Consider the following 255,170-nt stretch of genomic DNA (forward strand, 5'->3'; position numbering starts at 1 on the left):
GGATGGCACCTGTGCACTTTTTGTATTTTTGTATGTTTAATGTAATGATATGTATTTCATACTTGCGAACGTTTGAAATTTTTCCTGGGTTACGTTGACTTTGACAATGAGGGGTGTGGCTTAATGTGGGTGTGGTTTGTGGAAGTTATGGCCTATTGTGGGTGTGGTTTGTGGAGGTTATGGCCTATTGTGGGTGTGGTTTGTAGAGGTTATGGCCTATTGTGGATGTTGTTTGTAAAGGTTATGGCCTATTGTGGGTGTGGTTTGTGAGGGTCACTGATGGTTTTTTTTTCTGATTTTTTCCTATATTTCTCAATGTATGAACCTTTCAGTTAGGACAATACAGAGGTAGCTTATTACAGAGCCCGCTATCAGGCCCCAGCTTATTACAGACTCCAGTATTAGCTGCTTGCTGGCAGTGACACAGAGAATGGAGAGATAATCCTGCTACTAGTGATAATCAGATATGTGGATAGAGAAGATCAATCTCCCTATACCCTTCTCTATGCCACTACCAACAAGCAGAGGTATCTTCTCTACCATAACTGATTATCAACGCCATAAGTGATTATACTGTAGTGCAGTTATGTAGTATACCAGAGCGCAATTCCTGCGGCTGGGCTCAGGACAAGTGGTTATTTTATGTTCTATAAGGTAACATTCTTTGTGTGAAATGTGAAATTGTTTTATGTATTTCCCTGTACCAGTGTAGTTGGCAGGCAGAGAATGGGTTACGTGAGCGAAAGATGAGCATGCTCGAGTCCAGACGATCCCGAACGATCGGCATTTGATTAGCGGTGGCTACTGAAGTTGGATAAAGCCCTAAGGCTATGTGGAAAACATGGATATAGTCATTGGCTGTATCCATGTTTTCCAGACAACCTTAGAACTTTATCCAACTTCATCAGCCCCCGCTAATCAAATGCCAAATGATCGGGTTCGGAACGACTCGAGCATGCTCGATGTTTGCTCATCTCTAGTTACGTGCCTTACACAACACATACTACAAAAACTGTTAGGCAACAGTGACACCTACAGGCTTTAGTGGAAACTGCTTTAGGTAGTGTAGACTTTACAGCTCTTTCCAGAACCTGCTAGAAGGTAGGTGGAGCAGCCTCCACACAAAACCCTAGCTGTAACAGGAAGTAGAGCTCAGTGTGTTTAGTCTGCAGTTCAGTGTTCAGTGCAGCTGGTTGCTGTTCTGTGAGCAGGCCAGTCAAGGCCTGGTCAGCCAGATAAGTATATTTATATGAGGATACAGCAAGGAATCCTACATACAGGGGGCTACTCGCTTTACTGCACATAATCACCAAGCAGCGCAGTTACTACTGTATGGGAGCCTATAGGAGGAAGAAAGGGAAGAAAGTTACTAGAAATGAGCGGAGCCCAAGATGTTTGTCTGGCAGGTTCTGAAGAGATGAAACGTAGCTGGAAGAACTCATCATGGTGGTCTGATCTTTTTTGTAATTTGTAGAACATTATCTTGTTTTTTACAAGAATAGTTGTACTATGTAATGACGTCTTTTATTCTACCATAACATGTATGATGGAACCCCAAAATATTATTTATGAAGATATAAATTGGTGAAATCGTAAAAAAAGAATGCAATATGGTAACGACTCTAAGTAGCAGCCTATCTATCCATGACTAAGTGGTGTATCAACCGAATTTTATTTGATTCCTTCTTTTGAATAAGCAAATTAGATATTGAAAGCCAATTTAATATCGCTTTTCGCTAACCAAGCACCATAACCGAATTTCAACTAACAAAGTGGTATATCAACCAAAATTCATTTGATTCCTTTGTTTGAGTAAAGCCCAAAGGAGATATAGACAGAAATTAGCGAAAGGGGTAACGGAAAAGGACCAGCAACCCGCCCCTCTCTAACCTCCTTTTCACCTCAACCACATCTTTATGTAACATAACAGATCTTAAATTATCAACCATAACACAATTTGACCTTTAAATTGTGGTACAGGGAAACTTCACTGAAGCCTTTAATTTGATCTGGATATAATTTGAGCCATTCTAACATTCCTTTCATCCTTTCCGGAGCCAAGACTTTTGGCCAACAATTTGCTTGGGAATATGTGAATTGAGCTGTCGTTTTAAAACAACATAACATTGAGTGTTTTCCACCACAAAATGCACATTCATAGTGGTACCTACAGTTACTGGCCCATTTGCTAACCTTCATTAAAGGCAAAACAAGTGTCTCTCTAAAAGGAACTATACCCAGTAGAAGTGGTTTGTAGTAATGTGGCATTGCATTGTCGGAATTAAATTCAACCACATCCCAATATCCTTGTATCCCCAATGCACATTAGTATAAACTGCCATCTTTTGCCTAAACATTTCATCATAACCGACCAATGCCATACTGCCAAAGCTTCGGTATGCCTCTAAAATACAATCTAAGTGCTAAAACAGCGCTGAGCAAAGCTCTAGATGCCACAAATTATACAATACAAATAGTGACCTACTCCGTGTACACTGGAGTCCATATTTCCAGCCCAGGTTCCCCAAGATATGGAATTGTAGCTGCTCTTTTATAGTAGGCCTCTAGTGTTTGCTTTTGACCTTGCACGGGTAAAAAGAGGAGAAATTCTGAATATTAGTAGATTCATAAGAAGAGAAAATACAAAACTTTTGGTCTACATTTCAGGGTCTTCTCATACTGGATTTGAACGTACAGTATATTCCACACTTACCTTTTTTCTTTCTCCAACAATGCACTAAGTAATCCCTCCGATACCATATGTTTGTATTTGGCTCCTTTATTAATTCACATTGACATTTTGGCGGCTGGTGGCCTATAGGTCTTTCCTGCACAAAAATGTGAGCATGAAGTGAGGCTATACTGTGCCGTCCAGTACATTGGACACTAGAAAGTTCCATTGTCATAAAGAATGTTTACATCATGCAGTTTGTGATGTCATCTCTACATGGACACAAGTACATACTTGCCACAGTACCATTTCCACCTCTTATTTAGAGTCCATTTACATATACAGGATCTGCAGCAGATTTGATGGTGCTGATATTGCAGTGTCCCATAGTGGGGTCCACTGTCTTCTCTAAATAAGTATAGGTCAGTACTGTATTGTCTGTAGACTCTATAAGGAACTTTAGGATGAACTGCCAGCTTTTGCCTAAACATTTCATCATAAGTGAACCATGCCATACTGCCAAAGCCTCGGTATGCCTCTAATATACAATCCAAGGGCTGAAACAGTCCTGAGCAAAGCTCTGGATGTTTCCCCCTAAGCACTGCCCAATATAATCAAAAAGCTTGAATTCAATTTAGGGTCTATTCGCAGGTACCGTATAGCAGCCGATTTTACACTGCAAGTTACACTGGAAATTCACTGCAATACTGAGTACTATCAAAGTTTATGGTACTCCATTCTCGCAGTGGATTTTCATTCTGCTATAAAAATCTAGTCCATAGCCTTGTAGAAATTAAGTAATAGTGCTGCTAATATAGTTAAAAAAAAACAATAAAGCGCCTATACTTACCTGTTCACGCTCCCTAATGCCATCTCCGGTCCCCCACTCACTGACAGTGAAGAATGTGCAGTGATTGGCTGAGCAGGCTGTCAGTGAACATGGGACCAGACCTGGCTGGCGCCTTCTTTCATCATCTCTTCTTTTTTCACCTTTCTTATCAGTTTTGAACAATGTGTCTTTTTTTCAAATAGTGACGTACTCAGTATACAGTGGAATCCTTATTTCCAGCCCAGGTTCCCGAAGGTCTGGAATAATAGCTGCTCTTCTATGGTAGGCCTCTAGTGTTTGCTTTCAAACTTGCACAGGATGAGAAGCTAAAAAGGGGAAAATTTAGAATATTAGTAAATTGATAAGAAGAGAAAATACAAAATTTCTGGTCTACATTTTCTTCTCAAACTGGATTAAAGAATGGATGTTACAATACAGTTGTTTCATGTTTTTATTCCACACTTACCTTTTTTTTTTTCCTTTCTTCAACAGTGTACTAAGTAATCCCTCAGATAACAAATGTTTATATTTGGCTCCTTTATTAATTTGTGACAATCTCCTTGATATTTTGGCGGCTAGAGGCCTATACTGTAGTTCTTCACTTTACAAAAATGTGAGCATGAAGTGAGGCTATACTGTGCCATCCAGTACATTGGATACTGGAAAGTTCCATTGTCATAGAGATAGAATGTTTACATCATGGAGGCAGTTTGTGATGTCATCTCAGTTGTAGTTCAGTTTTGCCAGTGTATGAGAGTATCTTCATAGATCCTGTGTTCTCCCAGGCCCTGGCCTGCCGCCAGGAGCCTTGTGTGGCTCTTCTGTTATTTCTTCTCACTGCTGGATCTTAGCCATGTCCAGCTAGAGCACCTCATGGAGGGACTGTGTTTAAGGACAGAACAAACCTATTTATGCCTGGGGGACTTTTTTATGGTATGAGAAATAGACTTCTTATGTGTAATCGCTTATTAGTGTCCATTTACTGCAAATAAGATGAGCCTAAAGTGCTTACCTTATGATAAAATGATATAAAAGATATTGAAACAAGCTTTGCTGCACAGGTAAAGATCACACAGACCCTGGAGAATTGGTATAAGAAAAGTTTATATACAATGGGCTGGATAAGATGGTTATTCCAAGCCGTTTGGAATAAATAAGATTGCTCATTGTTGGTGCAGAGCAGTTACATCTCAAGATGGCGCTCGCAGAAAAGCCCATTAGACGAGACGATGGTGGTGTTGGATGGACTATAGTGCTTCCAGCAGGGGGATGCTGGGGGGAGTGTAGAAGAGTGAGGAAGCTTCTGAAACTTTTAAAAAGACTTCTTTGCAAACCTACAGTATATAACTTTTGATTATAGGTAGCATATTACATTATAGTCTTTGTCTGGAATACCCCTTTAATTCTTTTAAGGATATTAGCCCCAAAGTGACAGAAAACTCCAACTGGTTGAGTGCCTCGGACTCCTCTTCCATTTTGCTCTTTAGGGACATTAGTCCCTAAAGAGCGGCAGAAAACTCCAACCTGTTAAGATAAGACAGTACTAAGTATTATTTCCAGCATGGTCCCATGGTCAGACAGTAGATCATTATCAGGCTACTTTGTCCCAGATATTACTGTTATACACACCACCCATGCCACCAAAGTTATGCTGTGTGACAATATACAGAAAACATTCAAACTAAAATCACTCCTCAGACCAGACCCCAAAATGAATAAACCCGGGAGTGAGGAGCCATAAGTGATATCATGAATGTTAGCAAACAAATCAATTCCAAGAGCTATTGGACAGTTCTAGACACAACTAACAATATCATCGAGAAGCTTGCAATCTAAAAGCCACACATTATACAATACAACTAGTGACTTGCTCAGTGTAGACTGGAGTTCATATTTCCAGCCCAGGTTCCCCAAGATCTGGAATTATAGCGGCTCTTCTATGGTAGTCCTCTAGTGTATGGATATCCAGGACATTTTAGCGGCTGGTGGCCTATAGGTCTTCACTTCACAAAAATGTGAGCATTAAGTGAGGCTATACTGTGCCATCAAGTACATTGGATATTGGAAAGTTCCATTTTCATAGAGATAGAATGTTTACGTCATGGAGACAGTTTGTGATGTTATCTTTACGTGGACGCAAGAACATACTTGCCACAGTACCATTTCCACCGCTTATTTAGGCTCTATTTACACATACAGAATCTGCAGCACATTTGATGGTTCAGACAAGGGGTTTTGCTAGGGTCCTAAAACATCCGGGGCACGGGCCCTCTGAGTGTCGTCATAAACGGTTAGCGAAGGAGCCCAGTGCAGAAGCTAGTAACCCGAATGACCGCTCTATTAGCCCAGCTCTATGGCCACCACCTATAATAACTGCGGCTAAGCAGACAGAGGCAGCCACTTGTTCTTGGATCCTGTCAGGGTCACTGTCACCAGTAGCGGTACACCCCAGTGGTGCACACTACTGCAAGAGTGGCCCAGGCAGCTCCTTCACAGCTTCCCTTGTGCACACCACACAGCCTCTGGGAGGTCTGCCCCAGTTCCTATCCTCTAGGCCAGTGTTTCACAACCTCTTCTACCTCAGGAAACTCCTACCAGATAAGGTTCTACAAAATGCAAAAAACTCATTCAGTGACTCACAGGTGACTTCTTCTTTGATCCAAGATGTTCTTTTTCCCTTTCCTCTCCATCTGGCCCAGCCCTCCATTTTGATTTCTTCCAGTTGCAATTCATCTCTTCAGAACCTTCCAGACAAACATCTTAGGCTCTAAACTTTTCCTTTGCCTCCCAAATAATTTTCAACTGAATACAAAAACATCATTCAGTGATTCACAGGTGACGTCTTCTTTGACTCCCTTTTCTTCTCCATCTGGCCCAGACCTCTATGATGATTTCTTGCAGCTACAATTGGTCTGTTGAAAACCTGCCAGACAAACATCTTAGGATCTGCACTTTTACAGCAATATCCTTCCCCTTTTCCCACCCATAGGCATCCAAACTGTAGGGGGCAGTAAAGTCAGTAGGTATCTTGGTTGCCCCCTACTGTGCCCCATATAGGAATAATGCCCCCTCATGTGCCCCATATAAGAATAATGTCCTCTGCTGTGACCCCATATAGTAATAATGCCCCCCTGCTGTGCCTTCCATATAGTAGTAATATTCCCTGCCGTGCCCGCATAGTAATATTGCCTCCTGCTGTGCCCTAATATAGTAATAATACCCCCTGCTGTGCCTCCATATAGAGATAATGTGGTGAGTGCGGGGGGAGGCGGTGGCGGCCCGCCTGGTTCTAGAGATGGCCCTGCCCAGGCACCACAAACAGATGTTCCAAATTCTGTCCTTTGGTGCCAAAATACAATGTGTTATAACTCCTCTACGTCACTCACTATTTTCTTGAGTATAGAAGTATAAGTTGTACGTTGCCTGTGTGAGTTTTACAGTATATTCTTTGGCTCTGTTCATATTGCTTCTGGCGCACACCTCAATGGACCCAATATCGCCTTGGCTTGGTATAAGTTCTCTATACCAGCTGCTCCATTGAGCAAGAAATAAAATAAGGAACAACAGAATTTTCATGTTCTTTAAAGGAGAAACCATTTTTTATTTGTTACTCCTATACACGCTGTTTAGGGGAATTGACCAGATAATGTCATTGTTTTACCCCCTGAGTTTTACATTATTGGTACGATATAATACAATATCTTATTGCTATAGGAAAGAATGAATGACATCATACACTGTAAATACCCATGTGTAGATTACTGGAACAGATAGGACTGATTGGTCTTGCCCTTGCAAGCTGCGTGTGCACTAAAATTATATTAAAAGATCCATATGATTCATAGACATACAGTGCTTTTTGAGTGTAATATGCACCCGCCATGTACACACAGTCAGGGAAGACATACTGGGCCTTGTGCATGAGACCACATATTCTAAATATTTTCACCCATAATGGTCTGTGTTGCTTGATCTCGTAGTATCTAGTCCATTAATAATCAGATACAAATGACATCACACCTTAATATTATAAGTTCTATTTTCAGGAATATTAAACCCCAGTAGGTGTCAGTATATGAATATGGGGGTAAATAGTAGGGTTAAAATGATTGCTACTCCTCTTTTAAGTTGAAAAAGAAAAAAAAAACACTTGCACTCAAAAGGGAAACTATCAGCGGGTTAGATGAATCCAACCTTCTGATATTTCCCTATTGCAAATGGGGTGCTGAGGATAAAGGTAAGTCTCTTACCTTTATCCTCGGCCCTGTTTCCGTGCAGTTTGTAGTAGTCTAGTAAGGCCTTTAGAAGCATTAGGGGTGGGACTGCTAAACCCAGAGCCCTTATCCGCCCTCGGCCAGGCCGGCCTCTTCTGATGACTATTAGTGGAGCGGGCCCCTTAGTACTCAAAGCGGCCTTACTAGCTGCAGAATTAAACTAAAAACTGCACAGACACAGCATCCTCAGCACCCCGTGAGCAATAGGGAGCTATCAACAGGTTAGATTCATATGTTTTATTACTGTAGCTGCAGCACTCAGACCATGTTTTTACATGACTTGAAAAAGTGGTCACTGGATTGTTCAACAGCCTATTAACATCATCATTATCATTTCTGTTTACATGGGAAGATGTGGGGCCAACTAGCAATGATTTAAATGGTCGTAAAAAACTCAATGTAAAAGGGCTAGCGATTAGCCAACAAATGAGAAATCTGTGTGTCAGCTAAAAGTTAGCCTTTTTACACAGGCCGATTATCGCTAGTGAGTGCTCCTGTCAATAAGAACCTTAGGGCCCTATTCCACCGGACGATTATCGTTCAGATTATCGTTAAATCGTTTGAATCTAAACGATAATCGTTCGGTTGAAATGCAGTTAACGATTAATGACCGAACGAGAAATCGTTGATCGCTTTATAAGACCTGGACCTATTTTTATCGTTGCTCGTTCGCAAATCGTTCGCATTGAATAAGACATCGTTCGGTCGTTCGCAATAGATACGAACGCAATAGCGAATAAATAGCGAAGAAAAAACTATCGCAATTACGATCATAAGTAACGATTATCGTTCCATGGAAATGAGTGAAAGTTTTCAGGTCTTTCGCAATAGCGGTCGTTTGAGATCGTTAACGATTATGCAAACGATAATTGTCCGGTGGAATAGGGCCCTTAGTGTGGCTTCAGCTGTCAGCTGTCAGTTTGGGGCCTCAGACCCTCAGTTGGGTTGGAATTTGTTACCGTAAGAAATGCAAAAGTCCATCCATGTAATACTCAGGTGAAACCATCATATAACACAGGCTGCTGTTAGGGCAATACTTAGTGTACCCTACGAGGGCAAAAAAGGAGATCTCAACACAGGTCTAGGGAATGGAGCTTTATTGCAGTTCCTGACTATTACAGTTAAGTATAGTTGGAACCAGAGGTTTACATACACTATGAAAAGACCCAACTGCATTGTTTCTCTCACTATCTGACATGAAATCAAAATAAACCTTTCCCATTTTAGGTCCATTAGGATTACCAAAATAATTAATATTTGCCACATGTGATACATTAGGATTAATGACAAAGAGAATTTTTAAGGCATTTTTATTACTTTCTGCAAAGTCAAAAGCTGACATACACTAAGATTACTATGCCTTTAAATAATTTGGGACAGCCCATATGATGATGCCATGTCTTTGGAAGCTTCTTTATTGGCGACATCTGAGTTAGAGGACAGACATGTGCATGTATTTTAAGACACACCGAAACACACTGTGTAACCTCATGGGAAAGTCTAAAGAAATCAGCCAAGAAATCAGGAAGAGAATTGTGGACTTGCATAAGTCTGGTACATCATTGAAAGTTTCTCGTTCATCTGTACAAAAATTTTATGTAAGAACAAACAAGATGGGAATATGAAGCCATCATACTGCTCAGGAAGGAGACGGGTTCTGTTTCCCAGAGATGAACGTACTTTGGTACAAAATGTGCATTTTGTGCCTATCATGGCTGAAAGGCCACTCTGCCGGGAAGAAGCCATTATACCAAAAGAAACATAAAAAAGTCAGATTAATGTTTGAAAATGCAGACAGGAAGTTTAATTTTTGGAGACGTCCTGTTGTCTGACAAAACTAAAATTAAACTGTTTGGCCATAATGACTATTATTATATTCGGAGGGGAAAGGGAGCAGGTTGCAAGTCTAAGAACACCATCCCAACTGTGAGAGGCATTGGTGGTAGCATCATGTTGTGGGGTTGTTTTTCTGCAGGAGGGACTGGTGCACTTCACAAAATAGATGGCATCCTTTGGATTTCAAGAACGAATTATGCTCGTAATGCAAGACACCACTGTATTAATGCAATGTATGTAAACTTTTGATTTTCCAGAGAGTAATATAAATGCCTTAAAAATTCCCCCTCTCTCATTATGTATTACATTTGGCAAATATAAATAATTTTGGCAATCCTAATTGACCTAAAAATAAAGGAAAAGTTTATTCTAATTTCATGTCAAACATGCAGATGTTTCTTCTTATATAGTGTATGTAAACCACTGGTTTCAATTGTAACTTACATTATGTTCTTGGTCTCCATAAATGACACATCATGTGGTTCCCTGAAATAGTGGTCCCTCACCTGGCACAATATTTGTGGTCTTATATTCATGAGATATGGGGTATTACAATAAACACGATTCCCTATGGCCAGTCCTCTCTTCTTCCCATTCCCCATAGAATACATTCTATACACGTCTCTCGATATGTCTTCCACCGCTTGTGTACATGATTTGTGCAGACTGCCTTAAGATAGTTAGAATTTACCACAAATTGTAGCCACACTGATACTGAAAATAAAACCAACGATTGTGAAAAGTACATGAGTCAAGAGTAATACGATTGCAGAGCTTGTTCGTCATTATACACAGGAAAATAAGCAAAGAAAAATTAAAAACTAAAGAACTTTTCATTCAGCTGAGAGGACTGTTCTTAAGAGGCTCTGTTTAGGCATTCTGACCTGGATTTCACTCCTATCACCCCTATTAGAAGGGTATTCCCACCTAGACAAGATATGCCCTATCCACAGTATCCATAGAATAAGGCATAACTAAGATTGCGGCTGTTCCAACTGCTGGGGACGCCCCCAATCTTTAGAACGGGGATCCTAAAATCGAATCTTCGGGCCATGCCTAGGCTTCATGAACCTGATTTATTCTCTACAGAGCTGAAAGCTGCATTCGTCTATCTTTGGCGGCTCCCTAAAGAGTTAATGAAGCAGCAGTGCCCCGTCCAGTGGAGATTTTGGGGCTCCTGTACTCATGATCATGGGGAACAGTAAGGGTTGGATGCCAAGCGTTTTTTTAGCTATGCCCTATCCTTCGGATACTGTTGATAGGGCATATCTTGCCCTACAGGGAATACCCCTTTAACCGCACAAAAGTTCTCTGGAGCAGTGAACCACTGGTGCTGAAATAAGTGGATGTCCATTCTATTCAATGTATTCAGTGTAATACTTCATTTGCTGTGCAGTTATAAACTACTGGGACCTTTTGGGACTCCTGGGACTTGCTGGTCTCCGGCAATAAGTACCTAGAGTGACAACAAAAAGCTGTCAGCTTATTGCAAGGAATGTAAAGTGAGATGGTCAAGGTGGAAAATTGCTGTATACTGGCATGCCTGGCTTAGAAACCCACTCCTCTTATGGTAAATTTTATTTAGAACACCTACTGTATGTATTAGCCAGAAACCAGCAAGCAAAGAGCTTTTGAGGCTATGTTCACAAACTATTGTAGAGTAGTATGCCTCAAGAAACTGAAGTTTTCAGACATTTTTTGTTGCCTTTTTTTTCCCCTCTATTTTATCAATGAACCAATCAGAAACAAATGCATGCATAACCTTATGGCATCACAATTACATCCTTAAAGCGACTCTGTACCCACAATCTGACCCCCCCCCCCCCCAAAACCACTTGTACTTTCGCATAGCTGCTTTTAATCCAAGATCTGTCCTGTGGTCCGTTTGGCAGCTGATGCAGTTATTGTCCTAAAAAAATACTTTTAAACTTGAAGCCCGTGCCAAACGGGAGTATCTGTGCCCTAACTTTGCACCACCCCTCCGTCCCTCTTCCCCACCCTCTTCATCATTAGGAATGCTCCAGGCAGATTGCCTCCTATTCCTCAGCTGTGTCAGCCCGGCACATGAGCTGGATCTTTAAAGACCTGTGCAATGTTCAGCATGGAGAAAATGTTTCAGTGGCATTCCTAATAATGAGGAGGCTGGGGAAAAGGGACGGAGGGGTGGTGCAAAGTTAGAGCACAGACATGCCTGTAGGGCACAGGTTTAAAAGTATTTTTTAGGACAATAACTGAATCACCTGTCGAACAGACCCCAGGACAGATCTTGGATTAAAAGCAGCTATCCGAAGGTACAAGTGGTTTGGGGGGAGGGGGGCAGATTGTGGGTACAGAGTCGCTTTAAGATGAATGTGTAGGGAGTACAAACAGCTCTCCTCTCATTACATTCAGTAGGATCCAGTGGTAAAATTACATCCTTTTTAGACGTCATCTGAGCTGTAAAGTGGTCATATTACTATCCAACAAACAGGCAAAAAACAAACAAACTGCGGGAGCAAGGCCTTATTATAGCGGACCCAATCTGCCTATATATTATACAGACAAATCAAGGATTCCAATTAAAACCATATAATGCTTAAAGGGGTTATCCAGTGTTAGAAAATCATGGCCACTTCCGTCCAGAGAAAGCACCACTCTTGTCTCCGGTTCAGGTGGGGTTTGCAATTAGTTAGTTAATTAGTGGGGAGTTGCAAGACTCAACACAAACTGGAGACAAGAGTCGTATTGTCTCTGGAAGAAATTGGCCATGTTTTTCTAATACTGGATAACCCCTTTAAAGGAGCTGTCTGGGGATTATAACTTTTTTATATGGATGGGGTCATTATAAAAAAAGGAAGCAAAACTCATCTTCCCCCATCCCTGACAGCTGCTGTCATGATGGCTCCCAATCCCCGCTGACTTTTTTTTCTAATGTGATGCTTTGTTCCCAATAAAATTGCCTTGCCCAGCCAATCACTGTCTGTCGCTATATCCTGCCTCAGTTAGTGATTGGCTGAGGGAGCAGGTCCTGTATGGATGGAGGAAAAATGAGGAAGTGTGACAAGCAGGATTGGGTACAATTCAAACAGTAGCTGAGAAAAATAGGGGAAGGTGAGTATCACTTATTTCTTATATTTATAGCAACCACATTATATATAAATATATATATATATATATATATATATATATATATATATATATACCTTTTATTCCAGACTACCCCTTTAATTCTCCCTGTTGTGTCGCCGCAGAGGAACTGAACACTTGTTGAAGGGTAACCCGCAGTTTATATCTGATCTCTTGGGGTCTCAGCATTTGGACAATCAACTAAATTTTTTGTAGACTCCTCTAACAAAGACTATTGTAACTCCCCCCCCCCCTTTAAATCTAAACAATAACATAACATTTAGACCAATAAAAATACTGTTCTATTCGCAGAAATGTTGGAAACCCAAAGCACGCCCGCACAAGTTGGTCATTGTTCTCCTTTCTTAAGTCATGATAAATAATGGTAGTGCACAGATTGGATGCTCTGATATTCCTATATTGGTTTCTGATGCAGAGATACATGAAGAAACTTCATTCACAAGTTACTAGATGTGTCCAGTAGCAAACAGTTTATTGTTCGATTGGAGCAATGTTTTCTTTTGTTTTAATGTTCATCTGATGATGTGGCCCCGGTGAGGTAACCATTTATTCCATTGGAAGTCTTGACTCCATTGGTGGTGGTGTGATGTGATTTTTGTGTGCGTGGTACTGAATCTTCTTCGTCTGAGCTGGATTCAATATCACTTCTGTCATCCTTCGACACCTGAGAGTTAAATAATTGAAACATAAAATTCATTAGGAGCTTTTAAGTGGTAAAATTGTCACTTCATGAATAGTTGAGAGGCTCAATGGACGTCTCCTCCACCACTAATACTGCAATTAAAGCTTCCGTTAGCTTCTTCATCCTCCATAAAGAGCAATTGTGAAAATCCCAGTGGTAGTTTGCAGGATTTTAGTTCCGCAAACTGCATTAGTCCCTATTTAGTTAGTAGTCACTTGTGGTTCTGGCATTTTTACCACTTTTGTGAATAAGGAAACAGACTGGTGCATAAAGTGATGGTTTAAGCAATGACATTTTGTGATTATATTGTATCATAAATCTATGGTATATATAGTGACAAAAGAAGAATGGTAAGAAACACCACTCAACCTTGTCTGTGAAGGTGCAAATAGTTTATTCCTTTGCTGTACATACAGTAAGTCTATTGTACAATGGAGCCTGTATGGATACTGTTACATTACACCAAAGCAATATTGGCGCTCCACATGGATTCTGGAAATGGTAAAAAGACCTAGCTTAAACTTCGTAGACTAGAAAAGAGACTGCCATGTCAAAAAGCTGCTCCTAAAGGTGCGTAGACTCTAGAGACTGGGGAACAGTCTTGTTGCTTTAGAAAGACTAGTGGAGCTTTATCTGCGTTCATCCATTTTTTCATATATGACTATGGGCATGGTAAAGATAAAAATTATGTGATACTCACCAACCCCAGTCCCCCACAACCCCTCTTCTAGTGCCTTTCTATCCTATACTGCTCACCGCTTGTTTCTGCTTCTGAGACTAGTCATCTCAGTAGGATCTGTCCCCTCAGCCAATCACTGACTGAGACAGGACACTGCCTTGGCACTGATTGGTTTAGTGAGCAGGTCCTGCTGAGACTAGACATCTCGTAAGAAGAAATAAGCTGTAGTGAGTGTGGGACCGGAAAACACTTGAACTGGAGCTCTGGACAACAAGGGTGAGTATCACTTATTTTTATTTTTACTGTTCCCCCGTCAATATACTGTATTAAACATTTTTATGATAACCCCTTTAAAATACAGTGGTGCTTGAAAGTTGGTGAACCCGTCAAAAATTCTATATTTCTGCATACATTTGAGCTAAACGTAAAGTTACTGGGTGGTTTGGAGTCCCTTCAACATCCATTAGGGATCCCTGTGTTGTATGTGACATAGTATTTTATAGGAGGAGAACAAAAAACATTTCTGGCGCCTGTTAACCAGAACAATCAGCGTAACCTGCAGACTAAATCAACTTGTTAGAAAACAAATTGTTAGTAGAACTTACATGCAAAGGATTCCATTTCCCGGTCTTCAGTGCCAGCAATGGAAAAAAAAATAATAATTGTGAAGTCAAGAGAAGGTATATTTATGTATGGAAATGCGAATCCTCAAGAGAAACAGCCACACGCGGCAGTAAAGCAGCCTCGTAATGAGGTGCTTGAAAACGGTGAATCACATGTAAACAAGTGCATAAAATCAATGAGCCTTCCACTACATAAATTAGAAAGACTCTTATGATTTATGAATAAAAATGAACAAAAATTTTATCATTTTACCCGTTTCAGAAAACAAACACAACAATAAACTGAAGTTTCACGACACAAATATATATTTATTTTAAAGAAGCCACTGGACACCGATCAGCTGTGGCGATTATACAGTATGTGCCAGCGGCTACCCGGGGGGCAATAAAAGTTTTTTTGTGAACTGCTTCTTTAATATTCCGCATTCCTTTCTTCTACATATATACACTCTTCACCACTAGGGGGCCTTTCTGTATACACCTGTATACTGTTCCAATTGACCTAATTTGAAGCTGTATACAGATTGGCCCCCTACAGGCTGTAATAAGCAGCTGGAATCTGTATTATTATGTATGATAGAGAAGATGACTTGTGCTCTGTACTAATGAAATAGAGAGCTCATAAAGCATATGAATATGAAGCAGAGCTGCATACTATACATAACAATGAACCAAAGGATTATTTATAATGATCATCCCTCAGTCAGTTTCTATAAAGATTTCAGTACCAGACACACTGCTAACCATAACTTCCATTTACTATAGTTCCAGGCATAGGTCACTCTCTGCCAAGAGCAGGGGCGTAACTACCACAGTGGCAGCCATGTGGAGCCCGCCACATCAGCTGTCATCATTCACAGAACCAGGTGACTGAGCAAGTCTCCAGGGTGTTGCAAATGTCCCTCTAACTGTCCCACTCCTGACGACTGCTTGCACTTATGACTCGATGGCTTAGTGGTCAGTCAGTATGGGGGGGCAATCAAAAGTTTGCTATGGGTCCCACACATTTAAAATCACTCCCCCAGGCCAAGAGCACAAATTAGTATTACCAGTTCCAGCCATATACTGCACTTGCTGCAGTACCGGTCACTTACTTAAAGGAGACCTGTCACCCCCATGCCGGGGTGACAGTCTCCCAACCCCCAGCTAGATCCCCTTATACAGACCTCATCTGGCTGAGTCCCGCTCCCGGAGTCGGTCCCGGGACGGAGATATCAAGGTCAGAAGCCGGCGCGTGCGCTGTGGGGAGAGGTCCAGCGTCCATAGAGAATGAATGGAGCCGGACTCATCTCTGCAGCGCGCGCACGGCTCCATTCATTCTCTATGGACGCCGGACCTATCTCCACAGAGCGTGCGCCGGCTTCTGACCAGGATATCTCCGTCCCAGAAACGGCTCCTGGAGCGGGACTCGGCCAGATGAGGTCTGTATAAGGGCATTTAGCTGGGAGTCGGGAGCCTGTCACCCCGGCACGGGGGGGGGGGGGGTGACAGGTCCTCTTTAAGGCCCTATAACACAAAGCGATCATTGGCTGTTATTGGACGATATCGGCTATTACAGTCGTTACAATCGTTGTCTTTCTGTGGCCTTCATCATGTTCATCAAGACCAACAATCTAGATAGCATCAATATGCTGCCATCGCTGTGTGTAATAGGATTGGCGGCCGCAGACCACCAATATCTTCTATGGGCTGCCCGGATGATCCCCCCCCCAAGCTTTTACCAACTCGCTGCCAGGAGAGAGCAGGAAACAAGAAGCAAGTGACCTGATAGGTTAGTGCTTGTTTGCTCCTCTGAATCGCCCAGTGTAATAGGGGCTTTACACTTGGCCTCAAACAGCTCACTGGCAGCCAACACTGAAGCGATCAGCATTCACATACACGCAAACATCCCATTGAGCCATCCCATGTAGCTATTACAGGGCCTACATGCAGTGTTTTTGGGAAGCATGCCACTTCAGTTTGAGTCAAAGCAGGAAATGGATTCAAAAGAAATGATAAATGTAATAAAAGGATTAAAGGAAATCGATCAGAAACCTCGCCCAAACTAATCTGTTAGTTTCGTAGGGAAGAGGAGGCTGGCTGGCAAACAGCTTTTTGAGTACAGTAGGAAACTCTTTTGCTTAATAAAACATATTACACAGTTTCTTAAAGTGTACCTGTCGTTATAAACTCTTTCAAACTCTAAATCAACAGTAGATGTGATATAAAGCAAGTTTGCAATTTAAATTTTTTTATTTTTTTTTTGTAGCTATCATGAAAAACACAGCACTTCCTGTTTTCTGACTGTTTTTTTACTCAGCGAGTCAGAAAACAGGAAGTCCTGTGTTTCCCAGGTCACAGAGAGAAGGCAGTCATATGATTGATGGACACATGGAGCCGTGACTTTCTGTACTGTCCGGAATTGCTGTGTTTAGTCTGTTTTTCACAACCAGCACAGTCAGAAAATCTGCCTTCTGGAGACTGGACCTGGATTTCTGGTAAGTGCAGCTTACAACAAAATAATGAATGTTTATTGCAAAATTGCTTTCTATCACATCTACTGTTGATTTAGATTTTGAAAGTTATAACGACAGGGACACTTTTAAATCGCATGTACTATTAATTTCTGCAAAAACAGTTCCACTTTAAAACCACAGTCATGCTCAAAGGCTTCTAACTGGAGTCAAACACTGACTTGAAGAGAAAACTACCTCCAAAAGGTGGCATCAGAGAGCTTCTTTGCATATCATGCTTCCCAGAATTCCAAGAGGAGTATGAATGGCCTATTAGATTGAACCTGCACCCCCTTTCCTATGAACACTGCACCTGCTCTGCTATACTATGCTTAGTTACTTTTTAAGTCATATATGGGGGGGGGGGATAATGTATTCCAATGCCAGTCGCAGCATGCTGGAATAAAAGTGGAAGGGGCATTGGGTAGTTAAAATAATACTAATTACTGACTAATTCCCTATTCCCCTGATAATAATTACATACAATACAATAATGACATTGCAGTAATTGCAATTATAGGATTCTATATTCCGGTCACAGCCACCCTTTATTTCCACCTTTCATCTGAAATGTCTGAAAGATGATCGCATGAAATGAAACGGCAGCAGGATGCGGTGTCCGCGGGTCTCTGAGCCGTCGAGGGTAACGCAAATGGCACACATAATTCTCACCTTGCCTTTGGAGATGGCTTTACAAGCAATCTTCACTATTAGGTAAGACCAGAATAGATGCAGAGATTGAAGCAGTAACAGCAGGAGATTAAAGACCCACCAGGAGGGATAAGGGCCGACTATTTCCCAGCTCTCAAATAGAGTCGTGTTTAGTATCCTGCAAGACAAAGTCAGAATTAAAGAGTTATATGTACATAAAATTATATTCGAGCCTATAAATAATCAACTTAAGAGGATGGTATAGGATAACTGGGGGATAATTGTGATCGGTCAAGGTGACGTCCACTATATGAGGCATCACCTAATCATAGAAATCATCATCATCCCCCCCCCCCGGGTAATACAAAGTAACATTGTTCTCAGCATAAAAATGGCTAAAAATTGCTAAAATATATTTTTCCCACACACATCACAGAATATCTATCCATTTTCATGTGGCCCCTGGTCAAAGCATAGTGATATAAATCATCAGCAATGCAATGAGATTTAATCAATGTGCAGTTACAAGTATGACCACCAGATGGCAGTCATTTATATGTAGCAACTAGTTCATAATAAAATATAGCTGAACAGTAAATGTTCTAATACACATTATGAGAACAAAAAAGAAAAAAATAGTAAAGTAGTGGACCTATATCATACATTTTTACATATCTGTTATACTTTGCCTGTGTGTAGAACATTCTATACGGACACGGGTACTATTAAGGCTATGTTCACATGGCGTAAGAGACCAACCGTTCCGTGACCCGGTCACGGAGTGGCTGGTCTTTGAAAAGTTCCTCCCCAGCCAGTACTGCAGTACCATCCGGATGATCTTTCACGCCGCAGAGTTCTGATGCGGGCGCATCCGCATCAGAACTCCCCACAGCACACTATGAAGCTTGCGGCCGCAGCCACTCGCTTCATAGTGTGCACTGACAGGGTTTTCTACGACCACTATTCACTAAATAGCGGCCGCAGAAAACGGACATGTCAGTTTTCTACGGCGTCGCTAGGGGTCCCAGCCGGAGCTTATACTATGTGTATATGCTCCGGCCAGGATCCCATAGAAGGCTGGGCAATGTATCTAGTCGTAAAAAGTACGGCCGTACTTTTACAAAAAGATATGTTGTTTGAACATAGCCTAATAGTGATTTTGTCAAGAAATATAAGCTTAGGCTGGGTTCACACTACGTTTTTTTATCCATTTTTTTTTTTTTAAACTGATTCATTTGGTGTATCTGTTTTGATCCGTTTTTCCATAGACTTCCCTTATTAAAAAAAAAATGGATCATTTTTTTAACGGACGCAAAAACTTAGTCAACCTCATTTTTGTGTCTGTTAAAAATGCATCTGTTTTGATCCATTTTTTTTATAATGGAAGTCAATGGAAAAATGGATCAAAATGTATTCACACTAATACATCAGTTTTTTTTAAATAATGGATGGAAAAAAAAACAGATTGCAAAGACCCAGCCTTAGCCTTATTTTACTGTATCTATAAATAAAACTCACATTTAAGATGTTCTGTAATAGTAACAGTGCCCACACTTCAGCTTATAAAACATCTTGGTGGAGATTTATCAAGCATGGTGTAAAGTGAAACTGGCTCAGTTGCCCCTAGCAACCAATCAGATTCCACCTTTCATTCCTCACAGACTCTTTGGAAAATGAAAGGTGGAATCTGATTGGTTGCTAGGGGCAACTGAGCCAGTTTTACTTTACACCGTGTTTGATAAATCTCCCCCCTTGTCTATTCTATTTTCCAATGACAAGTCATATAAAGTGGTCTGTATCTTTATTTGATTAGAAACTACACAATAATGCAGAAATCGTAACATGTCTAACTCAGACAAAATCTTAAGACGGCAGAGGATGATGTAATCTTGCAAGAGGGAGGAGCCAGGAGCTGCTGAGACACCACCACCCTGAAAAATAAAGGAATACACAACTTCCTATGAAGCAAAAACTTGCTGAAGCCAGTACAGTTAGTGATAGCACCATATTAGTAAGTTTTATGTCCTGGGTTGAGTTTTCTGATATCAGAATACCCCTTTAAGAAGTAAAGCAGACATGATAAGTCTAAAATGAAATATGCTTCTCTTCACTTTGAGACCCATGACATGGCACAGTAATTACTTTCTCCCGTAACTACTGCGTCTTAGTCCACTCCGCATTTCTTTTGCCAGAGGGCTCCCTATGGCAACTCATGATTAAAGCCGAAACGTCTCGCAATAACCATATGACCACTATTTGATCTCTGCTAAATTACTTATAGACTTTGTACAGTATCAAGCTGAAACTTTAGGAAGAGCGATAAAAAGATATATTGATTGCGACAAAGAATAACAGCTAAAAGGAGAGCTAAATATACATGGAGAGTGTCCGAGGCTCATATGAGAAATAACACCGGGCAGAGATAATAACAGTCCTCACCTGTCTCCAATCACCCGCCATTGTTTCATACATAAAGGGACTCTAATAATAAAGTCTGCATTATTTCCGTTTGGACAGAAGAATGAAATGAGATTGTCTTCTGTGGTCTTTAGCAGCAGTCTTAGGGACAGTCCTACCATGATCAATGTGGATGGGAGAGTCAGAAACAGCTGACAATTTTCCTAAGCTATATTTATAGCCAAGTAGCTTCAAACTATCTGTATTTTAGAGTTTATCTGGGCTGTAGACCTGTAGTTTTAAAGTTCTGCTGCTGCTGTGATTCCCATTAAACTCAGTAAGTAGCCTGTATGCACTTAGCTCCCCCTAGAGGTGGCTGCACAAAGTCATAATTTTAGAATTTATATGGTCAATATTATTGGTATATCTTATTGGGGAAAAAAGCTTCTTTTCCCTCCTATCAGGCTGTTTTTTTTTTTACTCCCCCCCCCCCCCAAAAAAAAAAACCTTTAGTCACTTTGAAAAAAACAGCTTAATTCAGTCCTATGTTTACAAGAAATGACATACGATCCATACAAGTCTACGGAGAAGGGAAGGGGTAAGGGGGAGGGAGTTTGGGGGGTACCCCCATTGGCACCCAGTGAACGTGTCAGGCCATGGGTAGCCATGGCAACCAGCTTTACAAATGCCTTATGTAGAAAGAAATAAGGTAGACATTTTTGGTATTGCCGCATGACGATCAAATAATAAAAGTATCAGTGATGGACCGCTCAGCCAATCTGCTGGAACTGTCAGTGATTGGCTGAACGGGCTGTCGCTGAGCAGGGGACATGGAGATGCAAGCAGAAGGGCACCGGGGGGGGGGGGGGGGGGGTTGATTAGGTAAGCATGGTCTCTTTATTATTTTTTTATATTACAGCAGCAATATACAGTATATTCACACTATGAACGCCATTCTTGCAGTGGAATGAATATCCGCTGCGAGAATGGAGTGTCATATACGTTAATTCTAATCAGAATTGCAGCGGATTTCACTGCAAAACTAGAAGCGGATTTCACTGCAAAACTAGAACTGCTCCTATATGGTAAGTGGGAATGTACCCTAAGGGGGTTAATTAAGGCTAGAAAATTCTGTTACTTTGTTGCGAAAACAGCACCACCCCTTGCCCTCAGGTTGCGTGTGGTATTACAATTGAGATCCTTTCACTTCAATATAACCGAGCTACAAAACCCACACTCAAACTGAGGACAGGAGTAGTTACTGAAAAAAGGTGGCCATGTTTTTCTAAACTTAAGAGATTAAAGGGGACATGTCAGTATAATAATTATTACATCTTATGTATATAGTACCTTAAGCATTCAACTCCCACCCCAGCCCCACAAGTTACTTAGCAATGCATACAGTATATACTGTATACTCAATCTCGGGCATCTGCTTTCCTGGATTTTTCTGTAGAGTCCAGAGCTCCCGGCCTAGCAGGATGTAATATACTGAACCCATCTGCATCATCAACACAGCAAAGGGAATCCAGCAATTGCACTGATTCCAGGCACCCTATAAATCTGTACACTAGATATCTATGGAAGGAGAATACCTATTTAGCAGCTAGACAGCTTCTGTGCCTGGAATTGTAATAGAGGTTAATGCAGTGTATGGGGCTGGAGCGCACGTGTGTGGATCACTGTGCAGTCCTGCACTGCAGTCGTCTTCCAGGAACCGCATAAGAAGGAAATTACATTTAAATTAGGCCAGTACATGGCGGACAGGAAAAATATCCCTTGATCTTATACTAAATGATTTAATGTTGTGAGCAGAATAACAAAATGAAAATTCTAGTGAGAACAGCATACAAGAGGTTAAATGTCTGTATATGTATAGCTGAATACACTCGCTGGAACAATATGGATATTCACAGACTTCACCGGATAATTGTGGTGACTCAGGAAAGGCAACTGGTGTTGTACTGCGCGGAACTAGCTGGGTGCAGTAGTGCTCTGTATGTGCCATGTAGCCTTCTGTCCCTGGGGTAATCCACCCTCTTTTTCCATGAGAAATTTAATGAGTGAATGTTATGCCAGGACTGTAAAACTTTACTGAATAGTTCTCAACAATAATACAGTCTCTTCTGGCACAAGGAAGAATACAGCTTTTACACTTAAAAGTAAGAGTAGTTGGTCACTGTCTCATTAAAGGGGTACTCAAGGGGTACTTAAATTAACTGGTGTCAGAAAGTTATGTAGATTTGAAAATTACTTCTATTAAATATGAAAAAAATAAAAATAAAAAATAAAAATCTTCCAATACTTATTAGCTGATGTATGTCCTGCAGGAACTGTTAGATTCTGTTTACCCGACACAGTGCTCTTTGCTGCCACCTCTCTCTGCATCAGGAACTGTCCAGAGCAGTAGCAAATCCTCATAGAAAACTTCTCCTGCTCTAGACAGTTCCTGACATGGACAGAGGTGGTAGCAGAGAATATATTCACTTCAATTTTGGATTGAGTGGTAATCTATCTCCAGAATTTCCCTATCCCACAGAGTTCTATAAATACCATGCACTTCATAAGACTCTGCCTACACAAGAGTACCAATGACTAACTGCATCTTTGTATTCTACTAGAATTAGGTCTATATACCCATATACTTCCAGCTTGTGGCCATGTTCCCACTGTGTAAGACACCGACCAGGCAGGTCACAGAATGGCCAGTGTCAGAGAAGATTATCCCGGCCAGTACTGCAGTACCGGCCGGATGATCTTCACTTCTGATGAATTGGGATGCAGGCGCATCCATGTGTGCCTGCATCCCAATTCGTCACTGCACACAATGGAGCTTGCGGCTGGAGCTGCATGCTCCATTGTGTAAACTTACAGGTTCACTGCGGCCGCTATTCAATTCATAGCCAGTTTTCTGCAGTGCTGCTAGCGATCCTGGCAAGAGTGTATACTATGTGTATACACTCCAGCTGGGATTCTCTAGCTGCAGCACAAAGTTCAGTAGTAATCACGGCCGTTGTTGAAAATCGACAACGGCCATGATTACTACTGAACTTACGTTGTGTGAACATAACCTGTGTGTGTAAGCTGACGTCTATGCTCCATTTACCATGACAATGGTTCTACTACATGATACAGAAGAGGGAAACACAGACATCCATATACAAGGAAGATGAGTAATTATATGTTATAAGGATAATGGATATCATAATACATGTAAATGCTAACACAATGTAAAGCTCTGGGCTCCATTTAATGCTGAAATGAAAGTAGCGGATGTTAAATGCTTCTAATATGTGCTCTAAAGAATGACTTTAAGATAAACTGAGCATCCCCTTTAAGACACGCCGCGGCTTTATGTTAGGCGATTCTCTTAGTAATTATTTTTATAATGCCAATCTACCAGTAATGTAATTTGCAATAAAAGCAAAATGAGTAATGGAGTGGATTTTACTGTGTAATGAAGAGGGTAAAGTAAGAAGATAATCAGCTTGTTCAGACAATAAAGCAAGTTCTGGAGGATCGGGAGAGCAAGGTTCCTGTTCACATACTCAGCTGGGGATGATAGAAAAACAAAATTACTAAAAGAAACAATGCCCTGGAATATGAGTTCTGGCCGGAGATGACCCACGGCAGATTTCCCACGATACAATAATAAATGATAGAAATAGCCTTGAAAATTTGCTGCTCCGGCACCCTACAAGGGTTACTTTATTAGCATATTTAGTTTTTATTAAGTTCTAATAACAATTACAAGAATAAACAAGAGAAAAACCTGAGTAATAAAGAAGGCATAGTCCAATGATGACATATACCCTGTAAGGGCATGTTCAGAATAAGGAATTACGTTGCTCGCCACCGCTCACGGCCACGCGCATCTCCGCCCATGCCATGGACTCCATTCTATAGACGGACGGCGGAATTAACCCGACCATTGAAAGAAGTCTACGGCCCTGGTGGAGATGCGTGCGGCCATGAGCGGTGGCGAGCGACATGACCTGCCGGAACTTCTCCACGCCTATTCCTCAGTCTGAACATACCCTAAGGGACAAACATGAGCAGAAAATAACCATTGTGAAAGGTCTCCACTATAAAATAACAGGAGATCCATGGACTCTATTGTTTAAAGGGGAACAAACAGCAGGTTGGACAAATCTAACCTGCTGATAGTTCCTTAGTGGGCTTGTGGTGCTGAGGATGAAGGTATGTCTCTTACCTTCATCCTCAGTGCTGTTCCCGTGCTGTTAGTCGTGCCTGGTAAGTCGGCAGGAGCACTGGGAACGTGACTACCACCCCTCTGCACCCCCCATTATAAACCCCCCTCTGGCGTGAGAGGGGCAGAGGGCCCACTTGAGAAGAAATCATTAGCAAAACAAGAGTTCGTAAATAGATTTATGCGCAAATGGGCTCTCTGAGCCACAAAATGGCCGCCACACCACATAATAAATGTCCCCCAAGTGTTTTATCTCCCAGCTCTGTATTACATGACAAACTCTCAATGTAAGTCTATGGGACCGAATAATTTGCTCACACACATACTGGGGAGAGAAGTGCTCAGACCTTCTCTCCGCTCATTCTAGAAATCGGTCTAAACATTCAGAACCTGACAAATGAAAACTTTTGACTTTGCTCTACCACATGTTAAACTTTTTTTTCGGTTAAAGTGACAAGTACACCATAAAAGGTCTATAGAGAAGTGCCAGCTGCAGCTATTCATGTGGGGGAGAGAATCCTAGAAGGGGTGGAGGGGTTTTTAAACTAGGGATGTGGAGGGAGGACAATATAGTATGTAATGTAGTGGCAGATAGGTTAGAGAGGGGACAGAACATTGAGGTGGGAGGAGAAGGGTCCTGTGGGGGGAGGATAAGAGCAGTGGATAGGGAGATCCATATGTTGCGGATGAACAGTGAGGATGATTGTAGCCACAGCACAGTAATAAATCCCATTTCTTATAATGAATCGGTTAAACTCGATGGTAATATAAAGTGTATGGTTACTAATGCCAGAAGTCTAGCCAGCAAGATGGGGGAGCTGGAGGCCTTGGTTCTGGAGGAGTCCATTGATGTGGTTGGTGTGACTGAGACATGGCTGGACTCCTCACATGACTGGGCTGTCAATATTCAGGGATTTACGTTGTTCAGAAGGGACCAGGTGGGCAGAAGGGGAGGAGGAGTATGTCTGTATGTCAGAAATGATATTAAAGTGAGTGTAAAAGATGCAATAGTGGGAGATGACTGTGATGATGTGGAAGCATTGTGGGTAGAACTACAGAAGGAGGAAAAGAGGGAAAAAATTATTCTTGGTGTAATCTAGAGGAGGTAGATGGCCAGTTGAATAGACAAACAGAGCGGGCTGCCCGGGAGGGAACAGTAGTGATAATGTGGGACCTCAACTACCCAGATATAGATTGGGGTCACGGTTCAGCTAAAACCACAAAGGGGAGGGAATTTCTTAACCTCCTGCAGGATAATTTTCTGGGCCAGTTTGTGGAGGAGCCAACTAGAAGTGATGCCTTGTTGGATCTGGTTATTTCTAACAACGCTGAGCTGGTTGGGGATGTCACTGTCCATGAACACCTGGGTAATAGTGACCACAATATAGTGACTTTTAGCTTAAAGTGTAGAAAAGAAAAGCATGTTGGGAGGGCAAAAACTCTTAATTTTAAAAGGGCTAATTTTCCTGGGTTAAGGGCAGAACTTCAGGGCATAGACTGGGAGCGGCTGCTGTCACATACTGATGCAGCTAATAAATGGGAAATCTTCAAATCCACATTAAATAACTGTACTGCCAAATATATTCCTATGGGTAACAAATATAAACGGTTAAAATCCAATCCCACATGGCTTACAACCGAGGTTAGAGGGGCTATAAATGAGAAAAAAGGGGCATTCAAAAAATATAAATCAGAGGGGTCAGCTGTAGCATTTAAACATTACAAAGAAGTCAACAAAACCTGTAAAAATGTAATAAAAGCAGCAAAAATTCACAACGAAAGGCAGGTAGCTATAGAAAGCAAAAGAAACCCCAAAAAATTCTTCAAATATATTAATGCAAAAAAACCAAGGTCAGAGCATGTAGGACCCCTAAATAATGGCGACGGGGAATTAATAACTGGGGATCAGGAGAAAGCTGAGTTACTTAATGGGTTCTTCAGTTCTGTATATACAAAAGAGGATGGAGCTGTGGTGGGTGGGGCCAGTACTGAGGTGGGTGGGGCCAGTGCTGCTAACACATGTAATGTACTGAACTGGTTTACTATAGATATGGTCCAAGATAAATTAAACAAACTCAATGTAACCAAAGCTCCAGGGCCTGATGGATTGCACCCCAGAGTTCTTAGGGAACTCAGTTCTGTAATTTCACTACCCTTGTATGAAGTATTCCGTGATTCTTTGCTTACTGGTATTGTGCCGAGGGACTGGCGTAAGGCAAATGTAATGCCGATCTTCAAAAAGGGCTCTCGAACTTCCCCAGGTAACTATAGACCCGTAAGCTTAACGTCCATTGTGGGGAAACTATTTGAGGGGCTTATAAGGGACTACATCCAGGAATATGTAGTGGCTAATAGTATTATAAGTGATAACCAGCATGGTTTTACTAAGGACAGAAGCTGTCAAACCAACCTATGTTTCTACAAAGAGGTAAGTAGAAGCCTGGATGGCGGCGCGGCTGTGGATATAGTGTACCTGGATTTTGCAAAAGCGTTTGACACAGTTCCTCATGGACGTCTGATGGGTAAGTTAAAGTCTATCAGTTTGGAAAGTTTAATGTGTAACTGGATTGAAAACTGGCTTAATAATCGTACCCAGAGAGTGGTGGTCAATAATTCCTACTCCCAATGGTCCCCGGTAATAAGTGGTGTACCCCAAGGGTCAGTACTGGGCCCTCTTCTGTTTAACTTGTTTATTAATGATATTGAGAATGGAATTAACAGCAATGTTTCTATCTTTGCAGATGACACCAAGCTTTGTAGTACAGTACAGTCTATGGAGGATGTGCAGATGTTACAGGATGACTTAGACACACTGAGTGTTTGGGCGTCCACTTGGCAAATGAGGTTCAATGTGGATAAATGTAAAGTTATGCACCTGGGTACTAATAACCCACATGCATCATATGTCCTGGGGGGAGTTACTCTGGGAGAGTCACTGATAGAGAAGGATCTGGGTATACTTGTAGATAATAGACTACAGAACAGCACACAATGTCAGTCAGCTGCTTCTAAGGTCAGCAGGATATTGTCATGCATTAAAACAGCCATGGACTCTCGGGACAGGGATATAATATTACCGCTTTATAAAGCTTTGGTGCAGCCTCATCTGGAGTATGCCGTCCAGTTTTGGAACCCGATTCATAAAAAGGATGTTCTAGAGCTGGAGAGGGTACAAAGACGGGCAACTAAACTAATAAGGGGAATGGAGCATCTTAGTTATGAGGAGAGATTAAAAGAATTACATTTGTTTAGTCTGGAGAAAAGACGTTTAGGAGAGATATGATTAACTTATTTAAATATATAAATGGCCCCTACAAGAGATATGGGGAAAAGATGTTCCAGGTAAAACCCCCTCAAAGGACAAGGGGCACTGCCTCCGCCTGGAGAAAAAAAGGTTCAACCTCTGGAGGCGACAAGTCTTCTTTACCATGAGAACTGTGAATCTGTGGAACAGTCTACCACAGGATCTGGTCACAGCAAAAACAGTAGAGGGCTTCAAAACAGGGCTAGACAAGTTCTTAGAGCAAAATAATATAAATGCATATGTATAGAACCTATCACCCTTCCCCCTTCCCTGTATCCATCCCCTCCTTGGTTGAACTTGATGGACATGTGTCTTTTTTCAACCGTATTAACTATGTAACTATTCCAATGTGACCATTTTCCTCATACTTCTGAAGAAAACTGCAGCAGAGGAAATAATCAACTGTTTGGCCCGTTATCTTTATCAACATTATAATGCCAAGAGAATACACATATAATTATTCCACACCCTAAGGGCCCTATTGCACGGGATGATTATCGTGTGAAAAAGCGTTATATCTTTCGAATTTAAACAATAAATTGCAGGCAACTATCGAAAAAATCGTTCGTATGTCGTTGATCGTTGATTTAGATCTGAACCCAAAATTATCGCTAATCGTTTGCTGTAATTCCACATTCGTTCGTTCAAATTCCGCATTTGTTCACTAATTGCTCAGTGTAATTGCACATTGTCCATTGTTTTGCTGGGATCAGAAGGAATAAACGATCATAGTAACGATCACAATAACGATAATAAAAACGATTGTAACTAACAACCATCATTCTGTGTAATATGGTGAACGATTTCAGGTTAACAATAAACAATCTCGTTTGCGATAGTTTATCATTAGTTCTTAATCGTTAAAAATCGCTCTGTGTAATAGGACCCTAAGCCCAACTAACCAAGGTACGCAATGCTGGCCCCATAGATTGCATATACTGTATGAATCTAGACGAGAATCACAGCTTACAGCTACGTTCTCAGAAGACTGACGCCGCCCGCTCCTCCATTAGATAATTGCAATGATGCACCTTAAATCCGCGACTGTCACTGACTCACAACTGCTAATGACATTTCCAAATGTCAACTCTTTTATTTCAAGAGACTGTGAAAGTCTAAAGTGTTTTGTATTTGTCTGGTGTAGAACAGTCAGAGTCAGAGCTGATCAGGGTGTAATTGTGAGAGAGACAATGTTAGTGTATGCTCTCCTGACATTTCATCTGCACTGACTGACAATGAAGACAAAAACTTCACAGCATCAACCGTGAACCCCCATGTACTGCTAGATCCGCCAATAATGAGCGCTAAGAGTATAGAAGGATTAGGCTGTGCGGCATGTGTGATACATACAGTATGAGCATAATCCTACTAATCATGAACCTAACATTTGGTAGTATTCCATGTTATCACCAACTGATTGTTCTTATCCAATCTCTTTTTGTAGCTAGAAATAAAGGAACATTCCAGGAAAACTCACTATATTAAACGCTCAACTTTGACAACCTAACATACTTATAAATCACCTTGGGGGACATTTATGAAGACTTGTTTTAAGTTAGGCCCCGCCCCAATTGCCAGGCCGGATTGACTAATGGTGCGTTTACACAGAGAGATTTATCTGACAGATCTTTGAAGCCAAAGCCAGGAACAGACTATAAACAAGGAACGGGTCATAAAGGAAAGACTGAAATCTCTCTTCCTTTCAAATCCTTTCCTGGCTTTGGCTTCAAAAATCTGTCAGATAAATCTCTCTGTGTAAACACACCATTAGAGGGGTAGAACTCTTAGTGAATCTAGCCTGACCTGCACCCGAAGTAGGTGTAGATTCCTGCCATGATTTACACCCGCAAACAGGTGTAAATCATGGTAAATCAGGCGCAGGAGGAGGCCACGCCTCCTCCCCGCCTTACTATGACCCACCCATTGGGTGATCAGGGGATACAACAGGCATATGCCAAGGAGATGGGGTAAGCGCCAGAGGCACAACAACAATAAATGTCTCCCATTGGGTCCAAAAAAAGACTTCTTACCCCAGAAGTTTTTTTTTCGTTTTAATGATTTGGCAGCTAGGTTCCTCACTTCCCTGCAATTTACAGACTACAGCCTAAGGCTTAGTCCATTTTTGGTAATAGAGAGACTTAGGGCCCTATTAAACGGAGTGATAATCGGCCGAATGGGGCTCCGTGTAATGTATTTAGGCCCAGACCTAAAATCCCCAGCACCCTACTTGTAATAGCAGTGCATGGCCTACGGCTGCCGACTCAGACAGGCTGCTTCAAAGCTGCAGCATGCGGTGCCGGGATGCATCCAGACCACAGATTACAGGGAGGGTGGACAGGTAAAGTATTAAAGGCCCTATTCCACGGAACGATTATCGGCCGTATTCGGCCGCTACGGACGATAATCGCCCCGCGGAATAGAGTGCAACGATCAGCCGACATTGTTCATGTCGGCTGATCGTTGCAGTCGCTTGTTTTTCAACATGTGACTGATACAGCAGCGATCTGCTGCCGTTGTTCCATTGAATAGGAGCATCGGCAGCAGACGCTGCTGTATCCTATGGGCTGCCCGGACGATCAGCGATCACCTGGGCAGCCCCTCTGCACCTCCCCGCCGCCCCTTCGCACTCACCCGCTCGCTGAATAGCGGCGGCAGCGAGCGGGGAACGTTGAGAGCGCTCGTTGCCTCCTCTAAACGACCCGTGTAATAGGCCCTTAACTGTTTGGGAAAGGGACGTGCAGCCCTTGCTAAACAATTATCGGCCATGTAATTGTCCCAGTAAAGGAGTGCGGGTCTAGCAGATCGGCGCTTGTTTACAATATTGATCTTGACCTTCATCGGCCCGTGAAATAGGACCCTAAGACAGAACAGAGGAAGTACTGACATGGTTTAGTGCTATGTGCAGAAGAGAAGGAGAGAATCTGGCTGTGTACCTGCAATGTGTTAGGGGCCTATTCCACGGAGCGATAATCGGCCGAATCGGCCCAATTCGGCCGATTATCGCTCGGTGGAATAGAGATCGTATCATCGGCTGATCGTTTATTTATGCCCAAACCTAAAATCCTCGGTCACTCACTGTGTGGAATAGCGGTGCGCGGCGGGCTACCAACGATTCAAGCAGCATACATTACCTAGCAGGGCTTCTCCTCCCCTCAGTCTTCATCCTGGTCCCACATGCAGCAGCAGCTTCGGTGCCGCCTGACTGAGCTGTCAGACCGCTCAGCCAATCACAGGCCAGGACCGCCACGGCCAGTGATTGGCTGAGCGGTCTGACAGCTCAGTCAGGCCACTCTAGAGTTGATGATGCGAGCGGGACCGAGATGAAGATGGAGCGGAGGAGAAGCCCTGCTAGGTAATGTATGCTGCAAGGGCTGCAGCCCTCGCTAAACGATCATCGGACCGTGGAATAGGCCCAGTAAACAAGTGCTGATCTAGCGGCTGAGCAGCTGATGACGCGGCAGAGGGCAGCCGTCACGAGCGACGGTCGGAGCGGTTCGGCCGGCCGCCCGAAGATGACATCATTGTTACAAGATGGCGGATGGGTGTCGACACGAATCAGGTGAGTATAGAGCACTATACTTCCGAGGTGGCGGGGAACACGGGGAAGGGGGCCATTCACTAACATAGCTGTTCTGCAGCAGCTATTATTTCTGGTTTAATAGTTCTTACTACACTTGGGAGATGATGTCCCTGTATATGGACCATTCATGATAAGCACTAGTGTAATAACACTCCACTGTAAATGTGCGTCAGTGGTTTATCTGTATATACAGATCTATCCTGTGTTAACTTGATCACAATGACGCATCTAACTCGACACTCTAATTGATGAAGAGGATGAATATAAATGTGTTTATATTGCACTTGTCCTAAAGTTGTACTCACACACAGTTTTAGGCCATGTTCACATGGTGTAAGACTCCTTCCGTTCTGTGTCACAGAACAGTCGGTGTCAGAGAAAATCATCCCAGCCGGTACTGCAGTGTCGGCCGGATAATCTTCACTTCTGATGAATTAGGATGCGGGGCATCCGTGCACCCCCGCATCCTAATTTGCCACAGCACACAATGGAGCGGCCGCACGCTTCATTGTCTGAACTCACAAGTTCTCTGCGGCACCGTTAGGGATCCCGACCGGCGCATATACTATGTGTATACACTCCGGATGGAATTCCCTCAGCTGCAGCACAATGTAGGTAAAGTATTTATCACGGCCGTGTTGCAAATTGGCGACAACAGCCATGATTAATACTTTACTTACATTGTGTGAACATAGCCTTATGCTGCATTTTGTGTTGCTTACTTTTGCAGTGTTTTCAGGCTCAAAAACATTGCAGCCAGTTACTTTTGACTGTAGAAGAACACAAAGTAATAGACTAAAAGCATGAAGCTAGTATTATTGTAAGACGGTGAAGTTACAAGGCTTGATAAATGATTATCCTTTCACAGCAGAAGTCATTTCCTTCAGTTTCATCCTCACTTACCATAAAGGGAATACACCGAGTCTAGCAATTACGAACACCAGAGCAAACACAACAAACAGGAGGTCGCACAGTTTTTGACACTTGGAATAATTTGCCATTTTAGCAGCCTAGAATACAAGAGAATAGAGGGTTATTGTAAGCTGTCTAGCGGCTGCAGCTTGTTATTCACCAGTGACATATTTGTATTCTGTCCTGTAAATTGTTTTTGAGGATGGAAATTAAAGAGGTTATCCAGGAAAAAATTAATACTTGGCCAGGCAGCCAGGCCTGCGGGGGACTTTTCGGTAATGTATACTTACCTGTCCCGTTCCTTCGCTGCTGCCGGATCCCGGGCTGCTCACTCTGCACTGGCTCCTGTGTTTTCAGAATATCCGAAGAAGTTGCACTCCCATATATATAGAACATTAACTGCAAAAAATTCATGGTGTGTATCAATCTAAAACATAACTTTTACTACTTATATTAAAATACATGGACATACATAACAACATAGATTTAAGAAACTCTGCCACATTATATACAATGACCACAGACTTTTGATAATGCAGAGTAGGGATAGGGACAGTATAACTTACGGTTCTGAAGTTTTCAAGGTCAGCCGACCCCAACCTTACTGATGGTCTGGGAAACAAAAAAATCCCACAGTGAGTCACATTGATTACTGTACCTCAAAAATTAAAAGAACCTTGATAGCTGGGAAGATACCCTAGTCAACCCTCAATATAGACCAGGCTCTCCCTAATCTGTCCCTGTCCCAAAACACAAGGCCATTGAAAAAACAGTGCTAATAGGGCTACAATGGATGGGGATCACAACACTATATGTAGATAAACTGTGACCTCATCCAGAGCCCGTCTTATACCTCTAAGCGTTTCCCTCCCCAGCAATTATATCTCAGGGAGTTAGCTCGCGTCACATCCGGTACCTGGAACGCACAGCGCACCTGGAACGCACAGCGCACCTGGAACGCACAGCGTGCCTGGAATGCACGGCACCCATATTATTACGTATGATGGAACGCATCAGATATTATGCGGTGTGTCTGATATCTACAAGATTGAATATACTATACGGAATCATTGCTTTGCGTTCATATTATTAGTTAGTTTAAAACACATACATGTTTAAGGAGACCATCTGGGAGACATTAGACATCGCAGAGACAAACCAATTGCTAGACATGTGTGGGAATACCACAATGGAGACCCAAAATCCTTAAATTTTTCTATTCTGGAGGTAGTGAGAAAGGGTGTACGGAGAGGTGACTGGGATCGAAGAATAGTGTGCCTTGTATAGTGTGCCTTGTATAGTGTGCCTTGTATAGTGTGCCTTTTTCATAGGTATTAATTTATTTTATTTTATTTTATTCTTGAGCATGCCTCCTAATTTGGGTTTGATCATGGATTGCCGGTTATAGATTTTATATCGGTATAGTTTCGATGACATTACTATGTAAATGAGTGACTATTACGATCATGGATTAATTTTGATTGATAATTATCATGTATGAAATCTGTTGGATCTAGGAATTAACTATGCTGTAAGTCGCTTAAACATGTATGTGTTTTAAACTAACTAATAATATGAACGCAAAGCAATGATTCCGTATAGTGTATTGAATCTTGTAGATATCAGACACACCGCATAATATCTGATGCGTTCCATCATACGTAATAATATGGGTGCCGTGCGTTCCAGGCGCACTGTGCGTTCCAGGTACCGGATGTGACGCGAGCTATGCGTGTCACTTACTGGAAGTGACGCGGACGGCACTCTGAATGAACACAAACACAGCGTGCACTATTTGCACGTGTCAAACAGCGGGAGATACCATCGTAGCCGCTACTGTATTGATGTGAGTAGTTGATTATGGACTGTCTTATGTTATTATGTATATTGTACACATCGGTAATTCAGGTGAGGAGGTGGAGCAAACTATATGGACTGCTATAAATGGTAGACTCCTTCACTCAGTCTGGTGCTGCCTTCCATCCATGGTGCCAGGTCCCGGTGTGGATTGCTATCCGTATCTGCACCCGGGGACGTATATCCTATATTTCTGATTAGCCTCCTGATGAACTCCCTGAGATATAATTGCTGGGGAGGGAAATGCGTAGAGGTATAAGACGGGCTCTGGATGAGGTCACAGTTTATCTACATATAGTGTTGTGATCCCCATCCATTGTAGCCCTATTAGGACTGTTTTTTCAATGGCCTTGTGTTTTGGGACAGGGACAGATTAGGGAGAGCCTGGTCTATATTGAGGGTTGACTAGGGTATCTTCCCAGCTATCAAGGTTCTTTTAATTTTTGAGGTACAGTAATCAATGTGACTCACTGTGGGATTTTTTTGTTTCCCAGACCATCAGTAAGTTTGGGGTCGGCTGACCTTGAAAACTTCAGAACCGTAAAGTTATACTGTCCCTATCCCTACTCTGCATTATCAAAAGTCTGTGGTCATTGTATGTAATGTGGCAGAGTTTCTTAAATCTATGTTGTTATGTATGTCCATGTATTTTAATATAAGTAGTAAAAGTTATGTTTTAGATTGATACACACCATGAATTTTTTGCAGTTAATGTTTTGGACTTATAAGTGGTGATACCTGACCATTATTCTTTTGCTGTGATTTTCCCATATATATATATATATAGAGAGTCTATGCTGAGCGACGATTTCCGGTGGGAGTGCAACATCATCAGATAATCAGAAAGCACAGGAAGCAGTGCAACGTAAATGGCCCGGGATCCGGCAGCAACAAAGGAAAAGGACAGGTAAGTATACATTACTGACATGTCCCATTCAGGCTTGGCCCAGTATTCATTTTTCCTGGACAACCTGGATGGTATTGGTATTGGCTTGTTGCTATTTACCAGCAACTTTACATATTTAGAGACAGGAAATAGCTGGTCCTGACCCCAGGGTTCACATATTCATAGCTTATAGTAATAGTAGGCCATCAATGCAAAACCCTATGTAAAGAAGTGGTCCGGAGACATTTGTATATATGGGAGGAGGTGGGGTTATTGTACGTTAAACATAAAAAAATAAGATTAAAGTGTACCTTTGTGTAACTTTCAAAATCTAAATCAACAGTAGATACATTCAATATTTTTTTTGCTGTTATCATGCTGTAAAACAAAGCTTTACTTGACAGAAATCCAGGTCCAGTCACCTTAAGACAGATTTTCTGACTTGTGCTGGTTGAAAAAAAAAAACAGACTAAACACAGCAATTCCGGTCAAGTACAAAGAGTCAAGGCTCAATGTGTCCATCAGTCCCATGACTGCCTTCTCTCTGTGAACGCTCAGATGACCTGGGATACACTGGACTTCCTGTTTTCTGTTATCTGTTTTTTTGAGAAAAAAAAGTCAGAAAACAGGAAGTGCCATGCTTTCCATGATAACTAAAAAAAAAAATAATGAATGTATATTGCAAACTTGCTTTATATCACATCTACTGCTGATTTAGATTTTGAGAGTTATAACAATAGTGGCGCTTTAAGTATAGCTCCAAATGTTAAGTTTGTTTGTGAAATAAATGACAACACTGAAATTCCTTGGAGAAAGCATGCTGCAGTCTACAATAGAAGCCACCAACACCAAGCATAAAGTCAAAGTGGCTTTAATAAACTATTAACGCTATTTTCTAAGGATCTAACTTTTAAACATAAAAAATAAGTCATACTCAACTACCCTGATCACCCCGACCTACTGTTTTGCCAACTCTCCAACCCCGTTCCACACATCTTCTTTCTTCCAAGAAGTGATTCCGGCAATGCCTACTTAGCCAATCATTGGTTGCATCAGTGTCTCGCTTCAGTCAGCAGTTACTGGCAGATGGCAACACGTGTGCACACATATGGAGCTGTTAAAATGGGATTACTGCTCCCACACAATCAAGAGTCTCACCTCTAGCAAAACATCCGCCATGTCATGAAGGCACATCACTAAGGTACCTACGCGTACCATGTTGTTTACATATGAGAATGTGATCAGAGATATTGTTGCAAGATGGTGAAGAAACATGATCCCGAAATCCTAAAAGAGAACATAAAATTACATTTTTAAAGAGGCAAAAGGTTACAAACTCATTACAACGCAGTCCAAAATAATCATAGAACCAGGACGAATAAAGCCAACTTTATTGTCTTTGGTACCAACTTGGCTGGTGACCATTGGTTCTGCGGGAATGACCCTTTTTTGTAAAGGCCTCATGATATTTAATCAATCGTGTGACCTGCCACACGTGCAAATGCTGGATGGTTCATTGGGGTTATTAATGTCATCATAGTCGGCCACACATTTCATTTTAGGGTATGTTGACATTAAGTAAAACAGGTGGAAATTCCAAGCGGAACCCCTGCCACAGACTCTACTCGGAATCCCGCCTGCCTCAGAATTGACATTGCGGAGTCATGCAATACATTACATTGAAATACTGAAGCAGTCGGTATTCCGAGCGGAGTCTGCGACGAGGGTTCTGCTTGGAATTTCCTTCTATTTTACTGGGCCCTAACACTAGACAATATGCAACTAACTAGTGATGATTTAAATGCCCGCATAGATACTATCAGTTGATGAACAATGTGTTATAATTTGTTGGTAGATATTTTGACCAATAATCGGCCCATATCAGGTGCCCGTCCTGGTCATGTCTATACAGTGACAAATTTAAAGGCCCTGATCCATAAGTGGGAGCAGAGAATGGCTATTAAGGACAATCCTACACTCATCATGGATGGAAATGGAACACTTTCCATTATAGGTTCTCTTATAGATTATGGCTATGTTCACACTACGTAAGTCTCCGGCCGTAGCGCGTTCCGTGAATAAGCGCCCAGAGATTTACGTAGTTTGCGTACAGTAGAAAGTATGCGATGTACGGCTGCACAGTTCACACTACTAAGAACTTACGCCCGGATCGTAAAAAATGAACCAGACCATTGTTTGAGGACGAAAATGCCGTAACTTACCCCCATAGCGTAACATGCGGTCCCGTACGTAGTGGCGATTTCTTCATTTTTTCACTTTTCTTTGAACATAGCCTATAACTGTATACTGTGTATACCCACAGGTCTACTCAATATGGTCTGCTTACCATGGGGAAATCCATCTAGGGATCATTCAATGTGATCAACCCCCTATAAGGCCCTGTTCACACTACGGAATCGGCTCCAAGATTCCGTGCTGAACCCCTCCGCGTGGACACGGTGCCAAATCCTGCCTTCTATCAGTGTGAATGGGAGACATGTCAATTTTTTGAACGGAGTGCGGAAAGGCATTCAAACTGATAAAAGGCAGAATTCGGGACCGAGTCCGTAGTGTGAACGGGGCCTAAGCGTCTATATGCATAGATTTTTATTAAACACAAATATTTTAGAAACTCCCATTAAATTGCTATTAAACAGAATAACAAGTATATTCTCTAAAAGCTGTTCAGAATTCTTTCACGGTCACGCTCAAGGCTTATTGATGGCTGATATTCACGGAAAATTCTCTTTCTTTCCAAAATATATTAACGCTGTCAACAAGCAGACAAATTCCATTCATCTAACCTTATAATGTCAGCCAAATGACGTGCTGGCCACCAGTGCCAGCTAAATCTGCTGTGCCACAATGCCATAGCCTATTTTAATCTGCTCGCTCCTGTGTTTGATAACAGTTCCTCCTATTTTTTTATGATCACGATTAAGTAAAAAACTAAAATCTATGTACAATTCTGTCTATAGAACGGTAGAGAGTAATTTAGTATCATAATATAAGGATTGGCACTACCCTCTGATGATAGTCAGAGGGTAGCTCCTATGTATCCATTATATACAGGCATCTCGTGGTGTTCAGTTCTCCCAGAAAAATAAGTCCATGTGTAAAAATTAGAGAACAGCGCTCACCATGTCTGTAAAATCTAATTCACCAGTTTATTGGAGCAAACACATGGACATCATGCCAGGCTGGAAAAAAATAGCCCTCTCATGATGTTCATGTGTTTGCTTCAATAAACTGGTCAATTGGATTTCATAGACATGGTGTTGTGCTCATATTTTTTCTTTATTTCAAACAACTGTAGAGAATAACATATAAGATTCACAGAACATCAGATGCCGGGCTCAAATCTTCCCCAAATCTGTTTGTGGGATTTTAACCCAGAACCCCAATGCTGAAATGCAACAGTACTAACCACTGAGCCACCATAATGGACTGGAAGCAATTAACCCCTTAAAGACAGAGCCAATTTCGATTTTTGCGTTTTCGTTTTTTCCTCCTTGTGCTTAAAAGGCCATAGCAGTTGCATTTTTACACCTAGAAACCCACATGAGCCCTTATTTTTTTGCGCCACTAATTGTACTTTGCAATGACAGGCTGAATTTTTTCATAAAGTACATTGGAAAACCAGAAAAAAAATAAACGTATGATGAAATTAGAAAAAAAACCCGCATTTTGTTTATTTGGGGGGTATTTGTTTTTACGCCATTCGCCCTGGGGTAAAACTGACTTGTTATATATGTTCCTCAAGTCGTTACGATTACAACGATATATAACATGTATAACTTTTATATTATCTGATGGCTTGTAAAAAAAATCAAACCATTGTTAACAAATATATGTCCTTAAAATCGCTGTATTCCCATACTTATAGCGCTTTTATCCTTTGGTCTATGGGGCTGTGTGAGGTGTCAGTTTTTGCGCCATGATGTGTTCTTTCTATCGGTACCTTGATTGCCCATATGCGACTTTTTGATCGCTTTTTATTACAATTTTTCTGGATTTGATGCGACCAAAAATGCGCAATTTTGCACTTTGGGATTTTTTGCGCTTACGCCGTTTACCGTGCGAGATCAGGAATGTGATAATTTAATAGTATGGGCAATTACGCACGCGGCGATACCAAACATGTTTATTTATTTATTTGTTTACGTTTATTTATTACATGGACAAAGGGGGGCTGTTGCAGCCGAAAACAAACGAGTGCCAAACCGGGATCAGCGCCATTTTGGCGGAGACCCCGACCGGCATCAGTCACGGAGATCGCTCCTTCGGGACAACGTCCCGGGGGGGGGGGGGGGGGGGGGGGGGGGGGGGGCGATCTCCGCCACTAGACACCAGGGAACCGCTGCATATGGTCATCGGATGCAGCTGTCATCTTTGACAGCTGCATCTGATTACCTGATTAGCGGGCATGGCGATCGGACCATGCCCGCTAATAGCCGCGGTCCCGGGCTACATGCGGCACCCGGGATTGCGGCGGTTCAGAGCAGGGTTCAGAGCGGGGTCGCCAAGACTGAACTGGATGCCAGCTACAAAGCATGGGAATGTTATATGCAGCAATGCGATGATACAGATATCTTGTGAATGTCTGATCAGCCTCACAGCCATTTCTGAAACATTAGTATTAGGAATGATCATTGCTCTGCTCTGATTACTGTTCTCAGTGCCGATGAACGATACAGAGACTGTATTGCCAGTTATGCTCAATTACTTAAAGGAAAGATAAAAAATCTAGTTATGTAATAATCAGGATCATTTGAGACTTCTTAGAGGATATTAGAGGAAGAAACAATCATGAATAAATTACAGAACGTCTTAGTTTTGTAGAATAAGTGCAATTATTCAAAATCACAAGACACTATTTGCAGGGTCCAAAGACAAGTAAAAAAACACAGTTAAAAGGGTTATCCTGCAAAAAATCATTTTCTTTTAAATCAATTGGTTTCAGGAAGTTATATAGATGTGTAATTTACTTCTATTTAAAAATCTCAAGTCTTCCCTTACTGTCCAGAGCAGCAGCAAATTCCCATATAAAACCTTTCCTGTTCTGGACAGTTCCTGTCTCGGACAGAGGTGGCAGCAGAGAGCACTGTGTCAAAATGAAAACATTTCATGCAGTACATACAGCAGCTGATAAGTATGGGATAAGTATAAGTATGGCCTATCAGTCTCCAGCCGCACCTCGCCCGCCATCGCTAGCAAGCCAAGCCTGGGGTTGCGACCTGGGGGTCACCTGCTTTAGTCCATCCCTCCTTAGGGAGGGGGGGGCACTGGTGAAGACCAGCGGCCCCTCAGACTCCACTCCCAGGTATGGCTTACGCCATTGCTAGCAGCGGTACAGCGGATCCACTACTCCAGTCATTACAGATGTAGTATCATCTCCCCTGCTAATAGACTGTATCGTTATTTATTGGTTACGGTGCCAATTTAACTGAAAAGGTCAGCAACATTCGAACAGGAAACCTCCCTGCCAGACAAAACTGCAAACTTAAGCCCATTTAGCTTTAGTGGTCACAATATTGATCATTAACCCGTTTTAGAAAACACAGATAAAAATAGGAATTTAACAGCTAAGGACAAAACAGCAACAACATTACTGAGAGAGTGTACGGTAAACCAAAGGGCTATCCTATGGATACCTCATCAATGAAGCAGGGGATCCTTTAAAATAAGCAATAAAGAATGTGCAGGTCCAATTCCCTTAATGACCAAAAACCTAAGTTTTTTAACATATTAAAAAAAACATATTAGGGCCACGTTCACACGTTATTTATTGTTTCAATAAATAACGACCATTGTTGCAATTTGCAACACCGGACGCTATTTATTGAAAGCGTGAAATGACATTGGGGGAGATTTATCAAACTGGTATAACTGGTAGAATTGGCTACTTTTTCTTTCCGCACTGATTCTTTGGAAAATAAAAGGTGGAATCTAATTGGTTGCTAGGGGCAACTGAGTCAAGTACTTTACACCAGTTTGATAAATCTCCCTCATCGTGTTCTGTAGAATCCATGACACACTGTATACACTCCGGCCGGGATTCCATGTCAATTTTGTGCGGCCACTATTTATTAATTAGCGGGCACATGAAAATGACTATACAGACAGACAATGTAAAGTACGGCTTTGGCCGTACTTTACATTGTCTCCTATGGTTAATGTGCCCACATTCGCATTCGAAAGAAGTGATGTTCATCCGGACATACCAGCCAGGGTGAACTTCACAGACAGCTGTAATACAACGTGTGAATGTGGCCTAAAAATGTATTACTGTAATTGTAATTTCCCTCTAGGATACAGATGATATAAGCCCCCCCCCCACCCCAAAGTAAAAAAAATTATACAATGTGACTAAGCAGAATTTTGTCAATAAATTTACATCTATGGGATCTTTTAATACCTTTATTTATTAGTGTCTGCTCTTTTTCCCCCCCATTTTTTATGTGGATCAGCTGTGTATAATAAATAAATAACATTTCATGCTACCTACTAAAGTCCTGCATCTTACAGAAACAATCAATTCACACCAATAATTCTTATGGGAAAAAAAGCTCAAACTGATCCTGAAGTAACCGCAGTCTGGAATAAAGCCATTGATTTCTTGTGATAGGTTTTCTTAAATTAAATATTCAAGAAATCCTGGCTCTCTCCCAATAGCTTCTAGCGGCAGAACGGCTTATTGGGCACCGGAATTAGACACGAGCAGTCTGTCGACAGATCCAGCAATAACAGAAAATTTATTAGATCCTCTATGAGTATTTTAGGAACAAATAATAATAAAGGAGTTTGACATTGGACAAAAAAAAAACAAGACTGTAATGGAGTCACATCCCGGGCCAATAGCCCTCCTGACCTCCAAACACTGTCTGGCTGTTATACAGAATAGAACGTGCTATATAATACAATGGAGAAGCATCATTAGGGGTGTAGTAGTATACTACACACCAGAATAAGACTGCACACATCTCAGCTATGACCTTGAGTTAACCTTTAAAACCTTAGATTTATTGTGCTATTTTACCATTGAAGAAGCTTGGATTTACATTTTCCAGTTTTTTTTTCTATCACTGCTACAATACCCTCATCTTCCCTTACCTCCTGCAATCCTGGATCTTATTATTATGCAGCAAGTATAAAACTTTTAGCTCCTGTTTCTATTTAATTCTTAACCTACTTGGTGAGGATGTTCTAGTTTTTTAGCACAAGGACTCTGCAGGCGGCTATAGGCCGACACATGGAATCCGCTGCATCTCTGCATTATGGAGCTGTAGACAATCTGCATGTCAAAGACCATTCCAATGGTATATAATAAGAATATAAAGTACACAGAGGGGGGACCCTGCCTTATATCAATACCCTACAGCATCAATGGAGTAGGGGACTGGGAACGCACGAACACTGATGGCGACAGAGGGGTTCATGAACCTTCTTATTTGAAAAGAGTGGGAAGACATTGGGGGTAAAATTTAGAAACTGGGTTCTAGCAATGGTTTGCCGTACAAATATTGAGCCATCTAATAGGCTCAAACCATCCAACAGGCTCAGTAAGCAAGAGCTAATCTAGCTTACAGCACAATTTGGCCCATGTATATTTGCACATGTATTACATGGCTTAGACCTATGATAAAAATACCATGCCCACAATTAAAATGGGTTGTCCAGGCTTAGAAAAACATGGCTGCTTTCTTCCAAAACAGCACCACTCTTGGCCTCAGTTTGGGTATAGGTTTTGCAGCTCAGTTCCACACACAATCTGAAGACAGGGGTGGTGCTGTTTTTGCAACAAAAAAAAAAAAAAAAGCAGCTGCGCTTTTTCAATCCTGGATAAGTCCTTGAAAGGGTACCTGTCAGGATGTTGCTAGGGGCAACTGAGCCAGTTTCACTTTACAACATGTTTTATAAATCCCCCCCTGCTCCTGCTGGTGCTCTCTGTTATTTTAGTGTCCCGGTTGATGGACTGGCCGCTCAGCCAATCAGTGACTGGAGCAGCCAGGTTATGATGTGGACACCCTGGAGATCCCAGAGCCCGGCGGGGGTCCCATGGCCACATCCAGCCGCTCACCACGGGCTTGAGGAGAGGAAAGTTGTTACATCAAATTAATTTCCTGACTGCCGATTGGGGGAGAAGACATCATGACAGGTACCCTTTAAGCCATGCTGTTTAAATGATGCCGCAACTACCTTGTGTCAACGTATCTAAAAAGTCAAGTAAGGCAATTTTGTTGGTGTAAAAAGTGTCAGAAAAGTTGTATGACATCCAATGTAAGTTTTATTTACATCAGGATGGCGGAAGAAGAATGGGAGAATGACCAGCCTAATGTATCACGCTTACACGTTTAAGACAATTTTATTTAATCACCAGTGACTGTGTATCCACGTACAAATTCTGGGAAATGTAAAAAATTATTGATAAGAAGAAAAACTAGTTAAAGGAGAAGTCCGGCCAAAATTTATTTTTTATATGTTATTACTTATGGAAAGTTATACAATTTTCTAATGTACATTAATTATGGGAAATGCTCATATACTGCTATTTCCCTTAATTTAGTGTATCAGGAAGTGTTAGAATTATCTCAGAAGCAGTGACGTCACGACGAACGGTGTAATTCCTATGGAGTGTCCAGAAGGGGAGCGCTCTCTATATAGAAGTCAATGAGTACCATTTACTTCTATATATAGTGCGCCCCTGCTGGACACTCCATTGGAATTACAATGGATGTGTGTATGTAATGTAATGTACTGTACTTTGCGATTGATGGATCCAAACCAGCATGGCTTTACTGAGGGCCGATCATGTCAGACTAATCTCATTGATTTCTTTGATTATGCCACAAAAGTGCCGGATGAAGGTGATGCTGTGGATATCGCCTATCTGGACTTCAGCAAAGCTTTTGATACAGTTCCCCATAAAGAGCTGATAGAGAAGTTGGAGAAAATTGGACTAAATCCCTGGATAGTTCAGTGGATTTGTGGTTGGCTGAAGGATAGATATCAGAGGGTTGTTGTTAATGGTGTATATTCCGAGCAGAGACTGGTTACAAGTGGTGTGCCACAAGGGTCTGTTCTGGGTCCTATTCTTTTTAATATGTTTGTAAGTGACATAGGAGAAGGGTTGGTAGGTAAAGTTTGTCTGTTTGCTGACGACACAAAAGTGTGCAATAGGGTGGATATTCCTGGAGGTGTCAGTAATATGGAAAATGATTTAGCTTTGCTAGATAAGTGGTCCAAACAGTGGAAATTGAAGTTCAACGTTTCCAAATGTTAAATAATGCACTTGGGGAGGAGGAATCCTCTATCCGAGTATCACATCGGCAGTACTGTGTTGGAAAAGACTTCAGAAGAGAAGGATTTAGGGGTAATGATTTCTGAAAGCCTTAAAATGAGTCACCAGTGCAACCAGGCGGTGGGGAAAGCAAATCGTATGCTGGGGGGTATAGCTAGAGGTATAACCAGTAGGAAGAGGGAGATTGTGATCCCGCTGTATAGAGCTCTGGTGAGGCCACATCTGGAATACTGTGTCCAGTTCTGGAGACCTCACCTACAAAAGGACATTGATAAAATAGAACGGGTCCAAAGATGAGCTACAAAAATGGTGGAGGGTGTGAGGCATAAACCATATCAGGAAAGACTTAAGGATTTGAATCTGTATAGTCTGGAGGAAAGACGGGAAAGGGGGGACATGATTGAAACCTTTAAGTATGTTAAGGGACTAAATAAGGTTCAAGAGGGAAGAGTGTTTTTAGTAAAAAACTGAGCTCAAGAACAAGAGGACACAGTGAGAGGTTAGTTGGGGGAAAGATCAGAAGCAATGTAAGAAAATATTATTTTACTGAAAGAGTGGTAGATACCTGGAACAAACTTCCAGCAGAGGTGGTTGGTAAATCTACAATAACAGAATTTAAACACGCCTGGGATAGACATATATCTATCCTAAGATAATAAGGAAGAAAATACTAAAAGGGCGGACTAGATGGACCCAGTGGTCTTTTTCTGCCGACAATCTTCTATGTTTCTATGTAATACATTTATGGAATTCTTTGGGGAGCAAGTGTCCTTGCTCCCCAAAGTATCCCATAAATGTAATCAATAAATACATTTGCTGGGCACCGAGCAGGGAGGGAGAGAGGTGCCATCTACCTCCCCCCTCCTTGCTCGGTGCTGGGAATATATACAAAGTAATACTCCCCCATTATCTGCAGATAATGGGGGAGTAGTACCTGTGCTATCTTATCGCCGCCCGCGCCGCCACTCACATAAGTGCCGCCCGCTCCGCCACCGCCGCCGCTCACAGTAGTGCCCCCTCCTCCTACGCTCCCCCTCCTCCGCGAAACACTATGGCCCCGCTGACTCCCCGCCGCCCGTGCCGCTCCTCACACTATCCGGGCGGTCACCGCTCTCTGCTCCTGCAGGCAGGCCGGCCGCAGATAATGGGGGAGTAGTACTTTGTATATGTTCCCAGCACTGAGCAGGGAGGGGGAGGTAGATTGCACCTCTCTCCCTCCCTGCTCGGTGCCCAGCAAATGTATTCATTGATTACATTTATGGGATACTTTGGGGAGCAAGGACACTTGCTCCCCAAAGTATTCCATAAATGTATTCAATCGCAAAGTACAGTACATTACATTACATACACACATCCATTGTAATTCCAATGGAGTGTCCAGCAGGGGCGCACTATATATAGAAGTCAATGGTACTCATTGACTTCTATATATAGAGCTCCCCCTGCTGGACACTCCATTGGAATTACACCGTTCGTCGTGACGTCACTGCTTCTGAGAGAATTCTAACACTTCCTGATACACTAAATTAAGGGAAATAGCAGTATATGAGCATTTCCCATAATTAATGTACATTAGAAAATTGTATAACTTTCCATAAGTAATAACATATAAAAAATAAATTTTGGCCGGACGTCTCCTTTAAGGTTCGTGTTCATCCATACGTGTCACCAGCAGTGTATATTATGTACTCTTATCAAAGTCCCGACACATGTAAGGTCATCATATTGCTGCTGCAGGACCTATAACAGCGGCCGGCTTATCCATGGTTACTATTCTGCACTGACAGTGAGGGAGACTGAAATCCCAAGACAACACGTCTGTAAAGGAGAGGAAGGCTACAGACGGAATATTGATACCAATCGGAGGTTTGCTAAGATATTTAATAAAGCAAAGAAGGCGATTTGTAAAAGAGCAAAACAAAGTGTACATGAAACACTCGGTAAGGTGGACTATTAAAATTCATATGATGACATGTCAAAAAGCACCCCCGCTAATGGCCATAATGACAAATAACAAATATGCTTCTCTCTGTCACATAAAAAAAACAAAAAACTTTTCATATATGGTATTGACATATCAACTGTTTTGTTTGGTCGGGGTCTGGATGATCAGATCCCAACTTGAACAAGCAGGGAGGAGTGTACCAAGGCTGGGATCACACAACGCTTTTGCAATCCGTTTTTTAATCCGTTTTTTTTTTGCAAAGAACGGATGCATTTGTGTCCGTCCATTTTGAGCCTTTTTTTAATGGACACAAAAATTAGGTCAACTACGTTATTAAGTGTGTAAAAAAAACGCATCCGTTTTTTTAAAAAAATGGATGAAAAAAAAACGTAGTGTGGACCCAGCCTATGGGGAAATGGGGAAGTCCTGAGTTTTTGGCACCGGGCTTAAAAATGTCCCTGCAGCACCAAGGTTCCCCAGATTTACATGACTGAGACAAAATCCAAATGTAAATCTATGGAACCCATTAATTTGCGCACACAGATAGTGGGGAGAGAAGTGCTCAGCTGTTCTCCCCACCAATTCTAGAAATTGGTCTAAACATTTAAAACCGACAAAGCCAAACTTTTGACTTTACCACATGTTAAATCTTTTTTTTTTTTTTTTTTTTGTTAAAGTGACAGGTACTGTCAGGACTGCACCTGTCCTTTGTCATGCTGGTCCTTTATATCGTAACACTGGCAACCGCCCCACTTGCCACAGCAGTCCTAACAACAGTGGACAACTTGTCGACGGTCCCTATTCTATATAGTGTGAACACGAAGCAACAGACAGGACAAACGCACACAATACAGAAAGGTCAGAGGTCCAAGTCAGCAGCAGGAGGGCGACGCAGTACAAAACAAAAGCCCAGGAAAATAGTCAAGTCCAAAAGCCAAAAGTTAGATAACCGAATACACAATGCAGGGAAGATCGCTAGGTCAAGAAACACTATAAAATGGGCTCTATCACAGGCAAGGGACATGAGACAAGTGAGGATACTGAGTCCTAACAGGTACACCATAAAAGGTCTATAGATAAGTGCCAGCTGCAGCTATTAATGTCAGCATTTATTACAGCCTTGTAAATGGGAGATTTATCAAACATGGTGTAAAGTGAAAGTGTGGAATCTTTGGAAAATGAAAGGTGGAATCTGATTGGTTGCCGGGGGCAACTGCGCCAGTTTCACTTTACACCATATTTGATAAATCTCCCCCATAGTCTGGACCCCCTTTCTAGATGGCCACAGCTAAAAAAAACCCAAACAAACAAAAAAAACAAATGTACGTGTAAAAAATACTCTTCATAATTTTTATTTTTTTTACACTTTTTAAGTCCCCCTAGGGAACTATCACCAGCAATCATTAGATTGCATACAGAGGTCAAAGCTTTGCTGTTGCATAGCATTGATCAGTGTTATCAGCAATCTTCCCATAGAGCCTGTCTAAGGCAGACTCTATGAGAAGATCAAGGATGAGGAAGTATGAGACCTTCAGCAGTCAGGGAAAACGATCGGGACACCTGCGATCTCTGTATTTTAATCCCTTAGTAACCACTGATATGGCTTTTTATGGTGGGATCAGAATAAGTGTATGAAGCACCAGAGTTCCAGGGGATCAGCTGTCAGTATGATCTCCTGCTGATCTCTTACTGCTTCATGTAAGTTTAACCCATTACATGGCACTATCAAATCATGACAGTGGCATATAACGGTTTCCCATGGTATATGCTTGCTATAGTTACCGATCAGAAGTCCAATGGCGAGATCCCAGTTTTCCAATTGTCTCTATAGCAATCCTGGGGTCCTTCTGAGGGCCCCTGGGCCTGCCATGGATCTGCATCTACAGTACATATCCATTCACTATGTAGATTGCCTGTGAGCATAATGCTGACATATACAATACACTGCATTACAGCAGTAGTGAAGTGTATTGTAACAGTGATCAGATGATCACCGGTTGATGTACATTAATGTACACTAGTGTACAAGTAAAAAACAGTGAAATAAAACAACAAAATGAATCCCCACACCCTTAAATATTTAAATTGTATTGTATTCGTCATACAAAATAAACTGTTACATAAAACATTGAAAAACACAAAAAACTATACATTTGGTATTGCCACAAACGTAACGACCCATGTTATAAAAATACAAAATACCATTATTTATATTGTACGGTGCATGCTGTTAAAAACAAAAACACAGCAGAATCTCAGAAAAAAATGTCATAAAAGGGATCAAAAGGAGAGATGAGCGAAGCAGCCATACATCTATACAGCTTCAACCAAAAAATTAGCCCAAAAGCAGCTCTGTAACGCAAGATAAGAATGCCATGGATCTTGCATTTCTTCAAGATAGTTTGTATTGCCTCGAAGGGGTAATAGTTTAAAAAAAAACTATACAAATTTGGTATTGCCGGAAACATAGTCACCCATAGAATACATTTATTATGTTATTTTTACTGCATGCTGAATAGTGTAACTTAAATATAAAAAAAATAATAATAATTTTTCCAATTTTCATGATATTTTTGTTTTTCACAAAAACACACAAGATAGTGACCAAATTTTGCCATTAACGTAAAGTACAATACATAAAAAAAAAATATCATCACTAACTGTGACTGATAGCAGCTCTCTCTTTATAAAGCAAGCTCCGGTCCTGTACATTATGGCGTACCAGTACAGCATGATGTGGGAATTCTCTGTTTTTCATGGTGTACCGGTACTTCTTTTTTTTGTCAAGGGGTTAAAAGGGTACACCGAAGAAAAATGAAAAATCAAGCGGTTCATACAGATTTATAAATGACTTGTATTTGAAACTCAAGCCTTCAAGTACTTACCATCTGCTGTATGTCCTGCAGGAATAGGTGTATTCTTTCCAATCTCACACAGTGCTCTCTGCTGCCATCTCTGTCCATGCCAGGAAGTGTCCAAAGCAGGAGAGATTTTCTATGGGGTTCTCTGGACAGTTGCTGACACAGACAGAGGTGGCAGCAGAGAGCACATGTTAGACTGGAAAGAAAACTTCCTGCAGGACAAACAGCAGCTGAAAAATACTGGAAGCCTTTTTTTTTTTTTTTTTTAAGAAGTAATTTACAAATTTGTATAATTCTTAAACCAGTTGATTTGAAAATATTTTTTTCAACTGAAGTTTCTTTTTATTTTTTTCTGTTTCTGGCTCTTTATATCCATGGAACAATACCTTTGTCTGGTGGAGAACTTGTCCTTGAGAGTCCTCCTTATCTATCTTAACTATCTTGTAAATGATGTTTTCTCTATGTACAGAACATTACTGCTACAAGAACTATGCTTTATGTTTTGCGGCAGAAGCTTCATTTGATGTAAGTATACCCTTGTCATATCAGTCAGCAAAGAATGAAATTATATATATATATATATATATATATATATATATATATATATATATAATATACACATTATATATATATATATATATATATATATATATATATATGTGTATATATATATATTATATATATATATATATATATATATATATATATATATATATCAGTAAGCAGAGAACAGAGACAGAGAGGATTTCTTTATTTACCGGAAGAATCATTGCCTTTTATTAACTTTCTAAATCTTGCAATGTGCCGACAAAGCAAAGTGAGATTTTTTTTACCTTTCTTTTGATGTCTAGGAATTGAGAAAACATCAAAGACCAGTAGAAAGACAATTCCACAATGTAGTAGTAATGCAAATCTGCCGTCAGCTGCTGCAAAACAAAAATAATTCTATGTTATTATTTTTTATCTTCAGGCTAATTAATTCCAAGCTATGTATAAGGTTAAACAGCAAAGCCGGAATAGTGGGTACCAAATGTTTTTGTATTCATTTTTTGGTTGATACCAGTCAAGGTTCTAAATCAATTGGGTAAGTTACTAAGACCACAATTTACATAGTAACATAGGTAATAGGTTTGAAAAAAAAGAGTTGAAAAGTTGTAAAGCGTCCATTAAGTTAAATTATACTCTACTATGTTGATGTAGTGCAGGGGTGGGGAACCTTTGGCCCTCCAGCTGTTGCAAAACTACAATTCCCATCATGCCTGGACAGCCAAAGCTAAAGCTTGCAATATTTGGTATTGCTATGTGTGGAATTATCTAAACTATTTTTGGTCACATCCCATTGCAGAAAAAATGGGGGGGGGGGGGGAGTGAATTTGCACATGTAGTACCAACAAAGGCTATGTTCACACTTGAGACCGACCGTTCCGTGACCGCCTGAAGCCGCACGCTCCATTGTGTGCACTGACAGTGTTTTCTGCGGCCGCTATTCCTCAGAAGGCAGCACTACATAAGTACCGTAGAAATCACAGGCGTTGTTACAACAGCCATGATTACTACGGAACTTACGTAGTGTGAATGTAGCCAAAAAGTACAGATCATGGTGCAGAAAATTTGCGATAACAAAGAGAAATTTTTATTTTATTTTTTTTCCTTTTTTTTTATTTTATTTTTTTTAAATAGTAAAACAAAACAAAAGCTCCCCAAGTTTGGGACTGTTGAGTTCATACTTACACACAGAATATATTCAGTCACTCATCCTGCACCGTGAAATAATTGTCCTACAAATTTGCATAACTGCATTTTTACTTAAAATTTTGCATATATATATATAAAACCAAAAATCACCTTCAACTTTGTTTTTTTTGTGTTCATTTCACGATTGGTTTTGCACAATCAGGAATGTTATAAAAATTTGTACTTTTTATTGGCACTCTTTATTTTATTATATCTATCAATCTATATTAAAGGGGATATCCAGCGCTACAAAAACCTGGCTACTTTTCCCCCTCTTATCTCCAGTTCAGGTGTGGTTTGCAATTAAAGGGGTTATCCAGCGCTACAAAAACATGGCCACTTTTCCCCCTACTGTTGTCTCCAGTTCAGGTGCAACTTGCAATTAAGCTCCATTTACTTCAATGGAACTGAGTTTCAAAACCCCGACCAAACTGGAGACAACAGTAGGGGGAAAGTGGCCATGTTTTTGTAGCGCTGGATAACCCCTTTAAGCTCCATTTACTTCAATGCAACTGAGTTCCAAACCCCACCCAATCAGGAGACAAGAGAGGGGATAAAGTGGCCATGGTTTGTAGTGCTAAATAACCCCTTTAAAATAAAGAGTGCACACTCCACACTCACGTAAGGCTCCACCAAAATAAAACCGTTACGGGTCTTAGAAGGTGAGGAGTGACAAAGGGGAAGATTTATCAAACTTGTGTAAAGTAGAAATGGCTGAGTTGCCCCTAGCAACCAATCAGATGTCATTTTTCAAAGAATCTGTGGGTAATGAAAACTGGAATCTGATTGGTTGCTAGGGGCAACTGAGCCAGTTTCACTTTACACCATGTTTCATAAATTTCTCCCAAAGTGCAAGTCAAAAATGGAAATTTGTTGGGTTGGGAAAGGGTTAACTGCGAAGGGATTTAAAGGATTGTATTCGAAAAATACAGCTCTGACCCCTTTAAAAAAAACTTATAGACATTAATCAATACAGGATTTTGATCCCAGTAAGCAGAACAAGGTTCCTAGCCGGATTTCGGAAATTCCCTACAGTCTGCCCTCTACATTATTGGAAGAGAACTGCTACCGGAGGCAATTCATCAAAATCCCTGCAATTATTCCCCAGCCTAGTTGTGGAGGTTTACCATAGAGATAGGCCTAGGCCAAGACTATTTCTCCTCTTTGTACCGAGACAATGCACAGTAATCTGCCTGTTGTTAAATCTGCTTTCAGCCCTCTAAGGTTTCAAGCAGGTTGTCATTACAAATGAGCCTTATAAATGACACTGGGATTTCTTTTTATATTTCCAGCTACCAACATATTCATGTACCCAAGTGTCACATTTATCACGCCGACAGCCTAAATCATGAGAAAATATAAAGCGGGAGGAAGTCATGGCTTCCTGCTAGGATCTCATATTTTCTGTATGCGGTAGATAAATAGCCCATCCAAGACAAAAGCCACGCTATCTCAACAGAAAGAAGACCCCCAGTGTGAGATCCATCACACAGCGCAGGAGATTGTCTGGCCACTTCAATCAGATATGATGAGGCCAGATGAAATATTTATTACAAGATGGAATTTTTTTTTTTTTTTACCTTCCAGTCTATGTAGTGCCTGGAAAATGTATAGGATTTTTTACATTAAATGATTGAGCCGATAATGTATTAAATCAATGTAATTGAACAATGAGACAGAACAGAAGCTTCTATGTAATGTACACCATGATTTCGCTCAGTTGGTTTTCTCGATGAAAGACTCGCACGTGCAGCTGTATTACACATCCAGGTTGCTCATGCTGTACCACCGTGGGTTTCCAATTTTACCCAGAGGATTTCATTGGATGCGGTATTACAGAGGTAGGCTATGTTCACATGAGTTTGGGGTTTTTTTGTCCATTTTTTTTCTTGAAATGACGTCCCCCATTACAATGATGGACGTTGGTACTTTATTCTAGTTTGGTCTCTTTTGGGTGTGGTTCTTTTTCGAAGGTCCATAAAATTTTGTGTGAAAGGACGGTAAAAAAAAAAAAGTGTCAACAACTAAAAAATAACGTCCGTTGTTTGCAAAGTAATGTCCCCGAATAATTGTCATGAACATAAATTAGATTATTATTATTTAATATACTGTGTATTGGACGGCCATTATTCCATTGACTTTAATTAACGGCTGTTATTTCAAAGCAAAAGTGGTTATATGGCCATCCCCTCAATTATAACAGTGTGTGAACATAGCCTTTCTGTGTTTTCAATCCACTCCTGGTTTTGGTTGAAAAATACTGACCAAAAATAAACCCCTCAGCCTCAGCGATATGCTCTAGGTACGTTAATGCACATGTGGTGTAGCTGTGCTCGTATACAACCTTTCTGGGATCAAATTAAGGGGGTTTTGGTAAAGATTCTTCACAAAATACTGAGCAAAAATACTGTGTGGGAACATAGCCTAAAAATAAGATCCTCTCTGTCTGCTTCTCATCACTTCCTGCCCCCTCATCCCCCTCTGTAGGACTGTAAAGGCAGTGTAAGCCAGTCTGTAGGCAGCTTTCCCTTAGGCCCCATGCACATCTAAGGGTGGTATTACACGGGCCGATGGGGGCCCGATAATACCTGTAAACAAGCAGCGATCTTGCTAGATCGTCGCTCGTTTACTGGACCTATTACACTGCCCGATAATCGTTAAACAAGGGCTGCAGCGACGAAAATAAGTCCAAACCTATATCAACGTTCAGCCGGTGATCGTTGTCATCGGCTGATCGTTGTATTTATTACATGGAGCGATAATTGGCTGAATCGGGCCGATTCGGCCGATTATCGTTCCGTGTAATAGTACCCTAAGAAAAATCTATCTGGGTTTGCAAAGTTCGTAACAAGTTAGTAAAGATGGCAGCCACACAATATTATACAAAACAAAAAAAAGGAAATGCTCACCTATCCCCCGGTGATCCTAGCCGCCTCCAGCTCAATCAGCCAAGCACTTACGGAGACAGGACAGGACATTCTTTATAATTTTTAGTATTTTAAACAACTCTTCCCTCTATAGTATTTTATATTTGTGCACACTTAGCTGGAGACTTCTAGATATTTTAGGATATTATGTTAATATATGGTAATAAGCAACCCCCTTTTTTTTTATTTTGCTCCTCACATGGCGGCATAGTTATTTTTTCTTCTATGTAACGACTGCTAAGTTATTCCTGGATTCTGATTATTCTGGAAATTCTCATTATGCCAAAATTTCTTCTATTGGAGGAAAAAAAGCCAAAAAAAAACCCCACCATATCTATGTGCATATTGCATTTTCTGGCTTTCAATTTAAAAAAAACGCATGATGAGGGTTAGGGCTATTCGTTATAAATTAGGGCTAGTCGTTTAGACTGGTACAGGTTTCGTTTTGTGGGAGAATGAGGCTAAAAAGTAATTCACTAATATCATAAGAAATACATTTTCGACATTAAAACTTTCCAAGTTAATGTCCTAATAGCGAGAACTCCTAAGCGAGTAATTTATTAAAAAAGGTTTTATTATTGGGGACTAGACTGCCAAAATGTGTTATATCTGAAATATGTTTTAATAATGCGTCTATCCGCTTTTGCTGAGTGTTGCAATTCAAGAAGCAGAACTATAAAATTTGCACAAGGGTATAGTCATGGACATCTTTGTGTCTGCTCCATTTATCGAAAAGCAGCTTGCCGCTGAAACAACCCCATTAAGATAATTGGAGCCGGGTTTCGGTCGCAGAATTTTCGGCAACAAATCTGCCACCCAGAACTACACCCAGAGGGTATACTCACACAGGCCATACCCTTGTGGTATTTGATGCACTGTGCCAATTTTCACCTAAAAATAATAATATATAAGTCCCCATACCCCATTACGTATGGAAGATGGTTTCCCTATATATTAGCCCATGTTTAACTTTAATAGTATTTAATCAGGAGATTGACAGGTTCCAAAGAGTTTCTGCAGCAGTTGTATTAAGGTGGAATTCCGCTGAAACATGACTTTTCATATACACATGGAAGATACAGGAGTCAGCACTACTATAATTTGTAAGCGTCAAGTGATGGTAAGGAGATTATCAGGTTGGTCTGGTATAGATATCGTATGTCCAGTGTGATGGTGCTCGCTCTCAGGAATGATACAGTTCCAAGCAGAAAACATAAAACATAAATGATAAAGAAAATTCAAGGGCACTCACCACTGCAGAAATATGACTATTTTCGTATATCATACAGCCCTTGCAGCCAGGGAGGATGCCAACACCCACACTGATGATGACAGCTGTTTCACACGAGAGCACGCGTGAGGTAATGTTTGAGCCGGATAACCCTTCAAAGGGGTAGTTCGCAAAAAAAAATGTTTCTTTCAAATCAACTGACGCCAAAAAATGCCAGAAATTTGTAATTTACTTTTAATTTTTTTTTTTAAATCTCAAGTCTTCCAGTACTTATTAGCTGCTGTATGTCCGACAGGAAGTGGTGTATTCTTTCCAGTCTGGAGAGCAGGAGAGAAGTTTTCAGTCAGGATTTGCTACTGCTCTGGACAGTTCCTGCTCTGTACACATCGGCTGTGAACTTTCCAAAGGAAAAAAATCATGTGGGTGTTGCCTTAAATTTCTCCCCATTGACTCTCAGCTAATGTCTGGCAGTTTTTGACCACCTCTACCAAAAAACAAACAAAAAAAAATGTGTCTGCTGGTGGTGTGGCCCAGAGCCCAGGGGGGCTATGTCTGCTAGCATTGGGGCTGCTGGGCAACTGGGCAGCCCATGCCAGGACCCCATCCAAAACATGCAAGGCGGTCTTCTGAAACAAGAGGAACTGACCCTAGTAGGACAAAGATACCAGAATAGGTCTACGTATCCTACTGTACAGCGCAGGATGACTGGGTAATCTCGGAAGTCTGCTACACCCAGATAACCAACGACTGGGGCTCATGCTACCCACCTCGGACGGGTTCGATGCAACTAGGGGGCAGAAGACTATAGACTTCACGTGAGTACGAGTATCACTTATTTTTTCTTATCTTCACTTCAGTTCCAGCAGAGCACTGGTTCTATGCTACTGTCAGCAACTACGTTTTCAGTATCAAGATTTGCACCAGTGTACTGATCACCGGCAACGTTGTTCATTAAAGTGATCTATCTTTATACTAAGCATACGGGACTCTGTCTGTCTATTCTATTTGCACCTGCACCCACAGACGCCACTGTTTACCTTTGGTTATTTCTCCCCTTTCTGTGTGGGGTGCTACCGACATCCCGGGTGGGTCTTCTACCATTCCAGGTTGCTGTGACAAGTGCCCCACAACTCTTCCAGAGGTTACCGACCATTTGGGGAAAAAAAAAACGGCCAAAACAGGTATCAACATTGCCCCTGTACAATTCTACAGAACTGGCGTCACAAGTAACATCACAGTCACTGGCCGAGTAAGACAGTAATAAATGGTGCTGAGAAGCAGATGGTCAGCCATAAGCATTGTGGATGTGCGGCCATGTCTAACCTGATGGAAGAAAAGTCATAGAAAAAAAGATGGGTGGTGGTCTTCTCAAAGAAGTTTATCTAATATAACTAAGGGGGCATTCACACGTTCCGTGAATTGTGATTCTTCATGATGCCAAGCACTCAGAATCAATTTTAATCTTTACATTACATTAGTGACTGCTGTGCGGCTGTGTCATTATAGTAGTGCCAAGCTTTAAAGTGATTTAGACCTCCCAGCACTATAATGAAAGCTCCACAATTAATCCGGAATATATGTTGCATTGAAATGATAGAATCCAGGGATTTAATCAAATCCCAGGAAATGATGGAATGAATGCGCCGTTCCATCATTTCCCTTGGGATTTGATCAAATGCCTGCCCCCTTTAGGAAAATGATGGAATTAACAATCGAGGAGTCACCCGGCTCTATGTTTGGCGGTGGAGGCGGACGGGGGAGAAGAGTGGCACGCCTCCCCGGCAGGCATATGACGGTGGGGGGGCAGACGTGAACTCCCGGCAGGCATATGGTGGAAAGGAGGACGGGGCGGGCAGAGCAGCACACCTCCTCGACAGGCATATGGCGTCTGGGCGGACGGGGAGAAGAGTGGCACACCTACCGGCAGGCATACGGCGTTGGGGCAGACGGGGAGCAGAGCGGACGGGCCGAGGAGCAGGAGGCGTGTCGCAGGGCGGGGCAGACGGGGAGTACAGTGGCACACCTCCAGGCAGGCGTAGGGGGGGGGGGGGGGGGTCAGGGAACGGAGCGGACAGGCCGGGGTAGCGGGAGGCGTGTAGCAGAGGAAATGAGTGGTACGGGGAGCAGAGAGGCGGTGGAGGCGGACAGAGCTGACAGAGCTGTCGCAGGGGGAAATGATAAAGTTTATTCCATCATCTCCATGAAAGGAGTCAGTGATTTGATCAATTCCCTAGGGAAATGATGGAACGGTGCGGCGGTGATATAATCATTTCCTGGGATTTGATCAAATCCCCGATTCTATAATTTCACTGCAACATACAGTATATGTACATATATATATATATATACTGATCGTGCATGTAACGTGTGAGTGCCCCCTTATCCTCTTAATTGTAAATATTGACTAAGTTTGTTGACCCTGCAAAATTCAGCAGAAGTGGATAAAAAAAAATTGCCAGTAATGAATGCGTATTCCTGGGAATTGTGTCCATGTCTCAGCACCACTTTGTTATTCTCAATCTATGGAAAGATTACTTCAGCTGAGTAAGCCCCCCCATCACCACATTACAAGGCAAAGGGTCGACTGTAATGTAGAAATTAACAGCTGGATCTAGAAAATAAAGGATTGCCTCGGCAAAGATCAGCAGTTTCCGTGTATTCACCAAACGCTGAGTAACAGATGTGATCCTCCGGGGTTTAAAAAAAAAACCTTCATGTTGTCTGTTCATATTTTCTTCAAATAGCGACTCTATGCTGGTTTAGCGATGGGATTGTTAGAGGCATACTGGGTCATATGGCTCTTCAAACACCAATCCCACAGGCTGACTTTGCCACCGCTACCCCCTGCATGTTATATCCACAAAGGACAAATCTCAGAAAATGGAACTAGTACAGGATTACAGTACGTCTTTGTTTTGTCTGTTTATTGGCAATTTTTTTGTGACCCCCGTATTTTGAGTCCAATTAACGGCCTTTATTCTGGATGGGGTTCTTATTTAATACTCTTGATCATTCAGATCATATGATAATTATTTTACCATACAGTTATGTCCCAACACCTCACAATGGTTTAGCCCGTCTTAATGACTGCTTATTGCTTCTATTTTTCATATGGCATTTAAAGGGGAACTATCGGCAGGTTAGACGAATGTAACCTGCTGACGCCCCCCCTATAGTGCTGGGGACACTGAGGAGGAAGGTATGTGTGTTACCTTCCTACTCAGCGCCAGTCCAGCGCTCTTAGCCAGGGTAAACTCTGCTCCGGAGCACCCTTAGGAGCACTGCCGCATCATCCGGCCTGTCCCCTCCATTGATTATCATTAGAAGGAGCATGTGCATTGGTTTGTTTGTTGTTACTGTTGGTCCCTTACTGGTCACCCAAATTGACCGTAAATCTGTCCCGTAAACCTCCCTTACCCCCCCCCCCCCCTCAACCCCCCATGTGTTTCATTGACTTTTACACTCCATGGGTTAGATGTGAAGCGCCCGGCCCACAGACTGCAATGTTTAGCAGTAGATAGCGGTGCATCGTGCACCACTACTTACTGTGAAGGAGCGAGGATTCCCAGAATTTCCCTCATAATGATGCTGTAAACCGAGCTCCTGCACAGTGATGTCACAGTGATGTCTGGAGAGGAAGGATGGAGCTCCGGGGCTGCACTTCTCCTCCTGGATTGCAGGTAGTATAAAGTGTATTGGGGGTTGCACTTGGGGGATGCCAGTGTAAGGGGGGGTGACTTAAGCTCCTGCACAGTGACATCGTCCCTCCTCAGGTGGCAGGCGTGTCTCCTATGCAGCTGAGTGCGCCGGGAGAGGGAGGACATGACTGTGAAGGAGCAAGGTTTAGAGCAGGGATCCACGTCATTATGAAGGGAATCCCTGCTCCTGTAATCCTGATGTCTGAACACCTCAATAACGGACAGCTAAACAATAGTTCAGTGGACAGTTATCTCCCCTGATTTTGTTTGGATGCCAAACAATGTTTGAGCACCTAATAAAATGTCAGGGGGAAATTTTGCTGGAATACCGAGGTATTACTGTATTTGTCAAAAAAAAATGTGAATGCAATTGTATGCAATTGTATATCTTGATGTAATTCTTGATACAAATTTAGTCATTCAAGATTATTCGATAGAATTGTAAATGTTGTAATTACCTGATAAGGATAGTTGTACCAACACTGCCTGGTGTTCCAGAGCCAGGGAGTCTAGGAAAGGAAGAAAAGAGTCAAGAATTACATTTCAGAAATGTACTGTATTTGCATTTATGAGGTTCTCATTAGAGATGAGCGAAGTTCAGCAATTGAAGTGGCTGAAGAAGTTGGATGCAGCCCTAAGGCTCCCTGGGAAACATGGATAAAGCCTATGGCTGTATCCATGTATCCCAGCACTCCCTAGAGCTGCATCCAACTTCTTGATTCACCACTAATCAAATACTGAATGATCGGACCCAAGCATACTCAAGTTGCGCTCATCTCTTACAATGATCTGCCCAGTGCCTTTGGTTGTTGCCCCCCATAAGGTATTAATAAAAATGGTTTACAATTTCACCACCACCATACACTTGAAAAATAATATAGCGCACAGTGTCCCAAAATAAGTCCGTGCAATGTGCATACTATTAAAATAGTACCAACAAACTTTGACCAAATCACAGCACCGTAAATAAAGTTATCAAATAACATAACAGGTCATTTCAATTCATGGTGGCTACCGCTTTCAGATGCCCTGCCTATTTGTGGCGCCCCCTCTATAGTAGAAGTGACAGATGATCATACCCCTAAGACCAACACTACATGAAAACCCCATATAAAGGAATGTGCACACTACAGAACCCAGGTGGATCACCCGCCGCAGATTCCGTGGCCGCACACATCTCCGCCAGTCCCATAGACTCCATTCTATAGTCAGGCAGATGCTGCCGCTTGCAATCTGCCTGTGCATAGAATGGAGTCTATGGCACAGGTGGAGATGTACGCGGCCACGAGCGGGGGCTGATCTGACCGGATTCCTTAGTGTGCACATACCCTAAGAGTCTATAAATGTTTGGCCAGTCATAGCCTTAAAGTCTGCAATTTCTACTGATACAGAAATAAATCTCTTTGGTGCCTAAAAATTCTGATATCACTTAGGATCATTTTATTGCATTCAACAAAAATACCCAAACCAGTCCTAGCCTGCCCCCTGGTCTATTCATTGCAGCTGATGTCAACATTAAGGAAGGTTCAGAGCAGAAACATTGGGAGAATGTGACAATGGGATGCCAATGTATCCATGCACAGACTGGCATGGAACCAAGAACTTTTGAAAGTAGTCACCAGCTCATCTTCCGAGATTATCCAAGTTTTGCCTTGAACTCAAGTGCTGCAATCCATATATCCAAGGCAAAACTTGTGTACATTCGGAAAATGACCCAAACATAGTTGCTTGCTGAGACATTGTAAGTAATGGGGCCCATACCTCTCCACGCACAGGTATGTTGGCACCCCGTTTTCACATTGTCCCCAATGTACCTGTGCCACGGAGGGCAGAAACTTGACCAGAACAAGCCCTAAGGGTACTATTACACCAGGCATGTCCAAAGTCCAGCCGGAGGGCCATTTGCGGCCCGCGTTCCGAACTTTTACGGCCCCCCCAGGTATCCAGCTTGCTATTATCTGCCTGTGTTATAAAGCATATAGCATGTAGCATGTAAAATGGTCGGCCCTTGCACATGTTCACTTCATCAAATTTGGCACTCTTCGAAAAAAGTTTGGACATGCCTGTATTACACTAATCGATTTTTCAACGATAAATTATCTCAAACGACCGCTATGGCGAACGACCTGAAATCGTTCACCCAATTACACGGAATGATGATCGTTACTTATGATCGCTCTTGCGGTCGTCTTGTCATCGCTATTGCGTCTTATTCCATGCGAACGATTTGCAAATGATCAACAATAAAAATAGTTCTAAATTCTATTAAACGACCAACGATTATCTTTCAAATGCGAACGATCTAATGATTTTTCGAACGATAATCGTCCAGTGTAATAGAGCCCTTACTCGGATGAGACCTCAGTGACTACTTTGTAATGCACAGAATAGGACTACTATAGGACAACTGTATTCGCTAATAGATCAAGCTTACCCCTGTCCCTACCCGTGCCCCCAGGATATCACATTAGGTATTTCTTACATCCCATATAAAGACCTTGAGTTCCGAATAAGATTCCACATGACAAACTCGACTCAGTTACATTAACATCCTCAGCCGTGCTGAGATCTCATTGTTTCATTCACAAAGGCTAATACATTTGTAGCATGGCCGCATTGACCTAAGTGCATTTTGCTGCGACTGTTCTCTTTCTTGCCGATAAACCCTTGTTAGCCGAGCCCTTTGGGAAGTGACTGGCGTAACTTGCATTTACAGGAAAAGTCATCACTCGGCACTGTCATTGTCTATGTGCTCTGCGGCCTATCTGAGAGACTGTTCCTAAATTGCTGTGTTCTCTTGGCTGTTATTGTGGGTATTCTTCTGGAAAATCTTTTAGGAGTATTTGAGGCTAAGCTTCACTGCAAGTGTCATAACCCCACAAATTCACGGACAATGCACACAGCTCAACATCTAAGGCATATGGTTATTCCCATGCACAATGCAAGAGACACAAACTCTGATATTAAGTGCACATTTCACATTGAGGGGTTAAGCCATACAATGTAGGTGTAAGAATCCAATTGTTACGTTAAAATAATATGGATGTAAAAATGACTTGAAAGCTGCATTGTGACCGGTTACTTTGAGCACCGAGGCATAAACCATGTGCTGTTATTTCATGTCATTGTGTCAGTGTCAGTAGCTACCATAGAGGCAGAGTAGGCAGTTGCTATGGGGCCCCTAAAGGAGGGGGGCCTGGGGGGAGGAGGTAAGAGTGTGTGTCCTTCTGCTTAACCCCTTATGTACTGCAGTGTGTAAGTGACTCAATGTTTACTTACATACTGCAACACAAAAAAAGGGTTAACAAGCAGAAGACAGAGATCTCTGCTTCACTGCACTGATAACCTTTGACCTCTGTTCTCCAGCTGGGCAATCAAGTATGAAAGAAAAATGTGCAGAAAGGAAAGGAAACTTTGGGTCACTTACACATTGCAGTACATAAGGGGTTAAGCAGAAGGTAGTCTGCTCCTGCACCTATGTATTTATGTATTTAAAGGAGAAGTTCGGCCAAAAGTATTGTTTAATATGTTATTACTTATGGAAGGTAAGACAAATTCCTAATGTACATTAATTATGGGAAATGCACATATAGTGCTATTTCCCTTAATTTAGTGGATCATGGAGACTTCAAATTCACTCAAAAAACTTGATGTCACGAATCAGGTGTAATTTCAACGAAGTGTCCAGCAGGAGGCGCAGTATATGTAAAAGCCTATGGACTGTATTGAAGTATATGGAGTATGTAATCTAATGTAAAAACTACACTTTACTAATGGACTATGTGTATGGAATAATTTGGGGAGCAAGGACATTTGTTTGTTTTGCCACTTGTCTCTGAGCATCCCGAGAAGCTGCGGCCACTGTGAGCGGGCGGAACATTAAAGCGATCAGAATAGAGGAGCAGGAAGTGTCAGCGTCCTCCTCCTGTATTCCCTCCCATAGGCTGCCGGCACTTCATACCAGCAGCCTATGGGATGCCGGGACATGACCTCTCCGGCAGGCGTGATGATGTGACGTCATCACGCCTGCCGGAAGTCCCGTCCCTGCGGCTCGCAAGATGGAGCCCGAAGAGGAGAAAGAGCTGCTGCCTGCAGCCACACAGCGCCGATTAGGTGAGTATGATGTTTGTTTTTTAGGGGCACCTCTGGGGGCATTATTAGTTCATGGGGGGCACCTCTGGGGGCATTATTAGTTCATGGGGGCACCTCTGGGGCATTATTAGTTCATGGGGGCACCTCTGGGGGCATTATTAGTTCATAAGGGCACCTCTGGGGGCATTATAAGTTCATGGGGGCACCTCTGGGGACATTATTAGTTCATGGGGGCACCTCTGGGGGCATTATTAGTTCATGGGGGCACCTCTAGGGGCATTATTAGTTCATGGGGGGCACCTCTGGGGGCATTATTAGTTCATGGGGGGCACCTCTGGGGGCATTATTAGTATATGGGGGCACCTCTTGGGGCATTATTAGTTCATGGGGGCACCTCTGGGGGCATTATTAGTATATGGGGGCACCTCTGGGGGCATTATTAGTTCATGGGGGCACCTCTGGGGGCATTATTAGTTTATGGGGGCACCTCTGGGGGCATTATTAGTATATGGGGGCACCTCTGGGGGCATTATTAGTATATGGGGGCACCTCTGGGGGCATTATTAGTATATGGGGGCACCTCTGGGGGCATTATTAGTTCATAGGGGGCACCTATGGGGGCATTATTAGTTCATAGGGGGCACCTCTGGGGGCATTATTACTTCATGGGGGCACCTCTGGGGGCATTATTAGTATATGGGGAAACCTCTGAGGGGATTATTAGTATTTGGGGGCACCTCTGGGGGCATTATTAGCTCATGGGGGCACCTCTAGGGGCATTATTAGTATATGGGGCACCTCTGGGGGCATTATTAGCTCATGGGGGCACAGCAGGGAATCCTACATACAGGGGGCACAGCAGGGGATCCTACATACAGGGGGCACAGCAGGGGATCCTACATACAGGGGGCACAGCAGGGGATCCTACATATAGGGGGCATCCCACACAGCGCAGTTACTTTGGGAGCCGACAGGAGGGAGAAAGGAAAGTAAGTTGCTAGAAATGTGCGGTGCCTAAATTGTTTGTCTCGCAGGTTCTGAAAAGATGAAACATATCTGGAAGGAATCATCATAGAGGACTGGGCCGGATGGAGAGGAAAAGGGAAAGTGACGCCTCAGATCAAAGAAGGCGTCACCTGTGAGTCACTGTATGACACTTTTCTTATTTTGTAGAATATCATTTAGTAGGGGCGCCCCGAGGTGACAGCTACTACATTATCTGTACTCAGAGATATCACTGTGTTATCTGTGGTGTTACATAGGACTGCAGGTGACTACTACATTATCTGTACTCAGAGGGATATCACTGTGTTATCTGTGCTGTTACATAGGACTGCAGGTGAAATCTACTACATTATCTGTACTCAGAGATACCACTGTGTTATGTGGTGTTACTTAGGACTGCAGGTGAATACTACATTATCTGTACTCAGAGGGATATCACTGTTATCTGTGGTGTTACATAGGACTGCAGGTGAAATCAGGTAACTTCTCCAGGTTGCAGAAGTTCAAACTTCATCATGCCCTGCTGACAGTTTATTATGGGAGTTGTAGTTTTGCAGCATGTGGCTCTTCAGGTTGCAGCACTACAACCCCCATCGTTTCCAACTGGCAGTTCATGATGAGAGTTGTAGTTTTGCAGCTGGAGAGTCAAAGATTGGAATACAATGATTAGACAATGACACAGTACAGTCCATTAATTATAGGGGGCAGTAGTGCAGTACATGAGGTGGAGGCAGTGACCGTGCATTAGAACATGGTGGCACATTAGAGCAATTGGATATAACGTTAGATATGACTTTGCCTGATCGGGTGAGATGGGGGGCCCCAAGCTAACATTTTGCACCAGGGCCCATCAGCCTTTAGCTACGCCCCTGGAGACACATGGTACCTTTCATATATCTGGATGTTATTCCAGAATGTAGAAAAAAAGCTTTTATTCTATCAGGCAAAGTGCTGGAATAATCAAGTAAGGCCAGGGATGGGAGGGGGAGGGAGAAGACATTTCAGCTTGCATTTCAGGCGCTTAGGAAATTCTCTTTGCCACTCTTTGAACAAAGAGTTTTTCCTATTCAGTATGGTTGAACTCAACAAAAGTACCATTTTTTTTTTACTTTTGTAAGACACCCCTGATTATAAGACGCATCCCTGGTTATATATATATATGTATCAGTTAAACTTCCTTGGTGGTCTAAGGCAGTGAAGGAGTTAATGCAATGAAGAGTCAAAGTTTATTAAAATAACAGGCCCACTTTAACACTTTCCATGACAGTACTTAATAGCCACACATAAACAACTCTGCGACATCAAAATACACACAGCCCTGCTACATAAACATACCCTAAAACACACCCAGTGCTACTACATCAGTATAAAGACACATGCACACCGCCTCTGCTAAATTGCCATAAACAAACAGCTCTGCTACATACAGACACACACACAGCTCTGCTACATAAACACCCACAGACAAACACAGTAATATTATATCACTGTAGCCTTGCAGCGCTGGGGTCCTGGGTTTAAATCCCATCAAGGGCAACATCTGCAAAGAGTTTGGATGTTCTCTCCGTGTTTGCGTGGGTTTCCTCCGGGTATTCCGGTTTCCTTCCACAACCAAAAAAATACAGATAGGTGGATTTAGATTGTGAGCTCTAATGGGGACAGGGAGCAATAATTGGCAAAAACTATGTGAAGTGCTGCGGAATCTGTGTGCGCTATACAAATAACATTATTATTATTATTATTATTATTATTATTATTATATTTTTATTATTATTATTATTATTACAGACACACACACACACCTTTACTACATCACCATACACAAACAGCTATGGTAAACTCAGACACACACACAGCTCTGCTACATAAACATACCCACAGACACACACACACAGTGCTACCATACCAACATACAGACACACACACACACACACACACATACACACCTATCACCATCAGTCATGTGACTAAATGTTTGCCCTTTGTTGGCCCTTTACGTGCCAAATACTTATGTACTTTAGCATGTATTTTTCAGCCAAAATAATGTTTGGAAAAATGAGTAAAAAAAAAAGAAAAAAAAAAAAAGGCGCCCGAATGCATAACAAATTGGAAAGAAAAACCTTTAAAAAAGGGATGTGGGCCTAATATTGTGCACCCTGCTGTAGTACTGCAAAGAGACAACTCTGCATGCGTGTGATATCCTATAAAAGAACAGAGAATAATAGTGATACATGGCCAAATACTGTAGCTATAGCACAGAATCTACATTTCTACGCGCACCTTATGGCGTTCTGCCAGCAGCACCTGTCATATCCTGAAATATTCATAGCTCAAACCGGACAGCCTATGGCTATAGCTCCTTGTTCACCTTCTACGTGTATGACAGATTTTCAGCTATGCAAAACAAATGCCTGGCTAATACTTCTCCCCCGGTGATAGTTCACATCCCGAATCCTCCGCTATTTAGGCAGCAAATCCCATCAGGTCTGATTTATAATAATAGAGAACCTGTTGAACACAATTTTGACAACCATTTCTATTAACTTTCCCTCTACATCACTCATCCGCTGTTACTGCCAAACAAAACGAAAATGTTTTTTTTTTATTTTAACTATGCCCATGCCGTCCATATGGGGTTCTATGGAAATTTGATACCATTTTGATTGGAAGCCAAAACTAGGATTAGATTGATAAAAAGGGAGTGAAAGATTAAATTGGGGAGGAGGAATCTGTGACCCTCCAGCTGTTGCAAAACTACAATTCCCATCATGCCTGGAAAGCCAAAGCTTTGATGCAACATGTTTGGGATTATATCAAACTAGCTGTAAAAACACTGTATCAAGTGCTTTTAGAGGAAAAATAATCATAACTTGTAGTGTATTTAAAGGCGTACTATGTAATTTTGGGGCGTCAAAAAGTTATACAGATCTGTAAATTACTTCTATTTAAAAAAAAAAAGAACTCTAGTCTTCCAGTACTTATCAGCTGCTGTATGTCCGGGAGAAAGTGGTGGTGTATTCGTTCCAGTCTGACACAGCGCTCTCCGCTGCCACCTCTGTCTGTGTCAGGAACTGTCCAGAGCAGCAGCAAATCCCCATAGAAAACTTCTCCTTCTCTGGACAGTTCCTCACAGGAGAAGGAGGCAGAAGAGAGCACCTTGTGCTGCACCACTTTCTGCAAGACATACAGCAGCTGATAAATACTGAAAGCCTTGAGTTTTTTTTTTTTAAATATAAGTAATTTAAATATCTGTATAACATTCTGACACCAGCTGATTTAAAAACTATTTTTTTTTCTCCAGAGTACCCCTTTAAATTGGTTCTATCATTTAAAAGTTAGAATGGTATCAGGTCTCAGTCCTGAGACCCCGATGAAACATACAGTATAGCAGCATGCCTGACTCTCTGGCTAGCCGCCCTACCTGACTGATAGCAGAAGACGGGCTCTATAGACTATAATGAAACCTGGCTCCTCTAATCTGTCGGGGAGTGGAGCACTCTGCTGCATGCTTCCCCTGGTTATAACTCATGCTGCAGTGGGCCTCAGCACTGAGAACCAGCGCAATAAAAACTTTTGCTATGTCAAAACTTTGAACAAATGACAGTGACAATTTAATATTTCCGTAGTGGTTCACCATTTTTAAACAAAAAAATAAAATACTGGGGAAGATTTATCAAACATGGTGTAAAGTGAAACTGGCCCAGTTGCCCCTAGCAACCAAACAGATTCCACCTTTCATTCCTCACAGATTCTTTGGAAAATGAGAAGTGGGTTCTGATTGGTTGCCGGGGGCAACTGAGACAGTTTCACTTTACACCATGTTTGATAAATCTCCCCCACTGTGTGAAACTACCCCATCCAGCTAAGTCCGCAACACTAATGTTTACGCTTTTTTTCCCCCCCAAATATAATGTTCTGTACCAAAAAGCAAAAATCCTACTGAAATCTGCACATGGATTTGGGGCGGTAATGTGTCAGAGTGTTCTCCTCGTTCCTGCTACATGTGGCTGTAAGCTTATGGAGTCATTTAGAATAAAACAGGTGTCTGACTAATTATGAAGCAATGTAATATTCATTTCCATCTGCCGAAAGGTCTAGTGGAAGGTTAAGTGTAAAACACACAGACTAAAAGAAGTGGAGAACCTCCGCGTACTTTCTGGTTTGGCAGATAATTGCCTGGGAAATATTGCTGACAAGGAAAATTACAACTCTGACAATTGTTGCTCTTAATGTAAGGATCATTAAACACAACATCATAGAATGGCGGAAGATTAAAAGCACGCAGGCGAAGAAGTACAAATGGAGCCGTACTCTGTGTGCCATTTAACACAACATGGAAGAATCTGGCAGCAATAGTTTTTCATAGTACATCTGGTGAATCTATTGAGTTGAATTTTAAAAGAGTGAATAGAGAATTCCTTTAAGAGAAGAAGGAAGCTTTAGGTGTAAGCCCTGGAACTAGAGATGAGCCGACTTTCAGTAAGTTTAGTTTGCAAAAGTAGCAAACGCTTGGCTTTAGAGATGTGTGAACCAAACGTCACTGACTGAGATTTGTTTGGTTCAGTACCCGAACGCTCTAAACTTTTGCAAAGTTCGTAATGACCTAGGTCCAAGATGGTGGCCGCACAATGTAATACACATAGAAAACAATAAAAGGGTATGCGCTGCACTCTCCCGGTGTCCTCCTATGTGTACCTGGTGTCCTCCCCGCTGATCACAGCCGCTTCCAGCCCACTCAACCAATGGCGCTCTCTCTCGTTACAGTCAGTCAGTGATTGGCTGAGAAGGCTGTCACTCTCATCTTAGTCAGTCAGTAATTGGCTGAGCAGACGGTCACTCTCATCTTAGTCAGTAATTGGCTGATAACTACAAGAAGGATAAGCTTAAAAAAATATACTTTATTTCTATTAGTTTAAAATATATCAAAAAGTAGCAATATACAAATGTACAAAAGTCTCCAAGAACAGGGTCCGTAGTCAGTAGGAGGGGAGTAAAGCTGTCCTGTCCTCACTGGTGTGGGGGAAGCTCTGTTCGTGTCCACAGATAGCCAAATCCAGTCGCAATTACAAACAGTACCAACAGTACCTTCTGACTATAAAATTGGACCAATAGTGAAACAATGAAGCTATCTCCTGACAGTCAGTAAACCATAATCTTCTAGTTCAGACTTGTCCAAGGAGAACAGAGCAACCAACATGCCCAACGCATTTCAGTATCAAGTGTCAGACACGTCATCAGGGGCTAAACGGTCGAAGCGTCAAATACGTCATAAATTTATCATAATAGATCAAGCATATAGCATCATATCATCACACACATATAAACTACTGGCGTGCAAAATCAGCCATAAATCATGTGTAATTGTGATGCTTGATCTATTATGATAAATTTATGATAAATTTATGACGTATTTGACGCTTCGACAGTTTAGCCCCTGATGACGTATACGACACTTGATACTGAAACACGTTGGGAATGTTGGTTGGTCTGTTCTCCTTGGACAAGTCTGAACTAGAAGATTATGGTTTACTGACTGTCAGGAGATAGCTTCATTGTTTCACTATTGGTCCAATTTTATAGTCAGAAGGTATTGTTGGTACTGTTTGTAATTGCGACTGGATTTGGGACGGCTATCTGTGGACACGAACAGAGCTTCCCCCACACCAGTGAGGACAGGACAGCTTTACTCCCCTCCTACTGACTACGGACCCTGTTCTTGGAGATCTTTGTATATTTGTATATTGCTACTTTTTGATATATTTTAAACGAATATAAATAAAGTATATTTTTTTAAGCTTATCCTTCTTGTAGTTATTTGTAGTTTACGTGAGGATAAAACCATTGTGGGGTTGGTGTACCCTAGATCACACTATTGTTTGCATATCAGTAATTGGCTGAGCAAGCGGTCACTCTCATCTTAGTCAGTCAGTGATTGGCTGAGCAGGCTGTCATTCTTGTCTCAGTCAGTCAGTGATTGGCTGAGCGGGCTGTCACTCTAGTCACAGTCAGGAAGTGGAGGAAGTTTAGTTTAGTGGGGGACACCGGGGGAGCAAGGACAGGTAAGTATTGATGAGCGAACTTGCTGAACTGCTCTAAAACAGCTAAACGCTTGTCCTTGTTTAGCTGTTTTAGTGCCGTTTGTTTAAGGTTTAGTTCAGACAAACCCAACTTTTTTTCAAAATTCGGCAAACCCTGCCAAACCGAACTTTGAAAAGTTTGCTCATCTCTATTCGACATTTGACTCTTGGAGAAGATAACTGCATTCATCTTCTCTAGCCACCGAGAGTCAAATATGAGTTTTCGAATGCAGAGCACTTGGTAAGTCTGTGAGCTTACTGTAAAGGCCCTATTCCACAGGCCTACTCAGAGGAACAAACAAGCGCTATTGGCGCTCGTTTGCCCTTTATTCCCTCCTCGCTGCCGTTGCTATTCCTCGCGGCAATAGCGAGCGGGTAAGTCCAGGGGTGCCGCAGGGAGCTGCGGGGGAGCTGCCCGGGTGATCGCTAGATCGTCTGGGCAGCCCATGGCATACAGCAGTGGTCTGCTGCCGCCGCTTCTATACCACGGAGCGACGGCAGCAAATCGTTGCTGAATGAGTCGTTTGTCTTTCAACATGTTTGATAGACAAACGACGCAACAATCAGCCAACATGAACGATGTTGGCTGATTGTTGCCTTTTATTCCACGGGATAATTATCGGCCATGGAATAGGGCCTTCAGTTCGCTCATCTCTACCTGAAATTAACCTGAAGCTCGATACTTGGTTAGCGGTGGCATATATCATTCTGCTCATTTCCCCCTGTTCTAGAACATGATGCCTTCAGGATGGATTGCTTTTTCGACGTGACAGTTTCCTCTTTAAAGAGTTATTATTGTGTAGATATAAGTGACCCAGGAAAGTACCGTGTGACCCCCGCATATAGCATCTAAAATGTGAATCTATGTTTCATCAGTAAAGACGAGGAGGAGGAGGTAAACCAAGATGATCTTGAAATGTGTGAAGGAAATCTTAGAAGAAAGTAGACAAGCGTATTTAACAAGAGCAGTGACCGTGGCAATCAGCCATAATGTACGTCACAGTCCTGGCGCAAATCTCAAAGACAATCTGTAGACGGACTTGAAAATTGCCGTCCATCAGCAACTGAATGTAAGGAAAGTATAACTGGATGAAGCATTCAGCACCTCCACAATAGACTGGCTGAGATGTATGCAGAATAACTCCAGTCTGATTGCTGGAGTCACAGTGAAGACCAAGGAGAGATACAGGATGGTATATGTTATATGTACAGGATACAGGAGATACAGGATTGTATATGTTATATGTACAGGATACAGGAGATACAGGATGGTATATGTAATATGTACAGGATACAGGAGATACAGGATTGTATATGCTATATGTACAGGATACAGGAGATACAGGATGGTATATGTTATATGTACCGGATACAGGAGATACAGGATGGTATATGTAATATGTACAGGATACAGGAGATACAGGATTGTATATGTTATATGTACAGGATACAGGAGATACAGGATTGTATATGTTATATGTACAGGATACAGGAGATACAGGATTGTATATGTACAGGATACAGGAGATACAGGAATGTATATGTTATATGTACAGGATACAGGAGATACAGGATTGTATATATACAGGATACAGGAGATACAGGATGGTATATGTTATATGTACAGGATACAGGAAATACAGGATTGTATATGTTATATGTACAGGATACAGGAGATACAGGATTGTATATGTTATATGTACAGGATACAGGAGATACAGGATTGTATATGTTATATGTACAGGATACAGGAGATACAGGATTGTATATGTTATATGTACAGGATACAGGAGATACAGGATTGTATATGTTATATGTACAGGATACAGGAGATACAGGATGGTATATGTTATATGTACAGGATACAGGAGATACAGGATTGTATATGTTATATGTACAGGATACAGGAGATACAGGATTGTATATGTACAGGATACAGGAGATACAGGATGGTATATGTTATATGTACAGGATACAGGAGATACAGGATTGTATATGTAATATGTACAGGAAACAGGAGATACAGGATTGTCTATGTTATATGTACAGGATACAGGAGATACAGGATTGTATATGTAATATGTATGCAGTGTCCCAGAACATCCCTCTTATCCTCACACTTTCACTATGACCAGTTCTGTTCTGGAAAGCTCTGGTCCACTGAAAACTGTGTGTATTGTGTCACCCCCCTGCAGTATTCAGGTCTGCTATTCCATTCATTTTTTTGTATGTATATTTTGGTATCAGTGCCTAATGGTATTATGTTGCCCCCCAGTGTTCAAGTATGGTACTTCTCATGTATATTTCACTGTATATGCCTAATGGTGTGATGATGCAATGGCTGGATGTCGGGTGACTGTGCCCTGTTGCCATGGTACCCCCAATGGTCATCGAGCTTTGGCTGGGGTTACCATGTGACTTCCTGTTTTACCTCAGTCTTGTTCTCCACCTTCAGGGGACAAGTTCTGTGTCTGTTCTCTCTCCCTGCTAAGAGAGAGGCCTGCGTGTGCTCTGCTGCTCCAGTCCACTGGCTGTGTTCCTGTCTCAAGTCTCAAGATTCTCATCTGGGTGTCGATTCTTCAGTCATTCCTCTCATCATCTTCTCTAATCATCAATAGCAAGTATTTCATTCAAGTCTCATTCCACCCAGCATCTCATCTTCAGTTTCACTACTAGTCCCATCATTCAGCACGCTATCAGCACAGCCTATTGCAGCATCACCCATTATTAAATACAGAAAATCGTATTTAAAGTGATATTATATTCCCTGTCCCCCTTACTCTATGCGCAGTTCTTTGCACGCACAAGCTTAGATGCTGCACATTTGATATATAACTTCATCAGTGGACAGTGTCACCTAGGCGAGGCTTCATGGCTATTGGGCCCACCAACTGCTGTGAAGCCCCACCTAGGTTACACTGTTAAAAGAGTTGGCCACTTTATAGTAAAATAGTTCAGTGTACAGTATTAGTAAGTATACTCACTGTATATACTTACAGCAGCTCCCTGTGTACCTGTCCATAAGATGGCTGACATGTGACCATGCCCCACCCCTCAGTATCCTCCATAGGCATTGGTAGCCACCGGAGGGTGGGGTGCATGGTCACATGCTCTTCCATGTCGGTCATGTTATGGAAAGACTCACCACAGAGCAGGACGGCCCAGCCTGGAGGTGGGGAATCTGATTTTTAGCTCTTTGAGGTACACAGGAAGCTGCTGTCAATATATACAGAGAGTACACAGGGAGCTGCTGTCAGTATATACTGTGAGTAAATAGGGAGCTGCTGTCAGTATATACAGTGAGTACATAGGGAGCTGCTGTCAGTATATACAGAGAGTACACAGGGAGCTGCTGTCAGTATATACTGTGAGTACACAGGGAGCTGCTGTCAGTATATACAGTGAGTACATAGGGTGCTGCTGTCAGTATATACAGTGAGTACATAGGGAGCTGCTGTCAGTATATACAGTGATTACACAGGGAGCTGCTGTCAGTATACACAGTCAGTACACAGGGAACTGCTGTCAGTATATACAGTGATTACACAGGGAGCTGCTGTCTGTATATACTGTGAGTACACAGGGAGCTGCTATCAGTATATACAGTGAGTACACAGGGAGCTGCTGTCAGTATATACAGTGATTACAAAGGGAGCTGCTGTCTGTATATACAGTGATTACACAGGGAGCTGCTGTCAGTATATACAGTGAGTATACAGGGAGCTGCTGTCAGTATATACAGTGAGTATACAGGGAGCCGCTGTCAGTATATACAGTGAGTATACAGGGAGCTGCTGGAGCTGCTGTCAGTATATACAGTGAGTACACAGGGAGCCGCTGTCAGTATAAACAGTGAGTACACAGGGAGCTGCTGTCAGTATATACAGTGATTACACAGGGAGCTGCTGTCAGTATATACAGTGATTACACAGGGAGCTGCTGTCAGTATATACAATGATTACACAGGGAGCTGCTGTCTGTATATACAGTGATTACACAGGGAGCTGCTGGCAGTATATACAGGGAGTACACAGGGAGCTGCTGTCAGTATATACAGTGATTACACAGGGAACTGCTGTCAGTATATGCAGTGAGTACACAGGGATCTGCTGTCAGTATATACAGTGATTACACAGGGAGCTGCAGTCAGTATATACAGTGATTACACAGGGAGCTGCTGTCAGTATATACAATGATTACACAGGAAGCTGCTGTCAGTATACACAGTGAATACGCTTACTAAGGCCATGTTCACACAACGTAAGTTCAGTATTAATAACAGCTATTGTTGCTGATTAATACTGAACTTACATTGTGCTGCAGCTACAGTTTTCTGCGGCCACTATTCATTGAATGGCGGCCGCAGAGAACTTGTCTATTTATGCAATGGAGCGTGCGGCCCCGGCCGCACTATCCATTGTGTGCAGGGGCGGATTGGGATGTGGCACACACGGGCGATCCCACAGCCCAATTAATCAGAAATGAAGATGATCAGACCGGCACTGCAGTATTAGATGGGATAATCTTCTCTGCCACCGGCTGTTTTGTGACCTGGCCTGGTCACAGAACGGCCAATGTTTTACGCCACTGTACATGTCAGCATTCTTATACATCAATATATACAGTACCACAAGTGAAAGCTTTATGTGTCTGTAGTAAACCTGAAGCATGTTGCGGCCGGCACTCTATGGGCGCCATCTTATATAACCTTCCATCTGTAGCTGTGTGCACAAGCCCTTATTCAGCAGGAAAGCCTCCTAGTCGCTCAGGATCACAGTCCCATAACTGCATTTCTTTTCTTACCATGAATCATTGATACCTACAGTATTTTCCCGAGCTCATTCCTTTCATCTCATTGAATCTTAATGCGGAGCTCGACCTTTGACTGAGGTTTCTGGAGTTATTCCATTTGATATGAATTCTCCGATACTTCACTAATGTAGCGTCCCGCTTTGAAGATTCCCATCTCCAGTGACATATAATTAGTGAGATCCTTCTAGAATGGATGTGAGGTTCCCTTAGTAACAGCCTAATGAACCCTTCTTCTAAATGGCTCTAATTTACGGCATTTCATCGGAATTTACTAATGTGTTCCGCACACCTGACGTAATTAACACAGGAAAAGCTGTTTATAAGGAGAGATGGAGGCAATTACAGCTCATAAATGGGATTATTACAGGGGAAAAGGAAATTACAGAGGGGCCAAAGTGGTTTCACTTAAATGGGGGGGAAAAATTCTTTCAAATCAAATTTTATTTAAAAATCTCCTGTCTTTCAGTACTTATCAGCTGCTGTATGTCCTGCAGGAAGTGGTGTATTCTTTCCAGTCTGACACAGTGCTCTCTGCTGCCACCTTTGTCCATGTCAGGAACTGTCCAGAGCAGAAGAGGTTTTCTATGAGGATTTACTACTGCTCTGGACAGTTCCTGACATGGACAGAGGTGGCAGCAGAGAGTACTGTGTCCGACCACCACCACTTCCTGCAGGGCATACAGCAACTGATAAATATAAGTAAATGACAAATCTATATAACATCTAACTTTCTAAAAAAAAATTAAAAAAGAACTACAACCGGATAGTTTATCCAGATATTTCACTTTGAATGGAGCAGCAGCATTCAAGTTACTAAGACCCCCAGAGGTCAAATCATTCTATGGATATGCTAACTGCCTATACAGCATACTGAACTCAATAGAAGCTGGATAAATTGACTGCAAGGAGCCCCTATGCAGCAGCGCTCGGCTCATGAAGGAAGTGGTGCATGGTGAGTGGTTTGGTGGGTATATAAGATAGGATAGGCCCACGTAACCCTCGTTAGGGCCCTATTCCACCGGACGATTATCATTCAGATTATCGTTAAATCGTTCGAATCTAATCGTTTGGTTGAAATGCAGTTAACGATTAACGACCGAAAGAGATATCGTTGATCGCTTTATAAGACTTGGGCCTATTTTTATCGTTGCTCGTTCGCATTGAATAAGACACTGTTCGGTTGTTAGTAGATACGAACGCAATAGTGAAGATATAGCGAAGAAAAAACGATCGCAAATACAATCATAAGTAACGATTATCGTTCCATGGAAATGAGTGAACGTTTTCAGGTCTTTCGCAATAGCGGTCGTTTAATTGACTGGTGAAACTGCATGTTTTTTTTTTGTTTTTTTTTCCAGTATGCGCAGCTCTTGGTATGTATAATGCGTCTTCATCATGAACTTCTATGTCATTTTTTTTTCTCATGCCTTACATAATGGAAGAAAACAATTGGAATTATCCACCCAGCAAGGAAAATTCATCCAGCTGTGTATATACAATCTACCTGTTAGTTTAAGGACTGTATAAAGCTCCCCCTCATACGGTAAGCACATCCATTATTCTTTCAGCAGGTAAGAAAACTGTAATTGTCTCCAGTATTTTAGCCTGTTACTATTGTATCATGCTGGGAAGAATTGTAGCGTAATTTAATTTGCTGCGGCATCGCTCTGTCTTTCTGCTCAGTTTGGAAATTTTATTATAAGAGGAGAAGATTCCATGTCGGCGTGCCGCCTCCAAAAACCATTTACAAAACTGTATTTTATACAACACGCTAATGGTTCCGAGCTGTAAAATATTTCCACTGTAATTCAATCAGTACATAACCTGATACGATGAAGCCTGCGGTTGGGATGACAATGACATGCATTACTGGAGTGCCTTTCTGGAATAAAACTCTATGATTACCGTAAACTACCGAACGTGCGCATATACTTAGTACAATTAGGGTGGGATTGTGCCGAATCAGACAGATTATGAGAATACAGACTTGATTTTTATCTATATTATTGTAGACACAACACCCAGTGGCGTCTTACGTTCGGTTCACCCATGCTTTTTTGGAGTGCATTTCGACAACGTTTTTATCAGTCAGGGCCTGGCTACAATAATACAGTGCAAAACTACAATTCCCATCAAGCCTGGACAGCCAAAGGCTGTCCAGGCATGATGGGAATTGTGGTTTTGCAACAGCTGGAGGGCCTAAGTTTGACACCTCTGGTTTAGACCTTGACCGTTCAGGAGAGGTAAATGGTGTCATGACCCTCTCTCAATGTCTAAGGGTATGTTCACACACTTCCAAGCTTAAAGGGGTATTCCAGTGGAGGGGGCACTTTTTTGCTGTTCCAGCAGCGGGTCCCACATTGCGACGCTCCGGTGCCCGGTTCCCGGCCGCTTCCTGGTATCTGACGCGGGCCCAAAATGTGACGTCTCAGGTCCACTCAGCCAGTCAGTGACTGAGGCGGGATCCGTTTCAAGTCCGCTCAGACCCCGCCTCTGTCACTGACTGGCTGAGCGGACCTGAGACGTCACGTCTCGGGCCCGCGTCAGACACCAGCGGAGCCGATGGAACCGGGAGGTGAGTGGACATCTTTTCATGCGTGTAAACATACCCCTTCAATTTTACGTGTATTGCGCTTGAAATTCAACCTGTAAAATATGTACAGAGCAACGTCCCATTGTACTCAATGAGATTTCTGCTCTGTTGTTCACACGGAATACGTGCGGAATGTTCCCCCCCCGGATGCACTTTCTGCCCAAAGAATTGACATGTTAATTCTTTGGGCGGATTCTGCTAGAGAAATCACATCGAAGTCATTGGGACTTTGAATTTCCGCTCAAATTCTGAATTCTGCGCAAAAAAGAGAACATTTTCATCAGAAAAATTTCCTCTTCAATTCCTCAGTGTGAGCATACCCTAAGTGAGCAAAAGAGCCTCATGCTGTGTTTACATGGAACGATTATCGTTCAAGTTTTCGCAATAATGATCGCATTTGAGCGATAATTGGCTCGTGTAAACACAGTGAACAATCAAGTAAGGAGCGAGAAATCGTTCATTTTGATCTTTCAACCTGTTCTCAAATCGTTCGCTAAAAAAATCGCAGCTCGCTTCATGTAAACAGTCTTTCAAAGATTCACCATATGTGAAAGATGGGCTTAAGCGATCTTAAAAACGATTGCAATAACGATTTTTCTTTACAAATTTTCTAACAATTTTTCTATTTATTTGTCTAAACACTGATCGTTATAAAAACCAAATTGTTGCTTCAAAATCGTTAAACGAACGATTGGGCGAATTATCGCTTTGTGTAAACGTAGCATTACATAGACTTCCATTATGCGGCCGCCTCTGTCAAGTGACAGGAAGCTTGGAGAGAACACCCAAGCTTTCTGAGGTTTGTGACAAATTTAAATTTTCTCACTGAATGGAAAAACACCCGACAATTCACATGCAACACTTGTACAAGCAGTTAAAATAAGTTGAATGATACTTGTTTTGGGCTATGTTCACACAACAATTTTCATTGGCCATTATTTGATATTCAAAACAAATATCGGACGTTTAAAATTGTTGTGTAATCATTGCCTAAAGCTGCCTGTGAATACAGCCTTAGGCCATGTTCAAATTGCGTATAACGGCCGGTGTTACTGAAGATCATCCCGCCAGTACTGCAGTACCGGTCGGATGATCGTCGCTTGTGGAGAATTCGGATGCGGGTGCAGCCATGTGCACGCTCATCCCAATTCCCCACTCCACACAATCGGACGCATGTCAGTTTTTTGTGCGGTCGGATGGAATCCTGGCCAGAGCATATACTATGTGTATATGCTCCAGCCGGGATGCCATTCATTCAAATACAACGCAATTTGCAACAACGGCCGTGATTTGTGCTAAACATAAGTTGTGTGAACATGGCCTTAGGCCAGGTTCACACATGAATTTTAAACGGCCTTTATTTGATACTCAAAATAACAGTCGTTGTTTTGTGTATCAAATAGTAGCCGTTGTTTAACATGTTTTGGCGTCCGTTATTACAATGATGGCTGTTGGTCGCTGCTGCTCGCTGAATAACGTCCGTGAACAGCGGCTGTTATTCAGTACATAGTGTGAACTAACGGCCATTTTTTCTTTAGACTTTGGAGACTAAAAATAACCATTATTTAAAAAAGTCAGTGTGAGAACATAGCCTTGAGCTGTTCGTATGTGTGAAAAACATTCATTTTCCTCATTTTGCAGAAAACACTTAAAATTCCACTCAAGGATGTAATTTGCATAAAACATAAAAAAAAGGTCAGAAAAGCCTGAAAATAAATTTGAGCTTAATTTTGCTTGTTGAAGTGTATGTCTGAGCCTAAAAATACTATGGGGGACATTAGTAAATCCGTCGAGGTGAATGGGACGGGGCCTTATATTCATCTTAATAAATATCCCTGATTTTTGCAGAAATCAATAGGTACCTATGTACGGTGCTGACGTCAGTGAGTGGCTACGGCTACAGCTGCGCCCTCAGCAGCTGATTAGATGCCAGACACAGAGCTGTCTTTTCCATTGGATAGGGCCCCCATTGGATGAGTCATGGGCCCCCGGGCAGTCGCATAACCTGCCTAATGGGAAAGACGGCTCTGAATATCAATACACACAATAGCTGCTGCTCACATCTCAGTGCCCCCCATCCTCCCCTGTGCAATAAGGACACAGAGCATGCTCGCATGTGTCCCATGCAAAGAATAGGATCTAAAGGTGTTTATTGTGTCTATGTCCCTGAGGTTTGCCGTACAGCATGTCACTAAATGCTATTAACATACTCGCTGCAAAGAGTTTGGGCTCAGCTGACTCCTTAGGATATCACAAAGAACTAGTCACTATGTGTCACCTAGGCGTTAATTAAATTACAATAGCGGGAGGTAAGATGAGCTGTTATACTAATATTTTGCCCCCTTTCATGTAAGGTCATTCAATCACAGAGCCAGGAATGATCACATATACGCAGCTGAACAGCAGAGGAACTTGAAGCTTCTCTGCTCAATATAAAATCAGTAAAAAGGCCTTGTATGTTGCAAAGCATCCCCTGGACATGTTATATATATATATATATATATATATATATATATATATATATATATATATATACAGTGGTGTCTTGGATTATGAGCATAATTTGTTCCGGGACCGTGCTTGTAATCCAAGTTCATTCTTAAACCAAAGCAAATTTTCTCATAAGAAATCATAGAAATGCAGACAATTGGTTCCACACCCCAAATATAATGATTTATTATTCTGAATAACATGTAAAACAGATGGAACAGCAGAATATGTGATATTATAAGTTACTGTACAGTAATAGAGAGGATGGGAAACACAAGGGCGGACAGAGACTGCAGGGGGCATGAAGGAATGAGCAGGGCAGATGTGGGCACATACATGCAGCACTCTCTGTCCGGGGAGAGAGGTGTTACAGCTATGGAGAGATTACCTCCACAGTCCTGTCCCCTGATGTGAGCCCCAGCCTGAGGTGGATCTGTTATGATTTGGAAGGTGAGGGAGACTTCCTGGGTCAGAGTACAGTGCTGTAGACCCCGCTATGTAGACCATGCCCCTCCTCCACTCCCCCTCCCACCCAGTACAGAGAGCTCTTAAACCAAAGCAATGCTCTTAATCCAAGTCACAATTTCGAAAAACTGTGAGCCCTTAAAGAGTCACTGTCGTTAATTTTTTTTTGTCAGAAATCAATAGTCCAGGCGATTTTAAGAAACTTTGTAATTGGGTTTAGTAGACCAATATGCAATTATCTGCATGTAAAAAGCCTTTTCCCAGGTCCCCCCCCCCCTCCTCTCCTTTCTGTCATCCACTGCTCAGAATCAGGAAATCTTAACAGTTTTTTCATCAGTCGGATCTGTCTGTTCTATAAAGAGGGGAGGGGGGAGGGGGAAGAAGCAAGATTAGCAGGAAGCAGAGAGCAGAGAACAAAGAATTACACAGTGGGGGAGCTATTCAGAGCCCTATTCAGAGGTCAGAGAAGTCAGTGGTGACTGCAGAGGAGAGAGCATGTGATGTGACTGTAAATTAACTCTTTGTTGTCCTGTTTTGCTGCCTCTACTTTCTCTCTCCATAGGAAAACCATAAAGACAGGGGGAGAGCTTCAAACTGCTTCTTCATGATAAAAATTCATTTTTCGGCTAATAAAACCAATTACAAAGTTTCTTAAAATTGCCTGGACTATTGATTTCTGCAATAAAAATTTTAATGACAGTGACACTTTAAACCAAAACGCTCTTAAACCAAGTTACTCTTAAACCAAGGTACCACTGTGTATATATATATATATTTTTTTTAATGGGGTTGTTGAGAACATAATAAATAACCCATGCTTACTTAAAGCGACTCTGTACCCACAATCTTCCCCCTCAAAACCGATGTACCTTCGGATAGCTGCTTTTAATTCAGCAGGTGATGCAGTTATTGTCCTAAAAAACAACTTTAAAACTTGCAGCCCTGTGGCAAATTGGCATGGCCTAGAGTGTTTGTGCCCTAGGCTCTCTGTCCCTCCTCCTCACCATTAGGAATGCCCTGGGCAGGATTTCTCCTATTCATCACTTGTCTAAACACTGCACATGTGCTGTTACGATCCAGCACATGTGCAGTATTTAGACAAGTGATGAGTAGGAAAATTCCTGCCTGGAGCATTCCTAATGATGAGGAGGGAGGGGAGGAGGGACGGAGAGGCAGTGCAAGCCTAGGGCACAAACACTTTAGGTCATGCCAATTTGACAGAGGGCTGCAAGTTTAAAGTAGTTTTTTAGGACAATAACTGCATCACCGCCTGGATTAAAAACAGCTATCTGACAGTACAAGCAGTATGGGTGGTGCAGATTGTGGGTACAGAGTCACTTTAATATACTCCTCTGGGAATCTTTCTGTGGCGTCTTTGATTCCCCTGTTGAACTCTCCCGACGCTCCTTTCGAGATGGACTTGTTACTGCTATCTTGGAAGTATAGGCCAGAGCATAAGTGGAACCCAAAGATTACACAGAAGGATCCCCGGAGAGCATATTAAAGGGATGCTCCGTTTAAAGTTTATTCTCTCAAATCAACTGATGTCAGAAAGTTAGTCAGATTTGTAATTTACTTCTATTTAAAAATCATATGTTTCCAGTACTTATCAGCCACTGTACGTCCTGCAGGAAGTGCTGTATTTTTTCAGTCTTAGCAGCAGAGAGCACTGTCTCAGAGTGGAAGTAATACACCACGCCCTGCAGGACATACAGCAGATGATGAGTACTGGAAGACTTCAGATATTTAAGTAGAAGTAAATTACAATTCTATAAAACTTTCTGACACCAGTTGATTTTGCCGGAGTATTCCTTTAAGTTAGTATGGGTTGATTATTATGTTCTCATCAACCCCAGCAATATATATATTGAAAAATATAGGGGTTATAGGGGTGACTGCTACCTCTGCACCCCTATAACCACACCAACACATGAAACAAGATCATTACTCACATTTACATAACCTATACTGAAAAGCACACAGATAGAACAGCTCACAAGACTCATAGTAAAATATTAATATGACAGATGCCACATCAAGCTCCAGAACTAGTAATTCCCTAAAGGCAAACATATGTTAGTCAAGAGAGGTGGCGTATCCCCAGGGACCCCTTAGTTCAGTTGTATCTATAGCTGCTCCTGACCCTGGCACAGCTCACACAGACAGGTTAGCCCTTATTAGCGGCAGACGTCTATAGGCTTCCATCTATATCTGTAAGTAATGTTTGGCGTCGAAAACCATATCTGAGCTCAGAACAGATGGCGCTTTACATCATTTTTAGATAGCACAGATCACTGTGGAAACCCTTCAAAGGACTATGCAGACTAACCGCGTTTCATAATTGCTATTCATATTTTGGCAGGAGGTTTCGATCACTAATAAAGCAGAGTCACTGCAGGAGATCACTCAGCCCGCGAATGTTCGACTGGCACCGCGTTCGCCTCTCGCTATTTGCTCAATTCCCAGAAGAGGAGAAAAGAACTTCAGTTCAGAGATCGCCTGCTATTTTTATTACCTTTCCGCTTTGCTGCTAAGTATAAGTATAGTGTCTTTAAACAAGAGAAGTACAGGATAAGTAGAAGGCTGCGGGAGAGCTAACCGCCTTATGAATAGATTTCAATTTGAATAAAAACTTACAGATTTTGTACGCTTTTCCCCAAACATTTAAAAGGGTCTATGAGAGTTTACAACTACTGGCTGTGGTGTTTGCAAAGACTCTTCTAGAAGTGGCACAAGGCACCATTGGGAGCTTTAAAGAAGTCTGGCATGTGGCAAAAAATTTCTAACAGCTGGGGTAGGGGGGGAACATAAAAAACGACACTAAGGGTCCTTTTCCACGGAGCGATAATCGGCTGCATCAGCCCGATTCGGCCGATTATCGCTCCGTGGAATAGAGACAACGATCAGCCGATGATCATGTTATCGGCTGATTGTTTATTTAGGTTTAAACATGAAATCACCGGGCACTGACCGCGCATCGCTATTCCACCTGGGCGACCGACGATATTACAAGCACCATGCTTTACCTAAGCATGTTGCAGGTCTTCTCCTGCGCTTCTTCCTCCCAATCCCGCCCAGTAGCAGCATCTTTGGTGCGGCCTGTCTTAGCTGACAGACCGCTCAGCCAATCACTGGCCAGGACTGCCACGGCCAGTGATTGGCTAAGCGGTCTGTCAGCTCAGACAGGCTGCACCGAAGCTGCTGCTGCCCGCGGGATCGGAAGGAAGAGGAAGCGCAGGAGAAGACCTGCAACATGCTTAGGTAAAGTATGGTTTTTAAACAAGGGCTGCAAGGACATCAGTAACGATGTCCCTGCAGCCCTCGCTAAACGATTATTGGGCCATATAATAGGCCCAGTAAACAAGCGCTGATGTAGCAGATTGGCGCTCATTTACATTATTGATCGGGCCCCCATTGGCCCGTGGAATAGGGCCCTAACTCTCCCTTTCCTGTGCTTCTCCATCACTGGATCACCTCTCCGGGACCTACGTCAACAGAGCTGACATCACGACCCGGCTGATGGACTGCAGTCACTGATTGGCTGAGCGGGCTGTCCATTAGCCATTAGTCCATTCTCCCCCTGAGTCGTGATATCATTACAACTCAGGGAAAAATGCAATCTGGCCGGGGATCCCAGGGCCAGTCATGCTGCTCATCGCGGGCACAGAAAGAGGTAAACAAAGGTTGCTTGCTAGGGTTCTATTATACGGCTTGATAATCAGGAAGTAAGGGCTGCATGGACATCGTTCTTCTCTACTGTGCTCCACAGCTTCCCGGTCTCGTCGGCAGCAGCGTCTAAGCGGCCTGTCAGCTCAGCTAATCACAGGATGGGACCGCCGCAGCCTGTGATTGGCTGAGTAGCCTGTCAGTTGACAGGCTGCTCAGACGCTGTTGCCAACGAGACCAGGAAGCTGCAAAGCACAGGAGAGAAGACCGGGAGTGGGGAGAGGTAAGGTGTCAGGTGTTTGGGAAATCATCACCTGTCGGCCGCACATCACTATTACATGTAGCGATGTGCGGTCAGAGCCCATTGATTTCAGGTCCAAACCTAAACCAACGATCAGCCGATGATCGTTTCATCGGTTGATTGTTGTTTCTATTACACAGAGCGATTATCGGCCAAATTGGCCTGATTCGGCCGATTATCGCTCCATGTAATAGGGCCCTTATTTTCTTCCCTGCCGCCTGTCAGATTTTTCACAGTGCTGGACTTAGAGCTGGGGTGGGGAACCTTTGACCCTCCAGCTGTTGCAGAACAACAATTCCCATCATGTCTGGCTTTGGCTGTCCAGGCATTATGGGAATTGTATCTTTGAAATAGCTGGAGGGAGATGTTTCCCCATCCCTGATTTAAAGATACAGCAGCTGCATGGACATGCTCTGTGACCTGTGCAGATGTAAATGTGCAAGAAGAGAGAGGAGCGGAACGTTGACCATCTAATATGAATGGTCCAATCCCAATGTATCTATATACTGGTGTCATGTTTTATTGTAATCCCATCTGTGATAATAAGGAAGAGACTGCTGGAAAGTTTTCCCAACAGAACTGAGAGTATCAGCTTATTATCAGCCATAGTGGCCAGGGTGAAAACTGCGAGCTTCCAGGATAGTTGGAAAACAGTGAAAATAAAATGGAAAATTTGAGGAAAAAAAAAAATCACTAACAAAATTCAAGCCAAAAAACAAAATAGTGAGGTACATGGTGAGGGTTGGAGTATGTAAGGCCACATCCAGGGGCCAATAATATAGACTGGTTCTCATGAGAAAATCAGGAAGAACGTTATTCTTGTTGTGTATCTATATATCTATCTATATATGCAGGGTTGTCATTAAGGGGGATCTCTAAGATGTCTATATGCCGCTAAGCAGAAGAGCGGTCACCAGGTCAGGCACAAGCAGACAGCCCTTAGTATGGTGAGGATTTATGGGCCCGGCAGCAGCTGCAACCTCAGTGACTCCAATAGCTTTTATAAGGTATATATGTATCAAGCATGCATGCATCCATATTAAAGGCAAGTGGCACCTCCATGGGTGTTGCCATTTCTGTTGTCAAAGGGGCGTGTTACTACAGATTGACACAGTTCAGTCCATGTTGTCAGACTGTGCAGACACCTTCTAATAACAAGCGGGATGGTCCAGACAGGGCCGGCCTTAGGGTAGATGGCGCCCTGTGCAAAACTTTTTTTCGGCGCTTCGCCCCCACCCAAGGCCTCTGGTGAAACCCCTAATGGTGACATACAGCTCCTACAAATCCTACAGCCTCCCACCCCTAAAGACAACATCCAACAGCCACCTCCCGAACCCCCCAGCCTTAACAACAAATGCCCAACCCCCCAGTCATAAAAAACAACTACCAACCCCCGGCATACAAACAACTACCCGACCCCCTCAGTCATACAATTCCCCCCCCCCCCCCCCCCCACCAGCCCCTCGGTTATATAAACAATCACAGACCCCTACCTACCCCCCATCCCCGGCAAGAGTTTTTACAGGGAGACACAAGAGGCGATAGCACACATCAAGCCAATCAGGAAGGTGGCATGCGGTCCGGGTACTGGGTGGCGTCATGCTACGGTGCCACACAGGAGGGTAAGGGAACAAACCAGAGGGTGGCCAGGGGTGCTCCAGCAGACAGACAACACACCTAAGTTAGAAATAGAAATTTCTACCTGTGCTGTCTGCTGAAGTGCCCCCCCCCCCCCCCCCCCCCCCCCCCCAAGTTGATGGGAAGTGATGCGCCCTCTGCAACCACACAGGTCGTCCAACCCACCTCGGTTCAGATGTCAATGTATTCATATCTTTTATGGAGAAACATGAAGATTTTTATTTAATGGAATACAAGTTTTTAATAATCTAGGAAAGCTGACAGTCCCTCTGTAAAGCGGTTATCCAGGTTTAGAAAAACATGGCTGCTTTCTTCTAGCAATAGTGCCACCCTTGTTCTCAATTTGGGTGTGGCTTTTGCTACTCAGTTCCATTGAAGTGAATAGAGCTGAACTGCAATACCACACACAACCAGAAGACAGGGGTGGCGCTGTTTTTGCAAGAAAGTAAAAAATTTTTCTAATTCTGGATAATCCCGTTAATGGTCAGTCTGCTTGGCCAGAAGTCCAGATGAAACACAAACTACAGACAGCGTCCAAAGATTTTATTTAATATATGACCAAAACTGAACGATTGAATATAAATGACGGTAAAAGCCATCAGTCCAACATTTCTAAACATTTATAATATATATTCATTAGTGAGGCCAGTCAGACGGTCTCCCGGGTTTGCTAAATGTTTTAAATGACCTTGGAGAACTTTTTTTTCAGTTCTGCTGCTTTACTAAGGAAATCACTTACTGCATTTTAAAACGTTATTCCCATTAGCGTTAGGAAGTGGATCTCAGATACTTAAAGTGAATGTCACTTAAAAAAAAAATACTACTGTTTTCTTGAATATTATCCAGTTATATAGTTCAGCCTGAGTGGCTTCACTCTGCAAGTACTGTTCAAAAAAGTCCTATTAGTTTCAACAGAAGAAAATCACCATCTCGATAGGGACCGTGTGATTGCTGGACCATGCAGAGGCCGTCTTTATATCAGACAAGTAGAGACCCTGATAAGTAATAGGTAAGACTGTAGAGAGAACCAAATTCGGTAAAAATGTAGCTTTTATGAAATTAAAGATATATGACTGGTTGTAGCTGCACTCGGGGCAAGGATGGGGAATAGAGATGAGCACAACTCGAGAATGCTTGAGTCCCAATGCTCGGCATTTGAATATCGGTGGTTGATGAAGTTGGATGCAGCTCTAGGGAGTCCGAGAGTCCTAGACTATGGCTGTTGGATACAGCCATAGCCTATTTTCACACTGTGTAAAAACAAGGGGCATATTTCAAAAACAACTGTCATTGTTGTGCAAACAACGTCCATTGTTACAAACATAACAATTGCCGTTGTTATGAAATACGACGTTGTTTATCCAACAGCCATAGTCTATTTTCAGGCTATGTTCACACTACGTATCAGACCGGCCGTTCCGTGACCCCGGCCAGGTCTGTGCCCGGATCATCGCGGCTGGCACTTAAGTACCGCAGAGCTCTGATGTGGGCGCATCAGCGCGCGCCCGCATCAGAGCTTCCCATGGCACACAGTGAAGCAAGTGGCCGGAGCCGCTCACTTCACTGTGTGAACTGACACGTCTTTCTGCGGCCGAATTCACTGAATTCCGGCCGCATAAAACTGACATGTCAGTTATTTGCGGCCCCGTATGGGATCCCGGACGGAGCGTATATGATGTGTGTACGCTCCGGCCGGGATCCCATACCAGATAAGGTTATGTTGCTCTCCGCAAAAAGTATGGCTGTTGTTTTACGTAGTGTGAACATAGCCTCACACTGTATATATTTGGCTGGGTCCTTCCCGGAGGGATATCTGGCTAGTCCTGTGTTTCGAGACTTTTAAATGAGGCTCGCATATTTATGTTTCTCAGGGGGCAATGCACCTAGGATTTCACTGCATTGAGCGCTCTAACCAGCAGCCGACACTGTTATCGTTTGGCTGGTCTCCCTGAGATCAGAAATCTGTTTCTATTATGAAATACGGCAGTTGTTTTTACATAGTGTGAACATAGACTATGGCTATATCCATTTTTTTTACCAGACTACCTAGGGCTGCATCCAACTTTTTCAGCCACTGGTGTTCAAATGCTGAATGATCGGACTTAAAGTGTCACTGTCGTTATAAATTTCAAAATCTAAATCAACAGTACACGTGAAAGTACAGAGAGTCACGGCTCAATGTGTCCATCAGTCACATGACTGCCTTCTCTCTGAGACCTAGGAGACACGGGATTTCCTGTTTTCTGACTCTTTGAGAAAAAACAGTGAGAAAACAGGAAGTGTCGTGTTTTCCATGATAACTAAAAAAAAAAATGTAAATCGCAAACTTGCTTTATATCACATCTACTGTTGATTTACATGACACTTTAAATGAGAAGTCTGGCGAAAAAGTTTATTGAAGTATTGTATTGCCCCCCAAAAGTTATACAAATCCCCAATATACACTTATTACGGGAAATGCTTGTAAAGTGCTTTTTTCCCTGCACTTACTACTGCATCAAGGCTTCACTTCCTGGATAACATGGTGATGTCACTTCCTGGATAACATGGTGATGTCACTTCCTGGATAACATGGTGATGTCACTTCCTGGATAAAATGGTGATGTCACGAACCGATTCCTAGAGCTGTGCGGGCTGTGGCTGCTGGAGAGGATGATGGCAGGGGGATGCTCAGTGTCACTCCAGTGCCCTGTGTCCCTCAGTGTCCCCCTACCATCATCCTCTCCAGCAGCCACAGCCCGCACAGCTCTGGGAGTCGGGTCGTGACATCACCATGTTATCCAGGAAGTGACATCACCATGTTATCCAGGAAGTGACATCACCATGTTATCCAGGAAGTGAAGCCCTGATGCAGCAGTAAGTGCAGGGTAAAAAGCACTTTATGTGTATTTCCCGTAATAAGTGTATATTGGTGATTTGTATAACTTTTGGGGGACAATACAATACTTAAATAAAAATTTTCACCAGACTTCTAATTTGAGACCTTTGGCCCTCCAGCTATTGCAAAACTACAAATCCCATTATGCCTGGACAGCCAAAGCTTGGCAGTGCTGGGTTACTCCTTCTACCCCATCTAGCCTTCCCCCGGGGGACCATCTAGTCACATCTCTTCTCATATTCACCTTATTATAGATGTGTTCCTTATTTCACTGCTTTAGTGTAAATTACAACTAAACTATAAGGAGAAACCTTTGCAGCTTCTTTCCATTCTTCATAGTTAATTCCCCGTTTCTCGTATTAGAATATCTCTGAGTATTGTTCGGGTGATTTCCTTGAGCAGGTTATAAATATGCTAATAGAGCGATTACTTGATAAACTGAAAGCAGAACAATGTCCATCCGGGCATAAAGAGAAGCTCTGCTGAATAAGCATTTAAAAGCCTTCTCCTGGGATTCTCATTGAGACTAGTTGTGAAGATTGTTTTGACAGGGATTGTGGTGTGTTAGCACAGACCTGCTGCTTTCCCAGGAGCTCTGGCTACAGTTACAGAATTCACTCACATAGTAACTAACTTCACCTAACTTTCTCTTCCTCAGCTTTATTTATTCGGCTTGAATTTCCTAGCACATTTTTCCTGAACAATCTGGGTGGCTTCTTTTTTTTTTAACTTCTGGCTTCAGCTCAATTTAAAGCGACTCTGTACAAACAATATGACCCCCCGAAGCCACTTGTATCTTCGGATAGCTGTTCGGATCCGTTCGGCAGGTGATGCAGTTATTGTCCTAAAAAACAACTTTTAAACTTGCAGCCCCGTGCCCTAACTTTGCACCTCCGTCCCTCCTCCCCACCCTCTTCATCATTAGGAATGCCACTGGGACATTTTCTCTAGTCTGAACTTTGCACAGGTGCCTTATCGATCCAGCCCATGTTCAGTATTCACACAGCTGATGAATAGGAGACAATCTGTCTGGAGCATTCCTAATCATGAGGAGGGCGGGGAGGAGGGACAGAAAGGTTGTGCCAGCCTAATGCATACACAATCTAAGCCCCCGCCGTTGGGCATGGGGCTGCCAGTTTAAAAGTTGTTTTTTAGGACAATAACTGCATCACCTGCCAAACGGACGCAAGGACAGATCTTGGATTAAAAGCAGCTATCCGAAGGTACAAGCGATTTGGGAGGGTCAGATTGTGGTACAGAGTCACTTTAAATCACAGGACTAGAACAATCACAGGTGTCAGGTGAAGTGCTCGGTCACTGGGACTCAGGGATGCTGTGAGATCCCCAGGTGTCTGACATACAGCACTGGCTTACCATTCTAGCAGAGCCGCTCTACTTTAACCCCTTCCCTCTGCAGGACGTACCGGCACATCCTGCGGGGGAATGGGGAGGTTCAGAGAGGGGCCGCGCCGTGGCCCTGCTCTGAACCGCCGTGATCCCGGCTGCTTACTGCAGCACAGGACTATTAGTGGGTGCCGCTAGTAGTGTTTTTAATAATAAAAAATCCCCTCCCCTAATAAAAGTTGAAATCACCCCCCTTTTCCCATTTTATAAAAATAAATAAATAAATAAACAAACATATTTGACATTGCCGCGTGTGTAATCACCTGAAATATTAATTTATCACATTCCTTATCTTGCACGGTAAAGGTCGTAAGCGCAAAAAAAATCCCAAAGTGCAAAATTGTGCATTTTTGGTCGCATCAAATTCAGAAAAATTGTAATAAAAAGAGATCAAAAATTTGCATATGCGCAACCAAGTTATCGATAGAAAGAATACATCGTGGGGCAAAAAACACAGCCCCATAGACCAAAGGATAAAAGCGCTATAGGCATGGGAATGGAGCGATTTTAAAGAACCTTTAGTTATTTTGAAAGGTTTTGATTTTTTATAAGCCATTAAATAATATAAAAGTTATACATGTTACATATCGTTGTAATCGCAACAACTTGAGGAACATGTATAACAATGGCGTAAACACAAAACCACCCCAAATAAAAAATATTGCGTTTTACTTTCAATTTCACTGTGCATATAATTTTTTTCTGGTTTCGCAATATATTTTATGCAAAAATTAAGTCTGCTATTGCAAAGTACAATTAGTTGCACAAAAAATAAGGGCTCATGTGGATCTGTAGATAAAAATATGCAAGTGCTATGGCCTTTTAAACCCAAGGAGGAAAAAACGAAAACGCAAAAACATATGCCCAGGAGGAAAGGGGTTAAGGACACCAATGATCCTACTGAAGATCCTCACTCCTGTGCTTAAAAGGGTTGGCCACTTCTTATACAATATTACCCCTTCAGGGATTCACCATTTTTTCCGGAGGAGGAGCGCAGTGGGAACGCGCACACTCTAATGAGTGGCCAGAGGACCTTGTCTAAAGGGGAGAAACCGGTGAATCCCTGAAGGCACCATAGGTCTAAGTATTGACCCTTTCTAAATAAATCAGTAGGGTTAAAAGGTATAAGAAGTGCCTTAAGGATGTCAGAAAGGTAATGTCTTCCAGGGGCGGGCATGATGGTTAAAGGGAACCATCATGCCCGCCCCTGTATGACATTACCTTTCTGACATCCTTAAGGCTGCTACTTCCAATTTATTTATTTTTTTAAAAATCTTTTACCCTGTTTTGCACACTTAGTTCAATGCCATAAACGTATAATTTAGGACTACATGTCGAGGCAAAACTATGAAAATTCTGCAAAACAGAGTGAAACCTAGACTCATAAAGAGTCATCCATCAGCACTTAGGAGAGGAGAAAACCCCTGTGGAGGAAACCTCTAGGGAAACATGGCTGAAGGATTGCCCTTCCCTTGGGCTTAGAGGCTTAATGCCAAACTGTAACTAATCAAATGCACAAAAGATCATTATACAAGCCCCTTTTTTTAGCTGTAAATACTGATCAAAGGCAAAAAAAGGAAATCTTTTCAGCTGGTTTTTGCTTTTTGTTTTTTCCTGTTTAGCTGCCCAAGGAAACTATGTGTGAACATAGCCATTATGGTGCCGTCTCACATGCTTTTTGTGTGGTGTTTTTCAGGCCTCCAAAAAATAAAAATCAGAAAATATACATAGTGCGCTGCTGTGTGATCCGGCATCCCGCTCTCTGTCTCTGCTGTCAAGCTCTGGCAGCTCTGTATCTTCAGGATGTCACCTCCTACAGCCGGAGGAGGCAGCAGCCTGGTGATACAGCAGCCACCGAAGAGCAGGAAGAGAGCTGGAGAGCAAGATGCCGGATCACACAACAGCGCACTAGGTATGTATACACTGCTTGTGCGTTGTGGAAACTATGCATATATTCATGCTGTCAGTTTCTATGGCAACACGAATGATACAAGGATTGTTTGTGCGACTTGGCCACTCGATTTATTGTGCTGTGCACATGTTACACATGTGCATATGCAAAAAAAGGGTCCGTGGAGCCTCAGTTACGAGTCTCAAAACACGGGAATAGCCAGATATCCCTCTCTCCAGAGAAGGAAGCCCATTGCCAAGGGGTGCCTCCTAGTGGGGAGAGCACCAAACCACCCTGATACGTAGTCCCTCAGGTCCTCACTCTGTTGCGAGCTTTGGGACCTAAATAGGGAAACACCAGGGTGGCCCCTGTAAGTCAAAGTCTAACTCTGTGGCGAGTATAACGACATAAGACAAGGGTTACCAAGGCAGGCATCCATCCACAGACTGCAGTTTCGGGGTATTTGCCCCTTGTCAGTGTGGAGCAGGATTCTGGCTCCCGGGGGCAATGATAAATAGACCAACAAAACACAACAATCACTGAACTCAGGGATAACAGTGAAAAATTCCAATGGAGTACTGATTTACGAGTCTCCATTGATTGTCCCATACAAAATTTGAATATGCAAAAAAGGGGTCCGTGGAGCCTCAGTTACGAGTCTCAAAACACGGGAATAGCCAGATATCCCTCTCTTCAGAGAAGGAAGCCCATTGCCAAGGGGTGCCTCCTAGTGGGGAGAGCACCAAACCATCCTAATACGTAGTCCCTTAGGTCCTCACTCTGTTGCGAGCTTTGGGACATAAATAGGGAAACACCAGACATGTGCAATCGCTTCACTCTCCGCCCGTCCCATAGACTCCATTCTATGGTCAGGGGGATTCCGCCGTCCACCCAAAGAATCACTGTGGCTATAATTCTGTGGCTGTCCCATCATCTACACACTGAAAAAAAAAAAAAACAAGGCATACACAAGCGAGGCTTGCGAGACATCCCATTAACCACACAGAGTCAGGCGGGATTCCGCAGCAGGGGGCTCCACTACGAAATTCGGCTGTTTTCATTCAGTGTGAACATACCCTAAGGCTGCTCTAACAATCCACCTGACATGCTATGGTTTGACGTTACGATGTGCTACGCGTTCAGCCTCTTCTGTAGGCCATATGGCTATTTATGACTAGTTACCATCTCTTTTCTGTCATCTTGAACCAGTCTGGCCCTCCTGTGACCTCTATCATTAAAGGGAACCTGTCAGCCTATGTATGCTATCCTGTCTGAAGCCGGTATAGAGTAGTGACAGACACTGGTTTCAGCACCCAGGGCCGGCGTTAGGGGGGGGCAAAGAGGGCAAATGCCCAGGGCCCCCATCCCCCCGGGACCCCTCTGCTGCTGCCGTGGTTCCTGTACCTCAGATGAAAGAATACACGGCAGCAGCCTGCTCCAAGGCAGAGAAAGCTCTGCTCTCAGCACAGACCGAGCTGCTGCTGCTGGAGCCGACACCCCCTCCCCCTCCTCCTCCCCCTAGAGGTCCTGTACCTGGAGGGTCCTGTCCTGCTGCAGCTGCTGTAATGTTACACTGCTCGGCAGTCGGGACAATAGGGAAAAGGAGGGAGTCACCAGGCAGCAGCATGAGGCTCCCAGTCCTGCCCTGTCATCAGCTTATTTACTTCCAGCTCCTAGTGTAAGTATATGTATATAGTGTATATAGTGTATGTGTGTACAGTTATATAATGTGTAGGGGGGAGGCTTGTACTGTAATATGTGTATGGGGGGGTGTACTGTAATATAATGTGTATGGGGGGGGGTGTATTCTTATATAATGTATAGTCAATGTGTAGGTGTGCATGTGTGTACTGGAGGTTTACATATACATAATGTGTGTTTAGATATGTGTGAGGTTGTATATGTGGATACTATATAATGTGTATGGGGTGTGTGTGTATGGTTAAATAATGTGTTTGGGGGGGTCTACTGTTATATAATGTGTTTGGGGGGTGTACTGTTTTATAAGACATATTCAATGGTGTGTCTGTTTTTGTGTACTGGATGTTTATTCATAATAATGTGTGTTTGAATATGTGTGAGATTGTATGTGTGAGGCAGGTTTACAACTACATATAACACCGGACGTTCTGTGACCTGGCTGGTGTTACTAAAGATTATTCCGGCCAGTACTTTGTTGAATTCGGATGTGGGCGCCCACGTCCCAATTCACCGCTGCACACAATGGAGCGAGCGGCTGGAGCCGCATGCTCCATTGTGTGAACTGACATGTTCTGTGTTGTTTTTTTGTGCAGCCGGATAGAATCCCAGCTGGAGCGTATACTATTTGTATGTATTTATGTACTATGTGTTTACGATCTGGCCGGGATTCCATTCATTTCAATAGAACATGTTTTTTGTATAAATCACGGCCGTTGTTGCAAATTGCAACAACTGCTGTGATTTATACAAAATATACATTGTGTGAACATAGCCTGTATATGTGTGTGTTCTCATGTACGAGTAAACATCACAATGCGTAGTGGATATAATACAATGTAGAGTGCATCTGGCTAGTAACACCTCAAATCTGCTTCACTCATCTCTAGCAGGTACAATGGCCTTATAGGACATGTGTACAGTGCCTGCCAGGTGGTGGAGGGGTGCTGTGGCAGCTGGTGTGCGGTAGCATCACTACCTGATCAAACAGAGAAGAAAGGTCCTGCAAAACTCCTTTAGGGTAGCTTCACACGTACCGTATCGCTGCTGATTTTACACAAAAAAAAAAAAAACGCAAGAAAATCACAGATCCGCCCCTGCGATTTTAGATGCAGAAAAATCGCATGAATTGACCTGCGTATTATGTATATATAAAAAACGCAGCGTAAATTACCCACATAATACGCAGGTCAATTCATGCGATTTTTCTGCATCTAAAATCACAGGGACGGATCTGCGATTTTCTTACGTAAAAACAGCAGTGATACGGTACGTGTGAAGCTACCCTTACTGGGTTCACACTACGTATATTTCAGTCAGTATATTTCAGTCAGTATTGTGGTCCTCATATTGCAACCAAAACCAGGAGTGGATTAAAAACACAGAAAGGATCTGTTCACACAATGTTGAAATTGAGTGGATGGCCGCCATATAACAGTAAATAACGGCCAATATTTCAATATAACAGCCGTTGTTCTAAAATATCAGCAAATATTTGCCATTAAATGGCGGCCATCCACTCAATTTCAACATTGTATGAACAGATCCTTTCTGTGTTTTCAATCCACTCCTGGTTTTGGATGCAATATGAGGACCACAATACTGACTGAAATATACGTAGTGTGAACCCAGCCGGTGCGTTCACATGTAGCGAGTTCGCAGGGGATTTCATGCTGCAAATTTCTCAGCAAATCCGCTGCTATACTCAGTATCATTATAGTCAGTGGCCCTGGATTCTTACAGATTTTCATTCCGCTGTGAGAATGGAGTGACGGCTATTTTTAACTAATTAGCTGCTAGTAAAAATAACCAGCTCATGCTTACCTGCCCAAGCTCCTGCCTGAGTCTCCGGGTCCCTGCTCACTGATGGCCGCTCAGCCAATCACAGCCTGCCGCAGGACAGCACACTGGCTGAGTGCAGAGACCCAGAGACTCCTGGAGGAGAGTGACGAGGGAGTGCGGGCAGGTAAGCAGTTGCTCTCTATTTTTACCTGCAGCTAATTAGTAAACATGGCGGTCACTACATGCTTGCAGCAGATATTCAGAATGCAGGGCCAGAGTTCATAATGATACCGAGTATCGCTGCGGAGAAACTTGCAGCATAAGATCCGCTGCTAACTTGTTACATGTGAACGCACCCTTAGGGGGAAATTTACTTGTACTATGTTTGCTGCAGATTTTACGCTACAGATTTCACGCTGCGAACTATGCTGTGTAAATGAATGATGAAACACTGCATCCAATCTACAGCAAACATGGTAAATTTAATTGGGCCCCACTTTTAATTTTGCCCAGGGCCTTACTTAGCCTAAAGCCAGCCCTGTCAGCTCATGAATACACTGGACTCCTAGTTCACAGCACTGGTATCTCACCACAATGAATAAACTGTAACCTCTGCAAAACCAGAATATATTCACACATTAGTGACTATGCTGAGATCTACGCTGACACTGACATTGAGAGGGATAGTGGGGTAGTGTAGGGGAGGGAGGGGCGACAAAGGCAGATGCCCTCTAAGGAGCACAAAATATGATTTTTACTGTGCCCTTTAACCCCACGTGGTGAATGTGCATTAGGCAGTGATGAATATGAATACTTTTCTATGTTTAGTACTATATAGGGGCAGAAAGTCTGGTGATAGACAAGAGCCCATGAACCTGTACATACATTCAAACTGAGACTTGGACTAAAGCAATTTGACAGGTGGCAGCAGAGAGCACTGTGTCAAATTATAAAGAATACACCACTTCCTGCAGCACATGTTGCAGCTGATAAGTACTGGAAGACCTGAATTTCAAATAGAAGTGAAATACAAATCTATATAACTTCTGACATGAGTTGATTACTCCAGAGAACCCCTTTAAAGGGATAGTTCAGAAAAAAAAATTCTTTCAAATCAACTGGTGTCAAAAAGTACCACAGATTTGTAATTTACTTCTATTAAAAAAATCTAAGGTTTATTAGTACTTATGAGCTGCTGTATGTCCTGCAGGAAGTGGTGTATTCTTTCTTTCTAGTCTGGAGAGCAGGAGAGATTTTCTATGGGGATTTGTTACTGCTCTGGACATTTCTTGTCATGAACAGAGGTGGCAGCAGAGAGCATTGTGTAAGACTGGGAAGAATACACCACTTCCTGCAGGATATACAGCAGCTGATAAGTACTGGAAGACCAGATTTTTTTTTTTTATAGAAGTAAATTACAAATCTCTGGCACCAGTTGATTTAAAATATTTTTTTTTTTTTTGCTGAACCACCCCTTTAAATTAGGGACAGGCGATACTGTGCTGGAGGGATAGTATACCATTATATTATATTCCCATATACAGTCCACTTACAGGATGATATATTTGTACAGTATATGTCCGTATACCGTGTAGAAGTCGCAGTAAATAATTAACATTTATTGCATATAAAGAACTTCACCTCTAACAGGAGATTTAATTCTCACCGAGCACAAAGAAATGGCTAATCGGTATTTTGCCGACAGCCGTTCCCCGCAGAGTTGCAGCAGACGGTATAACAGAGATAAATTAATTCCATAGCACGGAAATAAGCAGCTGAACACTTCACAAAAAAAAAAAACATTCCCTTCGAGGAGTCCTCAGGTAGCGCACGGTATGGGGAATATTGATTTTAGTCAGCATAAATAGTGGCGCTGCCATGATGTGTATGGACTTGATAAATAAGAATGCCAGGCGCTTACGTTGATAAAGTATTTTTGTATACTCCAAATCCTTTTTACAATCTTAGGCGAGGAAGAGTTGCTAGGCAACTTTTTTATATCTGGAGAAAGACCAATAAAATGGATAAGCAGCCTATTACAATGCGCGGTCTGCAGCCCCTCACGGCATCTGTAGCCTAATATTTAAATGGACAATGAGGTCGTTACCCAAAAGGCAAATCTACAGTCCGCCTCAGTTATTAGAAAGTTTCCCTCCAACTAGTGACGTTGAAAGGATAGGATTAAAAGTTGTTACGGATCTGTCATGGGGGACTCATTGGTAGAGTATATGGGAATTCTTGTTGCGTGAGGCTGCCCAGTGGCCTAAGGATCAGAGGGATCTACCAATGTGTTGATAAGTTCTGCAGGTCAGTCACCTGGTGTCTGCTGCTGTCTATCCATGGATCAGACTAGGGCCATGTTCACATGGCATATAACACCGGCCGTTCTGAGACCCGGCAGGATCACAGAATTGCCGGTGTTACTGAAGATCATCCCGGCCGGTACTGCTGTACCGGCTGGATGATCTTCACTACTAATGAATTCGAATGCGGGCACATCAGTGTGCGCCCGCATCCGAATTCCCCGCTGGAGTGTGTGAGGTTCTCTGCGGCCGCTATTAAATAAATAGTAGCCGCAGACAACTGACATGTCAGTTTTTCCTTTGGCCGGATTGAATACCGGCCGGAGCGTATACTATGGTGGAGATTTATGAAAGGGTGTAAATATACACGGTGTAAGTGTAGCTTTAGAAAAGAGAGTCTCTGCGTTCTCCATACATGTGTCCACTACTACAGCTGTTCTGTCCTGGACAGAGAACCTGGCAGAGGCAGGCTCCTGGCTAAGTTTAGCAGGGATGCCTGATCTGTGTGTCTTGCTCTACTGAGAATGAGAGAAGAACTAACTAAAGTGGTCATACACTTTCTCTCCCCATGTAACTACTTCCTACAGGGTGTATGTAACAGCCTCTGTGAGTGGTGGAGAAGAGAGTCTATAGAAGAGGAGAAAATAGAGATGGGTAAGGAGAAAAGAGTCTCTCATTGGTGCACAGAATCACAAAATACAACAGTAACCCTTGAATGACTACAGCTGTGCAATATATTCCAAAAAAATACCTAGTGACATCTTGTGGTAAAACCTCAGAGTACAACTTCATTACCACTTTACTCTACAGTAAAGGTCTTTTACAAAAGGGGCCCAAACTATAAACACCCGTGGTGGGCACCACACCAGAACTGGATCCAGTTTTTCAAGGCACCCGGAGCAGAGAGGACAGAATTCAAATGCAGCCGCCTGATAAGCCGATCAGTCATTGTCCTATCTTCCTGGCTATGTTCCCATGTAGTATTTTTCTCAGCATTATTAACGAAAATCTGAAGTTGGTCTAAAACACATAAAAATATTCAACTTTTTCCATTATAGTTTTATCAAACCTGGTCTTGGCTAAAAATACTGACTCGAGCATGCTCCAGTCCTATCGTTCGGCATTTCATTGCTCGTGGCTAAAGAAGTTCGATGCAGCCCTAGGGAGTGTTAAGATGAATACAGCCTATAGACCTAGGGCTGCATCCAACTTCTTCAGCCACCAGTATTCAAATACCGAACAATCGGACTGGAGCATGCTCCAGTTGTGCTTATCTCTAATACTGACCAAATACTACATGTCAACAAAGTTTAATGGCACTCATATTGCTGTCACAATTAAGGCATGTTCACATGGTGTATAACCGCATGGTTTTCAATGCAGAAACTGTGGCAAATTTGAGGGGAATATAAACAGTGTCACCTTAAAAACCCTCCCCCATTGATTCTAAAGAGAAACAAGGGATCCTATCCATAACGCACCATGTCACTTCTATTCCTTATGAAGCTCCCATTGATTTTAGGACTGGCTCCTCCATGCTGACCCTCAGCTCAGTAAGCCAGGTCACAGCGCTGCACACAGGCCCGGGTCACTGGCATAGAGGTCCTAAAGAAGGCACTGTATTTGGGCATCATCTTGCTGTACCCATCACTACTGAAGAGACCATATGGCAGGCGGTACATCTTTATTTTCTATCTATTTTTAAGTAGATGCTACATGGGGACAGAAAAAAAATCACAATATAATGGTATAACATTGTAAAAAGACGATGCAATTTCTGCAATTTACAGCAATTTAGCTCAATTTACTGTCACTGTGTCATCCTAGCCTCGCTGCTGAATTTCCTAAAAATGATAGTAAATTGGGGCACGCTCAGACACACGGTACCTCGCCAATAACGTACACTTATAAAATGTCAATGGGGACAGCAAGGTTAAACTTAACCTACCGGGTGTCTAGGGGCAGCTGTTGCCTTACCATTACCCCCATTATACCAATAGAGTTGGCCCCAGATTGAAAGCACAGTCTTTTCTATACTTTTGCATTTACTTTTGTATTTCCTGACAGCTCTATTTAGATGGAACAGACGTCATTTGTAAAACTAACCTCAGAGAATTTCACTCATTACAATAATGATTTTTCAAACTACGCCTTTTCACTTTCCTTGTGGTTTCAGACATTACCGTCAATATTCAAGACTGATAAACTGCAATAGATGACTGGTAGCCGTATATAACAACATCTATGCGCATTGCACAATTTTATTCAATTGATTTTCCACTATTAAGGGAATGTAATATACTGCCTTCTACTTGCTTCTCCAGATCTTTTATTACATTCAGTGTTTTATCGGGTTGGTCTCCATTTTGACCTTTTCGGTTATGTTTTACTTCGAAACCAGGTGTCAAACTCAAGGCCTCCAGCTGTTGCAAAATTACAATTCCCATCATGCCTGGCCAACCAAAGCTAAGTTTTGTCTGTCCAGCCATGGTGGAGGGTCACTAGTTTGACATCCCTGCCCTAAAGCAATGATCTGCAACCTGTGGCTCCCCAACTGCTTCAAAACCACAACTCAGAAAGTCCAGGGACTTCTCCTGTTGGAAACTTTCTTGTTCTGTACCTCTATATATTGTACCTTGAGTTTATAGGTTTAAAGGGGTTGTTCAACAAAAATCTTTGTCTTTCAAATCAACTGGTTTCAGAACGTTATATAGATTTGTAATTTACCTCTATTAAAAAGTGCTCTCTGCTGACATCTCTGGCCGAGACAGGAACTCTGTCTCGGTTTTCTATGAATCCCCATAGAAAACCTCTACTACTCTGGACAGTTCCTGTCTCGGCCAGAGATGTCAGCAGAGAGCAATGTCTCAGACTGAAAATAAAATAACATTTACTGTAGGACATACAGCAGCTAAAGTACTGGAAGACTTGAGATTTTTAAATAGAAGTAAATTACAAGTCTATATAACTTTATGAAACCAGTTGATTTGAAATAAAAAGATTTTTGCTGGACAACCCCTTTAACTAACAACATAATGAGATTGTCTCATATTATTTCACAATGAGAACAACTCTTGTCCATGAGCTGTTCCGTCTATTGCAGCTCAGTGCTAGTCACATGAATGGCGATGAGATGCAATATGAAGCACAGGGGGATTTACTACAACACCAGGGGCATCATTGGGGGCTTAAATACAATACTAGGGGTATCATCTAGGATTAACAACAATACCAGGGGCATTATGGGGGTTTAACCTTAATACAGGCATGGGGGGTCACAAAACTTTATGCCTTTCCCTAGGTGCTGCCAACCCATCCTATGCCACTGAAGTGCACAGTATGACAGAGTATGGTGCCCATGTAATGTATGGCTCTTAAATATTTTAATAAATGCCTCTTTTAAATGTTGTCAATACAGTCCTACATGAACTTGTACGTGAACATGGCCTCACATGTAAGAGTAATATGATCTATAGGGGAGATTTATCAAAGGGTGTAAAATTTAGACTGGTGCAAACTGCCCACAGCAACCAATCACAGCTCAGCTTTTAGTTCTGGTAACATGAAAGCTGAGCTGTGATTGGTTGCTGTGGGCAGTTTACACCAGTCAAAATTACACCCTTTAAAAAATATATGGGGGAGATTTATCAAACTGGTGTAAAGTGAAGCTGGCTCAGTTGCCCCTAGCAACCAATCAGATTTCACCTTTCATTCCTCACAGACTCTTTGGAAAATGAAAGATGGAATCTGATTGGTTGCTAGGGGCAACTGAGCCAGTTTCACTTTACCCCATGTTTGATAACTCTCCCCCTTCATGTCTATCAGTTTATAAAGGTATTAATGTGTTAAAAACATCGGTTATTCTGTGAAGCAATCCTTCACAGTAGACGATTACAACAGGTTATTGTTCATTTAAATTAATTATAAAGGAAACCTGTCAGGATATATTGGTCTTTTAGGGCTCGTTCCCACTGAGGAAAGGTAGCGGAATTCCGCGACGGAATTGTCCGCCGCGGAATGCCGTTAGCCTCCCGCTCATAATGGGAGTCTATGGGAGGCGCGCGCTCCTGCCCTGTCCGCGCTGAAGAATGAACATGTTCATTCTTCAGCGCGGACAGGGCAGGAGCGCGCGCCTCCCATAGACTCCCATTATGAGCGGGAGGCTAACGGCATTCCGCGGCGGACAATTCCGTCGCGGAATTCCGCTACCTTTCCTCAGTGGGAACGAGCCCTTAGGGGGCAACATGACATAGGGACAGTAACGCCGGCCCAGACTCAACTTCTACGGAACATACTAAGGGACTCTTTTTGGGACATTTTATGTTTGATTTGTACACTACAGAAATGTCTTTTTTTTTTTTATCTTATGTTGTTAAGTAATTAACATCCTCTCATAATATAGTGCATGAGATACTGTACAATACATTTATTTTTGTCACAATGCAGAAAACAAAAAAAAAATATTGGAAGAAAAAAAGAAAAACACCGGCCCAGATTTACTAAGGAACCTACTCCTAAAAGAATGGCCCAGATTGGCTAAAATCATACAGCTGAGAACAGAATAACCTTCCCAATAGGTTTCCTTTTTTTTACAAAAATACATACACCTACCTTTTTTAGATACCGGACACCATATGTAAATATATAAAGATTAAAAGTAAATTTCCACCTGTAATAAAACACAGTAAATAACATAGTAAGTTATAATATAATAAAGTAAGGTGAAATGTTAATAATATATAAGTCGGTGCTACTCCTAGAAAATGGAAACAGAGTATGCAAAAAAAGAAGCACAGTTAAAGCGGTTACCCAGCGCTACAAAAACATGGCCACTTTCTTCCAGAGACAGTGTTTTTGTAGCACTGGAAAACCCCTTTAAGCAATACTCTTGGGTCCACATGATAGCCCACATAATACTGACCATGAATACAGAGAACTGAGGAGGAGGCATGGTGCCACTAAACAAAACCAATGTCCAGTACAATGCAAAATGTCACAATAAAGGAAGGTATGAAAGTGGCATTCACCCTCCATAAAATTATCTACTTTATTTTCAACATATTAAAAGAAGCCAATGCTGTATACTATCCCGACCTGTTACAGCTTTTTGTTGGAAATAATTTTGTGCCAGTTTTTCTTTTTTGCTTGTGGCATAAATTAAAGGGGTTGTCCAAATATTTCAACCCCCGGCCTTATGGGTAGGGTTGAGCAGAGAGGCTGAACTGTTCGGGTTCGGCAACATTCTCCAAACCGGAATGCTCAGCATTTGACTAGAGAAGTTAGATGCAACCCTAGGAAGTCCTAGAAAACATGAATACAGCATATTACCTATGGCTGTATCCAAATTTAAATGCAGCACGTTCAGGTTCGGAAAAGTTTGCCAAACATGAACAGTTCGGCCTCTCCGCTCAACACTACTTATGGGTCATTAGGGCATATGGACATTATAAAGGGAAGTCCCTACTAAGGACTATTCTCTATGAACCAAAGCAAAGAGTTGGTAGCCACCATCTTCTCATGCGCTGTCTATACACTGATGGCCATTCATCTGAATAGTTGCCATGTATTACTATATTGTTCCTCAGCAGCATGCAGTGGGTCATATATTATTCTGGTACAATCAGCTGTTTACAAGGGGTAATGAGGCCTGGAGGTGGCTCTTGGATTAAAGGAGCTACCTATGATAACCCCCATTCATGTTGGCCCATAGCGCACAATGTTAATCTTTCAAAACTACAGACTATTTGCCCGGCCTAAAGTCATGGCATCGCCAACAATTATCACTATATTATATTAAAGTAGTTAAAAACATCCTTTATCATTAATGTTTTCCGAACCAATAATTTCACCATTAATTATTACTTTCCTGTGGAGTGTTATATTTTACGAAGTATAATGGGACTATGTGAAATAATACAAACAAGGGTATAAAGTACACCTATGTGCAATAAAGGTGGAACTATAAGAAACAAAAGAAACATAAAGAGCAGCAACAAACTGTGATATTTGTTAGTCAATAGTAATATTATATGTATTTGAGAATAATACATAGGAAGTAAAGATATGAAGGCGGTTACACTAATATGATGACGTATTAGATACTGTATGCCAGTAAAGTCTAGTATGTGGAGGTCCTACAGCTGTACAACCATGGACGGAAAACTTAACGTTAGTGATCAGTGCCAGGCAGCAGCTGCCAAGGCTAATAAAATAATGGGATGCATCAAAAGAGGTATAGATGCTAAAGATGAGAACATAGTTTTGCCTCTTTATAAATCACTGGTCAGACCACATATGGAATACTGTGTACAGCTTTGGGCACTGGTATATAAGAAGGACACAGCTGAACTGGAGCCGGTGCAGAGGAGGGCAACGAAGGTCATTAAGGGAACGGGTGGGTTACAGTACCAGGACAAGTTATAAAGCTTGGGGTCATTTATGCTAAAAAAAAAAAAAGACGTCTTAGGAGCGATCTGATCACAATGTACAAATATATGAATGGACAGTACAGAGATCTTTGTAGTGATCCCCGTACACCTAGATCTGTAACCATGATCTACGTCTAGAGGATAGAAGATTTCACCATCAGCATCAACCCGGATTCTTTACTGTAAGAGCAGTGAGACTGTGGAACTCTGTCACATGATGTTGTCATGGCCGATTCACTACATAAGTTCAAGGGAGGCCTGGATGCTTTTCTTCAATAATATAACAAGTTATGGGAACTAGATTACATGTCATAGGATGTTGATCCAGATATTATTCTGATTTTGGAGTTGAGGAGGAAGGTATGTCTCTTACCTTCATTCTCGGTGCCACCTAGTGCAGTTTATCATTTGCTCCACAGCCCAGTAAGACCGTGAGAAGCACTGCTCCGCCCCCATAGCACTGATTTGCCCCTGGCCGGCCTGCCCCTTTCTAATGATACTCAATGGGGTGGGACAAATTGTGAATATAGGGGCGGGGCACTGGTCCTAACGGTCTTACCGGACCGTGGAGCAAACGACTAACTACACTAGAACAGTGCCGAAGATAAAGGTAAGACACATACCTTCCTCCTCGCCATCTCCTGCCCAATAGGGGGCAGGTTAGATTCATCTAAACTGCTGATAGTTCCCCTTTAACTATGCAACTATATGTAAGAAAAAGCAGTCCCTTCAATCTGTTTTCAAGCAGTGACACTCCACTGTTACTACTTCATCTGCTGTGTTAATATTCCTTTACGTACAGTTTGATCAGGACTGGCACCAATTCATTGGCTCGGTAACGGACATATTAGATCCATAAGATGGCCAACATGGAGGAGCACGTGACCATGCTCCACACTCCAGTGTTCACCATAGGCATATAAAGGTTTAGTGTTGGAAACTTGTGGGCGGGCATGGTCACATGCTCCTCTATGTCGGCCATCTTATGGACAGATTAACCAAAGACCAAGGCAGCACAGCCTGGAGTAGGGGTGTCTGGTTTTAGCTCTATGAGGTACCCAGGGAGCTGCTGTCAGTAAGGGCAATGAGTACAGTTACTAATACTGTAAAGTGAACAATTGGCCAACCCCTTTAACTTTTTTCCCCTTACCTTCACACACCTACATTGCTCATATATAATACGCAGAGTCATTATGGCTCCATGCGCCATTTACCTATCTTGTTTTCATTTTCACGCCTCACAAACTAAATGTATTTTTAAGTAAGTTCATCAAGCCAATCTCATTAAATGAGGGAAATATGATTAACTCCACAATGGTACATTCAGAGGAAGTAGTTTCTATGTAATAGGATTTTCTGCTTTTTTTTCTGATGGTAATTATAACTCTGTGTCATTGCGCTATTATTTCATTCAAATATAGAATTGCTTGCAAGGTTAGAAGGCCCACAATGAATTCATTTTGGCTATTACAATTACCCATGAATGTAATCTCCCAGGGCTGCTTCTCTTGTGACCTTTACTGATAAGGAATAAGAAGTCATTAAAAGTAACTCTGATTATGCCTTCACAACAGTTATAATAATCCTACAACATTCTAAAAATAGACAAAAACTAAAAGTATAAAAAAAAACAAAATGGAAGGTGTTTGTGAGGGGAGGGATCTCACTTACCACTTCATGAAGTATTTTACTAGAGTCTACTTAGTTCAACAGTAGTTGTATAACTTCCTATAGAGTGAGCTCCCCCTAGTGGTGGCTGCAGACAGGCAAAGTTTAATAATTTAAAGGGGTTACCAAAGATTACAATTTCCACAGGACAGATGATAAGTAGCTAATCATGGAGGTCGGACCACTAGGGGTTCCATAATCATGAAAATAAAGGTCCTTTGTCCTTGAATGGAGTGACAGTCAAGCTGGTGGCAGCAGACCACTGCTCTCTTCAATGGGCCGTCTGGACGATTTTTGCAGCCCATTCCACAGTCCCCCTACCCCCCACAGTCCAGTCTGACACAGTGATCTCTGCGGCCACCTCTGTCCATGACAGGAACTGTCCAGAGGAGTAGAAAATGTCCTCCACTCCTGCTCTGGACAGTTCCTGACACGGACAAAGGTGGCAGCAGAGAGTTCCATGTCAAACTGGAAAGAAAACACCACTTTCTGAAGGCATACAGCAGCTGTCCAAGTACACCTCACCAGCTCTGGAGACAGAAGATAGACATTCTGAGGAGGGAATAAAATGTACACTAGGGCAGGGGCGTAGCTAGGATTCATGGGACCCCATAGCAAAAAAAAGCTGTATGGGGCTCCATGAATCTGGTGCGGGTCCCCGGCACATGAGTGACATTACTTGTCTGCTGGAAAGGAAAAAAGAATGCAGTAAAGCTGCGCCTTCTAGCTGAGTATGGGGTATAGGAGTGGCACGCCTTCAACAGCACATCCCCCCACCGACAGCTGGGGGGGGGTAGTTAGGTGCTGTGGCGATCAGTGGAGGTTGTTGTCACCTCCCAATGTGGTGTTGCTGTTGCTGCGATCGGGAGGTGGCTCTCTGCGAGTGGTGTACCATGAGAGTGACAGACTACGCTTTGCTGGCGCCCGGGCCCCCTTACAGCCCCGTAGCAGCTGCATGGTCGGCCATCATGGTAGCTACGCCACGGCACTAGGGGTATAGACCGTATATAGACACAGGAACATTTATAAATCACATTCTATTTCAAGAATGTAATGTTTACTTAAGAAAAACCCCTTTAAATTCCAAGCTGATCAGTGTTGGAGGAAACGTGACGTCTTCATCTAGTGCAGGTCCGGGAATAAAAGCAGATCTAAAATTGGTTGCTATAGCCGAAGACCTCTTCTTCTCCGAGGCCCAATGTACCTCCTTGGTTGACTGATTTAGACACATATTAAACTTTTATGGAACAGTATGTTAGGTTTTGCTATTACTCAGAACCGAGGTGATGAAAATCTACCTGAATATGTATCAGTACATCATGTACCTATTTAATATCAATCTACAAGCGCTCTCCATGATAACATTTCCCTTCTCCACACATTTATTAACAAGTACCAGGCACAGCCCACAGAACAGAAGTCTTTTTATCTCCCAGATTATGAATAAAATTAGAATTCGCTATAAACTAGGATAGAGGAAAAAATGAAGAAAAACCTAATGAAATTCCGCCGCGGCATATAGTCCAGGAATTATGAGCGGATGGTCTGGCATTTGTTTCTATAGCAAAATTCTGAGATAATATGGAATCTCAAAAGACGACTAAAAACACAATGAGAGTAGCAGAAATTATGGTAAAATTTTGTTTTATGGTCCCCTAGATAATAGACTTACACTTTTTAACTAGTATTTTATGAATATTTAAACTAATATTTGGCCATCTTAAAGGGAACCAATCACACTAAAATTGGGCATAAAGGTAAGGAAACGTGCTGGTACATCAGCCAGCACGCTTCCTAACCATCCCCCTGTCCCCCCCGTCCCATGAACATTCAGCCCACAAAGTTAGTTTAATCGTGTCCCGCGATCTATGCAAATTACCATAAAAGTAGTCACGGTGGGCGGGACGGCTGTTCGAGTAGTGACGGCGGGCGGGGTCTTCGTCAAGTAGTCACTGGGTCCTGGGCCGGCTCCTGCGCTGTAATCACGCCCCTCCGGGCGTGTTGTAAAGCGGCGCCTGGTGACGTCACTCGGGGGGGGCGGCATTGCATGTCGGCCACGCCAACGTCTTTACTAAGCTGCGCATGCGCAGTACAGTGGGTGAAGCCGCTGCTGTACTACGCCGCGCAAGCGCAGTACAGCAGCGTCTTCTCAGGCTGCACTGCGCATGCGCAGCTTAGTAAAGAGGTCGGCATGGCCGGAGGGGCGTGATTACAGCGCAGGAGCCGGCCCAGGACCCAGTGACTACTTGACGAAGACCCCGCCCACCGTGACTACTCGAACAGCCGCCCCGCCCACCGCGACTACTTGTATGGTAATTTGCATAGAGCGCGGGACATGATTAAACTAACTTTGCGGGCTGAATGTTCATGGGACGGGGGGGACAGGGGGATGGTTAGGAAGCGTGCTGGCTGATGTTCCCATTAAAGAGACTCAGCAGGTTTATGGTGTCCTATCTCAGGGTAGCGTAAACTAGTGACAGAAAAGCTGAACAGAATGATGTATCACTTACATTGTTCTGTGCAGCTGATGCGAAGATATTCTTCTGAATAACAAGGACAATAAGTAGTCCTTTCCATTATGTGCATGAGCCCAGTAGTCCTAGATATTCATGAGAAGCAGAAAACCCCTCTCACCAGCTGCTGATTGACAGTTACCTATCCATGCTGTGTACAGGCAGTCATCTGTCAATCAGCAGCTGGACGGCAGGGGGGAGAGGTGCAGCAAGAATTCTATTCTCCTGCATATTAGGAGAACGGCTGCATGGAATGATGTCAGTAATACACTGATCTGTTCAGCATTTCTGTCACTAGTTTATGCTGCCCTTGTTTAAGGCAGAATAGACCTAGTGACAGATTCCCTTTAAACTTGCCAGCAGTCTCAAATCTGGCAGTACAATCCCGAGAAGAGGGCCTTATTATGGGTGGGAGTATGCAAATCAAGGTCAAAAGAAGGCATTCTGGGGACATTCAAGGATGTTTTTGGGTGTTTACCAGCGCTCTTTGGGGGTGGGGCTTAAATGTTAAAATTTTGCCTATTTCAGATAAGGGTAGTTATGTAGCAATTCCAATAGTTTGCATTACAGTGGGCAGTTGTCGGCATGCTCTAAGGCAGGGATAGGGAAAATTAATTCCTTCAGCTGTTGGAAAACTACAATTCCCATCATGCCTGGACAGCCAAAGGCTGTCCAGGCATGATGGGAATGGTAGTTTTGCAACAGCTGGAGGGTCGAAGGTTTCGCATCCCTGCTCTAAGGCCTGTGCAGTAGCCACTGTTCAGGGGTAGTGAGGAGGGGCTAACCTGTTCCCATTACCTATTGTCCATGACATGCTCCTATGTTATCTGCCCTAGTTTAAGAGTATGGCCCAGGGGCGGATTAACTTTACTATGGGCCCCGGGCTGTTCACCAAGCTTGAGCCCCCCCAACCCACTGTAACTATGGCGCCACTAACAAGTCTTTTTCCTCCATAATGCAGCCTGTAAAGGACCTGTGGTGACATCATTGTCACATGATAAGGTCCTTCAATATATTCTCTACTGCATTCTCTCCTGGCTGCAGTTCTGACCTAATTTGTGCAAAATTGTGGTAAAAAGCAGTCATGATTTATGCAAATCATGACTGAACATAAGTCTGTTTGGGTGGCCATAGGCCCCTCAGGAGCTCAGGGCCCCGGGCTACTGCCCGAAACGGACCTATTATAATCCGCTACTGGTATGGACACACAATAATAGTTATAGTTAAATTATAGCACAGGTTTGGAACTAGAAGTAATGCTTCCACACTACCACTAGAGATGAGCGAACCTGCCGGATTTCTGGCATAGGCTGTATCCCAGTTTTCCAGGCGTTCCTTAGGCTGTATCCACCCGCTGCACGGAGCCATCAGACAGCGGGAGTCAGATGCCGAGATTTCAGATTCGTACGAACCAGAAATCCGGTAAGTTCGCTCATCTCTAACTACCACTACTCCAAATTCTAAAATCACCTACTGAAATTCAGTCCAGAGCACGGGTAGCCAATGTTCCATTTGACATACTGGACTGAGAAGACTAACAAACATTTTGGCCCTTTAACATGTGACAGCCCCAGGACTCCACAGCAACATGTAATTTTGCTAGTTATGCTGCAATGTTTTTATTAAAGCTTAAGTCTAGAGCTGCATGGCAATTCTGGCCGTGAAATCGGTCACAAGGCCACAGATCCCCCATGTCCTATGTTATGTCTCATTCTGTGATGCAGCTACTGTGAAAGAGGTCACAATGGCTGCAATCTGACAGTAAAAAGAATTCCATCCTGGATCTATACCTTGTGCCTGTCCAGTCAATCCAACCCTATTCATTTACATTTGCTTTGATGCAGCATGATCCCTGGAGTGCAACATCTAAATCATTGACTGCAAGACCCAACCTCAGGGTAAGGGTCCTACAAGACAGGCCTACCAATAATGTAAATGAGCACCAATGTGCTAGATCGGTGCTTGTTTACTGAGCCTACTACACCGCTCGATTAACCTTTAGCAAGGGCTGCACAGATATCATTAGCAATGTCTGTGCAGCCTTTGTCCTAAACCAGGGGCGTAGCTACAGCGGTCACCACGGTCGCCATGGTGACCGGGCCCGCCATCTTGGGGGGCCCGCACGGGCCCCCGCCACCTGTCTTTGCTCCTAACTTTACAGCAGCAGCCCATTCATGCATCCATGGGTCATAAAGACCTATTGATGCACCAGGCTGCTACTAAATTGCACGCTCAGGGACCGGCTCACCTCTCCGTCGAGGCCCCTCCCCCACGTCAGCGTACAGTTACGTCCTCTGTGCCATGGACTGTACCAACCCTGAGGGGGGTGAGAGCTTTTCTTCAGGCAGCTCTCTCTTCTCCCAGCCTGCAGGGGGCGGCAGATGGTATAGAGCAGGCCAGCTAACCAGCTCTGCCCGGCCTGCAGTGGGGCTCAGCCGACACTTGACAGGAGGAAATGCAGTGTGTCCATGGCTGCATCTCCTGCCTGGTGAGCAGGGAGGAAGGACAAGCTGCTGGGAGAGGGGCTCCTGGGACAGGGGGTGGACCAGCAACTACTTCTGCAGCGACCAGGACCTGCACCTACAGAGACTAAGTGCCTGGGGACTACTGCACCCAACATCTCTTAGGTAACCTGCTGTATATACCATGTAATATACACAACTGCACCCAACATCTCCTGGCCAACCTGCTGTATATACCATGTAATATACACTACTGTACCCAACATCTCCTGGCCAACCTGCTGTATATACCATGTAATATACACTACTGCACCCAACATCTCCTGGTGAACCTGCTGTATATACCATGTAATATACACTACTGCACCCAACATCTCCTGGCCAACCTGCTGTATATACCATGTAATATACACTACTGCACCCAACATCTCCTGGCCAACCTGCTGTATATACCTTGTAATATACACTACTGCACCCAACATCTCCTGGCCAACCTGCTGTATATACCATGTAATATACACTACTGCACCCAACATCTCCTGGCCAACCTGCTGTATATACCTTGTAATATACACTACTGCACCCAACATCTCCTGGTTAACCTGCTGTATATACCATGTAATATACTGTACACTACTGCACTCAACATCTCCTGGCCAACCTGCTGTATATACCATGTAATATACTGTACACTACTGCACTCAACATCTCCTGGCCAACCTGCTGTATATACCATGTAATATACACTACTGCACTCAACACATCTCCTGGCCAACCTGCTGTATATACCATGTAATATACACTACTGTACCCAACATCTTCTGGCCAACCTGCTGTATATACCATGTAATATACACTACTGCACCCAACATCTCCTGGCCAACATGCTGTATATACCATGTAATATACACTACTGCACCCAACATCTCCTGGCCAACCTGCTGTATATACCATGTAATATACACTACTGCACCCACCATCTCCTGGCCAACCTGCTGTATATACCATGTAATATACACTACTGCACCCAACATCTCCTGGCCAACCTGCTGTATATACCATGTAATATACACTACTGCACTCAACATCTCCTGGCCAACCTGCTGTATATACCATGTAATATACTGTACACTACTGCACTCAACACATCTCCTGGCCAACCTGCTGTATATACCATGTAATATACTGTACACTACTGCACCCAACATCTCCTGGCCAACCTACTGTATATACCATGTAATATACACTACTGCACCCAACATCTACTGGCCAACCTGCTGTTTGTAACATTCCTGCACGGGGATAGGTTTGAGGTGATGTGGCATTGTGTGTGTGTGTGTGGGGGGGGGGGGGGGCAAGTCGACCCTTTGCATCAGTGCCCATGAGACATTAGCTACGCCCCTGTCCTAAACTGTTCCTCTCCATGCACCCTGTCTTCTCCTGCCCTCTGCTTGCTTCCCAGGGCTGTAGCTTCAGAGCGGTTTCTGAGCTGACAAGCCGCTCAGCCAATCATTGGCTACGGCTGAGTGGCCTGTCAGCCCGGCAAGCAGGGGGCAGGAGAATACAGGGAGCGTGGAGAGGTAATGTATTAACAGCCGCACATTTTGTGTAATAGGGCTGGGCTGTCAGATAGGCTTCCATGACGTTATTCTGGACAGCCATCTGTCATGGCAGCCTAGGGCCCTACTAGCCCTCTGTGGCTGTGACTGATCCATTGCAGGCTGTAGAAGTAGAGTGCCAATCTAATGGATCAGTGTAATAACTAGTATTACATTAAAACCTAAGCCAATGAAGCCATGGCTCATAAAAGTCCCATAGGGGAACTAAAAAAAAAAGTATAAAATTATTTTTAAATTAAATTTTAAAAAAATCCTGACCCTAAGAAAAATTGAAATCCTCCCCATTTTTTAAAATTTTCTTTTATGAAAAGTTTAAAAAGCTATTTAGGCTACAAATAAAAACTATGCATACAGGGTATTGTCATAATAGTTCTGATTTGAAAAAAAAACAAAAAAAAAACAATATAACATGTAATGTTTATCAGAAAATTAAAGCCAAAAAAAGAAACCCTCCTCCTTAAATCAGCATTTTTCACAAAAAAAAAAAAATTTGTAAGATGGGAATATATTTTATGGTAAAATAAAGGGCATCATTACAAAGTTCATTTGGTCCCACAAAAAACAAGTCTTTACATGGCTGTGTAGGTATGAAAAGGGGAAAATTTTATGGCATTTAGAAGGCCAGGAAGAAAAGAATAAAAACCCTAAAAAACAAAACTGACTGTGACCCTAAGGGGTTAAACCAGTGGCGAAGAACCTATTGCCTTCAACTGTTGCAAAACTACAATTCCTGTCCAGGCATGATGAGGACTGTAGTTCTGCAACAGCTGGAGGGCTGCAGGTTCCCCACCACTGGCTTAAATGAAGGTGGCAGAGTAGTACTTTATCTCCATATGAAAAAGTGATAAAACTCTGATGAATTTTCTACAAGTCATTCGGCAAACTGAAATGATCCTGTAAATTAAATTAAGTAGTAATAATATATTGTAGCCTCAGGGAAAAATAAAGCAGAAGATGATTGCAGAAGCATTTAGTGTTAATATAAAGCATACGGAGATGAAAAGTGACAGATTTTATAATATTACTTATTAAGGGTAATGCATCATAAGGAAAAGTATCAACATCTGAGAAACCTAATATATATAAATAGGAAAAAACTCAGCTATGATATTAGAACTATACCCAATAAATCGGCTGAGCTGAGAACATACTTATTATGATATAGTTATATTTTAATCGTGTATTATTAGTTTTTAGTGTTTCGAAAATATATTCATATCTATTAGTACATTTCACGTTATAAAGTTATTATACCTATGCCTCGGAAAGACAATCCCAGTTTATATGGTGCTGGATGACTGTGTAGGTTGGGGTTTAGAGAAGTCAGCTTCACGGTTAGCAACAAAGTCAGCCCTAAAAGCCCCCTCCATGGTGTACAGCTATTTTTCACTTTCTCCGTTTGAAGGGGGCAGGACCAGAGCTGAGCTGATTAGTAGTACACACACAGGTACTTCTTCCCTTAGTTCTCTGGCCCATCATACCACAGCAATTACTGATAGTACTGGATTAATGGTTTTCATGGACTATAGATGGCGTTTGGGGACAAAGGGGGCTACTGATGCACTCATTTTACAATGTGCTCTGTTAGCAGAAAGGAAAGTAACAAAGAAAAGAGGGGATTAAAATGATGATGAAGGCAAGCCTGCAGACTTAAAGGACAACTCCCACAAAAATTTTTTTTTGCTCATTTAACACACATTACAAAGTTATATAACTTTGTAATGTGGTTAAATACCCGGCCTGGCCCCCTTCCCCCACTTTCGGACCCCCGACCCCCCACCCCGGAAGTTAAGGAATGTATACATTACCTATTACGATCGTCACGGTCCTCTTCTCCCGGGCGGCATCTGGTGACAACGACGTCAGAGCCGAGGGGCGGTCCGGGTCTTCTTCCTCCTCGGCATCTTCATGCAAAGTGAATGGGGATGAAAAGGCTGCTGGTGCACATGCGCACCAGCAGCCTTTTCATTGGCTGGAGCGCATCACATGGCTTCCAGCTTGCTCAGCCCTGATTGGCTGAGCTTGCTGGAAGCCATGTGATGCGCTCCAGCCAATGAAAAGGCTGCCGGTGCGCAAGCGCACTGGCAGCCTTTTCCATCCCCTGGACCCGGAAGTTGGAGACATTGCTGGATGGCGGAAGGCGGCGACGGAGAGGCGGACGGCGGGCGAATCGAGTGGCGATCGTCACCGGAGAGATGGTGAGTATGGTGTCTGTGTGTGTCTGTGTTTTTTTTTTTTTTTGGGGTCCCGCGGGAGTTGTCCTTTAAGGGAGGGGTATTTTGCGCAGAAATAACCTTTAATATGTTCTTAAAGGGAACCATTCACCCCGTGGCCCCCATTAGAAACAGACATACAGTGACATAAAGGTCAATATACTTACCATATCGCTCCCGGTCCCGTCCCGGATCTCGTTGTTGACACGGAGAAATCGCTGATTCTTCTTCTCCCGCCCATTATGGTAATGAGCTGAGATGAGTCCAACGTCCATAGGAAACGACGGACGAGTCCAACTTATTCATGAGGTCCTCTTCTCGTCGCCGCCCATCCACGCCTCCTGGAACTTGATTGACGTCTTCAGTCTTCAGTCTTCTGCCGAATTCCTGCGCAGGCGCCGCTGCGATGGTCTCGTCACCTCTTCTGCGCCTGCGCGGTAAACAGGATGCGTGTTCGAGCCAATCGGCGCACGCGCAGTAAACAGTGGAGCTGCAGAGCGGCTTCAATTGTGAACTGCGCATGCACCGAAAACGACCGTCACGGCGCCTGCGCGGGATCCGGCGAGAAGAAAGAAGACGAGGAGGAAGAAGACCCGGCGTCAATCAAGTGTCGGAGGCGGGGAGAAGGCTGGACTTCGGGCCGGCGGCGCTCATTACCATAATGGGCGCGAGAAGAAGAATCGGCGATTTCTCCGTGTCAACAACGAGATCCGGGACCGGGAGCGATGTGGTAAGTATATTGACCTTTATGTCACTGTATGTCTGTTTCTAACGGGGGCCACGGGGTGAATGGTTCCCTTTAACTCTCCAAGCTCCCCCAGTGTCCTTCTGCGTCATCATTGGTCCCTTACTGAATGATCCTGCCTCCACTTCCGGGATGGACTTGCCTGACAGTAAAAGTCCCCTCAGCCAATCATTCACTAAGATGGGACAGTGCTATGGCCAGTGATTGGCTGAGAAGGCTCTCAATGCTAGACAAGTCCGTCTCAGAAGTGGAAGCAGGATCGTTGAGCCAGCAACCAAAGATAACACAGGAGGACACCAGAAAAGTAAGAATAGGTTGTTTGTTATCCTCTCCCTAAGGGCAGCAACATATTAAAAGTTAATTTTGAGCGAGCAGATAAACCCTTTATGATAGGTAAAAGCCCTGAATTATCTTTCAGTGGAGAATGGAAATTCAGAGATTGCAGAAACCCAGTGCAGGACCCCCCCCCCCCCCCCCCATTCTCTCTTCTTCTTCTTCTCTCTCCTCCTCTGTCTCTCTCCCTTCCTCCTTCTCTATCTCACCTGTTCTCCACGTTGCTGACTGTTACTAGAGACAGTTTTCACATACCAACTGGCAGCAGACAGCAGATTGCAAAGAAGAGACACCTAGTGGCCAAAATCAAAACTGTTGTATTTTTTTTTCTAGGATAAGGAGTCATTTTTGTGATAGGATTTACAAAAATGTTAGAAATCACATAGGCTATCACATGGAGTGATTTTGTTTAAAACAATAACCATTTTCCCCCCTAAATCTATATATCCACATCTACATCTGCGGAGTAGGGGACTACACATGGGATTACACTGCCACTAATTTACTGTTAGCTGTTTTGACATTCAGTGCAATGTATACAAGAGAATCTAATGTACTTAAAGATATATATATATATATATATATATATATATATATATATATATATATATATATAATTTTTATAGGTCTGCACTTATTGGTTACCGTCAGTGTGTGCAGTGACACAGTCACACCCGCTAACACCCAGTTGTCAATATATTCATAATTTCTAGGAGGAATAACAGAGAAGTAGCACAACATAGAAATAAACAATATGGGGGAGATTTATCAAACATGGTGTAAAGTGAAACTGGCTCAGTTGCCCCTAGCAACCAATCAGATTCCACCTTTCATTTTCCAAAGAGTCTGTGAGGAATGAAAGGTGGAATCTGATTGGTTGCTAGGGGCAACTAAGCCACTTTCACTTTACACCATGTCTCAGCTTTATTTCTTGATGAATACAAGTATACACTAAAACATATATAAAGGGAACTAACAGGGCCTCTTCTAACTTCTAATCACATGGAAAAAAAAAATCACCAGTGTTGTAATCCATTGATGGGACTTTCTAGATGCAGTAAAGCGTGGCCTTTTCAGTTCTACTTGATACATTCCCTCTAAGCATTTGGTGGGAGTTAATACTCATTTAATAAGGCCTCTGTCTTTGCTTGAACAGACATTTGACACACTGTTTAGCTGTTCGCTGCATGCTCCATTGAAAGTCAAGGGGATTTATCCAGCTCTGATGTGGAGTCACTTATCTCCAATTTCTCAGATCTTTGCTGGCTCTCAGATGATAAAACGCACAGGAATGACTGTACCGTATCTCCACTTAGGGTGCTCAATTGTTGTATTGAAATAATTGCCTTTTATCCATTAGCATGTAATTTCTCTACCCTGATCGTCATACAAAATGCATAAATATCTCTATGTAAGAATATATAAAACTGTCATGGCTAAGGATGGGAGTAATGCTATACTAATAACAACAGTAATGTAGGATTTAAAGGGAACCTGTCACTAATTTCATGCTGCCAGAACCATGGGCAGCATTAAACACTGACAGGCTTCTTTATTAGAAAGATCTATGATTTACTCTGAACGATCGCACCATTTCAGAGAAATCATGGTTGGAAGTTCAGCCAGGAATGGGTCTCCGAGTCACTAAAAGATTGTTTCCTTTTTGGTTTTTTAGGTCATCATTTTGTTAGAGACAGAAGTATATTGATCATGTCCTCCCCTTTTGCTCCTTTCCTACAGACTATACAATTTCCTTAAAGGGGTTCCCCAGCGCTACAAAAACATGGCCACTTTCTTCCGGAGACAAAACAACTCTGGTCTCCAATCTGGGTGGAGCTTTGCAGCTCAGTTTTATGGAAGTGAATGGAGCTTAACTGCAAACCACACCTGAACTGGAGACAAGAGTCGTGTTGTCGCTGGAAGAAAGTGGATAACCCTTTTAATAATCTGATATGTTTTATGCCTGACACCCTCCACCATTTTTGTAGCCCGTCTTTGGACCTGTTCTCTTTTCTCAGTATCTTTATATAGGTTCAGTCTCCAGAACTGGACACAGTATTCCAGATGTGGTCTCACCAGAGCTCTATACAGCGGGATCACAATCTCCCTCTTCCTACTGGTTATACCTCTAGCTATACACCCAAGCATACGATTTCCTTTCCCTACCGCCTGGTTGCACTGGTGACTCATTTTAAAGTGCGACTGTTTCACAAAATTTTGACATGTCATAGAGACATGGCAAAAATTTTGATAGGGCCTGGTCTGTGTGATCAGACCCAAACCGTTTGGGAGATCGTGAGAAGACTGCGCTAAGCTAATCAGTCGGTCTTATAATGGAGCTCTATGGAGCCCGGCTGATAAGTCCAACTGATAACATGACACAGAGCTGGGATCTCCCGATTGTTATAGGTCTGAACACTGAGACCCGGACCGATTAAAACTTTTGAAATGCCTATATGACATGTAAAAAGTTTTGTGAAACGACAGTGACACTTTAAGGGTGTCAGAAATCACTACCCCTAAATCCTTCTCTTCTGAAGTCTTTGCCAACGCAGAACTGCCGATATGATACTCAGACAGAGGATTCCTCCTCCCAAAGTGCATTATTTTACATTTGGAAACATTAAACTACAGTAACATAATCCTGATGTCCTGCAGTTTTCATCCGGCCATGACTAGTCCACATGATATCATGTGTATTTGCGGTACTCAACCAAAATCACATATCAGTTCAATAATGTTACTCTGGGCATAAGAAAACTTGTTGCTCAACAACATGCTTTACTTCTTTTATTCCAGTGAAAGTAATTCACATATAGTGATTGAAATGGACATCAACATGACGTGCCAGACGTATGACCAGGCAATGGCCATTTCATTACAGCTCCCAACAGTTTTGATAAATGTAGTCCGATTTTCAAGGAAGTAAATTGCACATTGGTTGGCGCCATTTTCCTCTTGATAAATCTTCCCCTACTGACTTTAATTCATAGGTACGTAAGTGTTAGAGGAACATGACAGACGGTACTGCAGGTCTACAAATGTCTCCTCAATTACAGCATTTAATGGCGGCACCCAGTAATAATGTTACCGACATATAAACCAAGGTAGTGGACACCTCAGATGCTCTCTACTTAGCAGAAACTCCTACGGCAGACCGGATCCGCCGGGAAGGCCTAATATATAAAGGACATTATTGCAGTGGAGTGTCGTGTTATTTAATTAACAATGTCGTCTATCACACAAAATCTGCTATAAAAGTGGACATGCCATCTGCTTTTAAATAATATGGTTCTAGTTGATGCTCAAAACCAATTACTAATTTCACATTAAAACTGACTGAATGCTTCCGCGCACTGGCAGCAGTATCCAAAAACCTTCAGCCCTTCATTTAATTACACTGGGCCTGGCTACAGCTCAAAAGAAGGAGATTAATTTTTATTTAAGGAATAGGTTCACCTTTCGAGGACTGAGGGAGTAGGTTAGGGGGTGCATGTACAGTAGGCCCCAAATATACTGTACAGAGCATCACAGCGGATTTTGCTGCGGAACCTACACCGTGATATCCGCTGCAATGCGGTATGTGTGAAACAGTTTCACACATACCGCATTGCAGCGGATATCACGGTGTAGGTTCCGCAGCAAAATCCGCTGTGATGCTATGTCCTGTCATTTCCTATGAATCTACATCCTCGCTGCGGATTTTCATTCCGCTGCTAGAATGTAGCCCCTGCCCACTTAACCCACTGCTGCCAGGCTAATACAATGAAATGGTAAGGTGACTAGATCCCGATACCAGTGATGTTATAGAATGGTGTTTAGAGCTGATACCAGTGATGTAATAGAACGGTGTACAGAGCTGATACCAGTGATTTAATACAATGGTGTACAGATCCTGATACCAGTGATGTAATAGAATGGTGTATAGATCCTGATACCAGTGATGTAATAGAATGGTGTATAGATCCTGATACCAGTGATGTAATAGAATGGTGTATATACAGTATCTTATACCAGTGATGTAATAGAATGGTGTATATATCTTATACCAGTGATGTAATAGAATGGTGTATAGAGCTGATACCAGTGATGTAACAGAACAGTGTACAGAGCTGATACCAGTGATGTAATAGAATGGTGTAAAGATCCTGATACCAGTGATATGGTGTACAGTGCTGATACTGTACTTATGTTATACTGTATAACTGCTTACCACCTTTACAAATTAGTACCACAAAGGCCTTAAAGGGGTTATCCAGAATTTGAAAAACACAGCTACTATCTTGCAGAAACAGCACCACCACTGTCCTCAGGTTGTGTGTGGTATTACAATTCAGCTCAATTCACTTTAATGGATCTAAGCTGCAAAACACAAGAGTGGTGCTAGGCCCGGGTGCAGACAGATTCCCTTTAAAGTCTATGACTTTGGTTGTCCGGGATGTGACATGCACTGCCATGCTCTCCCCAAAGCTGTATCTTAGGATCGCAGTGAGACCCGCTGCGATCCATAACTTTTGACCTGTCTACAAATGACAGCTTCAAGGCATAGGGCACCTAAATGACCCTGCTTAATCCACTATGTTAGTAGAACATTCACTCTTGCAAATGGAACTGTTCCAAAAGACTATGGGCCACATGTATCATCCGGCGAACGGATTTTTTTATTTGCAAATGGCCGATTTGCGAATAAAATATTCGCAAATCGGCACTTTCCGCCGAGTACGCCAGGGGGGCGGAAAGAAGGCGTGTAGTGGGCGGAACGGAGGGCGCGGACTCAGAGTCCGCGCGATTTACCATCCGTTCCGCCCAAATGTACGCCGAAAACCTACTCCAGTCCTCAGCTGGCGTAGGTTTTCGGCGGTGCGCACCGGCGCGCACGGGATTTATGTAGAGGCAGTCCGCCTCTACATAAATCTCCGTAGCGCCGGAGCTGCGGGGGCATTTATAGGTCCGGCGTAAAAAACGCTGGACTTAATAAATGCCCCCCTATAAGACTATGTTGGGTGATTACTATTTTTAAGGGTTTTCCCTCATCATCATCTTTGCTGGCTGCAATGGAATGGAGAAAATCTTGTTACAATACATCAATGTAAGCAATACTAAACAAGCCAGCAGCACAAACCTTTCTTCTATTCTGATGTGTGACCAAGACTTGGTCAACGTTTTAACCCCCGAATGTTTCTATCTATTGGAAGAAAGGATATCTTGAAAATGAATGTACTGGTATGGATGAAATTGCTTATTTTAGATCTGCCTGTGTATAAGCACAGACTTGTGTGAGCATCTCATTTCCACCATGATGAGAATGAACAAACTACAGGCAACTAAATGGTGGGGGGGATTTCCTCAAATTTCCTGTATGTATTTAATATACAACCTGTAGGCCAAAGCTGGAATCCAAGTCCATATAGTCAATCAATATACATAAAGTATAAGTATAAACCTTTTTTTTTCCATTATCCTATAGGGCAGTGATGGGGAACCTTCAGCCTTCCAGCTATTGCAAAACTACAGCTTTGGTTATCCAGGCATGATGGTAATTGTAGTTTTGCAACAGATAGAGGCAGGGCTGCTGTCAGCACTCGGCTAGGGGCCCACCAGTGACGGATTATAATGTGAGCGGTTTGGGCCACAACTGGTTTCATTGTAGCTGCACCTTACTATTATATGGGGACGAGAAAGAAGCCTAAAATGTTTGGCTGGTAGATTCTGTGAGTTGTGGCCAGGTGACGTGTTCATGATAACCTGAACCAGATGGGGGAAAAAAACGGGAAAACTGAGCAACTCTGATCAAAGACGCCCCATGTAAGTCACTGAGTGTAACTGTACTGTAATCACTTATATGATGTGTAGAGCCTGAGTACCATTGCGGTCTACCTCTAAATGGGTCAGTGTATAGGGGCATACTGATATTTGTACAGTGGATGTTGGTTCTACTGTCACCACATTTTGCTCCACAAAGGGGCCCGCTGAGGCTCTGTCGCCCTCTGAAGCCAGCCCTGGCTGGAGGGCGAAAGTTATTCCATCCTATACACTATATACTGTACTGTAGGTCCACTGTAAGCCTGTAGATAACGCAAATACATACATGCTCTCACAGAATCGTGTCAGGGTGCTCGGCTTTTCTTGATTCCTCCTCTGTCGAAACCAGCGCTGAATGCTACGTACATCCCAGTCCAGCTGTTTGGAAAGTCCTTCCAGTCTCTTTTCATCTGGATGCTGCAAAGGTTAAAATTGTAAAGACTGTTATATATCTGACATTGGGAACTGCGAAACATATAGTAACATATGAAGAAACATCAGCATTGGTCTGTATCCCCCAAAGGAAATGGTCTGGTGGTCCTCCCTATATCTGGGCAGGACATGTACTCATTGACTTTTAAATGAGGCTTCAGATCAATTTTTAATGCAACAATAGTCATGCGGGCAAAAAACGCCATATTACATTGTAGTGATTGATGATGAGTAGAGATGAGCGAACCTCGAGCATGCTAGAGTCGATCCGAACCCGAACTTTCGGCATTTGATTAGCGGTGGCTGCTGAAGTTGGATAAAGCCCTAAGGCTATGTGGAAATCATGGATATAGTCATTGGCTGTATCCATGTTTTCCAGACAACCTTAGAGCTTTATCCAAGTTCTGCAGCCCCCGCTAATCAAAAAAACCGAACGTTTGAGTTCGGATCGACTCGAACCCGAACCCGGTTCGCTCATCTGTAATGATGAGCAAATCTGTAAAAATGTTTGGTTTCAGCAACATTATCCAAACCCAAACGCTCTGTATTTGATTCCCTGTGGCTGCAGAAGTTGGATGGCGCCCTAGGGAGTCCTGGAAAACAGAGACAGAACTATAGGCAATAGGCTGTATCCATGTTTTCTTGGCAGCCCTAAGGTGGCATCCAATGTCTGCAGGAGCATCCAGGTTTCCGATGACATCACTGAACCCAAACCAGATCAGTTCAACACTAGTCATTTTAATAAATCACAGCTAAGTTCCATAATAATACACCATAATATAGTCTTGTCTATGTTGTCGGTCACAACCCAATTCAATAACCATGACTGTGAGGTCATGTGATTACTATAATGTGTTGTGGCGGACTTTGATGTCAGCCAAAAGAGCAATGTAGCCCTAGTCTTATTATATAGTAACTAGTGTTGAGCGGAGAGTCCAAGCTGTTCAGTTCTGCACCGGTCTCCAAACCCGAACAGTATGGTCTCTCCGCTCAATAATAGTAACTTTAGTTGTTATCACTGACCACAATAATGATACTGAATATTCCCTGCGTGCAAATACATCTGCTTTACGTTTAGCTTGATGGATGCAGGAGGGACGGCACTCCGGAGGTCGGTGGTGCTCGAGATAGTAGTATCCAGGAAAATGTAGAGAAAACTCGGCACTCACCAATTCATTATGCTCTTTTATGGTAGTGCAATATGCATCAGGTTTACAGCAAGGATGCGCTTGGCCATGCATGGCTGTCTTAGCTGATGAAGGCCATGCTTGGCCGAAACGCGTCATACTGCACTACAATAAAAGAGCATAATGAATTGGTGAGTGCCGGGTTTTCTCTACATTTTCCTGCTTTACCTTTAGAACCTCTGATGGATAGGTCCGATATTAACCTATTAAACCTTACTACCCTTCTATTTCAGGTCAGAAGCAGACATGAACCGACTGCCAAGGGTGAAACCTCTATTCCCTCCTGTTATTTCTCATATATACATTGAAGTTTATGGACGTTCTGGCAGTTTTGACTTTAATGGTGGCTTGAAAGTCCTGTAACACCTATTATTATCTGAATAATAAAATCCAGCACGTATAGTAGCATTTAGCACTGCTTTCCTCCATCAGAATGTGAAGTGTATTGTAATTATTGTTCTTTTGTGTTTCGATCTCACAGTTCAATGACATTTTGTGTGCTTTTAAACAGCAATAAAGCTGCAGCGTAATTCCATCTTTTCATAATATACAATAGGTGGTAAGTGCTTGTCCCCGTACTGCTCTGCTCACGCCTCCATTGGGCACTCTGCTTAGAGTCAAATTTAACAATGGACCTCATAAGGCAAAGGTGCCCAAATGGCTCGGTGGTATCCCTCATATGACAGATTTGTTGTTGCATGATGTGACCTCTATTGAGATGTTGTGCCAGACGCTTTCTTGTCACAAATGTGGGTCTTATTGTGGTGTCCTACCACAGATGTTGCTATTGGTTACAACCATCGTAAAAGCCTGTACTTATTGTGAGTAAGTGGTGATGAAGTAGTGGTAGAGTTTCGCCACTAGATGTCGCTATTACAGATGTATGTACACAGATGCTGCACGGCTGAAGTATGGAAAGGCACTGACGTCACAACATCTCAGGGTCCGGCTACATCTCGGCCAACCACCACAGGAGTGGCGTCACACCTCACCATCTAGCAAGTGACTGTCCGTTCCTCTGCCGTAGCACCGCGGGGATTCACTACATTGTCATGTGGATACCTCATTAATGGGGTACCACAAAGAAAAAAATATATAAACAAACTGGTATCAGTAAGTTATACAGATTTGTAAATGGCTTCTATTTAAAAATCTCAAGTCTTCCAGTACTTCTCAGTTGCTGTATGTCCTGCAGGAAGTGGTGTATTCTTTCCAGTCTGACACAGTATTCTCTGCTGCCACCTCTGTCCATGTCAGGAACAGTCCAGAGCTGCAGACCTTTCCTGGCTCCTGATACGGACAGAGGTGGCAGCAGAGATTACTGTGTCAGAGTGGAAAGAATATACCACTTCCTGCAGGACATACAGCGGTTGATAAGTAATGGAAGACTTGAGTTTTTTTCTTATATATAAGCAATTTAGAAATCTAACGTTTTGACACCAGTCTGCGGAGTACCCCTTTGTGCTTTTAATGTTATGTCTGATATTTGTATAAAGTGATTATGAGGGATTATGGGAGTTTTCCCGGTGTCCTCTCAAGTCATATACCCAAGCCCCCCAACATGTTTTGACAGCAAACTAGCAACTTCAGGGGTACAGGGGCTATGAGACTGCCAAAGACGGGGAAGGACAATGTCAGTCTCATAGGGTTAGAATGGTATGGTAGTGTCCTTCGCTCTATTCTAACAGGAGCACTAAGTTTGACATTCTCATAATCAGTTGGCTTTCCAGCATTATGGTAGTCGATAACAGTTCTAACAATACAAAAACATGTAGAAATATATATTCTTCTATGTATCTTTACCTTTGTGATTGCAGTAAACACCTTTTCCAGAATGGCATTGTGCTGGGCCTTCTGTGGTCCGCTGACTTGAATTTTAAGAGTCAAAGCACATGGTTTTGCTATAAACCTAGGATAAAAAAATAAATAAAATTTGTGTTTTTATAAAGATTTTAACATATTGGGGGAGTTTTATCAAACTGGTGTAAAGTGAAACTGGCTCAGTTGCCCCTAGCAACCAATCAGATCCCACCTTTCATTCCTCACAGATTCTGATCTGACTGGTTGCTAGGGGCAACTGAGCCAGTTCTACTTTACACCAGTTTGATAAATCTCCCCCATTTAGCTTAGATATATTAGACTATAACTTAAATGACAGAACTGACAGAAAATGGTATAAACCTGGATAAGTCCAGGACTGTTCAGTAACTATACTACACAACGCTGATTCATCTGATATCCAGCCTTCTAAGAAACATTTACTTTATTCTCTGTATTTCTCTGGTAATTGCCGATTGTTTAAGTACTTATGGTTTACAAATGTACGACGCATGAAATGAGTCTACTCATGTTCTACAGATATAGAATATGAGGTTTTCTGCCATAGTCTAATAAAAAAGTGAGAACATATTTCTGTTTATTTTCTGCTGCATAGTGTTCCTCATTGTTTATACTGATGAGTGGCTCAGTGTAGGTGGGGTATTCATTCTGGTAGTATGACTCATCATGTTACAATAGCATATAAATGTAAACAATTATTAGCAGTGGCACAACATGTGTGACAGTAGGGGTTAAGCAGTGACAATGATCAGCTTCATCCAGCTTCCTATCAGCTTCATCCAGCTTCCCATCAGCTTCATCCAGCTTCCTATCACAAAATGTACCCCCTAGAGGACCTGCACTTATATGGTGAATTTTGCATTCAGGGCTCCATAGACTTTAATCCCCATCACAGAAGCACAGTCCGTAATTGCGGCCTCGTCCACGGCTGTGTAGACAAGGCCTAAAACATCACCATCATAAGAAAATAAGAAATATATGCAGTATCCCAGTACAGATTCAGCTTACAGAAATATATTGGGTGGGTACTAACACTAACACTAGTGAAACTTATAAGAGCATGCGAAACAGGTCCATTCACTAACACAGCCACATATGCTTTGCATTGCAAAACATCCAACAAGAAGAACATGCAACAAGTGTGTGTATACAGCCTTCCTAACCCAGCTTCCCTCCTAGCTAGAGTTCGGGGAATCAGTTAGTTTTTGCCAGCCCTTCAGGCTGAGTACATATCAGTTGGTTTACAGTTTTGTGTAGGGAGTGCACCGCTCATGCGCTCTCCTCCATAGTTACTCCGAAACCTTATCCTGAACCACATGGAGCTTACTTCTGGACTCCAGTGAGGAACCTAATCTGTTTAGTTAATTCCTCAGTCCAATCTATAGGGATATTAAAATAATACCCGTTATAAAGGAGTATTGTCAGAGGTATAGAGGGGGATTTGTACAAGGTCCTCTTTACTTTCCCGAAACCTGCTGGGACTCCAGGCCAGGTCTAGGACATTGTGGCTGTCACATCACATTTTTCATAAATTCTGCAGCTCATATTTCATGACTACTTATTGCTACATAAATTTACCCAATAGGAGCCAACCAGTGAACAACCCTTTACTGGAGTGGTTAAGGACTGTACACACATCACCACAAGCCTAGGGAAGTGAATACATGTCCTAGAATACCCCATGCGCATCTCAATGCAGTTCTGCTAGAAAAAGTTACCTCCTCACACATATTCTTGCAATACTTTGCACAAGAGACCATGTTTTTCAATTGTTGTGAAAAAAAAAAATAAAAAAAAAAATCCCTTGCCAAGCTTTATCAATAAAGAACTGTTATGTTAACCTATGTGTTGTCACATTATTGCATGACTAACATTTTGGGCACCCCGATTTCTATCCACTAGAGACATAAGGTGTACCCCTACCACTAGCGGTGCACCCCCCTGTGTGCCAGATCTGGATTGTTTCAGTCCAACAAGCCAAGTCGACCCGGCACTACTACTAGATCCCTGAGTGAATCGCTACTCAGGTGAGACACGTAACTGCACTCGTCTGAGTGGTGGTCTGTTATACAGCAGCAAAGTCCAATATACATCCAAAACAGATAAAGAAACAGGCACTCACCCGTCAACGTGGGATCTTCTTCTTTGTTTCTAAAAACGTAACAATAAAAAAACCTGCTGTCACACATTGACGGGTGAGTGCCTGTTTCTTTATCTGTTTTAGATCTGCATTGTTTGCCAGGGATCCTTCTCTTACCAAGTGATAACCATAAACCGCCATCATGTCATGTTGAAGGAGACCTGTCACCCCCCGTGCCGGGACAGAGCCTTGACCAATCAGGTGAGCGAGCCGGGAGAAGCGCGAGTTTAGCGTGTTCACTCATGGCTCTGTGTCACATGACCTGGACAACTCTCAATGCAAGTCTATGAGGCCGTCTGTGTCTCATAGACACAGAGTGCAAGGGAGGATTGCATGGTAGCGCCCGTTCTACTGATCAGACTCTGAATGATAAAAACTTTTGATGTCCCTAGGACATGGCAGAACTTTTTATTATTGACATTGGCCGGAGTGAGAAACCAGTGCAAAAATTCCATATGTAAGTTGTGTATTGGACAGTACTGGTGTTACTCTGATAAACTGATACCCCGCTGCATCATTCCAAAAGACAAAATTTAGCTTTCCCTACACTGACTCACTCGACTCTGCTACATGCAATAGAACAATAGAACATTGTCTCCCACGAGTATAATTGTGCCTCTGCCTTTTCTGGAACACTGATCCTACAAATGACAAAATCATATTTCAGAACCTAAATGTATGTATAAATGTTTGTGAGAAAGCTGAAGCCGTTCTGTGCAGCTGCTCAACTTCACAGCCCAAACCTTTAATTAAGTCAGATTAAAGCGGCGGTCTGTTCTGGGCTCCGGCTTTTGGTTTTCTCCTGAGAAACAGAACAGCGGGAATAATTCTCCCTTCCTGTCCTATCCGGTACAATAACTGCGGCTTACACTGGTTCGTCTCTGCAATTTGTTGTATTTACAGGGTGAGTGAGAGATCCCTTAGAACAGTGTTCTCCTTATAATAAGTGTATTTCGGGTCTTAAATATCACTATAATGTCGTTCCTAAAATCACAATAATTGACTAGAAAAAATGACCCTACTTTTGAGATTCTTACTTTAAAGGGGTACTCCAGTGAAAATCTTTTTCTTTCAGATCAACTGGTGTCAGAATATTATACAGATTTGTAATTTACTTCTATTTAAAAATCTTCATTTCTCCAGTACTTATCAGCTGCTGTATGTCCTGCAGGAAGTGGTGTATTCTTTCCAGTCTGACACAGTGCTCTCTGCTGCCACCTCTGTCCATGTCAAGAACTGTCCAGAGCAGTAGCAAATCCCCATGGAAAACCTCTCAGATTGCACTACTCTTAGCAATGTCATTATATTATATTATATTCATTCTAAAGCCTTGGCTTGGTGAGGCAAACAGGCATTTAGCATGTGTGCCCAGGGACTGCGAACGGTTTGTCGCTGGGCATAGTTAGCAGAGTGCAGTGCAGGGATGGTTCCCATTATCTATTACACCCCTCTCCTTGTTCCCCCTCTGCTGGTAGAATAATGGTTGATCCGGGACAACCCTTTTACACACATGACTATAGCCGTCCAATAGTAGCAGGGGTGGAATGCTTAATATACCCTCCTGTGTCTTACCTCTTCCTCTTGATGATCCGGTAGCAAGCAGGACACATCCCCTTGCTGTCCCTCCCTCCCTCCCATTTAAAAAATTGCAAAAAGAAAAAAAAAAAATTGGAGTTTTTGATGTGGCATTTTAAGGTGCAATTGCTATATGGTTCCATGTGGTCACATCTTTGTTAATGTTGTTTTCTTTAAGTCACAGCAGGCGGTTCCGAGGTTAAAGGTTGTGATAAAGCGAGCCTGGAAGTTCGATGTGCCCGCTGGGAGTCCCACATGAGCCCTTTTTTTTTTGTGTGTCACTAATTGTACTGTGCAATGACAGGCTGAATTTTTGCATTTGGTACACTGCGAAACCAGAAAAAAATTCAAAGTGTGGTGAAATAAAAAAAAAAAAAAACGCATTTCTTTTATTTGGGGGGAATGTGTTTTTACGCCATTCGCCCTGGGGTAAAACTGACTTGTTGTATATGTTCCTCAAGTCGTTACGATTACAACAATATATAACATGTATAACTTATATTGTATCTGATGGCCGGTAAAAAATTCAGACCATTGTCAACAAATATACGTCATATATTCTTATATACTTAAAACCGCTCCATTCCCATACTTATAGCACTTTTATCCTTTGGTCTATGGGGCTGTGCGAGGTGTCATTTTTTGCGCCATGATGTGTTCTTTCTATCGGTACCTTGACTGCGCATATACGACTTTTTGATCACTTTTTATTACATTTTTTCTGGATTTGATGCAACCAAAAATGAGCAATTTTGCACTTTGGGATTTTTTTGCGCTGACGCCGTTTACCGTGCGAGATCAGGAATGTGATTAATTAATAGTTTGGGCGATTACGCACGCAGAGATACCAAACATGTTTATTTATTTACTTTTATTTAAAACCTGGGAAAAGGGGGGTGATTCAGACTTTTATTAGGATAGGGGGCTTTTTACTAATGACAACACTTTTTTTTTTTTTTTACACATATACTAGAAGCCCCCCTGGGGTTAGGGTTATTCCCCCTGGGGTTAGGGTTATTCCCCCTGGGGTTAGGGTTATTCCCCCTGGGGGACTTCTAGTATATATACTTTGATCTCTCATTGAGATCTTTGCTGTATAGATATACAGCAAATATCAATGAGATCGGCACTCGTTTGCTTTCGGCTGCTGCAGCCGGAAACAAACGAGTGCCGAGCCGGGGACGGCGCCATCTTGGAGCGGTCCCCAGCCGGCTTCAGTAACGGAGATAACTCCTCTGGGACAACGTCCCGGAGGAGCGATCTCCGCCACTAGACACCAGGGAAATGCTGTATTTGGTAATCAGATGCAGCTGTCATGTTTGACAGCTGCATCTGATTACTGTATTAGCGGGCACGGCGATCGGACCGTGCCCGCTAATACCGGCGGTCCCGGGCTACAAGCAGCACCCGGGACCGCCGCGGTTCAGAGCGGGGTCGCCGCGCAGCCCCACTCTGAACGCTCGCACCCGCGCGAGGATGTACAGTTACGTCCTCGTGCGGGAAAGAGTTAATGTCCTGTACAGTGTAGTGCTGTTCTGTACTGTACTGTAGTGATTATACTGAGCACTTATCAGTGTAATAAATGAGTATTGTAGGTAATTATTGGTGGCTGCTGGAACCAATTAATCACATTTACATTATTTCCTATGGGAAGACACTGCTCGGTTTTCAAACTGCCTTTCAATTAAGTTCGAGAACCGAGGTACCACTGTACATCAGAAACAGCAGCTAGATACCTTAACTTGGAGTGCTAGACTTTAACAACGCTCAGGCAGGGGATTCTGGAGCTGGTTTAAATAGGTGCAGGTGGTACAGCACATAACAGTGCAGGATTCACACATAATTATGGAATTGTGGTCAGTATTTCGGCCAGTATTGCAGCTTGCACCAGAACTAAGCAAGTGCTGTTGCACAGGGGGCTGTTGCACTAGTTCCTCACCAAAGCAAGCTCAGGTAACTGTAGCTAGAGTAGGACTGAGGACCACCAATCCTGGGACATTATATTGGTACATACACAACAGTGGTAATTGTGGGCCGTACAGGTTTGTATATGTGATGATAGTCTTGTGTTCTCCCCAGGGCATACCTGAAGACAGTGCCTCTTGATACCATCCTCTTGGTTCTTTGGTGGGTCAGTCCGAGCCTGCACACAGGGCTTTAGCAAACCCTGGGTAGGCCTTAACAACTATTTACCGTCTCCTCCTGCTTGTTCTCTGGAACACTCACCTTACTTACTTCCTACTCCTAATCTTCCTTCCTACTCAGCTAATTAGCCTCTTAAAGTTTCAATAGATTTTTGGCTAAAAAACACTGAAAGTTCTAAATACTAATTAACTCACTTGGTTCTGCTAGATAGGAAACAACCAGATCTAAACTGAATGTGTGTGTGTGGGTGTAGAAAGCTGGGTTAACTCTGCACCAACCATGTGCAATAGCAGAAGAGAAATACAGTGGAAAATACAGTCATACTGATCTGTATGAAAGAAGATGTCAAATAAAAAGGTAGTAGATGTGTGATTTGTGAATTACTTATATTTAAAAATCTCAAGTCTTCCCATACTGATCAGCTGCTGTATGTCCTGCAGGAAGTGCTGTATTCTTTCCAGTCTGACAGTGCTCTCTGCTGCCACTTCTATCCAAGACAGGAACTGTCCAGAGCAGCAGCAAATCCCCATAGAAAACCTCTCCTGCTCTGGACAGTTCCTGTCATGGACAGAGGTGGCAACAAAGAGCACTGTGTCAGACTGGAAAAAGTACACCACTTCCTGCAGGACACACAGCAGCTGATAAGTAGTGGAAGATTTTTAAACAGAAGTAAATCAAAAATCTATATACCACTTTACAAGAGAAAAGATGAGGGCACTCACCAGATTCATGATCTCTTCTTTATTTAAGTGTGCATTAAAAACTTACGGACATCCTGGGCCACATTGTAGACGCCAAGCACTAACGAAGCAGGGTGATTACAGCTGTTTCGCGCGCATGCGCGCTTCTACTGATCAGTAGAAGCGCGCATGCGCGTGAAACAGCTGTAATCAATGTAATACAATGTGGCCCAGGATGTCCATAAGTTTTTAATGCACGCTTAAATAAAGAAGAGATCACAAATCTGGTGAGTGCCCTCATCTTTTCTCTTGTGAAGTGGAATTGCATGCTTTATACATACCTTTCTGAGTGAGCACCAACCAGTGATCCCTGATAAAAGTTACACTAAGTCTAGCAGCTCCTAGCAACATAAAAGCTTCCAGGCCATAACCAGCAGTAGTGCCGGTAACTGTGTACTCTCCTTGGAAGCAAAAATCTATATAACTTTCTGAAACCAGTTGATTGGCAAGAAAATTATTTTTGCCGGAGTACCCCTTTAATGGATGGGGATTGTCTTCATTTTAATACGTGCCCCCTGCTCTATTGTCTACAAAAGACATAACTGTAGCTATATACAGCAGCTGTGACAGCTATACTTTTTGTATGATTTTTATTTCACCTTTTACATACAGTAGGGCAATTTGTATTTTAGACTGAGCAGAGGAGTGACTCTCTAAGAACTATGTGAGGGTTTGCTGTAGAGAACACACAGTTACAGCTGTTTATATTTATAACTTTTCGCAAAAAAAAACTTTGGAAGAACTTGTACAGTTTACAGCGGCGGCTGAGAAGTAATTGTCTCTTCCATTTATCATTTCACAGTAGGAGCCTTATGCAGAACGTGCTCAGGAAGAACCGTCCACAGAGACAGGAAGCTCTTAGAAACACCGGAATTATTTGTATTTACCGAGTACTGTGCAATGTGCCTCCCGCTCCCTGATGAATTTACATCATGGCACCTAGAAGTAAAGGCTGACAGATCTCCTAACGGGTCTTTATACTGATACTGGTTCCATTTCCAAAGTAGAGGCTGACTGCATACTGTGTATACATTAAACTCAATGATAAAATAGTATACAATGAGCTCATAAGTGCCCTCTAGTGGAGTCTGCTGGTAGCCAGAATTTTATCTTGTGTTCTATATTTATGTAGGACATTGAGGACTGAGTCATGTTTAACATCCTCTTATTCTGACAGTAATTACTTTTTTGTTCTTTTTTTCTTAGCTTATTGAGGCCTTGTTTTAAAAAAATGTAGGCATTATTTTCATATAAAAAAAATTATTAACAATTATCCATGTTTGTGCCTAGTGCAAACTTGCAAAAAGCACCCTCTACCTATGTGGTACACTTTGTGCACCATATAGGCAGGACGGGGGCACAGCAAGGTGCCTGGGGAGGAGTGTCCTTCCGGTGCGCAAAATTTTGCCAAAATTTGGCTAAAAAAAAACAGGCTACAAATTAGCTGCAAAGTGGTGTACATTTTTAACCTGTTGGGCAGCAGCCTCCGCTACGTCGGAAGAGGCTTGTACCTCTTGATAAATTCAGCGTAAGTAAAACACACATGAATTAATGGGCCCCTTAATTTATATGAATTTTTAGTATAGGGAAATGTATAAAAAAGCTATTCCGCCAGTATTTTTTTCATTTTATATAATATTCATTGTTAAAATTAATAGTTTTCACGGCACAAGTGTTAGGATTCTCGCACCTGTTTTATATGTTCTTGAAACTGGAAATAAATAATATTGGTGTTTTTTTTGTTTGTTTTTTGCATTGTAACATATTTGTTCTTTGTTTACTTTCTTTCTTGTATTTATTTATTTACAATTTTTAGACCCTTTATGAGATTTTTATTATATTTTAGTGTAACATATGGTCTGAATGTGTATTTGATACTACATTACTGCCATGTTAAACGCATAGGAATTTGTTAGGCATTACATGAAGAATGCCCTAAGAGACACTCTGACTAGACGGCCCTTGGGAGCTGTGTAAAGCCTTGGGCTGTCTTGATTACCGAAACAGTCTGGCAATTGCATTGACAGTGCTGACAAGGACATGACCAAGGGAGCCACCTTCCATTTGTCTGCACCATGATATGCATTGCAATGATTGCAATGCTTATATAGGTAAACAGCCTCTGCAGTCAAGCAAACTGCAGTAAAATATGTCACATAGTTGCATGAAAGTGATATCGGTTTGGCATCCTGGATTAGCATAATCCATTGTTTTACATTGACAAGGCAGGACTGCGGGGGTGGGGGGTGTAGGGTTAGTTTGGCGTTGGGGATGCATGCTACATACTGGAAGGAGCCTGTGTAGGGATTGCCAGGCAATGCATCACGGACAGCATATGGATGGTGCATCTGTAGGTCATCCATTTTAAAGGGGGTACTTTTTCTTTCAAATCAAATCTTATCAGCTGCTGTATGTCCTGCAGGAAGGAAGGAAGTGTATTCTTTCCAGTTTGACACTGTGCTCTCTGCTTACACTTGTGTCCAGGGGTGTAGCCAAGATTCACGGGGCCCCATAGCAAAAATTTGTAAGGGGCCCCCTCACCTACGCACAACACAAAGCACTGTGCATATATATACAGTATATACACACACTTTACTGCTGGTGCACTGATAACCCCTGACCTCTGCACGGAGCTCTGCAGATTTTACTTTCCTATTTGCAGCTGGAGAACAGAGGTCAGTGGTTATCAGTGCAGTGAAGCAGAGATCTCTGTCTTCTGCTTGTTAACCCTTTTTTGTGTTGCAGCATGTAAGTAAACATTGGGTCACTTACACACACGCTCTTACCTTCTCCCCCGGGCCCCCCTCCTGCACGGGCCCCATAGCAACTGCCTACCCTGCCTCTATGGTAGCTACGCCACTACTTGTGTCCATGTCAAAAACTGTCCGGAACAGTAGCAAATCCCGAGAGATAAGCACCATGTCAGACTGGAAAGAATATACCACTTCCTGCAGGACATACAGTGGCTGATACATAATGGAAGACTGGATAATTTCAAATAAAAGTAATTTACAAATCTGTATAACTTTCTGACATCAGTTTAATATAGTTTAGTATAATTTTTCGCCAGAGTTTCCCTTTAAAACAGACCCATTGACTTCTATAGGACTTCTATCCATGACTGTATAAGTGCAGGTCCTATTTTCTTTCTGCCACCGATTAGCGGCCACATATGGATGCATTTTACAAATGTATGTGTGGATGACCCGAAAAAAAATCCACAGTTCCTTTTTCTGGCTATGTTCACACAACATATATTTTCTATTATTACGTCCGTTGTTGCAAATTGCAACACTGGACGTGATTAATAGAAAATATACATTGCATTGAAGAGGAATCCCAGCTGGAGTGTATACACTGACGGGGACATTTACGAAGCGTACGCCAGAGGCTTAAGCCAGGGAGAAGGTGCAGATTCGCCCCTTCTCCCTGGCATACACCTCTCGTACGCCCCGCTCGTCTGATGGGTGGGCTGGGGGAGCTAATGGGGCCTAATATAAGTCTTCATAAATCCCCCCCAATGGTATACACTCCGGCCGAGATTCCAACTGCCTGCACGAAAAACTGACATGTCATTTTTGGTGCGGCCGTTATTTATTGAGAATTGGCCACACAAAACTGTATGTTCACACAATGGAGAGTGCTATGGTGAATTGGGATGCGGATGCACATGAATGCGCCGGCATCCCAATTGAACAGTAATGAAGTTCATCTGTCTGGTAATGATCTTCCGGGATGGTCTTCACTGACACCGGAAGTGTCACAGAACGGACAGTGTCTTACAGTGCGTAAACCCGGCCTTAGTCTGTAAACCAGGATCCTAATTTATAGATTTAAAATACTGTTGTGTGGATGAGGCTTTTTTGTGTTTTTTCCATGACTAATCACAGCTGTCCTTCAATAACTGATCAGGCACAACCTCTAAGATCACCATCATATACATGTACATTAAAATGGCCATTCACTGATCAGCTGTTCAGCATAGCCATGACATTTGCACTACCCAGTGAAAAGGCTCTGAGCTGCAATAACCAGGAGTGGCCACTACGCAGTGAATGGAGCAGTTACCTCTGACCCCACACACTGTATAGCAGTGATTTTCAACCTTTTTTGAGCCGCGGCACACTTTTTATACTTAAAAAATCCCGGGGCACACCACCAACCAAAATGGCACTAAAACAGTACATATTATACATATAGTTAATAATATAGATTCTAAATGTATTTATACTCACTCAGTGTGAAACCTGGGCCTGTTTTCTTCTCCCCCCTGTGCTTCTCCCCCCCTGTGCTTCTCTCCACCATACTTCTACCCCCTACTTCTCTCCTGTGCTTCTCTCCACCATACTTCTCCCCCTTGCTTCTCTCCTGTGTGTCACGGCCGCGGCGGCGTCCCGCGCTCCGGGCCGCCGCCGCGACCGCCTCCTGCCCCATGCAGCAGGCGGTGTCCATAGTCAGGGACCCGGCGCTGCTGTTACTTCGGCCCCGGGGGGCGCCTCACCTCTCCACGTTCCTGTCTGTCGCCGTGCCGGCCGGCGCGCGCGTCCCCGCCTCCTAGGGCGCGCGCGCGCCGGCTGTCTCAGATTTAAAGGGGCAGTGCGTCCCTAATTGGTTAGTTGCACCAATCACTCCCCTATAAATCCCAGCATGCCCTGTCCCTTGTGTTGGAGCCTCTACATGCTTCCCATAGCGTTTGGCCCAGCTCCCTGTTGTTCCTGATTCCTGTCCGCTACCTGGTCCCTAGTCCTTGTTCCTGATTCCTGTCCGCTACCTGGTCCCCACTCCTTGTTCCTGGTTCCTGCTTCCCCGTTACTCTTTAGTTCCCGTGTTCTGCCTGTCACGTGCGGTCTCACCTACAGACCATTGCCAGTACCATCTCCTACCTACTGCTCCTGCCACGCCTCGCCTGCCGTCACCAGCAACCAAGCCAGGGGTAGCGACCTGGGGGTCGCCTGCCGCAGCAAGTCCATCCCGCCTTGCGGCGGGCTCTGGTGAAAACCAGCGGCCCCTTAGACTCCGCTCCCTGGTGAGGTTAGTGCCATCGCTGGTGACGGTCCAGTGGATCCACTACTCCAGGCGTAACACTGTGCTTCTCTCCACCATACTTCTCCCCCCTGCTTCTCCTGTGCTTCTCCCCCATGCTTCTCTCCCCCATGCTTCTCTCCCCCGTGCTTCTCTCCTGTGCTTCTCTCCACCATACTTCTCTCCACCAAACTTCTCTCCCCCCTGCTTCTCTCCCCTGTTTCTCCCCCATCCCCAGGTTTCTCTCCCCCATTGTTTTCTCCTTTTTCACAGGGGCACCATAGTTTGGGGAACTTTCCCCGCGGCACACCCGACCATGTGTCGCGGCACACTAGTGTGCCACGGCACACTGGTTGAAAATCACTGCTGTATAGTGCAGGGTGGTGCTGGGTATCATGAATAGGCCATCAATCTTCTTCACCTGGAGAAACCCTTTAACCCTCAGATAACTAACCAGCATATATGGTCAACAAGTAGAGATTCTCTATGTATTACTGCTTTAATATATCAATAGATAAAATTTCCATCACTAGCATACATAATAGATGGCTAATACTATGCATAACTCTGGCTCCGATATCAGGAATGGCGAAAATACAGCAAATTGTTTCTAAGAATAGAAAAATCAGAGGTAGATGCTGGAATCTGGCACAAGACAACAACTCCGAGGAGCACTTGGCAGCGAGTGGCAGAAAAAATATGTCACCTACTGTTCTGCTCATATTGATCATCTAAATTAGACTTGGCATACGTGTAATGGAATGCGGCCCACCTGCACATATATATAGGTATAGAGCCCTATCCAAATTATATGGGAGGGTACGGTCATACAGGACCTCTGCGGATCAGCAGCATAATCCACACCTGCAGATCTTTACATAGGTTGATTTTTTTTCTTTTCTAAATTTAAATTCTCACAATTATTATTCATTGTGAATTTACATGCGAGTGATGTACAGATTTATTGAACAGTGGACCTGTCTTGGGTGACATTTAAAGGGGTACCCCAGCAAAAATGTTTTTCTTTTAAATCAACTGGTGTCAGAAAGTGCCAGAGATTTGTGATTTACTTCTATTAAAAAAATCTTACGTTTTTCAGTACTTATCAGCTGCTGTATGTCCTGCAGGAAGTGGTGTTTTCTTTCCAGTCTGGAGTGTAGGAGAGATTTTCTATGGAGATTTGCTACTACTCTGGACAGTCCCTGACATGGACAGAGATGGCAGCAGAGAGCACTGTGTCAGACTGGAAAGAATACACCACTTCCTGCAGGACATACAGCAGCAAATCTCTGGCACTCTGACACTAGTTGATTTTAAAGATTTTTTTTCCAATGGAGTACCCATCTAAAATTTGCCCAACTGTTCAGAAACACAGACGCCCAGCATTTGACTCCTTGCTGCTGGAGAAGTTGGATTGCGCCCTAGAAACATGGATACAGCTTATGGCATGTTTTCCTGACAGCCCTAGGGTGGCATCCAACTTCTCCAGCCACTGGCAGTCAAATGCTGGCCATTCGAGTTAGCAGAACATTGCCGAACCCGGACAGTTTGACAACTTCGCTCAACACTTTTTATTATTGACACCGAAGTGATAAACGGACACAAAATATACAGCAGCACAGTGTCAATGCTAAGACTTATGTGAACAATGGGGGAGATTTATCAAACATGGTGCAAAGTGAAACTTGCTCAGTTGCCCCTAGCAACCAATCAGATTCCACCTTTCATTCCTCACAGACTCTTTGGAAAATGAAAGGTGGAATCTGATTGGTTGCTAGGGGCAACTGAGCCAGTTTCACTTTACACCATGTTTGATAAATCTCCCCCTATGTCTGAAATTGAATAATTACAATGTAAAATAATTCATATATTCAATGTTCTTGTGTGTTTTGGCATTTGCTGTGCGCCTCTGTGATTTGGTGTGTTTGCATGTGTCTTCCAACCATGACAGCGCACACCTGTCCATATATTTCATTTTGCCTCCAGATGCTAATTATTATTTTATTTTTTGCATCATGCCAAGCCTGTCCTTGTGCTATATGTTTGGCCAGTATACAGTACGCTACTTATTTTCTCAGCTGTAAGTGGTGGAATATGCGAATGCAGTCACACGCTCTAAACCCTGTAGGGACTACTTTATATGGTGAAGGACTTGTTGACTGTGAATACGGGGTTATCTCACAAACTATACTCTACATTATCCATACGCTTAGCATTAAGAATAGTTTGGGTCAGAGGGAGTTAGCTCTAGGCCAACCCCATTCCATAGTTAGGGTACTTTCACACTACAGAATCTTCACAGAAATTTCAAGCGGATTCTGCTGGATGGCCTCCACTTAAAGTTCCGCCAATTTCATAGACTCAATAAAATTTGCCGGCAGATTCCGTCGCCCGCTCAAAGAATTGGGTGGATGGCGGAGACCACCGGCAAATATCATTGAGTCTATGGAACAGGTGAAACTTCCTCCCTATTCCTCAAATGAATGCAGGAAGGCAGAGAAGAATGAAAAGACAATGGGGGAGATTTATCAAACATGATGTAAAGGGAAACTGGCTCAGTTGCCCCTAGCAACCAATCAGATTCCACCTTTCATTTTCCAAAGAATCTGTGAGGAATAAAAAGTGGAATCTGATTGGTTGCTAGGGGCAACTGAGCCAGTTTAACTTTACACCATGTTTGATAAATCTCTCCCACTTTGGAGACTTTGGAGATAAGCTGTACAAGGCCTCATAGTTACATATAAGAATTTTTCAGGGCTTCAGGCTGGGCCTAGTGTTGCATGACTTCCAGGTCACGAAAAATAGATGATCAGTAAATTGGCACCGTGGAACCAGGGAAACAGGCAACGAGCATCCCTACCTCTGAAACAAACCAAAGCAGTAGATCCTAGTAGGACACTCAGACCCTAACTACCCTAACTAACTATTACAGAAATATAAGGGCCATATTACAAAGCCCAATCACTTTAGTAAACGAGCACTGATCTACTAGATCAGCGCTTATTTACTAAGCCTATTACACAGCTCAGTTATTGTGCAGCAATTGTGTCCCTTGCTGCACGGACATTGTTAGCGATGTCCGTGCAGCCCTTGCTGTATATGGTAAAAAAAAACTGCGTACTATAACTCTCCATGCTCCCCAGTGTTTTCCTGGGTTCTCCATGCTTCCTGCAGGCACCAGTCCAACTTCAGAGCGGTTTCTGAAGTGACAGGCTGCTCAGCCCATCACTGACCGCTGCGGTCCCGTCCCTCCAGTGATTGGCAGAGCGGCTTGTCACTTTAGAGAGTGGCTCTGAAGTTGTTCCAGCAGCTAAAGGAAGCTCAGAGAACCCAGGAAGACACTGGGGAGGATGGAGAGGCAACGTACACACTTTCTGGACTGAAAGAGGTGATCAGCCGATGATCATTGTCATTGGCTGATTGTTATCTATATCACACGAAGCGATAATCGGCCTAAAGTCAAGAAGCATGAGACAGAGAAAAGGAGCAAGAGCCCTTTTACCTGATTATCATACCAAATATCATTGTATCATTTGAATTTAAGCGTTAATCTTTCCGTGTATATGTAGGCTGGGATAAAAGGGATTATCCAATCTTTTTCAGATCAACTGATATCAGAAAGTTATATGAATTTGTAATTTACTTCTATTAAAAAATCTCAAGTCTTCCCATACTTATTAGCTGCTGTATGTCTTACAGGAAATGTTTTATTTTTAGTCTGACACAGTGCTCTCTGCTCACATCTCTGGCTGAGACAGGAACTCTGTCTTGGTTTTATATGAATCCCCATAGAAAACCACTCCTGCATGACATTTAGTAGCTAATAAGTAGTTAATAAAAGTAATGTCAGGCACAAGACAAGACAGTGAGCCCTGACGCTGAACCCACCAACTGTCCCTACCTACTTGCCTCAAACAGCCCTAGGTGGCCGCGGACAACCACGAAGGCGGTCCCTGCACTAGTAAAGGTGCACACAGAACAAGACAGACAATCAAACACAATAAAGAATAGTCAACAGTCCAGGTCACAACAATCAGGCAGCAAAAGTACAAAATCAGGATCCAATAGGCAAAGTCAAAGTCCAGGCAATATGGTCAGGCGCAGGCAGCAAGCAAGGGAGGCCAAAGATACAAAGCAGCGATCAGGAGAAGCAGAGAACAGAAGACACAAGCAGGCAGAGACAAAGTCAATGACCAGCAATGAGTCCACAGACTGGGGTTAGTTATATAGGAGGCCAGGGTTCTGATCCAGAACGTAATTGGGCCATCCCCCTGATCTCCAAGCACAGACAGCTGAGAACAAAACAGATCCACTGGCAGGAAAACCTGTCAGTCACAGCAGAACCAAAACAAAGATTAACCATGAAATGGCCACACAGAATTCAGCAGGTGCAGTCGGGTGTGTCCACCAAACCAAGTGAGCAGATAAACCAGTGTTCAGACACTGCAAAACAAAACACAGAAATAGAATACGAGAAGTTCAGCACCTTCTCGGCCACACAGCAGGAGCTGAAGGGCGCATCACGCTCCGCAAAGATACCATCCTGACAAGTAAATTACAATACTATATAACTTTCTGACACCAATTGATTTGAAATAAAAAGATTTTTGCTGGACAACCCCTTTAAACGACTATTGAAAATTTGTTTGTCTGTTGTTGATCGTATCTTTTGAGCTGACCATGAATTTATTTTTTAATCATTCACTAATTGTGAACAAATCTTTCGGTGTATATGCACATTGTTCATATATCATATATCATATAACACTATAACAATCTTACGCATCATAATGCTTCTGTGTAATAGGGCCCTAAGACAAAAACTACAAGTTACAGGCACCCCGGTGTACACTGACACTTTACAGTTAAATCCTTGCTCCTCTCACATTTGCTACTGCTGTTAAGAATTGTGTCTCCGTCCTTTGAAAGAGTTAACTAATTAAGTAAAGAGTATTAGGGTATGTTCACACTGAGTAAAACAGGTGGAATCCCATTTGCCTCAGTGTCACAAAGTGTCTCTATGGGATATTCAGTCCGGATGCTCCGCTGCAGAATTCTGCCCGTGTGAATGGGCCCTTAAAATGTAACTATCATTTTTTTTTTAAATTCTGACATGTCATAGTGACAGGTTAGAGGTTTGCATTGGCCAGAGTCCAGATGCTGAGACCCCCGCTGATCACTAGAATGAAGGGGCAGGTGTGCTCAGCAGTGTGCACTCTGTTCCTTCTTCTCTGCTATAAACTTGTAATACGAGCGATCTCCGTTATAATGGGAGCCTATGGAACTTCTAGTAGACAGAATTGCCAGAATATCCCTAGGCTTCCCATTATAATTCTGTAGACTGCTCGTATTAGCAGTTACAGCAGAGTTGAAAGGGGCAGGGCGCAGGCACGTAGCTAGGATTCACGGGGCCCCATAGCAAACATTTTTAAAGTGCCCTCCTCCCCTACGCACAACAAAAAGCACTGCATGTGTGTGTGTGTGTGTATATATATAGGCTAGGTTCACACTATGTAACTGTGCGGCTGTATTTTTTATGCGGCTGTAAATGTGCGGATGAAACTACGGCCGTGGGAAAAAATAGACATGCGGCTCAAAACATACGGTCATTTACTTGGAAATCTGGTTCAACTAAAAATAACAAATAAAATCTTTAGAAAGTGATGCAAACACCTCTGGATGCATCTGGGAAAGCAGGGAAACAGTTTACATGAATTGCTATTACCGGGGTTTGCGATCCTCTGCAGTATGCCGATGCCGATGTCTCTCATGGTTAATATATTAAAATAATAAAACACATTTTCGTTGTAATAAAGTCCCTTTCGTTGTTCAATAATTAAATTTAAACTAATCCATCATTTTGCAATTAAATATACTGTTAAAATAAATATATATATAAATAAATGTGTATTTATATATATAATTTTTTTTTACAGTATATTTAATTGCACAATGATGGATTCGTTAGAATTAAATTATTGAATAACGAAACTGAATTTATTTCAACGAAAATGTGTTTTATTAATTAAATATTAATTAGTACAGGAAGCTCCATAAGCCGTTAATTCATATTGCCGGCAAAAGAGCTTTCTGTACTAATCATCACTTTACTTTAATGAAAACATCAAATGTTTCTTCTAATTATGTTATCACAATAGCATTATTAGAAGAAACATTTTGAATTATATGTTCGCTCAGCTGATTGGCTGATCGGCTCAGCGCACATATAAAGAGCCGGTCCGCAGCACAGTGACTTCATTGTGCTGCGGACCAGCGAAGAGACAACATTAGGGTGAGTATACAGCTCTCCCCACCCCCTCCCCAGCACTGCACCCCTCCCAGCAAGGAAGGGGGGTCACTTAACCCCTTCCTTGCTGGGATGGGTGCAGTCTGACATCAGTCTGGCCCCCAAGGGGTTAAAGGGGATGCAATACATCCTCCCTTAACCCCTTGGGGGCCAGACTGTAAGCAGCGATCTGTAAAGATGCTGCATACTGTAAGGAGCACAACACCGCTCACAATGATGGGTGTTGTGCTCCTGTTTGTGTGTTTCTCCCTTTTTGTTTTTCAGATATCGGTATCCTGGGGATTACGTCGGATTCCATGGACTACGTCGATGACCAGCGTTTTTTTGTTGTTTTTTTTTTTTTATAAAATGGTCAATGAGGGGTGTGGGGGTGTTTTTATTTGAATAAAAAAATTTTTTAACTTGTGTCTTCTCTTTATTTCTTTACTTTATAGACTTAGTAGTGGAAGCCGTCTAATAGACGGAATCCATTACTAAGTTGGGGCCTAGTGTTAGCCGGTATAAAATGGCTAACACTAACCCCCTATTATTACCCCAGTACCCAATGCCACCAGGGGTACTGGGAAGAGCCGGGAGCTAGTGGTCCCGGAGCGTCAAAATTGGCGCTCCTGGACTGGGCGGCAGCAGGCTGGTAAGATTTAGGCTGGGAGGCTGCTGTCGTTTGGTTTTTAACCCGGCTGGTTATAAAAATAGGGGGGACCCTATGCGTTTTTTTTTTTAAAATAAATAAATAATTAAAAAAAAAACGCATAGGGTCCCCCCTATTTTTGTAACCAGCCGGGTTAAAAACCAAACGACAGCAGCCTGTTAACACCAGGGTGGGAAGAGCCATTGGTTTAGGCCCTCCCCAGCCTAAATCTTACCAGCCTGCTGCCGCCCGCCCAATTTTGACGCTCCGGGGACCACTGGCACCCGGCTCTTCCCAGTACCCCTGGTGGCATTGGGTACTGGGGTAATAATAGGGGGTTAGTGTTAGCCATTTTATACCGGCTAACACTAGGCCCCGACTTAGTAATGGATTGCGTCTATTAGACGGCTTCCACTACTAAGTCTATAAAGTAAAGAAATAAAGACAAGACACAAGTTAAAAAAAAAAATTTATTCAAATAAAAACACCCCCACACCCCTCATTGACCATTTTATTAAAAAAAAACAACAAAAAAACTCTGGTCATCGACGTAGTCCACGGAATCCGACGTAATCCCCAGGATACCGATATCTGAAAAACAAAAAGGGAGAAACACACAAAAAACACACAAACAGGAGCACAACACCCATCATTGTGAGCCGTGTTGTGCTCCTTACAGTATGCAGCATCTTTACAGATCGCTGCTTACAGTCTGGCCCCCAAGGGGTTAAGGGAGGATGTATTGCATCCCCCTTAACCCCTTGGGGGCCAGACTGATGTCAGACTGCACCCATCCCAGCAAGGAAGGGGTTAAGTGACCCCCCTTCCTTGCTGGGAGGGGTGCAGTGCTGGGGAGGGGGTGGGGAGAGCTCTATACTCACCCCGATGTGTCCTCTTCGCTGGTCCGCAGCACAATGAAGTCACTGTGCTGCGGACCCGCTAATTATATGTGCGCTGAACCGATCAGCCAATCAGCTGAGCGCACATATAATTCTAAATGTTTCTTCTAATAATGCTATTGTGATAACATAATTAGAAGAAACATTTGATGTTTTCATTAAAGTAAAGTGATGATTAGTACAGAAAGCTCTTTTGCCGGCAATATGAATTAACGGCTTATGGAGCTTCCTGTACTAATTAATATTTAATTAATAAAACACATTTTCGTTGAAATAAATTCAGTTTCGTTATTCAATAATTTAATTCTAACGAATCCATCATTGTGCAATTAAATATACTGTCAAAAAATAAATATATATATAAATATACATTTATTTATATATATATATATTTATTTTAACAGTATATTTAATTGCAAAATGATGGATTCGTTAGAAATAAATTATTGAACAACGAAAGTGTCTTGATTACAAAGAAAATGTGTTTTAGTAATTTAATATATTAACTATTAGAGGCATCGGCATTCGGCATCATTGCCGGCTATTTTTGAAGTACTCCGTACGGACCGCCTGTCAATCCTCGGCCGCATGTCCAGCCGCAAACAATGGTCTTGTTCATTTTTTACGGGTCCGTTTACGATAGGGCCGTAGATTCAGACATAGTGTGCACTGTGCAGCCGCATATCCTATACTTTCAAGCATACACACGAACCACCAAAAATACCGCCGCACAATTACAGCCGCAAATACAGCCGCACAGTTACAACGTCTGAACCAAGCCCCCAAGTGTTTAATGATCTTTAGTGTTGACTACCAAGGGCATCGCAAAAAAAAAATCCTTCAGGCCAGACACTCCATAGGGTGTGCCATGGTGGAACTCCATCTTTCATCTCTCCGCACCTCCTTCACCTATAAGACCTAATGAGAATATGTTGGTGCTATATACAGTAAATAATATTTATTATTATCTTTTTTTATATTGAAAAGCTTTCCGGTTGTATCGAAAAAAGGATAATGCATAGCCTCAATGGCAGACAAAAATAATGTTTTATTCTGGACAATATAAAACCTACTGTGTAAATTATGGCGGCACCTCAGAAGCCCACCGTCTTTGGGTGCTTTATCATAGCTCTATATAACAGTTCTATAAAAATTACCAATGTGTGTCTCTGCAACAATACAAATAATAATTTAGTGACATGAATACTAAAATCTATTCTCCTCTAATAATAGAGAACCTAATGCTTTACAGCTCCCATGGGAACCCTAACAATTTGTAGGAGCGTGTGGAAAGCTAGAGATTTTTCTATCAATGACCTACGGCTATAAATATCATGTCACTACTTGAAGGGTAACCTCCTTGGCTGCGGTGGCATATTTTAGTCCCTCTCTGGTTCTTGTTTTATATCAGTTCCCATCCCCCTCCAGCTTTATAGCTATATGGGGAATATAAGTTAAAAACAGACAGGCAGGCTAACCTACATTTTATTCCCATAAGATGACAATAAAAGCTTTGGGATAATCCCTACAAAAAGTTAAAAGGTCTCAATAGTTGGGAAATACTTCAAATGTGACAAGTCTGATATTTCATTTCCTATATTTGTTATATATGGATGACTACAACCATGATTTACTGTGCGGAAAGCAAAAATCTACCCTTAGCGCTAGTCATTTTATTCAGATCCATCAAGAGCTACAACTTTCCAATACATTCAAGTAATTTCATCCAGCAATATCCACAGCCGGATGGTAACGCTAGGAGCATTAAACCATTTCTATTGCATGCAGCATCAATGGGTGCAGAGTTCCAGACCTATGGACCATCCAGTATAGTTTCGTGATCCACACCATAGGGCAGCTATGCCATGTACTTGGCCTGACAGAGGGCTCTCCAGACGTGGGTAGCCCAGTGCCCAAAATTAGGAACAAAAAAGATATGATATAGCAACAAGAAGCTAGGGTAGGTAGCCACTAGGGGCTATGACTCCATGTTGACATGATATTACTCGCATGTAAAGATACTTTTTTTGTTTTAAGCAACTCTGTACCCATAATCTGCATCCCCCCCATCCCCCCCACCACTTGTATTGTCGGATAGATGCTTTTAATTCAAGATCTGTCCTGGGGTCCACACCGCAAGTGATGCAGTTATTGTTCTTAAAAAACAACTTTTGATTGAGTCGCTTTAAAAAATAGAATTTCTTTGTTCAAGCCTAATTTTTCTAAAAGAGATGTGACTTTTCTATGCTTGTTGGTCAAAGGGGTGTGGATTCAGTATAAGGCTATGTTCACACTACGGATGAGACCGGCCGTTGCGTGACTCCGGCTGGGTCACGGAACGGCCAGTCTCGGCCCGGATCATCACTTTCTTCCGTGGAGCTCTGATGCAGGCGAATCAGCGTGAGCCCGCATCAGAGTTTCCCATAGCCCACAGTGAAGCAAGCGGCCGGAGCCGCTCGCTTCACTGTGTGAACTGACAGGTCCTTCTGCGGAAGGAATTCATTGAATTCCGTCCGCAAATAATGGACCTGTCAGTTGTTTGCGGTGCCGCATGGGAACCGGCCGGAGCGTATACGATATGTGTACGCTCCGCCCGGGATCCCATAGCAAACAATGCTATGTTCCACCCCGCAAATCTACGGCTGTAGTTCTGCGGCGAGAACTACGGCCGTAGATTTACGTAGTGTGAATATAGCCTAAAAGGGTATTTGTCACAATTAAAGTCTTCTAGCATATCACATTAAACTTTTATTAAAGATCCTTTCGGCTTCAGCTGACAGTTATCTCTCCTGTCTTTCCCAGCACTGACAATTGTTCTTGTGCTCTCTTTGGGAAGGAAGGGGGTAAGCAACAGCCAGACTGCTCTGGTGGTGGCTTATCTTTTTGAGAACCAAAGGGTCAGGCAGTGATTCCCCCCCCCCTTACATACGTTCCTTATCTCCATAGACAAACCCACATACACAACATAAGTATAATATGCATGGGGCTTTTTATAATGCAGCCACCTGGACAGAGATTTCTGCGAGAAATAGAATGCGCTGCCGCATTTTTCTCCCGTCTCGTTCTCCTGATCAGTAGGGGTTGCAGTTCTGTAGCTGAGACTGCACAAGCAAAAGAGTAAGCACAAGCTCTTAAGAAAAAAGGTGTATATGTCTTTCTTAAGAGAATGTGATGATGGTATTCATCCATACTAATTCTGGCGTTGTGTTGGTTATGTTCTGTAAAAGTTATATTTAATATTAGACGCTAACCTATGCATTTTAAAGGATTTTTCAATGATGTTTTCTTCTGACCCTTAGATTGTATAATGCTTTGGCGCTGAGTGACAGCAGCTCCACAATGTCCTTCATCAAGAAAAATGACAAATGACTCATTACGCCTCAACAGGCCGTGAATTGGTTCCAGTAACACCAGAGGTAAATATAGAAATGTTTTTAACATGCAATGTATAATATCAGTGAGTCTCCGATGGTGACAACTGTGTATGCTCAATAAAAACAATGAAAAAAGCGTTCAGATTAATACAAAATAAATGCAAATTACATATAATAAATATTATCAGAAAATTTGCTCATGATGTATTAATCGGTCCTAGGAGGATGGAATAGGAGGGGGGTCCTGGAAGGGTCTGGAAGATAAGAAAACCTCATACCAAGCACCGTGACTCCATCTTTATTAAGATTAGTGGGGGTCTCTGCTGCTCCAATCGGCATGACCACAGGTCAGAAATGTGTTTTCTAAGATAAGTATACCTAGAGCATAGTATACCTACAGTATAGAATTAAAAACAATACAGTATACGGCAGTGGGTGACCCAGTATGGCCAGTGACTGGCTAAGCGTGCATTGCCTGTGTGTCAAGAGGGAATCAGAAGTGGCTGATCACCGGGGGCTGGGTACTATAAGGATTAAGAAGAAAACCTTCCAGCATGAAGTTCATGAAAGGCTGATCTTTAGTGTAGAATCTAGATAAACTCACAACATGGGTGTTAGAAAATAAAAAGTTCATGCTAGATGCGTTTTGGCATTTTGCTGTGATCAAGACCACATGGCCGAAACACATGTAGCATAAACGTTTTTTTTACCACCTATGTTGTGATTTTATCAGTGTCATCAGTTGTGTGCAGAACTCAAGTGCCACTGCATTTTCTGTATGTAGGTTGGTCAGCACTGAAGATTGCCTATTTCGCTTAGTTTTCTATGAGGAAGTGACTGCTTTTTGGCCACAAAATGGCACTAACTATTTTTCTACAGCGAGCACACTGAGGGATACAAAGAGGTAACACTGTCAGAGTGTGAGAGAATGTTTGACAGCCGCCTCCGTATTCCTGTCTCCATCTAGTGAGTTCTCCCCCTTTTCTGCCCTTTCAGGTACCCCTGGCTGCTGTCCACCAATAGGAAACAAGTCCCAGCTTCTAGTTATAAGTCTGGTGGTGGGGGCCATGTGGGCGGTCTTCCCCTAGTTACATTTCTGAGCAGACCTATCCCAAGCAGAGTGTCTTTTCCAGACTCTGGCCCTGTGCCCAGCAGCCTGAATTACCAAAAGACTGTATGCAAACTTCTTCTCTCCAAGTTCCTGTAAACCAGGCCATGGTGTGCCAAGCTACCAGGGGGCAACTACCGCCTATAGAGAGGATCAAACCTGTTCACATTGTGGGGGGGTTATCGTTTTCAAGAGTCCTAAAGCCTCTATCCACAAGGGAGAAATGCTATTTGCTGACGTGCCCCGCTGTCTCCTGCTCGGTCTCCTTGGATAGTTTTGAAGGACTAACTCTGCTTGGTTGGGCAACGTCAGGGCCTGTACTACTGGATCTGGTACTCTGTGATCTCTTCCAGCATTAGACAAAACTTCATAGCCTACCTCTATTCAAGTCTTATCGCAACTGTAGCCAAGGTAATGGTTTCCGCTGTGTTGGACATAGTATTGTGCATGTTACCGCTGAGCTTGTGGATTATTATCTCTGTATTCCTATGTAATACATCACCTCCTCCATTGCATTTGACCTTGCATTTCTTCACTTGTCTCTGCCTGCCGTTGTATTACTTGTGGTCCCTCCTGGTTACTTCACTCAACCTTGTTCCCTTTGGCTTTGACATAATTCTGACCACCCAGTATTAACCCACGGCTTGCTTGTTTGATTCCCTCTCCTTTGAGCTCTACCAGTCCTGGAACTATACACCAGATCCCTGAGTAGGGGTTAAAGGATGATGTTCCCTTAGAATCTGACAGGCTTTTCCTAATAATATGATTTGGGTGTCCAGACACGAAGGGAATTGTAGTTTTGCACCAGCTGGATGGGGCGAGTCTGACGCCCCTACTGTAAGGTGCATAGTGCGGCTAGTTTGAGTCTTATCACATTTACACTACGGCATTATACTGCATTCAGATGTAACATACTGATTCTATCCATCTAACCTGGTAATGGGTAAGTGCTGCAGTGCAGATTGGACACATCTATAATATTACAGCTGACCTTTTAAAAGACTTCAATATATTTTAATTTGGAAGAATACCAAAAAAATTGATAAAACAATTGTTCATCCTGAAAGCAATATCAGCCAGCTCTGGTCTAAAATCCCAATGTTTTATACTATGTGCCAATCTACGCTTTTGGCATTTTAAAAATCGGTATAAATTAGCGTATTCTGAGCAGCTGCATTTATTTCTGATACTGAATAAAGGGTTAATTCTCTATGACAAACCCTTTCTATGTATTAGGCCATATGGATATAGCTAAGGGAGGTCCCCAGCTCAGGAGCCTCGTCAGTGAGTAAAATGCATAATGGTACCCTGTTGAGAATGGGCTTTGGATCTTGTTGGCCCATTGGCACCGTTCACACCATCATCATGCAGCAACGCACAATGGACACCTATCTCATGAATCCAATTGACGTATAATGGGATCCATCAGGATCCAGTGTGGTGTCCATCATTTTGATGAGAAAAAAGTGCGGCATCCTATGCTTTTTCTTCTTGGTGCCAGAAAGTGCCAGATATCGGTAATTTACTTTTATTAAAAAAAATCTCATGTCTTCCAGTACTTATCAGCTGCTGTATGTCCTGAAGGAAGTGGTATATTCTTTCCAGTCTGACACAGTGCTTTCTGCTGCCACCTCTATCCATGTCAGGAACTGTCCAAAGCAGTAGCAAATCCCCATAGAAAACTTCTCCTGTTCTCCAGACTGGAAAGAATACCACTTCCTGCAGGACATAAAGCAGCTGATCAGTACTGGAAGACTTAAGATTTTTAATGGATGTATATGACAATTCTCTGGCACTTTCTGGCACCAGTTGATATGAAAAAAAATAAAAAACATAGCTTACATATAGTTCTACATCTACATGTTAAGAAGGCCTCTAATGGGATTGTCAGCTTTCTGGCATGCATCCAACATTTACATTGCCATATGGAATCCCTTTTTGTGCTGTTGGATTGTTGTCATTTTTGGTACAGTGTGTCACAGAGACATATCTAAAAGTCTGATAAAATAAAAAAAACTTCAGTGCAGGGGAGTGACGGAACATAGTAAAGAATGTATACCTACCCATCCCTATGCCCCCACAGTGTTGCATTACCGTTCCTGGACCCCTGTCGTCCTTCTCCAGCTCTCCTGCAACATCTGAACCCGACTAATGGATTGCCCACTCAGACAGTCAGTGACTGGGGTAGGACACTGATGAAGTCCCTGACTGGCTGAGCAGGCAATCCATTAGTCGGGTCGGGTACTTTTCCTAGTGGTGCGTTTTTGCGGGGGCACGAGGACGGGTAAGTATACGTTCTTATTTTTATTATTTTTTTGCTATGTTTCCCCCACCCCCTGCCTGTACTGTATTTTTCCTTTCACCTGACTTTTCCTTTAAAGGCAATCTGTCAGCTGCAATTCATCTACCTGCTGACACTATTAGATAGCTGTAAGGATAAGGAGACACATGGGACCTTTCATATATCCATCTGCGCTTCCAGAATGTAAAGAAATGGTTTTGTTCTCTGGAGCTAAAAACCTCCTCTCTCCCATCCCTGATTAATCGACATCTGGAAGCCGAGTCCTGGCAGGATCAGGTACGGGACGGACAGGGAGGAGGTGTTACAGCTTGCCGCACTTCAGGATTTAGGAAAAGCCTCTTTAACTCGTCTCACTATATAATAAAAGCATTTTCTTTATTCTGGAATGACAGACAGATATAAGAAAAGTAACATGTGACTTCTTGATCTCAGGGCCAGTTCACACTAGCGTAAAACTGGCGGAATCCTGCCAGCCTCCATGTCATACTGGGAGGCCTCGCGCTTCCTCTCTCTGCACCGAAGAATTGACATGTCAATTCCACTGAGCGGAGAGGTGCAGAGAGAGGAGGCGTGCAAGCCCTCAGTATGACACGGAGGCTGGCAAGATTCCGTCAGTTTTACGCTAGTGTGAACTGGCCCTAACAGTTTCAGCAGTTTAGAAAGTGAATTGCAGCTGACATATTCCCTTTAAGTTCTGATCAGTCAAGGTGTCAATGCTGGGAGCCCCACTGATCAGTAGAACAATGATGGCGAAGAGAATGTTTTAAATGCTTCACTCCCTGCCTTGCCTTCTCTGTCCAGCTTCTCTAGATGGCCCCATTATAAGTCAATAGGGTTGTCCAGAGACGTTGGATGGAGACCACTGCTTGTTCTTAGCCCTTGGTCTCAGCACTGAGATATGAGGAATATGTGATACGCTTTTTTCCCCTATGACAGTGACACTTTAAGCCATGTGGCCTTATTGCTGATTTTAAAGCTTTTGGAAGTTTCTTATTCTCAATGGGAAGAAAACCTAAGAAAGGAATATTTTTATTTAAATGACAAACTGTAGGTGGAGTTTTCTTTTAACCCGCTATAGTCGCTACATTCCTCCGCTCTCATGGGGGCAAGCTGTCGTTTCTAGCACGAAAGTAACCACATCAATATAAATATACTCTTGCACAAGCGCAAATGAAATTTTTAGAATCTTATCCAACTCCCCACCAACACAGCGGTCTATTTCTGTACAGTATATTTTTATACATATCATCATTCAACTCAATGAACAGCATGAAACCCAGGAGGTGCGAAGTAAAGTCTGAAGACAATGCAACCGAGTAAAAAGTAACTGTCCATAACTGAGGCATGCATGTACTATCCCAGCAACTAAGCCACTACAAATCCCAAGATCTGCAGAACTATGGATTGTGTCTCTTATATAGTTGTCATTTTGGCCATGTTAGGCTGGGTTCACACTGCGTTTTTGCAATCCGTTTTTTTCATCCGGTTTTTGAAAAAAACGGATGCATTTGTGTGCATCCGTTTTGATCCATTTTTCCATTGACTTCCATTGTAAAAAAAAAAAAAACGGATCCGTTTTTTTTGACGGACACAAAAACGTAGCTGACACTACTTTTGTGTCCGTTAAAAATAACGGATCCGTTTTTATCCGTTTTTTTTTTACAATGGAAGTCAATGGAAAAACGGATCAAAACGGATGCACACAAATGCATCAGTTTCTTTCATCCGTTTTTTGAAAAAAAAAAAAATGGATAAAAAAAAACGGATTGCAAAAACGCAGTGTGAACCCAGCCTTACTCCGAGTTATGGGAACATTGCACCAGCCCTGGTTGACAGGTCTCTGTGTACAAACATAGGGTAAGATCTGTCAATTAGGGCCTGTGGACCACCTGTAACGCCTGGAGTAGTGGATCCACTGGACCGGCACCAGCGATGGCACAAACCTCACCAGGGAGCGGAGTCTAAGGGGCCGCTGGTTTTCACCAGAGCCCGCCGCAAGGCGGGATGGACTTGCTGCGGCAGGCGACCCCCAGGTCGCTACCCCTGGCTTGGTTGCTGGTGACGGCAGGCGAGGCGTGGCAGGAGCAGTAGGCAGGAGATGGCACTGGCAAAGGTCTGCAGGTGAGAGCGCACGTGACAGGCTGAACGCAGGAACAGATGGAGTGACAGGGAAACAGGAACCAGGAACAGGGACTAGGGACCGGGTAACGGATAGGACTCAGGAACAGGGACTGGGACCAGGTAACAGATAGGACTCAGGAACAGGGACTGGGACCAGGTAACAGATAGGACTCAGGAACAACAGGGGGCTGGGCCAAACGCTATGGGAAGCATGTAGAGGCTCCAACCCTAAGGACAGGGCATGCTGGGATTTATAGGGGAGTGATTGGGTGCAACTACCAATTAGGAGCGCACTGCCCCTTTAAATCTGAGACAGCCGGCGCGCGCGCGCCCTCGGAGGCGGGGCCGCGCGCGCCGGCCGGCACAGCGGGAGACAGGAGCGTGGAGAGGTGAGGCGCCCCCCGGGGCCGAGGTGACAGCAGCGCCGGGTCCCCGACTATGGACACCGGCTGCTGCATAGGGCAGGTAGCGGTCGCGGCGGCGGCCCGGAACGCGGGACGCCGCCGCGGCCGTAACAGTACCCCCCCCCTTTGGCCTCCCCCTCTTTCTTGCCTGCAAATGGCACAGGAAGCCACAAAGTCTTTGACATCTTGGGATAGGCTGGGCCACCAGTAGTGGCGAGAGATCCGTTGGCCGGTCTTACGGATTCCCGGGTGCCCGGCCTCCAACGAGGAATGTCCCCAGTTCAAAATACCTCTTCGAAGCGCAGGGTGAACATGAGTCTTTCCGGGGGGTACTCTCTGAAGAGTGGAGGTGACGACTGGTACTAGGCGATCAGGCGGTATAACGTGGCAAGGGACCTTCTGTAAGTTCTTCCGGTGGTGAGAGGACACGACCTTAGTCTTGGGTACGGGGAGAGGGTACACCTCGGCAGAGAAGGCATCCGCCGAGTCTTGGTCTTCTGCCGGTAGGCCGGATAGAGGCTTGGCCGGGACAGGAAATGACATAATACACTTGGTCTGAGGTGACTTGAGACACTGGTGGGAACAGTCCTGACCCCAACTGAGAATCTCCCCGGTTCTCCAGTCCAGCTGAGGGGCATGTTCTTGTAGCCACGGGAGTCCCAGGAGGACCGCGGGGGAAGAATGGGGCAGGACGTAGAAGGATATCTCTTCTTGATGTGAAGGACCCACCTGGAGGACTAAAGATGCGGTCTGGTAGTACACACGGTCGGTAAGAATTTCGCCCGTGACCGAGGAGATAGTCAGGGGCCTGGCTAGTCGGGTCACGGGTAGCCGCCATCTTTGGACCAATGTTGCCGCAATAAAACTGCCTGCTGAGCCAGAATCGAGGAAGGCAGTAGTCTGATGATTTTGTCCTGAGGGAGTCCGGATGGAAACAGGCATAGACAGACTTGGAATGGTGGCATTCGCACCTAGGGACACCTGTCCCACCGGACCTAGGTGCGAGCGTCCTCCGGATGTTTGGGGACGTAGGGAACATCCCAGCCGGAAGTGATCGGAACCACCGCAATAGAGACAGAGATTCTGCTCCAGGCGCCGGATTCTTTCATCAGGCGTCAGGTGAGCCCGTTCCACCTGCATAGGAATCTCAGGAGAGGGCTGGGACATCGAAAGGTCAGGATTCTGGAAAACCGGCGCCAGCTGGGGGTGGCGACGGGAATGGGTTAGTAAATGTTCATGCCGAACCTCCTCCTCCCTCTCCGAAAAACGAGTATCAACTCGGGTGGCCAGTAGAATGAGTTCGTTCAGGGAGGTAGGCAGGTCTCGGGCAGCGAGCACGTCTCTCACTCGACTAGACAGGCCCTTCTTGAAGGTGGCCAACAGGGCGGCCTCGTTCCAGTCCAATTCAGCTGCCAGGGTGCGGAACTGGATGGCGTAGTCACCGACAGAGGAGCTGCCTTGAGAGAGGTTGAGGAGAGCAGTCTCGGCCGAAGAAGCACGGGCAGGTTCCTCAAAGACGGAGCGAAACTCGAATAGGAAGGCCCGGAGATTGGCAGCAACAGGATCATCACGGTCCCACAGTGGCGTGGCCCAGGCCAGGGCTCTACCCTCTAATAGGCTGATGATGAAAGCCACTTTAGAGCGCTCGGTGGAAAACTGACTACTCAAAAGTTCAATGTGCATGGTGCACTGAGTCAGGAATCCTCTGCACAACTTAGAGTCCCCAGAGTACTTGCTTGGGAGAGCCAGTCGGAGTGAAGAAGCAGCGTCAGGAGATGGTGTGCGCTGGGCAGTAGTCTGCTGCTGTAAGGCGGCAGAGAGTTGCTGGATCTGCTGTGACTGTTTCTGGATTTGTTGAGCCTGTTGCGCGACCACTCTGGCGACGTCACGGAGATCTGGCACCTCGCCGGGATCCATGGTTGGAGCCTACTGTAACGCCTGGAGTAGTGGATCCACTGGACCGGCACCAGCGATGGCACAAACCTCACCAGGGAGCGGAGTCTAAGGGGCCGCTGGTTTTCACCAGAGCCCGCCGCAAGGCGGGATGGACTTGCTGCGGCAGGCGACCCCCAGGTCGCTACCCCTGGCTTGGTTGCTGGTGACGGCAGGCGAGGCGTGGCAGGAGCAGTAGGCAGGAGATGGCACTGGCAAAGGTCTGCAGGTGAGAGCGCACGTGACAGGCTGAACGCAGGAACAGATGGAGTGACAGGGAAACAGGAACCAGGAACAGGGACTAGGGACCGGGTAACGGATAGGACTCAGGAACAGGGACTGGGACCAGGTAACAGATAGGACTCAGGAACAGGGACTGGGACCAGGTAACAGATAGGACTCAGGAACAACAGGGGGCTGGGCCAAACGCTATGGGAAGCATGTAGAGGCTCCAACCCTAAGGACAGGGCATGCTGGGATTTATAGGGGAGTGATTGGGTGCAACTACCAATTAGGAGCGCACTGCCCCTTTAAATCTGAGACAGCCGGCGCGCGCGCGCCCGAGGAGGCGGGGACGCGCGCGCCGGCCGGCACAGCGGGAGACAGGAGCGTGGAGAGGTGAGGCGCCCCCCGGGGCCGAGGTGACAGCAGCGCCGGGTCCCCGACTATGGACACCGGCTGCTGCATAGGGCAGGTAGCGGTCGCGGCGGCGGCCCCGAACGCGGGACGCCGCCGCGGCCGTAACACCACCCCAATGACTTGGAGCCCACTGAAGTTATTGCTAGGATTACTCTGAAACGGTACTGTCGTTCAGAGGGAATTATAGATGGTTGTGAATCAGGCAGCATAAAATTATGACAGGTTTCCTTTAACCCCTTAATGACGGAGCCAATTTTCGTTTTTGCGTTTTAGTTTTTTCCTCCTTGTGTTTAAAAGGCCATAGCACTTGCATTTTTCACCTAGAGACCCACATGAGCCCTTATTTGTTGCGCCACTAGTTGTACTTTGCAATGACAGGCTCAATTTTTGCATAAAATATGCAGCGAAACCAGAAAAAAATTATATGCGCAGTGAAATTGAAAAAAAAAACGCAATTCTTTTTCTTTGGGGTTTTTCGGTACGATTAACGATATGCAACTTGCATAACTTTTATATTATTTGATATAACTTGATATAACTTTCTACAGCAAAAAAACGTTCCCTAAAAATCGCTCTATTCCCATGCATATAGCGTTTTTATCCTTTGGTCTATGGGGCTGTGTGAGGTGTCATTTTTTGCGCCATGATGTGTTCTTTCTATCGATACCTTGATTGTGTATATACGACTTTTTGATCACTTCTCATTACAAAATTTCTGGATTTGATGCGACCAAAAATGCGCAATTTTTGCACTTTGGTGCTTACGCAGTTTACCGTGAGAGATCAGGAATGTGATAAATTAATAGTTTACACTATTACGCACGTGGCGATACCAAACATGTTTATTTAATTATTTATTTATTTTTATTTAGAAAATGGGAAAAGGAGGGTGATTCAGACTTTTATTAGGGGAGGGGGTTATTTATTTATAAGAACACTTTTTTTTTTAACTTTCACATCAATTTGAAGTCCACCATGCTGTATGTGGGTACCCACCTTGTCTCCTCCGCTTCCCCTGTGCACAGCAATAAAAGCCGGATTGTCTGAACAAACTGCTGGTGAGTGCTTCCTTTTATCCTTTATTGATTGCTCTATTGCTTTGGTCTACTGCAGACCATTGCAATAGAATACCGAGCCGGGATCAGTGTCATTACATTGCTGAGGCCCAACTCGGTAAGACCAAGGGATCCCCCCTCCGCGACACCAGGGATGGGCTGCATTTAACACTGTTAGATGCAGCTGTCATTGCAGCTGTCATTAGCCACGGTCCCGTTCTGCAGATAGTAGTGGGGATCGCGGCAGTTCAGAGCGGGGTCGCGGTGCGGCCCCCCTCTGAACTCCTCTTCCGGACATATGACGTCATATGTCCCTAAGAGGTTAAAGCAACTCTGTACCCACAATCTGACCCCCCCAAACCACTTGTACCTCCAGGCAGATTGCTTCCTATTCCCCACCTGTGTGCATAATGAACATGGTCTGGATCGTTAAGACACCTGTGCAAAGCTCAAACTGTAAATGTTCCTGGATCATTCCTAATGATGAGGAGGGTGGGGAGGAGGGACAGAGAGGTTGTGCCAGCCTAATGCATATACAAATGTAAGCCTCTCTGTCCCTCCTCCCCGCCCTCTTTAACATTAGGAATGCCCCTGGAAGGATTTCTCCTAAACACTGCACATGTTGGATTGTTAAGGTACATGTGCAGTGTTCAGACAAGTGGTGATGACAAGTCCTAACGATGAAGAGGGTGGGGAGGCGGTGCAGGCCTAGGGCGCAGACACTCTAGGCCACGCCAATTTGACACAGGGCTGCAAGTTTAAAAGTAGTTTTTTAGGACAATAACTGCATTACCCACTGAACGGACCCCAGGACAGATCTTGGATTAAAAGCTATCCCACGGTACAAGCGGTTTGGAGGAGGGGGGGGGGGGGGTGTTGCAGATTGTGAGCACAGAGTCACTTTAAACAGTAATTCACGAATCTATATCAATTTCTGATAATAGATGATTTGAACCATAGTACCCCTTTAAAATTCCTAGGAATTACAGAACACAACACAACACAACCATTGTATTCCTCCTTCCTCAAAGATAGGCTGCTCACATTTCTTCAATTCTTTGCACATACGTCATGAATATCTCTCCTGCAGGATAAGATAACATAGCACAGTCCTATATAAAATTTTTAGTGACACATTGATATCACAATAAGGACTCTGGCTGACATACTCAGCTCTGCTCCATCTGATTGCATTAGATCTGAGACACACATAGCCATAAATCCAGTGGTCATCTTCCACCTGGACTCACACTTCTATGAATAGAAAGCTAAATCTAAGATAGGATCCTAGATGTCGTCTAACCTTGCTCCTCTAATTTTCCCTCTCCCCTTATCTCTGCTCATAGTTCTTGGTGATACTGCTTACATGGTGGATTTAGCACAAGATTGATTATATTCATTTCACTTGCCACCAGAACCTGCTTACTGATAAACTCCAGTTGTATTTATCTGCTTCTAAGCAGCTATCTGTCTAGCTGTGTGCGGTGGCTGCCATAGATAGTGACAGCGCCGGTGTAATGGGTAGGCTCGCGTGTCCCTGATTCCCATCGCCATTGTGTTTCCAACTCCATTGTGAAGGTTTTCTTCATTTTCCTAGAGCTCAGACTGTAGCTGCATTTTGGATATACCAGATTAGTGGGAATTGACACTCGCAACCATTGTTCCATTGTATTAGGTTAAAGTCAGTGAGAATTATAGACTGAGAAAACACTGTGTCACGTCGGTGTCCTTGCCGCAGAATTGAAAGTGAGGTTTGAGACTTCTGTGTCTAATTTATTTGATCGGCTAAGTATTCATGTCATTTTGCAAAGGCTTAAAGGGAATCTGTCAGGTGTAATTCACGTTTCAAATTGCTGACACTGTTAGATAGGTATTAGGGCAAGGAGACACATGGTACCTTTCATTTATCAGTTTGCAGTTCCAAGACATAGAAAAATGCTTTTATTTGTACTCTGGTGCAAAGAATCAACAAGGTGTTATCCTAAGCCCCTTAATTGCTGCAAGATGTAATGTCTCCTTGCTCCCCCTCCCATCCCTGAACTTGCATTCTAGCTTGTTGCATTTTAGGAAACTTCTATGACACTGTAGACTTGAGAACAAAAGTAGTTGTCTACAGAAAACTATTGCAGCAAGCCGGGGTAATGGGAAGAGAGTGAGGGGAGTGAGGAGAGGATGATGGTGATGGTAGTCTCTCCTGAGCGTGTGGCTGAGCTCCTCTGCGAGGGGATGCACTGAGGGCTACAGGGGGAGAGTGTGCTATACCTGCAGGATGGCTGGAGCTTGTCACGGTCACAGGTGGGCACGAGGGCTTCTGCAGGTACAGGGGGACTCTCTAGCGCTTCCCGGGTATCTCTCTCTCTTCTGTGGCTGCTGCAGCGGTTTCTGTAGGGGGGCTGCACCCGTGTGTAAGGTGGTCGGTGGTGTGGACTTGTAGTTCCCCCGGGGCCAACCCCAAAATACTGCTGCCTGGTAATATGGCCCTTGATGGTGGTGTGGTGCAGGTGGACCAGACAACAGGGAGACAAGGAGGGAGGCAGTGTAACAACAACTCCTTTACTGTTAGACGTGCAGATGGTATACAGTCCTTTAGCATACAGTGGTGACTACTGGCGGCTTTGACTGAGCTACTGTGCTTGGAGAGAGCCTGGTGGTGTGTAGAGAGACGACCTGCCTTAGGTCCTGGTCTGCCAGTACGTGTGGGACGCTGGTGAGCACTGTGATCCTGTGGACTTCTCCCAATGGCGCTTGAGTCTGCTTCTCCCCTCCCTGTCTGCCAGGGAGCTTCCTGCAAAATTACTGGGCCGGGCCTTAGGCCACAACTTTCGGGTCCCAGAGGATCCAGGGGTCCTAGTCAATCCTACCCCCCGAATGTCAGGAAGATGGGTGCCGAGGCTAAGTTAACTCGGCTCCCCCTTACAGCCAAGTCTCTCCACTTGAGTGTCTGTCTTTAGGATTCCCACTGACTGTATATGTGCTGGCCCTTTCCTGAGGGGGCACCTGACAAACTGTCTCTCAGAGTCTCTCTTTCTCTCACCTCCAGCTGTCTGTTCTCTTGCTGCTCTGTGTAAGATCTTTCTCCTTGTTCCCCTCAGCAGCTTCTCTCTCTGTGGTGATCTCCTGAGGTGATGTTATTCCCTCTACAGCTGGTCACTTGTCTCACTGGTCTCTTGTCTCTTGTCTCCTGTCTCAGCTTGTCTCAACTTGTCTCGGCTAAACACTGCAACAGCCAGCCTTATATAGGGGGCCTATCTGCATAACCACACCCCCTTCTAGCAACTTCCAAGCTTACCACACTACCTAGAGCAGTTCCCACTAAGGTCAGTAGATGGCGCTGTTGTGTAGTGTGCAGTGTAAGCATGTAACCCATCTCTGCCTGCCAGTTACTGGTATAGAGAAATACACAGAATAGTTGCACATAAAACATGTTAAATATATAATAACACTTGTTGACAGATGCCATCCTCAGCCCAGCCACAGGAACCATGTTCTGGTATACTACATAATTCCCCCTCTAAAAATAAGCCGGCCTCGGCGACGGGCTGGGGCGAGGATGAAAGCTGGAAACACAAATAATAGGCACCATACCTGTATAAAAGTGTAAAAGTTTGGTTAGGCACATAGGCAAATATAGTGCAAACAATTTTGTAAACATAGTGGGCTCCTGCCCAACAGGGAACTCTTAAAGTCTCTCTATTGGCACTTAGCACAGCGTCCATATTAGAGTGCTTCTTTAGACAACCAATACACATGGCTGCAATAACAGTGTAATAGTGCAAACAAACTCTTTGGCACATGACCTGGGTAGCGTCCATTAGAGTCTCACGGAAAAAAAGGCAGTCCATGGCATATGTGTGTCTTTTTAACACACTAAACCCCAACAAAAACATAACCCCCCAAACAATAGCACAGTAATGCACTACTTTCATGGTCCTAAGACCAGGCACTTCACTTGAATGAAAAGAACGTTGCAGCACTTATAAAACTTTAGAAAAGCATACTTCAGATCATGGCAGATGCCAGGCACATATCTTAAACGTTGCAATAAACAGTTAACTCTTTGTAGTTCCTGAGGTAACTAGGGCATTCCTGCCAACAGTGGGTAAAAGTACCTCAGACAAACTCAGCGCTGCTGCATCTTGTAGAGAGCCAAGATGGCGGCTCTGCCCTTAGCGCTGGTTAAGGGTGGTCGCTCTTCACCTGGTGGGAGTGGCGGAAACGCTGGTAGCTGTGCTGCTGCTACTCCAGATGGTGTGTGGGTGGAGGACTCGGCCGAGATCCCTGCAGGCACTGCTTTCTCCTCTCCGGTGGATGTGCTAGGGCCGCTGAGCACCTTCACTCCTGGCGCTAAGTGCATATGCCAGGTGGCATTTGCCTCCACAATGGTGGTGGTGGCGACGTCCCGGACACCCGGAGGGCTTGTGGACCAGGTTGCCGTGGACACAGGCTTTGCAACCACCAGGGTGGCCTCTGTAGTTGCGGGTGGTACCTCTATGGTGACGGTGGGTACCGCTGGAGCTGTGACAGTGGGGACCGGATCAGGCGGAGCCGCTTCTGCAGCTACTGCTGGGGCTGAAGGGGGAGAAGGCGCTGGTTCAGCCATTTTGGAGCTGGGAGCACTCCCATCAGAGTCTGGGGGCGGTAGCGGCAACAGACGTAGGCCCTCTGGGGTCTCACGGAGGGCTACGGAGGGTCTGTGGGGGTCTTCTGACCAGTCCTCATCCAGGCCGCTATAAGGTGGGGGCGGTACCCTGGTGACACCCGCTGCCCACCACCCTCGGGGTCCCAGCATGGGGGTAAACTCCACCTGTTCTCCTGGGAACAGGGAGTGTAAGTGTTCCGGCAGGTCAGGGCGTTTCACCGAAGCCCGGTTCACAAAATACCACTTGGGCCCGTGGTTGTCCTCAATAAACCCATACCCCCGGTCCCGGCTGAACTCACGTACTGTCCCTTGCAGCCGTAAGGGGCGTGCGTCCTTCTCAGTGGGCTCCTTCAGCCTCTGGCGGATCTCCCGCTCTCGGTCCATCCTCTCCTGGTAAAACTGCCGATACTTTTGGTCGGTGTTGGTGCTTGGCCGATGTCGGGGCTGGGTCCCCTGGACTGTGTTGGCTTCCCGGATCTCTGTGAGGATCTGCTGCAGGCAGTCTTCGTCCCCAAAGCACCATTTGGGGATCACGGATTCCTCCGGGCTCGGTGGCCGACCGTCCATCAAACGGGGTTGTATCGCTGCCCCTTCCTCCCAGGGTATGACAGAAACTTGGCGCGGTGGAGCCTCTAGCGCCCCTGCCTGTTCTGGGTCAGCTGTCTCGAGCGCTGTGTCCGGAGGCATACTAATGCAGACCTGCTCCGAGGAGTGAGGGGCAGGCTGCGGCTCAGGCATGCCGTCCGGGTTGGCGGACATGGCGGATGCGGGAACTCTGGTCTCGGGTTGCTGCTTGCTCGCCATGCTGCTCGCTACTGAACCCCCTCCTCTTCCGGGCGGTCCAGGCTCCGCCCACTTCCTGTGTGGGACGGAGGCGCTCTTTTTCCTATGAGGCTGGGACTCACCCAAGATGGCGGCACACAGTGGACTCCGGAAGCGCTGTCTGTGCAGACCTCCAGGAGACTTGGCGGGCGACCGTTGCTGTTGTGGTGCTGCGTAGCTGCTCTGAGGTGAGGCGGGACTTACTCTTTCCCGCGCTTCAGCGGAGCTATAGTTAACCCCTTGAGGGGCGGTGCACTGCGACTGTGACGCAGCAAACAAATCCTTCTTCTTTAGGACAGTGGCAAAGTCTCTGAGAGCACAGTAAAGGTGGCACAGTGAAACAAACATGGTGGCTTGTAAAGTCTCTTTCAATAAAGCAAGGTCCATGCTGTACATCTGTAAATCCACACACAGGGATATGAGTTCCATCTTCCCCCTCTTTTAAGCAAAGTTTCTCTCAGGCGAAACAGTTCAGTAAAACAGTACCAGAAACACTTTAGCAGTCTTTTCTCACAAGCAGCATACAGTCAAAGTCTCTGTGGATACAGGGTTCCCCCTCTTTTGCGGTTAGCACACACTTGAGGGCAGTTTGCTCACAGCTGAGGTGTTGGTACTTTGTGACAGGCACACAGCCTATCCTGTTCGTGACGCCAAAAGAGAACTATGCAGCGAGCCGGGGTAATGGGAAGAGAGTGAGGGGAGTGAGGAGAGGATGATGGTGATGGTAGTCTCTCCTGGTAGTGTGGCGCTGAGCTCCTCTGTGAGGGGATGCACTGAGGGCTGCAGATGGAGAGTGTGCTATACCTGCAGGATGGCTGGAACTTGTCACGGTCACAGGTGGGCACGAGGGCTTCTGCAGGTACAGGGGGACTCTCTGGCGCTTCCCTGGTATCACTCTCTCTTCTGTGGCTGCTGCAGCGGTTTCTGTAGGGGGGCTGCACCCGTGTGTAAGGTGGTCGGTGGTGTGGACCTGTAGTTCCCCCGGGGCCAACCCCAAAATACTGCTGCCTGGTAATATGGCCCTTGATGGTGGTGTGGTGCAGGTGGACCAGACAACAGGGAGACAAGGAGGGAGGCAGTGTAACAACAACTCCTTTACTGTAAGACTTGCAGGTGTTATACAGTCCTTTAGCATACAGTGATGAATACTGGCGGCTTTGACTGAGCTACTGTGCTTGTGAGAGCCTGGTGGTGTGAAGAGAGACGACCTGCCTTAGGTCCTGGTCTGCCAGTACGTGTGGGACGCTGGTGAGCACTGTGATCCTGTGGACTTCTCCCAATGGTGCTTGAGTCTGCTTCTCCCCTCCCTGTCTGCCAGGGAGCTTCCTGCAAAGTTACTGGGCCGGGCCTTAGGCCACAACTTTCGGTTCCCAGAGGATCCAGGGGTCCTAGTCAATCCTACCCCCCGAATGTCAGGAAGATGGGTGCCGAGGCCTACGTTAACTCGGCTCCCTCCTACAGCCAAGTCTCTCCACTAGGGTGTCTGTCTTTAGGATTCCCACTGACTGTATATGTGCTGGCCCTTTCCTGAGGGGGCGCCTGACAAACTGTCTCTCAGAGTCTCTCTTTCTCTCACCTCCAGCTGTCTGTTCTCTTGCTGCTCTGTGTAAGATCTTTCTCCTTGTTCCCCTCAGCAGCTTCTCTCTCTGTGGTGATCTCCTGAGGTGATGTTATTCCCTCTACAGCTGGTCACTTGTCTCACTGGTCTCTTGTCTCTTGTCTCCTGTCTCAGCTTGTCTCAACTTGTCTCGGCTAAACACTGCAACAGCCAGCCTTATATAGGGGGCCTATCTGCATAACCACACCCCCTTCTAGCAACTTCCAAGCTTACCACACTACCTAGAGCAGTTCCCACTAAGGTCAGTAGATGGCGCTGTTGTGTAGTGTGCAGTGTAAGCATGTAACCCATCTCTGCCTGCCAGTTACTGGTATAGAGAAATACACAGAATAGTTGCACATAAAACATGTTAAATATATAATAACACTTGTTGACAGATGCCATCCTCAGCCCAGCCACAGGAACCATGTTCTGGTATACTACACTATGAACACATGTGTGGCTGTGCAGATGGTTTAAATAACTTAAAAAAAGATCCAGAACTGGTCCAAATACAGACTACAAAAATGGTGGATGTTCTGAATCATAAAACCTTTGAGGTTTGATGAGGTAGAAGCGCTCATATAGATAATTATCAGCCCAAGTAAAAGTGTCAATGTTCAGCCTTGGAGACCTGTTTGGAGATAGGCTGATCACATCTTTTAACCAGTTCTATAAATTATTGTTTATCGGCTACACACACCCCTGTGTAAAAAGGAGATGTACAGCCTATAGGAATTTATGGCCACATGAACAATACAGGGATTGTTTGTGTGGCCTGTCCGCTCTATTCGTTGTGTTGTGTAAAAGCACTGTAAACGAGTGCCCATCTCACTGATCGCCACTCTGTATAGCCTGGAGCAAAGAAGGGAAAGATGGGACATGATTGAAACTGTTGAATATGTTAAAGGGCTGAATACTGTTCAGGAGGAAGGTGTTTTAAATAAAAAAAAAATTGAACATGAGAACAAAAGGTTGGTTGACGGAAAGATCGGTTGGCAGAAAGATAAGAGCAACAAGAAAAAATATTAGTTACCAGATTTGATTGGTAAATCCATAGTATACACTTTTGAACCAATAAAAAAGGAAATAATGTAAGTATAGACTAGGGAAGACATTTATCAAGTCTTAAGTAAAGCCCTGCCTCTTTCCCCCTGGCCTGAATTGCTAAAGGCCCTATTCCATGGGCCGACAGTGAGGAGCAAACGAGCGCTGTTAGCCCCCGTTCCCCTATCGCTGGTGAGGTGAGTGCGGGAGGGGCCGCGGGGAGCTGCTGGGGGGAAGGGAGCTGCCCGGTTGATCGCTAGATCGTCTGCGCAGCCCATAGAGAATAGTGGTGGTCTGCTGCCACTGCTCCTATTCCACAGAGCGATGGCAGCAGATCGCTGCTATCACAGACATTTGTTTTTCAACATGGCTGAAAGACAAGCGACTGCAATGATCAGCCGACATGAAAGATGTCGGCTGATTGTTGCCTTCTATTCCACGGGACAATTATCGGCCATAACGGAATAGAGCATTAAGAGACGTATACATCAGCAGGGCAGGTATAGATTTTTGCACTGTTTATGCCTGTTTCTGGGCGTAAACCTTAATAAATCAGGCACGGTAGGAGGCCACGCCTCCTTTCCAACTTGCCATGCCCCTTGCCCACCCATGAGTCAAGTGGGGGATATGACTGGCGTACGCCAGGGAGAACAGGCGTACAACAGAGGCACAACGATCATAAATCTCCCCCTAACCAGGTACCAGGTGCCTTTCTTATACCAACACTCTTTTATGTCTCTTTGAAGGAAGCTCACACAGACTGTAGATAGACAGGAAAGCAGATTCAGTGCAGTCTACAGGAGAGAATCATATAGATTGTGTGGAAGTGTAGAGAGAAAACAGCAAGTTGTAGAGTCGTAGAAACTAAGTAAAGTATATGTAAAGGGAACCAATCACCACCAAACTCGCTATAAACCAAACATTGCTATTAAAACTCTAAACATATGGGTGTTTCCCGAGTCCCAGCTGCAAAGCCCCAAAAATGTACTTTTAATTATTCCCGTGCTGTATGGTAATTTATTCTAACTAGTCATCTGGGCGGTCCTGAGGTCCCAACTAGTCATGGTCATGGGGCTGCATATTGCAGTAATCACACCATCTCTGGGCGTGATTTACAGCTCAATTTGTCATCAAGTGGTGAGTCTAAGCGCTCGTACCATGTGTATATTCGTGCAGACTTGCACAGTACAGAACCAGGATAAACATATGTTTATATTAAGATAATAATGGGAAATACTAAAAGGACGGACTAAATGGACCCAATGGTCTCCTGGACCATGCTGCAGCCGAGATCATTGGAGACACAGGGGGAGATTTATCAGACATGGTGTAAAGTGAAACTGGCCCAGTTGCCCCTAGCAACCAATCAGATTCCAATTCTCATTCCTCACAGACTCTTTGGAAAATGAAAGGTGGAATCTGATTGGTTGCTAGGGGCAACTGAGCCAGTTTCACTTTACACCATGTTTGACAAATTTCCCCCACAGTCCACACGAATATACACATAGGCCTGGTACAAGGGCTCAGGCCCGCCTCTTGGTGATGAACTGATCTGTAAATCGCGCAGTCCCATGACCGTGACTAGTTAGGACCCCAGGACAGCCCACATGACTAGTTGGAATGAATTACCATACAGCGATCAATAAAAGTACATTTTCAGGGCTTTCCAGGCTGGGACTCGGGACAGCTTTGTTACCAATGTTTGTTAGGTTTATAGCGAGTTTGGTAGTGATAGTTCCTTCTAATAAAGACCTATAAATAAATAGTTTTTTGCACTACAAGAATGTTTTTCAAAGCTGAATATAGCCTTTAAGCAGTTGCACAAGTTTCTTATATCTCAGCATTATGTGGCCTATTTGCTGTTCAAGGTTCTTAAAAAAAAAGCTGTTAAAAATCCCAGTATTGGCAGGAGCATAAATTGGCACCTACATTAACAAAAATAGGTTAAAATAAGAAATGGCTGAATAGATGTTTTTTTCCTAGATAGATGATGACAACCCAAGGATTTAAATAAAGGAAAATACTATATATTTCAAGGAATTGAACAAATCGACACTCACACAGCTCTGCCCCACAGGTATACAGAAAATGCCACGTAGCACTGATATACAGTAAAAGGCTGATATACACCCACCGGCCATAACACTCCAACCCCTGCCGGTAATAGTAACATCATCCTAAAAGTGTGATATAGTTTGCAAGTGAACAGTCAGTTCTTGACGTTGATGTGTTGCTAGCAGGAAAAATGGGAAAGAATAAGGATCTGAGTAATTGTTATGGATGGAAAACCGGATGTGACTTTGCTATATACCACCTATATGAAGATTTTACTGACCATGTATACTTTTTTATGGCAGCGGCATCACCACATGACAGTGGTCTTCTTCAGCAGAATAATACCCGGCAGCTTTGACAAAAAAAACAAGATGGCCTTTAAATTCCCAAAATTTAAAGTTGATTGAATATCTGTGGGATGTGCTGGAAAAACAAGTCTGATTGATGGAGAAGCCATCTTGAAACTTGAAATATTCCTGCTAAAGTCTTGGGGCTACAGGACACAGGGCCCCTCCAGAGGTCCATATGTCCAACAATCAGTGGTTATGAAGTGGACTTATATCTGTAAAGTTGAAACGTTCCCTGTATGTTATGTTCTTTTTTTCCTTTGTGAAATAAACTACATATAAACCGCAAGTGAGTGTCGGGCTGAATGTTGAATTTATTATTCTACAGTACTGAATCCTTAGCCACAAGCATCACAAATCCCGAAGGATGGTGGCGGTCTATCTGCTATGATGCCCCCTCTCTACCCCTGACCACTGGAGTAAAGTAACAATGATAATTCATTGGAATTCTGGATGGAAACTTTCACTAAAACCCACCAGCCCAATGCTTGCAAACAACCCCCCCCCCCCCATTGTTGTGTTTTGTGCTAATGAGCTACCAGAGAAAGCGCCAATTGAAGAAACAGCTAAGAAATTATCCATATTTGCTAGTGATTCTGAGCCTAATGTGAATATAGATTGCATATTGATCTGAAATAAGTCATTATAGGAAACAACCACTGTAGCTGTGCTCCGCATTACTTGTTATATAACAATTAAAAAAAAAATAACGTTATGGAAGCTTGTCAGGGTAGGGAAATGTACATATACATACAGAGAAATCAGGGCTCCCTATCATCAGCTAAAAGGGATTGTCCCAAGAGGTAAACCATAAACTATCAGGTTGTGTTGCATTTCCCCTGCAATATGCAAACCAAATCCAATAGATAACAGCTAGTGTCGATCCTCCTTAGTCACAATACTGCTCTTGGCGACATCCCAGCATCCTTGAATGAGTTCTTGGCACCAAGGCGAGGATATCAGCATAAAAAGACAACAAATCTGCCATGTGAAGCTCAGCCCCTGTGGGTTCTGAAAATCACAGCTATATCATGAAAATTAAAGGGGTTATCAGGATATAGAAAATGTTTGATATATTACTTGGATGAGTATAATAAGTTAAAAAAAAATACACTCAACAATCCAGGTGCCCCGCTGCTCCCACTGTGATGAGCCAGGCTCCTGCTCTGTCTCGTACTTCCTAGATGGGCCTGTAGTTGGGTCCTGTACCAGCTAGGAAAGATAGACTAAGCCTGATTCCTTTATGAGATCCACAGGTTCTGGTTTTCCAGTTGATATTAGAATAACGGATGTAATGACACAGCAATCTGTCGCACCAGCTGGAGCATGTCATTAGCTTTGCATAGTAATGGGAGGAGATTCAGTTCTGTAAATTGACCTGAAAGCCACATAAACACATAAAAATTGTGTTTTAGGGCATGTTCACACAACGCAGGTTACGTACTAATCACGGCCGCTGTTGCAATAGCCGTGATTGGTACGGAACTTACATTGTGCTGCAGGCCGAGAGAATGCCGGCCGGAATGTATACACATGGTATACACTCCGGCCGGGATCCCTAGCGATGCCGGAGAAAACTGACATGTCAGTTTTCTACGGCCGCTATTCAGTGAATAGCGGCCGCAGAAAGCCCTGCCAGTGCTCACTATGGAGCACTAAAAGCATCGCCAGCCAGAAAGTGCCGTCCAGTAAGTAAGCTCAGCTCAAGCAGACACTGGGTCCTCAGAGTCCCTGGCGAGTAGAGAGGTGTACTCAGCTGTGGCTTTGAACTCCATCCAAGCGAGCCATGTCTTGGTAAAGCTAGAATTAGAAGTATGAAGGGAGGAAGTTAGGTCTTTGGTTCTACTTTCTGATTGTTAACGTTTGACTTAGTTTTTTTACATTATCAAGGGGGCAGCCATGTTGCCTGAGCTGTTATCAACAGCATTTAAAGATATGCCATACAGTAAAAACCTATGGCGATAAGCACAATAGTCTGGAGTATACCATATTAACATGTATAGGAGAGTTTTCTCGGCATGCCCGTGACCTGTGCCATAGTCATTCCATGGGGTAGGAGGGAAGCTATTGTGAATGGTGGTAGAACCTGTGTTATCTATATATTGGTGTCACCTGTCACTATGATCCTGTCTGGGATTAGGAGGGCAGTGCTGGAAAATGATCTGTACAGAACAAAATGTGTCACTTTGTCATTAGGCTTAGTGACCAGAATGAAAACAGCAAGGTTTCAGGATTGTTTTATAATATTGTTAAATGAAAAGTGAGAAAAAAATCACCAAAATTCTTAAAATATATATATACTTAACATAAAAACTTGGACAATAGGTCATTGTCTAATGATACGTTCTACCATAGAAAACGCCCATGCTGCTGGTATATGGCCAATGAGGACGAGGGGATTCCATAAGGACTCAGGACTTACTTCTGAGATGATTAGAAATGTGATAATGTCAAGCAGCATTTTAAAGGGATTTGATATCATTGCTGTGAGACCCCCATTATCTGTGTATACCACTGCTGGCTATAACATGTGTTTACATGGACCTTATCATCATTGGCCAAAACCCAATGCTTATTTTCATTCCAATGTACAATCTATGGGTACGTTATAGTTTACACGTCCTTTTACGATCTATATATGCATGAAGATAGGTCCTTTGGAAAGCGGCTTATTTAATGGCTTCTGTAGAACTGCATCCAGGATAATCAATACAACCAATCAATGCGGGAGGCCTCTATATGATGTGCACCCACTATATTAATTTTCTTGAGTATGTTCACTGCTAATAATATTAAAATCCCACAGCGGTGTAGACAAGCTTACTTACTGCCGAGTGTTTATTATGGATGCCACGTTACGCCTCCAGCATTAGAGCAGGTCAATGAGTTAAAAATCAGAAACCAGATATCTTTTAGGACACTTAAAGGGGTTTCGTCAATAAGGAAACTAGGTCTAAACTGATGAATGATGTGAAATTAAACATATTTCAAATGTACAAGCACTTCCGAAAATATACTGTGTAAGAGATATAGACTTACTTAACCCCCATATGCCTGCATTGTTTTGTTAACATGCTGCTCTTGGATACGATGAGTAAGGTGAGTCAGGCATGCTCAGTTCAACTGTAATCTCAAAGTAGTATTGACACGGGTCTATTCCCATTCAGTGGCCCGGGCTGAAGCACTGGAGGCTTGTCCTCCCACCCCCAGTGTGATGAAACCCTCCCCTTCTTGATATGGCTCCATTAATTCTAATGGAGCCACATCACTGAGGTGAGGGCAGAACGTCACACTGGGGGCGTTCGGGCCTGCCTCCAGTGCTTGAGGCCGGGCCAGAGACGGGGAATAGACCCATGCCGGGCGTGGAAACCGGGCTACGGTTTAAAATAAGGACAGCGGCACCAGCATCCCCACACCGGCGCCAGTCTATTGATGTAAAGATCTTCAACCGACATACCTGCTGGTACATTCACTTTAAATACAAGCAACAGTATTCTACACAGAGCATGTTGATCAGGTCTTACTTGGTTTGCATACAGTACATCCATATCATACATTACAAAAACAATGATATTTTCATCACTTGCTTATTTTCTAATAGTTGCATTTTTTGACAGCATAATAGGCCTGTACTGACAGCAGAGGCCAAGATGAGTGGGACGCAGACAGCAAAAGCATGGCAATTTGCAAATGATGGCATGGTGACCACAGACTTAGAGATAGAGATATGGTTGTTCCTCCAAGCAATTGTGGAATGGTATTTTTTTAAGATTAAAGTTGCTCAGGATGTGCTACCCAACCCCTTTAAAAAGTCTGTAGTTGTCAGGCAGTGTAGTAACTAGGCAGCCGCACATCAGCTGTTCTGCTCAGAACGGGATTGGCACTGTGCAGCCAGCAGAGAAGCGGAAAATAGCTTGGCAACAGTTATGCCATGAAATTTCCCATCTCAGCTTGGTCTCAGATTTAATCAAACTGTTTAAAGACAACACAGACCACATTAAAGTGTCAGTAATATGGTAGGAAACAGTTCCCCATAATCAATGGATAGACAGATAGATAGATAGATAGATAGATAGATAGATAGATAGATAGATAGATAGATAGATAGATAGATAGATAGGAGATAGATAAAATCTTCACAAAAGTGAAAAGCATATATTTACAGTAATTTATTTTTTTACATTCTATGGAAAATAAATCCAGAGTACAATACATCTGCCTGACCCCAGATGTCACTCTTCACTATGCATTAGGTGAAACCCCTGCTCTCTAGTCTGGAGAGTTAACTGCTGCGTTTAACCTATCCATTTTCCTCTGTCAACACAAGGGAGAAAACAATATCTAATAAGTTCACCTTTTTGTCAGCATCCCCTACAGTGTTTTACCTTTTTATATCTACAATATAAAAAAAGAAAATATATAGCACTAGCTCTAGGAAAAAAAATAATCAAAACAAGTGCAATATAAAACTCATAGCAGAAAATCACTTCTATCATTTTTACTATAAAAAAAAAAAAAGGAGTTAAAGGAGAAGTCCGGGGCTGCAATTATTGACCACCACTACCCACCTGTCCCTGTGCCTGTCCAACGCTGAATAGCCGCATCAGGATGCACGCAAGCCTTCTTCTTTGCCCAGCTGATTGGGTGAGACGCCACTCCAGTCACCATTTGGCTAAGCGAGTTGTCCATCAGCCGGTTCAGGCATTTGCCCCCGAGTTGCAATGTCACAACTGGGGGAAAAATGCCTTTCAGCGGGGGTCCCAGACCTTCTGGCATGGCAATTTCCAGGTACGGGAAGAGGTAAGCAGTTGTTCCTTATGTTGTTCTCCCCTGCCGGATTTTAAAATAAATTTTATAGACTGCAAACTAAATGTGTAATTTTGAGTTCTCGCAGAGCTGGTGAATGGTGTCTGCTGGTACCATCTATGCAGGGCTGTATTAATACCTGCTGCTGCCCTAGGCACTAAACCTGAAGACGCCCCAAATTCACGCACCTATTGGTGATACCAGACCTGACCAATACCACCATACCCCCCACCCCCCTGGAAAAGACATCAGATTTACTGGCAAGTCTGAACGGGAGGAGGGAAACTAAAAAAATTAAAACAAACCAATTCGTTTTTTCTGTCCCCCTGCTCCCTGGTGCTGTCCCCCTGCAAGGTGCTGCCCTAGGCACCGGACCACGGGTGCCTAGTGGTAAATACGGCCCTGCATCTATGGTGCCTTCACCCACAGAGGAGGAGATCCTGTACTGTCTTGGTGCGCAGCCTAAAAAGCAGCAGTAGAATGAAAGCCATGAGCTCCCTTAATTACAGAGCTGTCTTTCAGCTGTCTCTCTCTGCCTGTTGTCCCAGGCACTCCCCCTCCCTCTTCCATAGACTTGTCTTGTTTTGTAACTTAAACTAGTTAGAGGAGGGTACTGTAAGACATTTTAGCCAGGGGAAAGGGAATATGCTTAAAGGGTTACTCTGTCCAGGACCCTTTCTTTCTGTATTGCTTGGGGAGGGGGTGGGTGAAAACAATAACATTAACTTATCTCCCCCGCTGTAGCAGCAGCCTGCCTCTGCAGCTAAATGGCTGAGCGGGCCTGCCATGTCAAGGCTCAAGTCCTGTCTAAGACCACAGGCATCTGGACACCAGGGGGAATGGAGCATCAGAATGGGGGTGGCAGCACTAGAGCCAGGGAGGTAAGTGTATGTTATTGTTTTCCCCCCATCCTCTTCCTGGGCATTGAAGAAAAAGGGGTCCCAACTGTAGTACCCATTTAATAACAGGAGAAGGAAGCATGTTTGTCTAATAAGATATATTGCAGAGTTTTTTTATACATGCTTTTACTATTGATCTATGCAAAATTTGTTGTGCCTATTTAAAGTGTCACTGTCGTTATAACTTTCAGGCTATGTTCACATTACATGAACATCCGGCCGTTCCGTGACCCCGGCCGGGTCACGGAACGGCCGGTCTTAGCCCGGATCATCCCGGCCGGTACTTAAGTACCGTCCGGGTGATCTTTCCGCCCGCGGAGCTCTGATGCAGGCGAATCAGCGTGCGCCCGCATCAGAGCGGCCGGAGCCGCTCGCTTCACTATGTGAACTGACAGGTCCTTCTGCGGCCGGAATTCACTGAATTCCGGCCGCAGAAAACTCAGCTATCAGTTTTTTCCGGCGCCGCATAGATCCCGGCCGGAGCGTATACGATGTGTGTGCGCTCCGGCCGGGATCCCATTGAAAGTAAGGTTATGTTCCACCCCGCAAAACTATGGCCGTAGTTCTGCGGCGAGAACTACGGCCGTAGTTTTACGTAGTGTGAACATAGCCTCAAAATGTAAATCAACAGCAGATGTGATCTAAAGCAAGTTTACAATTTACATTTGTTATTTATTTATTTATTAGTTATCATGGAGAAACATGGCACTTCCTGTTTTCTGACTTTTTTTTCTCAAGAAAAAGGAAGCAGTCAGAAAACAGGAAGTCCTGTGTATCCCAGGCCATCTGAGCACTCACAGAGAGAAGGCAGTCATGTGACTGATGGACACATTGAGCTGTGACTCTCTGTACTGGCCAGAATTCCTGTGTTTAGTGTGTTTTTTACAACCAGCACAAGTCAGAAAATCTGCCTTCAGGAGACTGGACCTGGATTTCTGGTAAGTTCAGCTTTGTTTTACAGCATGATAACAATAAAATAATGAATGTACAGTATTGCAAAGTTGCTTTATTTCACATATACTTTTGATTTAGAATTTGAAAATTATAACACTTTAAAGAAAAGCTTCCCTCCCAGATCAACAGATGTGCGTTAGGCCAGCTTTACCCAGTTTAATGACCCCAAACTGACAGCATTATGCAGTAGATCCCAATGAGACTGTCGGTTCTGGTCATTAAACATGCAGGCAGGATGGTGCACTCAGCCATAACACAGGCAAGAAAATGCACCCGTACAATACTTGTGTCAAATTAGCCATGTAATGAAAGCAAAAATGCAAACATACATACAGTATATCTTTAGTTCAAATGAAACCAATTCATCTTTTTCATTAGAATATCTCACACATTTGGAATGCAACACATCAATGCACAGTGAGATGACCTTTTACCTTAAATGACTCTTAAAGTGGACCTGTCAGCAGGAAGACAGTGGTGGAACTAAGTACAAGGCTAGATAGGGCTAGTCATCATGATTCTGGGCATGCCTTTAATATTTCAATAATCCTCTTCATTGGTGAGATATAAGCATTATGCTATTGGTATTATATAGTGTTATGCAATCCAGGTTGAAGTGCTCAGGGTTCATTCACCAGTGCGGCAAGAGCCTAGGTAAGTCCAACCCATATTCTTTTTATCATGCTCCTGTTCCTCTTGCAGCATCCTACCACATTTGACTCACAGACACTAGATATTGAGATTATGGGCTGGACTTTTGTCATGCTGCGGAACTGCCCCATAGCACTTGAGCTTCATTTGCATATTTACAAAAAGTCTTATATCTCCGCACTGGACAGGACTATGGAGATTTAAAAAAAAAAAAAAAAAAAAAAGGATATGTCTGAAATCAGGATGACAAGCCCTATTTAGCCATAGGCTTATTTATACCCCCTGTTTTCCTGCTGACAGGTCCACTTTAAATGAATCCTCAAATGTAGATGTACATTAGCTTCCTCATTGACTCTCATGTAATCCCCAATTTATTGTGAAGCTTTCTTAGTGCCTTTATAATCCATAGTCAATAAGATAACATTTTCAGTAGCTTTTATCTTCAATGGACCTTTTTTTATATAGATTGCTGCATTGCCTTTAACAAGCACTGATCTTCTAGACCTTTATTAATTGTTCAATAATAGACTTTTTTTTTGGGGGGGGGGGGGGAGACCAATGTCGAACTGCACCAGCTTTGCTTCCAGTTGGTTGCACCATCTTGGGATGCAAATGACATCTCTTTGACTTCTTGAAACATTGGACTTCAACCTAGAGAACAGTTGATCTATACACTCAGAGGGTCCACTTGAATTAAGATACTTTTGTAATATTGTTTTATAGAACCACAAGTCTAACATATATATGTGTATATGATCTGCCATATTTCTAATTTATATGTTCTCAGAATTACATACTGTATACTGTATGTTATTTGCAATAATCCACAGCAATTAGTTACTAGTCCTTTAGTCCTCAATGGTATCCAAGTAAGCACAGCCAGTAGACATCACTGGTGGTATCCAGGCAACTGCTGCTACTAGGCCTCACTGGTATCCAGGCAACTACTGCTACTAGGCCTCACTGGTATCCAGGCAACCACAGGTACTAGGCCTCACTGGTATCCAGGCAACCACAGGTAGTAGGCATCACTGGTGGTATCCAGGCAACTACAGTTACTAGGCCTTACTGGTATTCAAGCAACCACAGGTACTAGGCTTCATTAGTATCCAGGCAACCACAGGTACTAGGCCTCACTAGTATCCAGGCAACAACAGGTAGTAGGCATCACTGGTGGTATCTAGGCAACTACAGTTACTAGGCCTCACTAGTATCCAGGAAACCACAGATACTAGGCCTTACTAGTATTCAGGCAACCACAGGACTAGGCCTTATCGGTATCCAGGTAACCACAGGTACTAGGCCTTATCGGTATCCAGGTAACCCCAGGTACTAGACCTCACTGATATCCAGGCAACCAACCACAGGCACTAGGCAACACTGGTATCCAGGCAACTACAGGTACTATGCCTAACTTGTAACTAGGCAACCACAGGTATAGACCCCACTGATATCCAGGCAACAACAACTGCTAGGCCTCACTGGTATCAAGGCAACCACAGATACTAGGCCACATTTGTATCCAGGCAACCACTGGTGCTAGTCTTCACTGGTATTTAGGTCACTACAGGTGCTAGGCCTCACTTGTATCCAGGCAACCGTAAGCACTAGGTTTCTTCCGGGTCTTCCTTTGTAAGGGTGGTATTACACGGGCCGATGGTGACCCAGTAATACCTATTACACGACCCGATAATCATTTAACAAGGGCTGCAGGGACATTGTTACCGATGTCCTTGCAGCCCTTGTTTAAACTGTATACATTACCTGTCCAGGTGGCAGGGCTCCTTTTCCTCTGTGCTTCTCCCCAAGTCCGCATGCTTCAGCTTCAGAGCAACCTGTCTCAGCTGACAGGCCGCTCAGCCAATCACTGGCCGTGGCGGTCCCGGCCTGTGATTGGCTGAGCGGCCTGTCTCAGCTGGCAGCTGAAGCTGGAGCGCGCGGGACCCAGAGAGAAGCACGGAGGATGATGAGCCCTGCAACCTGGATAGGTATGTATTCCTCTTTGCATATCATCAGCGTCAGCCGCGCACCGCCATTACATGTAGCGGTGCGCGGTCGGCGCCCGACGATTATAGGCCAGAACCTATATCAATGATCAGCTGATGACACCGATCATCGGCTGATCTTTGTCTTTATTATACGGAATGAAATTCGGCAGGATAGGGCTGATGTGGCCAAATATCGTTCTGTGTAATAGTACCCTAACTAGCAACTGAGTATGACTTTCCTTCAATTTCTTATTGTTGCATGGGGCTTATACTGTTGGCCAGAGATTCTTCTTAATGGTCATGGCTAGAGATGAACGAACCTCGGGCATGCTCGAGCCGATCCGAACCTGAACTTTCGGCATTTGATTAGCGGTGGCTGCAGAAGTTGGATAAAGCCCTAAGGCTATGTGGAAAACATGGATATAGTTATTGGCTGTATCCATGTTTTCCAGACAACCTTAGAGCTTTATCCAAGTTCAGCAGCCCCAGCTAATCAAATACCGAACGTTCGGGTTCGGATCGACTCGAACCCGGTTCGCTCATCTCTAGTCATGGCTTTCTGGCTTTCTGAAGCTAGAGATACCTTCTTTTAAAATTGCAGCAGAAAAGAAGCTACCATAAACTGTTTGTTTTGCACACGATGGTAACCAATGAGTTGAAATAATGTATTCATATATAATGTCACAAACAGCACACCCTGATATTGTATCACCCTGAGCTATGCCACATACCATACATATATATCTGACATCAGGGGTTAACCATGCATGAGGTGAGTTGAGCCTCTGGCCTCAGGCAGCGCTTTCACATTGCTGCAGGGGATAATAATTTTGCCTCTGGCCCTGCATCTGGGGATTACTGTACATTTTAGTTTTGAATAAAGTTTTCAGTATCAGATCTTATGCTGTATATATGAACTCTGCACAGAATTACTCCTCTTGTTCTATATGGTGGGTGTACAGTAATTCTTAGCTTCTGCATTTATTTTGTAAATAGAGATACTGCACAGCACCACTTCCTTGTCCAGCAGGCTGGATAGATTTCTCAGTACCTGCTCTTCTTGTATGAACAGGCGTATTTCTTTTTCGGTGTAGAGACAATGCACAATACCACTTCTCTTGTTCTATACGCTGGATGTAGAGATGTAGCTGCCACCAAACATATGGCAGTGGAATGATATATCAGGGCTGCATGGGTTACTTACTGTACTATACACTGTAGTAGATCGGGTAGCTTACAGTATATGCATGTGCTCCCACCTCCCCAGCCAGAAAGTCAACATTTACTATATTTTAGCGCTATTGAATGATTTTTATTACTGAGGTCCAGTTGTACTGGATGCAATCTTTTAGACCCCGTCACTTAATAGTTAAAATGAATGCACTCCTTTCCTAATCCCCCTCCACTGTGGTCCCTGGAAAAAGAACCATGATAATATGACTGTGACATCACTAAAGGTCCTGCATCTGTGGCTTTAGTGTGCCTATTACTAAACCTTTCATAAGTAGGCCAAGCAAAGCCACACTATGTAAAATCATATAGCACTGATGTGCTGTGCATGGGTTTTACAGTACAGACGGGACTATTGGGGGGGGCCTAAGTCCCCTAATTGGTGCCCTGGGTCTGTAACACTACAGCAGCTGGAGGAAGCTCTTTGACTATTTATAGGGGTGGCCACCAGCAGGCAGGTGCATTGCTTGTGCTACTCTTAGGGTCCTATTACACGCGCAGAAGATGGGCCAATCAATACTGTAAACAAGTGCTGAACTGCTAGATTGTTGCTTGTTTACTGCATCTACTACACAGGCTGCTAATTGATAATCCTTTTTCAAGGGCTGCACGGACATTGTTAACGATGTCCATGTAGCCTTTGCCCAAACAGTTTTCATTACCAGTCCACTTTCCCGGTGTTCTCCTGTGCTCTGCTTCCTCCCCGGTCTCGCGCTGCAGCTTCAGAGCAGCCTGTCTGAGCTGACAGGCTGCTCAGCCAATCACTGGCTGAGACCTCCGTGGTAGGCGATTGGTTGAGCGGTCTGTCAGCTCAGACAGGCCACTCTAAAGCTGCAGCACGAGACCAGGGAGGAAGCAGAGTGCAGGAGAACACCAGGAACGTGGACAGGTAACGTAAACTGTTAAATCATCAGCCGTGCACTGCTTTTACTGGTAGTGATGCATGGTCGGCTGCCGATTATTTTAGCTGATGAGCTGATGATTGTTTCATCGGCTGATCTTTGTCTCTTACACGGAGCAATAATTGGCTGAATCGGCTGATTATCGCTCCGTGTAATAGGGCCCTTAGGTGTTTTAATAGAACAGTGCAGAACCTTCTGAGGTGGCAGGTGCACCCCTCAACAGATAGATAGATAGATAGATAGATAGATAGATAGATAGATAGATAGATAGATAGATAGATAGATATTATATTTGTGATCTGTACTATAGAAAAACTGTGCGTGGTAAAAATGTTTATTCACCAACCAAATGCAAATATTAGGCCGTTGCTCTGCATAGAGTTTCACTAATAATAAAGTATCAAGTTTATTAGAATAAATTAAGCCATAAATTATAAATATAAAATGACTTCAGGCATCACTATGATATTATGTATTTTAAAAGCGAAAAACAAATGTTACAAATAACTTTGTAGCTCCGGGAATTTATAATGGAAATTTCATGGAGCCAGTAATGAATGTCTACCGTGGGACGTAAAGACACAACATTAAATCCAGTCGACTTGCTACAAAAGTTTTATATTTCGTACAAGTATAGTGCTTTAATTTATTACCAGTCATTTGTATAGCACTGACATACCGCTGCATGGAGCTGAATGACTCACATTAGTCCCTGGCCCTATGGGGGCTCATAATCCAATATCTCTAATCAGACAATGTGATGAAGCTGTGGCCCTGGTTGCACTAACATCAATGGCATGAGTATGGCACCATACACATCATGGGAGAAACACCACGCTATGAAAGCTATATACAGTTCCTGTATGTGTAATTCTGCTGTATCTTTCCCTAAGTGGGGATGATGTGGGAATAAAGCATGGCCATGCTTGGGAAATCACATCCATAATCGCTGCCTCTGAAACTGGAAGCAGAATAAGCAGAAAACAACCCGCTATTTCCGACAGTATACAGTCTGCCTCAGGCATAGTAGACAAAACAGTCTGTATCCCTGGTGCTTTATTACAGGATCTCTTCTCTTATATCAACAATAAGACATGTTGAAAATGCAGTCCAATATGAAGACAACATGTTATAGAGCTGACTGATATATAGTTTAGTGGGAAAAATTTATTTTTATGTATTCATGTAAACCTCTGCTTATTCTTGGCTTAGGAGTCCTGTGGTTGGACCGTGGACTCACTGATAGCTCTCTCTGTATACACACACAGGCAAGACTGTCAGTCATTGAGAAAGACCGCCTGCCGGACTCCTAACTTAGAAAAAGCTGAAAGCTTAATAAAAAGTTATACTGAATCTTTTCTCATAAAAAATGCGTATCAAAGCCAAAGCTCCTCTTCCTCCGGACCACATTTTGAACATGGCTGGTACACTTTAAAGGAGAGGATGGTCACCAGGCCAAATTTATTTTCCATGTGACGGAGATCTTAGGATATGTTCACACTGCATTTACAGTGACCATCACTTTAGCTAGCAGCAGACCAGATTATTAAGTCCCATCAATTTAGCTTATTCCAGCAGAAAGCGACCCAAATGGAGTCACTGGGTGGGCTATTGAAATGAATGGCATCCACTGCTGTACACTACAGTATATTAAGCTTTGAGGGATGTCAATGGATACCTGTGATGGACAGCATAAGTACTGTGTAAACCCAGTCTTAGCAGCTGACTCTCTACTTAGTGGTATGTATGAGATGCTGGTCATCAGAAGGAAAGTATTATATCCAACTGGGTCCCATCTCATCTTCAGATCAAAGGCTGCCAAAGGTGGATGCGAAAACAGCTGAATGGAGCTAGATCAGTGTTTCTTAACTCCAGTCCTCAGGACCCACCAACAGGTCATGTTTTGAGGATTTCACAGGTAATATAATTATAGTCAGTGCACCAGTAACTACCACAGCTGTTCGTTGTATGGGATATCGGCAACACATGACCTGTTGGTGGGTTTTGAGGACTGGAATTGAGAAACACTGAGCTAGATACACACTGGGGGACATTTATGAAGACCGCTGGCATACTCATACGCCGGTCTTAAATAAAGCCCAGCCCCCAATTGCACCACCAGAGTCACTAGGAGGGTGTACATTTTTTACACCTCCTCCACTCCTTGCCATGAACCCCCCCACCCCACCCCCACGTCCACCACCATCGGATGAGTGAGGGATATGACTGGCATATGCCAGGGAGAAAGGGCAAACCTGAGTCTACTCCCTGGTGGGTACAGCTTTCGTAAACGTCCACCAATGTGCATAACTCCCATTGACTTTGTGAATATACCATAAGTGTCCCAGATGGTTATACCTCTTTAAATTAAAGCTCCTGGGCCCAAATGCAAAATATGTAACATGGCCTCTTATCTGCCATGCATCATATATACTTGCAGTAGACCTAGGCACTAGGACCCAGGTATGACTGCTACCTGTGCACCCCCTTTTCTATTACATTGTGGATTGTCTGCACCCCATTGCCTTTTAATCAATAAGTATGGTCTTTTCTCTGATACAGTCCCTTGATTAGATCATTAAACAGATATTTCTGCCGTTCCATAAGATCCGTGTAGATCATCAGTGACAACTAAAGCCTCACGTCCCGGTGATGATTGTCTACATGTGTCATAAGCTGCCATATAAAGGTTTCCAGCTCTGCAATATAATAGCCTATCATGTCCCAGCCACTTACATGTGTTTCATAATCTAACCATCAGATTCAGTGTATCAGTCTCATCTAGTCAGAATAATAATATATCTTCTACAGCCCCTTATGAATATTAATACGTCTCATTAAATTTGTGTACAACCTAAGCAAGCCAGTTTCTATAAATGCATATTAATCAATGGCAAAACCTGATGTAAAATCCAGCAATAGCCACAGGCCGCCTGTCATTAGCTAAACTCTTCCATCTCCCTCGTTTTTTTTCTACATTGCTTGTTAGAAGCTGAAAGCTTTATGACTTGCGGCGAGTCTGACTAGTCAGGCATCAAGTTGTCATTAGCATGCGCATTTCGGCCACAGCCCGGCTCGCTAGCCCATTAACGTTAGCCAAGTCATGGCATATTACACCTTCAGTATTTCCTGCACCTCTTGTGATGCAGAACAATATTATTAGTACAGCTCGCTATATCATTATATGCTGCCAGGGAATGTCTGACATCTAATATCGAAAAAGGTTTCCGGCTTTCAAAAAATATAACTATAATAATTACATTTTATTTTCGACTCCACCATTATTAAGTTGGTATTAACCTTTGCTCGGAAGTAAAAATAAGTGCAGCTTGAGCATACTCGAATCCAATCGTTGGATATTTGAATACTGGTGACTGAAGAAGTCAGATGCAGCCCTATAGGGAGTGCTGGAACACATGGATACAGATGGATGTATCTACGTTTTCCAGGATTCCCCAGGACTGCGGCCAACTTCTTTAGCCACTGGTATTCTAATGTCGAACAATTGGATTCAAGCATGCTCAAGTTGTTGTCATCTCTATTCCTAGGGTAAAAATAAAGCAAACTAGACCGACTCTTTTTTTTTCTTTATATAAAGTTATCGAATTTTCTGAGAAAAGAGTCCCCAACCTGTGCTAAAACTTATTGCAGAAATAATAGTAGTCCCACTAATGAATATACATATTTTTACATTCCTTCCCCTAATGTCCACCTTATGAGTCCAGTGCTGGTGGTCACACATGCTCAGTAGCTCAGCTCCACTGTCTAAGGTACCTTATGCACTGGCAGATGGTAAATTCTGCTCATGTGTAGGCACCCCATAAAGAATCAGCACCCTAAAAGGGTCTTTTCTAGTAACTTCTAGAAATGGAGCTGGCACTCAGCCGATCAGTTGATCTCTATAGACCTTGTTTCTGAATTCTGTAGTAATTGTTGGAGGAATTTGTAGTTGGCAGAGATGAGAGAGCCTGCTGTAAGCAGTAGAGATGGGTGAACCTACTGTAGCCAGAAGAAATGAGCGAACCTTGTCCAAACCCAAGCGTGCAGCATTTGATTACCGGTGGCCGAAGAAGTTGGATGCAGCCCTAGGGAGTTCTGTAAAATATAGATACAGTTTATGGTTGTAGTCTAGTCTAGTTATAATCCATGTTTTTCAGGCAGCCTTAGGACTGCAAGCAACTTCTCCAGTCATCAGAAATCAAATGCCGTTCGTCGGAACCCGAGCGTGCTAACAGTTTGCTCATATCTAGTAACCAGCTATATTATTCCCCTGCTGCAGATACTGATATACAGTGTAAGTCTAAAAGGGGAGTTCTAAGAAGGTTTCCTCTGTTTAGAAGGGAAAGGGAAAGTGAGAAAAAAAACCATTTAAAGTGAGCGCACAGCCCAATGACAGGAGTGGCACCGCACCTAGGAAAAAGAAGGCAGATACCTTTCATAACCTCAGTTAGAACCTTGTTCTTGACATGTCAGTAGTGTATAAAACTTTATTAAACAACACAATAAGCACATTAGTTAGATGTAATATTAATACTGGTATACACAGAAAAAAAACACCCGAACAGATATCATAGGGTTTAATCCAAGCAGAATAAATGTCCCCTTTCTACATTATATTGGTGTCAGCTAATGGATTATTGATGCGCTCTATTGGGCTCAGTAATCCTAAGGGAAGTTGACTTTCCCATTCACTCTTCCGGTGACCCAGATCTTGACCATTACCCTCGGTTATAAAATAATGCTTTACTGCGCTCTCATCCAGACCAAGACAGTTCATTCCGGGGCAGCTTCAAGAAATAACTTACGACATTGAAAAAAAACTCATAGCAAAGGTAAAGGAAAATTCGGGAAGAGAAGATTTTCTATGTTACAATTAGGGATGGTCCAAACCTGCCGAGGTTCGGGTTCGTACGAACCCGAACTCTCAGCAATGATTCCCGCTGTCTGGCCGCTCCGTGCAGCGAGTGGATACGGTGGGAGGACCGCCTGGAAAACTGGGATACAGCCATAGCCATAGGCTGTATCCCAGTTTTCCAGGCGGTCCTCCCGCTGTATCCACCCGCTGCACGGAGCGGCCAGACAGCGGGAATCTGATGCCGAGCATTCGGGTTCATACAAACCTGAACCTTGGCAGGTTCGGACCATCCTTAGTTACAATCTTGAGGCCAGATCACTGATGTCCTATGGTGGTTGCATCAACTATTGTAGTATTGGGAGTTTAACATTTTGCACTCTATATAATAGTGCCTATTGAATGATCAATATTGGTTTGGAACCCTTTATAGTTGACAGGCACCAATGTTTATGGTAACAGGATCACAGATGGAATGTTTTTGGGTCCTACATATAACGTGCAAGAGGGATCGATAACATTACAAGATACTTGTAGTACTGATATCCTCTTATGTGGTAGAGAAAGTATTGGACCACATAAGGTGTCGGCTCCCACAGTGATGTCACACTACAAAAATATTTAGAGAGTGATATCAAATCACATACAGTACAGACCAAAAGTTTTGACACAACTTCTCATTAAAAGAGTTTTCTGTATTTTCATGACTATGAAAATTATAGATTCACACTGAAGGCATCAAAACTATGAATTAACACATGTGGAATTATATACTTATCAAAAAAGTGTGAAACAACTGAAAATATGTCTTATATTCTAGGTTCTTCAAAGTAGCCACCTTTTGCTTTGATTACTGCTTTGCACTCTTGGCATTCTCTTGATGAGCTTTAAGCGGTAGTCACCTGAAATGGTCTTCCAACAGTCTTGATGGAGTTCCTAGAGAGGCTTAGCACTTGTTGGCCCTTTTGCCTTCACTCTGCGGTCCAAACCATCTTGTAGCACCCCATCATTCCCCTTCTTGGTCAAATAGCCCTTACACAGCATGGAGGTGTGTTTGGGGTCATTGTCCTGTTTAAAAATAAATGATGGTCCAACTAAACGCAAACCGGATGGAATAGCATTCAGCTGCAAGATGCCGTGGTAGCCATGCTGGTTCAGTATGCCTTTAATTTTGAACAAATCCATAACAGTGTCACCAGCCAAGCACCCTTCCCCCCCCCCCCACCATCAGACCTCCTCCTCCATGCTTCACGGTGGCAACCAGGCATGTAGAGTCCATCCGTTCACTTTTTCTGCGTCGCACAAAGACACGGTGGTTGGAACCAAAGATCTCAAATTTGGACTCATCAGACCAAAGCGCAGATTTCCACTGGTCTAATGTCCATTTCTTGTGTTCTTTAGCCTAAACAAGTCTCTTCTGCTTGTTGCCTGTCCTTAGCAGTGGTTTCCTAGCAGCTATTTTACCATGAAGGCTGCAGCACAGAGTCTCCTCTTACCAGTCGTTGTAGAGATGTGTCTGCTGCTAAAACTGTGTGGCATTGACCTGGTCTCTAATCTGAGCTGCTGGTAACCTGCGATTTCTGAGGCTGGTGACTCGGATGAACGTCTCCTCCGCAGCAGAGGTGACTCTTGCTCTTCCTTTTTTATGGGGCAGTCCTCATGTAAGCCAGTTTCTTTGTAGCACTTGATGGTTTTTACAACTGCACCTGGGGACACTTTCACAGTTTTCCCAATTTTTCGGACTGACTGACCTTCATTTCTTAAAGTAATGATGGCCTATTGTTTTTCTTTACTTAGCTGCTTTTTTCTTTCCATAGTTCAAATTCTAACAGTCTATTCAGTAGGACTATCAGCTGTGTATGCACCTGACTTCTGCACAATTCAACTGATGGTCCCAACCCCATTTCTAAGGCAAGAAATTCCACTTATTAAACCTGACCGGTCATACCTGTGAAGTGAAAACCATTTCTGGTGACTACCGCTTGACGCTCATCAAGAGAATGCCAAGAATGTGCAAGGCAGTAATCACAGCAAAAGGTGGCTACTTTGAAGTATATAATTCCACATGTGTTAATTCATAGTTTTGATGCCTTTAGTGTGAATCTACAATTTTCATAGTCATAACAATACAGAAAATTCTTTTAAGGAGAAGGTGTGTCCAAACTTTTGGTCTGTACTGTAGGTAACGACCAAAGTGAAGTTATAGGAACAGGACATCAGGACTATCAGTATATTCGCGTTAAGATTTGCACATGGATGGAATGGCGCCGATGCAGGAAAGCCATGGCTGCAGTCCTTTTTTTTTTTTTTTGAACCGCGGCGGCTCAGTTTTATTCCTGGGCACCGGTTGGTGCTGAAGCACTGGAGGCAGACCTGCCCACCCCCAGGGGGAGGAAACCCCCTCCCCTCTATGATGCAGCTTCATTGGTTCTAATTAGAACGGCACCGTATGCAGGAAACGGTCGTGGTTAAAAAAAAAAGTACTGCGGCATCAGCTTCCCCGCGATGGTGTCGTTCTATCCATGTGCAAATCTTAAAGCGAATGTACTTTAACTCCATTTCCTAATAGTCCACATACACCTTAGGGCTATGTTTACACAACGTATCTTTTCGTAAATGTACGGCCGTTGTTGCAATCAGCAACAACGGCTGTACTTTTTATGAAAAGATAAGTTGCCTTGTCTTCTATGGAATCCCATAGTATACGCTCCGGACGGGATCTCTTGCGGCGCCGTAGAAATCTGACATGTCAGTTTTCTGCGGCTGCTACCCTGTAAGAGTTCTGATGCGGGCGCACACGGATGCGCCCGCATCAGAACTCTGCGCCTGCAAAGATAATCTTTTCACGGAACGGCCGATCTTGTACAATGTGTGAACATAGCCTAGAGTTTGATCAGATTGTGGCAGGTTCAGCCCTCAATCTAAGGTGTATATGGCTCTCCCAGCAAATGATATAGGTCGTGATAGGGTTCAGGCGTGATGGAAAATCTCCATCCGACCCCTTTTTTCGGGAGAGATAAGCCACAACCAGAGCTCTCTCGCTGTGGCTTAGCCCTCCTCGTAGAAAATACAGGAACGCTCAGTAGTCGTAACAGATAATGCACACAGTGGTGCATCTCAATGTCACAGTCCATAATTCCACTACTAACAATACATCAATCTTTTCTACATGGTATTTTTTTATTTATACTATAAACCCATCGATACGATACGATATCACTGCAATAGTCCATGGCAGGTCAGGAGCTGTTTATTAACAGTGATTTGTAAATCCCCTCCGTATAGAACCAAGTAATAAGACTCTTGCTGTCTGCACAGCCATTATGGGCATTTTAGAAGCTTCAATCTATAAAATGTATGCAATAAACTACTAAGCACTGTCTCGGGGTGCCTGCAGGCTGTCAGAGTTTTAGCATCCACTGTCCACCCCACTGACTTGTATGTGTCACTTTGCATTTACTTGGCGGTTTTCCAGTCTTTGATGCTTCTACAAGAGTTTTTAGACTACTAGACCAAAGACTTGTCTCCAAAACAGTCCTGAAAACTACTTAATACTTGCAATTCCAGCACTTTTTTCCCCAAGATCTCTCTGGTGTATTTGTCGTCATTACTTGTGAACGTCATTCCCTAAAGTCACCTCCAGTCAATGGCTTCTTCAACAAAGAGAAACTAACCACTCAGACCTTATCTAAAAGTAACTGTAAAACATAAAGATGCCTTTATACCTTTCAAATTTATTTTAGTTGTCCAAAGCTGCAGTCACCTAAAAAATGCTTTTTATTTCTGCTCATAGAGGCATGACTAGAGAACTTCAATGCACTTAAAGGGGTTTTGCCATTAAAAAAAAACTAGGTCTAAAATTTGTGAAATTAAAAAAAATATTTCTGAGGCTATGTTCACACTACGTATTTGACCGGCTGTTCCGTGAAAAGTACCGGCCGGATGATCTTTCCTCCGTGGAGCTCTGATGCGGGCGCATCAGCGTGAGCCCGCATCAGAGCTTCCCATAGCACAGAGTGAAGCAAGCGGCTGGAGCCGCTCGCTTCACTGTGTGAACTGCCAGGTCCTTCAGCGGGCGGAATTCATTGAATTCCGTCCGCAAATAATGGACCTGTCAGTTGTTTGCAGCGCCGTATGGGAACCGGGCGGAGCGTATACGATGTGTGTACGCTCCGGCCGGGATCCGATAGCAAATAATGCTTTGTTCCACCCCGCAAATCTACGGCTGTAGTTCTGCGGCGAGAACTACGGCCGTAGATTTACGTAGTGTGAACATAGCCCGAAACTGTATTGTTTGAGAGATATAGACTTACTACATTGTTTTGATAACCTGTTGCCCTTCGTAAACACCCACTAAAGTGAGCAAGGCATACAAGTTCAACTGCAATCTCCAGAAAGTACTGGCAGTTGCTCTCCACTGAGCTTGCAAGCGTGTGCACAGTTGCATGGCAACAGCAGGGTCAAAGTTTAGAGAGGAAACCAGGAAGTGATTAAATCCTTGGAAGAGGAAAACACCATAGGGATGTGAGTCACTGTACTAAAACAGCACATTTGTCCTCCTTTACAGCTATGTAGTATACATCCGATTTTATCAACTTTGTTTCATGACACACCCCCTTTAAGTGCCCAGGCCACGCCTTTACGACACTTCAGAGTAGAAATTAAAAGCAATTTTTAGGTGATTTCATCCTCGCACAACTACAGTAAAGGTAAAGATAGTCTCACAGCATACATAGCTATTTAGCCATGTAATCAGGTTGGGACATCTTTTCGAGGTGACAGTTTCCCTTTAAGAATGGAGGCAATTATCGGTGTACACAGGGAATAGTGACCATAATTGAAATGATATGGGGCCAATCTGCTTTAGGGAACCCCAAGTAAGGGCTCTATTACACGATAATCAGCCGAGTCGGCATTATCAAGCCGATTAATCACAACGATCAGCCGATGACATTGATCATCGCTGATGATATAGGTTTGGACCTATAATTGTCAGGCACCAACCGCGCATTGCTACGTGTAATAGTGGTGCGCGGCCTGTGGCTGCCAATTTCCAAACTCTATGCATTACCTACCTTCTTCTCCCCGGGTCCCGCACGTTTCAGCTTCAGAGCGGCCTGTCTAAGCTGACAGGCCGCTCAGACAATCACTGGCCGGGACCGCCGTGGCCAGTGATTGGCTGAGCGGCCTGTCAGCTCAGACAGGCCGATCTGGAGCTGACCCGGTAAGAAGAAGACCGCAAGAGGAGCCCTGCAGCATGGATAGGTAATGTACTGTATAGAGTTTAAGCAAGGGCTGCAAGGACATTGGTAACAATGTCGATGCAGTCCTTGTTAAACGATTATCGGCTGCGTAGTAGGCCCAGTAAACGAGCGCTGATCTAGCAGATTGGCGCTCGTTTACAGTTATTATCGGGCCCCCATCGGCCTGTGTAATAAGACCCTAAGCAAGGAGTACTCTACATTTTACACATACAGTTTTTTTTCCCATGGCCTCTGAGTTATCATAATAGTGCATGCAAAAGAGTTCATAAATGTCATCTGAATATGAAAAAAATCCTCAAAAGAAAAACTACCGAATGAACTAGCGGCCCCATGGGGCACTGCAGCATTTTTGTCTATTTCCATACAGATAAGTACACCAATTTTATCATAACCATCAGTCAACTGATAGAGCAAGTACCTGCACATTACATGAATTTCAAAGCTGAGGCATGCAAAGCAGCGGCAGGATGAATGATTACGGTTGTCCCCTGTACTCTGGAGAGCTGCTTTGTGCTTCTGAAACTGGTTTTAGTCACTAAATGGCAAAAGCCATCAATTAATATTTCCCGTAAAAGCGAACAGTGATTGCAAGTGAATACCCCAGCGTGATGATCACAAGGGCACGGATGCAAATGCAGGGAAGTTGTCTGAAGCAATCATGCTTATTATGCAAGTAATAGGTTTTCAATGCAGATTGGTAGATACTGTATTTTGTGCATAAGGGAAGAAAGCGGTGTAGACTGCACCATCTGCGCTCAATCTGGAACATCACACAGTACTTGGGTTGTTTAACGGATCGTATGAGCACATGTATGTGGCAGAGGCTGGGAGCTACCATGGCTTGGCCATAAGCTGCACATAGACTCACACACACCCTCATGTATTATAAAGCCAACCTTTATGGGTGTTCAATGACATTAGGTCCCAGATGCAATATATAGTTCTCCAATAATCATACTCTTAAGACATGAATGATAATTCAAAGGAAGGGTTAGCCTTTGCATAAAGCAACTATCACATACTCTCTGTAAATAAAGTTTTGTACAAGGGTCCTAGTTCTCAACACACGAGGATATAAGCCTTCAGTTAAATGGTCGCTGTTGTTTCAATCCCTTTCCCTCCTTATGTGTTTCCTAATATATCTGTACATCAGCTCATTTACCAAAAATGACTCCTTAACCCAAAAAGAAACAAGTCTTGGCCACTGGTTATTGTTAGGGAAATCTGTCTCTAGTAACCAGGACAGACCAGGACAAGAACATAAGAAATGGTGTATGGCTTAGCATGTGCTGTGTGCAGGTGAAGGGGGGGATCCTGAGAAAGGATGGGCTGTGTATCTGCAAACTGAGTCAGTCTGACTGCTCAAGATGGTTGTCACTTTCCTCTCATCTCTGACTACCCATAAAGCTCAGGGCAGTGGTCTCTTGTGTAAATGCCTGTGTTCCTACTGTTATGCATACATGACGCTGCAGTGTAATCCCCTACCCTTTACCTTGTCAGCAACAACGATTTAGTGATTAGTATAATATCATCCTATGATGTTGCTGTTCCTTTCATATCTGCTCGCATTGCATCTAAGCAAAGCCAGTGCATCAATATCCCCTTCTCCCCCACATCTATAGTAGTATACTTTCTTAAATATTCCCCTACACAGTGTCAACTTGTTCAGAGCACTTTAACCAGCACTATGCCATAGTATACTGTAGCAGAGAGGAGTTTACTATTCTGTGATTGGCCAGAGAAGTAAGGGAAAGGAAGCCCTGTGTGTGTACTACTACCAAACAGCCCAGCCCCCTGAGATGGAGAGACTAAGAAATAGCTGAAATAATGCAAATGAAAGAATGAGATATAGCTATAAAGCAGAATAACAGTCCACAAAGAAGGTATTACTCTCATCACCAAAGGCATAGAGGACATGGAGGCAAGCCATGTAGCTGCTGTGGGGTCTTTTAAGAGGCCTGTGAAGAGCTCCCATTTTCTAAGGAACCCTAGGTATGTGGGAAATAGGCTCATGGGTTAAAGGGATTAAAGTTCTGTAATAGAGATGAGCGAACCGGGTTCGGGTTTGAGTCGATCCGAACCCGAACGTTCGGTATTTGATTAGCTGGGGCTGCTGAACTTGGATAAAGCTCTAAGGTTGTCTGGAAAACATGGATACAGCCAATGACTATATCCATGATTTCCACATAGCCTTAGGGCTTTATCCAAGTTCAGCAGCTAATCAAATGCCAAAAGTTCAGGTTCGGATCGACTCGAGCATGCTCCAGGTTCGCTCATCTCTAGTCTGTAATAAATATCATAGCTGTGAAGGGTCTGTGTTTACCAGACACAGTGCCATGTATTTGTAGTGGTAAAGCCAAGTACTGCAGTTCTTGCATTTAAGTCCTATTCAAGTGGATGTAACTGAATTGCAACAGCCAAAACCACTATAAAATGCACAGACTTGTTTGAGGTATACAATAACAGGTTCCTTCAATCACCGGCCTCTTCTTTTCTCTATATGCACAAGTTGCCACTCAGCTTTCCTGACTCCACTTCATACTAGCACAGATGCAAACACACTAAAGACTATAAACCAACAGCTATTAGAGTAACACAGAGTCCAGAGTGATAGTTACAGTATAGTAGGAGTATACTCCTGCAGACCATAGAGTGCTGCCCCTATGATAAATACATTAACTTCAAGAGTCCCAGCTGTGGTGCTCAGTTCAGTACGATACATCCACAACCCAATGAAAAAAAGTTTAGATCATGGGCAACCTGAGAATAATCTGGGCCCCAAGCCATGGTCCTTCTACCAGTCACTATAGCCACAATGTATCTGATTTGGGTTAATAAGGTACATTTGTCAGGTACCTATCATTTGCCCTGCACTCATAATATAAGAAGTGCTCTAATGTTGGATGTGTGGGCCCATTTTGGCCAATTGAAGAGCCCCCCCCAGTCCACATTAAGTCTATTGAAGCCACAATATAGAGTTTTTACAAATTAAGTTGACCCTATCCCATTGATGGTCTTCTCCTAGATACAAGGTGGCCACGTTCCCACAACCCACAGCGAGACCCTTCTCCCCCCTCTCTCACAATAACATCATTTCACGTGAAATCCTAAAGCGAATTCATTACGGTAGATACGTGAGGAAACAATTATCTGTCATTGGGATAATGGAACACTTCAGAGAGGCATCTCTGCTTTAACCCTTTATCTGCCAACCAATAGTAAACGAAGACGAACTCTCAGCTAAGATCCTTTTCTTCCCTCTATAGATCATCAGCATCAAAGGAGACATGGAGTTGACCTCTGTTACACTCAGTATTGCTGAGGACTCCCAGGCAAATCTCGCCTCCTACTGACAGTAATAGCACAATCTGTTGAAAGCAGAGATAGATGATCCTATCCCACAGTGCCATGCTTGGTACACCTTACACTGAGGAGATAAGAACATTTCCCACTATCCTTCAATACCACTGTGTCACAGGTGCAGACATCTAGTCCTGCTTTAGAGTGCAAGCTCCTAGGACCACCACATTTTACCTATATCTGAAACGGTAAAGTCAGTCTCCTCTGCACTTGTTCTGCAGCCTAATACAGTCCATTGTTCTCTTTAATGAACCAGTTTACGCTGGGATGATGGACAAGAGGACCTACAATCTTACTCCTCTCCTCATTCCATCAACTATAACCTGTTCCAGGAGCCCAGACAGGCAAGTACCTTCATAGAGTGAATGGTATTAGCAGCTCTGTGCACTTTATCTTTGTTATAATACACACAAGATAAATATAATATATGACCCAGTGCAGTATATATTAACCCTATGCATGCTCCAGTAAAGCTGCTCCATATGCCCAGTCCAAACTCGCCATGAGGTTCTGCAGTATCTGAGTTCTTTGCAACACAACTTCAGCTCAAAGTAGATTCAGCCACACATGGACACAATATATAACTAGTTACCAGCTTATATCCTATATATATATATATATATATATATATATATATATATATATATATATATCATTTTTAAATTCTCCCAAGTATCAATCTAGATAGTCTTAGAGTATCCCACTGCTTTTTACCTTTCAAAGAACATGCGTATCATGAAGATGCAGAATGCCAGAGGGATGGCAAGGTACAGGTCTTCAGCCTGGGGGAAAGTAGCCTCCTCTGTGTTCTTCAGATCTGCCCAGGTTACATTGTGAGGCAACCAAAATCTCTCATTCCAAAACCAAACTAGGATCCCTGCCATCTTGACTCCTTGCCCTTGCTAGATTGCTGCTTTCCTGTGGGGTCTACCTGATGCAGCAGCTGCTACCAGGATGGTGCTGATGCTGGAGAACAATGATGCTGCTTGTCGGATTTGTAGGTGTCTGTGGGAAGTACTGGGGGCTAATCAGTATTAGCTCTGCCTCTAGTCCTCCTTTCTCTCTTCTTCTCATCCTTAGAAGGGGGAGGATTCTGCACACACACACATAATACACACACACAGGAGCATCTGCAGCTGCAAGCCCCAGTCTCCTCTGCTGTAAGCATGCCCAGGATTGGACAGGGGACACAGCACTGTCTCTTGCACTGGGATCCCAGCCTTTATTGGGTGATGTCTCATGTATTCCTCCTCTGCACAGAATACAGAAGGCAGCACAATGTGCTCAGAGCTGCAGCATCTCAGGGCATCTCCAAGTCTGACAAGGCTCCATAAGGAAAGACAGAGAGGCGGCAAAGTCTATAGGACCCTACGCATGGCTGAAGCTGATGTATTTATAGGGGATGCAGCAATAGTACATATATATATACATTAATTATTATTATTATTATTATTATTATTATTATTATTATTATTATTATTAAGATACAGTGTTACCTATTGCCTATAGCAAGAACTGACCTGCTAACTCTATGCAGACACTTGCAAATATTTTATTTAATAAATAATTATTATAAATGTATAATATTTATAGTTATTTATAATATACAATTTGGTCCTTGAGCACTGACACTTATCTCCTGAACAATATGTGCCATATATATATATATATATATATATATATATATATACAGGTATAAGCATACATTATGGATGTACAGCAGAATGGGCATATAAGCAAATATTTTCCAGAACAATTATATTATATAAATAATCACATTTTGATACCTATGATAATACAGGATCCATGATTTGGTCCCTGAGTGCTGATATTTGTCTCCTGAACAAGGAGGGGGTGTGCATATCTATATGGACAGGTTATTAGCATACATTACTATGGATGTACAGCAGCAAGGGCATATAGGCAAATATTTGCTAGAGACAAAACATAATATCGACAGACAAACGTTCACAATGGATGTGTATTCATATCTGTGGACAGAAGTATAGAAGCAAACATTCCCTGCACCTTACGGCTCCAGTGTCTGAGGTTAAGGTGCAGAATTATAATAGGGAGCATAGGTAAAATATTCCTGTTTATAGCTGACAGTCTGGGGACATTGCAATATACTGTACATGATGCTATAGGCATTTCTATGTAGACGCAGCACTACGGGTGGGTTAAAGCCTGACAAGGATATAACAATACTGACGCTCCTACCATGTTTCCCCGAAAATAAGACACCCTATGAAAATAAGGCACAGTGGAGAATTTACATGATAGTTTAAAATAAGGCATCCCCCTGAAAATAAGGCACCCCCCCAAGTAAGATCCCTGCCTCCACCATGCCGCAAGCCTCTGCCACCTTCACCCTCCACCGCTGACGCCGTAGGCATACCACTGGCCTATGGCCCTCACATCCTGCCGCATGTCCCACTGCACGCCCGAGGTCACATCCTGCACGCCCGAGGTCACATCCTGCACACCCGAGGTCACATCCTGCACGCCCGAGGTCACATCCTGCCCGCCTGAGGTCACATCCTGCACGCCTGAGGTCACATCCTGCACGCCCAAGGTCACATCCTGCACGCCCGAGGTCACATCCTGCACGCCTGAGGTCACATCCTGCACGCCCAAGGTCACATCCTGCACGCCCGAGGTCACATCCTGCACACCCGAGGTCACATCCTGCACGCCCGAGGTCACATCCTGCCCGCCTGAGGTCACATCCTGCACGCCTGAGGTCACATCCTGCACGCCCAAGGTCACATCCTGCACGCCCGAGGTCACATCCTGCACGCCTGAGGTCACATCCTGCACGCCCAAGGTCACATCCTGCACGCCCGAGATCACATCCTGCCACATGTCCCACTGCACGTCCAAGGTCACATCCTGCACGCCCGAGGTCACATCCTGCACGCCCGAGGTCACATCCTGCCCGCCTGAGGTCACATCCTGCCACATGTCCCACTGCACGTCCAAGGTCACATCCTGCACGCCCGAGGTCACATCCTGCACGCCCGAGGTCACATACTGCACGTCCGAGGTCACATCCAGACATCCCCTTAAAATAAGACATATTACATCTTTGGGAGCAAAAATTAATATAAGACACCCTCTTATTTTCGGCGAAACACGTTATATAGTAGAACTATTTTTTTAACCCCACAGGCGTTCTCTTTTCATTTTTGTGCAGAAAGGTAAACAATAGAGATGATGGAACCGACTTGGTCAGAATTCTACAAAGAAAATCAAATTACTTTGAATCTGAGCTTTTTGTGATTCTTTCTGATTTGCTGCATCCAAGTTCAGACTAAGTGGCCTTGAGGTTAGGCCCATGCTGTATGTATCACAGCTTTCACTCACGTCAGATGTAGCCTGTGTAAACTTGATCACAATGACGTGTTAAACTTGACACACCTTCTAGACAAAATTGTTGCATCAGGGATCATGCCTACATCTTTCCATCTGCAGGCCAGACACTATGAACTTGGCCTAGCTGCTCAGTGTACTGTACAGGAGCAAGGACTCCTGCCATTGAGAGGTGTCCCTGCTACTCTACATACGTTGCATAAACAATCAGGGCACTTTCAAATCTGAAACAAATCTATAAGTAAGATTCAACTAACCTGAGATTCATTCATCTCTAGTAGACAATCTTTTGGGGTGGCAAAAAATATGTTATGGTGGTAAATGGTATTAGTAATAGTGTTTTTACCCTTCTCACCATATAGTTTTGTGGGAGCTGATAGATAGATAGATAGATAGATAGATAGATAGATAGATAGATAGATAGATAGATAATAGAGATAGATAGATAGATAGATAGATAGATAGATAGATAGATAGATAGATAGATAGGAGATAGATAGATAGATAGATAGATAGATAGATAGATAGATAGATAGACAGGAGATAGATAGATAGATAGATAGATAGATAGATAATAGAGATAGATAGATAGATAGATAGATAGATAGATAGATAGATAGGAGATAGATAGATAGGAGATAGATAGATAGATAATAGATATAAATAGATAGATAGATAGGAGATAGATAGATAGACAGATAGATAGGAGATAGATAGATAGATAGATAGATAGATAGGAGATAGATAGATAGATAGATGATAGGAGATAGATAGATAGATAGATAGATAGATAGATGATAGGAGATAGATAGATAGATAGATAGATAGATAGATAGATAGATAGGAGATAGATAGATAGATAGATAGATAGATAGATAGATAGATAGATAGATAGATAGTAGATAGATAGACTAAAGGGACTTTGAAACAACAATACTGGGAGTTATTACCCCTTACCCCCCCCCCCCCCCCCCCCCCCCCCACACACACACACACACACACACACACATCTCTCCAGGAACAGGGCTTCTAGCCAGGAGGGAGTCCTGTCCGGAAAGATGATGTCTGATTCACAAATTAAAATAATAATGGCCCAACCAATACTGGATATATAGCAGAATGCTCACTGAACCCCAATATACACTTATAGGAGACGTTCTTTAATATATAGTCAGTATGGCCAAATATAAATCACATCCAACAAAGAAAACCAGCGAAATGGTGGCCAGTTGTTCTAAAAATATTGTATGACATCTGGGAGAAAAGAAGCTGATGACAGTGACCAAGGACTGTGTACAGTGCGTGTGGCCTTTACAGGATAAATGTAACACACACATACATGTGACCTTTAACCTCTCGAACATTCTCTCTAATTACATAATGGAGAGGAAGGGAAATTGCTGTAAGCTCAAGACATTAAGAAGAAAATTCAATACACCCAAGAGCATCTTCTCTTTATAGGAGATGACAGGTGCTCTTTACCTTTGTCTTTCTATGAATGGTGTCACTCTCTTTGGTGTCACAACATAAAAAAAAAAACAACGTCCGTTATTTCCGTAATTTAATTGACTTCAATGCAATGCATTGAAGTCAATGGGATGACTGATGTCCAGTGCACTCAGTGTATAAAATAATGGAAGTTGTCTGCTCAGACGTCAAAATAACGTTCATGTCAATTATTTTCAGGCATCTTTTGCAAACAGCAGTGTTAATTTTTAGTTGTTCACACACAGTTTTTCTTTTTTCACCGTCTCTTCACCGTTTTTACTAATAAATTAATTGGACTTTTCAATTAAAGACACATCCGAAGACCAATTAGTAACCAAACTAGAATAATGGACCAACAGCCGTCATTGCACTGACCGGCGGCCAGAAAGCTAAATGATGTCCGTCAATTTAGACTCAAAATGATGGACGTCTTTTAAATGGAGCTGAAAAAAACGTTGTGTGAACAAAGCCTTTAATGGGATATAACTAAACAAAAATTCCTTGTATAATGAAAAGTTATACATCATTTATGAGTTCCTTGTGTTTCTCAAGATCTCTGCTTGCTGGGATACAAAAGGACCCTTCATTGTTTACTCTTAGAAGATATAAAACTTAAGTCTAGGACTTTCAGGTCCATACCTTAAACAGGACACAGTTCTGATAACGGCAGTGTAAAGGCCCTATTCCGTTACGGCTGATAATCGTCCCGTGGAATAGAAGGCAACGGTCAGCCGACATCGTTCATGTCGGCTGATCGTTGTAGTCGTTTTTTTTTTTCAACATGTTGAAAAACAAACGACTCATATAGCAATGATCTGCTGCCGTCTCCCCGCGGAAAAGGATCGTCGGCAGCAGACGCTGCTATATGCCATGGGCTGCCCGGACGATCTAGCGGTCATCCGGGCAGCCCCCCCGCAGCTCTCCGCAGCCCCTCCTGCACTCACCCGCTCGCTGCCAATGCGTGGAATAGCGGCAGCAGTGAGCGAGGAACAAGGAGCAAACCAGTGCTGACAGAGCTTGTTTGCTTCTCAAGTCAGCCTTAAGTAAAGAACAGACACTCATTGCAATGGAATCAGCGTTCGTTCTTTACTGCAAGGGTGGCATTGCATTGAAGTCAATGCAATGCCGCCCGCTGTGTTCACACATCTTTATTTTAACGTCTGTTCTTTAGAACGGGTGTTAAAATAATTTTCCTTCCTATTATTTCAGGACGTCCATAAATAATAGCCTTTCACACAATATAATGTGCAGCGGCAGCCGTACTTTCCATTGAAGCGAATGGTTGATTGATTTGCAGGCACAATAACTTTTCAGGATACCATGAATCAACTTTATTTTTTCAAACTAGAATACAACATAACCCAATACTGTAAGGGTAGCTTCACACGTAACGATTTCTCGGTGCGAATTCGCAGCTAAATGCCCTGCGGATATTTGCCCATTAACTTTATTAGGCTGTCATACTCGCAGCGCCCTGCCGCAGCGCATTGATTGGCTGACCGCCAAGAGCCCCCAAAGCAAGCCGGAGCAGCGACCCTGTATAGTAAGTTCCCGGGCCGGGGGGGGTTAATGTCGCTGAGTTTGACACACTCTAAGCAGGATGATAATCCCGCTGCGAGCATGTCAGCCCATTGAAGTGAATCGGCAAGTATCCGCAGCGGGTTTTGCTGCAAATTCGCAATACGAGGAATCCGCTACGGATACGTTATTTCTGTTTGTACCCTAAAACTGAATAAAAATTTTGTCAGCTCTCATAGAACACCATTCACACTAGGCAGGAGCATGTGGCTTTGTTCGAGATGGAGGGAGTAGCTGCCTCAACTTGGTCGTGCACTCCACCCATCCAACCCAGGTGGTGTAATTACTTTTGCCGGTATCAGTTGGATCCTGCATGCCCACAGTATAGGCTTATTATTAGCCATGGAGAGGCCATAGTACAGTGTAGGTCCATCCCGGCATGAGGCCACCTTAACGTGGTGGGTGGTTCACACTATTTGCAAATGGTAACCAAGAGCCTCATTATTTTTATGGAGATTTTTTTTAGCAGTTGGGAGGACTGTTCTTAGTTATTTTCATATCTGTAGTGGGTCTATATCTTGCCATTAGCGGTGAGTTGTTGCATTTTTCTCTGTTTTATTGTGTAACGCAATACTGTCAATTAACATAAACTTTTGATGTGTCACACAAACATGGTAACGGTTTTGATCAGTTGGAGCCTCAGTGCTGAGACCCCCACTTATCTTTAGACATAGCCTAGAGAAGTACACATCCGTTCTTTTCCTGGGCTGCATACAACTTTTTCATCCACCGGAAATGCAAAGTGTTTGGTTCCAGATGAACCCGATGGAGCCCAAGATTGTCTCATCTCTAGTGTTCTGTAATACTATATTTCCTCTGCAGTGAATAGTCAGCTGAGCAACTTATGTTAATTATTAATATTCAGGTAGAGGACTATGTACAAGTAGAAAAAAAAAATCTGGGAAAAAAGCATGCATTAGCTTATCTATGGAATACAGTCTGACACTTCTGCATGCTTCAGCAAATGGTCCTGTGTGCAGAAGAGGGAATCCCTGTAGATCACCTGCCCTCGGTGCATTAGCCTTTATATCTGCTCTACCGGCAGTGCTGAGTCACAGAAAGCTAGGAGACAGGGATTCCCTCACCCTTCTCTGCCCTCCTCACCAATAGTTAGAGTAGGCAGAAGCATTGTGAATGGTTGCTTTGTGGATGCACATGGAGCTTACTGGGACAGACCCCTTCATGTCTGAATAGATGTGAGCTAGTAGATATGGTTGCTTTTACAAAAACTGGGGCTGAAATAAAGTAGTCACTATATGTGAGAGCTTGTGCTGTCTAAATGTCCAGGCAAAATGAATTATGGCGCCGTCTACAGGCACAGTGAGGTACTTCATACCTCCCAACCGTTTTGGATTCGGCAGGACATTACTGATTTTGGGGTGATGCCCTGCTTTTCTGCTACAGCCCCCATTTTTTCCACCACCCCCCTGCCCCCACTAATGCTGGGTGCTGCAAGAGGCAGCATTCATAGTTTAATGTGGCACTAATGCGGTGTCGCCCTGCTGGGAGGCGCGACCGGTCACTTGCCAGATGGTGAGGCGTGATGCCACCTCTGTGGTGGTTGTTCTGAATACAGTATAGCTCAGCCAGATGTTAGGTTGTCGTGACACCGGTGATGGTTGGGCACACAGGTATGGTGGCACACCTGTTCTTATTTTAGATAGGCTGGCTATACCATTTCCCATGAGGTCAGTAACCTACCAGGATACGATTGGGTTCCTTGGGCGCTTATCACAGTGGTCCGGAGTGGAGTTGTGACCCACCCGGACTATTGGTACCACCACCCACAGAAAAGGGAGATGACCCAAGGAAGGTGCAATGGCTGTGTAGGTGCTTAGCGAATAACCACTGAGTCCAGTTAAAATAAATAAACTCTTCTTTAGTGCAGGAAGGCTTAATACAATCATACACAGTAGGATCTTGACTTGATAATATACTTCAACCTTTAGTGACGCGACCCATGCTGAGAGCTCAAGGATAAGTACAGCCATGCTCACTGAGTTGCATGCTGAGAGGTAGAAGAGGTTCAGAGAAGTAGAGAGGAGGATGCTGTGAGAGTCCCAACCCAATGTAGTACTGTGCTCTGCGGGAACTTTAGAAGGAGAATAAGTAGAATACTTGAGAGTAAAGAGAATACTTGTGGCTGTAGTCACTTATTGGATAGCACCTTGTTTCCCCAAAAATAAGACAGTGCCTTATATTAATTTTTACTCCAAGATACGCAATATGTGGTAGAATTATCAAACTGGTGTAAAGTAGAATTGTCTTAGTTGCCCCTAGCAACCAATCAGATTCCACCTTTAATTTTTCAAAGAATCTGTGAGGAATGAAAGGTGGAATCTGATTGGTTGCTAGGGGCAACTAAGACAATTCTACTTCTCACCAGTTTGATAAATCTCTCCCTATGTCTTATTTCCGGCTGGGGGGAGAAAAATAAGATATCCCACCTGGACCTTCCTGGAATACTCACATCCTTGGGGGCCTTGAACGGGCGTTGAACGTGCAGTGTTGTGCATTGGGGCGTGTGGCGGCGTTGTGTCGGAGCGTGCGTCGGAGCGTGCGTCGGACACTGGGGGCCAAGGACCAAGCTGCCTGCAGCACCAGCGGTGAAGGGGATTAGGTGAGCCCTGGGTGGCGGTAAGTGGCCTTACTTTTGGGGGGTGCCTTACTTTCGGGGGGTGCCCTAATTTAGGGTAGGGGGTGCCTTACTTTACACTATAGTGTAGAGTAGTAGGGTTGTCTTTTTTTTTTTTTTTTAGGAGGGCGTCTTATTTTTGGGGAAACACGGTAGTAAACAAAGCCTTAGGGTCCATGGGCCAATTATCAGCAGGCACAAACGCTCACTGTTGATAATCAGCCCATGTAAAAAGACCAGTGATCAGCTGATCATCGATTGTCGTCGATCAGTTGATTGCCGCTTCTTTGTGGTGCTGCATGGGGCCATGTTAAAGGACCAGCAATTAGTGCTGGTTTGCCATGCAACATTGAACCATGTAAAAGGACCAGAGATCCGCTGATTGTCGATTGTTTGTCACCCTGCCTCAGGCCATATAAAAGGACTAGTAATCAGTTGATAGTCGCTAATTTGCCGCACTGCATCGGGCCATGTAAAGGGGCCCTCACCAACTTCCATAGTAGATATCCAGTAGCACAAAGAAAATTCTACAGGAAATAAAGAAAAAAATAAATCATGCAAAACGTTTTCTTATTTGTTAAAAGGTCAGTTTTATCACAATGTTTCTTTAATAGGAGACCATCAAGACTCTGTTTACCCAGTTTTAGCTACAGTACATTCAACTTGAAAGGATTTTATGCTGAAAAACATCTTCAAAGCTTATCGATAGCTAGACATCAAACAATGTCTTTCCTGGAAAGTGCATCCATATTCATCCAGCGAAGGATCATTTAGATACATGCAGAATGCACAACACATTTCAAATAGACCGAGTTCTTGAGTCATGGACAAGGTTAAAAACAAAAAGACTGTAAACAGAGAAGAAAAAAAGGTACTGATTGTATAGTTTTAGACACATGACTGAATTCCATCAAGTCTCTAAATTCTAAAGTCACCTTGATTCTATGCCTGGTAATAGGACTGGTTCATACTGTATATTTAAAGGGGACTTGTCAGACAATTCAGCCTTCTACAGTATTGGTTATAAATAACACCATGCATACATTATACTTTTTGACTACCTCATGGAAAATTAGAGCCTAAGGCCACTTGAAACTTAAAGGGCATATGTCACCTAAATTTTCTTTTACTAATTATACATATATACATACACACATACCTGGGCTGTTTTTAACAGACTTTAGTGACATGCTTTACAGTAAGACTCATAGACATATATGACAATAGACAGAGTCTGTCCCTTTAAGATGAATGTGAAAAATTACTGAGCGCGCTCTCTAACCTTTAAAGAGGTCATTCCACAGGGAGCTGCTATTGTCTCCTCTATCTATCAATGTCACATGTCATTGTAATGCTGTACAGATCACTTTACAGCGGCCTCCTCTTGTCACCACAGACAAAACAGGAAGTCTCAGCTTGGTTTTAGCCCCATTGGTGAGAATAAAAACTGCAAGATTTCAGGATTATTTTATAATATAGATAGAATATGGGAAATTAGAAAAAAAAAAATCACCAAAAATTCTTTTAAAAAATGTTTAACATTAAAACATTATTTAAAAAATGAGTCATTTTGTGATGACACATTCCCTTTAAAGGGGTTATGCGGAGGGCAGAAAAGATCCTCTTCTGCTTTCCAGTGCTCCACTTTCTCCCTTTGCCTGTCTGTGCTGCTAATTTCCGCAGAGGGGGCAGGAGCATGCTGTGGGAATTTCCTGCAGGCAAAACCATGCCTGTACACAATGTCCAATAGCTGCCCGATGTCGCCGAGACATCAGTAACATCAGGCGATAATTGATCACTGCCAGTAACATGTTCCAGCCCCCCTCTTGCCTGCAGAAGCTAGCAGCAGAGCAGGGGCGGATTAACTTTACCATAGGCCCCGGGCTGTTCACCAAGCCTGGGCCCCCCCCCACCCCACTGTAACTATGGCAGCACTAGCCTGGCGTTCATAGTACAGGATAGATAATGTCATGATGCCCTGATTTGTGCAAAATTGCATTAAAAAAGCAGTGATTTTTTGCAAATCATGGCGGAAATGTAGCCAGGAGACAGTACACCACTGAAAGTATAAGTCTTTTTGGGTGGTCATGGGCCCCCCAGGAGCTCAGGGCCCCGGGCTGGCGCCCGAAACGCCCCTATTATGATCCACTACTGCAGCAGAGACAGGCAGAGGGAAAAAGTGGATCACCAGGGAACAGAGGTTTTCTATGGGAATTTGCTACTGCTCTGGACAGTTCCTGACATGGACAGAGGTGGCGCCAGAGAGGACTGTCTCAGACTGGAGAGAAACACTACTTCCTGCAGGACATACAGTAGCTGATAAGTATGGGAAGAGTTAAGATTTTTAAATAGAAGTAGATTACAAACCTATATAACTTGATGTGAAAGAAAAATTTTAGCTGGAGTACCCATTTAAGTTCCCAGGACAAGGAAATAAACTGTAATACTTAATTTATCCTGAGGTGTCACTGTAGGAAAGTGTGACAGATCAGTGCTGATCAATGGGGATCCTAGCACTAGAGACACTCTGTGATCAGTGGAATCTTTACAAAAAAGGAATTATGCCTAGTAAAAAATCACTATCTGTCTCTTGGGAAATATTTTATATGTGAAATCTATCAAAGAAGCTAAAAGATCTTGTATATTGTAAATATTTGCCTATTGTAATAAAACTTTCCCAAACTAAAGTAATTACTGTTCTTCACCACTAGTTGGCGTCACAGCATAGTACAGTGGTGCCTTGGATTACGATCATAATTCGTTCCGGGACTGTGCTTGTAATCCAAATCCACTCTTAAACCAAAGAAAATTTTCCCATAAGAAATCATTGATATGCAGACAATTGGTTCCACGCCCCAAATATAATGATTTATTATTCTGAATAACATGTAAAACAGATGAAACAAACATTCAAAAACAGCAGAATATGTGATATTATAAGTTACTGTACAGTAATGGAGAGGATGGGAAACACAAGGGCGGACAGAGACTGCAGGGAGCAGGAAGGAATGAGCAGGACAGATGTGGGCACATACATGCAGCTCTCTCTGTCCGGGGAGAGAGGGGTTACAGCTATGAGGAGATTGCCTTCACAGTCCTGTCCCCTGATGTAAGCCTCAGCCTGATCTGGATCTGCTATGATTTGGAAGGTGAGGGAGACTCCCTGGGTCAGAGTACAGGGCTGTAGACCACACAATGCAGACCATGCCCCTCCTCCACTCCCTCTTCCCACCCAGTACAGGGAGCTCTTAATCCAAAGCAATGCTCTTAAACCAAGTCATAATTTTGAAAAACTGTGAGCTCTTAAACCAAAACGCTCTTAAACCAAGTTACTCTTAAACCAAGGTACCACTGTAGTTTGAAACTTCCACGGTAAAAAAAATTCTATCTGTTTAGGTAACATGCAAATCTAAAAGTATCTGGTAACTATGGCAACGTCTATGTGCGTATATGGAAGCAAAATAGAACTTCTCAAAAGACAGGGCCCATTTCTCTCTCTCTGTCTGCACAGTGCTATAAGCACCCAAGAATGAAGGCATCGACTTCATTTTCTGACATACATTATATATCATACTGGTTTTACTGGTTTTAAGCTTAGACCATTACTCGCGTAAGTCATTACAGTAACTTAATTTCCTACTGAACGGACAATGCTTCTCTTTTGACTAATTAGGAAGAGTATCCTCTATATGAACCCATTTAAAATGAGTAAATTTATACATTTACAAGGAGTTTATCTTCTGTGTAATCTATTCTTCTAATGTATATACGCTTACTGTCCGTAGGCTAAATAAACATGATATATGATGCTGATACGACATCAGTATTGCAGATCACTGTCTTTGGGGCATCTTGTCGCAGGCATCTGACATTTGGACACCAATAAAAGTGACTGGTGATCATTGCAAAACAATCACACAATATAAATGGTATATACTTGCATGGAAAACTTAAAATATACAAGCTACCTGCAGCTGGGATCTCAAGGCTTTTATGGGTTACAGTGCAGTAAATGTATACTAGGGCATTGTTTCCTACAATAGTACCTTCAAGCTGCCATGGTAAGGGATAAAGTCAAACTGGCCTACCAGAGTACCATAAGATCCTTCATTTGGCTCAGATTCTGGCGACAGTAGGTCCCAAAGGTCCAGGAGAATGTAAAAACATTTTGGGGAGATTTATCAATGTTGCGCCTTGGCATATGCCAGGGAGAAGGTGCAGATTTATGGCTTCTCCCTGGGGTACCCCAGCCATAACCCCTGCTCGCCTGATGGGCGGGCAGGGGGGTGCGTCAAGGCGATTTATAGTGCTTTATGTCCACTAGCAGGCGTAAATCAGGTGTAGATTTGTTGCACAATGCCTGCACCAGGCGGGTACGCCTCTGAGTAAATCCATCTGGGGAAAAGGGGCGGGGCTTTATTTAAAGCGACTCCGTACCCACAACCTGTCCCCCCCAAAACACTTGTACCTTTAGATAGCTGCTTTCAATCCAAGATCTGTCCTGGGGTCCGTTCGGCAGGTGATGCAGTTATTGTCCTAAAAACAACTTTTAAACTTGCAGCCCCGTGTCAAATTGGCGTGGCCTAGAGTGTCTTTGCCCTAACTTTGCACCACCCCTCCGTCCCTTCTCCCCACCCTCTTCATCATTAGGAATGCCACTCGCAGGATTTTTCCTATTCCTCTGCAGTGAACATTGCACAGGTGCCTTAAAGATGCAGCCCATGTGCTGTGTTCTCACAGCTGATGAATAGGAGAATACCTGCCTGGAGCATTCCTAATGATGAGGGGGGCGGGGAGGAGGGACAGAGAGGTTGTGCTAGCCTAATCCACACACACTCTAGGCCACTGCCCTTTGGCACGGGGCTGCAAGTTTAAGAGTTGTTTTTTAGGACAATAACTGCATCACCTGCCGAACGGACCTCAGAAAAGAACTTGGATTAAAAGCAGCTATCTGAAGGTACAAGCGGTTTGGGGTGGGCAGATTGTGGGTACAAAGTCGCTTTAGGACTGGCGTACAGGTACAGGCTTGATAAATTTCCCTCTTGGTACTTACTTTGGAGCCATTCAGGACCACTAAGATCTATTTGACTAGTTGACTCAGAAATAAACCATTTGACCTTGTGTATGCAATGCACTTTGTACGTACAGATGTGTCCCGTCTCACCTTTGCCTTACACAAGTTAAGAAAAGGAATTTTTCATGACAGCTTTTTAACACAATATCCTACAATGTTATCAGCGTACTCACAAGGCCTCATTTAAAAAACAATCTATGTGTCCTCTCTCATAGACTAAGGTTTATTAGGCCAATATCACCCTTTATAATAATGCTCATTTGTTGGCTGATCGGGCAGTTTTCACCTGCCTAAAAATCATCGCCCTTTGCCCACACATATCGTCATGTAATTGGGGATGTGTAGCTGACTGCTGATTGCAGAAAAGGGCCATATTGATGAACCAGAGGGGTTACTTATGCATTGGCTTTGCAAGGTGCTATGTGGGCAGAAAGGAAACAAACGGCAAAATAACAAGAAAGGGTTACATTTAGCACTAAACTACTGAAGACAAGCACAGGCTAAAGAGAGAGGGGATTAAGTATAGGAGACAGGACTGTGCTCATGGAACAGTACATAGAGAAATAGGTTACACTTAGAACTGCTTCTGCTGCTCCTGAGATGAGAAGGAAGCTTTGACTTACCTTTCATGGACAGGAAGGTAACAAATCAAGGAATGGATTATACTAAGTACTGACCTGCCTAATAGGTTAGTGATTAGCCTTGATTTACCTTTCATAGATAGTTCAGGTCTTCAGGAGCATGGAGAATGCCTACTTTTGCATGCACATGTTAAGCCCCACCCCCACTTCCTATATTCCATATGGTGGTCACAAGAGCTATTCAGTTTCTGGGGTATGGAATGAACTAATTTACAAATATGTTACAGATCATATATATTATCAAATAACAGTGACCATTTAAAAAATGATATATGTTTAGTTCTACTTTAATATTTACTATAGGGTTCAATGATTACTTACATCCCCCAGGAATTTAATTACTTTTCCCTTTATTACCCCCTCACATTGTCAGACATGCAGAATAAGCACCCTGTGCGGCCATACATACACGTAATTACATGCCTATAATAACCTATAATTACCTTGTGTGTTGATCCATAAGAAGAAAAACAAACCCTTCTCTTCACGTCACATCAATGCATTTGCATGCAACAGTATATATATATATATATATATATATATATATTTTTTTTTTTTTTTTACTTAAAATGAAATCCGGTTTGCGCTTTCGTTTTTCCTCCTCATTTCTTTTTTTTTTTTGCGCCACTTATTGTACTTTGCAATGACAGACTTAAATTTTCCATAATGTATGCTGTGAAACTGGGAAAAACATTAGTGCTATGAAATAAAACACTTTATTTTCATGGTGGTAAAATGGTATGGTAAAACTGACACGTTATCTATGTGCCTCAAGTCGGTGCAATTACATAGGCAACTTAAATAATTTGACTGCTTTTAAAAAAAAAACTATATGTTCCTTTAAAATTGCTCCAATAACCATAATTATAACAATTTTATTTGTTGGGGCTGTGTCATTTTTTTGCAACATGATCTGTACTTTCTATTGGTACCTTGTTTGTGTACATGTGACTTTTTGATCACTTTTTTTAACAATTTGTCTGGATTTGATGCGACAAAAAATCAGCAATTTTGCAATTTTTGTGCTTATGCCATTTACAGTGCAATGTGATTATTTAATAGTTCTGGTGAATACACATGCAATGATACCAAATATGGTTATTTATTTTTATTTATATTTAATTTTTTATTTATGATTTAATTTTTTGTGGGGGGGAGGGAATTTTTTTGTATTAATGAAAAAACATATATTTTTTTTAACACAGTAATTAGAAGTCCCCCTATTATGTAGATCAGTGTAGTATATATAATAAAGCACTGATCCATTAGATCAGTGCTGTATTGCTTTGGGCTGCTGCAGACCATATCTATAGATTACTGAGTCAGGATCAGCGTCATTCTGATGCTGAGGCCAGGACTGGTAAGTTGAATGGATTGCCCCTCCGCATCCGCATCCGTCCACAAGACCACCAATAGTGGGGGGAAATAGCTATTTAAATGCAGATGTCAGCTTTGACAGATGCATCTAAATTACTAATTTAGGGCGTGGTGATCGGACTGCGCCCTCTAACTGACAGCAGCCGGGATCGCAGCGGTTCATAATGGGGTCACCGACCTGGGTTGGGAAGAGTTTAAAAAGAAAGAAAGCCTATGATGCAGAAACAGAACAGAACAGAAACAGCAGCTGCTTATAGTTGTGGTAGACTCATTCTGTAACTGATATCTAACACCAGAACATTGATTTTCAGCTGCATAGCCAAAAATAAATACTTTCCTGACAAACTTCAAGTTTGGATTTAAAAAAAAAATAAATAAACTACATCTTGACATCTATATAATTATGCCGCACATGCTTGGAGATATGCTGACTCCAATTTGTCATTTTGTCCTCATGGTGCATTTACTTGAGCTTTCAAAGTTTCTGGGGAAAAAAATAGATTTTCTCCATAGAAGATGACATTTATATACAGTGCTAAACCTGATAACACAAGCAGAACTACAGCTGCTCAGTAATTATGGGGCCTGACATATTAACTGTGCTCAAAAGGTTCCTCAGGATCTAGTTAGTGGCAAATGATGATTCTACAGATAATATAGATTACATGAGAGAAGGTAGTCATGTAATTGTCTGGGTTTTTTAAAACCAGCACAAATCAGAAAATCTGCCTTCAGGAGACTGGACCTGGATCGCTGGTAAGTACAGCTTTGTTTTACAGCATGATAACACCAAAAAAAATAATGAATGTATATTGCAAACTTGCTTTATTTCACATTTACTGTTGATTTAGGTTTTGAAAGTTATAACGACAGGTACACTTTAAGTCAGGTTATAAGCCTTGATTTCCACAACATGGATATGCGACAGAACTTCTGTCAGGGACTGTAGATATAAGGCCCACCTCTGTGACCCCAATGTATGGTTAGAGGGGCCCATCTGACCCCATAGAGTGTTTGACTGATTACAGAAACAGCCAAGCAGACCAGATCAGACTATGTAGGTCCATGTCTAGAGATAGATATAAGGCCCATCTCTGGGACCTGCACCTATCAGCCATTTATTGCATATCCTCTTGATATGCTATAGATGTTTTGGTGTCTATTTTGGAACATGACTCTTGATCTTTGGCTGCTACTGGTAACAAGGATAATTTTTCTGTTATCACACATGAGGTCTATTGGGATTTTTTTTTCTTTTTAATGCATTGGGATCCTGAGATTCTTCTCTCATTAAAAAGTGAAAGATCACAACCCGGCGGCTCCAACTTTAGGATAAATGCATCAAACTGTACACGGCCTAGTTCTTGGCGCTTGTACTTTTGTGCTGCGTTCCGTCTCTGATATGCCCTTTACATCCTATGATCTCCTTTCGGTGTTATTGAAATGAAGGTTTCTGTCTGGGTGAGATTTTTTATGGCCTATCTCCTTAGCTCCTACCTTAAATGCCTTTGGATTCCGGCCAGGATTAGGCAGTAAAACAATAGAAGGCCAATCTATCAGTAATGATTTTGATAAAGTGGTTTTGTTCTCATGGGTGGTGTAATAATAATACAAGAGGTTTCAATGTATGTTTCCGAGATCTTAACTATAACCTTTGTCATGCAGAGTGCTACTTTAATTAGGAAAAGTAACAAGTATTGCGGATAATGTGAAATCCATATTAATACATAAATGAAGGCGGCTTAAGTATTAGATTGGCTCCTCGCCACACCCACCGACCTTCTCCGTTCCGTAGACTTTAAATTCTAAGTTATAAATGTATTACGGTAATAAAATTTAGGCAGAAAAAGGTTTCCTGCCTTATCGCGCTTTTGGAGTTATCTCATCTGAGTAAATCTATATCTTTTAACGTGAAGTTGTGTTTTGGTCCAAAATATAATTTCATAATATATCTTTACTGTGGTCTGTCATCTATTTCCTCCTAATTGTCCGAATCAACAGAAATTGTAAAATTCTAGATGCTTGCTGCTGCCACAAGGGGGAGCTAAATGTATACAGTTTATTTTAAATTGTGGTCAATGTATAAATGTTGTACACTAATCTCTTAAAGGGGTGGTGTCAAGAAAAAAACAGGTCTATAATGATACATTATGTTAAGTAAAACATATTTCAAATGTACAGTACATGCATTCCTTATAATGTATCGTTTGAGAGATAGAGACTCACTAGCAGCCATGTGCTGCTTTGTTTGATAACATGTTTCCCTCGGTTAAAGGGGTTGGCTACTTCATAGTAAAATAGTTCAGTATACAGTATTGGGCTATGGTCACACATAGTAAGAGACTTACTGCAGTACCGTCCGGGATGATCTTAAGCGCCGCATCCGTGCGCGCCCACATCTGAACTCCCCACTGCACACTATGGAGCGTGTGGCCAAGCCACTCACTCCATAGTGTGCACTGACATGGTTTTCTGCGGCCGCTATTCACTGAATAGCGCCCGCAGAAAACTGACATGTCAGTTTTCTACGGCGCCGCTAGGGATCCAGGACGGAATGTATACTATGTGTAACAATGGCCGTGATTTCTGCGGAACTTAAGTAGTGTGAACATAGCCTTAGTCAGTGTACTCACTGCACTTACTGACAGCAGCTCCCTGTGTACCTCATAGAGCTAAGATCAGACTCCCCTCCGCCAGGCTGTGCTGTCCTTCTCTGTGGTGATTCTGTGCATAAGATGGCTGACATGGAGGAGCATGTGACCATGCCCCGCCTCCAGTGACCACCACTGTATATGCCTATGGACGACACTGGGGCGGGGCATGGTCACATGCTCTCCATGTCAGCCATCTTATAGACAGACTATCCACAGAGAACCACAGCACAGCCTTGAGCAGGGGAGTCTGATTTTAACCATATGAGGTACACAGGTAGCTGCTGTCAATAACTGCAGGCCATGTTCACACAATGTAAGTTCCTTACTAATTGATTGGTACGGAACTTACGCTGTGCTGCAGGCCAAGGGAATCCCAGCCGGAGTGTATACACATGGTAGACACCCAGCCGGGATTCCTAGCGGTGCCGTAGAAAACTGACATGTCAGTTTTCTGCGGCTGCTATTTATTGAATAACAGCCACAGAAAACCCTGTAAGTGCACACAGTGGAGCGAGCGGCTCCATCCGCAAGCTCCATAGTGTGCAGTGGGGTGTTCTGATGCGGGCGCGCACTGATGCGCCCGCATCACAACTCAGCGGCGCAAAAGATCATTCATCCAGAATCATCCGGAAACCAGGAAGTAATCAGACGCATAGAAAGAAAAATGGTACAGGGATGTAAAACTACTAGAGATCAGCGAACCTGGAGCATGCTCAAGTCCATCCGAACCCGAACTTTCGGCATTTGAATAGCAGTGGCTGCTGAACTTGGATAAAGCCCTAAGGCTATGTGGAAATCATGGATATAGTCATTGGCTGTATCCATGTTTTCCAGACAACCTTAGAGCTTTATCCAAGTTCAGCAGCCCCAGCTAATCAAATACCGAACGTTTGGGTTCGGATCGACTCGAACCCGAACTCGGTTCGCTCTTCTCTGAAAACTACTTTACGAAAATTAACATATTTGTTCTCCTTCACATATATGTACGTGGTACAAATCTGATTTTACCATTTTTCTCTGCCTATCCTCCATAACTGAGTGCCATTCAGATCTGCTGAATACCCAGTATATGTGTACAATTAGTTGTATCCACCATCAGGGCCACTGCAGAGAACAAACAAGAAGCTTTGACAGACAGCGCCATACATTGTATAGTGGCCATGCTGGGGTACTGCAGTTTAGCGGTCATTTATTTTAATGAAACTTGAGCTGCAGTAACTTAGCATGGCCACAACACACTTTATGGCAGTCCCAGCAGGAAGACCTAGGTAGCTAGGCCTTCCTTCACCATTCTCTTCACCCTGTAGACCTACATACCCTCGTCCATGGGTCTCCAAACTGCGTCCCTCCAGCTGTTGTAAAACTACATTTCCCATCATGCCTGGACAGCCAAATCCAAGGCTTTAGCTGGCCAGGCATGATGGGATTTGTGGTTTTGCAACAGCTGGAGGGCCGCAGTTTGGAGACCCATGCCCTAGTCAATTCTTTCTTATTGACCCATATGGCATTAGACCACAAACCCCTCCACCCCCTACATCTAAATCCCTGATTCAGAAATGCAAATGATTAAAACCTTTTTGTTATTGAGAGAATTATGGATTCTGGTAATCGTCTGTCTGTTTTCGTGCAGAGATCCCAGATGTATTCATGGATTTAGATCATCATTAGAGAAACAACTTGTCCTGTTATAAAATCAATGAAATGATTCTGTAGCTAAATGTTGACAGAATATGATCATTCATCTCACTTCATGGTCCTTGCTAGGATAAAACTATTAGAGAAGACTCTGTCCTCCCAAGGTTTATTAATGGTCATCATAAGACCCCATTTAGCCATGCAGCAGACGGATGATAGATGGTCATGCACTGACTCAAGTGGTTTAAAAACAGAGATGAATTTTAAATAAAATTTAAATTAGATGTAGCAGAGCCGAATCTGTCATTTAAGAACTGTTTCTTGTGTGGTTTGGAATAAAGAGTTTTTTTCTGGGCTCAGATGATTGATGGCCTCTCAGGATACACTGACACCCCCCCCTCAAAAAATGCATCTCAGTTGAAGTGAATGGAGGGGTAATACCACAAACAACCTGAAGGCAAAGGTGGCGCTGTTTCGGAAGAAAGTAGCTATATTTTTCTAACTCCTTTAATGGAATGTATCAAAATAAAATAAAATAAATAAAAATACTCACAAATCTTAAATTTAATGAATATAACAAGTTTAACCTAAAAACTTTATTTAAATAAGTTTTTTTTTTCTAATCGCGCATTCCCTTAATACACCAAATGACCATTCAGCTCTGCTAGACAAACAGAAGTAGCCCTGCTACGTTTACAGGATAGATGTAATCACACACTGCTGCTACTGTAGTACATTATTGTCATTTATAAATACACTAATATAATCCAATTCCCTCTCATGTGTATGGGACTCTGTGCATTCTGTACTTATACTGATCTAGTAATCTAGCATCTTCTCTTTAAAGTTTTTATTTGTATGAAATCATTGGATGACCTCCTATTAATTTGACCTGGGGGACAGGTACACATTATAATGGAGTATCCTGATGGAGATACTCCTCAGGAGTAGTCTATATGTGGCAGGGCGGTATAGCTAACCCATTTTTCCCCTGTGACCACACTGTGGTAGTGTCATGTAGTGTCAGTGATGACAATAGGACTTTAACACTTGCAATACTTGTACTTTTTGGTCTGTCACATTATAACTAGAAAGACAGATGCAGGAATCTTTCAACATGTGGCACCCATCCCGACCAGCACTATCTCCATCAGTGGGCCTCGGAAGAGATTAGGGTGTGCAGGGAGACCTTTTTTCAGCATTTTTCTTCTTGACCAAAATAAAGCACCTTCTTGGAGTGGAGTTGGTAGAACACTATCCTCACAGAAAAGACTGGAACAAGATAGTGACCTGCTTGTAGCAGCTTGACATTAGGCAAGGTTCAGAGGCACTACAGAGGCAAAAACTTCTCTTTTCATACCTTGACCCTCTTTGGTCCTAGACTATACAGTATTCTATTTATGAAAAGCACAGCATCAACAAATGTACATACCCCATAGCAATAGCATGTTCCTTATGGGGTACATATAATTCAGGTGGAGGACCTTCGCTCTAAGCGGTAGAGAACTCCACAACTTCTTACATCCTATACCAGTGTTTCTCAGCCTGGTATAATAGGGAGGGTATAGTTTTGCAACTGCTGGAAAGCTGAGAGGTTGTAGTATTGTGATGTATTATGCATGTTTTGTATCAATCCCATTATGCTTATGTTGCAAACTAAATGATTCCAATAGCAATGGTCTCCCAAGGCTTGTGGCTTATAAAGTACTGTGCAAAAAAGATACCACCAAAGAACATGATAAACAATACATGGATTTTCATATTTTTTTTATTTGTTTTTATTATTTTATTTTTCAGTTTTATGTTATATTGTACTGTATATTGTATAGTAGTAGTTTATTGTATTGTATATTGTATTATATTGTATTGTACAGTCAAGTTAGAGAGTCATCGATAAACTTTACTACTGCTACTACAAACCCTTAAGTACTGACTTCTCTTATTTCACTTAAGTAGCAAACATATTCAAAGCAATCCCTTGGATAAATGAGAGCCAAGCAAACAAAAATGGTCACATAACCTTCAACAATATATTAGAACGATAAAACTTTTCCTCATTTCCCTGCCTTGATTATTAAAAATGAGTCTGGAGTTATAGCTCTAAAAACTTTGTTGTAGCTTTTGGAGAATTTGTACTAACCCTGCGGTGCCCTCTGCTGTTCACAAATCATAATGGACAGTGGATACGTCTAAGAAATATCCTTACAGACATTTCATAGCTTATAATAATAATTAATAATAATAATAATTTTTATTTATATAGCGCCAACAGATTCCGCAGCACTTTACAATTCTGGGGTGCATACATAGACAAAAAATCGACATTACAGAGATACATATAATTATCCATACATGAGGAATGAGGTCCCTGCTCGCATGCATCAGCTTACACACTATCAGGAGGGGGTGCGAGACAAAATGGCAGAGGGGCAAAGTGCATCATTGTTACTATGGTCCGGCCATCTTTATGAATAAGGCAGTGCGGGTAAGGGGGGGTGAACCTGTCACCAGCCAATGCCTGCATGCACAGGTCTAAGTGCTTAAATGCTTGGTGTGTGTGTGCGCGTGTATGTATGTGTCTGTGTGTGTGTGTGTGTGTGTGTGTGTGTGTGGAGGGGGGGTTGAGGGTTGAGTCAAAATTAGGGAACCTGGTAAGCCTGTTTGAACAGATGTGTTTTGAGGGCACGTTTGAAGCTTTGGGTATTGGTGGTGAGTCTGACAGTCTTGGGTAATGCATTCCATAGAACTGGTGCAGCTCGGGTGAAGTCCTGGAGACGGAAGTGAGAGGTGCGGATCAAGGTGGATGTTAATCGTAAGTCATTAGAGGAGCGTAGGGCACGGGTAGGGCGGTAGACAGAGATGAGGGAGGAGATGTATGGAGGTGCAGCACTGTGGAGAGCCTTTTGGATGAGCAGGAGGACTTTATATTGAATCCTGTGTTTAACAGGGAGCCAGTGTAGTGACTGGCACAGGGGGGAAGCATCAGTATAACGGCTGGACATGGGGATGAGCCTGGCCGCTGTATTGAGAATGGACTGGAGAGAAGAGAGTTTAGAGGAAGGAAGGCCGATTAGTAAGGAATTGCAGTAGTCAAGACGGGAATGAATCAGAGCGATAATGAGAGTTTTAGCAGATTCGACAGTAAGGAAGGGACGGATTTTAGAGATGTTTTTTAGATGCAGATTACAGGAACGTGAAAGAGATTTAATATGAGGAGTGAAGGACAGATCTGAGTCAAATATAACCCCAAGGCAGCGGGCTTGCTGTGTAGGGGCTATGGTCGCACCACAGACAGAGATGGAGATGTCAGGTGGGGGGCGGTTAGCAGAGGGAGGGAGGACAAGAAGCTCAGTCTTAGAAAGGTTTAGTTTTAGGAATAGGGAGGACATAGCGTTAGAGACGGCAGACAGACAGTTACTGGTGTTCTGTAGAAGTGCGGGGGTGATATCACGGGAGGAGGTATAGAGCTGGGTATCATCAGCATAGAGATGGTACTGAAAACCAAACTTGCTGATGATTTGTCCGATGGGTAAAGTGTAAAGTGAGAAAAGGAGAGGGCCCAGGACTGATCCCTGAGGAACCCCGACTGTAAGGGGAAGAGAAGATGACGTGGAGCCAGAAAGTGATACACTAAAGGAGCGGTCGGAGAGATAGGAGGAGAACCAGGAAAGAGCAGAGTCCTTGAGGCCGATAGAGCGGAGCGTGGAGAGGAGGAGCTGGTGGTCTACAGTGTCAAAAGCTGCAGATAGGTCCAGGAGAATGAGAAGTGAATGGTCACCTTTAGATTTGGAGAGGAGATCATTAGAGACTTTAGTCAGGGCAGTTTCTGTAGAGTGGTGAGGACGGAAACCGGACTGAAGGGGGTCAAGGAGAGAGTTGTCAGAGAGGTAGCGGGTTAGGCGGGAATAGACCAGACGTTCCAACAGTTTGGAGATAAAAGGAAGATTAGAGACAGATCGATAGTTGGCAGCACAGGAGGGGTCTAGAGAGGGTTTTTTCAGTAATGGAGTGATAATGGAGTGTTTGAAAGCCGAGGGGAAGATGCCAGAGGAGAGCTTATACAGCGTAAACTAGAAAAAGACTAGACTCCAATAACAGATTTCTTGGACAAAGCCCTTCTCCCAGCTACTGTATATCCAAGAACCAATAGGAGCCTCAGCACTGAGTTACAGTAACACTTTAAGCATAATCCATTGTAAAAATTTGTGGTTTTACATAAGGTTCAGTGCAAAACACCCAAAGCAAAGCATGTTTTAGGCATCACCTGATTTCTATTTGCAGGCTATCCCCAAATGGAAGAGGGGGGCTCAGCTTTACTATATCACATCCCCTGTGCTACTTGGGTTGTAAGTGTGCAGGGCACATAGGAGTTATTAAAGGGGTAGTCCAGCAAAAATCCGTGCGTCAATTCCGTAGTGTGAACGGGGCCTTATATATAATATTTTCTAAACTCTATGGCCACTTTATAGAGATTCTCTTAACTCTATAGCATGCTCAGAGGACAGATAGCTGATAGAGACATACAACGATACCTAGCTAATAGGTATTATTATCTCCTACCACCTATCTGATGGCTGTATGCAAAGTTATAAAATCATGATTTCCTTCCATGTAAGCTGTGCTGAGCTGCAGCATGCTTACCTCCTCCCTCCTCCACCCCTCCCTGCCCTATATGACTGATGGGCCGGGCTTATCTTCTAGCACTATAGCACTAGTCCAATAAATCAGTCAAAAGCAAGCACTTTACTAACTTTTTCAGGTAACTATGCACCAATTATACAATTTGCTTTATTGTAGGATAGAATTCCCATTCAGTTAAAGGGATTATCCGGCGCTACAAAAACATGGCCACTTTTCCCCCTACTGATGTCTCCAGTTCAGGTGCGGTTTGCAATTAAGCTCCATTTACTTCAATAGAACTGAGTTTCAAAACCACACCCAAACTGGAGACAACAGTAGGGGGAAAGTGGCCATGTTTTTGTAAAGCTGGATAACCCCTTTAACCTCAGTTTCAGGAGTTTGGAGGTTACTATGGCACCTACTAATTTAGATACATTAGAACATTTAAAGGTGAGTTATGATGACAGATGCCCTTTAAAACATAAATCTAGCGTGTCATTGCTTACTTAAGGAAGTGTAAGCTGGCGAGAACAAAATCTGACAGTATAATACATCCATAATGGCGTGTTCTTTCGGGTACAGTGTACCTTTGGCAACTGTCACTTGGATTACAATGCCGCCTACTCCTGTTTACCATAGTGAGAAAATATAATTGCTTCTGACAATGTATCAGGTGCTTTGTTGTTTCCATCACTAGTCTCACTCTCTAAGCGATTGGCATAGATCTGGTTTCTAGTGTGCTATAGCACCACCTAGTGCTGAAAATGCAAAATGCAGCCATAACACTTTGTAGACTATAGAAGTGGATTGTCTCTTGTAGGATATTGTATGTTTGTTCTGTTTATGAAACATGTTGCAATGTTGAACAAGTGTTATGTTTCCTATTGCTGTTGTGTTGTATGCAAAAGTATTAAAACAGGAAGCAGTCTGATTTAATGCTTTACTAGTGTTCACAGCACAGGATGCCCGGCTGCCAATTTCCCTTAGAACACAGACGCAGTTTTCAGCCTACGGATACACCCTGTTCATGGCCATGACAAAGAGATCTTTATAGAGGAAGCCGAGGGACAGAGAATAAAGTGCAGGCATTCTTCACCACGGCGAGTAGCATTGCAAAACAATAATAACAAGCTTCAGGCGGAATATTTGTGTAGATTACAAAAGCAAATTAGGGTACTCATAAAAGGATAATAAAGGGAATTTTCACTTAAAAATAGGCAATTAGGTCCTTAAGTTTGACTATAACTGTTACTTTACAGTCCCCACACCAAATCCATCTAGGTTGCCCTTGTTACAAAGGGATTCGTAGGAATTAAAGGGGTTATCCAGTGCTACAAAAACACGGCCACTTTCTTTCAGAGATAACACAACTCTTGTCTCCAGTTCAGGTGCAGTTTGCAGTTAAGCTCCATTCACTTGGAGGGGTTTTTAAACTAGGGATGTGGAGGGAGGACAATGAAGTATGTAATGTAGTGGCAGATAGGTTAGAGAGGGGACAGAACAATGAGGAGGGAGGAGAAGGGTCCTGTGGGGGGAGGATAAGAGCAGTGCATAGGGAGATCCATATGTTGCGGATGAACAGTGAGGATGATTGTAACCACAGCACAGTAATAAATCCCATTTCTTATAATGAAGCGGTTAAACTCGATGGTAATATAAAGTGTATGGTTACTAATGCCAGAAGTCTAGCCAGCAAGATGGGGGAGCTGGAGGCCTTGGTTCTGGAGGAGTCCATTGATGTGGTTGGTGTGACTGAGACATGGCTGGACTCCTCACATGACTGGGCTGTCAATATTCAGGGATTTACGTTGTTCAGAAGGGACCGGGTGGGCAGAAGGGGAGGAGGAGTATGTCTGTATGTCAGAAATGATATTAAAGTGAGTGTAAAAGATGCAATAGTGGGAGATGACTGTGATGATGTGGAAGCATTGTGGGTAGAACTACAGAAGGAGGTAAAGAGTGAAAAAATTATTCTTGGTGTAATCTATAGACCCCCCAACATTACTGAGGAGGTAGATGGCCAGTTGAATAGACAAATAGAGAGGGCTGCCCGGGAGGGAACAGTAGTGATAATGGGGGACCTCAACTACCCAGATATAGATTGGGGTCATGGTTCAGCTAAAACCACAAAGGGGAGGGAATTTCTTAACCTCCTGCAGGATAATTTTCTGGGCCAGTTTGTGGAGGAGCCAACTAGAAGTGATGCCTTGTTGGATCTGGTTATTTCTAACAACGCTGAGCTGGTTGGGGATGTCACTGTCCATGAACACCTGGGTAATAGTGACCACAATATAGTGACTTTTAGCTTAAAGTGTAGAAAAGAAAAGCATGTTGGGAGGGCAAAAACTCTTAATTTTAAAAGGGCCAATTTTCCTGGGTTAAGGGCAGAACTTCAGGGCATAGACTGGGAGCGGCTGCTGTCACATACGGATACAGCTAATAAATGGGAAATCTTCAAATCCACATTAAATAACTGTACTGCCAAATATATTCCTATGGGTAACAAATATAAACGGTTAAAATCCAATCCCACATGGCTTACAACCGAGGTTAGAAGGGCTATAAATGAGAAAAAAGGGGCATTCAAAAAATATAAATCAGAGGGGTCAGCTGTAGCATTTAAACATTACAAAGAAGTCAACAAAACCTGTAAAAATGTAATAAAAGCAGCAAAAATTCACAATGAAAGGCAGGTAGCTATAGAAAGCAAAAGAAACCCCAAAAAATTCTTCAAATATATTAATGCAAAAAAACCAAGGTCAGAGCATGTAGGACCCCTAAATAATGGCGACGGGGAATTAATAACTGGGGATCAGGAGAAAGCTGAGTTACTTAATGGGTTCTTCAGTTCTGTATATACAAAAGAGGATGGAGCTGTGGTGGGTGGGGCCAGTACTGAGGTGGGTGGGGCCAGTGCTGCTAACACATGTAATGTACTGAACTGGTTTACTATAGATATGGTCCAAGATAAATTAAACAAACTCAATGTAACCAAAGCTCCAGGGCCTGATGGATTGCACCCCAGAGTTCTTAGGGAACTCAGTTCTGTAATTTCACTACCCTTGTATGAAATATTCCGTGATTCTTTGCTTACTGGTATTGTGCCGAGGGACTGGCGTAAGGCAAATGTAGTGCCGATCTTCAAAAAGGGCTCTCGAACTTCCCCAGGTAACTATAGACCCGTAAGCTTAACGTCCATTGTGGGGAAACTATTTGAGGGGCTTATAAGGGACTACATCCAGGAATATGTAGTGGCTAATAGTATTATAAGTGATAACCAGCATGGTTTTACTAAGGACAGAAGCTGTCAAACCAACCTAATATGTTTCTATGAAGAGGTAAGTAGAAGCCTGGATGGCGGCGCGGCTGTGGATATAGTGTACCTGGATTTTGCAAAAGCGTTTGACACAGTTCCTCATGGACGTCTGATGGGTAAGTTAAAGTCTATTGGTTTGGAAAATTTAATGTGTAACTGGATTGAAAACTGGCTTAATAATCGTACCCAGAGAGTGGTGGTCAATGATTCCTACTCCGAATGGTCCCCGGTAATAAGTGGTGTACCCCAAGGGTCAGTACTGGGCCCTCTTCTGTTTAACTTGTTTATTAATGATATTGAGAATGGAATTAACAGCAATGTTTCTATCTTTGCAGATGACACCAAGCTTTGTAGTACAGTACAGTCTATGGAGGATGTGCAGATGTTACAGGATGACTTAGACACACTGAGTGTTTGGGCGTCCACTTGGCAAATGAGGTTCAATGTGGATAAATGTAAAGTTATGCACCTGGGTACTAATAACCCACATGCATCATATGTCCTGGGGGGAGTTATTCTGGGAGAGTCACTGATGGAGAAGGATCTGGGTGTACTTGTAGATAATAGACTACAGAACAGTACACAATGTCAGTCAGCTGCTTCTAAGGCCAGCAAGATATTGTCATGCATTAAAACAGCCATGGACTCTCGGGACAGGGATATAATATTACCGCTTTATAAAGCTTTGGTGCGGCCTCATCTCGAGTATGCCGTCCAGTTTTGGAACCCGATTCATAAAAAGGATGTTCTAGAGCTGGAGAGGGTACAAAGACGGGCAACTAAACTAATAAGGGGAATGGAGCATCTTAGTTATGAGGAGAGATTAAAAGAATTACATTTGTTTAGTCTGGAGAAGAGACGTTTAAGGGGAGATATGATTAACTTATTTAAATATATAAATGGCCCCTACAAGAAATATGGGGAAAAGATGTTCCAGGTAAAACCCCCTCAAAGGACAAGAGGGCACTGCCTCCGCCTGGAGAAAAAAAGGTTCAATCTCCGGAGGCGACAAGCCTTCTTTACCATGAGAACTGTGAATCTGTGGAACAGTCTACCACAGGATCTGGTCACAGCAACAACAGTAGAGGGCTTCAAAACAGGGCTAGACAAGTTCTTAGAGCAAAATAATATAAATGCATATGTATAGAACCTATCACCCCTCTCCCTTCCCTGTATCCATCCCCTCCTTGGTTGAACTTGATGGACATGTGTCTTTTTTCAACCGTATTAACTATGTAACTATGTAACTATGTAACTATGTAACTTCAATGGAACTGAGCAGCAAAAGCTGGAGACAAGACTGGTGCTGTCTCTGGAAGAAAGTGGCCATGTTTTGTAGCACTGGAAAACCCTTTCAAACACAACAAGCAGCAGCGGCGACTCACATGCCATCCATAGCAGCACCACCGGGGCAGGGCAGTCCATGGTATAGTGGCTACAGGTGACATGACTGTGGAATATTCTAAAACCGCTGTACCAAGACCAACCCTTCCCATCCTATAACATAGATGCTGACAAGAACGGTTGGTGCTAAGGCCACAGCGGCCCTATTTTATTAACCAAAAGAAAGAGAAAGGAGGGAAGGGGCACCTTCTAGTGAAGTAATATGTGTAAAACAAAGGGAGTGAAGATAAGGTGAACAAATGTACGCTCATCTGGATGAGTGGTGCAAACGATAGACACAATTCTATCAATCGCTCCCATGACACTGCTGCCAGCTACGGGTCATTCACGGCCAAACCAAAGAATCAGGCAATAAGGAAACACAGAGACCCAGCAGAGGCCATCTGGGACAGGGATACCCTTCAAGTGAGCCAGGCACCGGTGTAGACATCAGTGGGGAGATTTATCAAACATGGCGTAAAGTGAAACTGGCTCAGTTGCCCCTAGCAACCAATCAGATCCCACCTTTCATTTTCAAAAGAGTCTGTGAGGAATGAAAGGTGGAATCTGATTGGTTGCTAGGGGCAACTGAGCCAGTTTTACTTTACACCATTGGGGAGATTTATCAAACATGGTATAAAGTGAAACTGGCTCAGTTGCCCCTAGCAACCAATCAGATTCCATCTTTCATTTTCAAAAGAGTCTGTGAGGAATGAAAGGTGGAATCTGATTGGTTGCTAAGGGCAACTGAGCCAGCTCTACTCAACAACATGTTTGATAAATCTCCCCCCATGTTTGTTAAATCTCCCCCCAGGTGTAGCAATGCATAGGAGTGAGCGCTTGTTGCTGCCAATCACCAACACACTACGCAATCTTAAACCAAAAATAAAAGTGTATTAAGCCAGGGCCTTCCTCAGGCATAGTAAAGAGGCCCTCTGTAATATCATGCCCCAGTATCACTGAGCAATTCCAGGTCATGATTTCAATGGTGTTTCACAGGGTTTTTTTACCTTGAAAAAAAAAAAAAGAAAAAAAAAGTCGTAGTTCTAGGAAATGTTCCTAGAACTGTTCAATGTTTATGGAAAAATAAATGGTTGCTCTGTAACAGTGCGCTTTTTATGCTCATGGTTTTACTCATTAAAGTCAGTGAAAAAAAATACACAAACCCAAAAGGAATAGGACACCTAATCGCTATGGTCTCTGTGCTGCCATTCACGTTCTTCTACACGAGACTCCTAACCATGTCTTTATGGACCTTGCTGTGTACACTGGGGCATGGCAGTGGCACGGCAGAAAAGGACAGAGCCCAAAATGTTCCTACAAAACTGGAAGTGACAATTGTCCAACATGTCTTTGTATGTTGTAGCTTTAAAGTGTCACTGTCATTTCATTACAGAAATCAATAGTCCAGTCGATTTCAAAAAATCTTTCAAGAAATATTAGGCAAATATGCCATTATCTTCATTCAAAAAGCCTTTCCCCAGGCCCCCCCCCCCTCCCCTCCTCTCTCTCATTCACTTCTCATTATCAGGAAATATCAACTCTTTTACATCAGTTGAGCCCTGTGTAACCTATGGAGAGGGGAGGGGGGAGGAGGGAGATTAGTCACCAGCAGAGAGCAGAGAACAAAGGATTACACAGCAGGAGCTGTATGAAAGCCTCTATTCCGGGGTCAGAGGTTAGTGCTGACTTCAGAGGGGATCGTTCGGTGATGTAGCTGTACATTAACTCTTTGTTGTCCGGTTTTGGTGCCTCATTTCCCTCAACCCCTCCCCTCTCCATAAGAGAACCATGAAGACAGGGGGAGAGCTTAAAACTGCTTTTCATGATAAAAATGCATTTTCCGGCTAATAACCCAATTACAAAGTTACTTAAAATCACCTGTACTATTGATTTCTGCAAAAATATTTAAACAACAGTGACTCTTTAAGAAATTTCTTTAGTGGCACTGCAGAAAGTCCACAATCTGGGCCTAATCCAACTCCTCAGAAAACCCCCATGACATTATCCTCCTCCACCAGACTTTACAGCAGGCAAACCCAGACTCATGGATCAGAGTCTGATAATCAATCCATAGAATGTGTTTCCATTGCTCCGGATGTCCAGTTGCGGCATGCTTTACACCACTTTATGTGACACTTGGCATTGTGCTTTGTGTGTAGGGTTTGCATTCAGCTGCTTGGCTATGGAGACCTCTACCATGAATTCAGTGAGCCTTCCAGAATGACCTTTTTTTTTTTTCTTTTTTTCTTTTTTTTTTTTTTACAAATGTTTGCAAAGGAAGACTGCCTTGGTAGATGGTGATTTATACACCCGGGCAGGCCCACTTCTGCCATGAGGCGGAATGAGCCTTCCGCCTCAGGCGGCAGATTTTGCGGTCCGGCAAGGGGCGGCATTATGTCCCCCCTGCTGTCATTTTTGTTAAGTATCACTTAACAAAAATGACAGCGGCCGCTCACCTGTCCCGTCGCCCGCGCTCTCCACATCCCGTCAGGTCCCGCGATGTCACCCTGCAGCTGTCACGGACCTCCAGGCTGTGGTGAGTGCCCGGGGTCGGTGGGGGACGCGCTGGGGTGATCGGGTCGCGCGGGGCCGCCCTGCGCGACCCGATCACCCCACTCACTCACCACAGCCTGGAGGTCCGTGACAGCTGCAGGGTGACATCGCGGGACCTGACGGGATGTGGAGACAGCGGAGAGCGCGGGCCGGCCGCGGCGTGGGACAGGTGAGCGGCTGGCTGCGGGGGGGGGGATGGTTGCGGGGGGGATGGCGGCCATCACTCGGGGTGGCAGAAACCCCAGAATCGCCCCTGCACCCGGGTATTCGAAATGTTATTTAAAAAGGATTCCACGATAGAGGAAGATGAGCATGCTTGACATCAAAGGTTCATTCTCTATAGGGACTGCTGAACATTGCCAAGCTCTAAACCCCACTATGTTCAATGGGATCACCCATTTTACATGTAATTCAACTATCAAATACACGGAAACTGCAATAGAGGTTTGATGGACTCCATGAAGAACGTCATGGCATAGTTATGAACACAATCCACGATGCTAATGTGAGCTGAACCAAAGGGTGACCTGCCCTATTCATGAAGCTATTAAGTACATGGAATAAAATCCAGAGAAGAGGTGGTGAAGCAGCCGGGCATCATATGAGGCTGCCTCTGAATCCCATTGACAATAGTTCTGTCTGTGCTCACATGCTCTGCTTAGCATACAGCACAATGGCGAGATTCACTTGTTGTTTTCATTAAGTGACAATGTTGCTATTTTGGTTGAATAACACTTGACAAATACATGAAATAATATATTATAACAGAACATAACGCAGTCGGCAGCGGAGGACGGATGAATTGCTTATACTCTATTGTATAAAGGATGTAATTAAATTAATAATTGATGTCACATTCATATTGTCCTATTAAATTACATTAGACAGGAATAACATTTCCTTCCATTCTATTTGGCCTTAACGGTAACAGATAAGAGCGGAGAAGCTAGAAGATTCAGAATGGTTCTGTGTAAAGCCTGGAGAAGGGCTCGGTTGGTAGTCTGCTCAGGATTTGCCAAAAAATCTATAAACTGCTCATACGGGATATATCATCCTGGAGTAATATTGCAGAAAATCTATAAAAAGTCATGACCTCTTCATTATATCATCCAGGAGTACCATAGAAGGAAACCCATGAAAAGTTATTGAGATGTCCACCTACTTATTACACATAGCAATTTTCCTCTTCTTTGGGCATCCAACATAGATACTACAGCCAAGATTTATCGATCTGTGTAAAACAAAACTTAGCGTAATTTGCCAATAGCAATCCTCTTTCTCTGACCACCTCCTTACCTTACTTTCCCTGGAACTTCCTTCCTTGAAATCAAAGGTATGGAAATGGAGACCGTCCCCGGCCAACCTGCTCCATTAAGAAAGGGCGGGCCAACTGGGGACAGATCTGTGCTATGTGAATGGGCAGTGCTCCTAACTGGTGCCCCCAGTGCTCCCAACACTCCCTCCAGTGCTCTTAACAGTCTCACTAGACCATAGACCACACGGCTAACAGCACTGGAACAGCATCGAGGAGGAAGGTAAGAGTCCTCAGTGTCTCCTGTGCAATAGGGAAATTTCAAGTTAGATTCATCTAACGTGCTGATACTTACCCTTTAAATATTGCTCAGGCAAGATGTACACCTACAGTATATAATAAGTGCACTAAAAAATTACCATTAGAAAATAAAAACAGAATAAAAAAAAAAACATCAACATGTTTCAGTAATTATTAAAAAAAAAAAGAAAAAGAAAAACTAGGTCATGCATTCCCTTTAACGTCCTTTCTGTAGTACCAGTACATTCTTTTTACAGCACCTAGAATACAATTCTCTCACCCACAATCTAAACAGGTGTATGTGTGCATGGAAAGGGTAAATATTCTCACGCTGATCCAGAAGATATACGTTTTGTGTATAGAGAGCTGTGTGCTTTATTACAGATACCACAGCTCAATGAATGTGTGACAGACTGAAAAAGTAGCATTTAAAGGAGGAGTCCGGCTAAGATGATAAATGGGCTGCAGACAGGGGGGTGCGGGAATATACTGTATTAAGGAAACTCTACTTACCCGTCCCTGTGCTCCTGTAACGCTGCCTTACCGCTCCCTAACCTGCGTCAGGCTCCTGGATCTCCTGCTCCTGGAACATTATGCTCGCTCAGCCAGTCAGTAATTGTAGAAGGACACTGGTTAACCAGGCCCTTTCCAATGGGTTGGGACGACACCGGAACAAGGGACAAAATGGAGCCTGGCAGTGGTCAGAGAAGCTTGAGGTAGCATAGGGACAGGTAAGTACAATTTCTTTATTATGTTCCCGCACACACTTGCCTGCTGCCGATTCTTTGTCTAAAATATTAACACGCTGCTGTAGGTAGTTGCCAAGTATGTAGTCAGTTACTATGTTAGGCACAGAATACACTCTCCTTAGGTAGTCTTACATGGTGAGGTCAACCAGGTGGGGGCCCATTCAAAACATACAGTATTACTTTATCTCGGGCCACCTTGCGGTTAGTATAAATGCTGTAGCACATCCAAGTAAGATTTACCAATGATTTCAATTGATTTTTTACTCTCATACAATCCACATTTGCATCTTACTGAGACATTCATATTGATTCACCCAATTTCCATGGTTGTAGTGTGTGTCAAATCTGATTCCACAACCCATCACATGCCCAGGCTGTATATAGGTTGGGACCTGGGGGTAATCAGAAACTGATTCATGCAAATTTGCAAAGATATGTTATTTGTTAAAAAATTAACTAAAACCATAAAATAAACTAAAGTTATGTGAATGATTAAGAGGGATTCTCTGGTATCAAAAAAATTTATATATAGTGTGCGTTCACAAGTACAGGATCTGCAGCAGATTTGATGGTGCAGATTTGAAGTTGCAGATTCAAAGCAAATCAATCTGGGCCATCGAATCTGCTGCGGATTTGCTGCAGATCTTGTACGTGCGAACGCACCCTTAAAGTGTGCATTCTGAATCTGAATCAACAGTATATGTTATATAAAGTAAGTGTCAGCGCCCCAGGGAACAAAGAGACACAGGACAAGTGGGCCCTATGGCTAGCAACCCCCATGCTGTCCCTACCTACTTGCAGAGCAGGTCCTAACTGACTGTCCGCAACTGGGCGGCAGTCCCTGCTCTCAAATAAGTGCAGCACACAGACAGACAAAACACAGAACACAAAATAAGTAGTACAAACAGGCAGGTACAAAAAGGTAAAAGGAGAACCAAAAGCCAGAGATAGAAGCAAGATTAACTAAGGACAAAGCAAGGAACACTGAGGACTAAGAAGGCTAAGTTGGAACACTAAGGACTAAGCAAGGAACACTAAGGACTAAGCGAGTAACACTAAGGACTAAGCAAGGTACACTAAGGACTAAGCAAGGTACACTAAGGACTAAGCAAGAAACACTAAGGACTAAGCAAGGTACACGGAGGAAAAAGCGAGGCACAGAACCAAAACACAAAGACTGGTAAGAAACAGGCCAGGGTAGGGAAACCAGGAATACAGAATAAAAGGTAAAACACTGGATCAAGCTGAACAGACAAGCTGGACAAAGCTATCAAGTGCCCAGACTGAAAGGAGAGAGACACCTACTGTATAAGGGAGACCAAGTCCCGGACACAAAGTTCATAGGATAAGCAGGAGAAACACAGAAAGCCAGGAGGTGAAGAGACCTGTCCATCAGAACACAGCAGAGACAGTTAGCGAGAAGGCCACAGCAAAGTAAAGAGCAGGGAGAACTAAGAAACATGGACCGGATCACAGAAGACCACAGCAAAAAACATAATAAAACCAGGAACCGACTTAAGGCCAAAAGCGCAGTCTTTGGCGTAAAAGTCGAATCTTCACCGCAGAAGGTGGCACTGATGCCTTTTCATAACAGCAAGGGGGCAATTTACATTCATTCATTCATTATTTATTTATCATGCTGTAAAACAAAGTTGTACTTACTTGTATCCAGGTCCAGTCTCTTGAAGCTTTTTAGTCTTGTGCTGGTTGAAAAAAAAAAGACTAAACACATGAAGTCCGGGCCAGTACAGAGAGTCACGGCTCAATGTGTCCATCAAATCAAATGACTGCCTTCTCTGTGAGGTTACATATGACCGGGACTTCCTGTGTTTAGTCTCTTTTTCTCAAAAAGTTTGAACACAGGAAGTGCTGTGTTTCCCATTATAACTAAAAAATAAAAATTAATATTGAATGTATATTGCAAACTTGTTTTATATGACATCTACTGCTGATTTAGATTTTGAAAGTTATAATGACAGGGACACTTTAAATAAAACTATCAACTCAAGATATTTAGCTTACTAATATAGTGTTATCACTAGTAGTACTGGCTTTAGTGTGGTTTTGTGTGATTCACCCCTGATAGGAAGAGGGCATTTAGGGGGGAGTGGGGTCTTTACAGCATGCTGCCTTGTGCTGAATGATACTACAGAAAGAGCAGACAGGTAATAAATACAGTAAATGCGGCAACATCACTGTGCAACAGTCTGCAGTGAAATGAGATGTACTGCAACATCTTTGGGTGGAGAACTGTCAGGAGTGCTGCAGGAGGGGAGTGGGCAGGGTGGGAGGATGTGATGGAGAGCTGAGGGAAACCAATGCTTTCTGGGAATTGTAGTACTGAACAACTGCTCAACCAGGAAGTACTGAACCCCAAAATAATCAGAATTTTGAATGTTTCAGGACTGAGGCAGAGTATGAAAGCATATTGTACCATTCCCGGAGATCCTGATAAAATCTCCCTTTTATTTTACAGCCGAGTGTCAAGAAGGTGTGGAAGAGCTTCTCAAGTGCCACAGCCTGGCACACATCCTTGTTCAAACCTTTCCTCCCAGCCCATCAATCAAGGAGAGGGGCTGAGAGGTGAAAACAAGGGGGGGGGGGGTATGAAGGGCAGGTGTTGTTTCGTCCACATGCAGTGATTGGAAAATACCCCTACCCCTCCTGTCTCGGAAGGTGTACTTCAAGACATGAAATTACAGTAGGTGACAACCAAAGAACAAGCTTGGGTTATCTTCTGCTCCCTGCACAACCCCTTTAACTATCTTTAGAACAGCTAAACAGCCACAACCGAATGGGGCAGACATATAAATGGTGACATTACCTCTAACAACCAACCCCACTCTAACCTTCATATTTAACCCCTTCGTGACTAAAGGTAATTGATCCACAGATGGTCAAATCGAAGCACTGTATCTCTCCTTGCCTTCTAAGAGCCTGGTTTTTTTTTACCATGATTTAAAGTTTTTATTGGTATCATACTGGCATCAAAGACTATTTTTTATCACTTTTTATCAATTTTTTCTGATATATAATAAAAAAAAACCTGCAATACTGGTGTTTATTTTTGCCTCTTTTTACGCTTTTCACCATGTCGAAACAATATTGTTATATTTTAATAGATCAGACGATTCCGCACTCTACCGTACTGCATTTTATTTATTTATTTTACATATTTTATATGTTTAATGGGAAAAGGAGTGATTTAAACCTTTATTGGGGGAGGATTTTTTTTATATACAGTATGTATTTTTTTAAACTTTTTTTTACACTTTCTAAGTCCCTCTAGGACGCTGCTGTTCCATTGCATAGCATTAATCAGTATTATCGTCTATCTGCACATAAAGCCTGCATTAGGGCAGACTCTATGGGAAGATCACCGATCCGAAAGGACAGGGGTAAATATTATACATCCGCCTGTCAGAAAAAGTGATCAGGACCCCCAGAGCCATACTGGCTTCTGGCATACATTAAAACCCCTTAAAGGAATTGTCCAGCGAAAATCTTTTTCTTTCAAATCAACTGATATCAGAAAGTTATATAAATTGTAATTTACTTCTATTAAAAAATCTCAGGTCTTGCCATACTTATTAGCTGCTGTATGTCATGCAGGAAATGTTGTTTTATTTTCAGCCAGAAACAGTGCTCTCTGCTGACAGCTCTGGCCGGGACAGGAACTCTGTCTTGGTTTTCTATGAATTCCCATTGAAAACCTCTCCTGCTCTGCACAGTTCCTGTCTCGGCCAGAGATGTCAGCACAGAGCACTGTGTCTGACTGAAAATAAAACGACATTTCCTGCATGACATACAGCAGCTAATAAGTATGGCAAGACCTGAGATTTTTTAATAGAAGTAAATTACAAATCTATATAACTTTTTGGCACCAGTTGATTAGAAAGAAAAAGATTTTCGCTGGACAACCCCTTTAACAGCAGGAACCTACATACATGTTCCTACTGCACGGGGCATGGGCAATAGAAATATATACATATATATTGCTGACGTGAAGGGGTTAATCAGGTTGTGTAATACAAGCAGGGAAGTGCTTGCTGCAGGCATCTTTGCTTGGGCTGGTTTCTAGAAATAATATTAATATGCGCTTCCATATTATATGTTACCAGCAGGATCTGAATGTTTACTATGAGCTATAGGAGCTGCAGAACGGAGAAACCTCTTGGCTGTAAATAGTCGTCCTATTGGTCCCGGAGTTTGTTCCTCTGTTGAATCACCTGTTTTAGCTCCACGTGACTCTGTCTCCTGGGCACATCTGTTTAATATAAATTGTCTGCTTGCATAATAAACTTCCTCTGCTATACTTAGTAGTCTAATTGTACACGCTGAGAGGGAGCTATACAAACACCCCATGGCTGTCTCCTTTCCTTAGAGAAGAATTCAGCAATGCAGCGCTTGGAGAAGAAAGGGTTTGGCTGCGTTCCCATGACAATTTTTCCTCTCCGTTTTTGAAAAAAAATATATATATAAAAATGTTTCTGTCTGGCCGCCTGTCAGTGCAATGACAGCTGTTGGTACATTATTCTAGTTTGGTTTACTTACTGGCCTTTAGGTGTGTCTTTAATTGAAAAGTCCATTGAATTTAATACTAATGGTGCATTTACACAGACAGATTTATTTGACAGATCTTTGCAGCCAAAGCCAGGAACAGACTATAAACAGGGAACAGGTCATAAAGGAAAGACTGAGATTTCTCCTCTTTTTAAATCCATTCCTGGCTTTGGCTTTAAAAATCTGTCAGATAAATCTCTCTGTGCAAACGCACCATAAGGCTGGGTTTTGCAATCCGTTTTTGAAAAAACAGATGGAAAAACATATGCATTTGTGTGCATCCCTTTTTCTACTGACTTCCAATATAAAAAAAAAAAAAAAACGGATCAAAGCGCATGTTTTTTTTTTTTTAAACGTACACAAAAATAAGGTCAGCTACGTTTTTCGTGCTCGTAAAAAAAAACAAAAAACCATTTTTTTTTAAATAATGGAAGTCAATAGAAAAACGGATCAAAACGGATGCAAAGAAATGTTTTCTTTTTGTTTTTTGCAAAAATGGATAAAAAAAAACAAAAACAAAAAGAATTAGCAAATTCACACAGTCCTAGAATGTACATAAAGACTGAAGTTTCACTTTGAAGGGAACCTCTCACCATTAGATGCTGTCTGAGCCAATGGCAACATGAGACACTGACAGGCTCCCGTTATACAGCGATCTATGATTCACTCTGAAATGCTTTGGTATATCAGAATAATGACAGATAGAACCCCAGCCAGGAATAAGTCATCATTGTGGTTCCCTCAACTTTTATCAATTTGGCCTTAAAGGGGTACTCCGGAGACTATTGTTCCTAATGCATTGCTGTAATAAAGGTAATGTAACTTAAAATAAATGTATAGGCTTTTTTCTTACATGTATACTGTTGACTGACAGCAGTAAGGGGTGACACAGCCCCCTCAGCTGCTGTGTCAGGAACTGCAGGACTATAAGGGTCCATTTACACAGAAAGATTATCTGCCAAAGATTTGAAGCCAAAACCAGAAACAGACTATAAACAGAGATCAGGTCATAAAGGAAAGCCTGAGATTTCTCCTCTTTTCTAATCCATTCCTGGCTTTGGCTTCAAATCTTTGGCAGATAATCTGTCAGATAATCTTCCTGTGTAAATGGACCCTAATGCTGGGTTTACACGGAGCGATAATTCGCCCGATCGTATGATTAACGATTTCGAAGTAATAATTTTTTTTTTATAACAATCAGCGTTTAGATATATCGTACAGAAAATTTGTTTTGCGATCGCTTAAGCCTATCTCGAACATTGGTAAAATCAGTGAACAACTGTTTACACGGAACGATCGGCGAATTTTTTGCGAATGACGGACAACGATTTAAGAACATGTTAAAAGATCAAAATGAACGATTTCTCGCTAGTCGTTCGATCGTTCGCCGCGTTTACACGTACGATTATCTTTCAAATTTGATCGTTATCTTGCAAATTCGCACGAAAATCACTCTGTGTAAACCCAGCATAAGTCCTGCATATCCCAGCCGCCTGCTCTGATCAAGCACTGACGCCTAGCCCTATCCTGTGTGCCCCCCTGTGTACTGTATATTCTTATATAACCTATCATTACAGAGGCCGCCAGTCACCATGATCGTGTGGGGCAGCCCTCCCCGGGTACCGTATATAAGAATATACACAGAACATTACTCTGTATATAAGAAGTACACAGGACATTCCTCTGTATACTGCTCTGCAGTTCTGAACATAAACATTGGTGGCAGTAGAGGAGGCCGTGTCATCCCTTACTACTACCAGTCAAGGAAAATCTATAATTTAAATGTAAAAAATATATATACATTTGTTTTAATAAAGTTTTATTACAAAGTCCTATATCTTTATCAAGGCAATGTATTAGAAATAATTTTTTTTTGTCTCCAGAGTATCCCTTTAAGCTAACTCTGAGCCATTGCACATAGCTATGAACAAGTGAAGCAGGACTATACAGAAGCCAAGCAGTCAACACCAAAGAATATAAGAGGCAGGAAAGTTTCACCTGAGTGATTTTTTTTTTTAATAAATCAGATAAGTTATATTGAATTTTTTTGTTTCATAACATCATCATAGATGGACAAAGCATTCCCTCCCAACCCAGCCCGGTACAAAGGGGTAAGCAGGAAGAGCAGACATTTTCTATATAATACCATCTATATTAATCCTATGGAAAAGTGAGCAAGTGATTTCCATACACAATCAAAACTGGACATTGGCCTTAAAAATAACTTTTGTTGACCTTTCATTTTTAATTTGCATGAATGCCATCCTGCACAATAGTCAGTATAGAATGATATATATATATATATATATATATATATACTTTATGTACTATTTGTTCCCCACCCTTACCGATTGCGAGAGTCATGTAGATGAAGTCAAACCTAAACAATTCTTTACTCTTTTCACAGACGATATTCATCACAACCACACAAAAAAAATACATTCTTGCAGATGATAGACAGTGGATATTTTGAATCTTATCCTTTTGTTCTCAAAGAGATAAGATGCCACTGGGGCTGTCACGCAATGGCTTACCCCTCCTCTCCCCTAGTGAGAACACATGAATATTTAGTGTGAATGCCTAAAACTAAGCTGAGACTTCCTGCTATGTACACAGTATGACGCAGTCTCCTCCTTATCTTCACAGATAGGACTACAGTCACAGGTGACACCAGTTTATAGATAGCAGAGATACACACAACAGCTGCTCCTCACAATGCAGCCACCTTCCTGTCGAAGGATCTCTCTCAGGTCACTGAGCATGCCCAAAAGCTTTTCTCATTTAGCTAGATAAGACAGGTTCTGTCTATTGTCATCTATGGTCCATAGGGCTTGCAGTAAAGTATATCTGCAAATGCCGTTGTGGTGTCCCACCACGGGTGTTGTATATGCACCCAAGTAAGTCAGTCACTCAGTGGGAGATGAAGTGCCTTGTTTTCCCCACTAGGTGTCACTGTTTTATGTTCTATGTACACAGCTGAAGAGTAATGGGTTAACTGTTTTATGTCATCTGTTTCTCTGCTGAGCAGTCACAGGTGTTCTTTCTTTCTATCCTTTCCTCTTCCTCTCACCCACACTCAGCCCCACCACTCACAGGAGGGTTTAGATATAGCCCCTGAAGGAGGAGTTAAACTGGTGGAGGAAGTGAGTTCAGTCTTAGTATAGTTTTCAGTGAGAGAGGACACAACAAGCAACGACTGGGGCTCGTGCTACAGACCTAAGACAGGTTCTACGCAACTAGGGGGCAGAAAGCGGTCAGACTATAGTCTAAACATGAGTATTAGTATCATTTATCTTCTCCTTATCTACACTTCAGTTCTGGCAGAGTACAGAATCTACATTGGGCAGGGCTCCTCTGGCAACACCTCTCCTCTTTCTTCTCTTTTACAAAAACACTTACTACTTCTACAAAAGCACTTACTACTACAGAGTACTTATCTCTCAGAGCACCCACTTCTACAGAGCAGTGGTCTACTGCACTACCTGTATTGAGTCTACTGTTCACCTGCAACATTATTCAGTAAAGTGTTCTATTTTTGTACTGAACACACAGGACTCTGTCTTGTCTTTCGGCACCTGCACTCACACACTCCATTGTCTACCTTGGGTTATTTTTCCCCTTCTCTGTGGGTAGTGGTACTGACATCCCAGGCGGGTCTAGTATCACTCCAGGTTACTGTGTCAAGTACCCAAGGGACCCGCAACAAGCCCGGAGGTTACTGACCATTTGAAGACATAATTCGGCCAAAAACAGGTACCAACATCACACCTGTGTACTACTACAGTGCTGGTGTCACGACAAACAACATAACATCACTGGCCGAGCAGTAGCTCACCATACTGTTAAAATAGGTCAGGCAAGATGGCAGCCCCCATAAAGATGTACAAAAATATATTTCAGTAATTAATTGCAATACCACACACAAAATGTAATTAGTTGCAATACCACACACAAAATGTAGACAAGAACGGTGATGTTCTAAGCCTGGATCACGCCATTAAAGGGGATATCCGCGGAGATGGAAAGGTCCTACCTCCACTTCCTCCGTCTGCCCGTTTGTGCTGATACTTCCGCATTGGACGCTGCGGCCATTTTGATTTAGACAATGACATACAGCACCTACAGCTCAGTCTTCTCCCTCTTCCTGTTGGGCTGCTCTCAACACTGTAAGGTTAAGGACCTTCGGGTCATGTGATCAGGTCCTGCTCTGCCTCCTGTGTCTTCTGATCTTCAGCTCACCCTGCACTACAATGAACGGACTGAACATAAGAACACCAGGCCCCTCTCCCTCTCTGGGCCTCTAGAGGTGCTGTGGGCCCTGGCATTTGCCTAGGTAAACCCTGTGCTGACGTTGGCCTTGGTAAGTCTCTTACCTACATCCTCCGTGCAGTTCCTGTGCTGTTTTTTGTGATATTCACGGTCCGGTAAGGCTGTTAGGAGCACTGAGTGCGGGGCCCCTGGCCGGCCCACTTCATTGACCGTCATTAGAAGGGGCTGGGGGCAGATTGGCAGTGCTCTTAACGGCCTTACCGGACTACAAGCAGCACAGGAACGGCACAGAGGATAAAGGTAAGGGACATACCTTAATCCTCAGCCCCCCCCCCCGTGCACATTTTTTTTAAAGGGGAACTATCAGCAGGTTAGACAAATCTAAGCTGCTGATAGTTCCCCTCTAAACAAATGCTATAATGTTATAGTGCAGGAGGAGCTGAACTAACTGATATATAAATTATAGGAAAAGTTCTAGTATATCATTCATATATGTAAACCTGCTCATTCTGGACTAAGTACTCAAGTGGGCGGTTCTACTATAGCTGACTGTCACTGAGTAGGACCGCCCACTTGACTACTTAGCCCAGAATGAGCAGAGACATGAATACATGACAAGTTAACCTATACATCAATCTGCTCAGCTCTTCCTACTCTATAAAGTGATGGACTGTATTGTCAATGTGACAGGTTCCCTTTAAGCACTTCTCTGCAGTTGTTATGCAATTCCGGACACGGACATCTTCTGTTAGAAAAATATTTTTACCTTCTTTAATTTTATTTCATTCCATTATTGATTTTCCTTTGTAAATATCCAAGTGCTGGACGCTGCCTGCAGGACTAGAGGAGCCGACGTCTATGTAATATTTACACTGTGCTATCACTAGCTTGGTCATTGCATGGACACAGCAGAATAAATCCAATAAGGCTATGCTATCTTCAGGTCATATAACTGCATGGAACTGATAAAATGGTGGAGTGAAGGACGTAGTGACATATTATCCTTATTACGACGCTTATCTTTACTCGCTGACATTCAGTGTAAAATACTGTATTATGAAATGTTTGCATGTGTGGGTGGTTGAAAGGGAAAGATAATATGAGTGGAAAGATTGTCTTGGTTGGTTTCAGAATATTATGGGATTTTCTTCTCAATATTACTTTGCAGTTTTTCAGGTCAATTCCATTGAAGTGAATGGAGCTGAGTTGTAATACCGCACACAACCTGAGGACAAGGATGGCACTATTTTTTTGGGGGAAAAAAAGCAGATATGTTTTTTTTAATATTGGAAAACCCCTTTAAAGTGGAAGCTTGGAGACATGTCGAAAGATTTGTTTGGTCTTGGTTAGGCCTTTACCAATCATTCGGTAGAGGTGGGAAAAGCGGACTAAAGGGGTTGTTCATTAAAAAAAATTACTTTCAGCTGGTACCAGAAAGTGCCAGAGATTTGTAATTTACTTCTATTAAAAAATCTCAAGTCATCCAGCACTTAATAGCTGCTGTATGACCTGCAGGAAGTGCTGTATTCTCTTCAGCCTGACAAAAAATGATTTATTGTTTAAATAATGCTTTTATGTTGAACATATTTTTAAAGAATTTTTGGTGATGTTTTTCTAATTTTCCATTTTCTTATCTATATTATAAAATAATCCTGAGATCTTGTCGTTTTCATTCTCACCACTGGGACTAAAAGTAAGCTGAAACTTCCTGATGTGTCTGTGGTGATAAGAGGAGGCTGCTGTACAGTGATCTGTACAGCATTAAAGCAACATGTGACACCAGTAGATAGAGAAGACAATAGCAGCTCCCTGTGGAATGACCTCTTTACAGGTCACAGATCACGCTCAGTTATATTTCGCATTTATCTCTAGGAGACAGACTCTGTCTATTGTTGTCTATGTTCATGAGTCTTGCTATTAAGCATGTCAATAAATTCTGTTAAAACAGCTCAGGCAAGATGGCAGCCCCCATAACAATATACAAAAAGTGAGTCAGAAAATAGAAACATATTGCAATATAAGAACAAGTTTTAGTATCTGACTCATCCGTAAAAGAAAATCTAAGTGACATAATACCTTTAACCCTTTAGCGCCCCATTACGTACCTGGTACATCTTGACGCCGCTAGGGGGGTCCAATAGGGGGTTGCCCCATGACCCCACTGTGAATGGCCTAGCTGGGAACCGTTGCCATTAGCCGATGTGGGCCGCTTGCCATGCTGGCTAATTAAGCATTTAAATGCAACTGTCAAACGTAACAGCTGCATTTAAACGCTTTGAAAAGAACTTCCCTGGTGTCTAGTGGGTCGGATCAGGGAGGGGTGATCCGTTCTTCTACTGGGGCTGGGCCTCAGCATCGCAATGATGCTGATCTCGATTCAGTGCTCCATTCCTCTGGGCTCCAGCAGGCCAGAGCAATAGAGAAATGATCTCATTGATCTATGCAGTACATATGTACTGCACAGATCTCATTGGCAGATCAGTGCAGTTATAATAGAAGGTTTTAATTAGGGATGGTCCGAACCCGGTTCGTACGAACCCGAACCCTCGGTAATGATTCCCGCTGTCTGCCCGCTCCGTGGAGCGGGCGGATCCAGCGGGAGGACCGCCTGGAAAACTGGGATACAGCCATAGCCATAGGCTGTATCCCAGTCTTCCAGGCGTTCCTCCCACTGTATCCGCCCGCTCCACGGAGTGGGCAGACAGCGGGAATCTGCTGCCAAGCGTTTGGGTTCATACGAACCCAAACTCGGCAGGTTTGGACCATCCCTAGTTTTAATTTTTAAAAGCAGTCAAATAAAATAAATGTTATATAAGTTGCCTATCATTGTAACTTAGGGAACATAGTTAATATGTCAGTTTTACCATAGGGTGAACAGTTTAAACACAAAATTCATTGAAATTAATACAATTATTATTTTTATTTTTTTTTTATATCACAGCACAAATAATTTTTTTTCCCGGTTTCGCAGCATATTTTATGGGCAAATTAGGTCTATTGTTGCAAAGTACAATTATAATTCCTTTATCACTGCAAAGTACAATTGGTGTCGCAAAAATAAGAGCTCCTGTGGGTCTGTCGATGAAAAAAAAATTCAAGCGCTGTGGCCTTTTTGAGCATGAAGAGGAAAAAGTAAACGTGCAAAAACGAAAATTGGCTTTGTTCTTAAAGGGGTAGTGCGGCGCTCAGAAATTATTCACAGAATAACACACACTACAAAGTTATACAACTTTGTAATGTATGTAATGTCTGTGAATCGCCCCCTTCCCCGTGTCCCACCACCCCCACCCCGGAAGTGTTGGTGCATTATACATTACCTAATCCGTGTCGAGGGCCGTCCACCATCTTGTGCCAAACGTCATCTTCGGACGGACGGCCGAGTCACTGCCGCCCGTCCCCCCTCCGCCGCGTCACAACTGTGCTCAGCCGCGATTGGCTGAGCACAGTTATGCTCAGCCAATCGCGGCTGAGCATCGGATGACGCTGCAGAGGGCAGCCGGCATTCGGGACAGTCGGAGTTGTTCGCCGTCCGCCCGAAGAAGACGTCACTCGCTGAAGATCGGAGACGGGTGTCGGCACGTGACAGGTGAGTATAGCGCACCACACTTCCGGGTACACGGGTGGGGGTGGTGGGACACGGGGAAGGGGGCCATTCACAGACATAACATACATTACAAAGTTGTATAACTTTGTAATGTGTGTTAGTCTGTGACTAACTCTTTACCGCCGCACTACCCCTTTAAGGAGTTACATGACACTTAAAGGCATATGTCTCCACAGCCCTAGGCTCTGTTTGTGAGAAGAGGAAATAAAAACTATTGATGTTTGTAGAAATTGGGGCACAGATAGAAGCAAATCTATTGATGATGGATGCTGATGCTTAGTGTCCAGGGATGTATAATCAATCTCGCACCAAACTGCTGTGTCAGTCCTGGGCTGAGCTGTAATCTAGATGTCCTATTAGGAGATGTGCAGCCCCAGCCAGGGTAAGGACATTATCTGTCCAGCCCTGATGTGTCAGCTCATAAACATTCTGTTGATGGAGTCTTTATTGACCAGCGAGTTCAGGGTGTTCTGTGGGACTGTAAACATATGTGTCCTATGTATCCCATTTGATTTGGTCCAATTTATTGATCAGGAGAGGATTGATGATGTATAGGCTAAAAACATCCCAAAGCCAGAAGAAAGAGTTTGCAGTTTTGCAACATGTTAGAAAGCATGCTTGCTATTAGAGAGGTTTTTCCTAACACATTACATTTCTTCATAGAATTACATTAAATTTACCAATTTTTTTTAAATTAAAACAAAAAACATTTTAAATTAATTTCTAATTGAAACTGTTCTTGTCTGTGTTCTTGGTTATATATATTTTGGGAGTGCCCCTAGATGTTCAATTGTTTTCATCTCAAATTGACCACCTAAGGTATTCAGTATTGGTGGTCACACGTGCTCAGTAGCTAAGCCTCACCTACTAGTTACTGTGTAGGCCACCAATAGGAGCTGCACACTAGAAATGGCTTCTTCTCACCAGCACTGGACTTTTAAAGAAGAAATCAAAACCTGAAATAACAGACCTCTGACAGCAGCCCTGCTTCTCTATTCTAGCCTGTTGTACTACGCTCCTGCATTATGGGGATCTGCAGCTCCATCCTGTATCTACAAACCGCTGCTGTGTTTTCAGGTTTATGAACTTACTACACATTATACACCACATGCTGATTGCTATACTGTACAGTAACCTATAATATCACATATTGAGTTTCTCATTGTTTGTTTCATCTCTTTTACATGTTGTTCAGAATTTAAGAAAAAATCATTATTTTTGGGGTGTGGAACCAATTGTCTGCATATCAGTGTTTTCGTATGGGAAAATTTGCTTTGGTTTAACAGTGGATTTGGATTACAAGCACAGTCCTATATATATATATATATATATTGTGGACATGTCACTGGTAAAGTGTGCGAGGGGAGGTACATCTCACCCAGGCTACTGCTTACGGTGAGATGGTAAATCCGGGAAAGATCTCTTACTCAGCAGTGTTATGCTGCTGAGTTGTTCTTTACATTTTCCGGGCCGGATTTACTGGAATGGTGGGTAGGTTGGTAGTGGGACCTGCCATTCCCTTCCCCCCGATCCAGTTCGGTTGTTGCAATCAGGTGTGCCCTGATTAGCCTGCAACAACTTAAAAGCTTCACAGTGCTACAGGGGATTGCTCTCAGCCAGGGGTGAACAGCTTGTATGCTGTATCTCCTGGGAGCAACGAATACTGCCGCCGCTGGGGCCTATTCATATCCTGTGATACTGCCTACTGAGGAGTCAGATAGGAGACCTGTGTTAGTAAGTGCCCAGACGGGCAAGGACCTTTTTGTTTTTGTTTTGTTCTGAAAAGCATGGTATTGCTACATTTCTGTTGAGGACTGTTTATGCAGCTAATAAACACCCAGTTGTTTTTATAAGTCCAAGTTTGCTGTCTGAACTGTGTCCAACCACACCATCCCCCGGGAAGATCCCTACAATTGGTGGAGGATGCGGGCAAAACGGTTGCTAGGGGCAACGGTGTGCATCAACTTGGCTACAACTGCTTATGTCCTGGGTGAAGGCTGCTGCTTCACTCCAAAAACAGCCAAGCAACATGGAGGAGATGATGAAGCAGTTAATGCAAGTGAGTTTGCAGCAACAACAGGCTCTAACAGACGCTAACCTGCGCCATGAACAGACAATGGCTGCACAACAGAGACTTATTGAGCACCTGATAGCAAAGCAGGAAGCGTCTGCAGGTGCTAATCCCCAGCTGGTGGCAGCAACCGCGCCAGAGACTTTGTCTGTGAAAAGAGCCGTGCAGCGTGCGCTGCAAAAGATGACTGCTGATGATGATATTGAGGCCTACTTAACTGTCTTTGAGCGGGTGGCGGAGAGAGAGAAGTTACCCTCCACTGAGTGGGCAGAAGTGATTGCGCCTTATTTAACAGGCGAACCTCAAAAGGCCTATTATGACCTCAGTGAGCAAGAGGTCAAAGACTATCCTCGGCTAAAAGCAGAGATACTCGCCCGACTAGGAGTTACTGCTGCTGTCCGTGCCCGGAGGGTCCGCAACTGGAGCTACAGTCTGGACAAGTCAGCGAGGTCCCAGATGTACGACCTGATCCATTTGGCAAGAAAGTGGTTGGAGCCAGACACCTCTACTCCTGCCCAGATCCTAGAGAGGGTTGTGATGGATCGCTACCTCCGTGCACTTCCTGCTGATCTACAACGCTGGGTAGGACAAGGTGACCCTAGGAGTGCCGACGAACTCGTCAGCCTTGTGGAGAGGTTCCAGGCGACCGAGGACTACCTCCGTGATGTTCCTGCAGCACCTTCACCTCCACGGAGTGCCAGATCTGTGCCATCATCTGGTAAGAGACTTCCATCTATTGGGGGAGTGTGGAGGGGTGCTGATAGAGGGAAGAGCGCTCAGGAGGTGTCTCAAGGGCAAAAGACTGGTGATGGTCCCAGGTGGCTAAGTGGCCCTAAAAAGGACTCCTTGCCAAGGAGACCAGGCCCTATCCAGTGCTGGAGATGCCATGAGACGGGACATGTGTCTGCCCATTGCCCTCTTACCGCTGAGCCCATGGAGTGTGACGCTAGCCGGCGTCAGTCGCTATTTGCGGAACCGTCTTTTGTTGCGGTCACTGGACTAGAGACTGAACCGCAAGTCTGCCACATTACTGTCAATAACTTCCCTGTTAAGGCGTTGCTGGACTCAGGAAGCCTTGTCACCTTGGTGCATGCCAGCCTGGTGACTGGGGACTTTGTGCCAAAAAGACATATGAGTGTGGTATGCATACATGGTGATACAAAGGTTTACCCTATAGTACTGGCTAATGTCGGGACTGAACTTGGCGCTGTACAATATGAAGTGGGTGTGGTTAAAAACCTTATGCATAATGTGATATTGGGGCGTGATTTTCCATTGTTCTGGGCTCTATGGGGAAAACAACAATCCCCTGAAAGGGGTGAGGAGACCCCTAAGTCTATTGCATTACCCACGGTAAATGATAAAAATGTACAGGATGAAAATGATGCTTTTCCTTTGCAGGTCCTGGCTGGTGAGGAAGAGGCTCCTCCCACTGAGCAGAATGTTCCAGACTTAGAGGTGTCTAGGGATAATTTTGGTACTGCACAGTTGCAGGACCCCACTCTCAAAAATGCGAGAGAGCAGGTCACTGTTATGAATGGGGTACCTCAGGAACCAGAAGCTGAGAAAAAGTTTCCACATTTTTCTGTGACTAACGATCTCTACTATAGAGTCACTAAAATTAATGATGAGGTTGTGGAACAGCTTCTGGTGCCTAAGTCGTACCGGCGTCAGGTACTCGACATGGCCCATAATCATGTCCTTGGGGGCCACTTGGGGACAGATAAAACGCAGGAGAGAGTCCTCCAGAGGTTTTATTGGCCTGCGATTTATGCTGACATAAAAAAATACTGTGAGTCGTGCCCCACATGTCAGCTTAGCGCCCCAGTGTCGCATTTCCGCAGTCCGTTGGTTTCGCTCCCCATTATAGAGGTACCTTTTGACCGCATTGCAATGGACTTAGTGGGTCCCATTGTAAAGTCGGCAAGGGGACACCAGTACATTTTGGTAGTCTTAGACTACGCAACCCGCTATCCTGAGGCTGTCCCCTTAAGAAACACTGCATCCAAAACAATTGCGCGTGAATTGTTTTATATGTTTTCCAGGGTGGGGATCCCCAAGGAGATCTTGACCGACCAAGGTACCCCGTTTATGTCAAAGGTGATGAAGGATGTATGCAAACTGTTTAAAATCTCACACCTACGTACCTCTGTATATCATCCCCAGACAGATGGATTAGTGGAGAGGTTTAATAAAACCCTAAAACATATGTTAAAGAAAGTGGTGGAAAAAGATGGTCGGGATTGGGATCACTTACTTCCTTACCTGATGTTTTCTATTAGGGAAGTTCCCCAAGCGTCCACAGGGTTCTCTCCCTTCGAGTTGGTCTATGGTCGTCACCCTAGGGGTTTGTTGGATATAGCGAAAGAGACATGGGAAAGTGAGTCCACCCCATACAAGAGTGTTATTGAGCATGTAGCACAAATGCAGGACCGTATAGCCACTGTAATGCCCCTAGTAAGGGAACACCTCCAGAGGGCGCAAGAGAGCCAAAGCAGAATTTACAATCGTTCTGCGAGAATCAGGACATTTAGCCCAGGTGACCGGGGTACTCATTCTTGTTCCCACTGTAGAAAGTAAATTCTTAGCAAAGTGGCAGGGTCCCTATGAAATTGTAGAAAAAATCAGTGAGGTAAACTACAAGGTACACCAACCAGGTAGAAGGAAGCCTTTTCAAGTTTATCACATAAACTTGATCAAACCCTGGAAAGACAGGGAATCCTTGGTGGCGACAAACTCTATTAATAATTTGTCACAACCAATCCCTCCGGTCAAGATTGGTGATACTCTATCAGTGTCACAGAAGCAGGAGACTAAAGAGTTTTTACAGAAAAATAAAGACAAGTTTTCTGACCTTCCAGGGCGTACGCATCTCATTCACCATCACATTGAAACTGAGCCTAGAAGCAGGGTAAACCTTAAGCCCTATAGGATACCAGAAGCACGGAGGGAGGCGGTGTCAGCCGAGGTAAAACGTATGCTTGACCTAGGAGTCATTGAGGTGTCCCAGAGCGAGTGGTCCAGCCCGATTGTGTTAATCCCAAAGCCCAATGGAACTTGGAGGTTCTGTAATGATTTTAGAAAGTTAAATGAGATCTCCAAGTTCGATGCCTACCCCATGCCCAGGGTAGATGAGTTGATTGAAAGAATGGGTAATGCCAGGTACATAACCACCCTCGATCTCACAAAAGGCTACTGGCAGATCCCACTCACTCCTGAGGCTAGAGAGAAGACTGCATTCTCCACCCCTGATGGGCTCTTCCAATATGTAGTCATGCCATTCGGGTTACATGGAGCCCCTGCCACTTTTCAGAGGTTGATGGACTTGATTCTGCGACCACATCGTGATTACTCCGCTGCCTACCTCGATGATGTGGTCATTTTTAGCCCTGATTGGGAAAGTCACCTCTGTAAAGTCCAGGCGGTGTTAGAGGCCATAAGTGATGCAGGGTTAACTATCAATGCAGAGAAGTGTGCAGTAGCCTTAGAGGAGGCCAAATACTTGGGCTACATTATTGGGAGGGGGTTAATCAAACCACAGCTAAATAAAATCGAGGCAATACAGAATTGGCCTCAACCCCTCACAAAGAAACAGGTCAGAGCTTTCCTGGGTATTACGGGCTATTACCGTAGGTTTGTGCCAAACTTTGCCACAGTTGCAGCCCCGCTAACTGACCTGACAAAGGGAGGTAAGTCCGCAATGGTGACATGGACTCCAGAGGCCGAGAAGGCTTTTCAAAGCCTTAAATCTGCCTTGTGTCAACAACCTGTACTAATCACCCCTGACTTTAGGCAAGAGTTTCTGGTCCAGACAGACGCCTCTAATACAGGGTTAGGCGCCGTTCTCTCACAGGTCGTGAATGGCGAGGAGCACCCGGTGATGTACTTAAGCAGGAAGCTATCCCCGGCCGAAAAAAACTACGCCATTGTGGAGCGAGAATGTCTGGCAGTGAAATGGGCCCTAGAGTCCCTGAGGTATTACTTGCTAGGCAGAAAGTTCAAGTTAGTGACCGACCATGCCCCCCTAACATGGATGAAGGTTAATAAAGAGAAAAATGCGAGGGTGACTAGATGGTTTCTGTCCCTCCAAAACTTTAATTTTACCGTGGAACACAGGCCAGGAAAGTTACAGGCAAATGCGGACGCCCTATCAAGGGTGCACTGTCTGTGGGGACAAAGTGCTCAGCCCTCCGGTCTGAAAAAGAGGGGGGGGATATGTGGACATGTCACTGGTAAAGTGTGCGAGGGGAGGTACATCTCACCCAGGCTACTGCTTACGGTGAGATGGTAAATCCGGGAAAGATCTCTTACTCAGCAGTGTTATGCTGCTGAGTTGTTCTTTACATTTTCCGGGCCGGATTTACTGGAATGGTGGGTAGGTTGGTAGTGGGACCTGCCATTCCCTTCCCCCCGATCCAGTTCGGTTGTTGCAATCAGGTGTGCCCTGATTAGCCTGCAACAACTTAAAAGCTTCACAGTGCTACAGGGGATTGCTCTCAGCCAGGGGTGAACAGCTTGTATGCTGTATCTCCTGGGAGCAACGAATACTGCCGCCGCTGGGGCCTATTCATATCCTGTGATACTGCCTACTGAGGAGTCAGATAGGAGACCTGTGTTAGTAAGTGCCCAGACGGGCAAGGACCTTTTTGTTTTTGTTTTGTTCTGAAAAGCATGGTATTGCTACATTTCTGTTGAGGACTGTTTATGCAGCTAATAAACACCCAGTTGTTTTTATAAGTCCAAGTTTGCTGTCTGAACTGTGTCCAACCACACCATCCCCCGGGAAGATCCCTACAATATATATATATATATATATATATACAGTGGTACCTTGGTTTAAGAGCGTTTTGGTTTAAGAGCTCACAGTTTTTCAAAATTGTGACTTGGTTTAAGAGCATTGCTTTGGTTTAAGAGCTCCCTGTACTGGGTGGGAGCGCGAGTGGAGGAAGGGCATGGTCTGCATAGCGGGGTCTACAGCTCTGTACTCCGACCAGGAAGTCTCCCTCACCTTCCAAATCATAGCAGATCCACTTCAGGCTGGGGCTTACATCAGTGGACAGGACTATGGAGGTAATCTCTCCATAGCTGTACCCCCTCTCTCCCCGGACAGAGAGTGCTGCATGTATGTGCATATATGTCCTGCTCATTCCTTCCTGCTCCCTGCAGTCTCTGTCCACCCTTGTGTTTCCCATCCTCTACAGTAACTTATAATATCACATATTCTGCTGTTTCTGATTGTTTGTTTCATTAGTTTTACATGTTATTCAGAATAATAAATCATTATTTTTGGGGTGTGGAACCAATTGTCTGCATTTCTATTATTTCTTATGGGGAAATTTGCTTTGGTTTAAGAGTGGATTTGGATTACAAGCACGGTCCTGGAACAAATTATGCTCGTAATCCAAGGCACCACTGTATATATATATATATATATATATATATATATATTTTTTTTTTTTTTTTTTTACACATCCTAGATCTGAAGGAATGTAATATTCTCATTGAATACTTTATTCTGTACAAAGTTAAATGTGCTGACAACAAAATCACACAAAAATCATCAATGGAAATCAAACTTGTTAACCAATGGCGGCCTGGATTTGGAGTCACACACAAAATTAAAGTGGAAAAACACACTCCATGCTCATCCAACTTTGATGTAATGTCCTTAAAACAAATCAAAATGAGTATTGTGTGTGGCCTCCATGTGCCTGTATGACCTCCCCACAAGGCCTGGGCATGCTCCTGATGAGGTGGTGGATGGTCTCCTGAGGGATCCCTTCCCAGACATGGACTAAAGAATCCACCAACTCCTGGACAGTCTGTGGTGCAACGTGACGTTGTTGGATGGAGCGAGACATTATGTCCCAGATGTACTCAATCGGATTCAGGTCTGGGGAACGTGCGGACCAATCTATAGCTTCAATGCCTTCATCTTGCAGGCATTGACAGGTGACAAAAGCCCCAGACCTTGTTACCTGAGTTGAGCAAGGTGACCAAGATTACCTGGTTACACCTGCGCTGCTACATAGAGTACATAGGCTTGTAGCAACTTTGCTCTATCCGGATCAGTTCCTCTTGTTTCAGGATACTGTCTTGCACCTTTAGAGATGTTCACAGCATGGGTTGGGGTGATCTCCGACTTGTCCTCTCCTGAGTGGTTTAGCACTGCATAATAAGAATAAGTGTTGCTTTGAAGAAGAAAAGAGTCTGCGTGTTTCCCATATGTCTGTCCACTGCCACACTCCCGACTAGACTACACTGGACAGGTAGGGGGACCTGGCAGAGCCAGGGCCCAGCTGGACTACAGCAGTGACAGTCTCGTCGTGCGTCCTCTCTCTACCAAGACATGGATAAGACTTCCTAAGTCCCACTGCTGCTGCTTCAGTCAAGGAACACTGAGGACATTGGTAAATATTCCAGGGGAGGCCGGAGGAGAACCGAGATTGAGAGCTGAGGGGAGATAGAGGGTTAAGACTCAGGGGAGACCTGGGGTTGAGAGCTGGGTGAAGGGCCAGGGTTAAGAGCCGAAGGAAGGGCCAGGGTTGAGAACCAGGGGGACAGCCGGGGTTGAGAGCCAGTGGGAGGCCGGGCATAGAGCCGGGGGGGGGGGGGGGGGAATAAGACATCCCCAAAAATAAGACATAGTGCCTCTTTGGGAGTAAAAATTAATATAAGGCACTGTCTTATTTTCAGGGGAAACACGGTACTTGCTAAAGCTCCAGCACGCCTTCACACAGCTGATTGGAGGGATACCAAGATTTATAACTCCCAATGATAATCTGAATAATCCAGTTCAAAATGTTTTTGAACTTTTTTTAGCTTTTTTTTTAGCTTCACAGCAAGGATAAACAGACACCCTACTCCCCCTTATACTGTTTTACCCCTTACAATGTCCGCTCTAGAGACCAATGTACGTAAAATGACTATAATTCACGAAGCACTTGCTGTGTGGACCGGAGGAAACTAACAGCGATTAGTAATATCAGTGCTCATTTGCAATGACTCTACATGACACACCGAATCGTGCAGCCGGGCTGCGTGAACAATTACTGCTGTACGGTTCGGATTCCCAAACTTGCATATGTTCGCAAGTTTAAAAATTATTGTTATAAGCATTCCGATCATCAAATTGTTTGTGATCAGTGAACATACGAACATTTACAAACACGTTTGCTCATCACTTATCCCTTATTGACACTTATCCCCTATTCTGTGAATACGTTGTTTTTAAACTCAGATTACCCCAATACATAGTTGAAGCTGAAGGGATGAAGGAGCATTAAGACAATTTTACTTGCACATAGTGAATACATTCTTAGGCTATGTTCACACTACGTATGAGACCGGCCGTTCCGTGGCCCAGCCGGGTCTCGGAATGGACGCTCTCTGAAAAGATCATAAGGGCCGATACTGCAGTATCGGCCGGATAATCTGTAGCGCTACAGAGTTCTGATGCGGGCGCATCCGTGCTAGCCCGCATCAGAACTCCCCACTGCTCACTATGGAGCATGCAGCTGGAGCCGCTCGCTCCATAGTGCGCACTGACAGGGTTTTCTGCAGCCGCTATTCAATGAACATGTCACTTTTTGACATGTCACTTTTTTACAGTGCCGCTAGGGATCCCGGCCGGAGTGTATACGCTCCGGCCGGGATTCCCTCAGAAGGCAGCTTTACGTACGTTCTGTGGGAATCACGGCCGTTGCAACAACTTACCTCCCCGGTTCCAGCGGCGGGTCCCGCATCACGGCGCTCCGGTGCCCAGCCTCTCCTGGTGTCTGACGCTGCCCGAGACGCTACGTCTCAGGGCCGCTCAGCCACTCAGTGAAGGAGGCGGGATCCGATCGGACTTCAAACGGATCCCGCTTCCTTCACTGAGTGACTGAGAGGCCCTGAGACGTAGCGTCTCGGGCGGCGTCAGACACCAGGAAGCGGCCGGGAACCGGAGCGCTGTAATGCGGGACCCGCCGCTGGAACCGGCAAAGTAAGTGGACGTCTTTTATTTCAGCCACCTCCTCCCCGGTCCCCCCAAAAAAGTGCCCCCACGCTGCATAACCCCTTTAAGTCCTGGTCAGCATAAAAACTGAACTAACGTTCTGTGTTTCAGGATGCTGGGCACAATGTAAGCAGAAGATGAGCTGTCATCGGGCAGTGTCCATGTAGTCAGACGATTGATTGGATCTTGTGTTATGTGGTCAGATCAGACATTCATCGCATTGCACAGGACTGAGTAGGGCCAGTGTTCTTATTAAGTGTCTTCATACTGAGACATAGATAAGTAGAGAACTAGAGGGCATTGCATGGGGTTATATTGAATACTAATAACTTATAATTCTGCCAGAGGAAAAAAGAAGTCACGGAACACTAATATCCTGTCTCTTTTGATCTTTTAAAGAGACCACATGAAAGCAATTACATGGCTGCAAAGGCCATGGTGGTCATGATGATAACCTAATCTCTTACAGCCATTATATGACAATACATTCATACGGTATGAAATAAGCAATATCCTAACGGTGCCGTCACACAATGGATTTTTCTGTTTATTAAACCAATAAAATTAACTACAAGAATGAAAGCGCTAAATAACAATTCAAGAGATGCCCATGGGTCTATGGAAGCTTCTTCTGCCCATATATCAATTTACACACAACAGAGCATTACATATATATTAAAGTGGTACTCTGAAGAAAAAAAAATATTGTTAAATCAACTGCTCTCAGTATCTTTTATTGATTTGCACTTTAATATCTATTAAAGCACTGTGAAATCTGTTGGTGCTATATAAATAAATATCATTATTTAAAAAATCTAGTTTTCCAGTACTTATCGGCTGCTTTATGTCCTGAAGGAAGTGATGTATTCTTTCCAGTCTGCCGCAGTGCTCTCTGCTGCCACCTCTGTTCATGTCAGGAATTGTCTAGAACAGTGACAAATCCCCCTAGAAAACCTCTCCTGCTCTGGACAGTTCCTGACATAAACAGAGGTGGCAGCAGAGCGCACTGTGTCAGACTGGAAAGAATACAGCACACCCTGCAGGACATACAGCAGCTGATAAGTACTGGAAGACTTGAGATTTTTTAAACAGAAGTAAATTACAGCTCTACTGTGACAGATAGAGATGGACAGTCCCAGAGGAGGAGTCCCTAGTTATCAGGCATGTATGGCTTGTCCTATGCTGTAAATGTAAAAGGAAAAAAACACTTGCAGTTGCCTTTTTTCTATACTTCCTACTAGATGCAACAAGCTTTGCAGCACTGATATGTTATCTCTTCCTTTTGAAGCATTTACAGTTTGTAGATAAGGATAACTTACTTTTCCCTACAATTTTATAGGGAAGAATGCTGATTCCAGCCCGCAGTGCACTCTCTAAGTAAATAACTAGAAGGAATGGGAAAACAGTACAGTACAATCATGTATTCATTTCTGACAAATAAAACCTCAAAGTTAGAATTATTACCAGTAATATATAAGGGTACATGCATTAAAGCGACTCTGTACCCACAATCTGAGCCCCCCCACCCCCCCCCCCCCAAACCACTTGTACCATCAGATAGCTGCTTTTAATCCAAGATCTGTCCTGGGATCCGTTCGGCAGGTGATGCAGTTATTGTCCTAAAAAACTACTTTTAAACTTGCAGCCCTGTGCCTAAAGGCCGGGGCTTAGATTGTGTATGCATTAGGCTGGCAAAACCTCTCCGCCCCTTGTCCCCATCCTCTTCATCATTAGGAATGCTCCAGGCAGATTGTCTCCTATTCATCAGCTGTGTGAATACTGAACATGGGCTGGATCATTAAGGCACCTGTGCAGTGTTCAGACAGGAGAAAATGTTCCAGTGGCATTCCTAATGATGAAGAGGGTGGGGAGGAGGGGCAAAAGGGGGGTGCAAAGTTAGGGCACAGATACTCTAAGCCCCGGCCTTTGGGCACGGGGCTGCAAGGTTAAAAGTTGTTTTTTAGGACAATAACTGCATCACCTGCCGAACGGACCCCAGGACAGATCTTGGATTAAAAGCAGCTATCTGACGGTACAAGCGGTTTAAGGGGGTCAGATTATGGATACAGAGTCGCTTTAAATCGAAAGTACCATCAGTACATTAGCTTCAAACTGTGCACATGAATGGAATGGTGCTGGCGTGGGGCAGCCAATGCCACAGTTCCCATGCACGGCTCCAGTCTATTACCGAGCACCCTGGGCTGAAGCACTGGAGGCGGGCTAGCCCACCCCCAATGGAAGGAAACCCCCACCACTCTATTATGCAGCTGTTGCAAAACTACAATTTCCATCATGCCTGGACAGCCAAAGCTAAAGCTAAAAATTGTAGTTTTGTAACAGCTGGAAGGCCGTAGGTTTCCAATCCCTGCCATACACCATAGACTTTAGACAGCTGCACCCACTGCTTATGGCTGTCGGTATAAGATGTATAGGGCTCTCCCAAATGACCACTGACAGATGATGTTCTTTATTCTAGGAGAGATAAGCCGTGGCTAGAGTGCTCTGCCTGCAGTTTACCCCTTCCCCACAGAGAACACATAAATGCTCGGCCATGTCAGAAATTGAAAGGCCTGTGCCAAGGGTAGCAGTGCTGAGGGGGCAGGTAAAAAAGAAAAACATTAATATTTTTGATGGTGCTGCTGTCGCCAAGCTTTGTCCTTGAGAAAAAAAATTCCCACGGGTCAGAACTGCTGTCAGATTTACCTGCAGTTTTGTAGTTGCAGCTGCTCATTTCGCTGAGCGATGTGCGATTGATCTTACCATTTTCTGGGCCTTTTGCGCTTTATTTGTAACAGATCAGCATGAAAATAAATCCAGGCTGCATGACCTGTAAGTATGGCCCGGCATACAGTAAGTGGTAGCAATAATAATGGCGGTAGTAAAAATAATAATAATAATAATAATATATAATTATATAAAACTTTACAGCACTTAGAGCATAGTAGTAGTAGTAGTAGTAGTAGTAATGTAAAAAATTATAAAATACATATAATAGTAGCAGCAGCAACATATAATTACCTAAAACTCTAAAATATTTAGACTATAAATACTTGAAGGAGTAGTAAGAGTAATAAATAATTTCGGCCTATAAAATACATAGTGTATACAGTAAGCAGTGGTAGTAATAATAATAGTAGCACTTATGTATCCAAAATTTAGAGTAAGGCAATGTTCACACAACGGGAAGGCTATCTTTTACACAAACTTTTATTTGCTTTCCTTATCATCAAATAATGCCTATTATTTCACCTAAAAAAATGATGTAGGAACTATGGGGGAGATTTATCAAACATGGTGTAAAGTAGAACTGTCTTAGTTGCCCCTAGCAACCAATCAGATTCCACCTTTCATTTTCTAAAGAATCTGTGAGGAATGAAAGGTGGAATCTGATTGGTTGCTAGGGGCAACTGAGCCAGTTCTGCTTTACACCAGTTTGATAAATCTCCTCTATAGTCTTTAACTACATCTAACCTGTTGATTAGAGATGAGCGAAGCGAATCCGGCGAATGAAGCTTCGCTGTGAATTGGGTTGTCAGAAAGACATGTCCATTCTTTGGTGGATGGTGGAATCCACCTGACTATACAATGGAGTCTATGGGACCGGCGGAGAGTCAAGCGGGAGCGCGCAGGGGCAAGTGGTGGATTCCTCAGTGTGAACGCACCCTAGCAGAGAGATTTAGGGACAGAGAGGAGAGGATAGGAGGGATGATTGTGGATGATGTTTGGTGTAGCTGCCTACAGGAGATAGGAGATACCGGCGGTCTGGTGCTGCCACTCCTGTTACACTGAGCCACGGCAGCAGAATGTTGCCATCGTTGTCGTTTGTCTTTCAAGAAAACGAAAGACAATGATCAGCCAACATCATGCATGTCGGCTGATCATTACCTTTTATTACACAAAGCGATCATCATCTGTAATGGGTGATATTTGGCCAAATACGGACGATAATCGTTTTGTGTAATAGGGCCTTTAGTCCTCAGCGTCAAATTTTTTATCAATTCATTCTCAGATTCCTATCAGGAATAACAGAGAAGAACCGACTTTATCCAGATTTTATGCTTAAATAACAATCTCTCTTATGAGTAGAATTATACTCTGTCCAGGCTTTGAAGTGTACTGTCATTTCATTTACCGTAGCACCAGGATTTGACGCCAAGATAAATTGGAAGTTAGGGGTCATTCACGCATGCTGCGCATGATCCATATATATGGACAACGTGGCGGACGTTGGAACTCCTAACATCGCCATTTATTATGATGCTGGGAGCTCCAAAATAGTAAATCTTCACCCTACTGTACTAAAACAGAGCTCCGAAGTCTAGTCCGTAGCACATCGTCCGTGTATATGGACCACTCACGGAACGTGGGAATGCAGCCTTAGGCTATGTTCACACTATGTATGAGACCGGCTGTTCCGTGACCCGGCTCTTTAGCACTGCTTAGTTCTGATGCGGGCGCATTGATGCGCGCCTGCATCAGAACTCTCCATTGCACACTATGGAGCGCACATCGGGAGCCATTTTCTGCGGCCATGTCAGTTTTCTACGGCGCCACTAGGGATCCCAGCTTGAGTGTATACCATGTGTATACACTCCGGACGGGATTCTCTCAGAAGGCAGCACTACGTAAATTCCATGGGAATCATGGCCGTTGTAACAACGGCCGTGATTCCCATCAAAGTTACGTTGTGTGAACATAGCCTTACACTTTAAACTTAATTGCAGGCCATAGGGTCAGTTCTCAATGAGGAATCGGCACCAAAATTCTGAGCGGAATCCCCACTCGGAATTCCACCTGCCTCAGCGCCCCTATGTAAGGTATACGGCGCCTCCGCTCTCAGCAGTTCTCCGCGCCTCTCCGTTCCAAGAATCGAACTGACATGGGTTCATTTACACAGAAAAATTATCTGACAGATTATCTGCCAAAGATTTGAAACCAAAGCCAGGAATGAATTTGAAATGAGAAATCTCAGGCTTTCCTTTATGATCTGATCTCTGTTTATAGTCTGTTTCTGGCTTTGGCTTCAAATCTTTGTCAGATAATCTGTCAGATAATCTTTCTGTGTAAATGGACCCTTAACCAGTAATGCTACTCAGGTACACAAATGCTTTCTACATTAGATATTCAGATAGCAAATAAGCCATGTTTTTTTTCCAAATTATAGACTTAATTACAGTCCTTATTCCCTGTA

The 255,170-nt window shown here is 43.4% G+C and overlaps 1 protein-coding gene across 1 annotated transcript; it reads right to left on the reverse strand.

Annotated features, from left to right (window-relative positions):
* Positions 1–13,055: 13,055 nt before the first annotated feature.
* On the reverse strand, positions 13,056–193,730 carry CERS6 (ceramide synthase 6). The gene is made up of 12 exons (XM_069982865.1): positions 193,561–193,730; positions 125,007–125,112; positions 121,871–122,001; positions 102,413–102,470; positions 59,165–59,215; positions 49,950–50,042; positions 36,168–36,296; positions 32,258–32,364; positions 17,885–18,041; positions 15,861–15,866; positions 14,703–14,726; positions 13,056–13,400 (listed from the first exon to the last, which is right to left on the reverse strand). Exons 1-12 carry the CDS (start codon positions 193,728–193,730, stop codon positions 13,242–13,244), a joined length of 1,191 nt encoding a protein of 396 aa, XP_069838966.1. The 3' UTR covers positions 13,056–13,241.
* Between the last annotated feature and the right edge of the window lie 61,440 nt (positions 193,731–255,170).

This window comes from Dendropsophus ebraccatus, chromosome 9 (genome assembly GCF_027789765.1).
Source record: "Dendropsophus ebraccatus isolate aDenEbr1 chromosome 9, aDenEbr1.pat, whole genome shotgun sequence".
NCBI lineage: Eukaryota > Metazoa > Chordata > Amphibia > Anura > Hylidae > Dendropsophus > Dendropsophus ebraccatus.

Excerpts from the sequence above, each read along its gene's own strand:
- CERS6 (XM_069982865.1), bottom strand. The coding sequence starts at position 193,730 with ATGGCAGGGATCCTAGTTTGGTTTTGGAATGAGAGATTTTGGTTGCCT. Across the intron at positions 125,113-193,560 it reads ATACGCATGTTCTTTGAAAG|GTTTATAGCAAAACCATGTG; the intron begins GTAAAAAGCAGT and ends TTTTTATCCTAG. Across the intron at positions 13,401-14,702 it reads GGAAATGGAATCCTTTGCAT|GTGTCGAAGGATGACAGAAG; the intron begins GTAAGTTCTACT and ends TTTAACTCTCAG.